General features: G+C 45.0%; 2 protein-coding genes and 1 long non-coding RNA gene across 6 annotated transcripts; 1 reads left to right on the forward strand and 2 right to left on the reverse strand.

Annotated features, from left to right (window-relative positions):
* Nucleotides 1-46,626: 46,626 nt before the first annotated feature.
* On the reverse strand, nt 46,627-180,410 carry dicer1 (dicer 1, ribonuclease type III). 3 transcript variants are annotated; one of them, XM_067992087.1, is made up of 29 exons: nt 180,130-180,410; nt 134,176-134,236; nt 130,514-130,612; nt 124,887-125,070; nt 123,347-123,509; nt 118,446-118,576; nt 118,123-118,257; nt 114,134-114,294; nt 113,018-113,189; nt 111,782-112,254; nt 103,970-104,102; nt 102,451-102,693; nt 100,347-100,501; nt 96,726-96,858; nt 95,384-95,459; nt 95,154-95,293; nt 93,404-93,583; nt 92,075-92,288; nt 90,638-90,791; nt 87,405-87,587; nt 85,336-85,441; nt 81,297-81,472; nt 75,909-76,704; nt 64,875-65,030; nt 61,193-62,099; nt 58,406-58,674; nt 54,502-54,664; nt 54,338-54,413; nt 46,627-49,880 (listed from the first exon to the last, which is right to left on the reverse strand). In XM_067992087.1, the coding sequence occupies exons 4-29, from the start codon at nt 124,998-125,000 to the stop codon at nt 49,715-49,717; spliced, it is 5,775 nt and encodes a 1,924-aa protein (XP_067848188.1). In that variant the 5' UTR covers nt 125,001-125,070; nt 130,514-130,612; nt 134,176-134,236; nt 180,130-180,410; the 3' UTR covers nt 46,627-49,714. The 3 variants fall into 3 exon arrangements, 2 of the variants coding, with proteins under 2 accessions (XP_067848188.1, XP_067848189.1); XM_067992088.1 differs by lacking the exon at nt 180,130-180,410 and adding an exon at nt 179,693-179,828; XR_010964259.1 differs by lacking the exons at nt 130,514-130,612; nt 134,176-134,236; nt 180,130-180,410 and having other exon boundaries at nt 46,627-47,672; nt 49,606-49,880; nt 124,887-125,034.
* On the forward strand, nt 180,016-193,419 carry LOC137326727 (uncharacterized). Of its 2 annotated transcripts, none has more exons than XR_010964260.1 (2): nt 180,016-180,156; nt 190,656-193,419. It is a non-coding gene; the product is annotated as an uncharacterized lncRNA (long non-coding RNA). The 2 variants fall into 2 exon arrangements; XR_010964261.1 differs by having other exon boundaries at nt 180,016-180,152.
* A 5,343-nt stretch (nt 193,420-198,762) lies between these two features.
* On the reverse strand, nt 198,763-258,203 carry LOC137326728 (calmin-like). The gene is made up of 14 exons (XM_067992089.1): nt 258,039-258,203; nt 231,170-231,231; nt 224,017-224,112; nt 222,640-222,723; nt 222,124-222,216; nt 221,401-221,591; nt 220,175-220,368; nt 218,743-218,825; nt 208,171-209,589; nt 206,836-206,990; nt 205,892-205,994; nt 203,482-203,631; nt 202,390-202,460; nt 198,763-200,554 (listed from the first exon to the last, which is right to left on the reverse strand). Exons 1-14 carry the CDS (start codon nt 258,118-258,120, stop codon nt 200,350-200,352), a joined length of 2,988 nt encoding a protein of 995 aa, XP_067848190.1. The 5' UTR covers nt 258,121-258,203; the 3' UTR covers nt 198,763-200,349.
* Between the last annotated feature and the right edge of the window lie 30,155 nt (nt 258,204-288,358).

Genomic DNA, 288,358 nt, shown 5'->3' on the forward strand with positions numbered 1-288,358 from the left:
AGCCTAAGGCTGGGCTGAGGCAATGGGTCAGTTCTCAACTTATCGCACACCCCCAACGCACTTGAACCGAGGGCCCCGTCTTAATTAAAAGACTTCGATGCAAACGCAAACCAGCTGCGAGTAATTAGACAATTAAATTGCTATTGAGAACGAATCATTTCTGTGACCATTGCAATAAATCTTTTGCTGTCTGGGTTCATACTTTAACATGAACTTTTTGGGTAATGCTAACGCAAAAACATTATTGACTTAAAGAAACAGTATCCCTTTTGTGTGGTGGCCCCGGCTCTGTTTTGTAACAGGGAAGCGTATCTACCAAATATCCTCTTTCACATACCTAAGCCCCCCTCACCCACGTTCCCAGTGTTGCAGGCTGTCACCAGCTCCCTCTCCATGCCACTTTTTAACCCCTCGACTGCCGAGGCCCGCTGTTCATCCATTTCTTTCCGCCTTCATCTTCGGAAGGGGTTCATTCCTCAGTGGGCCGCAGTTCCAGGGGTGCTTGGTTCGACTGGCTGTTCTTTGCCTCTGTACAGAGGGAGAGAGAGACACAGGCTGTCAGAAAGCCACTGACCGACCGCTGGGGCTGGCCAATTGCACCTCTCAGTGATGATCCATTCTTTATTTGACGGTAATTGTCAGTAGATCATTTTTATATGGAGGGTACGACAGCCTGAGCCAATCCCGTGACAGCCTGAAAAAATCCCGTGACGGCCTGAGCCAATCCCGTGACAGCCTGAACCAATCCCAAAACATCCTGAGCCAATCCCGTGACAGCCTGAACCAATCCCAAAACATCCTGAGCCAATCCCGTGACAGCCTGAGCCAATCCCGTGGCAGCCTGAGCCAATCCTGTGGCAGCCTGAGCCAATCCCGTGGCAGCCTGAGCCAATCCCAAAACATCCTGAACCAATCCCGTGACAGCCTGAACCAATCCCGTGACAGCCTGAGCCAATCCCATGGCAGCCTGAGCCAATCCCAAAACATCCTGAGCCAATCCCATGACAGCCTGACAGTCTTTCTATTCCCCCCTTTCCTCTCCTCTCCCGAAGCCGCTGATTCTCGCTGGAGTGGGGAGTGGGGAGGTGTGGGATTCCCACAGGTGCCAACATCCACCTCGGGTCCTTGGCCCAAGTAGCCATTACTCGGCTGTGAGCCTAGACTGCGAGCGTCAGCAGGCTACACCCACAGAGAGGTCCCACAAACAGCAATGAGATAAATGACCTGATCATCGCTGGGAAATTTCTCGAGGGTTTATGACGCATAAACAGGAATTCCGATGTCCGATCGAGAGAATCCCTGAGGGATTTCCCAGCAAATCTGCTTCTCAGTGATGTTAGTTGAGGGTTAAATGTTGGGCGATGCATTGGGGAGAACTCCTCTGCTCTTCTTCAAAATAGTGCCCTCGGATCTATTACATCCACCAGAGAGGGCAGACGCGGTCTTGGCTTAACATCTCATCTGAAAGGCGGAACCTCCGACAGTGTTGGACTCGCTCAGTACTGCATGGGAGTGTCAGCCTGGATTTTGCGCTCAAGGCTTGGACCCACAACCTTCTGACTCAGAGACGAGAGTGCTACCCACTGAGCCGCGGCTGGTAACACAACTAACCTAGGCCAGTGTCGCCCATAATACGACCCACGGGTAGTTTACACCCTCCCCATCTATGGCCCCTGGTGGATCTGCTGTTGCAGGTTCTCCAGACCTCCATTCAGGGCCTGCCCGGTTGCTGGATGATGAGATTCAATGTTGTTCCTGTCTTTCCCTTGCTATGCAGCAGAAGAAGGCGGCAAGGGAAAGCATGGAAGTTATGCTAAACCTTTATAAATCGTTGGTCAGGCCTCAGCTAGAGAATTGTGTTCAATTCTGGGCACCGCACTTTAGGAAGGAGAGGGTGCAGAGGAGATTTACTAGAATGGTGCCAGGGATGTGGAGAGACTGGAGTTATGTGGAGAGACTGGAGAAGCTGGGGTTGTTCTTCTTAGAGCAGAGATTTAATAGAGGTGCTCACAATTATGAAGGGTTTTGACAGTAAATAAGGAGAAACTGTTTCCACTGGCAGAGGTCACAGATTTAAGGTAATTGACAAAAGAGCTAGAGGGGGAGATGAGGAGAATTTTTTTACGCAGCGAGTTGTTTCGATCTGCCTGAAAGGGCGGTGGAAGCAGATTCAATAATAACTTTCGAAAGGGAATTGGATAAATACTTGAAAAGGACAAATATGCAGGGCTATGGGGAAAGGGCAGGGGAGTGGGACTAATTGGATAGCTCTTTCAAAGAGCCGGCACAGGCACGATGGGCCAAATGGCCTGCTTCTGTGCTGTGTGATTCTATAAATGGTATTAGAAGGCAGGGTAATCCAAACTTCCACATAGCATGTGAAAGAGCCCAATTGAAATATTTACTAGAACTCTTGGTAGTGGTAATAATTGTTTTTCTCTCTTGTGAGGAATAGCCTGACCTTCGCTCAGAGGCCAGAGTGATTGAGCTCATGGGCTCCAACGCAGGTCAAAACCCTGAGACTGGTGCTCGATGAGGATATTGGTTGGGGTGGAACCCCGGGTCGGGGGTGTGGGGGGAGGGAGAAGGGTTTGAGGGGTTTGGGGGGGGGGATCGATCTTATAGTAAGATCTACACAAGAAAAAAATTGGTCACGTGAGGATTGGTCGCATAAATACAATTGTATCACAGCAAAAGTGAGTAAATAGTGCAGCTGGTTTGGCCAAGGACAGGAAGTATTTTTTTTTAAAAAGACAGAATAGCGGGATAATCAGGATAAAGTGACACAGAATCCGGGGAGGAAACAGAGTTACGTTCCAGGGGATCTGTAACTTCAGCATGGGGAAATTTGGAATGACTGTAACACAACTCAGTAAAGGGTTGAGTCTATTAATGAAGGCAAAGTCTCGGCACTGTGCGGAGAGCCACCAAACCGGCTGAAAACTGCGGGGAAGACCAGTGGCACAGGAGGATTTTACTGAAGCATTTTATTGTGCAGCATCTTAAACAGAAAGAAAGTGTATTTATACAGAGCCTTTCATGGTCTCAGAACGTCCCAAAGAGCTTTACAACCAATGAAGTCCTTTTGAAATTGCACAGAATTTACAGCACAGAATTAGGCCATTCGGCCCAACTGGTCTATGCCGACGTTTATGCTCCACACAAGTCTCCTCCCACCCATCTTAATCTCACCCGATCAGCATAACCTTCAATTCCTTTCTCCCTCATGTGTTTATTTAACTTCCCCTTAAATATATCTACACTATTCACCTCAACTACTGTGGTAGGGAGTTCCACATTCTCACCACTCTCTGGGTAAAGAAGCTTCTCCTGAATTCCCTATTGGATTTATTAGTGACTATCTTATATTTATGACCTCTAGTTCTGATCTCCCCCATAAGTGGAAACATTTTCTCCATGTCTACCCTATCAAACCCTTTCATAATCTTAAAGATCTCTATCAGGTGTAGTCACTGTTGTAATGTAGGGGAATATAGGAACACAGGAAACATAGAAACCCGACAGCTCCTTTCCCACAAGTCCATCTATCATCTTCCTGAAGGACAAGAGAGCAATCAGCACACGACCCCCCAGCAGCTTGTCAGTGTCTCATGTCCAGTGACTGTTGACGAGATTTGGTGATGAAGATCTTTTTGAAAATCAAGAAAACGGAATGAATTTTGGTGAAAAGCAGTGGGCTAGACACTGGCCTTTTCACTTCTGGGAGCTGGGTTTGAATCCAGTCTGATGGAGGGGAAAGTCCCTTCTATCGACTGGCTGTAAGAATTGCACGTGGTTTGGCCAAGGGCAGGAAGTATTTTTTTTTAAAAAGACAGAATAGCGGGATAATCAGGATAAAGTGACACAGAATCCGGGGAGGAAACAGAGTTACGTTCCAGGGGATCTGTAACTTCAGCATGGCGAAATTTGGAATGGGGTTGAGTCTATTAATGAAGGCAAAGTCTCGGCCTATATTAGTCCCAGGTCCACGGCATGAAACCGTCACGAACTGGCAACCTCACTCTCAGGCTACAAGGTGGCCAGTGTCGGACCTAGGAAAAGGTTTCGCTGGACAGAAGGGGGTGTTCTTCTGGCGAAGTGACTGAAGTGGTTGCTGGGGTAGAGTAGAGTGAGCTTCACGCTGCATCTAACCCCATGATACTCGACTCTTGCCCAACTTCCCTTACACCCCCCCGGTAACCCTTGCGCACCCTCCTGCATGATCCTGACACTGGGCACCTGAAATGGAGTAGGCCCCTCGAGCCTGCTCCGCCATTCAATCAGATCATGGCTGACCTTCGACCTCAACTCCACTTTCCCGCCCGATCCCCAAATCCCTTGATTCCCTTAGCATCCAAAAATCTATCGATCTCTGTCTTGAATATACTCAATGACTGAGCATCCACAGCCCTCTGGGGTATAGAATTCCAAAGATTCACAACCCTGCCTTGTTTGCCTGGTAAGGGGGTCTTATCAACCCTATTATGGCTCCATTGGTTCAGGCAGTGAGTCGCTAATCCAAGGTTCGATCTCTGGTGCTGGCTGTGTGAGCTGACCTCACTGGTGGGAGGGCGGGGGGGGGGTGGTGGGGTCAGCAATTAATCTGTGCTCAGTGCCTCGTATCAGGGAGGGGGAGAGCTGACCAAGGTTAACGCTCCCGATTGCTGTCCAGCGCCCCCCCTGCTGAAATGTGGGCGCGTGTGTGCACACGTGTGTGGACTTCAGATAAGGACAGTGTCGGACTCGGCTGTAAAGCCCACTGGTGATCAAGCGGTCTGCCAGCCCTCACTGTCGAGGCTCACACTCTGAGGGTGGTCCCTTGGTTGGGAACCAAACCCCAACAAGAACATAAGAACATAAGAAATAGGAGCAGGAGTGGGCCATACGGCCCCTCGAGCCCGCTCCGCTATTCAATCAGATCATGGCTGATCTTCGACCTCAACTCCACTTTCCCGCCCGATCCCCATATCCCTTGATTCCCTTAGCATCCAAAAATCTATCGATCTCTGTCTTGAATATATTCAATGACTGAGCATCCACAGCCCTCTGGGGTACAGAATTCCAAAGATTCACGACCCTCTGAGTGAAGAAGTTTTCCCTCATCTTGGTCCTAAATGGCCGACCTCTTATCCTGAGACTATGACCTCTAGTTCTAGACTCTCCAGCCAGGGGAAACAGCCTCTCAGCACCAGTGTCTTCAGCAGTCCCTGTAGAGAGACTGGAGAATCTGGGGTTGTTTTCTTTGAAGCAGAGAAATTTAAGGGGAGATTTGATCGAGGTGTTCAAAATCATGAAGGGTTTTGATAGAGTAAATAAGGAGGAACTGTTTCCAGTGGCAGGACAGTTAGTAACCAAAGAACATCGATTTAAGATAATTGGCAAAATAAGGGAAATGAGAAGAAATTATTTTCCGCAGCGAGTTGTAATGATCTGGAATGCGCTGCCTGAAAGGGCGGCGGAAGCAGATTCAATAGTAACTTTTAAAAGGGAATTGGATAAATACTTGAAGGGGAAAAATTTGCAGGGCTACGGGGAAAGAGCAGGGGAGTGGGACTAATTGGATAGCTCTTTCAAAGAGCCGGCACGGGCACGATGGGCCAAATGGCCTCCTCCTGTGCTGCACAATTCTATGATTCTAAGACAATTGGTAAGGGAAAGGAAGAAAATATAAGCTCTCCTTCAGTGGGGTGAGGCAGAGGGCTGCAGAGAGTTGCAGGCAGCGTCACATATGCTGGCTATTTAAGTTCTCGGGGCTGATGTGTGGACCTGGCCGTGTGCATTCTCTCTAAGTGTTCCGAACACTTCAAGGGCAGTGTTATTGTAAGCACTCACGTTGACACTTACATCAACTTGATGCCACACAGAGCAGTGATTGGGACTCTAATCGAGGCTCTCGGGCCTGCAGTGCGCATTTAAAGGTTTTCGACAGGCAAAGCAGTAAGATGTTCGGAATTAGATTTGAATTACAGCCACTAAATGCCTTTGTCAGAACTTATTACATCTGACAGTCTCCATGTACCTTCACCCGACTCGGGGCTAAGGAGGAGGGGCTCTGATTCCAACAAAAGGAAACCTGGTAGTGAATTGTCAGAGCACAGGGCGGCAGGCAGCTGGACGCTGACAATAGCCAGTGTTCTCGGAATATCAGCAGCCTGAAAAATTCAATAATAAAGGGAGGAGTGGCGGGGGTCAGGGGGGTTGGGAGAATGGAGGGAGGAGGGTTGGGAGAATGGAGGGAGGAGGGTTGGGAGAATGGAGGGGGGGGTTTGGGAGAATGGAGGGGGGGGTTTGGGAGAGTGGAGGGAGGGGGGGTTCGGGAGAGTGGTGGGGGGGTTTGGGTGAGTGGAGGGGGGGGTTTGGGAGAGCGGAGTCGAGGGGTTTGGGAGAGCGGGGGGGGGTTTGGGAGAGTGGAGGGGGGGGTTTGGGAGAGTGGAGTCGGGGGGTTTGGGAGAGCGGGGGGGGGGTTTGGGAGAGTGGAGGGGGGGGTTTGGGAGAGCGGAGTCGAGGGGTTTGGGAGAGCGGGGGGGGGGTTTGGGAGAGTGGAGGGGGGGGGGGTTTGGGAGAGCGGAGGGGGGGGGTTTGGGAGAGTGGAGGGGGGGGTTTGGGAGAGTGGAGGGGGGTGTTTGGGAGAGTGGAAGGGGGGGGTTTGGGAGAGTGGAGGGGGGGGTTTGGGAGAGCGGAGGGGGGGGGGTTTGGGAGAGCGGAGGGGGGGTGTTTGGGAGAGTGGAAGGGGGGGGTTTGGGAGAGTGGAGGGGGGGGTTTGGGAGAGTGGAGGGGGGGGTTTGGGAGAGTGGAGGGGGGGGTTTGGGAGAGTGGAGGGGGGGGTTTGGGAGAGCGGAGGGGGAGTTTGCGAGAGCGGGGGGGGTTTGGGAGAGCGGGGGGGGGGTTTGGGAGAGTGGAGTCGGGGGGTTTGGGAGAGCGGAGTCGGGGGGTTTGGGAGATTGGAGGGGGGGGTTTGGGAGAGTGGAGGGGGGGGTTTGGGAGAGTGGAGGGGGGGGTTTGGGAGAGTGGAGGGGGGGGTTTGGGAGAGCGGAGGGGGAGTTTGCGAGAGCGGGGGGGGTTTGGGAGAGCGGGGGGGGGGGTTTGGGAGAGTGGAGTCGGGGGGTTTGGGAGAGCGGAGTCGGGGGGTTTGGGAGAGCGGGGTGGGGTTTGGGAGAGTGGAGGAGGGGGGTTTGGGAGAGTGGAGTCGGGGGGTTGCGGTCAGAAGGAGGAGGATTTTTTGTTTAAAACCATAGTTTATATTTAACTTACTGTGTTTGGTGACTGCCAGTTGTAACCTTTATAAACTACACCAACTACCCCACCCCCGGTCCCAGGTTGGGGGGGCTCCCGCTATATATTTCCCGAGGTGGTTTTCGAGACCTGGGCTCTCATGTTTTCAATATACTGCACGGAACGCCCGTTAGCCGCTCTCATCCCCCGCCCCCCGGAAAAAAACCCAAATTGTTCTTCGGGTCCGTGAAAATAAACAACCTTCATGTACTGGAGTGAATATGAATACTCCTGGGCTGTCTCACAAGGAGTTCCCAGACAGCCTGCTCTCCAACAAACCCCCTCACACTGAAACATTTAAACGTTCAGCGTGTGCCCTTTCTTCCTTCTTAAAATAAAAAGCGGTGTGTCCCTGAAGCTATTGGACCGGTGAGGTTTCATGCCGAAACCACGGCCCCGCACGGGGCCTGTGGGTTCACGAAGCCTACGGGGCTCAGCTCTGCTTTGTAGCTAGGGGGTCGCCAACCCTCCAGGTTTGCCCTGGAGTCTCCAGGAATTGAAGATTAATCTCCAGGACACTGCTGGGAGAGAAAAACCATAGGGGGTGTTCAAAAAAATTGTGTCTGAACAATTTTTTAATTATAAAAAATATTGGGGAAAGGTTGTTTGACGGACGGTTCAGGATCATCCAATCGGGTGACAAAGATTCTGCTCGCTGTCCGATTGGCCGTGGGAAGGCGGGACGGAACGAGGTTGGACGTGCTGGGCGACCAATGGCGGGAGGGTGTGGGGGGGTGGGGCAGTTGGAGGCAGGAGGTCATATGATGAAACCTCCGGGAATATGTCCAACCCACAGCTGGCAATCCTACTTGAAGCTCTATCTCTTATTTTGTAGCATGCAAGTTTTGGCGGGCCTGGAGATTAGGGAAAGATCTGTGCTTAGGGCTGTCACTCGATTGGCGGGTACATCCTTAAATCAGAGCGCCAAGATGGGTTAGTATTGTCAACTTGAGATCGACGGATACTTACGGGATCTTTATATGCAATCAAAATGGAATGTTGACCTTTATCTCAAGGGGGTTGGAATACAAAAGCGAGGAAGTGATGCTTCAGTTGTTCAGAGCCTTGGTCAGGCCCCACCTGGACCCTGTGTTCAATTCTGGGCACCGCACAAATTGGCTTTAGAAGGGGTGCAATGCAGAGTCAACAGAATGATACCGGGGCTTAAAGGGTTAAATTATCAGGACAGGTTGCATAAATTTGATTTGTATTCCCCTGAGTTTAGAAGGTTGAGGGGTGATCTAATCGAGGTCTTTAAAATGATAAAAGGATTCGATTGGGTAGATTCAGAGAAACTATTTCCTCTGATGGGGGAATCCAGAATAAAGGGGCATAATCTTGAAATTAGAGTTAGGCCGTTCAGGAGTGAAATCAGGAAGCACTTTTCCACACAAAGGATAGTAGGGTAGTGGAAATCCGGAATTCTCTCCGACAAAAGGCTGCAGATGCTGGGGGTCAATGGAAACTTTCAAGACTCAGATCGCTAGATTTTTGTTGGGTAAGTATATCAAGGCATGTGGAGCTAAGGCAGGTAAATGGGATTACGGTACAGATCATCACCATCTAATTGAATGGCAGAACAGGTTTGAGGGGCTGAATGGCTTCCTCCTGTCCCCATGTAACATACTTGAGGGGTGAATGGAGAACTCCTGTCCCTATGTAACATACTCGAGGGGCTGAATGGCCTACTCCTGTCCCTATGTAACATACTCGAGGGGCTGAATGGCCTACTCCTGTCCCTATGTAACATACTCGAGGGAGTGAATGGCCTACTCCTGTCCCTATGTAACATACTCGAGGGGCTGAATGGCCTACTCCTGTCCCTATGTAACATACTCGAGGGAGTGAATGGACTACTCCTGTCCCTATGTAACATACTCGAGGGAGTGAATGGCCTACTCCTGTCCCTATGTAACATACTCGAGGGGCTGAATGGCCTACTCCTGTCCCTATGTAACATACTCGAGGGAGTGAATGGCCTACTCCTGTCCCTATGTAACATACTCGAGGGGCTGAATGGCCTACTCCTGTCCCTATGTAACATACTCGAGGGGTGAATGGCCTACTCCTGTCCCTATGTAACATACTCGAGGGGCTGAATGGCCTACTCCTGTCCCTATGTAACATACTCGAGGGGCTGAATGGCCTACTCCTGTCCCTATGTAACATACTCGAGGGAGTGAATGGCCTACTCCTGTCCCTATGTAACATACTCGAGGGGCTGAATGGCCTACTCCTGTCCCTATGTAACATACTCGAGGGAGTGAATGGCCTACTCCTGTCCCTATGTAACATACTCGAGGGGCTGAATGGCCTACTCCTGTCCCTATGTAACATACTCGAGGGAGTGAATGGCCTACTCCTGTCCCTATGTAACATACTCGAGGGGCTGAATGGCCTACTCCTGTCCCTATGTAACATACTCGAGGGGCTGAATGGCCTACTCCTGTCCCTATGTAACATACTCGAGGGGTGAATGGCCTACTCCTGTCCCTATGTAACATACTCGAGGGGTGAATGGCCTACTCCTGTCCCTATGTAACATACTCGAGGGAGTGAATGGCCTACTGCTGTCCCTATGTAACATACTCGAGGGGTGAATGGCCTACTCCTGTCCCGATGTAACATACTCGAGGGAGTGAATGGCCTACTCCTGTCCCTATGTAACATACTCGAGGGAGTGAATGGCCTACTCCTGTCCCTATGTAACATACTCGAGGGGCTGAATGGCCTACTCCTGTCCCTATGTAACATACTCGAGGGAGTGAATGGCCTACTCCTGTCCCGATGTTCCTATGTGTCCCATCAAGGCTCCATGCTATGCGTCTAAGCAGCTTCTGTTTAACATTAAGTACATAAATGTAACTTTGGCATTATAAGAGTCTGATGGGGGGTTGGGGAGTGATGGTGGAACAAGAGACAGAGGCAGAAATAAAAAACCCCAAATGCTGGTAATCTGAAACAAAAAACAGGAAATGATGGACAGCTGAAAGAGAAAAAGACAGGTTAACCTTTCAGGTGTGGACCCTTCAATGTTCTGAAGGAGGGGGCCTGTGTTTGAAACAGATATTTAAGCCTGAAAATTACGATCTTCTCTTATGAGCATTCAGCTGGTTCTCATCGAGTTCCTTTGATCGGTAATTTAACGAGGCATAGAGCCTTCATTCTAAAGGGGCTAGCTGTTGGGACAGTAAAATTCAGCAATCTCCAGGAACAGCCAACAGTCCCAGGTTACGATGTGAGGTTTACATCTGATCACTGATGATGCCTTCATCGTGTTAAAGACTAGTTGACATCCACTATGAAAATGTAGAATGAAAGCACCTCAGTTTCAGCCAGAGCAGGCTGTAATCTGTACATGCATGTGCATGCATGTATGTATGTACGTGTGTGTGTATGTGTGTGTACATGTATTTGTGCATGTGCGTGTACGTCTGTGTGTGCATGCGTGTGTTTGTGTGTGTGTGAGCATCTGTGTGTACGTGTGTGCACTAGAATTGAAAAGCAGAGAAGTTATGTTAAAGTTATACAGAACTTTGGTTAGACCACACTTGGAGTACTGTGCACAGTTCTGGTCTCCAAATTTTAAAAAAGGATGTAGAGGCACTGGAGATTCACTGGAGATGCAAAAAAGATTCACAAGGATGATACGAGAACTGAGAGGTTATATCCATTAGGAAAGGCTGAACAGGCTAGGGCTTTTTTCTCTAGAAAAGAAAAGACTAAGGGGTGACCTGATAGAGGTCTTTAAGATAATGAAAGGGTTTGATAGGGTAGACGTAGAGAAGGTGTTTCCACTTGCGGGGGAGGGGACCAGAACTGTGGCCATAAATATAAGATTGTCACCAATAAATCCAATAAGGAATTCAGGAGAAGCTTCTTTACTCAGAGAGTGGTGAGAATGTGGAACTTGCTACCACATGGACTAGTTGATATGAATAGCATAGAATCATTTAAGGCGAAGCTAGATAAACACATGGGAGAGAAAGGAATAGAAGGATGTGCTGATAGGGTTAGATGAAGTAGGGAGGGAGGAAGCTCGTGTGGAACATAAACACCAGTTTGGACCTGTTGGGCCGAATGGCCTGTTTTTATGCTGTAAAATTCTATGTAATTCTATGTGTGCACATATGTGTGTATGTTCTGTCACACTCAATCCCTGCCAGTGATCTGTTGAATGATCTCTGTGCTGACCTTTGCCCTCTTGCAGATGTTCCCCCCCTCAGTGGTCTCCCCTCCGTTGGTGAAGGCGCTCGCTTGTGCTGGTTCCACGGATGCTGACCGGCCCCTGGTACCTCCAACTAGCAGCCATTCTGCTAGCAGGAGCTACACCGCAAGTGCCAGCAATCTGTTCCAGTAAGGGGAGTGGGATGGTGAGAGGAGGGGGCCCATCAAATTCGATCCTGAACTCACCCGATGATCACATATTCACGTGTACGACAACAACTTGCATCTATATGGCGCCTTTAACGTAGTAAAACGGCCTAAGGCGCTTCACAGGAGAGTTATCAGACAAAATTTAACATTGAGCCACATAAAGAGATATTAGGACAGGTGACCAAAAGCTTGGTCAAAGAGGTAGTTTTTAAGGAGCGTATTAAAGGAGAGAGAGGTGGAGAGGCGGAGAGGTTTAGGGAGGGAATTTCAGAGCTTAGGGCCTAGACGGCTGAAGGCACGGCCGCCAATGGTGGGGCGAAGGAAGTGGGGGATTGACAAGAGGCCGGAATTGGTGGATTTGATCCTCCGTCTGTGCTGAGTTAGCTGACCATCCTTGGGAGTGCTACAATTGGTCTCATCGATCGCGGGTTAGGGAGAGTGGACAATCGGCCAGGGTTCCAACTCCTGATAACCAGCCCCGCTGGAAAGTTCACACGTGTGGATGTCAGGTGAGAACAGGATCAAATTCAGCTGTGATGCTCCCGACAGTTGAATAGCCTGATAACACACTGCACCTGGCCTCACAGATGAAGAATGGCTCCTTGGGTGAGCCACCAACGCCCAAGCAACTGCACAATGGGGAGAGAACTGCATCTTTTAAAAGCGATGTTTTGATGTAAACAGCATCCATGATTCTTAGACTCAAACCAAAACCCAGGTCACTGAGGAATACATTGCTGGTCCTTTCTTTACAGAATGTAATCAAACATATTGCCAGGAAATACAATTTGAAAGTGTAATTACAAAGGGTTTGGGCTCAGCACTCTCTGGAAAATTTGCCATTTTTCACTGACAGTTCCGTGTTTGTGTTCATTTCAAAGGAGCTCAGCCTGTGACTGGAGACTCTTCCCCTCAAAACTGACAGCAGCTTTGGACTGAATGAGTTTTAAAAATCAAACTTACTTTGCGTTGCAGCTCGCTTTCAGTTACGTGAAAACTCCAGAGAGAGGAAAAAACATTAAAACCTCCAACCCATTTGGAAGGCTGTATCCTTTGCTCGAAAAATCCAAATGCAACAACAGCTTGCATTTATATAGTGCCTTTAACGTAGTAAAATGTCCCAAGGCGCTTCGCAGGAGCGATTACCAAACAAAAATTGACACCGAGCCAAAGAAGGAGACATTAGGACAGGTGATCTTGGTCAAAGAGGTAGGTTTTAAGGAGCATCTTAAAGGAGGAGAGAGGGGTAGAGAGGCGGAGAGGTTTAGGGAGAGAATTCCAGAGCTTAGGGCCCAGATGGCTGAAGGGACGGCCACCAATGGTGGAGTGATGAAAATCGGGGATGCGCAAGAGACCATTTGATAGAGTAAATAAGGAGAAACTGTTTCCAGTGGCAGAAGGGTCGGTAACCAGAGGACACAGATTTAAGGTAATTGGCAAAAGAACCAGGGGCGACATGAGGAGAATTTTGATTACGTAGCGAGTTGTTCTGATCTGGAATGCGCTGCCTGAAAGGGCGGTGGAAGCAGATTCAATAATAACTTTCAAAAGGGAATTGGATAAATACTTGAAGGGAAAAAATTTGCAGCAGTATGGGGAAAGAGCAGGGGAATGGGACTAAATGGATAGCTCTTTCAAAGTGGCGGCATAGGCCCGATGGGCCGAATAGCCTCCTTCTGTACTGTATGTTTCTATGATTCCCTTGAATGATCATTATCCCAAATTAATCGGCCTCAATTCACTGAAGATTAGAAGCACTGGGTAGTGAGTGTACCGGACAGTGAGGACCATGGTGTATATCAGAAGCTCCAACCTGGTGAAAAGAGGCAACTCTTAGCTCATTTTCAGCACCACTTCTAGTTGTAAAGCTGGCCCTGCTCCCTAGTGTCACAGGTTATCACTGCAGGTAGTTCCTGATGTTACTGTAATACTGTTCTTGTTTCTTTAGATCCCATAGCCGGTTAAAATGCTGGGGAGCGCGCTGGGACAGGGTGAGGAACAGGGTAGCTCTCTCACCTCGGAGTCAGAGGGTTGTGGGTTCAAGTCTCACTCCAAGGACTTGAACACAAAATTCAGGCTGACACTCCCAGTGCAGTACCGAGGGAGTGCTGCACTATCAGATGTGCTGTCTTTCGGATGAGACGTTAAACTGAGGCCCCATCTGCCCCTCTGAGATGGACGTAAAGGATCCCATGGCCACTAGAAGAGCAGGGGAGCTCTCCCCGGTGTCCTGGGCCAATATTTATCGCTCAAGCAACATCACTAAAACAAATTGGCTGGTCATTATCTCATTGCTGTTTGTGGGATCTTGCTGTACGCAAATTGGCGACCGCATTTCCTACATTACAACAGTGACTACACTTCAAAAGTACTTCACTGGCTGCAACTGCTTTGGGATGTCCTGAGGCCGTGAAAGGCACTATATAAATGCAAGACTTTCCTTTTTCAGAGTGTCTATTGACACCACTGTGTCAGCCAATGAGGTGGAGGCAGAACGAGAGCCACAGTAACAGTCCATTTTACAGCAAACAAAGTCTATTTACTCAGCAAACAGCAAACAATCTATTGGGTCTATTTAAAAAGAGTCTCTATGAACTGGAGGAAACAGAACTCATGACTGAAACTACAGCAACTTCTCCCGATAAAAGCAGAGTGATTTCTCCAACAAAATGCAGTGAGTGCAGGATAGTTACATAATGCAAATTATGTGCTTAAAATCAATCCCAGTCACTCGCAGCAGTGTGGTCAGTCTCCAGGTGTGAATGACGGGGGAATTACCCAATCATCTCCATTCTGGCCGGGAATGATGGTGTCACTATATGCAGCCTTCTTTTTTTACTGTGAGATTCGGCTGCTCTATCTGCCGACAAACAGAGCCAATCCCCACCCCCACCCCCCTGGCCCCAGGGGAAAAAAAAGTGCTACGAGCTTCGGCTCTGGTTCCCTGCCGGTAGAACTGCCAGGTGCAACTGACTGACACGTTGACAGTGTGGCCGGACTGCAGAGTCAGATTGGCATGCGGTCAGCTCCGACTTCTACTCTACTCGTCCAGCTGTTCTGTCAGGGTGAGAAGCAGTATCTGAGGTCGCAGACTGACATCTCCAAGTTAAAACAGAGAGAGAGAGGGAAAAAGTCCTTGGAGCAAGTGGCAAGATTTGAAAAAGTAGAGTTTACTTCATCAGACAGCAAATCTGAGAACATCAGTGAGACGAAACTTGCACTGAATGAAAGCAGAGAGACTGAGTGCATGAACGAGAAGGTTGCAAGGCTACAAGAAGGGAATAGCAATCTTAAGGCCTGACCCAATATCAGAGAAGCACAAGCTGTAAGTGCACTGGTGAAAAGTTCAGACCACAACAAACTCTTAAGGACTTAACACAGAGAATTAAACATACCCAAAGGCCTAAATTACGAATGAAGGAAGCTATTGATCTTGAAGAGACTGTGGCAGCATTGTAGGCTGAATAAGAGGGGACTGAATGGAGTGCTGGTAAAACAGATTTGAAAAATAACCTGATTTCTATTGAATGCAGCAAATTAAAGGACTGGGCAACTGGACAATTGGACAACTGGGCAATTAAACAACTGGACAATTAAACAACTGGACAATTAGACAATTAAACAACTGGACAATTGGACATAAAAACAGAAAATGCTGGAAAGACTCAGCAAGTGAGGCAGCATCTGTGGAGAAAGAAACAGAGTTAACGTTTCAGGTCGATGAAGTGAGGGAAATGGGATGGACACGGTCGAGGGCCCTGCCAATTACAGTGGAGGGGAATCCCGCACTTCAACCCTCCCCCCTTCCCCTCCCTCCCAGAACCATGAAAGAGTCCCCCTTGACCTCACCTTCCACCCCACCAGCCTCCACATCCAACGTATCATCCTCCGCCATTTCCGCCAACTCCAGCGCAATCCCATCACCAAACACATCTCCCCCTCCCCTCCCCATTCAGCAATCTGAAGGGACCGCTCCCTCTGTGACACCCTGGTCCACTCTTCCATCACCCCCAACACCCGCTCTCCTCCCCACGGCATCTTCCCGTGCGAGTGCAGGAGATGCAACACCTCCCCCCCTTCATCTCCTCCCTTCCCACCGTCCAGGGCCCCAAACACTCCTTCCAGGTGAAACAGCGGTTTACTTGTACTTCTTTCAATTTAGTTATACTGTATTCGCTGCTCACAATGCGGTCTCCTCTACAATGGGGAGATCAAACGCAGATTGGGTGATCGCTTTGCCGAACATCTCCGCTCTGTCCGCAAGCGTGACCCTGACCTGCCGGTCGCTTGCCATTTTAATTCCCTGTCCCACTCCCACTCTGGCCTCTCTGTCCTCGGCCTCTCGATTACACTTCCTCCCACCCCGCTTCCTGTAAGGACACTCTTCTAATGAAGCTCAACGGAAGCTCGAGGAACAGCACCTCATTTAGGCACTTTACAACCTTCTGGACTCAACATTGATTTCAATAACTTCAGATCATAACCACTGCTCCCCCTTTTTTTTGGACAGCAGGTTCAGGTAATTGTTCTGATGTTGCCATTTACAGCTCCTCTAGACCCATCTTTTATTTCTTTACTTGTTCCTTCCCTACCCTCCTTGCTTTGCACCATCATCCCTTTTATCCTTTAATCACTCCTGCCCTCCACCCTATCAGAGACCTTCCCGTTTGTTCTTTCTTCCCCTCCCATCCCCTGGCTCTGTACTTGCTTAAAAAACTGTTTAATCTTCAACTTTTTCCAGTTCTGACAAAGGGTCATCGAACTGAAACATAATTCTGTTTCTTTCTCTACAGATGCTGCCTGACCTGCTGAGTATTTCCAGAATTTTCTGTTTTTATTTCAGATTTCCAGCATCTGCAGTACTTTGCTTTGGACAATAAGACAACTGGACAATTAGACAACTGGTCAATTAGACAACTGAACAACTGGACAATTAGTACATTAGACAACTGGACAATTAGACAACTGGACAATTAGTACATTAGACAACTGGACAATTAGACAACTGGACAATCAGTACATTAGACAATCGGACAATTAGACAACTGGACAATTAGTACATTAGACAATCGGACAATTAGACAACTGGACAATTAATACATTAGACAACTGGACAATTAGACAACTGGACAATTAGTACATTAGACAACTGGACAATTAGACAATTAGACAAAATCAAAAGCAAAATATTGCGGATGCTGGAAATCTGAAATAAAAACAGAAAATGCTGGAGAAGTTCAGCAGTGAGGCAGCATCTGTGGAGAAAGAAACAGAGTTAACGTTTCAGGTCGAAGACCGTTCGTCAGAACTGGACGATGTTAAAGAGTTATGATTTTTTAAGCAAGTACAGAGCCAGGGTGGGGGGGAGGGAAGGGGTATTATAAGTCATAATAAGTTATTATAATAACTTATAATAACTTCAGACCATAACCACTGCTCCCTTTTTTGTGGCACTGCAGTTGCTGGTAATGGTTCTGATGTTGCCATTTACAGCTCCTCTAGACCCATCTTTTGTTTCTTAACCTGTCCCATTACCACCTTCCTTGTCTTGCACCATCATCCCTCTTGTCATTTAATCACTCGTGCCCTCTACCCTATCACAAACCTTCCCCTTTGTTCTTTCCTCCCCTCCCCTCCCCTTTCTCTGGCTCTGTACTTGCTTGAAAACTGCTAACGCTTTAACATCTTCCAGTTCTGACGAAAGGTCTTCGACCTGAAACGTTAACTCTGTTTCTTTCTCCACAGATGCTGCCTCACTTGCTGAGCTTCACCAGCACTTTCTGTAGACATTTAGACAACTGGCCAATTAGACAAGTGGATAATTGGACAATTAGATAACTGGAAAATGAGACAATTAGACAATTAATAAATTAGACAACTGTACAATTTGACAAGTGGACAATAGACAACTGGACAATTGAACAATTAGACAACAGGTCAACTGAACAATTAGACAACTGGACAATTGAACAATTAGACAACTGGACAATTGGACAATTAGACAACAGGTCAATTGAACAATTAGACAATTGGACAATTAGATAATTAGACAACAGGTCAATTGAACAATTAGACAACAGGTCAATTGAACAATTAGACAACAGGTCAATTGAACAATTAGACAATTAGACAACAGGTCAATTGAACAATTAGACAATTGGACAATTAGATAATTAGACAACAGGTCAATTGAACAATTAGACAACAGGTCAATTGAACAATTAGACAACAGGTCAATTGAACAATTAGACAATTGGACAATTAGACAATTAGACAACAGGTCAATTGGACAATTAGACAACAGGTCAATTGGACAATTAGACAACAGGTCAATTGAACAATTAGACAACAGGTCAATTGAACAATTAGACAATTGGACAATTAGACAACAGGTCAATTGAACAATTAGACAATTAGGCAACTAGACAATTAGAGAACTGGACAATTGACCAATTAGACAAGTTGACAATTGAACAATCAGACAACTGGATAATTAGACATTTGAACAATTAGACAATTAGACAAGTGGTCAATTAGACAGCTGGACAATTAGATAACTGGACATTTAGACAATTAGACAACTGGACATTTAGACAACTGGACATTTAGACAACTGGACATTTAGACAATTAGAAAACTGGACAATTGGATAGTCAGGCAACTGAACAATTAGACAATTACACAACTGGACAATTGACCAATTGTACAATTAGGCAACTGGACAATTATACAACTGGATAATTAGACAACTGGACAATTGAACAACAGAACAATTGGGCAATTGGACATTGAACGATTAGGCGAAAGAAAGAAGGAACTTGATTTTATATAGCGCCTTTCACGACTTCAGAACGTCTCAAACGCTTTACAACCAATGAGCGCTTGAGCACGGAGGCTGGGAAAGACAGAGAGTGAACCTTTAATGGAGTGAAGCGCTAACAGTGTGAGGACTGGTGATTGTGGGAATTAGGTGCAGAGGGGGAAGGAGGTGCTTAGTGATTTAAACCCAAGCACTATAGACTAAGACTGGGCGGAGAGTAAAGGGGGCCGCACAAGGAATTAAAACAAGGAAAGGAGCGCCAAGGGTACGTCAGTAAGTATTTAATTCATTGGTTAGTGTTTTTTAGTGATTGGTTAGTGTTTTTTTAGTGGTTAGTGTTTTAGTGTCAGATAAACAGTAAAGTGCCTTAAAGCTAAATGACATTTAAATAACTGTTAGCTAACACAGCTGGGGCCCATTGCAAGCACATCCTGTGCCATGTGGGAACTCCAGAATACTTTGTGTGTCCTGGAAAATCACATGTGCAGTAAGTGCCACCAACTGCTCGAGCTTGAAGTTTCTGAGCTTGAGGGGCGGCTGGCATCACTACAGTGCACACGGGAAGCTGAGAGCTTCGTGGATAGCATGTTTCAGGAGGTGGTCACCCGCAGCTACTGAGAGTTCAGGCAGAGAGGGGGTGGGTGACCACCAGACAGGCTAGGAGTCCCCTGGGAGTGTGGCACTCACAAACCGTTATACTGTGTTGAATACCAGTGAGGGCGATGACACCTCGGGGGAGTGCAGTCAGGAGCAAATCCACGGCATCGTGGGAGACTCGGCTGCACAGGGGGGCAAAAGAAATGCAGTTGTTATAGGGGATTCGATAGTCAGGGGATAGACAGGCGTTTCTGCAACTGCCAACGTAAGTCTCGCATGGTGTGTTGCCTTCCTGGTGCCAGGGTAAAGGACATCATTGAGAGGGTACAGAACATTTTGAGGGGGAACGGGAACAGCCAGGAGTCGTGGTCCAAGTGGGAACCGATGACACAGGAAGAGAAAGGTTCGAGGTCCTGCAGTCAGTTTCAGGAGCTAGGGAGGAAGTTAAAAAGCAGGACCTCAAAAGTAGTAATCTCTGGACTCGTAAAGGAATAGTCGGATAAGACAGGTTAACGTGTGGCTGGAGAAATGGTGCAGGAGGGAGGGTTTCAGATTCCTGGGGCATTGGGACCAGTTCTGGGGCAGGAGGGATCTGTACAAAGATGGACGGGTTGCACCTCAACAGGGCTGGGACCAATGTGCTTGCGGGGAGGTTAACTAGTGCTGTGGGAGAGGGTTTAAACTGATTTGGCTGGAGGATGGGCACCAAGATGAAACATTAGAGAGGAGAAACAAGGTGCACAGTGGACTGGGCGTGAGAAGTAGCACTAGAGTAAAGAATAGTTCAGAAATAGGAGGGATCAGACAGGGGGCAAATAAGAGGCAGTCTATGAGATTGGAGTGCATGTGTGTAAATGCATGTAGTGTGGTGAATAAGGTTGGTGAGCTGCGGGCACAAGTCGCCACATGGGAATATGATATAGTGGCAATAACGGAGACCTGGCTCAAAGAAGGGGAGGATTGGGTATTTAATATTCCTGGCTACAGGGTATTCAGGAAAGATAGGGAAGAAAAGAAAGTGGGGGGGGTGGGTTGTGGCAGTATTGATCAAAGAAACTATTCTAGCACTGGAAAGGGATGATGTAATTGAGGGGTCAAAGACAGAATCTATTTAGTTAGGATTAAGGAACAATTGAGGAGCTAATACATTACTGGGTGTATACCATAGGCCACCAAATAGTGGGGAGGAGATAGAGGAGAATATTTGCAGGCAAATTACAGAAAGATGCAAGAACTATAGAGCAGTGATAATGAGGGACTTCAATTATCCCAATATAGAGTGGGACAGTAACAGTGTTAAGGCAAAAAGGAGGAGGAATTCCTGAAATGTTTTCAAGAGAACTTTCTGGAACAGTGTGTTTCCAGCCCAACCAGGAAGGAAGCAGTGCTGGATCTAGTTCTGGGGAATGAAGTGGGGCAGGTGAAGCACGTTTCAGTGGGGGAGCATTTGGGGAACAGTGATCATAATATCATTAGGATTAGAATAGTTATGGAAAAGGACAAGGAACAATCAAATGTGAAAATGCTTAACTGGAGGAGGGCAAATTTCAGTGAGTTAAAAAGGGATCTTGCTCAGGTGGATTGGAATCAAAAACTGTTCGGCAAAACAGGAATTGAACAATGGGAGGCCTTCGAGGAGGAGTTGGATCAGGTACAGAGTCAACACATCCCTACGAGGGGGAAAGGAAGGGCATCAAAAGCTACAGCTTCCGAGATGACTAAAGATATAGAGATTAAAATGAAACAGAAAAAGGAGGCTTATGATGAATGTAAAGTTCATAATATAGTAGAGACTCAGGCTTTTTTTTTATTCGTTCACGGGATGTGGGCGTCGCTGGCAAGGCCAGCATTTATTGCCCATCCCTAATTGCCCTTGAGAAGGTGGTGGTGAGCCGCCTTCTTGAACCGCTGCAGTCCGTGTAGTGACGGTTCTCCCACAGTGCTGTTAGGAAGGGAGTTCCAGGATTTTGACTCAGCGACAATGAAGGAACGGCGATATATTTCCAAGTCGGGATGGTGTGTGACTTGGAGGGGAACGTGCAGGTGGTGTTGTTCCCATGTGCCTGCTGCTCTTGTCCTTCTAGGTGGTAGAGGTCGCGGGTTTGGGAGGTGCTGTCGAAGAAGCCTTGGCGAGTTGCTACAGTGCATCCTGTGGATGGTACACAATGCAGCCACGGTGCGCCGGTGGTGAAGGGAGTGAATGTTCAGGGTGGTGGATGGGGTGCCAATCAAGCGGGCTGCTTTATCTTGGATGGTGTCGAGCTTCTTGAGTGTTGTTGGAGCTGCACTCATCCAGGCAAGTGGGGAGTATTCCATCACACTCCTGACTTGTGCCTTGTAGATGGTGGAAAGGCTTTGGGGAGTCAGGAGGTGAGTCACTCGCCGCAGAATACCCAGCCTCTGACCTGCTCTAGTAGCCACAGTATTTATATGGCTGGTCCAGTTAAGTTTCTGGTCAATGGTGACCCCCAGGATGTTGATGGTGGGGGATTCGGCGATGGTAATGCCGTTGAATGTCAAGGGGAGGTGGTTAGACTCTCTCTTGTTGGAGATGGTCATTGCCTGGCACTTATCTGGCGCGAATGTTACTTGCCACTTGTGAGCCCAAGCCTGGATGTTGTCCAGGTCTTGCTGCATGCGGGCTCGGACTGCTTCATTATTTGAGGGGTTGCGAATGGAACTGAACACTGTGCAGTCATCAGCGAACATCCCCATTTCTGACCTTATGATGGAGGGAAGGTCATTGATGAAGCAGCTGAAGATGGTTGGGCCTAGGACACTGCCCTGAGGAACTCCTGCAGCAATGTCCTGGGGCTGAGATGATTGGCCTCCAACAACCACTACCATCTTCCTTTGTGCTAGGTATGACTCCAGCCACTGGAGAGTTTTTCCCCTGATTCCCATTGACTTCAATTTTACTAGGGCTCCTTGGTGCCACACTCGGTCAAATGCTGCCTTGATGTCAAGGGCAGTCACTCTCACCTCACCTCTGGAATTCAGCTCTTTTGTCCATGTTTGGACCAACGCTGTAATGAGGTCTGGAGCCGAGTGGTCCTGGCGGAACCCAAACTGAGCATCGGTGAGCAGGTTATTGGTGAGTAAGTGTCGCTTGATAGCACTGTCGACGACACCTTCCATCACTTTGCTGATGATTGAGAGTAGACTGATGGGGCGGTAGTTGGCCGGATTGGATTTGTCCTGCTTTTTGTGGACAGGACATACCTGGGCAATTTTCCACATTGTCGGGTAGATGCCAGTGTTGTAGCTGTACTGGAACAGCTTGGCTAGAGGCGCAGCTAGTTCTGGAGCACAAGTCTTCAGCACTCCAGCTGGGATGTTGTCGGGGCCGATAGCCTTTGCTGTATCCAGTGCACTCAGCCGTTTCTTGATATCACGTGGAGTGAATCGAATTGGCTGAAGACTGGCTTCTGTGATGGTGGGGATATCGGGAGGAGGCTGAGATGGATCATCCACTCGGCACTTCTGGCTGAAGATGGTTGCAAACGCTTCAGCCTTGTCTTTTGCACTCACGTGCTGGACTCCGCCATCATTGAGGATGGGGATGTTTGCAGAGTTAGTTGTTTAATTGTCCACCACCATTCACGACTGGATGTGGCAGGACTGCAGAGCTTTGATCTGATCCGTTGGTTGTGGAATCGCTTAGCTCTGTCTATAGCATGTTGCTTCTGCTGTTTAGCATGCATGTAGTCCTGAGTTGTAGCTTCACCAGGTTGGCACCTCATTTTTAGGTACGCCTGGTGCTGCTCCTGGCATGCTCTTCTACACTCCTCATTGAACCAGGGTTGATCCCCTGGCTTGTTGGTAATGGTAGAGTGAGGAATATGCCGGGCCATGAGGTTACAGATTGTGCTGGAATACAATTCTGCTGCTGCTGATGGCCCACAGCGCCTCATGGATGCCCAGTTTTGAGCTGCTAGATCCGTTCTGAATCTATCCCATTTAGCACGGTGGTAGTGCCACACAACACGTTGGATGGTGTCCTCAGTGCGAAGACGGGACTTCATCTCCACGAGGACTGTGCGGTGGTCACTCCTACCAATACTGTCATGGACAGATGCATTTGCGACAGGTAGATTGGTGAGGACGAGGTCAAGTAAGTTTTTCCCTCGTGTTGGTTCGCTCACCACCTGCCGCAGGCCCAGTCTAGCAGCTATGTCCTTCAGGACTCGGCCAGCTCGGTCAGTAGTGGTGCTGCCGAGCCACTCTTGGTGATGGACATTGAAGTCCCCCACCCAGAGTAAATTCTGTGCCCTTGCTACCCTCAGTGCTTCCTCCAAGTGGTGCTCAACATGGAGGAGGACTGATTCATCAGCTGAGGGAGGACGGTCGGTGGTAATCAGCAGGAGGTTTCCTTGCCCATGTTTGACCTGATGCCATGAGATTTCATGGGGTCCAGAGTCAATGTTGAGGACTCCCAGGGCCACTCCCTCCTGACTGTATATCACTGTACCGCCACCTCTGGTGGGTCTGTCCTGCCGGTGGGACAGGACATACCCAGGGATGGTGATGGAAGAGTCTGGGACGTTGGCTGAAAGGTATGATTCTGTAAGTATGGCTAGGTCAGGCTGTTGCTTGACTAGACTGTGGGACAGTTCTCCCAATTTTGGCACAAGTCCCCAGATGTTAGTAAGGAGGACCTTGCAGGGTCGACTGGGCTTGGTGTTTTGCCGTTGTCGTGTCCGGTGCCTAGTGGTCCGATGCCGGGTGGTCCGTCCGGTTTTATTCTTATTGTGACTTTTCGTAGCGAGATTTTACAACTGAGTGGCTTGCTAGGCCATTTCAGAGGGCAATTAAGAATCAACCACATTGCTGTGGTTCTGGAGTCACATATAGGCCAGACCAGGTAAGGACGGCAGGTTTCCTTCCCTAAAGGACATTAGTGAACCAGATGGGTTTTTACGACAATCCGGTAGTTTCATGGCCATCATTACTGATACTGGTATTTTAATTCCAGATTTTTATTTAATTAATTGAATTTAATTGATTAATTGAATTTAAATTCGCCAGCTGCCATGGCAGGATTTGAACTCATGACTCTGGATTTTAGTCCCGGCCTCTGGATTACTCGTCCAGTAACATAACCACTATGCTACCGTACCCAGAATACAGAAAGTACAGAGGAGATCTAAAAAAGGGAATAGGAGGGGCAAAGAGAGAGTATGAGAATAGGTTAGCGACTAACATAAAAAGGCAACCCAAAAGTCTTTTATAAACATGGAAATAGTAAAAGGATAGTTAAAGGAAGGGTGGGACTGATTCAGGACAGAAAGGAGATCTTCTTGTGGAGGCAGAGGCATGGCTGTAGTAATAAATGAATACTTCCCATCGGTCTTCACTAGATAAGAGAATGCTTCCATTGTAGCAGTAAAGGAGGAGGTAGTAGCGATATTGGATAGGATAAAAATAGATAAAGGGGAGGTATTTAAAAGATTGGCAGTACTCAAAGTAGAAAAGTCACCCGGTCCAGATGGGATGCATCCTAGGTTACTGAGGGGAGTAAGGGTGGAAATTGCAGAGGCTCTGGCCACAATCTTCCCATCCTCCTTAGATATGGGGACGGTGCCAGAGGACTGGAGGATTGCAAATGTTACGCCCCAGTTCAAAAAAGAGGAGAGGGATAAACCCGGTAATTACAGGCCAGTCAGCCTAACGTCGGTCGTGGGGAAACTTTTAGAGACAATAATCCAGGACAGAATTAATTGGCACCTGTAAAAGTACGGGCTAATAAATGAAAGTCAGCATGGATTTGTTAAAGGAAAATTGTGTTTGACTAACTTGATTGAGTTCTTTGATGAAGTAATGGAGAGGGTTGATGAGGGTAGTGCGGTTGATGTGTATATGGACTTTCAAAAGGCATTTGATAAAAGTACCGCATAATAGACTTGTTAGCAAAATTAAAGCCCATGGAATTAAAGGGACAGTGGCAGTGTGGATACAAAATTGGCTAAAGGACAGAAAGCAGAGAGTAGTGGTGAACGATTGTTTTTCAGACTGGAGGGAAATATACAGAGGTGTTCCCCAGGGGTCAATATTGAGACCACTGCTTTTTTTGATATATATTAATGACCTTGACTTGGGTATACTGAGTATAATTTCAAAGATTGCAGATAACGCGAAACTTGGAAATGTAGTAAACAATGTGGAGGATAGTAACAGACTTCAGGAGGACAGACAGTCTGGTGAAATGGGCAGACACATGACAGATAAAATGAGAAGTGATGCATTTTGGTAGGAAGAATAAGGAGAGGCAATATAAATTAAATGGTACAATTTAAAAGGGGGTGCAGGAACAGAGAGACCTGGGGGTGCACATACACAAATCTTTGAAGGTGGCAGGACAAGTCGAGAAGGCTGTTAAAAAGCATACGGGATCCTGGGCTTTATAAATAGAGGCATAGAGTACACAAGCAAGGAAGTTATGCTAAACCTTTATAAAACACTAGTTAGGCCTCAGCTGGAGTATTGTGTTCCATTTTCGGCTTCACACTTTAGGAAGGATGTCAAGGAGTGGGTGCAGAAGTGATTTACTAGAGTGGTACCAGGGATGAGGGACTTCAGTTATGTGGAGAGATTGGAGAAGCTGGGGTTGTTCTCCTTAAAAAGAGAAGAACATAAGAACATAAGAAATGGGAGCAGGAGTAGACCATACGGAACCTCGAGCCTGCTCCGCCATTCAATCAGATCATGGCTGATCTTCAACCTAAACTCCACTTTCCTGCCCGATCCCCATATCCCTTGATTCCCTTACAGTCCAAAAATCTATCGATCTCAGCCTTGAATATACTCAATGACTGAGCATCCACAGCCCTCTGCGGTAGAGAATTCCAAAGATTCACAACCCTCTGAGTGAAGAAATTTCTCCTCATCTCAGTCCTAAATGGCCGACCCCTTGTCCTGAGACTATGCCCCCTAGTTCTAGTCTCTCCAGCCAGGGGAAACAGCCCCTCAGCAACTACCCTGTCAAGCCCTCTCAGAATCTTATATATTTCAATGAGATCACCTCTCATTCTTCTAAACTCCAGAGAATATAGGCCCATTCTACTCAATCTCTCCTCATAGGACAACCCTCTCATCCCAGGAATCAATCTAGTGAACCTTTGTTACACCACCTCCAAGGCAAGTATATCCTTCCTTAGATAAGGATTCCAAAACTGTACACAGTACTCCAGGTGTGATCTCACCAAAGCCCTTTACAATTGCAGCAAGACTTCCTTACTCTTGTGCTCCAACCCCCTTGTGATAAAAACCAACATAGCATTTGCCTTCCTAATTGCTTGCTGTACCTGCATGTTAACTTTCTGTGATTTGTGTACAAGGACACCCAAATCCCTCTGAACACCAACATTTAGTAGATTCTCACCATTTAAAAAATATTCTGTTTTCTATTCTTCCTACCAAAGTGAATAACCTCACATTTCCCCACATTATACTCCATCTGCCACCTTCTTGCCCACTCATTTAACCTGTCTACATCCCTTTGCAGTCTCTTTGTGTCCTCCTCGCAGCTTACTTTCCCACCTAGCTTTGTATTGTCAACAAACTTGGATACATTACACTCGGTCCCTTCATCTAAGTCATTAATATAGATTGTAAATAGCTGAGGCCCAAGCACTGATCCTTGCGGCACCCCATTAGTTACAGCCTGCCAACCTGAAAATGACCCGTTTATTCCTACTCTCTGTTTTCTGTCTGTTAACCAATCCTCAATCCATGCTAACATATTACCCACCCACCCGACCCCATGAGCCCATATCTTGTGTAACAACCTTTTGTGTGGCACTTTATCAAATTCCTTTTGAAAATTCAATTTACTACATCCACTGGTTCCCCTTTATCTACCCTGCCAGTTACATCCTCAAAAAACTTTAATAAATTTGTCAAACACGATTTCCCTTTCATAAAACCATGTTGACTCTGCCTAATCATATGATTTTCTAAGTGCCCCATTACCATATCCTTAATAATGGATTCCAGCATCGTCCTGACTGCTGATGTCAGACTAACTGGCCTGTAATTCCCTGTTTTCTCTCTCCCTCCTTTCTTGAATAGCGGGGTTACATTTACTACCTTCTAATTCACTGGGACCGTTCTAGAATCTAGGGAATTTTGGAAGATCACAACCAATGCATCCACTATCTCTGCAGCCACCTCTTTTGGAACCCTAGGATGTAGGCCATCAGGTCCAGGGGATTTGTCTGCTTTTAGTCCCATTAATTTCTCCAGTACTTTTTCTTTACTAATTATAAGAACATAAGAAATAGGAGCAGGAGTAGGCCAATCGGCCCCTCGAGCCTGCTCCGCCATTCAATAAGATCATGGCTGATCTGATCCTAACCTCAAATCTAAATTCATGTCCAATTTCCTGCCCGCTCCCCGTAACCCCTAATTCCCTTTACTTCTAGGAAACTGTCTATTTCTGTTTTAAATTTATTTAATGATGTAGCTTCCACAGCTTCCTGGGGCAGCAAATTCCACAGACCCACCACCCTCTGAGTGAAGAAGTTTCTCCTCATCTCAGTTTTGGAAGAGCAGCCCCTTATTCTAAGATTATGCCCCCTAGTTCTAGTTTCACCCATCCTTGGGAACATCCTTACCGCATCCACCCGATCAAGCCCCTTCACAATCTTATATGTTTCAATAGGATCGCCTCTCATTCTTCTGAACTCCAATGAGTAGAGTCCCAATCTACTCAACCTCTCCTCATATGTCCGCCCCCTCATCCCCGGGATTAACCGAGTGAACCTTCTTTGTACTGCCTCGAGAGCAAGTATGTCTTTTCTTAAGTATGGAGACCAAAACTGTATGCAGTATTCCAGGTGCGGTCTCACCAATACCTTATATAACTGCAGCAATACCTCCCTGTTTTTATATTCTATCCCCCTAGCAATAAAAGCCAACATTCCGTTGGCCTTCTTGATCACCTGCTGCACCTGCATACTAACTTTTGATTTTCTTGCACTAGGACCCCCTTTAAGTTCCTCACTCTCATTAGACCCTTAGTTCCCCACTATTTCTGGTATGTTTTTTGTGTCTTCTACTGTGAAGACAGATACAAAATATTTGTTTAACATCTCTGCCATTTCCTTATTCCCCATTATAATTTCCCCCGATTCAGCGTCTAGGGGACCAACATTTACTTTCACTACTCCCTTCCTTTTGACATACTTGTAGAAGCTCTTATGATCTGTTTTATATTTCTTGATCGTTTACTCTCATATTTTATTTTCTCCCTCTTTATCAATTTTTGGTCATCCTTTCCTGGTTTCTAAAACTCTCCCACTCCTCAGGCTTACTCCTCTTCATGGAAACGTTATAAGCCTCTTCTTTTAATCTAATACTAACCTTAACTTCTGAAGTTAACCATGGATGGATCACTTTTCCCGTGGAGTTTTTATTTCTCAATGGAATGTATATTCGTTGAGAATTATGAAATATTTCTTTAAATGTTCGCCATTGCTTATCTTCCGTCATATCTTTTAAGGGGAGGGGAGATTTGATAGAGGTGTTCGAAATCATGAACGGTTTTGACAGAGTAAATAAGGAGAAACTGTTTCCAGTGGCAGATGGGTCGGTAACCGGAGGACACAGATTTAAGGTGATCGGCAAAAGAGCCAGAGGCGATATGGGGAAACATTTTTTTACGCAGCGTGTTGTAATGCTCTGGAATGCACTGCCTGAATGTGTGGTGGAAGCAGATTCAATAGTAACTTTCAAAAGGGAGTTAGATAAATACTTGACAGGAAAATTTTTTTTAGGGCTATGGGGAAAGAGCAGGAGAATGGGACTAATTGGATAACTCTGTTAAAGAGCCGGTACAGGCACAATGGGTGGAGTGGCCTCCTCCTGTGCTGTACCTACTATGATACTATGATGATACTATGAATTACTTTTGAAGTGTAGTCACTATTGCAATGTAGGAAACGCAGCAGCCAATTTGCACTCAGCATGATCCCACAAACAGCAATATGATAATGACCAGATGATCTGTTTTTGAGATGTTCGTTGAGTGATAACTATTGGCCAGGACACCTGGGGAACTCCCCAGCTCTTTTTCGAAATAGTGCCATGGGATCTTTTACATCCACTTGAGAGGGCAGATGGGACCTTAGTTTAACATCTCATCCAAAACAGGGCATCTCTACTAGTGTAGCACTCTCTCAGTACAGGACTGGAGTGTCAGCCTAAATTTTGTGCTCAAGTCTCTGGAGTAAGACTTTAACCCACAACCTTCTGACTCAGAGACAAAAGTGCTACCCACTGAGCCACAGCTGACACGATATAATGAAAGATGTGGGGTATGAGAGATGTTGCAGTGAGGAACCTAAGGTTAACAAGGAATGTTACTGTGAGTGTTCTGGGGTATTTTGGGTATATTAGAGAGTGTTACTGTGAGGGGTGTGGGGTATATCAGAGAGTGTTACTGTGAGGGGTGTGGGGTATATCAGAGAGTGTTACTGTGAGGGGTGTGGGGTATATCAGAGAGTGTTACAGTGAGGGGTGTGGGGTATATCAGAGAGTGTTACAGTGAGGGGTCTGGGGTTTATCAGAGTGTTACAGTGAGGGGTCTGGGGTATATCAGAGAGTTACAGTGAGGAGAGTGGGGTATATCAGAGAGTGTTACATGAGGGGTGTGACGTGTATCAGAGTGTTACAGTGAGGGGTGTGGAGTATAGTTGGGAATGTTACAGTGAGCGGTGTGAGGTTTATTTGGGAATGTTACAGTGAGGGTTGTGGGTATATCATAGTGTTACAGTGAAGAGTGTGGAGTATATCAGTGTTACAGTGAGGAGTGTGGGGTATATCAGTGTTTTACAGTGAGGGGTGTGGGGTATAACAGAAGCAGCTTTTTATAATTACTAAACTTATTAAAAACTCTTTTGAAAAAATTATGTCTAATGCAACTTAAGTTCTCGAAGCATTACAAATCATCCGGTACAAGGAGTATTACAGCATTAGGGGAAAGACACGCAGACAAACTGTCCGCCATCAATTAACATCACCCCGAGATAAAATGTATTTCTGGGGATGACGGGCTGGATCGACGAAACACTCGGGTACAACTGGTTTCAATTACAGCTGAGTGAGTGCAGGCGCAGCACAGCGCTGAAAGGGCCTGCCGTACACATACCATTAATAAGCAGCCCAGTGCCCTGCACATTGTATTTGTCAGTTGGCAATTTACAGTAATCCTCTGATACAAAACTTAAATATCTGCAGCTGATTTTTTTTCTTTCTTTTTTTTCTCCTTTTTTTTGTTGAAACGGGCGCAAGGAGAAAATAGCTGAGAGAAGAGAGAAACAAGATGGTCTCGGACGGACGGGGGCCAAACTGAGCGAGCGTGCGTGTTGAGTGACGGGTGTTTTAGTGCTAGCTTGGGACCACGTCGAGAGGTCATAGGAAAGTTTTTTGGCAAGGGGTTCTTGGGAAACAATGAACTTCCACATATTTATTTGCCATTTCTTTGTTTTTACAGCGAGCTGAATAAATGAGTTAAACGACATGGAGTGAGTCTGCACAGTGTCTGCACAGGTTATAAGTCATTATTATACTTCACTGAGCTGTGTTAAGTTGGTCCGGAAATAGGCAGCTAAAAAAAAAAGTTACTCGAATTCTTTCTGTCAAAAAATCATATCCCTTATCCTATGATTTTTTTTTAATATTAAATGCAGCAGCTTGGGTATATTATTCATTTTTTTCTTGCTGAGTCCGAATCAAGCTCTCCACGGATTTCTAGCTCTCTGTAAAAAAGAGTCTATTTATTAAAGTGTTTCCTGATTCTGGTGGGGGCCACGATTGCTGTTCACGCATTACTCCTAAATAAGATTAGCCCTTGTGTGTATATTGCTGCAATAGGAAGTTTATCAAGATCAAGAATTTTTAATATTTTTTCATTGAATGTGTGCCATTAACACAAAGCAGGGAAGGACTCGGGGCAAGAGAGCACTCGCAGTGCTGCATCTCACTGTAAACATACAGCTTTACAAGCCATTAGCCATCAAGGAGAGGGCTCTGACTTATAAAGTCATTCTCAGTCACTGAGGGGAGAGCTTAAACTGTGCCATACCTGCCCTGGGAGTGTCTGATGGGACAGTGTAGAGGGAGCTTTACTCTGCATCTAACCCATGCTGTACCTACCCTGGGAGTGTTTGATGGGACAGTGTAGAGGGAGCTTTACTCTGTATCTAACCAGTGCTGTACCTGCCCTGGGAGTGTTTGATGGGACAGTGTAGAGGGAGCTTTACTCTATATATAACCAACGCTGTACCTGCCCTGTGAGTGTCTGATAGGGCGGTGTAGAGGGAACTTTACTCTGCATCTCACCCATGCTGTACCTGCCCTGGGAGTATTTGATGGGACAGTGTAGAGGGAGCTTTACTCTGTATTTAACCCGTGCTGTACCTGTCCTGGGACTGTCTGATGGGACAGTGTAGAGGGAGCTTTACTTTGTATCTAACCAGTGCTGTACCTGCCTTAAGTTTAAGGGTACAGCATCCCCTGTATACAGCCCAGTGATGCTGGAAAAGTGATCCAGAGGCCTGGACAAATAATCCAGTAGAACATGGGTTCGAATCCCACCAGTGCAGTTTAACAATTTGAATTCAGTTTAAAAAGTCTGAAAATAAAAAGCTGGTATCAGTAAAAGTTTTAATGGAAAGCTAGATAATCACATGAGAAAGGAATAGAAGGTTATGCTGATAGGGTTAGAGGAAGAGGGTTGGGAGGAGGCTTATGTGGAGCATAAACACCGGCATTGACGAGTTGGGCCGAATGGCCTGTTTCTGTGCTGTACATTCTAAAAAAAAAGTGACCATTGTCATGAAATCCCAATTGGTTCATTAATGTCCTTTAGGGAAGGAAACCTGCAGTCCTTACCCGTTCTGGGCCTATACATGACTCTAGTCCCACGCCAATTTGCTTTAACAGCCCTCTGAAGTCTATATGGGTAGAACTGAAGAATAAGAAGGGAGAGATCACTTTGATAGGATTGTACTACAGACCCCCAAATAGTCAACGGGAAATTGAGGAGCAAATATGTAAGGAGATTACAGACAGCTGCAAGAAAAATTGGGTGGTAATAGTAGGGGACTTTAACTTTCCCAACATTGACTGGGACAGCCATAGCATTAGGGGCTTGGATGGAGAGAAATTTGTTGAGTGTATTCAGGAGGAATTTCTCATTCAGTATGTGGATGGCCCGACTAGAGAGGGGGCAAAACTTGACCTCCTCTTGGGAAATAAGGAAGGGCAGGTGACAGAAGTGTTAGTGAGGGATCACTTTGGGACCGATGATCATAATTCCATTAGTTTTAAGATAGCTATGGAGAAGGATAGGTCTGGCCCAAAAGTTAAAATTCTAAATTGGGGAAAGGCCAATTTTGATGGTATTAGACAGGAACTTTCAGAAGTTGATTGGGAGAGTCTGTTGGCAGGCAAAGGGACGTCTGGTAAGTGGGAGGCTTTCAAAAGTGTGTTAACCAGGGTTCAGGGTAAGCACATTCCTTATAAAGTGAAGGGCAAGGCTGGTAGAAGTAGGGAACCTTGGATGACTCGGGGGATCGAGGCCCTAGTCAAAAAGAAGAAGGAGGCATATGACATGCATAGGCAGCTGGGATCAAGTGGATCCCTTGAAGAGTATAGAGATTGCCGGAGTAGAGTTAAGAGAGAAATCAGGAGGGCAAAAAGGGGACATGAGCTTGCTTTGGCAGATAAGGCAAAGGAGAATCCAAAGAGCTTCTACAAATACATAAAGGGCAAAAGAGTAACTAGGGAGAGAGTAGGGCCTCTTGAGGATCAACAAGGTCATCTATGTGCGGAACCACAAGAGATGGGTGAGATCCTAAATTAATATTTCACATCGGTATTTACGGTTGAGAAAGGCATGGATGTTAGGGAACTTGGGGAAATAAATAGTGATGTCTTGAGGAGTGTACATATTACAGAGAGGGAGGTGCTGGAAGTCTTAACGCGCATCAAGGTAGATAAATCTCCGGGACCTGATGAAATGTATCCCAGGACGTTATGGGAGGTTAGGGAGGAAATTGTGGGTCCCCTAGCAGAGATATTTGAATCATCGACAGCTACAGGTGAGGTGCCTGAAGATTGGAGGGTAGCAAATCTTGTGCCTTTGTTTAAGGGCGGCAGGGAAAAGCCTGGGAACTACAGACCGGTGAGCCTGACATCTGTAGTGGGTAAGTTGTTAGAGGGTATTCTGAGAGACAGGATCTACAGGCATTTGGAGAGGCAGGGACTGATTAGAAACAGTCAGCATGGTTTTGTGAGTGGAAAATCATGTCTCACGAATTTGATTGAGTTTTTTGAAGCGGTAACCAAGAAGATAGATGAGGGCTGTGCAGTAGACGTGGTCTACATGGACTTTAGCAAAGCCTTTGACAAGGTACCGCATGGTAGGTTGTTACATAAGGTTAAATCTCACGGGATCCAAGGTGAGTTGGCCAATTGGATACAAAATTGGATTGACGACAGAAGACAGAGGGTGGTTGTAGAGGGTTGTTTTTCAAACTGGAGGCCTGTGACCAGCGGTGTGCCTCAGGGATCGGTGCTGGGTCTGCTGTTATTTGTTATTTATATTAATGATTTGGATGAGAATTTAGGAGGCATGGTTAGTAAGTTTGCAGATGACACCAAGATTGGTGGCATTGTGGACAGTGAAGAAGGTTATCTAGGATTGCAACGGGATCTTGATAAATTGGGCCAGTGGGCCGATGAATGGCAGATGGAGTTTAATTTAGATAAATGTGAGATGATGCATTTTGGTAGATCGAATCGGGCCAGGACCTACTCCGTTAATGGTAGGGCGTTGGGGAGAGTTATAGAACAAAGAGATCTAGGAGTACAGGTTCATAGCTCCTTGAAAGTGGAGTCACAGGTGGATAGGGTGGTGAAAAAGGCATTCAGCATGCTTGGTTTCATTGGTCAGAACATTGAATACAGGAGTTGGGATGTCTTGTTGAAGTTGTACAAGACATTAGTAAGGCCACACTTGGAATACTGTGTACAGTTCTGGTCACCCTATTATAGAAAGGATATTATTAAACTAGAAAGAGTGCAGAAAATATTTACTAGGATGCTACCGGGACTTGATGGTTTGACTTACAGGGAGAGGTTAGACAGACTGGGACTTTTTTCCCTGGAGAGTAGGAGGTTAAGGGGTGATCTTATAGAAGTCTATAAAATAATGAGGGGCATAGATAAGGTCGATAGTCAAAATCTTTTCCCAAAGGTAGGGGAGTCTATAACGAGGGGGCATAGATTTAAGGTGAGAGGGGAGAGATACAAAAGGGTCCAGAGGGGCAATTTTTTCACTCAAAGGGTGGTGAGTGTCTGGAACGAGCTGCCAGAGGCAGTAGTAGAGGCGGGTACAATTTTGTCTTTTAAAAAGCATTTGGACAGTTACATGGGTAAGATGGGTATAGAGGGATATGGGCCAAGTGCAGGCAATTGGGACTAGCTTAGTGGTATAAACTGGGCGACATGGACATGTTGGGCCGAAGGGCCTGTTTCCATGTTGTAAACTTCTATGATTCTATGAAGTGGTCTAACAATCCACTCAGTTGTATCAAACCGCTACCAACGGATCAAGACGGTGGCCCACCACCATCTTCACAGGGCAACTGTGTGTAATGGTACGGCATTCACTGTATAATAATAAATAACTTGCATTTATATAGCGCCTTTAACGTGGTAAAACATCCCAAAGCGCTTCATAGGAGCATTATCAGAAAAAAACTGACAGAGCCACATAAAGAGAAATTAGGACAGGAGACCAAAAGTTTGGTAAAAGAGGTAGGTTTTAAGGAGCGACTTAAAGGAGGAGAGGTAGAGAGGGGGAAGAGGCTAGGGATGAAATTCCAGAGCTTAGGGCTAATCCATGTATAATGGTACACCATCCCATGTATACAGCCTGTGTATAATGGTACAGCAACTACTGTACACAGCCTGTGTATAATGGTACAGCAACTACTGTATACAGCCTGCGTATAATGATACAGCATCCCCTGTATACAGCCTGTGTATAATTTTTTAAATTCATTCATGGATCTGGGCCTCACTGGCAAGGCCAGCATTATTGCCCATCCCTAATTGCCCTTGAGAAGATGGTGGTGAGCCGCCTTCTTGAACCGCTGCAGTAGGTAGGGAGTTCCAGAATTTTGACCCAGTGACGATGAAGGAACGGCGATATATTTCCAAGTCGGGCTGGTGTGTGACTTGGAGGGGAATGCACAGGTGGTGGTGTTCCCATGCATCAGCTGCCCTTGTCCTTCTAGGTGGTGGAGGTCGTGGGTTTGGGAGGTGCTGTCGAAGAAGCCTTATACACCCCCTGTGTATAAGGTACAAGTAATGGTACAAGTAACGGTACAGCAACTGCTGTGTACGGCCTATGTATAATGGTACAGCATCCCCTCTATACAGCCTGTGTATAATGGTACAACACACCCTGTGTGTAAAGGTATAACATGCTTTGTGTATAAAGGTACAACACACCTTGTGTATAAAGGTACAACATGCCCTGTATATAGTGTTGCTTCTTTTGCTATCGCAGAACTTTTCACAATGTTTAAAATGCCAACAATAACAAATTACATTTATATAGTGCCTTTAACATGGAAAAATCTCCCAAACGCTTCACAGAGGTGTAATCAGTCAATAACATGGAGATATTTGAAGGAGTGAGCAAAAGCTTGGTTACAGGTGGGTTTTATGTAGCATCTTAAAGGAGGAGAGGGAGGTGGAGAGATGGAGCGATTTAAAGAGGGAATTCCAGAGTGTGGGGCACAGAGGCTGAAGGTACGGCCTCTAATTGTGGGGTGAAGGGAGAGGTGATGCACAAGAGTTCAGTCAGAGGGACGGAAAGTTCAGGTGGGGAGCAGTTGGCAGGGGGGCGGCATTGTAGGACCGGAAGAGGGGGGCGTTGTAGGGCCAGAGGAGGTTACCGAGTTAGGGAGGACAAAGGATTGAAATGCAAAGATGAGAATTTTAAATTGGAGGTGTTGGGGGACTGGGAGCCAGTGTAGGTCAGCGAGCACAGGAGTGATGAGTGAGTGGGACTTGGTATGGGTTAGGATGCGGGCAGCAGAGCTTTGGATGAGCTCAAGTTTATGGAGGGTGGAAGATAGGAGGCCGGCCAGGAGAGCATTGGAATAGTTGAGTCTGGAGGTGACAAAGGTATAGGTGAGAGTTTCAGCAGCAGATGGCCTGGGACAGGGGCAGAGGCAGAAGGAGGTGATCTTTGTAATGGAGAGGTTATGGAATTTGAAGGTCAGCTCGGGGCCAAATAGGATGCAGAGGTTGCAAACAGTCTGATTCTACCTGAGACAATGGCTGGGCAGGAGGAAAGGTGGCAAGGCTACGGAGTTAGTGGTGGGAGCCAAGGACCAATGGCTTTGATCTTGCCAAAGTTTAACTGGAGGTAATTGTGGCTCATCTAAGACTGGATGTCAGACAAGCAGTTTGACAACACAAAGACAATGGAGGGATGAAGACAGATGGTGGAGAGGTAGAGCTGGGTGGTGTCAGCTTACATGTGGAACCCAACCCTGTGTTTGTGGGTGATATCACCAAGAGGCAGCATTTGGATGAGAAATATGAGGGAGTCAAGAATAGATCTTTGGGGGACTCCAGAGGTAACAGTGCAAGGTGGGAAGAGAAGCCATTGCTGGAGATGCTCTGCCTACAACTGGATAGGTAAGTGTGGAACCAGGCGAGTACCACTCAGTTGGACAACGGAAGAGGAGGATGGTGTGGTCAACCGTATCAAAGGCTGCAGAGAGGTCAAGGTAGGATTGTGCACCACAGCCAAAGTCATAGAGGATGTCTTTTGTGACTTTGATTTGGACTGTTTCAACAGTGTGGTAGGGACGGAAACCTGACTGGAGGGATTCAAACATGGAGTTGCGGGAAAGATGCGCACGGATTTGGGAGGCGACAACACGTTAAAGGACTTTGTAGAGGAAAGGGATGTTGGAGATGGGGCGATAGTTTGCAAGGACAGAGGGCTCAAGGATGGGTGGGAGGCTTCATCAGAACTTTCTGAAACTTCCAGCTGTTCGTTTTTAACCGCATATTATTGGGGTCCAAGTTGTGAGGGTTTGTGAGACCTGGCGTAAGTAGTTCCTATGCCTAGATCTTACCAATTGTAAACAATTTTACAACACCAAGTTATAGTCCAGCAATTTTATTTTAAATTCACAAGCTTTCGGAGATTTCCTCCTTCCTCAGGCAAATGTTTCAAGAGCTCCTTGAAGCCTACGCATTTATACATATAGAACAATACATGGTGTTTACAGACTGCCCCTGCAACTGCCCGTTGCCAAGGCAATCACCGTGTTCAGACAGAGAGGTGTCACCTGCAGAACCCCCGAATACACATTCAACAAAAAAACAAACAGGGAAAAAAAACAGAGAAAAAAAACACAGAGAGAAGCAGAAACATCCGGAAGGCAGAGAGAGCCAGCAAATGACCCATTATATTAAAAACAGATAACATTTGTTCGCTGGTGGGGTAACGTGTAGCGTGACATGAACCCAAGATCCCGGTTGAGGCCGTCCTCATGGGTGCGGAACTTGGCTATCAATTTCTGCTCGACGATTTTGCGTTGTCGTGTGTCTCGAAGGCCGCCTTGGAGTACGCTTACCCGAAGGTCGGTGGATGAATGTCCATGACTGCTGAAGTGTTCCCCGACTGGGAGGGAACCCTCCTGTTTGGCGATTGTTGCGCGGTGTCCGTTCATCCGTTGTCGCAGCGTCTGCATGGTCTCGCCAATGTACCATGCTCTGGGGCATCCTTTCCTGCAACGTATGAGGTATATAATGGGTCATTTGCTGGCTCTCTCTGCCTTCCGGATGTTTCTGCCTCTCTCTGTGTTTTTTTTCTCTGTTTTTTTTCCCTGTTTGTTTTTTTGTTGAATGTGTATTCGGGGGTTCTGCAGGTGACACCTCTCTGTCTGAACACGGTGATTGCCTTGGCAACGGGCAGTTGCAGGGGCAGTCTGTAAACACCATGTATTGTTCTATATGTATAAATGCGTAGGCTTCAAGGAGCTCTTGAAACATTTGCCTGAGGAAGGAGGAAATCTCCGAAAGCTTGTGAATTTAAAATAAAATTGCTGGACTATAACTTGGTGTTGTAAAATTGTTTACAATTGTCAACCCCAGTCCATCACCGGCATCTCCACATCATAGATCTTACCACTGGAACGAGCCCTCTAAACAATGCTCCCTGGGGCCGTACGATGGTGCAGCATATTAAGAGTCCTGGCATCTCAAATTGAGGGTGATGTGCTGATCTACGGAAGGCTGCGGTGGGACATTCTGGTGCTTCCATACAGTGAAGATGTGAGAGAGAAATAATCAGATGGAGAGCCTTCAGCAGGTTGCTCTCAGGCACCCTCTAGTGGGTGATGTCAATGCAGGTTATCTTCAGGCAGGAATGGTGCTGAACAAAAACACACAATTTCATTGCTCCAGGTTATGTTCTAAGCAAATGGTGTAGGAACTAAGAAATGATAGGGAACAAGTTAGGGTCCGCTGCACATTTTAAAGAGCGTTTATATCACTACCAAGTGCCAGCCTTTGCTCGGTGTTGGCTCAGCATTCCTGCCTCTGAGTCAGCAGGTTGTGGATTCAAGCCTTCAAGAGACTTGAGCACATAATCCAGGCTAGCACTTCAGTGCAGCACTGAAGGGAGTGCTGCATTGTCAGAAGGGCTGTCTTTCAGATGAGATGTTAAACCGATGTCCCTAATGCCTGTTAAAATGATCTCACTGTCCTATTCTAAAAGAGCAGCGACTTCGCTCAGTGTCCTGGTCAACAATCTCTCTCTCAATCAACACCACCAGATTGCTTTTGTAACAATAGTGACTGCACGTCAAAAAGTAATTCATTGCCTGTGAATGTAAAGTGCCGTATAATAGCAAGTCCCAGTAGTACAGCATCCTCTTCCAACATTCATGTACAAGTGAAGCTGATTAGACTATATGAGTGACAGCCAACGAATAAACCATGGGTTTGTATCATTGCAGTGCCCGGTGCTTTCCTCACACAACATCCATGTAAACTCAGCTTCCACTTACAGCTACAGGTTAGAGATTATGATGGGGGAAATCCTTGCTGATTTTTCCCCTCCCTCATTCAGGTACACTGGGCTCCAATTCCAGCAAGGCATCCGTCAGGAGTCAATGAGGATCAATTCCAGTTCAGGCCTCTACCACAAGGAGTCAATGGAGATTAATTCCTGTGCAGGCCTCCACCAGGAGTCAATGGGGACCAATTCCAGTACAAGCCACCAGGAGTCAATGGGGACCAATTCCAGTACAGGTCTCCACCAGGAGTCAATGGGGACCAATTCCAGTACAAGCCACCAGGAGTCAATGGGGACCAATTCCAGTACAGGCCTCCATCAGGTGTAAATGGGGACCAATTCCAGTACAGGCTTCCGCCAGGAGTAAATGGTGACCAATTCCAGTATAGGTCTCCATCAGGAGTCAATGGAGACCAATTCCAGTACACATCTCCATCAGGAGTCAATGGGACCAATTCCAGTACAGGCCTCCTCCACCAGGAGACACTTGGGGCCAATTCTAGTACAGACCCCTATCACTGCTCCAGCTAAAACCAGCTAACTAAAATATTTTTGACAAAAGTGCATTATTCAATAGGGAAAATGCCACTGACCTGCCATGGTTTTTAGGTACAGTTCATTCTGTAAACTGATCAGCAGCCCATCAAGATGACTTCCCCGCCCAACCCCTTCTAGTGGGGAACTGGAAAATGTTGACACATCAGAAGACGCTGAGCCTAGCTGTGTTAAATTAGAGTCTGAATGTTGGTTTTGACTACAGGAGTCATGGCTATAATAGTTTTGTCAAGAGTCCAAGACACATAACTACGTGCCATTAAAAACAATGGCAGTCCAAGTTTCAAAGAGCATGCCCTAGACACTACTGTGCTCGACATTCAACTGTTCCACAAGTAAATGAACAGATGTAGTTGGGTAGGGAAAGAGACAGAAGTTAAAGCATCACCATTTTCACACTTGCGGCAGGTTTTGCACCCTTGGAGTTGAACCTTAATCTTTGTTGACTCATGGAAGATGATGGGGGCAGGATGGTTGTTTTTTGATGAGCAGCTCTTCAACCCGAGATTGAATCTCCAAGCAAGTTGGTGGCTCTTCACTGATATGGGTAAGCCCCACCCCAACCACAGCTTTCTTCATACTTACAGGCAAGGGACATGCATCAGAAGCTACGCTTAACAAGGGAGCCTCATAAGCAGGACTATCCATTTTTATGGAAAGAGAATCACCATTCCAATCTTATCTTTTTATATAACAAAAAAAACACAACATCCTTAATGGGGGTTTGCCTGTCCAGATTCTATTTATTTTTTATTTAATGAGCACCTTTCTTTGCCCATTAAAAACATGGCATTTATTTTGCACCTGATCACATCTCTCAGACGTCTTAACACAATTCACATACAATAAATTACTTTGGCGTGCAAAGATTTGTTCTGTAAACATGGTGGGTATTTCGCACAAATCAAGCCCCCACCAACAGCAATGAGATGAATCTTTTTGGTGATGAGGGATGGCCAGAACTCCCTGCTCTTCTTCAAATAGTGCCGTAAGATCATCTGAACCAGTAGGAGAGGCAGACTTGGTGTAAAGTCTCAATAGAAGGCCTGCATTGCACTGCTTTGATACAGCTCTGAAGTGTCAGTCCAAGAGTTGGAGTGGGTCTTGAGCCCATAGCATTCTGACTCAGGAAAGTGACACCAACTGAGCCAAGCCAACCAACGCAGCTATATTCATATCTGTACAGTCATCAACTTGATCACCTCAATTGTATGTTAATTGAGGTCCCTAGCACTTTTGGGACTCTCTAGCTTCTTTTATATTGTTCATCTTTTAAGTCAGATTCTGGGAACCGACTTCCATTGTTTATGCAGTTAAATCCAATAGACTCAACAACAACTTGCATTTATATAGTGCCGTTACCGTAGTAAAACATCCCAAGGCGCTTCACAGGAGTGTAATCACACAAAAATTGACACCGAGTTACGAGATAATAGGACAGATGACCAAAAGCTTAGTCAAAAAGGTAAGTTTTCAGGAGCGTCTTAAAGGAGGAGGTGGAGAGGTTTGACGGCTGAAAGCACAACTGCCAATGGTGCAGCAAAGAAAATGGGGGATGCGCAAGAGGTCAGAATTGGAGGAACGCAGAGATTTCGGAGGCTTGTAGGAAGTTAGAGACAGGGAGGGGCGAGGCAATGGAGGGATTTGAAAATGTGGATGAGAATTTTTTTAAATTGAGGCGTTGCTGGACCGGGAGCCAAATGTAGGTCACTGAGCAGAGGGACGATGGATGAATGACTCATAGTTCCAGTTTTACCTAGGTCCAAAAGTCCACGACGAGTCTACTGAAACTGGATTTAACACAAACCCCATGCAAGTTTTTCTCTTGTAATGGAATCATAGAATGATACAGCACAGGCCATTCGGCCCATCGTGCCTGTGCCGGCTCTTTGAAAGGGCTATCCAATTAGTCCCACTCCATTGCTTTCCCCATAGCCCTGTAAATGATCCTGTCAAGTATTTATCCAATTCCCTTTTGAAAGTTATTATTGAATCTGCTTCCACCACCCTTTCAGGCAGTGCATTCCAGATCATAATTCACTGCATTCAATTTTTTTTCCCTCGTATCCACTGTGGTTCTTTTGACAATTACCTTAAATCTGTGTCCTCTGGTTACTGACCCTCCTGCCAGAAACAGTTTCTCCTTATTCACGCGATCAAAACCCTTCGTGATTATGAACACATCTATCAAATCTCTGCTTAACCTTCTCTGCTCCGAGGAGAACAACCCCAGTTTCTCCAGTCTCTTCATGTTACTGAAGTCTTTCATCTCTGGTACCATTTTAGTAAATCTCTGCACCGTCTCCAAGGCCTTCACATTCTTCCTAAAGTGTGGTGCCCACAATACTCCAGCTGAGGCCTAACTAGTGTTTTATAAAGGTTTCGCATAACTTCTTTGCTTTTGTACTCTATGCCTCTAATTATAAAGCCAAGGATCCCATATATCTTTTTAACATCCTTCTTAACTTGTCCTGCCACCTTCAAAGACTTGTGTACATACAGCCCCAGGTCTCTCTGTTCCTGCACCCCCTTTAAAATGTTTCCATCTAGTTTATATTGCCTCTCTTCATTCTTCCTACCAAAATGAAGCACTTCACACTTCTCTGCATTAAATTTCATCTACTATGTGCCTGCCTATTTCACCAGTCTATGTCCTCTTGAAGTCTGTTACTATCCTCAGTTTACATTTCTGAGTTTCATGTCATCTGCAATCTTTGAAATTATTCCCTGTATACCCAAGTCCAGGTCATTAATATATATCAAAAGGAGCAATGGTCCCAACACCAACCCCTGGGGAACACCACTGCACACTTACCTCCAGTCTGAAAAACAACCATTTACCACTACTCTCTGCTTTCTGTCCCTTAGCCAATTTCGTATCCACGCAGCCACTGCCCCTTTAATCCTATGGGCTTCAATTTTGCTAACAAGTCTATTATGTGATACTTTATCAAACGCTTTTTGAAAGTCCATATCCACATCAATTGCACTACCCTCAACAACCCTCCCCGTTATCTTTCAAAAACGTCTCAAAGTGCTTTCGATCCAACGCAGCCAATGTTATTGTTCCTAAAAACATTATAAGCAACTTAAATAAGATGCTGGCAAATCAACAAATACAGAAAAACTCAATTTCAATGGCCTTGGGGATCAGCGTTTGAAGAAACATCCTTTTGCATAGAGTTTTTCAAAGTGTGAATCATCTGTAGATGCCCATATTACACTTTAGGTTAATTCTTAGAAGACAAAAGGTTAGTTTATTAGCTTCCTCCTCTGCAACTCTTATGACATAAAGCTTGGGTTATAGAAGTCTGTAGCTTGTAGGAGGAAGGAAAGATTAAGGAAGACAAGGCAATCCACAGATTGACGAAGCTAGGTTTGGCTGACTGAGGGAGGTCGGTCTCGAGATTTGGCTAACTTGGCAGAAGCGGACTGATTTGGGAACTGGGGAATGCCGACTTACCTGGTCCAAAGGCTGAGCTAGGAATCACAGACTTGCATTCCAAAGCTGGGGGCCAGAGGTTCCTGGGAGCAAAATGGAGGCCGTTCTCCAATGGCCGGTTGACCGAACGTAAAATGTTGGGGGGGGGGGGGGGGGGGGGGGCATGACCCAACTGGTTGTAGGTCCTGGGAAAGAATGAATTAGAATAAAAGACAGTAGAGTCAATTTTCATCTTTACCATTTGGGCACAGAGCAGAAAGCAAAATCTGGCAGGGAAGATCGCAATGCTCCTTACAGAACCTGATGGATTTTCCTTCCTTTAATTTCAATGGAAAGGAAATCCAACGTGTGTACTTTCCTGTCCAAATATTCGTTTCCGTGCTCTGCCCAGATGATGCTTAACTCCCAACCGGTGAAGATGAAAATCTACCTCAATGTTGTCTCACTTTGAACATAATGAGGATGTAGGGAGGAAGAGTGTGCAGTAGTTGAAGATCAAGACAAATGCAGATTTTCTAAAAAAAAATGCTGGAACAAGTTGCATACTCCGATTAAATTAAGCCAATTTTTAAAACAAATGTGGCCTTATCCCCAGAGATTATCTGAGGTGATCCAAACACTCGCACCCTCTCAGGCCTGTGTCTCTGGTCCCTCTCATGAAAGCTGCTACAATTTCGTGAATCTGCCCCAGGCTTGAGATCATTCAGAGCTGGTTAAAACCTAAAGCAAGAGTCTGGTATTCAACAGTCATCTTTTGGGTTCATGTCCCCCCCCCACCCCATACAAGACACATACCCCAGTATTGACAGATAGGCCTTCCATGCCAAACGCCCAACATGAGCTGCCACTCACAGGATAGGCTTCCCGTACAAGGCACCCAACATCTCTTACCATTCACAGATTGGCTTCTTCAGCAATGCTGCCCTCCTTTCCTATTTCGGAACTACTACTTCAACCAATTTTTTCACATCTGCCTTAATTCAACCATCATTACAGTAATAGCTCATCTTAACTGGATCCCACTAGAACATCGTTCTTTCTATGGCAGGCGTACTTGTGTTGGGTTAATACTTCAAATCAAATCAAAACCTTTATATATAGACAAAGCGATGTAGTAGCACAGAGGCTTGACTCTCCCACTGCAGAGTCCCCAAACTCAAACATGTCTCCACAAGGGTGATGTCAGTAGGGCCATGTCCAGGCTATTCCCATACTTCAGAGATGCTGGACACATGGTCATTGTGGAGTCATCTAAATTATCTTCATTCATATCAGTACTCTGAACTACCACCACCAGTACTGGAATTCAGCAGCTGAAAGGGTAGCCATCACCAGCCAGTTCAGTGGTAACAAACTGCAAATGTCTCCTGTACTTAGTTACATCACAGGAGAGGCATGGTATTTGAGACATAAGAGTGGTCTTCCAGGGGCCTTGTGACAGACTTCAGTTGAGTATCTCCTTTCTGCTAAGAGATTAAGCAAAAAAACTTCTTGCTCTTTACTTGAGGTGGGGGGCGGATGGGAAGAGAGAGAAGAAAAGAGAGGGAGAGGATCACTTGACATTGGTAGTCTACTACTTTCTCCTCTGACTCCTAGTCAGCACACAAGACTGGAAGTCAGAAATGTCAGTTCCGTTCCAACCTACGCTTCCGGGCTCATCGGTTTGAATTTCACGGCCCAGAAGCACAAGAAATGTCATGTCGCGTACCTATTCCCCAACTGCTGATGCAAATACTTTCAGCTGTGTCACTTGCACATTGTGCATGAGATTCGCTTGTGGTTTAAATAAGGCACCACACTGGGGAGCTCTACGATATCCTTTGCCTCACTTGTAGAAGATTGAAAGATGACTGGTGCATGAAATGCTGCAATGGTCGAGACATAGGTACTCTTCTAAAGTTGGAGTTCCACACTTGGAGTACTTTTAAAAAAAATTTGTTCATGAGATATGGTCGCGGCTGGCAAAGCAAGCATTTATTGCCCATCCCTAATTGCCCTCGAGAAGGTGGTGGTGAGCCGCCTTCTTGAACCGCTGCAGTCCGCGTGGTGAAGGTTCTCCCACAGTGCTGTTAGGTAGGGAGTTCCAGGAGTTTGACCGAGTGACGATGAAGGAACGGCAATATATTTCCAAGTCGGGATGGTGTGTGGCTTGGAGGGGAATGTTCAGGTGGCGTTGTTCCCATATGCCTGCTGTCCTTGGCCTTCCAGGTGGTAGAGGTCACGGGTTTGGGAGATGCTGTCGAAGAAGCCTTGGCGAGTTGCTGCAGTGCATCCTGTGGACGGTACACACTGCAGCCACTGTGCGCCGGTGGTGAAGGGAGTGAATGTTTAAGGTGGTGGATGGGGTACCAATCAAGCGGGCTGCTTTGTGCTGGATGGTGTTGAGCTTCTTGAGTGTTGTTGGAGCTGCAATCATCCAGGCAAGTGGAAGGTATTCCATCACATTCCTGACTTGTGTATTGTAGATGGTGGAAAGGTTTTGGGGAGTCAGGTGGTGAGTCACTCACTGCAGAATACCCAGCCTCTGACCTGCTCTTGTAGCCACAGTATTTATGTGGCTGGTCCAGTTAAGTTTCTGGTCAAATGGTAACCCCCAAGATGTTGATGGTGGGGGATTCGGCAATGGTAATGCCGTTGAATGTCAAGGGGAGGTGGTTAGACTCTCTCTTGTTGGAGATGGTCATTACCTGGCACTTGTCAGACACGAATGTTACTTACCACTTATCAGCCCAAGCCTGGATGTTGTCCAGGTCTTGCTGCATGCAGGCATGGACTGCTTCATTTCTAGTACAGTTCTTGTCTCCATATAAAAAGGATAAAGGCACTGGAGAAGGTGCAAAAAAAGATTTACTAGGATAATACCAGAACTGAGAGATTATACCTATCAGGGAAGATTGAACAGGCAGAGGCTCTTTTCTCTAGAAAAGAGAAAGCTGAGGGGTGACCTGATAGAGGTCTTTAAGATTATGAAAGGGTTTGATAGGGTAGATGTAAAGAAGATGTTTCTACTTGTGGGGAAGACCAAAACTAGGGGCCATAAATATAATAGTCACCAATATTTCCAATAGGGAATTTAGAAGAAACCTCTTTACCCAGAGAGTAGTTAGCATGTGGAACTCACCATCACAGGAGTTGAGGTGAATAGCATACATGTATTTAAGAGAAGCTAGATAAACACGAGGGAGAAAGAATAGAATGCTAATAGGATTACAGGAGGCTCGTGTGCAGTATAAGCACTGGCCTGGACCAGTTGGGCCGAATGGCCTGTTTCTGTGCTGTAAATTCTATGTAAAGCAATCCGCTGGCAACAGAGTGAAATGAGCTATGCCAACCCGTGCTATAACTTTACCTGTGTTCTCCCAACACTGCTATCGCTCTTATGAGCACAGAAATTCACCCCGAAATTAATTTCGATACCTATAAGGAAACCTCCAGGCTTAAAAATAATGAACAACCAGACCATACTTTATTGTAGATATTCAGCTACAATTACAAAAAAACTATTAAAAGGTAAAATTGTGATCCATAAGGTGCAGAATGCAAATCTCTGCAGCGAGTTTACAGTATGACTGAGATATATTCTACGTCCCTTAAAGACTGCTGCAGCATGTGATGACGCACTTAATTTAGTTTCAATACATTTCGTATCCACTCCCATTCTGCTACAGATGCTTTAAAATCACACTATTTACAGTACAGCAAACGCCCGCAAATACTCAAAACGTCTCGCAAACACGCACTTTTTCTCTTTTAATAAGTCACAGTTATCATTCTGCTACAAAATACCAACAAAACAATATGTTTCTGCCGCTGACCCGCCGTTGCAACGAAGTTCGAGTGCATTAAAGTCATGTGTTGTACAGTGAGTGAGGGACTGCAGGCACACAATAGATAGCAAGTTAATCACCTTTTACAACAAAAAAAACCGTAGCAGTTATAACAGCAGCAAGGCCCAAACCAAAAAAAAATAAAAACAAATCTTTTTTTGTTAAGCATATTAGCATATACATTTCTCGTTTGAAATGAGGTAAAGCGTGGTGCCGAGTGCAATGCTCAAATCGTGCTACATGTATACAACAGCGAAGGGAAAAAGAATTGTGTTTTGTGTCTCGACAGAGACAAGGAGGAACTAATTTGCAGCATTGATTAGGACTTTAAAGTAATGTAGATAGTTGTTACAGTGAAAAAAAATATGGTTACATATTGAATGTAAATGCCAGAAATAGCCCACACTTCTGTTGATTTTTTAAAAAGTGGGACACACTTGATAATACTGGAAATACTCCCAAACTTGCGGTGCACTGTTTGACGTCAAATCCTTTGTAGCATTTCTTGCCAAGTAAAATTTTTTTTTAAAATGATATATAAAGATGAGCACTTGGCCAGGTATACGCCCGCAGATGGGGAGGTATTTTAAAAATTTGGGGTAACAACAGTGTGGAAACAGGTACAAATCCATTTTCTGGATCACGATGTGGATTAAAACGAGCCTGTGCCAATCAAAAAAGACAATAAACATGGGACAGCAGTTTTAAAAACAACACATTTTTCAGCTTATACATTAAAAAAAGTACCCTTTTCTTTTTTTTAAATCATTGCCAAGTTGACAGGCTAAAAGGCTTTACTTTTCTACCGGTTCTCCTCCACTCCAAATAAAGTGAGAAAGGAAAACGGGGCAGGATGGGATGTAAAACTGAACGCCCTAACATACGTGTTTCAAATTTCTACTTCCAATTCATGAGAACAACAAAAAAAACAGCTAGCTCTCAAAATTTGAAGCACATCATGGCGGTGAGCGGTGGGTGACAACTGCAGGTAACTTGAAAGGATTATCTAGAGCGCATCGGGACGAATTTCCCGAATGTCATTTAAAAAAAAGGTAAATTAAAAGAGGTATTATAGTTACAGTGCAAAAACAATTTTTTAAAAAACATTTCAAGCATAATATATAAAAACATAGCACCAAAAAAAAAACGAGAAATCAAACGCATGCAAATAAGAACTGAGGTATTCAAAGGGAAGAGCGCCTAATTGGTATCTACTGAAAACATAACCACTATTTCGAGCCGAGCCAAGTAGGATGCATCCTCTCTTTAAAAGCTTGTACGCTGAAGACTGGTTAAACGTGATCGTCTTTATCACAGGATTTTCTTTTCCTTGCCTGCGCGTGTTTTTTTAAAAACAAAGAATAAAACGATGGAACCCGAATGCAGCTTCCTTGCAAACACACAGCTTTGGTGTAAAAGTCAACTGTTAGATGCTATGGACAGACACCGAGGATAGTCGTGTGCATTGTGTGTGTGTATGTGTGTGTGTGTGTGTGTGTGTGTGTGTGTGTGTGTGTCTGTGTCTGTGTGTGCGTTTTCCCCACCCCTCTTATAAATGGAAAGGTGCTCATATTAATAAAAATAATAAAATAACCCTTTCATTTTTTTTTACAAAAAATCTGCAGCATATTTTTTTGAATGATATGTCTAAAGTTACTGTGTCATTAGAGCAACAGTTACTGTACTGCACCACCTACTGAACACTAAACGTTGCTAGCATTTGGAAGCATCGCACTCACAATCGTCAGCACAATGCACACTTTCCCCAAAGACCACATAGTGTAAATTTAGTTATTTCTCGCATCAAAAAAAAATTTCAACACCTCGACTATTTAAGTATCTGAAACCATTTTATCTGTATTAAAATATATGTGCAGCTGCCTCTAGCTCTGCAATAAGTTACACAGCCACAGCTCCAACGGAGGTCAGTCGAGGGCTGTAGTTAATTATCATACAATGTGTATTAAATGGGAATGTAAAATCAGCTATAGAAATGTATCAAAGGTTCAGGAAAACAAAACAAGTGGGGGTTACTTTCAATTAAGGCAAAACCCTTTTGATTAAATGCAAGAGACTCAATATGTGGCATTAAGTTGAACAAATGCTACTGAAAATGCCAGTCGCTTTAAGTGAAACCTGTTCCTATTAAATTAAGTGCAAAATAAGGATTGGGAATGCCATCTCAAAATGTGAAAGGATGACAAGGAAACAGGACAATACTGGCACACTTGCTCACTCTCTCTTACCAGCTCATACACGACAGTTTTACACACTGTGGCTGGACTGGCACTAGTGCACAGGTCGAGAATTTCAAGATTACTAAAAATGTGCAATCTAATAACTAATCGCTTTCCAGCATAAGCTTCCTGGCTCACTAAACACCAAGCAAAAAGCTTCCATTTAAGAAAAAAAATTAAGTAAACATCATAGGAGGACCTGACAACTGTTAAAATGCTTGCAAATGAATATAAAGCACTCTCGTGATTAATCTAGCAAAAGAGGAGGAGGAGGAGGGAAAGGATTGTGTTCGCGCAAGAACTTACTATATACTACGATTAATCCTAAATTATACTACTGTAGTACAAACACTTTACACCTTCATAGAATGACTGGCCCCACACTCAACTTGACCCAGTCTCGCTCGACGTGACCCCAGGTGAGCTGATGAAGAAGTGCGGGCTGGGCTGGGGGAGGGAGGACGGCCCTCAGCTGTTCTGCAGTGGAGGCTGGTTTGCCTTCAGGCTTCGTAGCGCCCTGCGGGCTGCCGCGGACTTGGCGATCCTGTAACTCCGGCCGACTCCTTTAAACTTTCCTTTACCAACCACCTCCACAGTGACGCGGACTTTGCCGTCATACGTTCTTTCTGCAGGGCTTTAAGAACGAGGGAACCAGCGGTTAAAAAACCAAGACATTAAATGGGAAGCTTCAATCAAACAAAATCAACATTTCAATGTAGTACAGGATGATCAGTTTAACATCCCTAACCCCCATCCCAAAATAATCAGGTAAAATTGGCCATCCCAATTTTTATAATCTTGCTCATTATGTATTTCAAAATAATAAATACATTATATAAAAATATATATAAATATAAACAGCCAACAGTGTAATGAGTGTTCATTAAATGAGGCTTGAACATGTGTACTGTTTGCCTCATGATCAGGAAGATTATATATAATGATAGGGTTAGAAATCTAGGACTCTGCTAATCTGAAATAGTGAGTAAGATTCCAATACATACACTCCAGATGCACTGTTTCTGTTTTTAACAAAGAGTTTTGGCATTACATATGCTGTGCACGCTTCATAGAACAGAGTCACACACACACACACACACACACAATAATTAATTTGCTATCTGGTTAGGGTAACCTATGCACAGAATAGGCTCGGAGATCCACGAGGGAGTTCCACCTCCTGCTCAGACTGCTGATGTGTGTAATTCAATAGGAAAATGCTATGGTTTCTCATTCTTGCAGAGCCTACAATGGTTCCTGGACTTTGGGGAAAAAAAGAAAAACTTCTAAGGTTGGAAATTTGAAACAAAGACGGAAAGAGGACAGCAGGTTGATCAACATCTGAACGAGAGGGGAATGTGTGTGGTAAAAGATCACACGTTAACCTTTGTATTCCAAATACTCATTGACCTGCTGCCCTCTTCCAGCATTTTCTATCCGTTGAATTTTATTACTGTTGCATGAAAAATACCATTCTATTTTGTGTCTTTAACCCCCACCCCCCCAAATCTGTGCCTCCCAGTTAAAAGGATGTAGCTCAGCAACAATTTGCATTTATATAGCACCTTTAACGTAGTAAAACATCCCACCCAATGTCATCACTAGGCGTATTTTGCACTATAGAAAAACACACTGAAGTCAATGTACTTCTTGTGGAATGCTCTTAATTCATCATCTCAGATTCCTTCCAGCACCAATCCCAGACCTCTTAAGCACCAAATCCTTGCAACAAAGAGATCAAAATGCTCTCCACCCATTAGTATATTAGGTACAATACAGGAGGAAGCCATTCAGCCCATCGTGCCTGTGCCGGCTCTTTGAAAGAGCTATCTAATTAGTCCCATTACTCTGCTCTTTTCCCATAGCCCTGTAATTTTTTTCCTCTTCAAGTATTTATCCAACTCCCTTTTGAAAGTTACTATTGAATCTGGTTCCATCCCCTTTCAGACAGTGCATTCCAGATCATTACAACTCGCTGCATAAAAAAATGTTTCCTCAGGTCACCTCTGGTTCTTCTGCGAATCACCTTAAATCTGTGACCTCTGGTTACTGACCCTTCTGCCATTAGAAACAGTTTCTCCTTATTTACTCAATCAAAACCATTCAAGATTTTGAACATCTCTATCAAATCTCCCCTTCACCTTCTCTGTTTGAAGGAGAACAACCCCAGCTTCTCCAGATAACTGAAGTCCCTCATCCCTGGTGCCATTCTAGTAAATCTCTTCTGCACCCTAAGGCCTTAACATTCTTCCTAAAGTGTGGTGCCCAGAATTGAACACAATACTCCAGCTGAGGCCTAGCCAGTGTTTTATAAAGGTTTAGCATAACTTCCTTGCTTTTGTACTCTATGCCTCCATAAATGCGACTTCATTTCGAGGACTTCATTTCCACATCGTTCACCTGAGGAAGGAGGTAGCCTCCGAAAGCTTGTGAATTTAAAATAAAATTGCTGGACTATAACTTGGTGTTGTAAAATTGTTTACAATCATCCATTAATAAGGCTCAGGATCCCACATGCTTTTTTAACAGCCTTCTCAACTTCATTGTCGCTGGGTCAAAATCCTGGAACTCCCTTCCTAACAGTACTGTGGGAGAACCGTCACCACACGGACTGCAGCGGTTCAAGAAGGCGGCTCACCACCACCTTCTCGGGGGCAATTAGGGATGGGCAATAAATGCTGGCCTCGCCAGCGACGCCCACATCCCGTGAACGAATAAAAAAAAACTTGCCCAGCCGACTTCAAAGAATTGTGTAATTGCACGCCCAGGTCTCTCTGTTCCTAAACCCCCTTTAAAATTGTACCATTTAGTTTATATTGCCTCTCCTCATTCTTCCTACCAAAATGCATCACTTCACTCTTCTCTGTGTTAAATTTCATCTGTCTGCCCATGTCACCAGACAGTCTGTCCTTCTGAAGTCATTTGGATGAGCACTTGAAATGCCATAGCATACAAGGCTACGGACCAAATGCTGGAATATGGGATTAGAGTAGACAGGGCTGATGGCCGGCGCGGACACGATGGGCCGAAGGGCCTCTATCCGTGCTGTATAACTCTATGACTCTCCTCCACATTGTTTACTACATTTCTGAGTTTCGTGTCATCTGCAAACTTTGAAATTATACTCTGTATACCCAAGTCGAGGTCATTAATATATATATTAAAAAGAGCATTGGTCCTAATACTGGGGAACACCACTGTATACTTCCCTCCCGTCTGAAAAACAACCATTCACCACTACTCTCTGCTTTCTGTCCCCTAGCCAAGTTTGTATCCATTTTGCCATTGTCCCTTTAATCCCATGGGCTTTAATTTTGCTAACAATTCTACTGTGTTGTACTTTATGAAATGACTTTTGAAAGGCCATATACATCAACCCTCACTATCCTCATCAACCCTCTCTGTTACTTCAAAGAACTCAATCAAGTTAGAGAAACATGATTTTCCTTTACCAAATCTGTGCTGACTTTATTGGCCCATACTTCTCCAAGTGCCAATTAAACTGGATTATTGCCTCTAAAAGTTTCCCCACCAATAACTTGCCTGTAATTGTCGGGTTTATCCCTCTCCCCTTCTTTGAATAGGGGTGTAACATTTGCAATCCTCCAGCACCATCCCCATATCTAAGGAGGATGGGAAGATTGTGGCCAGAGCCTCTGCAATTTCTACCCATACTTCCCTCAGTAACCTAGGATGCATCCCATCTGGACCGGGTGACTTTTCTACTTTGAGTACTGCCAATCTTTTAAGTACCTTCTCTTTATCTATTTTTATCCTATCCAATATCGCTACTACCTCCACCTTTACTGCTACAATGGCAGCATCCTCTTTTCTAGTGAAGACAGATGCGAAGTATTCATTTATTACTACAGCCATGCCCTCTACCTTCAGAAGATCATCTTTTTTGTCCCTAATTGGTCCCATCCTTCCTTTGACTATCCTTTTACTATTTATATGTTTATAAAAGACTTTTGGGCTCCCTTTTATGTTAGCCACTAATCTATTCATACATAACCAAGTTGAAGGGGCAAAATGACTACAATTGTACTGCTGGATTTTTCTTTTGCCCCAAGATTCAAGTGAACACAGTATGAAAATTTCACATCCACCATTACATTTAGAATCAGTATTACAGCACAGAAACAGGCCCATCAAGCCTGTGCTATCTAGTCTAATCTCACTCTCTCTCTCTCCCCACATCCTCCAATCATCCTCTTTTTCAATCTAGTGTCTAATTTCCAGTCAAAGAATTTATGGGCTCTGCTTTAACAAGTTTGTGGCAGAGAATTACACATTCTAACCACCCTCTGTGTAAAGATGATTTTTCTATGCTCCCCTTTAATTCTTTTTGTGGTTATCTTAAACTTGTGGCCTCTTCTTATCATCCTGTGGTGGAAACATTCTGTCCCTATTTACCTCATCATAACCTCTATCGGGTCGTTCCTTAACCTTCTCAGCTCCAACGGAAAAAAACTCTAATTTCTCAAGTCTCAACAATAATCCATCTTCCCTGGTTGTCTACCCAGCACTTTTTCCATTGCTTTTATGTCTGTTTTATAATGGGGTGCCCAAAACTGTACTAACCACAGCTTAACTAAGGTCTTGTGTGACTTCATTATCTCCTTGTATTCAATGTGTTTAGATAGATTGTCCTGAAATCCCAATGACACCACATTCTTGACTCCTGGATAACTCAGCAGGAGAAGGCTGAGGTGCTGTTTTTAGTGCTATCTCTCTGTGATAACTGGGTATTCATATTTTTCCATTCGTATAACGTTCAGGTAGGACCTAGTACGACGATGTTTAAAATTGTGCTTTAATTTAATTTACCATTCTTCACAAGATCCAAACGCCTTCTAAAAGGAGCTAAAATGCAAAAAAAAAAGCCCAGTATTAAAAAGAGAAAGAGAGACTGACGATTTGGGTGCAACCCTCCGTCTGACGGGGACACCCAAAAGTTTAACCTCTCTTTCTCTTTCAGATGCTGATGCAGCTGCAGTATAGTTCCAGCTGTTTGATTTCCTTTCAGATTTCCAACATCCGTGGTTCCTCTTTCTATCATTTCTCATGGACATTTCACTGACTCCTTACCTGAACTTGGCAGTCTCCGGCTCCATCTCCAACAACTCACGAACAGGGGAGCGCGGTACGTTTGCCGAAAATTTTTCTGCAACATGAAGCACGATATAAGGCATTAGTAACTTAGCTGAGTCGACAGGGGCAATGACAAGAGGATGACAACAAGAAGGGACTACCTATCAAGGGTCTCATCATGGGGTAGTACACTTGCCAAACTGTTTCCAATGACATCCTGCTGTCCATATAGATGGCACCAGCAAGAGACTCAAAGATATCCCCCATGGCCTTGGGAACCTCAATATCTTCTTCCTTTTCTTCATCTTCTTCAGATCTTCTCAGCTTTTAACAACAAAAAAGACACTGGATTAAACATTCCAGAAGGACTTTTGTAAATTAGTGCATGGGAAGGGGAAAAGAATGGGAGACACAGCAAGTGTTTATTGGTGAGTTTTGAAAGTCAGAATAGTAAATTCCACAGTCTGTAATGTTCTCTTTCCCTGGGATTCCCCCCGCAAATATATAGACATAATGTACTCTCTCCCCTCCACTCCCAGTAAAAACAATCTGCCCTCTAGGAGACGCGTATGGCACGAAGCAGCTCGACCACCAATGTCCAGGTGATCCACTGACACGAGGGGCTGGGGCAGGGCTATCAGCTTCGGTTTTCGGTCAATTTTTCTTACTACCTCCTCTCTCTAGTGACTCACTACCAGGGATTTCATGTGTAACAGGGAACAAGAAAACATGCAGCTAACTCAGCACCTTAAGGTGATTGAACAGTTCATAAAGCACAATTAAACACAGTGGTACCATAGTAAGTACAGCACAGGAGGAGGCTATTCAGCCCATCGTGCCTGTGCTGGCTCTTTGAAAGAGTATCCAATCCATTCCCTGCACTTTCCCCATAGCCCTGTAAATTTTTTCCCCGTCAGTATTTATCCAATTCCCTTTTGAAAGTTACTATTGAATCTGCTTCCACCACCCTTTCAGGCAGTGCATTCCAGATCATTACAACTCGCTGCGTAAAAAAATGTTTCCTCATGTCGCATCCGACTCTTTTGCTGATCACCTTAAATCTGTGTCCTCTGGTTACCGACCCTTCTGCCACTGGAAACAGTTTCTCCTTATTTACTCTATCAAAACCCTTTATGATTGTGAACACCTCTATCAAATCTCCCCTTAACCTTCTCTGTTCTAAGGAGAACAATCCCAGCTTCTCCAGTCTCTCCACATAACTGAAGTACCTCATTCCTGGTACCATTCTAGTAAATCTCTTCTGCACTATCTCTAAGGCCTTGACATCCTTCTTAAAGTGTGGTGCCCAGAATTGAACACACTGCTCCAGCTGAGACCTAACCAATGCTTTATAAAGGTTTAGCATAACTTCCTTGCTTTTGCACTCTATGCCTATATTAATAAAGCCCAGAATGCAATATGCTTTAACAGCCTTCTTAACTTGTCCTGCCAACATAAAGTCTTTGAAAGGGAATTAGATCGTTGCATGATAGAGGATGTGGGAAGCTAGCAGCAAAGTGGGATTAAACTGGGTGGTTCATGTGGGGAAAAACAATGGCACAGACTTAATGGGCAGAATTGTCTGTTTGTGTCAGTAGTCCATAATCCTTTACTGCCACAGAGATATCGATGCAATTACTAGCATCACCATTCACCTATTTCTGTATTTTAGAATATAGCCTGTGAGCAGACAGTGTGTGTAGAACCCTCTCCTGTCTTCCAGTTTTATTCCATAATAAACAGAAATGATTGGCTGCGAACTGCCAGAGCCTCATGGATAATAAACTTGTAGACGGCATCGGCTACACACTGTTAACAGTACTGAGTCCAGTTTTGGGTCTCCAATTATAGAAAGGACAGTACAATGCAAACACCACAAATTCACCAGGATGATGCCTGGGATGAGAAACTATAGTTATGAGGGGCGACTCAAGATGCTAGGACTAATTCCACTGGAGCAGGGAAGGCCAAAAGGAAAATTAATTAATTAGAGGTTTCTAAAATTATGTAGGGCTTTTTGATAGGGTGAATAGGAAAAGACGATTTCCTCTGGTGGACAAGGTGGTTATCAATTTTATATTGTCACGAAGAGTGGGTACAGGAGTTAGGAGAAATTTCCCTGGAAAGTTGCTGATGCAAGAAATTCTTTGCCACAAGGAGTATTTTGGGCAGAGAACAGGGAAGAGTAGATAAAGAATTGAAGCAGAGGAAGATAGAAGGCTATGAGAGCAGGGTAATGGGATTAGTTTTGGATTGCTCTGACTAAAAGCCAGTACAAATACGATGGGCCGAATGGTTTCCATCGGTGGACATCATAAATATTGAATCACGAATGTGATCCCCAACATGGATGTAGGTGCATAAATGGTAATAGAGGATCCCTCCTCCCTTTCCTGATATGTAAATTGTCATTTAAAATAACTAATTACCAATAGTGAAGAATATTCCCAACGAGCAACACTAACACTTCCAAGTCCTTAAAACTGAAACGTTTCATTCCACACTTGCTCAGTTGGCTGGGCCTGTCAGCACGCTGTACATGTATTCTTACATACAGATAGATGACATGCCAACAAGAACCAGCATGTGAATTATTTTTTGGGGGAGAGTGGGAGAGAAACAAAGTTTGCAATGTGCGCAAATAGTACCTGACTCCACCCAACCGTTTATTTCTGAATCGTCATGGACCCGATCATGTGTTACACAGTCCTTTAAGTTGTGAGGTTTGCCCACATCCAGCTACTTCGTAACCTACGAAAAGGTTTGCTAATCCCAGGTTTAGTGATGCATGCCATACTGTTTGGGATGTGGGGTAGGGGCACACTTGCTTCAGCCTCCCCTTTACCCGTGGCTTTCAGCAGACCTGCTGCTCATGGGCCTCCATTCATACGAGCATACGAATTAAAGGCAGGAGTAGGCCATTTGGCCCCTCGAGCCTGCTCTGCCATTCGATAAGATCATGGCTGATCTGATTGGGACCTCAACCCTACTTTCCGGCCAACCTACTACAACCTTTGACTCCCTTGTTAGTCAGGAATCTATCTAACTCAGCCTTAAAAATATTCAATGACCCTGCTTCCACCGCTCTCTGGGGAAGGGAGTTCCACAGACTCACGACCCTGAGAAAAAATTCCTCTTCATCTCCGTCTTAAATGTGAGACCCCTTATTTTTAAACTGTGGCCCCTAGTTCTAGTCTCTCCCACAAGGGGAAACATCCTCTCAGCATCTAGCCCTTCTGGATCTTATGTGTTTCAATAAGATCACCTCTCATTCTTCTAAACTCCAATGTATACAGGCCCAACTTGTCCAACCTTTCCTCATAAGATAACCATCTCATCCCAGCCTACGCGGTTATAGGATGTTGAGTGAACTGGGTTCAATGCTGTTCCCTCTTGTTCTTCCATGAAAGAAGGCAAGGGAATACCAGTAGGAGGCATCCACATAAGGGGAATAGAGTTATTTAATGGAATCACTGGTACCTAGAATCCTCCCCTCCCCCACTTCCTGTGGGGAAGTGCCTGGCCTCCACTCAGCAACATCTTACAGTACCACAACAACGTACATTTATATAGCACCTTTAATGTGGTAAAACGTCCCTAAGCGCTTCACAAGAGCGTTTTCAAACAAAATTTGACACTGAGCCACAAAGGGAGATGTTAAGACAGGTGACCAAAAGCTTTGCCAGAGATAGATTTTAAGGAGTGTCTTAAAGGAGGAGACAGAGGTGGAGAGGTTTAGGGAGGGATTTCCAGCACTTAGGGCCTAGGCAGCTGAAGGCATGGCCGCCAATGGTGGAGTGATGAAAATCAGGGATGCGCAAGAGGCCAGAATTAGAGGAGTGCAGAAATCTCGGAGGATTGTAGGGCTGGAGGAGGTTACAGAGACAGGAAGGGGCGAGGCTGTGGAAATTGAAATCAGCTCACTGTTTGGGTATTGCAGGTGTGAACCAACATCACATCACTCTTAGATGTAGCTCTTTTCAGATTATCCCTTAAGCAAGACCCTCCCCGAGATTGTGGCCCTCAACAAAATGTTAGTGGGCGATCTGGAGTGCAGGGACTAACCTCAGAGTCCATTCCTTGCATCTCATTCTTTTCTAACTGGAACTGAACAAAGTCGTCTATAACGTGGAACAACTCAGGTGAGATGGCTTTAAAGTACTTGTGGTAGTCATACTTCACAGCTAAAGAAGCGAAGATGGTATTATTCACAAGAGCTGAGCGCAGGTCAGTCAGCACTCCAGGAGAATGCTGCCGGGGATCTTCGTAAAGGTGCTTGGTTATGAGGTAGTCCAAAATTGCATCTCCAAGGAATTCCAACCGCTGGTAACAATCTTAAAAACAAGAGAGCTTTTTAAAAAAAAATAATTGGATGTTTTAAATGGAACAATAATAATATGCAAGTTTAAAAAATGAATTAATTGCACAAAGTAGTAATGTTTACTTGAAAAAATATGCTCAGTGACCTTCCCCTAAAGGGAGCTCTACTGCAGAAAAACTTCCTGCTACTTTTCTGATTTATAAAATCTGAACCACCAAATTTCAGCCACTTAGCAATTTTAAAGCTCCCATAACTACACACAGTTAAAACCTTAATTGCCCCCCATCATCCTCAAAGAAAAAGAGGCCCATTGCACATTAGGCTCCTGCAGCTAAAATTTTCACCACAGTTTAAGAATACTCACCCCTCCACAATGTCATTGACTCATAGTGGAGTAATAAACTCCACTATCTCACCAATGTCTCTTTTTCATGTGAGTCCAGATTGACTATTTTACTATCCTCGAATTTCATGACAGAAGCTGTATTGATAATGGGGGTTTCACAACTAAGCGTAATCTTGCCCTGATGCCCACACACAGTCTTGTCTGCAAGGGTTACGGGACAGCGTTCAGGACAGGAAACCAAGTTGAATTCTCCACCCCACAACCCAGGGCTACTGAGCCCAATTGCAGTGCTTCTACCACTATTTTGCTCAGGAGCAGCAAACTGCCGACGGTTATGGTTGAGTTACAAATTGGCGGTGCCTTCGCCAACTGAGCCATTGAGGCAGTGCAGCAGAAATTCTGATTGATGACGTGATGTGTGCTTTCTGTGCTCGTACAGCTCACCTCCTGCAAATTCATACGGTCACTGACACCAACAAATCAAATGTCCACCCTGTCCACAGCACCGAAGCCACCTGGGTGGCATGTTCCCCCTCGCCTTGTCAACTACTCCACAGCATTCACCACGGCCGACTGCTCCGTCCTCCACCTTGGTCTCTCTTCCCTGTGACTGCCCTCATTTGGTTCCACTCCTCTCTGTACCAGTGCAGCTGGCACATTTCCAGCAACAACATTATCATCAGCCCCTATATGGTAATCTCGTGTACCTCAAGGTTCTGTCCTTGGTGCCTTCCTTTTCCTTTACTTGTTGCTCCTCAGGCATTATCTATAAGCATGGGGTCAGTTTCCACATGCATGCTGAGAACACCTAATTCTACCTCCCCATTGCCACTCTCGAATTCTATGACAGAAGCTGCTCTGGCAGACTTGTTAACAGACATTCTGGATGAGCCAGAACTTTCTTCCATTGAACATCAGGATGACCAAAGCCATTTTATTCATCTCCCACCAAAAACTCTATACTCTTATCGCTGCCCCCATTGTTCCCCCCACCCCTCCCCCAGCTACTTGCTCAGGCTGAACCATATCTTGTGTAACCTCAAGTGAAATGGTTGCCCCTGAGATGAACTTCAAACCACCTATCCTACACCTATCACGACATACCTCTCCCCCTTATCTCACCCCCACTGCTGCTGAAATTTTTATCAATGCTTTTCTCACCTCCAGATTCAACTTCTGCAACACCTTCCAAGCTGCAGCTCATCGAAAACTCTTGTCATCTACAACCAAGTCTCACTTGTCCATGACAACTGTCTTCCACTGGTTCCCTTATCTCCTTACACACTGAATTCAAAACTCTCTTCCTGGTTTACAACCCCCACCCACAATGATATTAACCCACCTCGCCTCCTCCAGCCCTACTTCTCAGCCCATGCTCTGTCTTCTGACTCTGCCTTCTGTGCACCCCCCCACTCCATCAGTGGCAGAACCTTCAGCTGTCTCGACCCTACTCTCTGAATCTCCCTGCCAAAAGAGATTCACCAGGATGTTACCAGGGCTGGAGCGCTTCAGCTATGAAGAGAGACTGGGAAGATTGGGTTTGTTTTCCTTGGAGCAGAGGAGGCTGAGGGGGGACATGATTGAGGTGTACAAAATTATGAGGGGCACAGATAGGATGGATACTAAGGAGCTTTTTCCCTTCGTTGAGGGTTCTATAACAAGGGGACATAGATTCAAGGTAAAAGGCGGGAGGTTTAGAGGGGATTTGAGAAATAACTTTTTCACCCAGAGGGTGGTTGGAGTCTGGAACTCACTGCCTGAAAGGGTTGTGGAGGCAGGAACCCTCACAACATTCAAGAAGCATTTGGATGAGCACTTGAAATGCCATAGCATACAAGGCTACGGACCAAATGCTGGAATATGGGATTAGAGTAGACAGGGCTGATGGCCGGCGCGGACACGATGGGCCGAAGGGCCTCTATCCGTGCTGTATAACTCTATGACTCAAAACCTCTCCCACTTGCTACTACTCTCCCGACCTTTTAAAGCCTATCTTTTCGATCTCTTCTATTATTACTCAATTTTCTCCTGTGAGGCACTTTGAGATGTTAACCATGTTATCTAGGATTCTATTTTGCAGGGCTACGGGGAAAGAGTGGGGGAATGGGACTAACTGGATCGCACGAATCATGCAAACCTCACATGACTCACGACAAGATGACTGCAGTAATTGACAGGACTTTACCTGTGATTGTATTGTAGTGGTAGGAGGCATGGGTAAATGCCTGTAAAAGGTAGGCCTTGTTCTTGAACCTATAGTTTATTTTCTTCTCAAAGTTTTCATAGCCCGATATTAGGTGTCCCAGTGTCCTGTCAGCATCTGGGTGATCGAACATGCACCTCGGAGGAATCTGTAGGTGTCCATATTCTAGGTCTTTGCAAGAAGGGGGTTTCAAACTGGGTGAAGAGGGCGTTTCAGTGCCTGCCTCTCCGTTTGGATCAAAGGGGCTCTGCTCCTCGTGCGCTCCTTTTTTCTCTCCATCCAGCTTTTCTTCCGCTGGGAGAACTTTCAAACCCAACGAGCAGAGGAAAAGCTGGGCAGCTCTTTCACCACAGCTGGTTAGATAGCAGCCTAACAAAGCCTCCACGCAATCAGCGATGCTCTTGTCCGCTATGCACTGCTCGGTGTGTAAGTCATAAGAGATGGACTGCTTGCCTGTATCCACACCGCCGTTCTCTTCAGATGGGTTCCAGAATCCCACAACAAAATCGTCCTCATCGGTGGCCTTACTAGGGTCTAGGTAGCACATGGCATCCCATGAGCTGTAGTCAAACTCATCGCCATCGGAGGATAAATGACCATTTCCTGATGTGGATTTTTTGGGAGGCTTCCACTCATAGCTTGTATCATTGGGTGGGAAAGTGGGCAGAGAGATCTTCTTCCCGAAGGCCCCAGACCCCATAAGCATATTGTCGATGAATTTGATGTGCTCCTGATCATACTCTGAAAAGTCGTCTTCATATTCTGCTTCCTCCTTTTGCGCTCTCCACATCAGATCTTCACGGAAATCGGGGTCGTCATCCTCCTCTTCCTCATCATCATCATCGTCCTCCTCATAAGTATCACCATTAGCCACTTGTTCTGCTTCTGTCTAAAAGAAAATACTATAGTTAAATGCTGTGCAATGCCCTCCCTGAGAGCGAAGTCCCTATTCAGCGTTGTAAAGAGCAACAGTTTGTGTAAGAAATTTTCAGCGTGTATCCAAAGCATAAGCAACACTTAGCAGTACAATTATAGGTTTTGTATTCCAAAAATATGTTGTATCTGGAAAGAACATTTTGAGCTGTACAGGACCAGGGTAAAGCAAAGATGGGTACAGGTCTGCATCAGGTGCTGGGAACAATTTCAGGGGAGAGATTAAGAGCATATTGGCTCAAGTACTGTTTTTGCTACAGCAGATTGATACAAGTAAGTTAAGTAAGTCTGGTGCCCACAGTGGTACTGCGGCACCGAGTTGCTCCACAGATATAAATAATGTCTTTTATTTGGTATATAATAGATTATCCTGCACACTCCATGATTTGGGAGGCACACACATCCAGGCTTGGGCTCATAAGTGGCAAGTAACATTCGCGCCAGACAAGTGCCAGGCAATGACCACCTCCCCTTGACATTCAACGGCATTACCATCGCCGAATCCCCCACCATCAACATCCTGGGGGTCACCATTGACCAGAAACTTAACTGGACCAGCCATATAAATACTGTGGCTACAAGAGCAGGTCAGAGGCTGGGTATTCTGCGGCGAGTGACTCACCTCCTGACTCCCCAAAGCCTTCCCATCATCTACAAGGCACAAAAGTCAGGAGTGTGATGGAATACTCTCCACTTGCTTGGATGAGTGCAGCTCCAACAACACTCAAGAAGCTCGACATCATCCAGGACAAAGCAGCCCGCTTGATTGGCACCCCATCCACCACACTAAACATTCACTCCCTTCACCACCGGCGCACTGTGGCTGCATTGTGTACCATCCACAGGATGCACTGCAGCAACTCGCCAAGGCTTCCTCGACAGCACCTCCCAAACCCGCGACCTCTACCACCTAGAAGGACAAGAGCAGCAGGCACATGGGAACAACACCACCTGCACATTCCCCTCCAAGTCACACACCATCCCGACTTGGAAATATATCGCCGTTCCTTCATCGTCGCTGGGTCAAAATTCTGGAACTCCCTTCCTAGCAGCACTGTGGGAGAACCGTCACCACACGGACTGCAGCGGTTCAAGAAGGCGGCTCACCACCACCTTCTCAAGGGCAATTAGGGATGAGCAATAAATGCCGGCCTCACCAGCGACGCCCACATCCCATGAACGAATAAATAAAAAAAACCTCAAGTTTGAAGAGTACATACTCAACAACTTGCATTTCCATGGCGCATTTAACATCGAAAAAAAAAGTCCCTAGGCGCTTCAGAGGGGAAGGGAAGAATGGGCGGCAAATCATAGTAGGAGTTAGGAGGTGACCGAAAGCTTGGTTGAAGAGATAGGTTTTCAGGCTTTTGAAGGTGGAGTGAGAAAGAGGTGTAAAAGAGAAAGGGTATAAAGAGAGAGTTCCAGAGGGCATGGCTGAGGTTTCTGAAGGTTCTGTCACCAATGGTGGAGGGAAGGAAGAGGGGGAGAGAAGAATGGAAATGCACAAAAAGTGAGGATCAGAGCATGAGAGGAATGCAAGGCTGGAGGAAGTTGCAGTGATAAGTTGGGATACGGTTGGGAAGGATTTGTCGACAAGGATTTCAAATTCATTGCATTAGGTAGTCTGTGAGATTAGGTGAGTGGGAATTTGTGTGAGGCAGCATACGAGTGGTGGAGTTCTAGATGAGTTGGACTTGTAGGTGTGGGAGTTAGGAGGCCAGCAAAGAGAACACTGGGGAAATCACATCCAGCGGTGACAAAGTCACGGATAAGTAATTTTACTGCATTGGAGATGAGCGGCAGGGGCTGGTGACTGTACAAAAGTAGACATCAACAATGTAGATTTCAAGCACGTGGGATGTTTTATAAATGCAAGTTGTTGTGGATAGAGTATAAGATTTGAAGCTTAGCTTTGGGTGGAACAGGACACAGATGTGTAAAGCCTGTGAGAAGCCAGGGAGGGGCATGCATTACTAGCTCAAAGCAGACATTTATATAAAAGGTATTGTGTTTGATATTACTACTTTAGCTAAGGATTTAAAAAAATGCTCTCTAAGTTAGGTTATTGTTTATTCCTTCTCCTCACTGCTTCTACCTTCCCTGGTTCAGCAGGAAGGGCTGAAGATCTTCCTTTGCCAACAGTGCTCTACAGGTGGGTGGCTAGATGTCTGTGACAGCTTCTCTGACATCCCCCCACCTCCCTATATGGAAAGTTGAGCTCAGTTCGGATGTGTTTAAACCTAGAAATCTAGGGAAAGGCCCATAGTGCAGAACAGTAGAGAGAAAGGGAAGATAATGAGAGAAACAAAGGAGTAGTGGTTAGGTGATGCTATGCTTGCTCAAGATGGTAATTGGTATTGCAGGCAAATCGCATGTACAACCTTCTGCCACCCCTTGACACAGCATGTTGGAATTCTAACACCTCCCGCACCTCAGGAGTTTAAAGACAACCATCGCCACAGCTACCAACACTTGTCAACAGAAAGCTCTTGAACTTGTGGATGCAGACAGTGCCAACATGTTGCTAAGTAATAAAATGTGTATTGCCCATTGTGAATTCAGACATTGGTGCAGCAATTTCAACCAGGTTTTAAAAAGTTGATGTGGAAAATGTTACTTCATATTAAAAGGAACTGAAAGGCCTCCTAACTCAGAGTTCCCTTTCATTTGTAGAGGAGCTTTACCCCGCGACCACCCCCCCCCCACCACCACCAAATTAGTTTACACCTACCACGTCTTTCAGCTCGCTCTTGTCCGCAATGCACTTATCCTGATTTACCACGTAGCCAGGAGGGAGCCAATTCACTGGTGGGTCAAATATCGAGACCACCATTCGACTGGGGAGCCCTTTCTTCTTTCCAAGGCGATAGAGATTACAGTTGCTGACCTGAATAAATGAAACAAATGCATAGGTCACAAATGGTAGCCAGTGTCCAGAGCAAAAATCACCAAGAAAATATCTCCCGTAAAAACTGAAATACTCATAATCTTCCCACAATGGTGGGAACTGATTTCTTCCAACTGCTTGTTTTGAAGGCATAGGGCCATTATTATACAACTAGTTTCACATTAAGTCTGTTAAATTGCCTCCATGACTCAAAAATCAACTCCAAAGTAATTTTCCAGCAATCCGCTGCAACTCATTACAGTAAAACTTAGGAGTACAGTTTTGTACTGCTTTCCACCTTCTGATATCGTTTCATTGTGCCAGTCTTAGGCAAATGGAACACAGTAACAGCCAAGGATCACAACAAAGATATTTTGAAGTATTAAAGTTCTTTTTAAACAGCCAAGCAGCAGAGTGGTGGGAGAAGTTGAGCAGCATGTTAGGGCTTTAACAGTTTACAGGTCAGTTGTATAAAGTGCCAGTGAGTGCTGCTCACAGTTCAGGGACACAGCTCGCCAGCACTCAAACTGTATCAGGAGGTGACCAGTCTTCTGATCTAGTCATCGTCCACGTGACCATTTGGGCACCTATCCTACTGCTCACTATAACTAGATTTCACTGCAATTTCACTCCTTCCATTTGAATGTCAACAGGCATCAACTGACCATTTGCATGAAGTGATGGACCCAAAACATGGACTAAAAGCCATTCTGTGAAGTGACCAGTATGATTAACCTTTTTTCTCTCCCCCAAGGTCAGACACTGATTTCAAAAAGAAAGGGTATCATGACTTTGGAAGAAAGTTCAGCTTTATTTGCTTCCCTGGAATCCTTGTTGGAACTGCATATTTATCCAGCGGAGTGCCTTGATAAGGCCCATCATTCTATAGATGAATCAGAGTCTCTCCATGTTTTGTAACCATTATATATGATAAGCAATCTAAATAATGCGTGAAAGGCTGGTCTCCCCAAAACACTCGGGATGGTTATATTTAGCTTTTCTGCAGCATGAGCCCACATCACAGTTTAAAGCCAGACACGTTCCCTCACAGGGAGGCTCATCCTACATTGCTGCTGCAACAATAACTTGCATTTATATAGCACCTTTAACATAGTAAAACGTCCCAAAGCACTTCACAGGAGCATTATTAGACAAAATTTGACACCGAGCCACATAAGGAGCTTTAGGACTATCACTCGGAGACGGAAACAGACTAGAGGAAGAGTGCTTGGCTGACATCAAATCCTGGATGAGGAAAAACGTCTTCAAATCAACATCAGCAAGACAGAAGCTATCTTTTTTTGTCTCCTGCCAAAGACTCCAAGCCTGTCCCCTCACTATCCTCGGCTGTCCTCTCACAGTGATGCTGATAGTGTGCGCTCCCACTACTTTTTTGACCCTCAAGTCTTTGGAACATACATTTACTGGCTCCAAAGACTAGGCCCGTAGCCAAGCAAAAAGGTAAACTTGGAACAAGGTAATTCGACACTTTGTGTTGTCACTAGCTAACGTAACAATAATTCATCATCTCAACCTGTAATCACTGGTATTTCTTCCTCTCTCCAGACACAAGTCAAGTTTGGAAGAATAAAACAAAAGCACTACATTTATAGCACATTCAATGTTGTAAAATGCTTGACAGAGGCAGAAATGTAACCTGACCTAAAGCAATGGTGGGATAAGGGTAAGGGGTGGTGATTAAAGGCAAGATCAAAAGGTAGATTTTAAAGGAGCTTTTGAAAGGGGGAGGTAGGAAGAACACGCCAAAAAGTGGGGCTGAGATGGCGAAGTTGGAGTTTTTTGGGGGGGGGGGGGGGCGCGGATATGAAGGAGGATAAATGTGAAAGAGCAAAGAGCCTGCAGTAGAACAGAGAGCTGAATGAGGCTGAAGAGGTAGGGAGAGGCAAGGACATAAAGACTTATAGATTAACACTAGGATTTTGAAATCAATGAGTCTGGGAATGGGGACCCAATGAAAGGGGCAATAGGGGATAGGGATTCAGGCAATGGAGATTTAGAAGAGTAGCAATTCGTGAAGGGTAGAATTTTAAGAATGGGGAATGTTACGGCAGTCAAGTCTGATGAAGGCAAAGACATGGATGAATATTTCTGTGGTAGTCGTTCTTAAATGGGGCAGAGATGGGTGAAATTGCAGAGGTCGAAATAGATGGTCTTATTGGGGGCTAGGAAATTGGTTTGAAGCTTTTCTCACTGAGGGTCAAAAAAGTAGTGGGAGCGCACACTATCAGCATCACTGTGAGAGGGCAGCCGAGGATAGTGAGGGGACAGGCTTGGAGTCTTTGGCAGGAGACAAAAAAAGATAGCTTCTGTCTTGCTGATGTTGATTTGAAGAAGTTTTTGCTCATCCAGGATTTGATGTCAGCCAAGCAGATGGAGGTGGTTGAAGTGGGTGTTGTCATCATGTATGTGAAAGCTGACTCTATGCCCATGAATGATGTCACCAAGGGGTAGTATGTAGGCAAGAGATAGAAGGGAAAAGCTGCAAAGCACTAAGGGGTTAAGAGGGGTTGGAGAAAGAAGGCAACTAGGTGGATGGTCTCAATATTTGAAATAAAGAAATCCATAAGCTTCTCACATTTCGTTTGGATATGGAAGTGGAAGAAGTTAGCATGAAAATAGAGAAAGGGGCTGGAGGAGTTTTGTTATGAAAAAGAGAGATCGTTGAGCCAAAACTCGCAGTAGACAACCAGCAAAGCAAAATGCCAGGTGCGCACCAGCCTGTCGGGAATTGTACCGGTGAAAGAAGGAGAACAGAAACTTATAATCAGATTGTGCTGGTTCAGTGTTTTTCTACAGTTCAAGTGACAAACTGAAAACTGCACAAAGAGATCAGTCACTGGACAGATGTACACCAGGCCTGATTTTAAAATCCCAAAAGGAACAGAATCCTTGTAATCAACTCAATTCCTCAATAAACTTGGGCCAGAGTTTCTTTATTTCAGTTGTCATTGGGAGGCACCTGGTGGAAGGCCCTGTGCTTTCTCAGAGGAAGGGAAGGAAAAAAAATTCGGAGGAAAGGCTACCCCTGGCTATGCTTGCTGGCCTCTGAGCATCCGATTTTAGAATTATACTAGCGATGACCTGGGGACGTGACCTCTTCAGCCAAAGATGGTGCACGGCACAGAGTCGAAGACTGTGGCTGCACTGTGCGACCGTGGTATTGTGTGGGCGGCCAGTGTCTGTGAACTGTACTCCGGATGCCAGGGTAGAACACTGCATACGCTTACACACGTACAGAGCTCTGCTTCCAGGCAGCATAATTTACATGTTTGGAACACGCATTCTGGGGCACTCAGGATATTGCAAAAAATTCTCTGCATGATTAGAATTTACACAATGTCAAGCCTAAGCGGTGGTGAGATGGACCCTGAGTGACTCACAGCAGCGTGTTCCGCAGTCAGGTCAGAAACTGGTGTGCAGCAACGAAAAAATGTGACAGTGAAAGAAAGTGTGCAGGATAAACGGACCCTTTGAAAAGTATAAGTTTCAGCAAGGGGGAATAAGAAAATTAAGGGGGGAGATGGAGAATAAGATGAAGCAATGAATATTCAAACATATTTAAACTAGAAGAGGATATCCCATTATAAATTAGGGATTTAATTATAAATAAATGCTGGCCTTGCCAGCGACGCCCACCCAACGAATAATAAAAAAATAAACTAAATCCAGTGTCCACCCAATAATAAACCCTTTGGGTTTTTAAAACAGCCATTTTGGTGACTTGATTTAAAAAAAACATATCAAATGGTAAAGCAGCAATTTCACAAGGGCTCATCAGAGGGATTCAAAGAGTGCTGAAATGAGAAAGTAGAATGCACAGTATCTGAAATAAGTTTGTAAACTTATGTCTTTAGGATTGATAAAGCGGGCACACACCATTTTAAAAGGGTGCAAAGTCTTTGCCACCTCAGTTCTCTAAGAGGATAATATTGGATGGAGAATTGTAGGCAGCACACCTAATTCCCATTAACGACTTGCATTTATATTGTGCCTTCAATGTACAAAAATAACTTGCATTTATATAGCGCCTTTAACGGAGTAAAATGTCTCAAGGCGCTTCACAGGAGCGATTTTCAAATAAGATTTGATACCGAGCCACATAAGGAGATATTAGGACAGATTGGTCAAAGAGATAGGTTTTTAAGGAGCGTCTTAGAGGAACGGTAGAGAGGTGGAGTGCTTTAGGGAGGGAATTCCAGCGCTTAATGTAGAAAAATGTCCCAAAGCACTTCACAGAAACATAATCATTCAGCATAGACCCAAAGGAGATATTAGGAGGGGTGACCAAAAGATTGAAAGAGGTAGTTTTAAAGAGGGTCTTAAAGGAGAGGAGAGGGGGTGGAATTCTAGAGCTTGGGGTTTAAATGGATGAAGTGTGCGGTCACTGGATGAAGCGCCTAATCAGTCACACACTTGGAAAATTAGCATACATCAGTTAAACTTGCTTTTTAGTTTATTCATTCACGGGATGTGGGAGTCACTGGCAAGGCTGGCATTTATTGCCCAGCCCTAATTGCCCTTGAGAAGGTGGTGGTGAGCTGCCTTCTTGAACCGCTGCAGTGCATGTGGTGAAGGTTCTCCCACAGTGCTGTTAGGTAGGGAGCGTCAGGATTTTGACACTCCCTACCTAACTACGCTGAAGGAACAGCGATATATTTCCAAGTCAGGATGGTGTGTGATGTGGAGGGGAACGTGCAGGTGGTGTTGTTCCCATGTGCCTGCTGCCCTTTTCCTTCTAGGTGGTAGAGGTTGCGGGTTTGGGAGGCGCTGTCGAAGAAGCCTTGGTGAGTTGCTGCAGTGTATCTTGTAGATGGTACACACTGCAGCCACGGTGCGCCGGTGGTGGAGGGAGTGAATGTTTTGGGTGGTGGATGGCATGCCAATTAAGTGGGCTGCTTTGTCCTGGATGATGTCGAGCTTCTTGAATGTTGTTGGAGCTGCACTCATCCAGACAAGTGAAGAGTATTCCATCACAATCCTGACTTGTGCCTTTTAGATGGTGGAAAGGTTTTGGGGAGTCAGGAGGTGAGTCACTCGCCGCAGAATACCCAGCCTCTGACCTGCTCTTGTAGCCACAGTAATTACGTGGCTCATCCAGTTTAGTTTCTGGTCAATGGTGACCCCTAGGCCGTTGATGGTGGGGGATTCGGCAATGGTAACGCCATTGAATGTCGTGGGGAGGTGGTTAGACTCTCTCTTGTTGGAAATGGTCATTGCCTGGCACTTGTCTGGCGTGAATGTTATTTGCCACGTATCAGACCAAGCCTGGATCTTGTCCAGGTCTTGCTGCATGCGGGCACGGACTACTTCATTATCTGAGGGGTTGCGAATGGAACTGAACACTGCAATCATCAGCGAACATCCCCATTTCTGACCTTATGATGGAGGGAAGGTCATTGATTAAGCAGCTGAAGATGGTCTGGGCCTCGGATGCTGCCTTGAGAAACTCCTGCAGTGATGTCCTGGGGCTGAGATGATTGGCCTAACAACCACTACCGTCTTCCTTTGTGCTAGGTATGACTCCAGTCACTGGAGAGTTTTCCCCCTGATTCCCATTGACTTCAATTTTACTAGGGCTCCTTGATGCCACACTCGGTCAAATGCTGCCTCAATGTCAACAGCGGTCACTCTCACGTCACCCCAGGAATTCAGCTCTTTTGTCCATGTTTGGACCAAGGCTGTAATGAGGTCTGGAGCTGAGTGGTCCTGGCCAAACCCATACTGAGCATCAGTGAGCAGGTTATTGGTGAGTGTCACTTGACAGCACTGTTGACGACACCTTCCATCACTTTGCTGATGATTGAGAGTGGACTGATGGGGCGGTGATTGGCTGGATTGGATTTGTCCTGCTTTTTGTGGACAGGACATACCTGGGCAATTTTCCACGTTGTCGGGTACATGCCAGTTTTGTAGCTGTAGTGACTAGAGGCATGGCTAGTTCTGGAGCTCAAGTCTTCAGCACGGACGTTGTCGGGGCCCATAGCCTTTGTTGTATCCAGTGCACTCAGCCGTTTCTTCATATCAGGTGGAGTGAATCAAACTAGCTGAAGACTGGCTTCTGTGATGGTGGGGATCTCGGGAGGAGGCCGAAATGGATTATCCACTCAGCACTTCTGGCTGAAGATGGTTGCAAACGCTTCAGCCTTGTTTTTTTACACTCGTGTGCTGGGCTCTGCCATCATTGAGGATGGGGATGTTCAAGGAACCTCATCCTCCCATTAGCTGTTTAACTGTCCACCACCATTCACGACTGGATGTGGCAGGACTGCAGAGCTTTGATCTGATCCATTGGTTGTGGGATTGCTTAGCTGTTTATAGCATGCTGCTTCCGCTGTTTAGCATTCATTTAGTTCTGTGTTGTAGCTTTGCCAGCTTGGCTCCTAATTTTTAGGTACGCCTATTGCTGCTCCTGGCATGCTCTTCTACACTCCTCATTGAACCAGGGTTGATCACCTGGCTTGTTAGTAATGATAGAGTGAGGGAGATGCCGGGCCATGAGGTCACAGATTGTGGTGGAAGACAATTCTGCTTCTACTGATGGCCCACAGCGCCTCATGGATGCCCAGTTTTGAGCTGCTAGATCTGTTCTGAATCTACCCCATTTAGGTAATGCCCTGCAACACGTTTGACGGTGTCCTCACTGTGAAGATGGGACTTCGTTTCCACAAGGACTGTGCGACGGTCACTCCTGTCATGGACAGATGCATTTGCGACAGGTAGATTGGCGAGGATGAGGTCAAGTAGGTTTTTCCCTCGTGTTGGTTCTCTCACCACCTGCCGCAGGTCCAGGCACAGGTAAGGTAGCACAGTGGTTATGTTACTGTACTAGTAATCCAGAGGCCTGGACTAATAATCCGGAGTTCAACCCGCCACGGCAGCTGGGGAATTTAAATTCAATTAATTAAATAAAATCAGGAATTAAAAAAAACTAGTATCAGTAATGGTGGCCATGAAACTACTGGACTGTCGTAAAAACCCACCTGGTTCTCTAATGTCCTTTATAGGTCTGGTCTTTATGTGACTGGCTCTTAATCGCCCTCTGAAATGGCCTAGCAAGCCACTCAGTTGTACAACCTCGTTACAGAAAGTCACAGCACTGTGGGAGAACCTTCACCACATGGATTGCAGAGGTTCAAGGCGGCGGCTCACCACCACCTGCTCAAGGGCAATTAGGGATGGGCAATAAATACTGGCCTTGCCAGCGACGCCCACATCCCATGAACGAATAAAAAGTCTGGCAGCTATGTCCTTCAGGACTCGGCCAGCAGTGGTGCTACCGAACCACTCTTGGTGATGGACATTGAAGTCCCCCACCCTGAGTACATTCTGTGCCCTTGCTACGCTCAGTGCTTTCTCCAAGTGGTGCTCAACATGGAAGAGTACAGATTCATCAGCTGAGGGAGAGCGGTAAGTGGTGATCAGTTTGTCCCCCAGCTCCCAAAAAACATGCTGCCTAGCATCCACCACTACCTCATGGGGCCCAGAAATACCACAGGAGTGCTCAACTTAGAAATGCACCCAAAGAAAAAAACCCTAGAGCTTTAAAAATAAACATCCTTGGCATGAAGCAAACCACATTCGGTTTCCGAGTGCCAACTTTAGAGTTTCTTGTCGAGAAAATTTTTTTTGTGTGGGGAGGAGCTGGAAATTATGCTCATGGATTCCTCATTTTAAGAGTTGCTATCAATTTTTGCTTGTAATGATAAAAGCTACAAATGTTGGAAATCACAATAAAATCAGAAAATGCCACAGAACCGGCAGTACCCTGAAACGTTAACCTGTCTTTTCTCTTCAGACCCCGATTTCCAGCAGTTTGCCTTTTCATTTCATTTTGTAACATTGTGGCTGCATCAATTTTGTACAGTGCATCAATTAACAAGTAACCCACCCGTCACATTTAAAGCCAGAGGCGGCTATTTAGGCAGAAACTGGTAATGTTTTCCAGGTGCCCCCCTCTCTATTTTCTTTAAAATTGATTTATTAAGGAAACAGCTGCAATTACAACAATATAATTTAGAACACATTTCCTGCTAAATCATCCATTTTATTCTTTACGCACCACACTCTGAAATAATTAACACTGAAATATTCTCTCCAATCTGAAATTATTCTGTCAGAACATGGGCTTCGTAACATTATTCCAGTTTATTACAGTATAATGTATAAATACGCTTCTAACAATCTGTCATTATGGTGACACCTAGAAGACGCTCCAGGATTGATGCAGGCAGACTCTGTAATCATCCAGTAACTCAAATGAAAAGTACAAGTGCCGAGACTTTTAAAAATATTGCACTGCGCATATAAAATAATAATTGCTGTTATGACATTTGATTTCTTTTGACAGTTTAGAACAGATGGGATTTTTCCAGCATTCTCCAAATCTGATTTCCTTACATTTTCTTGTCGTGTGGCTGAATATGTATCAAAGGCCTTTTTTATCCTCTCCATCTCCCTTTTTATTGGGGTCTACCAATTTAAGAAGACGGACAGGGTTAATTGTCCCTGGCAATGTTTTTATGAGCGTAAAAAGGCTTTTGCAGGAAGACGATGACAGGCCGTGTTGAAACCTGACATCTAATTTCACTCCCCTAGATACTTCGCTTGTGACAATTAAACAGCACCTGTCATTTCAAAAGGGCTATTTATTTCTTAAAAGGCTGATAACCTGCTTTAATTTAAAATAAGTCTTAAAAATTACACACATTAGTTGGAATTCAATATTTGTTCATGGAAAGGGCTGGGAACTCTGGACCCAAGCTTTTAAGAGTGGTGCAGCTGATTCATCTAATAAGTGAGGACCGCTGTTCACTGGGATAATATCGGAATAAAGGGGCAATACTTCTTATTCTGCAGCAGTGCTCAGAAGCAGTGTCAGGAATAAGAAGGGTCATGTACTGGACTCCCAACACCCTGCAATTGTTACAACTAAAAGTGTTTAGGTGGATTGTAATATTAAAAGATTGCCATCCTCAATCACACCGAATACAAGCGTGGTGATGATTTAGTACAAGTTCAGAAAAAAGAAAAGATATAAAGAAAAAGTTAACGAAGGAAATCTCAAAAACTGATTTGTTGGAAATCTTCAGCGGGCCACTCAGCATCTTGAATAGAAAGATAGGTCATTATTTCAGGTGGATACCCTTTCTCAGCACTAGTTCGTAAGCTCCATTGTAGGCCAGACCAAAACAAAAGAGGTGGAGGAAGAACAGGTAGAAGTTAACAGTTAACACTGCTTTCAGACGCCAACAGGTGACATGCATTTCCTTCATTTAGAACCTGCTTGGTGGATAGAGCACAGTTTCCCAACAACAGCAGGGTCTCTTCTTTCTTTCCCTCCTCCCAAATCTATGCAAGAATTTCAGATCACAGATAATCCCCAAGGTACTCGCAAGAAGTTTGCATTAAGAAAATTTCTGCTACAACCCCCTGTATATCCTTTTTGCCACCATAAGACTATGAAGGTTTTAAAAACAACCCTTTTAAAATGTTGTGACGATTGTATCTACCAAGGTGACAGATCACAGTAAGAAATGGAACTTTGCAACTTTTAGTACTATAAATTAGAGAATTGAGCACAACAGGCTAGTTGCAGTGGTGAAATATAAGTTAAAGCTCCCTCTGCTCTGTCCCAATAACATACCTAAACACGAGATTCAGAGGAACATCCCTTAATTGATCAATTGCAATGTTTCTAGTTACATCTACGCCAGTCATCTTTCGGCTTCTCTGAGTGAATTATGGGCAGTTTTATGCCATGGGGGTTTTGCCCATTCGGGACTGGGTTGAAGTGGCCCGATTTAATTTTGCTTGTGAAATTCAAAGGTGACACAGAGGAAACTTTCCTCCTACCAGTCCCGAAGGTGAAAGAGCAGTGATAGCCCACTGCACCATCTAGCCCCTTTGGAACGGTTTTAAGGATTGTGTCCAGTAGGGCGACAGAGCGCTACTCACAGCAGCAATTTGAACTTGGCGGTCATAGTTCATGATTTTTTGATCACATTACATAGTCGCTGCTTAACTCTATTTTAAGTTTTAAAAAAAATACTTTTGTCCCCGAGAAGAGAGAGAAGAAAAAAGGATTCCCGTGCCTGATTGATATCCAGTGACTCCAACTCCACAGTGTTCGTGTTGCGAGGACATGATTGTGTTTGCCTGCAATACCCCATATGTGGAACAGCTTGGCAAAACTCACCATCTAGGCTCACTCAAAGAATGTCCACTTAAGATGGGGTACCAGAGGGCAGCTGCCACCATTGTACTCCAACAAGTCTGCTCCTTCAAGAAGGGGAAACAACTGGGAGAAATAAAAACAATTAAAGGCCACCTTATGCCTGTCTCATCCTCAAAGCCTCTAACTTTCCAGCTGGTGTCGATGGATCAGTTTTTATATGTTAAAGGTTTTAAGAGAAGCCTGCACTGTGTTACAAAGCAGTAATACACTGACAAGTTGAGAGGATGTCACAAGCAAGCTACAGAAAAGCTGGAGTGGTTTATTAAAAATATTTCAACCCCTTGATGTGTTACTGCTTTGTAACAGCTCCGACTGTGGGCTACCTATAATCAATAATTTCTAATTATATTGTTTTTTTTGGCAATGGGAATGTTAAGAGTAAGAAATAAAAGAGCTGCAAGTAAAACAGAGTGATCTGAAGTGCGCTGACATTGAGTTTTACTTCACATTGCAGAGGAATACCTGTATAAAACACTGCATTCATATTTAACCCATCCTGAATATTCAGTTGCTAGCAAGGAAGGGGGAGAAAAGAGAAGGCAAAGCCCAGAAGATAACATTTAAAAGTTACAATACGCTTTTCCACAGCTCCACTCTTTATAAGTTGCAGATTTAACACTCACCTTCTTGCTCCTCATGTAAGACAGCCGCCCTTCATGGGCATCTGGGTACGTACAAAAGAGATACGTTGTGATAGCGTGTTTCAGAAACGAATCGCCAAGCATCTCCAGGCGCTCCAGATTGAACCCGTCGCTAGCATTTGACAAGGTCAAAGCTTGGAGAATCAGACCGGGGTTAGGGCCGAGGGTTTCGGTTGTATATACGCCAGGGGGGCAGTCGCCCGAATCCAAAATCCATTGCGGAATTGCCAGAGGCTCTGAGGAATTGCAGGAAACTGCCTCTTTCGAGCAACAATCTGAGGTAGATTTGTTAGTAATTCCGTCTAGGTTATTACTTTGTAGATTACATTCAACTCGGGGCTTGGGCTGGTTCTCACTGTGGTGTGTGTTACGCACAGGAACTGAGGTAGCTGGTTGTACGAGTAAATCATGCTTGTAGGAGTTAATTTGATTCTGATGGCAAATGCAACCCTTGCTTAGCAGTTCAGCATTTCCATTGGTTAGGTTTTCGGTACAAACTACGCCATTTACTAGCATTGTGCTCTTGGTGGCTTTGTCAGCACTGAAGAGCTTTTTGGGCGACAGAATCTTGGTGGATGTTTTGCTGTTCACAGACGTCTGGTGAAGGTTCTCTACAGAGGAGCTTTTGTTGATAGCACCTCGATGTGCAGCATCTTCAGGGGCTACAGTTGTGCTGTGCTTGCAGTAACTCTCATTCTCGTCCATACAGGAGCTGGCTGTCAAGATATAAGCTTTGCTGTCTATAGACTTTTTCCACCCAAAGTCTAGGTTGGGATACCTAACACAACAGAGATCACAAGTTTAGAACAAATCAGTAAAATCTGGGAAGAGAAACATCAAAATTTGCCAGATAATTAGAAATAAGCTCAACTTCTCCAGAAGGGAAATTCAGAATCTTACACATACAGGAGGGCCATCCCTTTGAACTTTCCTCTCTAGGCCATTTTAGGCGACATTAAGAGTCAACCATATAATGTGGGACTGGAGTCATGTATAGGGACGACATTGGTAAACCAGCTGGGGTGTTAGAAGTTATAAATGGCCATATTCATTGAATTGAATTTCACATCTTGCCATGGTAGAATTTGAACTCATGACCTTTGGGTTGCTAGGGCTGTACAATAACCATTACACCACTTCCTCCCACCCCTGCACACACATATTCTATCACAGGAGCTACAGAACCCGTTGCCTTCCTCAGTCTTCTCTTCCTCCTACAATCTACAGGCTTTTAAAATCCAAGCTTGGTGTCATCTAACCGCCGCTTCCTTTGCTTTGCTACTCTTTTCAATCTTGGTGTCGTGAACAAAATCCTTGTCAGGTTTCTCAATGAGTAAGGAATTATAAGCAAATACCTGACTCCTGGTCACAGTACACTCAACCCTGCAACTTATAGTGATAATGGAATTGGATGTGCGCCACTTTCTAGTATGACAAGCAAGCGGTGGCACCACCAAGCAATGTAGTGTTTCTAAATTGGGGACTTCAACACAGTACAGCGAGAGCAGTAAAGCTTAGTGTTTTACGGAACTGTTCGGGTTTTCACCTGGGATCTCGATTTAATACAGTCTCGCAGGCTTTATGAGATCATTTCAAGATCCCCCATTCCCAGAAGGATGTACAGGAAAAAGCAAAGGAACCTACACAGCTTTGTGCTTTTCCGGAATGCATTGTGCTTTTAATGAGTTGTAAGGGCCAGCCAGTCTAACTCAGCTCATGAACTAAAGCTGCTCTGCCCACTTTACAAAATGAGTTACGCAGGGGTGCCCAAGCTTTGTCTTCATTTGCCACGGAGGTGTGTGCCATGGAGCCTCGAAGGCCGCATATAAAGTTCAGATCCATGTCCCCATTAATTTGTATACATCTCAAGTTGCTGATACTAACAGATCTTGCTCCTCTGATTTAGGATTGATCCAATGAGGCAACAGCCCTTAGAAAAGCCCTTTCTAAACCGCTAAGCCCACAAATTTCAAACAGGGCAAATCAGTGAAGAAATACAAGTGCAAATGGAACCAAGTTGCCTGGGCTTTGGGGCAGGAACAGAGTTGCCTCAACCGCAAGGGCCAGATTGCCAGGCCCTTGGACTGCAGTTTGGACAGCACTGATTATACAGCACACTTCTCACACATTGAAAACTTATCCCTTAATTTCTTCCTCCCATCACTTGATTGGAGAACTCTTCGTAATATCTGCACTCTTCCCAACAAGTTCAACGAACTTACGGCCTTTAGCTGACTGTCACAGCGATTGATGAAGCCTTCGGGGGTGCTTCAAGTCCAACCAATCACTTAAGCGAGCAAACATTTATATAGTTGGGCTTTTGTTGTAATACAATCTTCAGGTTCTGATGACTATGTGACATAATGTTACAGCCTCAAGCTAAGCTGTACACATCGATAGACCCTCCCTGAAGCTTGTTGCAAGTTATTCCCAAAATACTGCACAAAAGGTCACAAAGATGAAAACATTCTCAAATGTTGCAGCACAAGGGGACAAACTCGCCCAACAGCAAGAAGTTAGCATTTCTAACTTAAAAAGCATACCTTGCACATTACATAATCAGACACCAAGGACGAAGTTCAAGGCTGTAATCAAATCTCAGGGTTCAGATGACGTTATAAACCATTTAATATTTGCCTTCCCAGTTTTAGGACGTCTGAACCCCCTCTATTAGATCAGAACCCTGTAAATTCCTTCCCACGGGAGTTGCTATTTTATATAATACAATAATCACTGTAAAAACTGTTACGTTGCTGGTGTTTACCCTGGACTGTTACCAGCATTCCTGATTTGAACTCCTATATCAACTGTATTGATGCTAGGTCCAAACATACTTACTATGATATGATCTGATACCTCCAAATGCTGTAAGTTAGATTCACAGTTTAAAAAAAGTCTTGTTGTTTCAGGAGCTTCTAAATGAAGCTCCCTGCAGATCCTGAATATGCATTTAGGCATGTCCCACATCACAGATTGCTTAGAAACTAAATAGGTAAATTTAAAGCTTAAAAAGGAATTTAAAAGACACGTTATATTTTTCACTTTACTCTGAAATAGAGCTTGCTGTTTTAAAATAAATACTCATCATTCCTTCAAATCCCAACCGTGCCAACCACGTTCAATTCCCTGGCCAAGAGGGCAGGCGTATCTCAGTCCAGTCTGTAACCAACAACTGAGATGTGCCATTCTACCTCCAATTCTCTCCCTCCTTGAGAGGCCTTTGGTCTATGCCTCCTTCTGACAGAAAGGCCAGGAACACAAGTTCCCCAACAAGGGAATATTAGGGGGGGGGGGGGGGGGGGGCGGGGAGGATGGTGGAGAAAGAGGACAGGAAGCAGTGAAAAACAAACGGCATATTTGAATTTTAAAAAAGATTAGAATATTAACTGCAGGTTGTGGTTATTCTGGATGAACACAAGAAATTTACATTGGGATCACTATTTTCATTCACACCTCGATCAAAGTCACCCTCAATTAAACATTTCCTCTCCTTTCTGTCAGTTTCCCCCACATCACCTCAGGCTCCAACACAGAAACAGTTTAGAGTGTTTATCCATTAGATTTTACTTCCTTCCAGGAAGCAGGAGGCAGGCCTGTACCTGGTAGCTTTCCACGATGGCACGCTTGGGATTGGTAACAATCTGTGGGAAGTGATGAGCACAGACACTCGTTACACCTCTTTTTTCCCCTGACGGCACTGACCCTGGGAAGCAGTGTGGAGTTACTGAGCCAGTAGCTGAACCACTCACATCTCCCGGACAGAGACACTCACCCACACACACTCCCCACCCCATAAATGTTTAAGGAATGGGAATCAGGGGGAAAACTCTCCAGTGGCTGCAGTCATACCTAGCGCAAAGGAAGATGGTAGTGGTTGTTGGAGGCCAATCTCCTCAGCCTCAGGACATTGCTGCAGGAGTTTCTCAAGGCAGTGTCCTAGGCCTAACCATCTTCAGCTGCTTCATCAATGACCTTCCCTCCATCATAAGGTCAGAAATGGGGATGTTCACTGATGATTGCACAGTGTTCAGTTCCATTCACAAACCCTCAAATAATGAAGCAGTCCGAGCCCGCATGCAAGACCTGGACAACATCCAGGCTTGGGCTCACAAGTGGCAAGTAACATTCGCGCCAGACAAGTGCCAGGCAATGACCATCTCCAACAAGAGAGAGTCTAACCACCTCCCCATGACATTCAATGGCATTACCATCGCCGAATCCCCCACCATCAACATCCTGGGGGTCACCATTGACCAGAAACTTAACTGGACCAGCCATATAAATACTGTGGCTACGAGAGCAGGTAAGAGGCTGGGTATTCTGCGGCGAGTGACGCACCTCCTGAATCCCCAAAGCCTTTCCACCATCTACAAGGCACAAGTCAGGAGTGTGATGGAATACTCTCCACTTGCTTGGATGAGTGCAGCTCCAACAACACTCAAGAAGCTCGACACCATCCAAGATAAAGCAGCCCGCTTGATTGGCACCTCATCCACCACCCTAAACAAACATTCACTCCCTTCACCACCGGCGCACTGTGGCTGCAGTGTGTACCATCCACAGGATGCACTGCAGCAACTCGCCAAGGTTTCTTCGACAGCACCTCCCAAACCCGCGACCTCTACCACCTAGAAGGCCAAGAGCAGCAGGCACATGGGAACAACACCATCTGCACGTTCCCCTCCAAGTCACACACCATCCCGACTTGGAAATATATCGCCGTTCCTTCATCGTCACTGGGTCAAAATCCTGGAACTCCCTTCCTAACAGCACTGTGGGAGAACCGTCACCACACGGACTGCAGCGGTTCAAGAAGGCGGCTCACCACCACCTTCTCAAGGGCAATTAGGGATGGGCAATAAATGCCGGCCTCGCCAGCGACGCCCACATCCCATGAACGAATTTAAAAAAAATGAAGCCCCACAGGAGACTGGCTGCTAAATATTCAGACAAACAAGTGATGAAATTAGAAGAGGTTGAGGTTTGACTTTTTAAAAAAAACATTAGGTGGCAAGGTGCTTTAACTGGAGGCAAAATGCAGCACAGGATCTACAAGAAGCTTGAGAGGGGGGCAGGGGACTGCCACACAAAGCATTAGATACAGCGAGAAAACATAGGAGAAGAAATGCTGAATGTTTGAGGGAACACTCTCCTAGCAGATGCACAAAATGAATTTCAAAGCCCGGAGTGGGCGGGAAAAGGAAGATACTGCAAAATCCAAAGCCACTCAGTTGCTGGAAGGACCGGAGTTATATTCAATGGGCCAAATGGCCTTCTTTCATTCCACAGGCTACGTTCTTACATTTGTCAGAATGCTGGTCAGCGTCAGACTGGAAAGGATAACTGTAATAACCAAATAAATGTTCACACCTGAAGTTTGAAGGGAGAGCTTCGATTCCCACACCCGCTTCCTTTGCTGTTTGGGCTCTCAGCTCCTCCGCTGTTAACAGACAGTGCAGTCGATAAAGAATACTGGGAAGGCAGACTGCCTTTCTCCACAAGGAAGCTGGGATAGGATGAATAGCACAGAGTTCTGGGACAAGAATCTTTTGAGAGAGAAATAAAATGATGAGTTAACTAAACAACAAATTTAATCTTTTAACAGAACTATGGCAGCAGATTCATCACAAAAGAGCAATGTGGGGAAAAAAAACTTTCAGCCCTTCTAAACACAGCCAGCATTTAGAATCTGTGTGTAATCTAGAAAATCATCTATTTGCCAACGTACAGTCACTGTGTGAAGCAATGAGATTTCAACATAATATGCTATATAAACACAAGTATCATTACACCACACCAATATTCATTATAGACTGTATTTATCTATTTAAGGTAAAAAAAAATCTCGATTATCTGATGCTTCTGTAAAAATGTGAAACTCTTGAGCATAATAAACAAGAACAGTGATTTTGGATCAGAGACGATTTGGAGACACGACATCACCGGAATTCACGAGAGAGGTCGGGTAGTTGGCTTTCGCAGCCGGCAGAGTTCATTTCCTGGGGCTGGTCTGAAGTTGTGGGCTCCCTCCCCCATTTTCCCCAATTGTACTGCTCCGAATGGAGCATTCTCAGCCAGTGACATCCCTGGAGAAGCCCAGCTAAACATACTAGAGGGTCACCGTGCCGGCAACTCGAAAAAAAATACAACGTTTTTGCGAAAATGGCTGAAGGTTATGGGGGATGCTTGTGAACAAAAACATCCTGTAGACAGATGTGTTTAGCATCAAAAATCAACTGCTCACCAGTATGTTTGAAAGCAGAAGACAGAAGCACTGTACTAATGAAAGTATGTCACTACAGTACCAAATCATCTGCTACAGGATAGAGCGAGGAGAACTAAACTTCATACTCCTTGGCAGCTTTTTATTTAAGGATGACCAAAATCTCAGGTTAAGCTTTTGTAATGTCTTTTCGGAAACGTTTTTGTGGCGTTCTCCCATTCTTTTGGTGCTGAATTATCTGTTCAAGTTGACGGATGGCTGTGCTGTTTTTTCTGCATTCACGGCTAACAGCAAACAACTTCAAGATCAACAATGGTCCAGGTCAGATACAGAAAAACAGCCACAGATAGACAGTTTGGAGCTGTGGACTCACATAAGCTGTAAACTTGTTTCACTTAGTACGTTTACAGCTAACTTTGAGGTGAAAGGTCAATGCTTCCTTCTCCTTCAACTCTCGTCATCACTATGGATAATCATCTCTCGAATGATATGGTATTTTTTGTCATAACTATGCCCCCCGCCCCCACCTTTTATCTGTAAACCCTTAAGACGGACAGCAGGGATGAGGGGCTTTATTTACAAGGAGAGACTGGGATTCTACATCAGAACAGTTAAGGTTAAGAGGTGATCAAAATCATTAAGGGTCTTGATCAAGTAATTCAGGAAAAAAAATCTACTTCCACTAGTCGGTGAGTCGGTAATCAGAGGGCATAAATTTAAGGTCATCACCATCAATAAAGGGAGAGATTGAGAACTTTTAAAAAAAAATGCAGGAGGTTATTAGAACATAATATAATTAGACTGTAATATAGTACTGAGGCAGTGCTGCATTGTTGGAGGTCAATGTTAAAGATCCCTTAGCACTATTTGAAGAGCGAAGAGTTTTCCCAGTGTTATAAGAAATAGGAGCAGGAGCAGGCCTTACGGCCCCTTGAGCCTGCTCCGCCATTCAATAAGATCATGGCTGATCTTTGGCCTCAACTCCACTTTCCTGCCCGATCCCTATATCCCTTGATTCCACTAGAGTCCAAAAATCTATCTTGAATATACTCAATGACAGAGCATCCACAGCCCTCTGGGGTAAAGAATTCCAAAGATTCACAACCCTCAGTGAAGAAATTCCTCACCTAAGTCCTAAATGGCTGATCCCTTATCCTGAGACTATGCCCCCTAGTTCTAGACTCTCCAGCCAGGGGAAACACCTCTCAGCATTTACCCTGTCAAGCCCCCTCAGAACCTGATATGTTTCAATGAGATCACCTCTCATTCTCTAGAGAGTATAGGCCCATTCTACTTGATCTCTCGTCGTAGGACAACCCTCTCATCTCCCGTGTCCTGGCCAACATTCCTCCCTCAACTACCACTACCAAAAGCAGATTAACTGGTCATTCATCTCACTGAAGCTTGTGGTGTATTTGTCTTCCGCTTAACTTATACTCATTCTTCCGCCTCCCAGCTTCCAATGACCATTTTGGAGCAAGAAACAACTTTTCTTTTAGAAAGGATTTGCATTGACTGAAAGTCAATTCTCAAAAGCCCAGATTCTGAGGACTAACATGGCTGTGGCCATATTGCAACCAAACCCATCTTTGATAAAAAGATCAAGAAATGCTATTGCTGAGTAAAGTTGGCAGCAGCTCGAAAGGTAAATGGTTAACCTACAGTGCAGTCAGTATCAATTTCCCAATTAACTTTGATCAATAAGTCCTTTAATTGTAAGGAGTCGTACAACACCAGGTTATAGTCCAACAGCTTTATTTGAAATCACAAGCTTTTGGAGCTTTGCTCCTTCGTCAGGTGAGTGATTTCAAATAAAGCTGTTGGACTATAACCTGGTGTTGTGCGACTCCTTACATTTGTCCACCCCAGTCCATCACCGGCATCTCCACATCCTTTAATTGTGTTAGACCTTAAATAGAAAAAGCAGGATTCCAGTGTAGGTCCCTAAATTTGAAGGACATGAATTGCACTGTAGAAAACAGTGTTACAGGCTGAACAATACTGTCGGAAGATGCATTCAATCAGTTTTTGCATCATATTCATGGTATCAATAGAAGTTTACATAACAGAAAGAAGCCACTCAGCCCATCATACCTGTGCCAGTTCTTTTCTCGAGCAATCCAAAATTAATCCCACTACCCTGTTCTCGTCCCATAGCCCAGTATTATCTTCTGCTTCAATCATTTATCTACTTTTCCCTTAAAAGATGCAATGGTGTCTGCCACAGCTACTCACTGCGGTAAAGCATTCCATAATATATTAGGTTGGGTAACATGTTTGGAACAAACAATCCTGTCGGTTTCAGGATTTTGTTTGAATGGTTTCCCATTGAAGACGGGCATCATCCGATTCCCAAGCGAGTTGTTCCGGCCTTCTCTCAATCTGTATATTCCACACCACATCCATCCGTTTAGATGTTAGAAGAGTCCAGTTCACAGATTTTGACCAATGCCATCAGTATAGGCACTCAGTTGACCAATCAGCAGATGTTTTGGAGTGCTGTCTGGGTGGGGGTGAACACACTTCTCCATACACATATCAGCCTGTGTACGTACATGTGTGTGGATCTGGGCATTTCCATAGAATCATAGAAGTTTACAACATGGAAACAGGCCCTTCGGCCCAACATGTCCATGTCGCCCAGTTTATACCACTAAGCTAGTCCCAATTGCCTGCACTTGGCCCATATCCCTCTATACCCATCTTACCCATATAACTGTCCAAATGCTTTTTAAAAGACAAAATTGTACCCGCCTCTACTACTGCCTCTGGCAGCTCATTCCAGACACTCACCACCCTTTGAGTGAAAAAATTGCCCCTCTGGACCCTTTTGTATCTCTCCCCTCTCACCTTAAATCTATGTCCCCCTCGTTATAGACTCCCCTACCTTTGGGAAAAGATTTTGACTATCGACCTTATCTATGCCCCTCATTATTTTATAGACTTCTATAAGATCCATGGGTCACTGCCACGCACCCCCCCCCCCCCACCACCGAGTCACCTGGTCAACAGCAGTAAAATTATCCATCCAGATCTAGCCTGAGCACCTAATGTTAGCTTGAGTGTCAGAAGAAAGCCCATTAAGCTGCCCCACAAATGTAGATTTACAGCATCCTCACCCAATCCACCGACAGAATCCCATCCAATTCATGGCCACGTAATTAAGTACGTTTATTTCCTACATACCTGTTTGTTTTGCAGACTCTCCCATTTGGCCTTACGCTTCTCTGCACTACTTAAAGGAAGCGCCTTTCCTTTTTGATTCAAGTGTCGAGGGGTTAAAAGATTCAGTCTGAGAAAAGGGATAGAGATAGTCCCGTTATAAAGTAACATCAGGACTTTTGTAGTTTAATTTTAACAGGCTGAGTTTATAAATGTAATCTACAAGTTGTCAGCTGTAGCGCAGTGGGTAGCACTCTCGCCTCTGAGTCAGAAGGTTGTGGGTTCAAGTCCCACTCTAGGGACTTGAGCACAAGATCTAGGCTGACATTCCCAGTGCAGTACTGAGGGAATGCTGCATTGTCAGAGGTGCCGGCTTTCAGATGAGACATTAAAACTGAGGCCGTCTGCCCTCTCAGGTGGATATAGAAGATCCCAGGGCATTATTTCGAAGACGAGCAGGGGAATTTGGCCAACATTTATCCCTCAACCAACACCACAAACAGATTATCTGGTCATTATCTCATTGCTGTTTGTGGGAGACTGCTGTGCACAAATTGGCTGCCACATTTCCTACATTACAACAGTGACTACACTGGCTGTAAAATTGTGGAACATATCACAAGTTACATATTTTACTCTATCTTTATAAACTATGACCATCTTATCCAATGACAACTATAATATAGCCACATTGACAGATTATTCTGATAGACAATATGTTAAACCCAAATCTGTTCCTCACCCTTTGCATAGCAACTGTTTAGAAAACAATTTTGTTGGCTGCCAGAGTGACTTTTAAAAAAAATATAACCTGCTCAGCAGTGTGATGCAATAAATGTCCGCCACAACTGAGGTTGGGCGGACAACTCCAGAGTAGTTACAGGGCAGCCTCTTGAATGGAGATATATTCTGTCTCATGGTTGGGTGTGACATTCAATCTCAGCCACATAGTTAAAATAAAATATTCCGAGATGTCCTCTTATTTTAAAATTTCTGGCTTCCAATTGGGTGGGTAAACGATCCACTCCCAAGTCTCCAACCTATCCGATCTGAATGAGCTATTGGGAGGTGCGGAAATTGGCATGGGCAGCTCCTGCTAATCTTCCCTCCCTCCCCTCAGCAGTATGCTAGGGTTCAGGACGTCAATTTAAAACAGATGTCTAAAGCAAATTCTTGCAGTTACTGATCTTGGTCATGCCATGAGAGGGAGACATCAAAGAGAAAAGCTATTAGCTTTACAATTTCAGTAATTCATTACCTACCACAACCCCTCATTCTCACACTCACGCACTGTCTTAGCAGGAGGCGTTTGATAGTAATTAGGAGTTTCAACCCTGGATGATTTTTCCCCTTCTGGATCTGGAGCGCAGAGATTAATAGCTGCACCCAACTACCCACTGGATTAGTTAACTCAGCACTGTCTGTGGGCTCGACCTGCGGCGTTCCTGTCAGTGTGGGCTGTTTACCCAGTGTTCAAGAAGGAGCCCCTTTCTAAAGGTAATGTTGGACAGAGAGCACCTGAAGAATAGATTTAAAGAGAATGAAGTATCTCAGTCCAGGATTTTTTTCCCCACCGCCTCCAGCACTCCCACCAGAGTAGGGTGGTTATTTTTCTTTAGAAGACTGTAGATATTCAAAGCAATTTGACAGCTGCCAGACACACTCCACAAGCGTGTGTGTGTGTGTGTGTGTGTGTGTGTGTGTGTGTGTGTATATATATATACATATAGAGAGAGAGATTGGGGTAGTTCTAGACAGTGGCCTTAGCACCCCAAGGGCCAGAGAGAACAGAGAAGAATGGTAAGCGAGGTGTATATGTGAGCGCTGGGTGCACATCACATTTAAGCTCACACTCGAGGAGTGACAATTGGGGGCGGGGTATCAGAAGGCTGCCAGTACCATGGATCTGTATCCTACCACAAGTCTGCAGCTTCAGGACAAGGAGGACGAGTTTAATAAAATCCAACTGAGCATATCATTTTTGCAACCACTGGGTGGCTCCAGAGGGCTCTCAAAACCTTACACAGCACCACATTCACACTGCTGTTTCTGCACAGATTTAGAAAAAAGGACAGACAGTTTGAAATTCTTACCTTGAAGATGTGTGGTCCACATCCAGCAAAGGCTGGTTCAAGTTGGTCAGATCAAGATTGTACTTGGTTTTGTAATACTCTGCAAACGTTTCATACTCAGGGGAAGGGAATTTACTGAGAGGCGTGAGATCGGTGTACACATCGGCCACGTAGAAGCGATGAGGCTGGTCGAAGTTTCGATACCTGCACAAAAAAATCAATTAAAACTGCACTGCAAGTCTTCTGAAGAGGGAGTTAGCAGGCAGGTCCGAAAGAGACCCGACAGATAGCAACAAAAAAAGCTCCCAAACTTTTCACTCACCAAAACAAAAGGATTTGATCAATCACCAAAGCAAACAAATTCAAAAGTATTTAACAGACCTTCACAGTATTGAAGAGGAGATGGTCAGTGAGGCCAACAAACTGAGGCACTACAGTTTGGTGGCGAGGAGAAACAAATATTGCTGACCAACTGGTTCCTTGGTATGTTAGCTCTTCATCCAAATTGGAAAGTTATTGGCTGCTAACTGACTAGCGAGAGGAAGATTGCACCTTTGGTTATTGGATCCTTGCCACACTGCATCTTGAGCACAGGGAAGGCAGTGGGCCACTCCAGGCCTGTGCCAAAGTTATTCTAGTACTGCCATCAGATGTGCTAATTCCACCTCCAATTATATGTGCTTTGCTTCTCTCTTCCTTTCCTCAACAGAAGTCAAGATTGGAAAGTCTGTGTGTAGGTAAGCTCACATCCTACCAACTCTGTGACCACCAGGCAGAAGGCAATCTTGCTTGTCTACTGGCAGCTTGTTAGACACAAGACAGGTGGGGAATGGCAGGTACATGGGAACTCAACTGCAGTGAGAGGGTTGGAATACTTGGAATGAATGATGCCCTCAAGAGAACCCCAAATATGCCTCTCAATTGTAACAAACATCATTAGGTAAACCCAAACACTTATATTACAAAAAACAAACTTTTCAAATGGGACAGGCACCAAACTCTAATTATTTATAATGTCGAATATAAGAACATAAGAAATAGGAGCAGGAGTAGGCCATGCGGCCCCTCGAGCCTGTTCTGCCATTCAATCAGATTATGGCTGATTTTCAACCTCAACTCCACTTTCCTGCCCGATCCCCATACTCCTTGATTTCCCTAGAATCCAAAAATCTATCTATCTCAGGCTTGAATATACTCAACGACCCACATTCACAGCCCTCTTGGGTAGAGAATTCCAAAGATTCACAACCCTGAGTGAAGAAATTCCTCCTCATCTCAGTCTTAAATGGCTGGCCTCATATCCTGCGACTATGCCCTCTCGTTCTAGACTCTCCAGCCAGGGAAAACAATCTCTCAGTATCTACCCTGTCAAGCCCCCTCAGAATCTTACATGTTTCAATGAGATCACCTCTCATTCTTCTAAACTCCAGAGAGTATAGGCCCATTCTACTCAACATCTCCTCATAGGACAGCACTGTCATCCCAGGAATTAATCTAGTGAACCTTTGTTGTACCACCTCCAAGGCAAGTATATCCTTCCTTAGATAAGGAAACCAAAACTGTACACAGTACTCCAGGTGTGGTCTCACCAAAGCTCTGTACAATTGTAGTAAGGCTTCCTTACTCTTGTACTCTAACCCCCTTGCAATGAAGGCCAACATGCCATTTGCTTTCCTAATTGCCTGCTGTACCGCATGCTAACTTCTTGTGTTTCTTGTACGAGGACACCCAAGTCTCTCTGAACACCAACATTCAATAGTTTCTCATCATTTAAAAATATTGTGTTTTTCAATTCTTCCTACTAAAGTGAATAACCACACATTATACGCCATCTGCCACCTTCTTGCCCACTCACTTAACCTGTCTATATCCCTTTGCAGACTCTTTGTTTCCTCCTCACTGCTTACTTTCCCACCTATCGTCAGCAAACTTGGGTACATTGCACTCAGTCCCTTCATCTAAGTCATTAATATAGATTGTAAATAGCTGAGGCCCAAGCACTGATCCGTGCGGCCTGCCAACCTGAAAATGACCCGTTTATCCCTACTCTCTGTTTTCTGTCCGTTAACCAATCCTCTATCCATGCTAATGTTACCTCCAACCCCATGAGCCCTTATCTTACGTAACAACCTTTAAGTGGCACCTTATCGAATGCCTTTTGAAAATCCAAATTTGGTTCCCCTTTATCTATCCTACTAGTTACATCCTCAAAAAACTCTAATAAATTTGTCAAACACATTTTCCCTTTTATAAAACCATGTTGACTTTGCCTAATCATATGATGATTTTCTAAGTGCCCCGTTACCACTTCCATAATAACGGATTCTAGCATTTTCCCGACGACTAATGTCAGGCTAACTGGCCTGTAAGTTCGCTGTTTTCTCTCTTTCTCCCACCCTCCCTCCCTCCTTTCTTGAATAGCAGGGTTACATTTGCTACCTTTCAATCCACTGGGACCGTTCTAGAATCTAGGGAATTTTGGAAGATCATAACCAATGCATCCACTATCTCTGCAGCCACGGATGTAGGCCATCAGGTCCAGGGGATTTATCAGCTTTTAGTCCCATTAGTTTCTCAAGTACTTTTTCTCTACTGATAATTACTTTAAGTACATACTCCTTTAGTTGTAAGTTGAATTTGCAGCACTCACACTGCACTGGGAAAAGGAGGGTATTTTGCCAGATGGAAGAGATGAGATGCACCTCAGTCCATTAGCAGCACTTAGTCATCATTATTAGATTGGTCCTCAATGAATTTGTGGAATCAACATTCAGAGATTAAAACAAACACCGACTTCATTTTTTTAAAAAACAAAAACGATTCTGAGGGTATTTTGGTCCTGTTGCGATAACATTGATAGCTATCAGAATAACGTTCGACTAACATGAATGCCTCAGTTTCTTAGAGAACAGTGAATAGCTGATGGCGGGGAGGGATTTCATTGCAGTAATCAAGGTCTAGATGATGTCAAAACAAGACAATGAAACCTAAGATGGATTTACTGCCTTGAAATCACATCCATGTATACTTTTTTTAAAAAAAACACTGTGGTCCTAATTTGGGGAGGCAGAGAAGTTTTATTTGTGCCAACATTGGTAGGAAGGCAAACAGAGCGAGGATGCTACATGCAGCTGTTGCACACCAAGTCACATCCAGAGCGAAGGACAAGTGCCTGTGATTGCCAGCTTATAAACGAGTCATTCCTAGGAAATAAGAGTGAAGAGTTAGTGATTAAAGCTAAACAGTTTTCTTACCTTGGAATGATAACTGCATCCTGGTAGTCTTCCAGATTAAACATGAAGGGCTTCTCTTTTGTGTACTGTGTATTGGGAATGCCTGTGCGCGCTTCCGACCTTTCTATATCTTCCATAAAGGTGAAGTCAATGTCCAAGTGGCTGGAACCATCAACTACAAAAGGAAGCATTTCACAAGCTAGTTCTTTATTCAGCTATATTTAAGACCATACATCTATCTAACATGATGATGCACACACAAGGCAGTAGACTTAAAAAAAAATAGGATTTACCTATAAACATCCAAAACCAAGTGGCACTAAGATATTTATAAAGCTTTTCGGTGTTCACTGTTTACAGCGATCATCTAGTTACAGTCCTACATTACAACTGTGACTACACGTCAGAAGTACTTCATTGGCTGTAAGGCGTTTGGGACGTCCTGAAGTCGTGGAAGACGCTATATAAATGCAAGTTCTTTCTTTCTTTGTGACCTCATTTGACGCTCGCTGTCTAGGTTCACACATTTAGAATGCCCATTTGGGCAAAGCACTGGAAGAACAGCTCGCACCTTGGGAACCCTATCCCAGCATACGAGTAAGCAACTTCAGGAGATGAAGGGGACAAATTGGAAAAGCTAGACAAAATAAAGGTAGCAAAGCAGAACACCATTTTAAAATGAATACGACAATGAATGTTATTAACAACCTGCAGCTACCAGGGAAACGTTTAGCTTATAATCTTACAAATGATGCATTTAAGGGGAAACTAGATAAGTACACGAGGGTGAAAGGAACAGAAAGATATGTTGATACGGTGAGATAAAATAAATAAGAGTGGGAGGAAGCTCATGTGGAGCATAAAGACTGAATGGCCTGTTTCTGTGCTGTAAATTCTCTGTAAATGCTGTTGTGCTGTTAAAATCGGATAGCCATGTGGTGAAGGATAGAATACTGGCACCTGGTCTTTAGTTGTTTCCAAGCCTTTATTCACTAAGATTCCCTTTACACACACACACACCATACCCTAAATAAGCTTTCCTATAAGGATGCCAAGAGGAAGTCCCCAGTTGAAACCCACCACCTGAATACAATTAATACTCGGATATAAATCATACAATTAGCATGTGCAACTTCCTTCTTGTATGACATTTAATTCGGCATCTAATCGCTCCCACCACTGCAGTCAGTGACTGATCTATACCCACCAGTACTTCACCCAAATGTTACACAGCTCAAAGTGCTCTGTCCAGGCATAACCAGAGTTTGAAAGAAAAAATTATATTCTATTGCAGAGTGTTTTTTTCCCAGTTCAGACACAATGAAAGCTTTGCACCTCAGCATTACACTTTACTGGAATCCTAGTTAAAAATGTTCCCATGCTGCAACTGTGAAAATTTTATACACACGTCCACCTGCCATCAAGCTTGACTGAAATACTAGTGGTGGTATTGGTTACCTATATCGAGAGGTAGAACACAGTAGGCTGCATCAGCTTCTGTAGGCTTGAATTCTAGTGCAGGTTTCTCCAGACGAAGAATGTGAGAGAAGATGTACTGGTGTAGCCTAGTGATCAGCTCCAGCTGCTTTGTACTCAATGTAAAGTCCAATTTGCGCAGTTCAATAGATATGGTAACCTCACCAGAACGAGTGTACACTGGAAAATGAGGAATCTGCCAGAGGAGACATACCATATGCAAACAGGTTAAAATTATTATACCGTACAGTATTAGTGTGAATTTTTTTTCACATTTCATGGCATTCGTGCATCACATTCAAACCGCAAAATTACTTTTCCCTTCATAAACCTGATTGGAGAAGCATTTCCAATGGCTCAGTTAGTAACGGTACTACTCAGTGTGGAACTAAGCCATACAAAATCATAAGGTGCCAAGTTCGATTCCCAAACTGGGGAGAGGCAGAGAGGGGGCGGAGAGAGCAAGAAAGCAAGAAGGGGAGAGGCGGAGAGGGACAATGAGTGGCGACATTTTACCTCTGAGAAACCACCTCATGAGGTGGTGCTCTGTGACTCCAGAGGGATGTCCTCCCATTCTAGAAACGGAGTGCAAAACTGCAGGATGTGGCGTTGAGTGTTTAGAATAACCACCCAATTGCTCACTTGTATGGTCAAAGCACTATGCTTTACTCAGATGTTATGCCCTACAACCCTGCTTCCAACACAAAATGCAGCAGTCCCCCCCGCCCCTTGCTCCTAACCAAAGCAAACACATTTTAAACTATCTGCTACTATAACAGAGTAGCTAATTTGAAAAAGAACTAACCGCTTTTTGTATAAAAAAAACTACCAAAAAATTAGCGCTAAATCTTTGTCAAACATTCCTATTGCAATTAATTCCTTCTTCTAACAAGAAATGTAATTAAACTTTTGTAACACTTTTCCTGCCTTGAAGTTATGGAAATAAATGCTGAATTTGCATCAAATGAACAACCACAGAACAATGGAATAATAAACAACTACATCAGTGCAATGGTAGGACAATAATTCAGTCTACCACACTGCAGGATTCCCAATCTCACTAGCACAGCTGTAGGGAAGCAATAAGCAGAGGCTACTCTTCCAGAGGGAAAAGTAACTCTCACAGAACAGATCTTCGTACGAGACCTCTCTTTGTACCTCAAAGTGGTATCCACTTATGTCTGTGATTAGATATATGAGAGTAGTTGCTTGCCCTTTGAGCAGGTGGATGGGTGATCAAGGGAGAAAATAGCACCCCATCTGTTCATAACACAACCAAACTGCTACACTATAAAAGATGATTTGAAGTACCCGAGGTATTGGTTTGGCAGTCAGAATCCCAAAACATCGGGTTGTATCTTCTGGGGGATACAGCTTTCTCCTTCTGAAGTTGAGCTCGTCAGGAAGAGGAGTGGTTAACACCATGCCAATCACATATAGGTAACAGGGTTGGTTTGGTTTGGGGTAACTGTTCCTCAGGCATTCGGGAATCTGGTCCAAGAAATGAGGGGGAAAAAACACAGACCAAAATATTTAGTTATGTAACACGTTTGAAAGATCCAAAAAGTACATAATTTATAGCAATGCCTTTGAGGCAAAAATCAGGACATTTTTGACAGTTTGTTGCTAGGCACTTAAAAGCTCATCAGGCCGAACGAGTATAGTCAATAGCGAGTAGCTGGACACTGGATACCCATTAAATGCTGGAGCATCATTATCACGTGATAATGATAGTCAGGTGTCAGTCTTGGCTCAGTGGTAGCACTCTCGCATGAGTCAGAAGGTCGTGGGTTCAAGTTCCACTCCAGAGCTGTAAGCACATGATCTAGGCTGTACTCCAGTGCAGAACTGAGGAAGTGCTGCACTGTCGGAGGTGCTAATTTTCAGATGAGACATTAAACCGAGCCCCATCTGCCCTCTCAGGCGGATGTAAAAAGATCCCATGGCACTTTTTCAAGAAGAGCAGGGGAATCCTCCCCGGAATCCTGGCCAATATTAATCCCTCAACCAGCATCACTTTAAAAAGTATTACTTGTCATTATCACACTGCTGTTTGTGGGAGCTTGCTGTGCACAAATTGGCTGCTGCGTTCCCTACATTACAACAGTGACTACATTTCAAAAGTACTTCATTGGCTGTAAAGCGCTCTGGGACATCCTGAGGTCATGAGAGACGTTATATAAATGCAAGTCTTTCTTTTTTTATAGTGCAGAACTACAGCTGCCGCAACAAACTGAAGCCTGTTTTATGCCACAGATATAAAAATGGGGAGACTTAACATTTGATTTAGACATTCCTGCTGCTCAAGTGGTTGAAGCCAAAAGCCAGAAAGAATGGCATGTTTAGGTTCATTTTATTTTACTCCTTAGGGCCTTGGTGGTGCCCTGCACAATGAGCCTTATTCCTTCACCTTGGTTTCTTAATAAAGAAGAAATTCTACTTATTGCAGGATGCAAGGACCTGCTGCAGTGGCAGGCAGTGACGTCGAACACTAGGCCATGCTCATTATGATTTAACAAAATCATAGTGACAACCCTGACCAATGTATAATGTAGTTATTAGGAAACTAGTGGGTATGAGAAGTCATCATATTTCCCCACAGGTTCAGCTCCCAAAATATCCCGTCTCCTTCCTTTAATTCTTGTGGCAGCACTATGCCAAGCCAAAATAGCATCCAACAAAGAAGGGAAAGGCAAATATTATAAAGAGCATTCAAACTGGACTGCTTGAGCACCAGTGGCTGGTTCCGAAACGGCAGTGGAAGTGGCCCAGTGCAGGTCATTCACTAGTACCAGTGGCCACAGGTGGTAAGGGAAGATAACTAAAGGTATAAAATCTGCACTCATCCCTCAGAGTGCATCAAGGCACCAAACATCAATCAAATGCTCCCCCATAACATGATACATCAGAGAATTAATCAACTGCCTCATACTTTCCAGTGACCAGCTGAAGAGCGGCAGAGTTCTAGGACAGGGTCATCTGCTCAAAGTCTTGTTGTGACAGACATTACCTGCGCACACCCTCGCTCCAGTTGTAGGGAAGCGGACTGTAGTGTACTTACTGCTTTAGGGTAGCACTGTCTCCGTTTTGTGGAACCTGGTCTCCCAGGAATACTGGTTTCTTCTTCATCATGCAAGTCGAGCTCTTCTTCATATTTCACGGTTTCTTTCCCTACTGGCATTAAGTGATCATCCAGTTCACCTGTACCAAGACAAAAGAGATCCATACTACTTGCACCTCATTTTCTGGGGTGTTCAAAGACTAAGATTTGTGAATTTGTTCATCCTTTACCTATTTTGTGCAGTCTTTCACAACAAAGAAGGGCTGCTGCTTTCTCAGCCAATCTCGTACATGGCATCGGAGGACCCTAGGTACAAAAAAAGTCAGTGAGATATTTCACCATCAACCATGTGGTTACTTGAGCTGGAAGATCTATAACATTACATCATGTTGGCCAGCTTGACTCTCTAAGTGTGCCATTTCATTAATATGCTGCAGGGCAAGGGAGAGAAAATAAAAATTAAAAAGTGCAGATACCGCAAATATTTAGGTATTAGCCATGGCTCGGTGGGTAACACTCACCTCTGAGTCAGAAGGTTATGGGTTCAAGTCCCACTCCAGAGACTTGAGCAGATAACATATGCTGATACTTCTGTGCAGTACTAAGAGTGCTGCATTGTCACAGGTGCAGTCTTTCAGATGAGATGTTAAACCGAGGTCCCGTCTACCTACTCAGGTGGCGTAAAAGATCCCATTGCACTACTTGAAGAACAGGGGAGGTCTCCCCAGCGTCCCGGCCAATATTTATCCCTCAACCAACATCTCTATAACATTATCTCGTCATTTATCTCATTGCTCTTTCTGGGACCCTGCTGTGTCTAATTTGGCTGCAGTGTTTTTCTATAGTACAACAGTGACTACACTTCAAAAAGTATTTCATTGGCTGTAAAGTGTTTTGGGACGTCTTGAGGTCGTGAAAGGAGCTATATAAATGCAAGTTCATTCTTTCTTTCAAATAAAAACAAAATGCTAGAACTGTGCAGGTCAGTAACTGTAAAGAGGAAGGAAAAATGAGAACCTGCCTTTTCTCTTTAGAGGTACCCCTGACCTATGTATTTCCAGCATTTTTTGTTCAGAGAGAGGTATTTTTTAAAAATTTGTTGTTGGGATGTGGTGACGTTGGAAAGGCTGCATTTAATTGGCCATCTCGTCACCCTGAGAAGGTGGTGGTGCGCCTTCTCCTTGAACAGGGATACAGCCATGAGTTACCAGTCATAAAACTATTTCATTCAATATACTACATCGTGGAGAATCCAGTCCAGTGCCTTCAGTAAGATATTTATGCTGGAGAACTACTTCCTCTTCTAAACAGAAAGTGTTTAATCCAGCTTTGTCAATCGCCTGGATTGAAAATCTGATCCAAATCATCTTTGGAAAAGGATAGAAAATGAATTGCTTTTCTTTTTAAAAAAAGTTAAAATATATGGGGGGGGGGGGGGGGGGGGAAAGAGAAAAATAGAGATAAAGAGTGAGAAAAAGAGAAATTTTGAATTGAAACTATGGGACAAGTATTCTGACCAGCAAGGCCCATTTTACAAAAACAAAAATATCAAAAAAGGGAATGCTTACTCACAGTTACTGGGATGCGGAGGGGCGAATTGATCGGAAGGTAGAGAGTTGACTGGAAAGTACCATCTGATAGTTCTTGGGTCTTACACTTTGGGGCCAAGTGTGTGAATGGGTCGCTTGGTAACCTGGCACAATATCTGTTAGGAAAACACAAGAAAAGTTTCAATGCACACCCCTTATTAAATTATATATTTGGTGCTGTACAGCAATCGAATACAATATTTATTCAAAAGGGCAAATCTAACACACAGGGTAATAAACTTATTGCCGGTTTATGGTAGAGGTCATCTATTAGACAGATACTGATCCAAAAGGTCACTGATATGCAGCCTATTTTTATTGTGGGACATGAACAGAAATATGCACAAATATATAAATACATAACGTAGCCTTAAAAGTTATGGAAAGGAAAAGAAGTGGTCATAAAACGAAAGATGTTGCAGGTTACATGTTGAAAGCATTGAAAATATTTCACAAGCTATTTTTATTCAATTTAATACCCTAGATTCCATGGCAGCCATACATAAAATGGAAACAGTTGAGTGGAAATTGCTCATGGTATCAACTTTAGTGCAGACCATAGTACAAGACCATCTAAGGAGAGTGGGTGACACAGCCTCAAAGAGCAGATATCCAGCACAGAGTGATGGGATGAAGAATCGGCTGTTATTGCTGACTGCAAGGTTCCTATGTGAAATGTCTTTAGGCAGTATCCCTTAGTGGGCATGAAGCTGGAGCGCAAATCAGCCCCTAATTCAGCAAAAAGTCGCAAACTCACTCAGGAGGCTATAGAATGTTGGCAATATGAGGGTGCTCTCCTCTGCAGTTGGGATTAAAATACATTGTTGACGCACACTGTTGTGCATATAACCCATGCAATCTTACCTTGGTAAGTCAAAACAGATGTAAAAAAGTACTAAATTCCAGATAGGTATTAATGTAAAATTCCAGATAGGTATTAATGTACATACGCTCTCTATCTTGCATATAATAAAATGTTACATAAAATATTTTGGGGGCATGAAAGTTTATATCACTGCCTTATGAGCCATACGATAGCTGTGGGCGGCTGCTACAGGGGTTTGGTAGTCACCGAGAGGCACTCGAGGAACCCCCTAAATTTTCCTTTTCCTTGCCACACAATCAAGGGAAAATTTAACTTGCATCCCTTCGTTCTGTAGGAACCACATTTCTTTTTTAAAAAAAACAAACAAGTAATTGTGCTTAGGGCCACAATCAATTTGAGGGAGATTCTCTGGAGTATTCCTTCAAGTCTAAAAAGTATCATAAAGCAAACTCACATAAAGCCACTAGTTACAACTATTTGTTCTTTTTATGATAAACACACAACTCTAGCTTACCTGCACAGTGCATTGTTATATTTATATTAAAAATCTTGTATTAACATGCACTTAGGAATGTAGAATGGAAAAGGTGGTAATTACAGCATGACAAGTTCACAGAGAGTCTCAGTTATAAATATGCACAAAAGAATTTATAACTGCATTATAAAAATAAGGCCAGAGTGAATGACTTTAAAATGGGGACTGAATATATTTGCGTAGCATGGTCCAATTATCCCCTGCCCGCTAACCCCACTTCACCTGCAGACTGCACTTGGTCATGACGCCCCATGTGCTATGCCACAGGAAATTGACCAGTATATTATATAGTTTTAAAGATCATGCCCCAGGGTCGATTACTTTCTGCCTTCTAAAGGTTCGGTGTTAAACTTTCAAGAACAATTCTGCTATATTCAGAGTAAAATGCTCAACAGCCTTAGCCTTGTGTTACCGGTCTGGGTGCAAACTCTAAGCGCTAACTAAATCTGTGAAAGCTCAGGAGGTTTGAAACTTGCAGTTCATATGTTTTCCACCAAAGAGATTAATAGCTGCAAAGGGGGCAATTTTCACCTTCACTGCCTGGGCAGTAATCTAGCAGAACAGATTGCCCGCTTGATGTAGAACCCACACGATTTTCATCCCATTGATTTCAATGGGAGGTGTCACTTATCCTCATGCACGGACCTTGTAATCGACCACAAAATGATTTCCATGTAAACTCGCAGTCTCACAAATTACTATTATAATACTGAGCACCAAAATTTGGAATTTGCCAGAATGTGTTACTTAGTTTAATAAAAAAAGTATATATTTTTCTTAAATTGCATGCAAGCTGTGAGTTACAATAAATCATTGGCACCCATTTGGAATATTCCAGAACATAGCTACTGAACAAAGTAGCCCTGGGCACACACCAGAATCTCCTCAGGACTAAGCACTGTGCATGCCAGTAGGAAGATGATACTAAATACTGAAAAGTTAAGAAGGCTTTCTCTGTTTTGAATTGCTGCATGTGCATCTCCATGTGCATCTCCTCCCACTGTCTGCTCCAAAGTGTCCTTGCAGAGAGACGGAACCTAGGGAACAAAGTACCACTTTGGAGGCAGTGCACAAATGCTGCATTACTCGCCACTAGTTTTCTTGCAATTTCTTTGGATATAGGTAGGAAATAAAATGACAAAAAACTACAGGCACAGTTACTTCAAGAGATATTAAAAACTTAAGACTGGTGACATTGCTAACGTGTTGCATCATAGTAGGTACAACAGAGGAGGAGGCCATTCAGCCCAGCGTGCTTGTGCCGGCTCTTTGAAAGAGTTATCCAATTAGTCCCATTCCCATGCTCTTTCCCCATAGCCCTATAAATTATTTCCGTCAAGTATTTATCCAATTCCCTTTTGAAAGTTCCTACTGAATCTGCTACCACCACCCTTTCAGGCAGTGCTTTCCAGATCATTACAACTCACTGTGTAAAAAAATGCTTCCTCATGTCGCCTCTGGCTCTTTTGCCAATCACCTTAAATCCGTGATCTCTGGTTACCGACCCTTCTGCCACTGGAAACAGTTTCTCCTTATTTACTCTATCAAAACCGATTATTTTGAAATCCTCTATCAATCTCCCCTTAACCGTCTCTGTTCTAAGGAGAACAATCCCAGCTTCTCCAGACATTCCACATAACTGAAGTCCCTCATCCATTCTAGTAAATCTCTTCTGCACCCTCTCTAAGGTTTTGACGTCCTTCCTAAAATGTAGTGCCCAGAATTGAACACAATACTTCAGCTGAGGCCTAACCAGTGTTTTAATAAAGGTTTAGCATAACTTCCTTGCTTTTGTACTCTATGTCTCTTAATTAACCCCAGAATCCCATATGCTTTTTTAACAGCCTTCTCAACTTGTCCTGCCACCTTCAAAGATTTGTGTATGTGCACCCCCAGGTCTCTCTGTTCCTGCTCCCCCTTTAAAATTATACCATTTAGTTTATATTGCCTCTCCTCATTCTTCCTATCAAAACGTATCACTTCACACTTCTCTGCATTAAATTTCATCTGCTACGTGTCTGCCCATTTCACCAGTCCGTCCTCACCTCCTGAGATCTGTTACTATCCTCCACATTGTTTACTACATTTCCGAGTTTAGTGCCATCTGCAAACTTTGAAATTATACCCTCTATGTCCAAATCCAGGGCATTAATATATATCAAAAAGAGCAGTGGTCCTAATACTAACCCCTGGGGACCACCACTGTATACTTTCCTCGATTCTGAAAAGCAACCAGACTTTACCTGTTCACGTGTCCGATGGCAGTGTTGATAGTTACTCGCGGACTCCCGTCTTCTGGCCTCAGTACATATGGAGGAAGCATATCATCATCATCGGTGACAGGTTCTACCTCCACATCAGCAGAATCCATAGACTTCGAGCACTTGTTTCGGAGAATCTTAGTAAGATGCCAATGGAAACATATGAACCTTCCAGAAAATATAGCTATAGAGCAATGCTTTACAATTACTGCTAAAGGAATACATACATTTTCAGTCATAATCAACTCCATGGTTTTTCTCCTCCTCTCCTCCAGTGTCACTCTAGGCATTCTTCAGAGGAAGCCTCAATAGTATTAGCAACCTACTCAGCTATGTAGGGTGAACCCAATTTAGTCTTCATCCAACACTCATACATGCATACTTACCAGCAGAGGTCCTTGGACAATGAATAGGAGCAAAAAGGCTAATTTAACCTTCTGCAGCTCAAAGCACCGGGGCCACTTGTAGCATCCCAGCTACCAGCTTGGCTGAGATCAGCTAATCCTGCACAAACCAGCAATTGAGCCTGCAACCTTTTAGCTTGTACAGCTCAGCACACCAGGCAACGAGTTTGAAAATTCAGAGAGGATATTGAAAAACGGGCTAAACACGTGTCACACAATTGACTGATTAGCACTTGCATTCCTGAAGCTGTACTGGAACAGAGTGCACTATTAAACCTTATTTTAAAGGGTGCTCACTCCATTAGCTTTAAATAAACTCGTATGAAGAGAATACATTGACCTCCATGCTACCTGGTTTGTATCCCACTAAATGTTCACTCATGACTTTGCTCCTCGAGAGTCATCAGGTCAGCCAACTTATGGGATACAAAACTTACCTCACCAGTTTTCATACGGTGTCCGTTGTAAAAACTCATGCAAGGAAACAGTGGAAATAAAAATCCAGTAACATTTCCATCCGAATTAGGGATCACACAACTTCAACAGATGGTGAAAAAAATAAATTCTTGTTTTAAGTCTCCACTCGAGATCTTTGTAATTCACATCAATCTCCCTTTATTTGCAGCAAAATTACAGGTAAGGGCCAGTCGGGGGACCCTCACAACCTTAGTAAGTGCTTCCTCGATTTTACTGGTTTTGAAAGTATCCCTATTTAGAAGGCTCCTTCTGCTGGTTAGACAGGGTTAGGGAGCCACCAGGTACCTGCACACAAGCATGGATTGCATTGATCGATTGCTATAATTTTTCTTCTAGCCTCAGAGCAGTAGCAGATGTCCTAAACTATCTGCATTTGGTGGTTAGTCTCAAACCAGTTCCTTGTGGGCATACATTCATGAGTGCAGAAGGACCTCTGCCCTGTGCTGTACAAGACCCGAAGTATTCAATCTGGTCACTAAAGTGCCAAAATGATAACAGCTTACTTTAGTCTGCAGTGCTGACATTTCTCATCCTCAAAACCTCTCAATTGAAACTAATGTTAATTAACAGCACCCCCTGACGATATGAGCCTAGTTTTGATCCCTGGTCTATGCAGATTCAGCTGGTTTCAGTGCCAAATAGAAGCGGCATCTTTGGCCTCAAAGCACTGGACGGGGGGTGGGCGGTGGGTGTTACATGAAGACAAGATGAGAACCTGCCAACAACTGGGCTGACACACGAAGAACAATTGCTTGTAGGTACGGTAGAGTACTGGACTTGTAACCCAGAGGTCATGAGTTCAAATCCTACCAAGAAATCTAGTAATTAGTGTGTTAGCACCTAAAACTCAATAGCGTCACCAGTTTCCTGCAGGGAACCGGTCATCCCAGTCTCTCCTCCAACCTACGTGTGATTCTATTCTAGCAAGTCACTCAGTTGCCAAGGCAATAAATGTGGCCTTGTCACCATTGCCCACATCCTGAGAATAAATTTAAATAAAAAACAATTGGGAAAGATACCAAAAGATGCCCGTGGAGCTTTAGCCCACACCAAACAACATTTCAAACTCTCGACAAAATACATCACTTCTCTACCCTTGTCAAACGGTACAGAATTTAGTAAATTGCTCTATAATCCAACCCATGCTACTTCTGCCATAAGTCCATAGCAAGTTTGTATTCATCAAGTGAAAAACCATTAGGTACCTTTTCAATTGCTTTATAGGTTTTGAGATCCTCTTTGAAGTCTTCGATTTTGTCAGAATCCGAAAGCATGATGTAATTTGAGATGGGCGCTCTCGCTCTTCCTTTGGATTGCACATAAGAGCGATATTCTGTTGGCAAATCAAATCGAACCACCAGATTGCATTTTGGAATATCAACTCCCTCCTCAACAACACTAGTTGCGATGAGTAAATTGGTCTCGTGTGCTCGGAATTTTCTCAGCACCTGCAACAATATTTGGGGGAAAAAAATTACATTAGCTTTGCAACAGTTCCAGAAGCTCAATGACTAGTGAGCACAACTAGGACATAACTTTGCATCTGCTACTCCCCCTTCACTTTTAAGTTTTTTCATGCCTCTTCAGGGAGGTATTTAATATGAGCCAGTCTACAAAGAAAGGGAGAGAGAAGGAGAGAGTGAGTCATCTCAAGTGCTCTCATGTATCGCCTGGTGGCTAGCTTCACAGTGTGAAAGCAAACGGTCTACTGTGGATGGTACTTGCCACAGGTAGCCTGAGTAAGGGAGCAAAATCCTGTTTAAAACACCCCTTATAGGTTACATACTCACACCAGTTTAGACCTTTTGCATCATTCCCAGACCAAGAGGAAATCATTTTTGGTTCTGTGGGCAATCTCAACAATTAACTAATTTTATTAGTACAAAATTTAAATCACAACCAGTCAGGAGGCAATGAAGATGTCCATCCCTTTTCAAAACTGAGCTTGCATACACTTAAAAAAATGTCTCTAGAAGAAAAATCATAAGCCAAGACTCTAGTGCTGTGCAACTACGATGCTCTTAATTCAGCCCCTCCTACAGGTCTTGTCACTGACACCACCAGTAATGCATCAGTACTTAACCCTAGTACCCACCCAGGTTTACAAAGAAAAATCCCAAATCTCTAATTGTGTTGCAGGGCCCTTTCGCAGTTCAAGCAGACAAATTAGAAAAACAGATACACCCACCAATATGCTTGCTTATATCTGGCGACAGCACTGCTATTTTGAAGCAGCCACTTGGTGCTTGAGAGCAGTTTGCATTAACTGACCCTTTGGAGAAATGTTACACATCTGATCAGAATCTCTGACCCCAACTCAGATTTTGAGTCTTGTTCGGTGAGTATTAGCATCAACAGGTGGGTCACCAAACAGACATTTTCGAATTGGGAGTTTCTCCACCCTCTTAATATGAACACCCTCCAGATTGCATACAAGAATTTCTTGTCCACACATCCTCATTGTGCAGAGGGCAATTGCAGCACCCATATTGCCACCCCACTGACATCAGTCAAGGACTGCATCTGTGATCATCCCATCTGTATGGGTTATATACTAACAGAGCTGCCACAGAAGCTCATTTCAACATTCTTCTACGATTTGTTCAGAAACAAGATAGAGATTAGATTTACAGCTTTAAAAGGCATCATGTCCAAGTGGGGAAGGCAACGCAGCCAAGAAGTGTTAGATGATTTCTTTTTGAAAAAGAAATGAGATGCTTTTACCTCCTCTTGTTTCCTGAACTCCACTTCCATCTGCTTGTTACGAGGCTGGTTCTTTCCGATGCCATGACCAGTTATGAAATTACTGCTGACGTAAGACAACTCAGGATCCTGCTTGCCAGCTTCCTTTATTAACCTGAAGATTAGACAATCATGTTAAGTCATACATGAAGTGGGAAGAAGAGGGAAATGGAGGAAAAAAAGCGAACCCAGGCCTAAAGTCAAACATTATCGGAGAATAATTTGGTTATTACGACAGTCAGTAACGCCCCTCCCACACCTTCCCACTCATCGCTCCCAGTGGAACAAGCAGAGTCTATAAGTCAGAAATATTTTTTGCTCCAAAGATATGGCCTGGGGTGCGTCAGGTCATTTGTAATCTCCAAGTGATGCTAAAGCCACAGGTAGTTGGCAGAATTCTGTTTACCCTCTATTTTTCACTCAATCCTAGTTAACTACACATGTACTCCATGAATGGAGTTGAAATCGCTACAGATGAAGCCGAGAGAGACCTAGGAGTCTTAGTCTTGTTCAGTATGTCCAATCGAGCAGCGCAGCAATCAATAAAGCCCACAAAATGTTGAACTATGTAGCCAAAACAGTAGAATACATGTCAGGGGAAATTGTGATCAAGATCTCCTGTGTCCTGGTGAGAACGTGGGCCCGATATTAGGAGGGAGGCTGGTTGGCAGCAGTGTGGGGAGGGGGGGGTCGACTGGGCGCGTGGGTAATGTTCCAGGCCTGCGCAGCGAGCGGACTGCGCACCCACATCACAGGCTGTCAGCAGGAGGAGCCCTATTTAAAGGGGCAGTCCTCCAATGCTCCTCCTGCAGCGAAGAACCATTTTGGGAACATGGAGCAGGCCAGAGGCAAGGCTGCTCCAAGGTTCTCTGACTCCTCACTCCAGGTGCTGCTCGATAGGGTGAGGAGTAGGAGGGAAAATTTTTTTCCATCTGATGGGAGGAGGTGGCCTCCCTCTGCCACCAAGGCGGCCTGGCTGGAGGTGGCCGAGGAGGTCAGCAGCAGCAGCAATGTGTGCCGAAGCTGGGTCCAGTGCAGGAAGCGCTTTAATGACCTAACCAGGTCACCTCCACCACCACACAACTCCTTCTGCACTGCCACCACAACGCTCTTGCATCACTCCTCACATCCACTCAACCATCATCCTCACCTTGCCAGCATTTACTCAACCCCCCAGTTCCCAATCCTCAAACAATTTCATGGCTATGTCTCAAACGCACCCTCCCATGCATCTCCCTCACGCTCACTCCCACCCACACCAATGCATGCAGTGGGCCACTATGCAACAATCACTCAATCACACCTCTCTGTGTTTTGCCTTGATAGGAGAAGAGATACCAGAATGCCCTGGAGAGGGCACGGACCGGAGGGGGCCCGCCACACGAGGTGGTCCTAACGGACGCGGAGCAGCAGGCATTGGAACTAAGCCGGACACTGGAGTGCCTGTCCGTGGCGGACGCCAAGACTAGGAGCGCACAAACGGCTGGTGACAGAAATCTAACACTCAGCACTCATGATAGCGAATGATCTTAGCATCACTTGGCATTTGCAGCACCTCAACATCTGTCCACATGCTTAATTTTTTTTTATTCGTTCATGGGATGTGGGCGTCGCTGGCGAGGCCAGCATTTATTACCCATCCCTAATTGCCCTCAAGAAGGTGGTGGTGAGCCGTCTTCTTGAACCGCTGCAGTCCGTATGGTGAAGGTTCTCCCACAGTGCTGTTAGGGAGTTCCAGAATTTTGACCCAGCGACGATGAAGGAACGGCGATATATTTCCAAGTCGGGATGGTGAGTGACTTGGAGGGGAGCGTGCAGGTGGTGTTGTTCCCACGTGCCTGCTGATCTTGTCCTTCTAGGTGGTAGAGGTCGCAGGTTTGGGAGATGCTGTCGAAGAAGCCTTGGTGAGTTGCTGCAGTGCATCCTGTGGATGGTACACACTGCAGCCACTGTGCGCTGGTGGTAAAGGAAGTGAATGTTTAGGGTGGTGGATGGGGTGCCAATCAAGTGGGCTGCTTTGTCCTGGATGGTGTCGAGCTTCTTGTGTGTTGTTGGAGCTGCACTCATCCAGGCAAGTGGAGAGTATTCCATCACGCTCCTGACTTGTGCCTTGTAGATGGTGGAAAGGCTTTGGGGAGTCAGGAGGTGAGTCACTCGCCGCAGAATACCCAGCCTCTGACCTGCGCTTGCAGCCACAGTATTTATATGGCTGGTCCAGTTAAGTTTCTGGTCAATGGTGACCCCCAGGATGTTGAAGGTGGGGGATTCGGCGATAGTAATGCCATTGAATGTCAAGGGGATGTGGTTAGACTCTCTCTTGTTGGAGATGGTCATTGCCTGGCACTTATCTGGCGCGAATGTTACTTGCCACTTATGAGCCCAAGCCTGGATGTTGTCCAGGTCGTGCTGCATGCGGGCTCGGACTGCTTCATTATTTGAGGGGTTGCGAATGGAACTGAACACTGTGCAATCATGATGTGGAGATGCCGGTGATGGACTGGGGTGGACAAATGTAAGGAATCTTACAACACCAGGTTATAGTCCAACAAATTTATTTTAAAATCACAAGCTTTCGGAGATTATCTCCTTCGTCAGATGAAGAAGGAGATAATCTCCGAAAGCTTGTGATTTTAAAATAAATTTGTTGGACTATAACCTGGTGTTGTAAGATTCCTTACAACTGTGCAATCATCAGCGAACATCCCCATTTCTGACCTTATGATGGAGGGAAGGTCATTGATGAAGCAGCTGAAGATGGTCGGGCCCAGGACGCTGCCCTGAGGAACTCCTGCAGCAATGTCCTGGGGCTGAGATGATTGGCCTCCAACAACCACTACCATCTTCCTTTGTGCTGGGTATGACTCCAGCCACTGGAGGTTTCCCCCTGATTCCCATTGACTTCAATTTTACTAGGGCTCCTTGATGCCACATTTGGTCAAATGCTGCCTTGATGTCAAGGGCAGTCACTCTCACCTCACCTCACCTCTGGAATTCAGCTCCTTTGTCCATATTTGGACCAAGGCTGTAATGAGGTCTGGAGCCAAGTGGTCGTGGCGGAACCCAAACTGAGCATCGGTAAGCAGGTTATTGGTAAGTGCCGCTTGATAGCACTGTCGACGACACCTTCCACCACTTTGCTGATGATTTGCTTTCTGTTCTCTTGCAGGGCCACCTGTGACCGCCATGACTGCGGAGGGCGATTCCTCAGAGGACCTGCCGGCCTCTGAGGGTGCATCGTCACATCTGAGCCAGCCATCCACCAGCGCAGATACACATACCTTGGTGGGTCCCCATCCTCAGTTAGTTGGGCTTGTACATGGTGAGTCACCACGCACGTGAGCGCGAGCAGACCCTGGTGGCAGGGGCAGCCGTGGAGAGTCTGCGTCGGTGGGAGCATTCTTCTCCAGGCTCTGCTCAGCTGGACACAGATGCTGAACCCTGAGGGCCAGCCATGAAAAGAAGAGTCATCGAGGGCCAGCAGCACATTGCCGAAGTACTGGAACAGGTGACACGTGCACTCTCCACAATCGCGCAGAGGATGGAGGAGTCCAACTCCTGCATGAGTGGAATGGTGGCACAGGTACAGGAGGGTATCTCCTCGATACTGTCACAGGGACATGAAGGCATCTCTGAGATAGTGTCGCGGGAATGTCTGCAATGGAGGAAAGGCTAGCCTCCATTGAGCTTCAAGCATGGCTCAACAATGAGTCCATTCAGGCCCAGACAACGGCCGTTCGGATTCAGGGTGAGCAACATTCTGCTGTCTTAAACAGGCTGACAGGTACATTACAACTGGCCTTCCAAGGCTTCACACAAGTCCTCCAAACTGTCGTCCAGCAGGATGGAAGGAGTGATGTGGGTCTGGGCCACGAGAGGGATGATGGTGAAAGGGGACATGGAAGTGGGGACGCCGCTCAAAGTGCTCTCACGTCTCACCCGTTGCTCCCCTCTCAACCAGTACCCGCAATGCTGCCTCCTCTCCAGGTGGCCGAGTCTGCCCCTGCACAGGTGCAGGTGGAGCAGTCTTTGGAGGGGCCCTCACAGGCACCGAAACCCAAAGGGTGTCCGCGCAAAGCATCTCATCAGTCAGGGCATGGACAAGAGCAACCTGCCACTACCTCTGTTGAAGCCACAGGGGTAGCACCACGTAGGGGTTCCCGTAAATGTAAGGCTAAGGTTTTGTGAGCACAATGGGGATGCACATGGGCATATGACAGAATGTCATGTTTTTGATTTACTTTTGTTTGTTTTGCAAAGCACATTAAAATTTGTTATCACCACTACTGCCACGTCTTTGCAAATCTTGTCTGGTTTGTGCAATAATTCCCTTTCCTGAGGATCACCATGAAGACCCACACCTAATGCCACCCATTGTGTCACGGCAGAGTGGGTGTAGGTGTATTTGCAGGGCTCTTTTGTGCAGACGACTGAGAGATGCCGGCCATGTCCCTGGTAGCACCCTGGAAGGATCCGGAGGAGAAGTTGTTGAGGGCAGTGGTGACTTTGATAGCGACAGGTAAGAAGATGGTGCTCGGGCCAGCCGGGAGCAGCTCGGCATCAAGGAGGCTGCAGATGTCCACGACTACATGTCAAGTGACTCTGAGCATCTGTGTGCACTGCTCCTCAGAGAGGTTCAGGAAGCTGACCCTCGGTCTGTAGACCCTGTGGCGATGGTAGTGCCTTCTGCGACACATCTCTCTCTGTGATTGCCCTCCCTCCTGCTGTGCAGGTGGATGTGTCACAGCACTGTGTTGTGGAGCTCCACGTGTCAGAGGTGGACAGTGTGGCCGGCGAGGCTGATGATGCTGTTCGTCCTCTGAGGAGGTAATGACTGCAGCTATGGCGGCCCCCATCCGGAAGATGTACGTTTAAGGGGGTCCGCAAGGTAGGCAAATGTGTCTGCACACCGGGGTTGAGGTTCCAAGTTTGTGAATTTTAGTGTTAGGAGGAGGGTGGTGCAGGCCAAACTTTGTCCAAAGTGACAGCGGCCTTCTGCAATGATTGAGGGTCTTCCCACCCCACCTGTCAAATGGACCTTTGCAGCTCCCACAGGCTGGTGGCTGCAACACGTCTGTTTCAACTGGGAGTGTTGCCCCCAGTATGGGAAACACGCTCAGTTGACATGAAAATCCCACCCCTCCTAAAATATCCTCCCAATCAGGTCTGTAAATGACCTGAACTATCAAAATAAGTGCCTTAAGTGGGATCCCGCTGGCTTTAATTGCCGGGGGCTGCGTGTGCATCTAAGCGCATCATTAGGGAACCGGGAAGTGAGCGGGTTGGAGCTGGGCTCCGAACCCCCCGGGAATCCCGAATTTTCGAAGCCCCCCCCCCCCCACCACGAACGTACCCGCTTGGCCATCCTAAAATCGACCCCAGATCTTACATACTGAGTCCAGTTCTGATTCCAATTCACAAACTTGCTTTTCAGCCTGGGGAGGACACATCTGTGATGTGACCTTATAAAGATACACAAGAGATAGTTGACAGAATGGAAAAGGTAAATTCAAAATATTACTTTAAATTAGATTGTGAGAGTAGGACAAGGGACAAGTATGTAAAAAGAAAAAAGGTTAGTCAAGACAAATGTAGGTCCCTTACAGTCAAAAACGGGAGAATTTATAATGGGGAACAAGAAACGACAGAGCAATTAAACAAATACTTTGGTTCTGCTTCATGTAAGAGGACACAAATAATTTCCCAGAAATGCTAGGGAACCAAGGGTCTAGTGAGAGGGAGGAATTAAAGGAAATTAGTATTAGTAAAAAAATTGTGCTGGAGAAATTAATGGGACTGAAAGCTGATAAATCCCCAGGGTCTGATAATCTGTATCCCAGAGTACTAAAAGAGGTAGCCATGGAAATAGTGGATGCATTGGTTGTCGTTGTCCAAAATCCTATAGATTATGGAACAGTTCCAGCAGATTGGAGGGTGGCAAATGTAACTCCACTATTTAAAAAAGGAGGGAGAGAAAACAGGGAACTACAGACCGGTTAGCCTAACATCAGTAGTAGGGAAAATGCTAGAGTCTATTATAAAGGATGTATAACAGGACACTTAGAAAATATCAATGGGATCAGACAAAGTCAACATGGATTTATGAAAGGGAAATCATGTTTGACAAACCTATTGGAGTTTTTTTGAGGATGTAACTGGTAGAATAGATAAGGGAGAACCAGTGGATGTGGTGTATTTGGATTTTCAAGTCTTTGATAAAGTCCCACATAAGAGGTTAGCATGCAAAATTAAAGCACATGGGATTGGGGGTAATATACTGGCATGGATTGAAAATTGGTTAACAGACAGGAAACAGAGAGTAGGAATAAATGGGTCTTTTTCAGGGTGGCAGGTGGTGACTAGTGGGGTACCGCAGGGATTAGTGCTTGGGCCCCAGTCAGTCACAATATATATCAATGATTTGGATGAAGGAACCAATGTAATATTTCCAAGTTTGCTGACGACACAAAACTAGGTGGGATTGTGAGTTGTGAGGAGGATGCAAAGAGGCTTCAAGGCGATTTAGGCAAGTTGAGTGAGTGGGCAAATACATGGCAGATGCAGTATAACATGGATAAATGTGAAGTTATCCACTTCAGAAGGAAAAACAGAAAGGCAGAGTATTATTTAAATGTGATAGATTGGGAAATGTTGATGTACAAAAGGTCCTGGATATCCATGTACACCAGTCACTGAAAGCAAACATGCAGGTGCAGCAAGCAGTTAGGAAGGCAAATGGTATTGTTAACCTTCATTGCAAGAGTATTTGAGTACAGGAGCAAGGATGTCTTACTGCAATTATACAGGGCCTTGGTGAGACCACACCTGGAGTATTGTGTGCAGTTTTGGTCTCCTTATCTAAGAAAGGATATACTTGCCATAGAGGGAGTGCAGCGAAGGTTCACCAGACTGCTTCCTGGGATGGCAGGACTGTCGTATGAGGAGAGATTGGGTCGACTAGGCCTGTATTTACTAGAATTTAGAAGAATGAGAGGTGATCTCATTGAAACGTATAAAATTCTGACAGGGCTAGACAGACTGGATGCAGGGAGGGATCACAGTCTCAGGATATGGGGTAGGACATTTAGGATTGAGATGAGGAGAAATTTCTTCACTCAGAGGGTGGTGAACCTGTGGAATTCTCTACCACAGAAGGCTGTGGAGGCCAAGTCACTGAATATATTTAAGAAGGAGATGGATAGAATTCTAGACACAAAAGGCATCAAGGGGTATGGGGAGAGAGCGGGAATATGGCATTGAAATAGAGGATCAGCCATGATCATACTGAATGGCGGAGCAGGCTCGAATGGCCTACTCATGCTGCTATTTTCTATGTTCATGTGACACCAGTTCAAACAAGTAAAGGGTATATTTAGGACTGATGTCAGGAAATAATTCTACATAATGACTTGTCAATGTAGGGAACAGACCTCTAAGATAGAATAGCAGCAGTGAAAACCCAAAGGATTAATAGTTGGATACTACAATGGGGGAACTTTAGAATCTTTCTGGATGGATGAATTTAGATGGGCTGAATGGTCTTCCTCATCCATAGCTATCTTGTGAAATCGGCTGCGTCCAATTCCCATAGCATTTTCAAGACCTGCACTTCTCAATCTATTTTCGTCCAGTAAAAACTCTCCAATTCTCTTCTCAAAGAGCCCCATCCCTAGTTCGTTCTAGTCATTCATCTCCGAATCTCTTCCTTAATGCATCAACTTCCTTTTGAATGCAGGGTGCACAAAACTGCACACAAGATTCTCAGCATGGTCTTGCCTGCGTACTACCATCTCTTACCTGTTTAAGACAACTGCTGTATAGCGTCTCTCAACAAAAATAATCCCACATAGTATATTGGTGAATGGGGATGGGAAGTTAGTGTCAGTCTTCTCTTTCTCCTCTATTTCTTCATCCTCATCCTCGTCTTCGGAATCACTCCATGACACGTAATTGTCCTGGTTTCTGTTGTTGTACCACTCAACACTCTCAAACTGCTGTCGTTCGAAAGGTTTGTACTCGTGTAGAATTTCCAGCAGTTTGTTGACTTTTGGGGTCACGTATTTCAGATCGAGCGCAGCAGGTGAGAAGTGCTCTTCACAGAGTGCATGAATTTTTCTTAGAAGAGTATCTGTAAACAAAAGGAACTTCCTATTCAACTCCTCCTGCTCGTGCTTTATGTATTTCTGCAGCTCTCTTACCATCATCCCAGCTACTTTATCTGCACACCAAGGCCCTAGAACAGTTAATACTGCACGGCAGTCTACCAGTACCTATAGTAAGCAAAAAGACACACAATGACTCATCAGGAAAACTGACATTTCATTATTCCCTTGAAATAACAAATGCTATGGAAGAATTTAAAGCACTTGTGTAGATGCAGCACAATTTTAAACCTCCAAAATGGAAACCGAATTTTAAAATAATAAATGAAGGGGAATCGCCAGAGACCCCTACAGCTCACCACCTCAAAAAGTTAAAATGTTCTGCCTGTAACAAAGTCTTGCAGGATATCATACTCAGTAACATTTATTAACATTAAATATGGCGGGAGTAGGTGGCATCTAACATAGCATCAATTTAGGATGCAGGGAATCGTCTGGTTTCCATTCAGCACCCCTCCCACCAACAATAATGAGATGTTTTTTAAAAATTTGTTCACAGGATGTGGGCGTCGCTGGCGAGGTCAGCATTTATTGCCCATCCCTAATGGCCCTCGCTACAGTCGTGTGGTGAAGGTTCTCCCACAGATCGATGTGTCATGAACCATAGACACAAACCCATGCCCTATAACTTGTGACAGCTTCACCTTCCAGGCTAAGCAATGCTTTGTGAGCGGCAGGAACCTCAGTAGCCTGCTGCTAGGATATTTCAAACCAACATGTCACTGAGATCTGCAGTACCGCCCTCAGGAACAGCGAGTCTGAATCTTTGTCAGTCTGACTGTTTGCAGCAGATTCCAATAAAGAACAAAGCAAAAACTGCAGAACTGTACCGTAAAGGAAGCATGCCACACCCTCCGTTCTCAGCACATACCTGCTTAGGGACTGAAGTAGGGCCTCGATCGTCACAGTGTGCAGATATGTTATTGAAGTCATTAATAAAATTAAGTGCTTCGTCCAGCTCTTTTAAAAGCTTTTCGTACAAGCCACTTTTATCCTCATATGGTCCACAATCGAGCACAACTTCATGAGGCTGAGAAGAGTACCTGTAGATAAAAGGGGAAAAGAATAAATGAAGCATAACATTCATCAATACTCATTCTCTGCCTGTCCCTCGCCTTCAAAAATAGGGGAGCCTTTGTTCATTTTGTATAACAAATATTAATTTATCAAACAACTGTATCTGGTCACAGATATAATACAATGAACATAACTTAGTTAGAGTAGGATTCAAATCCCACAATGTTGGTTTGTGAAATGGAATTCAATAAATATGGTCATTTGTGGGCTGGCACCAGGAAAGCTGTTGGACTGTTATAAAAACCTAAATGATTAAATAATGTCCTTTAGGGAAGGAAAGCTCCCACCCATATTATCTGAACTACATGCAACTTTTGTCTCACATTATGTAGTTCATTCATTGCCCTCTGAAATGGTCTACCAAGCCCTCTGTTGTAAAAATAATCGCAATAAAGGAAATAACCAATCACTTCTTTCTTGGGCAACTTAAATTGGACGATAAATGCGACCTAACCAGCACCGTCTATCCCCTAGAAATGGCAACTATACGACAGCCAAATAGAGTAAAGCCCGCTCTAGTCTGCTCCAACTGTGTCTCTCAAACTCCAATCCTGAACAATCATCTCTACTGAACCAGTGTGAATTTGCCACCTTCCACATCAGACATCCTTGTAGCTTCTCTGAGCAACATTGCTCAATTGCGGCCAGTTTGTCGTGTGGTTATACCGAACCAGCAAATGGGCTGTGACTGTCCAAATGTGTCTGGTAGAACCCTTGCAGCAGGTAGACACAGAAGAATATCTTTACATCAGACTGAATCGAGTTCAAAATCAAGTTTAAGATTAAGGCATAATCGGGCTTAAAATGAAAGATTAAGGTACTAACCCACAGCAACACTAGCCCTCAAAAAACATTTTTCATATCAGTACAAAAGGAATAATTCAGAACCTAGAGTATGTGTACAACTCACTTGTCCAACACCACCAGGTCAGTGGCAGTCTCCGCACTGCTCCTAAGAATCTTTTCCAGCTTCAGAATCTTCTCCTCCAGTTCAGAAGGGTCACATTTGCCATTTAAAATGGAGGCAGTTAGTCCCAAAATACGAGGGCACGAGAGATTCTCCTCACACATCTAAATCAACAGGAAGAAACAACCTTAAAATGATGCACACAAAAGAACTCAACTGGCTTCAGTGCCCATGTTAGGAAGAGAAATAATCTGCCAGGGCCCCTGCTGATTGTTATCCAATGAACCCTTGAATTGTGCAGCTAGACATCAGACAGGGACAGGACTGGACTCAGCTGGGATACATCCTCCACCAACCCCGCACCCCCCCCTCCAATACAAAGAATGGGCACTTGAGTGCAGCCAGCCAGCAAGAAATCAGCACCTTTGGGGAGAGAGAACCCTAAAGATAGCAACTCTTCTTTAGGCTGTAACCTCCGCTTTCATGACTTCTAGCCAAAGCATGGGGTTTATTTCCTAAGGAGAGGAGTAGTTAAAGGAAATGTTTTCCCACTCACCTATTATAACTGAGTGTAGTACATTCTCATCTGTCCAGAAGAGACCCTTTTGACATTTAAAAAAAATCTAGTACACTAGTAATCCAACTGATCACCCCAGTTCACCAATAATAAACTCAATCACAACTGTCACTATACTATGGCCTGGAATGTTGGGTCAGGCTCCAGGAACATGCAGGTGGCCAGCTACTGTCCCATCACTTCACCCAGGCTCAAACTCCTAACTCTGGCAACATTTCTACTGTGCTGGAAGTGAGTTAACAACAGACACCACTGCAAGCTAATATTCTTACAGTAACAATCATGTGAACATCAAAATGAAATTAGAGCCTTGTAATAAAAGGGCATTTTGAACTCTACAGCAATGTTTTTAGGGGAGCCCAATTTATTTATTTTTTGACCAGCAATGGCTGCTGTGACAGATACTAGTAACAAGAGTCCACTCCACCCCACCTCCATTGATGTAAAATGTTTTTAAAGTTGTGAGCAGCTAAAATCAGTACAAGTTTTAGTTGTCAGATGGTTGTTGGCAAAACTGGAGCATTAGCAATTCTACAGCCAAAGGCACTAAAGTCATTCCAAGGCCTTTATTTAAAAGGAAAAAACAGCAGATAGTTTTTGGCACAACGCACTGTGCCATTAAGAGTTCAACATATGACCCAGCCAGCAGCAAACCGATCAACATTTTTCACTATTTAAAGATTACTGTTAAGTGTATCTGTGCAAAGATGTTGTTTAACAAATATTTAAACATTTTATGCTTAATCGGAGGAGACAAAGAAGTTGTTACAATTCTAGCCAGATGCAATAAAAATTCCAACAAATACTCCCATAGCCTCTCCACCCACAGGGTTAGACACATCAATCTAGTTGACAAGTTCAATAACAGAAATGAATTCCATTTTTAACAAAGAGCAGTAACGGCAATTGAAGCCCAGTCAGGGATCCTTTAATCTGAAGACTTGCTTGCATCATGCCAAAGGGAGGAAAGGTGGAGAGGAAGAAAAGGAGAAACAGCTGTTGCACTTCTGTTATCAATTTTAACATTAGGCAATGTGAGCGGACACATGGGGAGTGCCCAGTTACATTAGGAATGATACATGTCCAGATTGGTGCCATGTGAGAGGGGGAGCTCCACTCAATGGCACTATTTTAATTTGGACACGCCTGTTCATCACCATCACATTCCCGTGGGACTTTATACACTAGATTCATTTAGGCGATTTGATTGCTTAGCTTGTACTCCAGCAGACAGCTAAAGGGAAGGTATCCTGCTATATGTATTTGGCAGTGCTTAGTTTCTACTAGGAGAATGCCTGTGGTTAGGTTGCCTACCTTGTAGGGTCTTTCACATTTTTTGAATGAACCATTAAACAATCTTCATGCATCCCAGGTACATACGCAGGGTGGCCAAAGAAAATCAACATGGACATTGTCCCGTTAAGTCATTTGACACATTTCATGTGAATCTCCCTTCCTGTGCCACATCAGAGGCAAAAGAATTGCAACAATTTTCCAGTGAGATGCTATGGCGTTGAATGGGAGAGAGTGGGGTGTGACAGATATAGCCCTTCACCCCCAGAAAAGCACTTTTGTTTCATTACTTTCCATATACAACAGAAATACCAAGAAGAACAAGGTGTTCTTGTTCAAAGTCAAACTCTTGTCATTCAACAGACCTGCGAAACTGCAGATCCTACTCATCAAACGTAATGCAAGGTGAAAATATACAGGCTGGTTAGGTAGCAATCCTGCAGATGCTGTCTAGAAGTATCTTAGGATTAAGCTCAAGACAGATACTTGGTAAAATGGCCATTGGCACTAACTACAGGTTTTCTATGGTAATAAAAATGTAAAATGGTTTCAGTATTACAACATTTTGCCCACCTTTTTAGAAACAGTAGACCCAAATCAGTGTTCCCCCATGATGCAAATAGAAATGCGACTTTACAAATGCTGGTGACCCCTGCAAGAAACACCAAGGAACAATAGCTCCTAGCATCTGTGGCTCTCACCCAGAAAGTGTCCAAGCCTTCAGGAGCAGTGGGAAGGGGGAAGACGGCAAACTTTACATCATAGCACCTCAAAGGTTTCATTTTCGTTGAAACATATAAGATTCTGAGGGGGCTTGACAGGGTGGATGCGGAGAGGTTGTTTCCCCTGGCTAGAGAGTCTAGAATTAGAGGGCATGGTCGCAGGATAAGGGGTCAGCCATTTAAGATTGAGAAAAGGAGGAATTTCTTCACTCAGAGGGTTGTGAATTTTTGGAATTCTCTACCCCAGACGGCTGTGGATGCTGAGTCATTGAGTATATTCAAGTCTGAGATAGGTAGATTTTTGGACTCTAGGGGAATCAAGGGATATGGGGATCGGGCGGGAAAGTGGAGTTGAGATTGAAGATCAGCCATGATCTTATTGAATGGCGGAGCAGGCTCAAGGGACCATATGGCCTACTCCTGCTCCAATTTCTTATGTAAAAGAGCAGAGATTTCAAGCTGTTTATTTTTGCTCAGTTAATACCCCCAAAGTCCATTATTTCAATGAAAGGCAAAAGGTAAATTACATTTTTCATATTAAAAGCTGATATTTTGGTTTAAATACGGAGGTAACCTAATGAGTTAATTTATAGTTAGAGCGCTGAGGTAGTTAGAGCGCTGAGGTCAAGATATCAGACTCCGCACATGTCACATCCACATGGTTGATTGGCAGCATGAAAAAATGAAGACATGCATACATGCATCTCACTAATCAAACTTAATTGGAAAGAGATATTTACAAGCTTCGATTATTTTGGAAACGAGTTAAAAATTAAAGCATTGTGGGGTCAGGCAGCTTTAAGAAAGGAGATTCGCAAAAGGACAGATATATATCTTCATGTCCTGGGGGGGTGGTGCTGATGGAGGCAGAGTCAATCGTGGCTTTCAAAATGGAACTGGATAAGTACTTGAAAGGAAAATATTTGCAGGGCTACAGGGATAGTGGCTACTGGATTGCTCTTGCAAAGAGCCGGCATGGACTCGATGGGCCGAATGGTCTCCTTCTGTGCTGTAGCCATTCTATGATTCTGTGTCAATGTTTCCCATTATAAATTCTCAATGTCCACATATATAAAGGAAACTGCTACTACAAACCTATCACACTCTAATTACACCTGTCCAGGGTGTCACCACTGGCGAGAGGCTATGATTACAGCACGGTAAGTTTACATACGTAGTTTGTATTATAAATGTAGACATTGGAAATTTATTTATAATGGAAATATAAAAATAAGAGCAGAATATATGACTTTAAAATGGCAACTGAATTACATCTGCATGCCCTGGTCCACTTATCCCACACCCTCTAACTCCACTTCACGCGGACTACACTTGGTCTCGACTCCCGATGTGGAACGTTACGACAGGTTGACTTGTCTAACGAGAGCAAGACATCGTACCTTCATAATCTCCTGATAGGGATGGTCTTTAATTGCAAGGTGGCATTCATCAAACACCAGTAGGTTGATTTTGGAGAGGAAAAGGTAGCCTCTTTTCAAGATATGCAAGAAGATGTGGCAAGTCATGACTAGCACCTGTGAAGAAAACACAAATTAGAGGAGGAAAAAGGATGATCACAGTACAGATTTTATATAAATTCAAATGTATCTTGCCTAATTTATAAATAGGCTGTTTGGCATGTTGTTGTTTTATATAAAATACACACAAACCAGCAAGGCAGCACTGTGATCGCTAACTGTATCTTGAAACTGTGTTGAAATACCTGTTGTCCAATGAAGCGTTTATTCCATTCTTCCCTTGTCCACGACTCAACGTTCTCCATACTGGAATACTCCCCCACCTTCAAATCTGAATGGGTCTTGACAGCGGCTGCTAGCTGAGCCACAGAGGGTGCTAGAAGAGATAATACTTTCATTTACCCAGTACATTCTCTTTCCAAATTACAGCGCAAACACAAGTTCTGTCATTTAAATGGGGAAAATGCAGAATTGGCTAAGAAACAACAGAGGTGCCATTACACGACTGGATGTATTCTATAGACCACCAACTAGTGGGAAGGATATAGAGGAGCAATTTGGCAGGGAAATTACAGAGAGGTGCAAAAGTCATACAGTGGTGATAACAGGGAACATAGGAACAGGAGTAAGCCATTCAGCCCCTCGTGCCTGCTCTGCCATTTGATCAGATCATGGCTGATCTGTGATCTAGCTCCATATACCTGCCTTTGGCCCATATCCCTTAATACCATTGGTTGCCAAAAAACTAGCTATCTCACATTTAAATTTAGCAATTGAGCTAGTATCCCTTCAACTATCCTAATATAGACTGGGATAGTAATAATATAAGGGGCAAAGAAGGGGAGGAATTTTTGAAGTGTGTTCAGGGGGACTTTCTTGATCACGAAGATTTCTAGCCCGACGAGGAAGGAGGCATTGCTGGATTTGGTTCTGGGGAATGCGGTGGGTCAAGTGGAGCAAGTGTCAGTGGGGGAACTTTTAGGGAACAGCGATCATTGTATCATAAGGTTTAGAATAGCTATGGAAAAAGACATGGACCACTCTAAAGTAAAAATACTCAATTGGAGGAGGGCCAGTTTCAGTAGGATTAGAACAGATCTGGCCCGGGTAAATTGGCATCAAAGATTGGCAGGTAAAACTGTAATTGAACAATGAGTGGCCTTTAAGGAGAAGATGGTTCGGGTACAGTCTAGGTACATTCCCACGAGGGAGAAAGGTAGGGCAACTAAGGCCAGAGCTCCCTGGATGACAAGAGAGATAGAGAGTAAGATGAAGCAGAAAAAAGGGTTACATGACAGATGTCAGGTTGGTAACACAAGTGAGAACCAGGCTGAATATAGAAAGTTCAGTGGAGAAATGAAAAAGGAAATAAGAGGGGCAAAGAGAGAAAGTGAGAATGGACTGGCGGCCAACATAAAAGGGAATCCAAAAGTCTTCTATAGACATGTAAACAGTAAACGGTAGTAAGAGGAGGGGTGGGGCTGATTAGGGACCAAAAGGAGATCTACTTATGGGAGGCAGAGGACATGGCCGAGGTACTAAATGAGTTCTTTGCATCTGTCTTTACCAGGCTGCCAGGGTCTCAGTAAAGGAAGATGTGGTTGAGATACTGAATGGGCCAAAAAGTGATAGAAAGGCTAGCTGTACTTAAAGTAGATAAGTCACCTGGTCTGGATGGGATGCATCCTAGGTTGCTGAGGGAAGTAAGGGGGGAAATTGCGGAGGTACTGGCCGTAATCTTCCAAACATCCTTAGATATGGGGGTGGTGCCAGAGAATTGCAAATGTTACACCCTTGTTCCAAAAAGGGTGTAAGGATAAACCCAGCAACTACAGGCCAGTCAGTTTAAGCTCAGTGGTGGGGAAACTTTAGAAACGATAATCCGGGAAAGAATTAGCAGTCACTTGGACAAGTGTGGATTAATTAGGTAAAGCCAGCACTGATTTGTTAAAGGCAAATCGTGTTTAAATAACTTGATATAGTTTTTTGATGAGGTAACAGAGAGGGTAGATGAGAGCAATGCAGTTGGTGTGGTGTATATGGACTTTCAAAAGGCGTTTGATAAAGTGCCATACAATAGGCTGGTCATCAATATCGAAGCCCATGGAATAAAAGGGGCAGTAGCAGCATGGATCCAGAATTGGCTAAGGGACAGGAAGCAGAGAGAAGTGATGAATGGTTGTTTTCAGACTGGAGGAGGGTATACAGTGGTGTTCCCCAGGGGTCAGTACTAGGAACACTGCTTTTCTTGATATATATTAATGACTTGGACCTGGGTATACAGCGCACAATTTCCAAATCTGCAGATAACACAAAACTTAGAAGTGTAGTGAACAGTGAGGAGGATAGTGATAGACTTCAAGAGGGTATAGACAGGCTGGTGGCATGGGCGGACACTTGGCAGATGAAATTTAACGCAGAAAAATGCGAGGTGATACGTTTCGGTAGGAAGAATGAGGAGAGGCAATATAAACCAAAGGGCACAATTCTAAAAGGGGCACAGGAACAGAGAGATCTGGGGTATATGTACACAAATCGTTGAAGGTGGCAGGACAGGTTGAGAAAGCGGTTAAAAAAGCATATGGCATCCTGGGCTTTATAAATAGAGGCATAGAGTATAAAAGCAAGGAAGTCATGATGAACCTTTAGAAAACACTGGTTCAGCCACAACTGGAGTATTGTGTCCAGTTCTGGGCACTGCACTTTAGGAAAGATGTGAAGGCTTTAGAGAGGGTGCAGAAGAGATTTACTAGAATGATTCCAGGGATGAGGGACTTTAGTTACGTGGGTAGACTGGAGAAGCTGGGGTTTTTCACCTTAGAACAGAAAGGTTGAGAGGAGATTTGATAGTGGTATTCAAAATCATGAAGGGTCTAGACAGAGTAGACAGAGAGAAACTGTTCCCATTGGCGGAAGGGTCAAGAACCATAGGACATAGATTTAAGGTAATTGACAAAAGAACCAAAGGTGACAGGAAGAGAAACTTTTTTTTTAAACACAGCAAGTGGTTAAGATCTGGAATGCACTGCCCGAGGGGGTGGTGGAGGCAGATTCAATCATGGCCCTCAAAAGCGAACTGGATAAGTACTTGAAAGGAAAAAATTTGTAGGGTTACAGGGATGGAGTGGGATTGCTCTTGCATAGAGCCAGCATGGACTCGATGGGCCGAATGACCTCCTTCTGTACTGTAACATATGATTCTACGATTTCCTGGTACATAGCAGTATCAATCAGCTACCTAAACTAACTGCATCAAATAAACTGCAGTCCTAAGTAGCTCCCTTGTTGGCTCAGTGGGTTTGCACAAGGATTATCTGAGTCACACAGTTCTGGAAGGTCTGAGGTTTGATCCCGAATCAGTGCGCCAGCTGGGACACTACAAATAAGACCATAAGAGATAGGAGCAGGAGTAGGCCATTCGGCCCCTAGAGCCTGCTCCGCCATTAAATGAGATCATGGCTGATCTGATTTTTACCTCAACTCCACTTTTCCGCCTTTTCCCCATATCCTTTGACTCCCTTGCTGATCAAAAATTTGTCTAACTCAGCCTTGAATATATTCAATGACTCAGCCTCCACAGCTTTTTGGGGTAAAGAATTCCAAAGATTCACGACCCTCTGGGAGAAGAAATTCCTCCTCAGTTCCGTCTTAAACGGACGACCCCTTATTCTGAGAATATGCCCCCTAGTTTTAGATTCCCCCATGAGGGGTAGCATCCTCTCAGCATCTACCCAATCGAGTCCCCTCAGAATCTTGTATGTTTCAATAAGATCTCCTCTCATTCTTCTAAACCCCAATGAGTATAGACCCAACCTGTCCAATCTTTCCTCATAAAGACAACCCTTCCATACCCGGAATCAACCTAGTGAACCTTCTCTGAACTGCCTCCAATGCAAATATGTCCTTCCTTAAATAAGGGCACTAGAACTGTACGCAGTACTCCAGGTGTGGGCTCACCAGCACCCTGTACAGTTGTAGCATGACTTCCCTGCTTTTATACTCCATCCTCCTAGATCGACTTTTTGTGTTTCATGTACGAGGACACCCAGATCCCTCTGTACCGCAGCATTTTGTAGTATTTCTCCATTCAAATAATATTTTGCTTTTTTATTTTTCCTCCCAAAATGGATGACTTCACATTTTCCCACATTATATTCCATCTGCCAAATTTTTGCCCATTCTCTTAACCTGTCAATATCCCTTTGCAGACATTTTGTGTCCTCATCGCAACTTGCTTTTCCTGCAGCGCCCCAAGCGTTCCCACTCCTGATAACTATCCTACTGAGCTGCACAGGTATGGACATTGGGCAAGGCAGGGGTAATGCTCCCCTGCACTCGCTGTGTGTACTGGAGGGTACCGGGTGTAATCCAACAGTCAATTCACACTCAACCACTTTCCAGCAGTGGTCATAGGAACAAGAGTAGGCCATACGGCCACTCGAGCATGTTCCGCCATTAATTAGAATATGGCTGATCTGTATTTCAACTCCATTTACCCACCTTTCCATATCCCTTACCTAACAAAAATCTATTAATCTCAGTTTTGACATTTTCAATTGACCCCCAGCCTCAACAGCTTTATGCGGGAAGAGAATTCCAGATTTCCACTACCCTTTGTGTGAACATTACCTCTGAATGGCCAAGCTCTAATTTAAGGTTATGACCCATTATTCTGGACTCCCCTACTAGAGAAAATAGTTTCTCTCTATCTACCCTATTAAATCCTTTAATCATCTTAAACACCTCAATTATATCACCCATGAATCTTCTATAGGTTACATAACCTAGGAATACAAGCCTAGGTTATGTAACCTATCCCCATAACTTAACTCTTTTAGCCCCGGTATCATTCTAGTGAATCTGCGCTATACCCTCCAACGCCAATATATCCTCACTGGATAATAAATCAGGCATGAAAACCCTGGCTAGTAGTTGCCCCTTCTAGCTCAGGGGTGCTGAGGCTGCCACTTTCCAACCACTGCCACTAACTAATGACAAGATTAGAGATTGGTGCGTATGGTTTGAAAAGACACTTTTTGGTTACTTTATCCATTTTGAAATAAAGGGATTGAGTGTACGATACTAAAAGTTTCCTATTCAGGTGGTTTTCATGGCTATGCTGCTGCATATGTAGAGTGATACTTACCGGAACTAACCAAAAACACAGTCCGTGATCCATTCTTGTTGAACTGTCCCCTGATCTGATGAGATAGCTCCTTTGTAAGTAGCACTGCAATGAAAGTCTTCCCTGAGCCAGTATTTAAACAAACTATAGTATTATGTTCCAAAGCTGCTTCTAGAAGTTCAACCTGAAAAAGGCAGGAATGCAATCAGTTCCAGAACAATTTAAAAGCTGATTAAATACTGAGAATTTTCTCTCCATTTACTTTCTGCTGAAAGAATTCTCTCCATTGGAAAATCTTGCACAAGAGCCCATTCTTTATGCAAGAGTCTAGACGGCTAGTGCCGGTGGCCTTTTCAATCGTGGTGAGCATCACAGCTGAGCCCAATCCTGCCCTTAACCAATGCCTATACGGATACACTTTCCAGCAGAGGTCACTAGATACCTGTCACTAGGAACAGGAGCCCTGCCTGATTTTTCCAACCTAGTTCAGGGCAATGAGACTAATTGTAGGACCCTGATCATCACAGACTGGGATCATCTGGTCTACATGGTTCAGTAACACACTATCTTTATCATCTGAGCCATTGGCAAAGCTAGGACATATTCCTGTTGTCTTGAAACCTGCTTTGCCGTTACCAAGCACAACGGTGAATTGTCAGGATTCAGGGGCGCTCAGTTGTGCTCCCTCAGACGATTGGGTGCAGGAATTCCTATAAGAATTTCATTCAGCAGATCAACAAACACTGGCTGTCACTGCTGGTAGTAATGGGAGCAGTTTGAACTAGTGAATTTAGAGTAGCACACACCACAAGTACTATTTTCCCTGCAGTATACGAGTACCAATGCTCAAAATAAACTCAACACTGCACATAAATCATGGTACATTTAAATCCAATGCTAAAGAGTGTAGCAAAGCTGACATTAGCTTACTGATTAAAGCTAAACAGTAGTATCTGGGAACCCAAAACAAACAAGGGATAATTTAAATCAGTTTTAAAATAACATGCTCCTTTGGAGGCTCACTGAATGGAGGACTTTCCAGGTCTTATAGCTTCAGTTTGTGTTGTTTAATGCATTCAAAACTGGCCCCAAATTATGGTTACTCAAGCACTAATAGTATATTTCATCCCTGCTTTCTACATGTAATGTTCAGCTCAAATACAAGACTGTTGCTGCCTGCCCTCCCCCCCCCACCCCTCCATTTTCAAAAGTGGGCATTGCCTAACTTTGTGCTTTACTGCTGATATTGTTCTGTCTAAAGGGCATGCTTGTGTGCCTTAATTCAAAGAGAGTGGAAGATACCATTTAGGGGAACTAATGACCCCTACAGTGAGCTTCAGACCAGAGGAGAGCCAATTTTTCTTTTTTTTTAGGGAACAGAATGGGAGAGGAGGCAGGAATCATAAAATCTATAGCTTGACACATGTGCCCCATAACATATAATTCCCAACACAGCAAACATTTGTCTGAGCAAGTCCAACAATATCCACATGCTTCTAACATTTTCCAAGACAATTCAAATACCATTGTTTCTTTTGCCTTAACCATCAACACCACATACCTGATATTTCCTTGGTGTAAAAATGTTATCATGGATAGCTTCCTGTTGCCACGGTAGTCCAAAAAAGGGACCCATTGGTGATGAAGCAGGTGTCATGAGCTGTAATCCTGCCATGCTTAGGTTTCACAAAGCAGGTCCTTTCATTCATCCAGTGTTTCTGTCATTTCATGTGTTCCATCAAAGCCTGAGGGGTAACCAACCACAACAATTAATGGTCCATTGTCAAAGGAAATTCCTTTGCAATTCCAGAGCACTAAATGCAAACTTCAAAATTGACAAGTACTATTTTATTTGCCCCAATTGTCTCCCCTCTCTCCAAAAGGTGTTGACTCTTGCTAGGGGATGGTTCCATAAACACCATCACCCTCCATACCTTGGCCAAGTAGCCATGGCCATTCTTTATAGAAGCCCAGTGAGCAATGGTGGGAATCACAGCTGAGCCCAATCCCACCCTGGCTCAACATTCATACATGTGCCACCTTTTGCAGCAGAGGTCAATGGGCAGTGATCCCTGGCTGACTGTTTCTCTCTTGCACCTGCTCCATTCCAGGGACACAGAACATTTTTAGTCCACTTAATGCTACTTTATCTCAACTCCTTCCCTCTCCCAATCTCAAAGTAAGTCCATAGATGACATCATGGGTTGAATCCCATCAGTTATTTGCGCAGTCCATGACCTCCAGTGGAACAGTTCATGTGAAAACAAGAATAGCAGTATTACATAGGCAATAACTTTATAATCCATAGACTCCACTTTCATCTCTAGATCATTGTTTCCAAGAAGGGGTCAATTAGCCATGACTTTAATAGTACCATCACTGGGGTAGGATTTACATGAAAAAGATGACTTATTCTAGCGTCACTGACATGGAAGTGCCCAATGCACCGTAATTATTTAAGGAGATAACTAAACTAGCAAAGATATAATTGGATTTTCACAAACCAATTTACAAAGTTCCACATAAGGAGGCATTTAAAAGTTAAGTCTTGTAGAATTAATGGTAAATGAGCTCACTGAACTGAAACTGTCTTGGCATGTTTGCAAGTGAGTTGCAGCACCCGGTTACGTTCTGTAACTTAAGAGAACAATCTTCAGTTTCTTTACGTGTTTGTGTTGGAATCATAGAATGTTACTGCAAAAAACAAGCAATTCGCCCGATCAATACTGTACCAGTAACCGCCTGCCCACCCAACTCCGAGTCATTTAATCTAATCCCACCCTGTTGCTTATTCACCACATCCTTTAATGTTACTCTTTTTCAAGCAAGCATCTAATCCCCTTTTAAAGAATTTATGGGGCATGATTTTGAATGGGAAAAAATGGGTGGGTTGGGAGCGGGGTTAGGGGGGCAGCAAAAATGTTTAAAATCTAAAACCCGCCCACTTCCATTTTTAACAGAGGCGGGACGAGGGGTGGGCTACCAACCTCAGGGGGCGGAGCGGTCATTAAAAGCTTTCAAGGAGGCCCTGGGCCTCCATTTTGACAGTTTTTTTGCTTTTCACCCCTGGGGGCCGGGATTCCATGCGAGAGGAGGCGAGAAGGCCCGAAACTGCAGTTTATGGGCCCGGAGGAGGAATGCTTTCCCCAGGCCCAACGAGCCTACCTGCAGCGACGCTACAAACGCGATCAACTGACCCCCACGATCTTCACCACCCCCACTCCCAACCATGATCTTCGACCCCCCCTCCAAATCACGATCTCCGACACCCCCTCCCACAACAACCAACCACGATCTCCGACACCCCCCCACCCACAACAACCAACCACGATCTCCAACACCCCCCCACCCACAACAACCAACCACGATCTCCGACCCCTCTGACCTCCCCCCCCCCCCCATACCATCTAGCACCATTTCACAAACAGGCTGGCCTCTCGGGCGGGAATAGCACAAAAAAAAGACATCCTTACGTCAAAATCGTAAGGACTTACGGGTTTCCCGACAGGAATTCCTTCCCCCCAACCGATAAAATCATGCCCATGGACACCACTTCAACAATATTTTGTGGCAGAGAATTCCAAATTCTAACCATCCTGCGTATAAATTAATTTCTTCTAAATTAAATGTGTTCACTTGTTACCATCTCAATGACCAGTGGAAACAATCTACCACTATTTAACTGATCATGACCCATCATAATCTTGGATGTCTATCAGGTCACCCTTAAACCTTCTCTGTTCTAGGGAAAAAAGCCTCAACTTCTAAAATCTCTTCATAACAGTAACTCCCTGGGGGGTCCCTTTATTACTGGGGAGAAAGCCAACTCGAACGGTCAACATCCATGGTCAAATGTGAAGAGTGACACTAATAATCAGTAAAAATATAACAGACTGCAATCCGCAGACCGGAGGCACTCAGGTCCACATAACAGCATAAATTCCAGCTCCCTGTAATGTTACTGCAGACCAAATTTTCATGTACTTAGTTTTAATGCTTTCAGCATTTCGTAGTTCTTATTCCGATTGTGTCAAAAAAAGATTTATTTTCTTTCAATCAAGCAAGCCATACACGCTAGAAATGACCGTTGGTGATAACAGCGGATAAATATTAATGCATCCGTCTGTCACATCTCTCTGCTATTTTAAGAGGTATTAACCTATTCAATTAAAACAAGACCTCCGTTACAATAGCAGAGAGGAATGTCACACAAACGTGTTTAAGCATTTTACTGCTGTTATCGCCAACAGTAATTTTTAGCTTTAAGGTTTTAAAAATAAAATATTTGAATTGAACAGCAGGTTGATCAGCATCTAAAAGAGGAAAAGGCAGTCTGCTGTTTGCGTGTGATCCTTCATAAGGACTTGGCTTTACGGTTTGGTTTTCGTGATATGACTGACCTTATCCTTTCTGAAGCTAATTATGAATAAAAATTTATTATACAAAATTTAAAAATCAACATATCCTCTATCTAAAGTAGTTCCCCCACCCGCCTCAGGATTCATGTGGGGACTGGGTCAGATGCAATGGTGAGCCAGCTTTGCTGTGACTCTGGAATGTACTGCTGGTTAGGATTAGTGGGTGTACTGTAAAAAGTGTTAATTCACAAACGAACAATGCTTCTGGGGTTAGATTCCCACTAAAAGGTACTGGCCTCTGTAAAGCTGGACTGAAGTATCGACAACAACTTTTATTTTCATATTTAAAATGTCGTGTTACCCTGTCAGGAGAAATTATTTTCAGCTTTAAAGGCAGAATCACAGTAGGATCTGAAATGTGAGAAAATGTATTAAAAAGTCAAAAGTCATAATTTTGTGATGGGGGGGGTGGGAATGCCCCACAATTCCCTTCTTCAATAATCTGTAAATTCACTACTGCTGCAAATCGCACCTTTAAGTGGTCGATTGCTGAGTACATCTGCAGCTTATGTTTTGACAGGGCCACTGCGCTCAGTCTAACTCCTGGCCTTCATGCTTCATTTAAACTCTAATAGGAACATAGGAACAGGAGGAGGCCATTCAGCCCCTTGAGCTTGTTCTGCCATTCAATGAAATCATGGTTGATCTATATCTTAACTCCATTTATCCGCCTTGGCTCCATATCCCTTAATACCCTTGGCTAGCAAAAATCGATCTCAGATCTTAAATTATTAATTGAGCTAGCATCTACTGCTTTTTGTGGGAGAGAGTTCTACACTTCTACCACCCTTTGAGTGAAGAAGCGTTCCCCAACTTCTCTAATTTTAAGGTTATGTCCCCTTGTCCTAAACTCCACCATCGGAAGAAGTTTCTCTCTATCTATCCCATCAATTCCTTTCAAAATCCTAAAAACCTCAATCAAATCACCCCTTAACTTTCTATATTCCAGGGAATACAAGTCTAGTTTATGTAATCTTGCCTCATAATTTAACCTTCGGAGTCCTAGTAACAATCTGGTGAATATGCGCACAGTACTCCAAATGTGGTCTAAACCAGGGCTTTATATAGCCGTAGCAAAACTGCCTCCCCTTTATATTCTAGCCCTCTAGATATAAAAGCTAACATTCCATTAGGCTTTTTGATTTTTTTTTTAACCTGAGCACTACATTTAAGTGCTCTGTGCACATGAACCCCTAAATCTCTACACAGCCACTGTAGGGCTTGCCAGCCCTAATCTCAGGGCTGTTTGAGTTATTAGCTTCTGCTAGCTTTCCACATTGGCACTTATTCAGCAATACATATTGCAATGGGAAAAATTAAATGTGTACACAAAAATGGGGGTAACCATAAGCTAAGGTGGGAAAATAAATATTTGGATATGATTACTGATTGGAATCTTTCAGTGGACATTCATTGTGAAACTGAAGCTTAAATTCTAGGATCCATTTTGAAGGTATTTGACCAAGTTATTCTAACCTTGTGTAGAAAGATAAAAAGAGGATTATTGGAATAATTTTGGAGAGGGTGTAGAGAAAAACACTAATGCATTGCAGTAGGCGTAGAAATGATGGCACTATTCTGGTGTAGAAAGTTACAAGGACTTAGTTCTCACAGGAGGATTGAAGGGAGTCATACTCCAGGCCTTTAGAATGCCAAGACTGATAAGATTTTTTATTAGGTAAGAGTATCAAGGGACATGGAGCAAAGACAGGAAAATAGAGTTGAGGTACAGATGATGATCTAAATGAATGGCAGAACAGGCTCGAGAGGCTGAATAGCCTACTCCTGTCAGTGTTCCTAAGCTGTCTTTTCTCTTTTCAGATGCTGAATGACCCTACTGTGCATTTCCAGCACCTGCAAGATTACAGTATTCATTTCATTTAATATGGGCCTTTCTTGTTATGGGCCCAGGTCACCATGCGACCAGATATTGGGCAGTAATGGTAAACTCCTGACCGTAACTGAAGCAGGAACTGCTTACAGGAGAGACTAGCAATGCTAAACCCAAGAGAATATCTAGAGCAGACCCAAAATTTGTAATAGCATCCAAACTGCACGGCAAATTATTCCAAACATTTATCACTCTGGGGAAGGTAGTTATTCCCCATCACCGTTGCTATTATATCCTCTGGTCACTACTTCCATGATTTACTTTAAAGTAATAATCTGAGTTTCCTTTCTCTAAATCATAAAAAGCTGCATCAATTGTCTCCTTTCATTCTTGTTGTCCTTCTCAGTACTCCTTCCAATGTCCTGTACATTTTTTGTAGCATGGCGACAAAAACTGGACCCTGTGCTCCAAATACGACTAGTACATTGTAAATTCTTAGCCTCATTTCTGTAGACTTGCATTGTGCAGTCTTACTGTATAACCAGCACCCAATCATCTGCTTTAATTGCTTTGCCACATTGTCTAGACATTGAAAATGACGTTTCTACAAAATTCCCAGGTCCTTTCCTAAATGAGTTTTCACACTGGTCCTTGTTTAATTTCAAATGCAGGACATCGTTGTCTCTGTAATTCTTTCCCCAGATGCTTACAATTCTAAATCTAGACCTTTTATCCCAGCAGCAGACTCTCACTTCAGTTTTTCTGCAGATCAACAATTCTGAGACCAAATAAAAAGCCAGATTCAGAAATGCCAAGATCTGGCTCACAGATGCCAATCTCCTGCAGTCCAAACTAAGCAAATGCCACTGTAAAATTACTGTAACAATCCCTGTGCCAATTCTGCCCCTTTAAAATATTTCACTTTCATCAGCTACTTACAGTTTCACAGACGTCTACATTTGCCCTGTCTGTATTAAATGTTAGCATCGTGAGATCCGTACCCCTGGTGTAATCACATCATTGCTTAACCTTTAATTCCTGGTTTGATGGGGGAAGAGAAAAGATTAGGTAAGGAGATGGAAAAGGCAAAGAAAGTTATTTAAATATAAATACTACACGCCACAAAATTATAAACAAAGTAAACAATTTTAATTTTTAAAGAGACAATAATTTAGTCATTTGCAGCAGGCCGAAGCTTACGCTACAAAATGTGAAATCAGTTTAAAGATTCCCATTAAGGATTTTTGTTATATATAGTGGTCATATGACACAGGCAAAACTCCTTCCAGCACACCAAGATGATATTGTAAAATTCCTTTTTAAAATTTCACATCTGCCATGTATTCTCCAAGGAGGTGATATGCACAGTAAAGCAAGAATAATCACAAAATGATTCCAAAAGGACAAGTGAAAATTTTGAGCTGATAAAAGCAGGCTTAACTAGTCCAAGTCGTTCAAATATATTACATCATAGGTCGGCATTCGGTCCATTGCACCTGTCAGTGCTAACTGTTCAACTCGAATTTCACTTCACTGCCTTTTCCCCAGATGCTTTTATATTCTTTCTGTTCAAATACTCATCGATTCCCTTTTAATGTTATAGTTTCTGCCTCAATAGCGACTGATGGTGAAGCATTCCATGTTCTAATAAGCAAATGAAAAAGTTTCTTCCAATTGCCCCCTTTATTCTTCTCACACTTGGTCAGAGTCTATGACCCCAAGTTATCAATTTGCCAACCAGTGGAATTCATCTTTAACTATTAACTTTCTCAAAACTTTGGATTTCCCCTTAACCTTCTCTGTTTCAGTGAAAAAGCCCCAATTCTGCAAGCCTTTCTTCATGACTATAACCACTCATTCCTGGTACCCATTCCATGGCACTGTTGGCTCTTCATGTAATGGAAGTCTGGAAATGCATGCAATTCTCCAACTTGGCCTCACCAATGGCTTGTACAATTGCAACATCACTTTTCTTGGTTTTATACTCAATATCCCTTTATGAAGCGCAGAACCCCAAATGCCTTTTATGGCCTTTTTACTTGCACTTTAAAGATCCATATCTGCACCTTTGGATTTCTTTTCCTCCAGAGAATCTTACCATTCACAACATGCTTCCTTTCACTGTTCTTTTTCCACCAAAATGTATTATTTCACATTTCTCTGCATTGAACAGCATCTGTTACCTCTCTGCCTATCTGCCTTTTGTGCCCTCCTGCAGTTTATCTCAATGCCTATAAATTCTGTATCAGCAAACCTCAACATAATTCCTCTTTTGCCGATGCCCAAATGTACATAAATGTAAAAAAAGGTGCCAGCACAGATCCCTAAGGCACACCTATACCCTACCACCTGAAAAACATCCATTTAATCAGTGCTCTCTGCTTTCTTTTCCCCCAGCCATACTATACCCACATGGTTACATTCAGTTTAATAACATATGCTTCAAACTTTGTCTCTTATGGGTCTTCTGAAAACCAATACATAGAACAGCCATCATATTCCCTTTATCTATACCTATGTGATTTCCTTGAAAAATTAATTAAACTAGTCAAACATGACATTGTACAAGACATTAGTTAGGCCACACTTGGAATACTGTGTACAGTTCTGGTCACCCTATTATAGAAAGGATATTATTAAACTAGAAAGAGTGCAGAAAAGATTTACTAGGATGCTACCGGGACTTGATGGTTTGACTTATAGGGAGAGGTTGGATAGACGGAGACTTTTTTCCCCTGGAGAGTAGGAGGTTTAGGGGTAATCTTATAGAAGTCTATAAAATAATGAGGGGCATAGATAAGGTAGATAGTCAAAATCTTTTCCCAAAGGTAGGGGAGTCTATAACGAGGGGACATAGATTTAAGGTGAGAGGGGAGAGATACAAAAGGGTCCAGAGGGGCAATTTTTTCACTCAAAGGGTGGTGAGTGTCTGTAACGAGCTGCCAGAGGCAGTAGTAGAGGCGGGTACAATTTTGTCTTTTAAAAAGCATTTGGACAGTTACATGGGTAAGATGAGTATAGAGGGATATGGGCCAAGTGCAGGCAATTGGGACTAGCTTAGTGGTACAAACTGGGCGACATGGACATGTTGGGCCGAAGGGCCTGTTTCCATGTTGTAAACTTCTATGATTCTATGAAGTACCTATTTACAAAACTATACCGATGGTCCCCGATTACCCTATGTCTTTTGAAGTATACAGTACTTTCATTCTGTATTATGGACTCTAGAAATTTAGCCACTATCAAGATAAGACTAATTGGCCTATATTTTCCTGGTTGATCCCTTTCCCCTTAGTTGAACAGGGATAACATTTGTCACAATTTCAGCTTCCAAGGATTTTTGGGGAAATTATGGTGCCTCCACTATCTCCTCCCCAACTTCCTTCAGTATTCTGGGGCTGATAACTTTCAAAGAGAGAACATTTATTTGATTATTTATCTCCAGTAGTGGCTCTTCCTAATCCTTCTCCGACAACCCTGCAGTTTCGCTTTCACCTTCCTCTGTAAAAACTGAAGCAAAATACTAATTAAGCATCTATGCCATTCTCTTATTCAGATTTCCCTCCATCAAATATCCTCTTATGTGCTTATGTAAAAGCCCTTGCTATTTCCCTTTATGTTAACCATCACACTTTTGTCAAAATCCCTCAGCCTTTCCAATCTCTTTTTCTTCACTTCTACACTTTTTATGTTTCTCAGTTTTCTTCTGTATAATCCTTCCTAGATTTTATATGCTCAACTTTATTGCTATTACTGACTGCTGAATTTCTGACGAATATGAAATCACTGGGGATCACTGCCTCAGAAATGGGCTAGTACACTGTACAGATAATCACATCAGCCAAAGAATAGAACTCTGCTGGTACCCAAACCTGAGGGAGCAGTGAATTTGTTATGGTTCTGCTTCCCTGGAGCTTTTCTTCCAAGCAGTGCACAGAGGCAATGATATTAGTCACTTCCATAACCATCTAGTACCTCTAACCTAAAGTTTTTATGATCAGGCACTCCCAAATTGTGAATGAAATCTTTGAAGAGCCACACCACAGCTACAGTACAGAAGGGAATCACAATCGCCAGTTCAATCTTCAGATTAGTAACATGCATGATTACTTTCGCATACATTACAAAGTTGAAAATAACCCATTCAAAATATTCAATAAGTGCAGCTCCAGTCAGGGTTAAAGAAAGTAAAATGTCCATCGTAACACTGTCACTAAGCTTAGGTAGCATATCAATACAAATACGCAATGAGAAAATTTGCATTTTAAGCCACGATGCTTTAATACTATGCCATATATTTGTATGATGCTCTTCATAACTTTAAATCGCTATCACCATCACCAGTGTCAAATCTGTGACCCTTGTACTTTTACTTTCACGTTGAGCTCAAAATATTCTATCTGGACAAAGTACAAGTTTGGAAGTACAAAACTGAGCATATTGATGGATGATTCGTCATTCAAGGACAAAATGTTCAAAGATTTCAGACCCACCATTACCCAAATCCTAATGAGAAAACAGCAGCTGAGGCCTATAATTTAAATGTGCACTAATAGGTCATTCAAGATTACGTTGTATGTTGTCTGTAACCATTGACATACCTTGAACATCGATGCGTTGCTGGTCTGAGTCCAAGGCTGAATTTCTTTGAGCAGTAATAGCCTAAGGAAACAGAAAAACTTAATTATACATTGCTCCCACTGATGGGCTGCCTTCCTGTAGTTTAGGTATTGATGGTAGTGCTATGAAACATGTATAACACGCTCAGCAACCAAGTTATCGCATTTTCTTGTTTGGACAAGAGGAGGCTTTGGATGCCACAGTAATGTCAACAAAATGTCAACTCAGCTCAGCGGTAGCACTCTCACCTCCAAATCAGAAGGTCATGGGTTCAAATCCCACGCCAGGACTTGAGCTCATAACTTAGGTCGATACTTTAGTGCAGTACCGAGGGAGTGCTATAATGTCAGAGGTGCCGCCTTTCGGATGAGATGTTAAACTGAGGTCCTGTTTGATTCATAGCACAATTCGAAGAAGAGTAAAGTTCTCCCAATGTCTCGGCCAACATGTATCGCTAAACCAACACCACCACAATAGGTTAACATGTCATTACCTCATTGATGCTGCGTTTGCCTACTAAACAGTGACTACACTTCAAAGGAAATTCATTGGCTATGAAGTGTTTTTGGACGTGTCAATGACGTTAAAAGCGCTACATAATGCATGGGTTTAGCATGATGAAAAACCGAACTTAAATTAATACTATCTGAATCTGCATTATGCGAAGTGTGTTATTAGGGAGTTCATTGCCCAGTATGCTGCTTTAAGTACCTACAGTTGATAAAGGCCTCCAGAACATTATAAGGATTAACTTTACGTTGCAGTTACCCTTTAACCCACCAGATGTCTGTCGGTTGGCTCAGGGAAAATTCCCATCTCCTTAGATCAAGCAATATTGTAAATTTTCAGCTCATGCGCTATGACACAAATAAAAACAATAATAAAGCTACCCAAATATCAGAACAGTTTTAACAGTATTGCTGTACAACCAATCTAAAATACCAAACACAATCTCATATGAATTTACCAGTCATTCTTTTTTTTGAACAAAGAATTACAACGAATGTACAGCACAGAAACAGGCCATTCGGCCCAACAGATCCATGCCAGTGTTTATTCTCCACATGAGCCTCCTCCCACCCTTCTTCATCTAATCCTATCAACATATCCTATTGCCTTCTCCCTCATGTGTTTATCTAGCTTCCCCATAAATGCACTATGCTAGCCGCCTCAACTACCTCTTGTGGTAGCGAGTTCCTGGCCAAAATGTATCCCTAAACCAACACCACCACAATAGATTAACATATCATCACCTCACTGATGCTGCATTTGCCGACAAAACAGTAACTACACTTCAAAGGAAATTAATTGGCTGTGAAGTGTTTTGGACGTGCAAATGACAATAAAAGCACTATATAAATACACTTATGTACCACTCCCTGGGTGAAGAAGTTTCTCCTGAATTCCCTATTAGATTTGTTAGTGACTATCTTATATTCATGGCCCCTAGTTCTAGTCTTCCCCGCAAGTGGAAACATCTTCTCCATGTCTACCCTATCAAACCCTTTCGTAATCTTAAAGACCTCTATCAGGACCCCCTTAGTCTTCTCTTTTCTAGAAAAAAAGAGCCCCAGCCTATTCATTCTTTCCTGATAGGTATAACCTCTCAATTCTGGTATCATCCTAGTAAATCTTTTTTGCACCTTCTCCAGTGCCTCCATATCCGATCTACAGTGTGGAGACCAGAACTGTTCACAGTACTCCAAGTGTGGTCTAACCAAGGTTCTATACAAGTTTAACATAACTTCTCTGCTTTTCAACTCTATCCCTCTAAAAATAAACTCTAGTGCTTGGTTTGCTTTTTTTTTTAAATGGTCTTATTAACCTGCGTCACTACCTGTGGTAACAGGGCACTAAGAAAATCATAATATGATTAGGTTGAGTCAACATGGTTTTATAAAAGGGAAATCATGTTTGACAAATTTATTAGAGTTTTTTGAGGATGCAACTAGCAGGGTAGATGAAGGGGAACCAGTGGATGTAGTATATTTAGATTTTCACAAGGCATTCGATAAGGTGCCGCATAAAAGTTTTTACACAAGGTAAGGGCTCATGGGGTTGGGGGTAATATATTAGCATGGATAGAGGATTGGTTAAAGGACAGAAAACAGACAGTAGAGATAAATGGGTCATTCTCAGGTTGGCAGGCTGTAACTAGTGGGGTGCCGCAAGGATCGGTGCTTGGGTCTCAGCTATTCACAATCTATATTATTAGCTTAGATGAAGGGACTGAGTGTAATCTATCCAAGTTTGCAGACGATACAAAGCTAGGTGGGAAAGTAAGCTGTGAGGAGGACACAAAGAGTCTGCAAAGGGATATAGACAGGTTAAGTGAGTGGGCAAGAAGGTGGCAGGTGGAGTGTAATGTGGGGAAATGTGAAATTATTCACTTTGGAAGGAATAGAAAAACAGAATATTTTTTAAATGGTGAGAATGGTGTTCAGAGAGATTTGGGTATCCTCGTACAAGAAATACAAAAAATTAGTTTGCAGGTACAGCAGGCAATTAGGAAAGTAAATGGCATGTGGCCTTTATTGCAAAGGGGTTGGAGTACAAGTGTAAGGAAGTCTTAAGGCTTTAGTGAGACCTCACCTGGAGTACTGCGTACAGTTTTGGTCTCCTTATCTAAGGAAGAATATATTTGCCTTGGAGGCAGTACAACGAAGGTTCACTAGGATGAGAGGCTTGTCCTATGAGAAGAGGTTGAGTAGAATGGTCCTATTCTCTCTGGAGTTAAAAACAATGAGAGGTGATCTCATTGAAACATATAAGAGTATAAGGGGGCTTGACAGGGTAGATTTTTTTTTAAAAATTCGTTCATGGGATGTGGGCGTCACTGGCGAGGCCAGCATTTATTGCCCATCCTTATTGCCCTTGAGAAGGTGGTGGTGGTGGTGGTGGTGGTGAGCCGCCTTCTTCAACCGCTGCAGTCCGTATCGTGAAGTTTCTCCCACAGGATTTTGACCCAGCGACGATAAAGGAATGGCGATATATTTCCAAGTCGGGATGGTGTGTGACTTGGAGAGGAGCGTGCAAGTGTTGGTGTTCCCATGTGCCTGCTGTCCTTGTCCTCCTAGGTGGTAGAGGTCGCAGGTTTGGGATGTGCTGTCGAAGAAGCCCTTGGCGAGTTGCTGCAGTGCATCCTGTGGATGGTACACATTGCAGCGGTGAAGGGAGTGAATGTTTAGGGGGGTGGATAGGGTGCCAATCAAGCAGGCTGCTTTGTCCTCGATGGTGTCGAGCTTCTTGAGTGTTGTTGGAGATGCACTCATCCAGGCAAGTGGGGAGTATTCCATCACACTCCTGACTTGTGCCTTGTAGATGGTGGAAAGGCTTTGGGGAGTCGGGGGGTGAGTCACTCGCCGCAGAATACCCAGCCTCTGACCTGCTCTTGTAGCCACAGTATTTATGTGGCTGGTCCAGTTAAGTTTCTGGTCAATGGTGACCCCCAGGATGTTGATGGTGGGGGATTCGGTGATGGTAATGCCGTTGAATGTCATGGGGAGGTGGTTGGACTCTCTCTTGTTGGAGATGGTCATTGCCTGGCACTTGTCTGGCGCGAATGTTACTTGCCACATATCAGCCCAAGCATGGATGTTGTCCAGGTCGTGCTGCATGCGGGCACAGACTGCTTCATTATTTGAGGGGTTGCGTATGGAACTGAACACTGTGCAATCATCAGCGAACATCCCCATTTCTGACCTTATGATGGAGGGAAGGACATTGATGAAGCAGCTGAAGATGGTTGGGCCTAGGACACTGCCCTGAGGAACTCCTGCAGCAATGTCCTGGGGCTGAGATGATTAACCTCCAACAACCACTACCATCTTCCTTTGTGCTAGTTATGACTCCAGCCACTGGAGAGTTTTCCCCCTAATTCCCATTGACTTCAATTTTACGAGGGCTCCTTGGTGCCACACTCGGTTAAATGCTGCCTTGATGTCAAGGGCAATCACTCTCACCTCGCCTCTGGAATTCAGCTCTTTGTCCATGTTTGGACCAAGACTGTAATGAGGTCTGGAGCCGAGTGGTCCGGGCAGAACCCAAACTGAGCATCTGTGAGCAGGTTATTGGTGAGTAAGTGCCGCTTGAAAGCACTGTTGACGACACCTTCCATCACTTTACTGATAATTGAGAGTAGACTGATGGGGCGGCCACTGGCCGGATTGGATTTGTCCTGCTTTTTGTGGACAGGACATACCTGGGCAATTTTCCACATTGTCGGGTAGATGTCAATGTTGTAGCTGTACTGGAACAGTTTATCTAGAGGCGCGACTAGTTCTGGAGCACAAGTCGTCAGCACTACAGCCGGGATGTTGTCGGGGCCCATAGTCTTTGCTGTATCCAGTGCACTCAGCTGTTTCTTGATATCACGTGGAGTGAATCGAATTGGCTGAAGACTGGCTTCTGTGATGGTGGGGATATCGGGAGGAGGCCGAGACAGATCATCCACTCGGCACTTCTGGCTGCAAACACTTCAGCCTTGTCTTTTGCACTCACGTGCTGGACTCTGCCATCATTGAGGATGGGGATGTTTACGGAGCCTCCTCCTCCCGTTCGTTCTTTAATTGTCCACCACCATTCACGACTGGATGTGGCAGGACTGCAGAGCTTTGTTCTGATCCGTTGATTGTGGAATCACTTAGCTCTGTCTATAGCATGTTGCTTCCGCTGTTTAGCATGCATGTAGTCCTGTGTTGTAGCTTCACCAGGTTGGCACCTCATTTTGAGGTACGCCTGGTGCTGCTCCTGGCATGCTCTTCTACACTCCTCATTGAACCAGGGTTGATCCCCTGGCTTGTTGGTAATGGTAGATTGAGGAATATGCCAGGCCATGAGGTTACAGATAGTGCTGGAATATAATTCTGCTGCTGCTGATGGCCCACAGCGCCTCATGGATGCCCAGTTTTGAGCTGCTAGATCTGTTCTGAATCTATCCCATTTAGCATGGTGGTAGTGCCACACAACACGTTGGATGGTGTCCTCAGTGCGAAGACGGGACTTCATCTCCACGAGGACTGTGCGGTGGTCACTCCTACCAATACTGTCATGGACAGATGCATCTGCGACAGGTAGATTGGTGAGGACGAGGTCAAGTTGGTTTTTCCCTCGTGTTGGTTCGCTCACCACCTGCCGCAGACCCAGTCTGGCAGCTATGTCCTTCAGGACTCGGCCAGCTCGGTCAGTAGTGGTGCTACTGAGCCACTCTTGGTGATGGACATTGAAGTCCCCCACCCAGAGTACATTCTGTGCCCTTGCTATCCTCAGTGCTTCCCCCAAGTGGTGCTCAACATGGAGGAGGACTGATTCATCAGCTGAGCGAGGGCGGTAGGTGGTAATCAGCAGGAAGTTTCCTTGCCCATGTTTGACCTGATGCCATGAGATTTCATGGGGTCCGGAGTCAATGTTGAGGACTCCCAGGGCTACTCCCTCCTGACTGTATATCACTGTACCGCCACCTCTGGTTGGTCTGTCCTGCCGGTGGCACAGGACATACCCAGGGATGGTGATGGAAGAGTCTGGGACATTGGCTGAAAGTTATGATTCTGTGAGTATGGCTGTGTCAGGCTGTTGCTTGACTAGTCTGTGGGACAGCTCTCTTAATTTTGGCACAAGTCCCCAGATGTTCGTGAGTAGGACTTTGCAGGGTCGACTGGGCTTGGTATGCCTTTGTCGTGTCCGGTGCCTAGTGGTCCGATGCCGGGTGGTCTGTCCAGTTTTATTCTTATTATGACTATGCTGAGAGGTGGTTTCCCCTTGCTGGAGAGTTGAGAACTAGGGGGCATAGTCACAGGATAAGGGTTCGGCCACTCAAGACTGAGATGAGGAGGAATTTCTTCACGCAGAGGGTTATGAATCTTTGGAATTCTCTACCCCAGAGGGCTGTGGATGCTCAGTCATTGAATTTATTCAAGGCTATAGTCCAACAAATTTATTTTAAAATCACAAGCTTTCGGAGATTATCTCCTTCGTCAGATGAATGAATGAAAAGGTTCTCAAATCGCATATCTTATACTATGTTGGGACAGCATCACACCAATCAAAAGGTGTCGTCGTTATTCAAACAGGCCAGTCACGGAGAACAGCACGTCCCAGTACACTAGATATACATTGTGTCTATTACACAGGCAGGCAGAAAGAAACTCAAAATGGCAGAGAGAGAGAGAATTTTAAAAAACATATAATTTTTTCCCCCCTTTTTGCTGGTGGGGTTACGTGTAGCGTGACATGAACCCAAGATCCCGGTTGAGGCCGTCCTCATGGGTGCGGAACTTGGCTATCAACTTCTGCTCGATGATTTTGCGTTGTCGTGTGTCTCGAAGGCCGCCTTGGAGAACGCTTACCCGAAGATCGGTGGCTGAATGTCCTTGACTGCTAAAGTGTTCCCCGACTGGGAGGGAACCCTCCTGTTTGGCGATTGTTGCGCGGTGTCCGTTCATCCGTTGTCGCAGCGTCTGCATGGTCTCGCCAATGTACCATGCTCCGGGGCATCCTTTCCTGCAACGTATGAGGTAAACAACGTTGGCCGAGTCACAGGAGTATGAACCATGTACCTGGTGGGTGGTGTCCTCTCGTGTGATGGTGGTATCCGTGTCGATGATCTGGCATGTCTTGCAGAGGTTGCCGTGGCAGGGTTGTGTGGTGTCGTGGACGCTGTTCTCCTGAAAACTGGGTAACTTGCTGCGAACGATGGTCTGTTTGAGGTTGGGTGGCTGTTTAAAGGCGAGCAGTGGAGGCGTGGGGATGGCCTTAGCGAGGTGTTCGTCGTCATCGATGACATGTTGAAGGCTGCGGAGAACATGGTGTAGTTTCTCCGCTCCGGGGAAGTACTGGACGACTAAGGGTACTCTGTTGGTTGCGTCCCATGTTTGTCTTCTGAGGAGGTCTATGCGATTCTTCGCTGTGGCCCGTTGGAACTGTCGATCGACAAGTCGAGCGTCATATCCCGTTCTTACGAGGGCGTCTTTCAGCGTCTGTAGGTGTCCATCGCGTTCCTCCTCGTCTGAGCAGATCCTGTGTATTCGTAGGGCCTGTCCATAGGGGATGGCCTCTTTCCGCACCCATGAGGACGGCCTCAACCGGGATCTTGGGTTCATGTCACGCTGCACGTAACCCCACCAGCAAAAAGGGGGAAAAAAATTATATGTTTTTTAAAATTCTCTCTCTCTCTGCCATTTTGAGTTTCTTTCTGCCTGCCTGTGTAATAGACACAATGTATATCTAGTGTACTGGGACGTGCTGTTCTCCATGACTGGCCTGTTTGAATAACAACGACACCTTTTGATTGGTGTGATGCTGTCCCAACATAGTATAAGATATGCGATTTGAGAACCTTTTCATTCATTCATCTGACGAAGGAGATAATCTCCGAAAGCTTGTGATTTTAAAATAAATTTGTTGGACTATAACCTGGTGTTGTAAGATTCCTTACATTTGTCCACCCCAGTCTATCACCGGCATCTCCACATTATTCAAGGCTGCGATGGATAGATTTTTCGATTCTAGGGGAATCGAGAAATGGGGATCGGGCGGGAAAGTGGAGTTGAGGTCGAAGATCAGCCATGATCTGATTGAATGGTGGGGCAGGCTCGAGGGGCCGTATGGCCTACTCCTGCTCCTATTTCTTGTGTTCTTCGTAGTGATTTGTGTATCTGTATCTCTAAATCTCTGCTCCTCTACCTCATTTAGACTCTTATGTGGCCTCCTTATTCCTACCAAAATATACCACCACACACTTATCTATATTGAAATTCATTTGCCATTTACATGCCCATTCTGCAAGTTTATTGATGTCTTCCTGTATTTTGTCGGGTTCCTCCTCAGTGTCAACTATACCCCCAATTTGGTATCGTCTACAAATTTTGAAATTGTACTTCCAACTCCAGAGTCCAAATCGTTTATGTATATGGTGAACAGTGGGGCCAGCACCGATCCTTGTGGACCACTTCCAACCTTTTGCCAGTCTGAGTTACTACCGTTAACCTCTACTCGCTGTTTTCTATCCATTCTGCTACTTGTCCCAACTCCATACGCTCTGACCTTAGTCATGAGTCTACTATATGGTACCTTATCGAAAGCCTTTTGAAAATCCAAATACATTACATCTACTGCATTGTCCTTGTCTACACTTTTTGTTACTTCTTCAAAGAATTCAATAAAGTTGGTCATACATGACTTTCCCTTTTGAAATCCATGCTGACTTTTCTTTATTATATTTCCGTTTTCTACATCTTTGAGCATGGATTCCATTATCTTTCTTACCACTTTCATTAAGCTAATTGGTCTATAGTTCCCTGGACTTGTTCTATCTCTCTTTTTAAATATAGGAATCACACTAGCTATCCGCCAGTCCTCTGGCACTATTCCCTTTTCTAGTGATTTTTTAATATATACGTAATAGTGCCTCTGCTATCTTTTTTCTTCCTGTTTGCACTTTTTTCCTACTCACTCGCTGTGCTTTCAGTTTAACCTTTTTCCAAAACTTTATATTCCGTCTATTCTAAATATTTAAGTTCAAAAGATCTCATTAACATTTTTCTTACCTCCCTTTAGGGGGAAAAAAATTACCATTTGAACAGTTAAATCTGTCTTCAAACTCAGCCAATAAATTAGAGAAATCCTGAAGGTCAACATGATTGAGACATCACAACCATGTCAACCTTTGATGCATTTTCCCAGACAGTAAACTCGCACTGACCCCCAGAAGAGCATGTCCACACAAGAAAATTCATCTTCATTGTGCTGGTGCTAAGACTGTATTAGTAACTCTCCCATTCCAAACTACAACGAAATGGCATTCATCGACTAAGTTCCAGTGCTGATCATTTGACTGTAGAAAACAAAGATTTGGTCAGAGGATTATTTTCTTCCTTTTCCACCTTTCTGCAATAAAAATATGCTACAAAAGGCAGATTTTCAAAATAACTCCAACAGATCCACAAAGCCACACTGAAGCCTAGTCAATCACAATGCTTGAAGATAAACACAAAGCAAAACATCAAACGGTACACAGGAACAGTAGTAGGCCATTCAGTCCCTCGAGCCTGTTCCACAACAGGGAAAGAGCAGGGAAATAACTCTAGTTTGGAGCTAGATCAGGCATTATGGACCAAATGGCCTCATTCTGAGCTGAAATTTCTATAGTTAGCAAATGTTGTGTAAATCTAGAAACAGTTTCCTCATCTCTTTGAGGGATGTTAGAGCTGGCGAATGGAACACTTGTGACCGCAAAGGTCCAATGTCAGCCTCAAAACATCCCCGTGTCCATTGGATGCAAATAAAGCTCCCTCTACTCTGTACCAACTCACGTCAGCCCCTCTCAGAGAATGCGGCCACTCCACCAGTATGACATTTGTCAATGAGCCATCCTATAACCCAAGAGCGAGATCGTCAATTTGGTGTCAAAGTAGGGACAGTTTTTCACTATGGACCCAGTCCCACAGGAGCTGAATTTGAAGTCCATTTGATACCGGTGTCAGTGGTGTGTTTGCACTCATCAGTTCCCGAAGGTTGGGTCTCATGTAGCCAGGGCAATCTCAACGTAACGCTGCCAGATTTGCTAAATCCAACCGTTGGGGAAAGCTCACTTTCAGAAACATTCCATTGACACCAATATACAAAAGGGACTTGAGACTATCCACGGAACTCGTTTCTTTTGAGTACTTTTTCACTACAGTATATCTGTAATGCAATCTTCTGCATTTACTGCAGACTAAATCAGTTTTACTATTCTTGCGCCATCTAGATCAGGGACAGACAACATACGTTTGGTCCTGAATTTACAAAGTTTTGCCATGGGGTTTTCTCACCATCCCTGTGGATTATTCACATAATGGATTTTTAAAAAAACTTAAACATTCAGAAAAATGCCAACGAATCCATCAAGTCACCGATCGGTCTTCACCAGTTACAGCTCTACCCTTTGTAGGAAGCTGGGGGGAGGGAAAGAGCGCACTATTACAGTGCAATGCTCAAAATACCCGCATTGTGCACACTGCAAGCTCTTGTACAACATACTTAAGATCAGAGTGGAACAAGTGGAAAGAGATTTGAGGCACAATTTTTGTTCCACGCACTTCATCCATCCCTAGATGTGCATTAAACACTGCCCCTTCCAAAGTCACAGTATTCTAATGCTGGTAGCTTGACTGTAGGAGAAAAAGCACGGCTTTTCTTGGCAGAATATTAATTAAAAATCACAATAAAAACAACACAAACAAAACGCTGAGCATTGTAGGCCGCAATACAAAAGATAACTTCTAGCCAGACAGGCCACATACCACAGACTTTGTCTGTCAAGTTCAAGTAGAAAAAACAGCAAGCGTAACCCGTATTAGCATGTCAATAGCGCACAGCACCTACTGGAACAAAGCATTTCTCCTGCAAACGGCCATCTCTCACATTCTGAAGGCCAAAGGCAGCTGCAGCTTCCCGTGTGGATGCCAAACAATGGAGCACAGTGAATGGTTACTGCAGCAATGAACATGACCTTTGCAGTTTTGTCGTAGATTCCGGCACCGGCAGTCACGCAGCCAAGGGCAAAGAATTTATCCAGGAAGAGAATTTTTTTTAAAATTCTAGGGAATTCGGAGCAGACTACTCACCACAGACAAAGTAGATGGACTGATTATGCTTCACCCCGGGAGTTTAGGAATCCAAGACAAAAATTATGCGGACATCACAATTCGCGCAAGTCTGCCGGGACTACCTCTGCCACTTCACCGTCCCCCTTGCTTTAAAACGCAGGTAATAAACTGCCTAGACCAAAATCTTAAATGCAAACTTGGGTAAAACACAAACATACACCTGCGGCAGATGGGCAACAGAGAAAAAAACTAAAACAAAAGAGAGGGGGAAATGAAAGCCACACAAGACATCTCCTCCCTCTACAGAAATAAATATGGCGGCAGACTGACCCCCAGTGACTTTAACATTCAGTATTCGACCAATTCCCACCTTACAATTCAAAGCACACTCTTCTCAGCAACAAGCCACTAATTAACTGCAAGCTTCTACTATTGTGAGCAACAATAACTCCTTTGAAATCTTTGGACAGTAATACAGGATCATGCAGAACATTCATACAACACACACTCAAGAGCACTTAAGGGTAGCTGCATTAACGCCAACAACATTCACCGTGCACGAAACACATCAACATCCTGCTGCTTAATTAAGCAGCATGACGCTAATCGCCTGTATGCAAAAATGTCCGAGAATTAATTGCATCAGGTTTAAATAGTACAAAAGTGAAAGCTTGCAGAAGACTGATTTATTCACCTATTCCAGCTTTTCAGGAAATACAAATGGCGTCCAATCTCAGCTATAGTTGAAACAGACGGCATTGCTTAAAGCATGTGTGCACAATCTCTGTGCCCTCAGGGTGAAATACATCCTCCTTGGAGTAGAGGGAACTGAATAGAGGGTGCGTTGAGTGATCGAACAATAACCTGTTTTTGATATCTACATTAAAATACTGTATTGTACTAAACATAAGCTCTCATCACACTGAGCAAAGACTGGTTTTGTATGATATTAGTGAGCTGTATTCCTAAGATAGCACCCCTAGTGTAAAACCAAAAATAATGGCACTCTACCTGGAACATTTCAATAACTATTTGGAGTAGTATCAGTGAGACATTTCAACAGATCTGCATCCTTGGCGTAACTATTTGTGTTTCTTTTGTTCGATTGTTACTGTAAGAATTTGAAACTGGACCACTCTTTCCCCTTCTCTAATTGAAATCCTTTTATTGTATAGATGCTTTAAAAGCCACAAACTAAAATGCAGAAAGTAATTTTAACTGGGGAAAGAATACATAGCGTCACAATAGAACACTGTACCTCTGATTTCATCACAAAATGAGCACTTGATCTCAAAGGGGGACAATGCTGGTGTGACCCCAGTCTTACTGAAAGTTTCAGGAGGATGCCCAATTGGACAATGGTTGCAGGGGGAGGAAAGAGAGAGAGAAAACAAAAAGAGGGAAGGTTGGTAAAAAGAAATCATTAAGCCACCATTTCATACAAAATGTGATTTTGTCTTAAAATCTATCTACTAAGACAGCAATTTATCATAAACACAACTTCTTGCTCTTTTAAAAAGGGCTAATTGCCATCTTGTATGCCTCAGTGAACAGCTTGTTGGGGCATCCATAACGGCGCAAATGCAAAATGCTACAAAAGGACAGCTTACTCTCGATACAGCAGACTACAGCTAGCCTGTGCACGTCTTGCCCCACCCTGTAGTGTGCATCTCAGGTTCTGGTTTATGGCTGCTCGACTGTGCTGTTCTTACATAAAGTAACAGTGACCCAGCATGGTGTAATGAGGTTGTTAACCTGGTGCACAAATCCAAGATTCCTTACACAGACGTCCCATGAAGGAGGTATAGAGTACAAGCCAGGCACTTTGTCCTGTAAGAGGATGGAAAACCTGAAGGCAAGTCAACTTAGGCCAGTAGAGGCACCTCCCTGTGACTACAGAACAGAGTTAATAGTCATCTTGGAGCAAGTCTGCCTTCTGCCCTTTCAGATTCAAATAAGGGAAAGTAAAACAAAATTAGAATCCATATCAAAGGTCAAGATCCAGCTGCTCCTATTAAGCATTTGATTATGTGTATAACACTCCCCAGTAATAGAAGACAAAGCTTAACACACCAGCACTGTTGCATTATTGAGTTTCATTCACGAGCAAAACACACTTCACCACCAATGCAAATGCTGAATGAATTATGAAGCCTTTCTCACTAGTCAAATAAACCAACTAAAACACCACTTCAGTAATAATTCAAACTGAGTTGCACGTCTCCTGGTAATATCTGTCAAAAAGAGAGTTATTTCCATAGCACCAGTCATATAATATTCTCTCTTTGGGATCCATTCAGCACTTTAACTACCCTTTCCTCTACATCACACCACCTGTAACGCATGCTGCGCAACTGCTTGATAGCTAGACTAGATTTTAAATCTTGTTAAATGATGAAGAGCCAACGTCTGCCAAAAAGCTGAATATTTCACTTACAATAGAAAAATCAGAGCCAAAAGGAACATCATTTGGTTCCCAGCCATGAAAGCTGACTTTGAAAGAAAAAGAATCAGAAGTGCGTGACACGACTCCTGGCTTTACTTTGGCACTATCAAGTCGCAGCCAAAGAAAACATACTGCCACCTAAACATTCCCAGTCTTCCCCATACCAGCAATATAACACTTAACATTTACTAGTACCACATCACCTCAGTAAGCCTTCAAATATTTGGAGCAAAACCAAACATACTATACACATACTAATCACTGCGCACACATGTCAGTTAACTTGTGTGTGAACCAACCTATCATTCCACAAATAAACTATAGATGTGGCACCAGTAAATATTGGCACCGGTGAAGGAATAAGCCTTTTAGCTGTCAGTTTGCCCCACTGCTGATGAAAAGCCCCATAAAGTGATTTTACACAAAGGTGTGTTAAAAAACTGAACTTACGGATCCACTGTTGAAACAGGCCCATACAATAACTCGTTATTTAATAATTTTGTTCTCATAAGCAGTTCAGTCATTGTTGCACTCTATATCATCCAAACAGTTGTTAAATCCTGCCCAGAAACTCACTCGCAGGCATAAATTATCCTACTTTAGTACAGTTTTTTTGTATGCGATTTCTCCCATTGGGTTTTTCCATGTCACGTACCATTCTTCAGCCAGGTGACCTACTGCTAGGAGGTGTAGGAGGGTAAGAGTCACGTTTTTTTTAAAAAGCCAAAGTCAGAAAGAATCGCAAGTCGTGAGGGCAGCACTTGGTAGGACCTGCAAGCTTTATCCTTAACTGTATTATTTGTTAGTAATGATAGAACATGGTATTGGAACTGTAAAAGCAGTAATATATCCAATGTATGCTGCCACAGAATGATCCACTACAGCTGCTTTTGTTTAAGTGTCAACGAGAGGAGGTTGTGTTGCTGGTGGCAACCCCTGCTTGATTTATTATATCTAGCATCCAGTAACACCTGGTTTAAAAAAAAAATCAGGTCCCAGGGATCGGTTAAGAAAAGGTCAGGCTAGGTGATGTACTCTATTTTGGGTAGAGAAATTCAGGACCTTCTCACATTTAGCTTCCACGAGCTATGTTGGAGAAGACGATTAGATGTTGGGGCAATGCCATTGTGCCTGCACTCCAGGATGATCTTAGTATGAGGAGCAGCCCCAGTACTTCACCCAAGTAGTTAATTTGCGAGTGCAAGGCTCAATATTGTAGACAGACTATCTTACTACAGCAGGCATCACAACCCAGCCACTCCTGTCCTCATTCAAGTCAGATGCAACTCTCCAGTGGCTGGAGTCATGCTGAGCACAAAGGAAGATGGTAGTGGTTGTTGGAGGCCAATCATCTCAGCCCAGGACATTGCTTCAGGAGTTCCTCAGGGCAGTATCCTAGGCCCAACCATCTCCAACTGCTTCATCAATGACCTTCCCTCCATCATAAGGTCAGAAATGGGGATGTTCACTGATGATTGCACAGTGTTCAGTTCCATTTGCAACCCCTCAGATAATGAAGCAGTCCGTGCCCACATGCAGCATGACCTGGACAACATCCAGGCTTGGGCTCATAAGTGTCAAGTAACATTCGCGCCAGACAATGACCATCGCCAACAAGAGAGTCTATCCAACTCCCCTTGACATTCAATGGCATTACCATCGCCGAATCCCCCACCACAAACATCCTGTGGGTCACCATTGACCAGAAACTTAACTGGACCAGCCACATAAATACTGTGGCTACAACAGCAGGTCAGAGGATGGGTATTCTGCGACGAGTGACTCACCTCCTGACTCCCCAAAGCCTTTCCGCCATCTACAAGGCACAAGTCAGGAGTGTGATGGAATACGCTCCACTTTCCTGGATGAGTGCAGCTCCAACAACACTCAAGAAGCTAGACACCATCCAGGGCAAAGCAACCCGTTTGACTGGCGCCTCATCCATCACCCTAAAACATTCACTCCCTTCACCACCGGCGCACTGTGGCTGCAGTGTGTACCATCCACAGGATGCAGTGCAGCAACTCGGCAAGGCTTCTTCGACAGCACCTCCCAAACCCGCGACGTCTACCACCTAGAAGGAAAAGGGCAGCAGGCACATGGGAACACCACCACCTGCACGTTCCCCTCCAAGTCACACACCTTCCTGACTTGGAAATATATCGCCGTTCCTTCATCGTTGCTGGGTCAAAATCCTGGAACTCCCTTCCTAACAGCATTGTGGAAGAACCTTCACCAAACGGACTGCAGCGGTTCAAGAAGGCGGCTCACCACCACCTTCTCAAGGGCAATAAATGCTGGCCTTGCCAGAGATGTCCACATCCCATGAACGAATTAAAAAAGTCGGACGCAATAGGAAATCAATGTCTCGAACTTGAAAGTAAGAATGCTCAGCAATTTTTCCCTAGATCAAGGATAGCACAATCAAGTGTAGCACACAAATTGCCATTTTCTGAGAGCAGGAATCGGACGGCATCTAATACGAAAAAAGAAAAAGCATTGGATACCTTCAAATAGTACCATCAGCTGCAATTATATAGGTCTCTGGTGGGACCACACCTGAAGTACTGTGCACAGTTTTGGTCTCCTTACCTAAGGAAGGATATACTTGCCTTAGAGGGGTGCAACGAAGGTTTACTACATTGATTCCTAGGATGAGAGGGTTGTCCTATGAGAAGAGATTGAGTAGAATGGGCCTATATTCTCTGGCATTTAGAAGAATGAGAGGTGATCTCATTGAAATGTACAAAATTCTGAGAGGACTTGACAGGGTAGATACTGAGAGGCTGTTTCCCATGGCTGGAGAGTCTAGAAGAAAAGGTCACAGTCTCAAGATAAGGGATCGGCCATTTAGGACTGAGATGAGGAGGAATTTCTTCACTCAGAGGGTTGTGAATCTTTGGAATTCTCTACCCGAGGGCTGTGGATGCTCAATCGTTGAGTATATTCAAGACTGAGACCAAGGGAATTTAAGGGATTTGGGGATAGGGAGGGAAAGTGGAATTGAGGGAGAAGATCAGTCATCATCTGACTGAATAGCGGAGCAGGTTTGAGGGGCAGTATGGCCTACTCCTGCTTCTATTTCTTATGTTTTTATTATCAGGTTCCACAATCATTCACCCTGATGTGAAATAGCCACTTAGGCTCAACTCACTATTTTTGTGTTTATACAAAACTAATGCAAAAAAAAGAGCAATGCTTAACAGAAAATGCCATTCTTGGTTTAATAAAAAAAAACATTTACACAAGATGAATTTTACAAGTTTACAGTACAGAATATTAATTCTCAACTGAAGTTTGACTGGACTGCTCCATTATAAATAAAAGTATGTAAAAACTGTACATCTTATTCCTGTCAAGCACAAGCACACACAGGCACAGAGCTGCCAGAAAAGTTATTTTTGCAAGCACACAGCCAAGAAACTTACTCTGCCAATAAGTAGTTTTTGTACTTAGTAACCTCTTAGTGGCAGCTAAGGCTACATTGAACATCTGCAGAAGTTATGTTGAAGCAGCTGAGCAAGTTTGAACTCTAACAATCATATGACACACCATTTGCCAGTTTTAATGCAAGACGTACAGACAGCCTTTTTAAAAAAAGATGCTGCTTTTATAGCAGTATAGAAGAATAAGATGTGATCTAATTGAGGTGTTTAAGATGATTAAAGGATTTGTCAAGAGTAGATAGAGAGAAACTGAGATTAATAGATTTTTGTTAGGTAAGGGTATTAAGGAATATGGAATCAAGGAGGGTAAATGGAGTCAAGATACAGATCAGTCATGATCTAACTGAATGGCAGAACAGGCTTGAGGGCTGAATGGCCTACTCCTGTTCCTATGATGGATTGGGAGCCAATGTAGGTCAGCGAGCACAGGAGTGATGGGTGAACAGGATGTTGCGAGTTAGGATAAAGGCAACAAGGACAAGCTTACGTTTATGGAGGATAGAGTCCTAGTCCTAAGAATCAAATGTTCCTCCACAAGCTCCCTAAAACCCACTCCATCACGGATCATATCTGATTCATCTCAACTTGAGGATCGGTTCTGCAAACTTTCACTCTGTCCAGTCCCAAAGAAGATATATCAAACAAAAATCCAGCATAACCATCATGGACTAGTGACCCTCCTTAATAGGACATTTCCATGGTCCCTGGTCAACAACCATTTTCTTCCAGCCAGCATTTGACTATCTCGATCCGTGCTTATCTTTGTAAGCAGCAGTCTCACTTGCAACCAAATATATTCATCTAGTTCTTTTGTAAAACTGCCAAAGACCACAAGGAGAGGTAACTAAAAATATTACTCACCCATTACAACAGTATACTGATGAGCATTTTTTAATTCTTTTAAATGCAAGTGAATTTAATACCTGCACAACTCACAGAAATGGCCACAGAACATTGGCAGAAAGATATTGCAGTGGAATTGCCAAGTTCATCTTATTTGCAGTCATTTTCTTTGTCAATTTTTTCCTTTCTGCTTCAAAGGTAGTGATCTCAGGATTACTACCAGTGCCACGTGCTAGTGAGTATAAGAACATAAGAAATAGGAGCAGGAGTAGGCCAATCGGCCCCTCGAGCCTGCTCCGCCATTCAATAAGATCATGGCTGATCTGACCCTAACCTCAAATTTAAATTCATGTCCAATTTCCTGCCCGCTCCCCGTAACCCCTAATTCCCTTTACTTCTAGGAAACTGTCTATTTCTGTTTTAAATTTATTTCATGATGTAGCTTCCACAGCTTCCTGGGGCAGCAAATTCCACAGACCCACCACCCTCTGAGTGAAGAAGTTTCTCCTCATCTCAGTTTTGAAAGAGCAGCCCCTTATTCTAAGATTATGCTCCCTAGTTCTAATTTCACCCATCCTTGGGAACATCCTTAGCGCATCCACCCGATCAAGCCCCTTCACAATCTTATATGTTTCAATAAGATCGCCTCTCATTCTTCTGAACTCCAATGAGTAGAGTCCCAATCTACTCAACCTCTCCTCATATGTCCGCCCCCTCATCCCCGGGATTAACCGAGTGAACCTTCTTTGTACTGCCTCAAGAGCAAGTATGTCTTTTCTTAAGTATGGACACCAAAACTGTATAAGAACAGGAGAATAGACAGGATGAATGCGTGGCTGCAGGGATGGTGCAGGAGGGAGGGATTTAGATTCCTGGGACATTGGGACCGGTTCTGGGGAAGTTGGGACCTGTACAAGCGGGACGGGTTACACCCGAGCAGGACCGGGACCAATGTCCTCGCGGGGGTGTTTGCTAGTGCTGTTGGAGAAGGTTTAAACTAGTGGCGGGGGGATGGGAGCCTCAGCGGGGAGTCAGAAGGGAGTAAAGTGGAGAGCAGCAAGAGAGGGGAAGACCCAGGGGAAATTTACAATACAAATAGTACAAACAGTTGTTCAAGAACAAGTGAAAGGGAAAAGCGTAGAGCTGCGGAAAGAAAGTGTACTTTAGGCATGACAGATAAAATAAAAACTGGAAGGCGTAAGGCGATTAACCCAGCATCAAAGCTGAAGGTCAGGCTAGTGTGTGTGGCCCAACTAAGAGTTCTATATACAAATGCACGGAGTATAAGGAATAAATTAAATGAACTACAGGTTCAAATTCAAATTGGAGGGTATGACATGATAGCTATTACTGAGACATGGCTGCAGGATGGTCAGGATTGGGAACTAATTATACCAGGTTATAAGGTCTACAGGAGAGATAGGGAAAATGGAAGAGGGGGAGGAGTAGCCTTAATGATTAGAGATGAAATCACTTCAATGATAAAGGAGGATATAACGAGAGGTAAGCAGCCAACAGAGATCTTATGGGTTGAATTGAGAATAGGAAAGGATCTAAGACTATAGTGGGAGTTGTGTATCGGACCCCTGGCAGCAGCTCTGAAGTGCTAGATTGTATAAATGCAGAGATTAGACAAGCGTGTAAGAAAGGCATAGTGGTCTTAATGGGAGACTTTAACCTTCACATAGATTGGGAAAAGCAGACTAGCAACTGTCAGAAAGGTAGCGAATTTCTTGAGTGTGTCATAGAGTCATACAGCACGGATAGAGGCCCTTCGGCCCATCGTGTCCGCGCCGGCCATCAAGCCCAGTCTAATCTAATCCCATATTCCAGCATTTGGTCCGTAGCCTTGTATGCTATGGCATTTCAAGTGCTCATCCAAATGCTTCTTGAATGTTGTGAGGGTTCCTGCCTCCACAACCCTCTCAGGCAGTGAGTTCCAGACTCCAACCACCCTCTGGGTGAAAAAGTTCTTTCTCAAATCCCCTCTAAACCTCCCGCCTTTTACCTTGAATCTATGCCCCCTTGTTATAGAACCCTCAACGAAGGGAAAAAGCTCCTTAGTATCCATCCTATCTATGCCCCTCATAATTTTGTACACCTCAATCATGTCCCCCCTCAGCCTCCCCTGCTCCGGGATAGTTTTCTACAGCAGTATGTCCTAGAGGCAACAAGGGGGCAAGCCATACTAGATTTAGTAATGAGTAATGAACCAGATTTAGTTAACGGCTTAACTGTGCGTGAACATCTATCCAATAGTGATCAGAACATGATCAGACACTACATTGAACTCGAACGGGAAAAAAGCGAATCAGCTGGTAAGATTCTAGACTTGGGCAAGGCCGACTTCAATGGGATGAGACAGAGACTGTCCACAGTAAACTGGGCAAATCTGTTAATGGGTAAAACGACTGATGATCAGTGGGAAATGTTTAAAGAAACATTTAACGTGATACAGAATCGGTTTATACCCCTGAGGGGCAAGAACTCTACTTGCCAAAAAAAAGAGCCATGGACAAGTAAAGAGGTAAGGGACAGTATAAGACATAAGGAAAGGGCATACAAAAAGGCAAAAAATGGCACAGATCCTGGCGAATGGGAAAGTTACAAAGATCAACAAAGGGTCACAGAACAGATAGTAAGAGCTACAAGAGAGTATGAAAAGAAACTCGCAAGGGATATCAAAACCAATACGAAGAACTTTTATAGTTATATTAGAAAAAAGAAGTTGGTCAGGAGCAGTGTTGGCCCCTTAAAAACTGAAAGTGGGAAATTGTCATTGACAATGGGGAAATGGGTGGACATGTTGAACAATTACTTTGCGTCAGTATTTACAGTAGAAAAAGATAGCATGCCGGAAATCCCAAGAAAACTAATATTGAATCGGGGACAGGGACTCAATAAAATTAACATAAGTAAAGCAACAGTAATGAAGAAAATATAGCACTAAAGAGTGACAAATCCCCAGGACCAGATGGTTTCCATCCCAGGGTTTTAAAGGAAGTTGGTGAGCACATTGCAGATGCCCTAACTATAATCTTTCAAAGTTCTCTAGATTCAGGAACTGTACCTCTAGATTGGAAAATTGCACACGTCACTCCGCTTTTTAAGAAAGGAGAGAGAGGGAAACCAGGGAATTATAGACCAGTTAGCCTAACATCTGTTGTGGGGAAAATGCTGGAGTCTATAATTAAGGATAGGGTGACTGAACACCTCGAGAATTTTCAGTTAATCAGAGAGAGCCAGCATGGATTTGTGAAAGGTAGGTCGTGCCTGACAAACCTGATTGAATTTTTTGAAGAGGTGACTAAAGTAGTGGACAGGGGATTGTCAATGGATGTTATTTATATGGACTACCAAAAGGCATTTGATAAGGTCCCACATAAGAGACTGTTAGCTAAGATAGAAGCCCATGGAATCGAGAGAAAAGTACGGACTTGGTTAGCAAGTTGGCTGAGCGAAAGGCGACAGAGTAGGGATAATGGGAAGGTACTCACATTGGCAGGATGTGACTAGTGGAGTCCCGCAGGGATCTGTCTTGGGGCCTCGATTATTCACAATATTTATTAACGACTTAGTTGAAGGCATAGAAAGTCTCATATCTAAGTTTTCCGATGACACAAAGATTGGTGGCATTGTAAGCAGTGGAGATGAAAAAATAAAATTACAAAGCGATATTGATAGATTAGGTGAATGGGTAAAACTGTGGCAAATGGAATTCAAGTAGACAAATGTGAGGTCATCCACTTTGGATCAAAAAAGGATAGAACAGGGTACTTTCTAAATGGTAAAAAGTTAAAAACAGTGGATGTCGAAAGGGACTTAGGGGTTCAGGTACATAGATCATTGAAGTGTCATGAACAGGTGTAGAAAATAATCAAGAAGGCAAATGGAATGTTGGCCCTTATATCTGGAGGACCAGAGTACAAGGGGGCAGAAGTTATGCTGCAGCTATACAAAACCCTGGTTAGACCACACCTGGAGTACTGTGAGCAGTTCTGGGCACCGCACCTTTGGAAGGACATATTGGCCTTGGAGGGAGTGCAGCGTAGGTTTACTAGAATGATACCCGGACTTCAAAGGTTAAGTTACGAGGAGAGATTACACAAATTGGGGTTGTATTCTCTGGAGTTTTGAAGGTTATGGGGTGATCTGATCGAAGTTTATAAGATATTAAGGGGAACGGATAGGGTGGATAGAGAGAAACTATTTCTGCTGGTTGGGGATTTTAGGAGTAGGGGGCACAGTCTAAAAATTAGAGCCAGACCTTTCAGGAGCGAGATTAGAAAACATTTCTACACACAAAGGGTGGTAGAAGTTTGGAACTCTCATCCGCAAATGGCAATTGATACTAGCTCAATTGCTAAATTTAAATCTGAGATGGATACCTTTTTGGCAACCAAAGGTATTAAGGGATATGGGCCAAAGGCAGGTATATGGAGTTAGATCACAGATCAGCCATGATCTTATCAAATGACGGAGCAGGCACGAGGGACTGAATGGCCTACTCCTGTTCCGATGTTCCTATATTTATCCAATTGTCCCTTTAAAAATGCAATGGTCTCTGCCTCAACCACTCCCTGTGACAAAACATTTCAAGCTCTAACAATCCTGAGTGGAGATTTCTCCTAACCTCTCACTCACTCAGTGTAGCAGACAAAATACTGGCCTGCCATCGGAACCAAAACTTGTGTCGTTAGCAAACTAGCTGCGCCTCTAGCCAAGCTGTTCCAGTACAGCTACAACACTGGCATCTACCCGACAATGTGGAAAATTGCCCAGGTATGTCCTGTCCACAAAAAGCAGGACAAATCCAATCCGGCCAATTACCGCCCCATCAGTCTACTCTCAATCATCAGCAAAGTGATGGAAGGTGTCGTCGACAGTGCTATCAAGCGGCACTTACTCACCAATAACCTGCTCACCGATGCTCAGTTTGGGTTCCGCCAGGACCACTCGGCTCCAGACCTCATTACAGCGTTGGTCCAAACATGGACAAAAGAACTGAATTCCAGAGGTGAGGTGAGAGTGACTGCCCTTGACATCAAGGCAGCATTTGACCGAGTGTGGCACCAAGGAGCCCTAGTAAAATTGAAGTCAATGGGAATCAGGGGAAAAACTCTCCAGTGGCTGGAGTCATACCTAGCACAAAGGAAGCTGGTAGTGGTTGTTGGAGGCCAATCATCTCAGCCCCAGGACATTGCTGCAGGAGTTCCTCAGGGCAGTGTCCTAGGCCCAACCATCTTCAGCTGCTTCATCAATGACCTTCCCTCCATCATAAGGTGAGAAATAGGGATGTTCGCTGATGACTGCACAGTGTTCAGTTCCATTCGCAACCCCTCGAATAATGAAGCAGTCCGAGCCCGCATGCAGCAAGACCTGGACAACATCCAGGCTTGGGCTCACAAGTGGCAAGTAACATTCGCGCCAGATAAGTGCCAGGCAATGACCACCTCCCCTTGACATTCAACGGCATTACCATCGCCGAATCCCCCACCATCAACATCCTGGGGGTCACCATTGACCAGAAACTTAACTGGACCAGCCATATAAATACTGTGGCTACGAGAGCAGGTCAGAGGCTGGGTATTCTGCGGCGACTGACTCACCTCCTGACTCCCCAAAGCCTTTCCACCATCTACAAGGCACAAGTTAGGAGTGTGATGGAATACTCCCCACTTGCCTGGATGAGTGCAGCTCCAACAACACTCAAGAAGCTCGACACCATCCAAGATAAAGCAGCCCGCTTGATTGGCACCCCATCCACCACCCTGAACATCCACTCCCTTCACCACTGGCGCACCGTGGCTGCAGTGTGCACTATCCACAGGATGCACTGCAGCAACTCGCCAAGGCTTCTCCGACAGCACCTCCCAAACCCGCGACCTCTACCACCTAGAAGGACAAGAGCAGCAGGCACATGGGAACAACACCACCTGCACGTTCCCCTCCAAGTCACACACCATCCCGACTTGGAAATATATCGCCGTTCCTTCATTGTCGCTGGGTCAAAATCCTGGAACTCCCTTCCTAACAGCACTGTGGGAGAACCATCACCACACGGACTGCAGCGGTTCAAGAAGGCGGCTCACCACCACCTTCTCAAGGGCAATTAGGGATGGGCAATAAATGCCGGCCTCGCCAGCGACGCCCACATCCCGTGAACGAATAAAAAAAAATACATAAATGTTTAGTGTGACCACTTGTAAAATGCTTAGAATGTGCTGGTCTCTGTTTAACTCATCAGCATAATTTCAAGCCTTGCTGAACTACTATTTGTGTTGCCATTTTCACTTTTCTGACTGCCATTCTGCAAATGGTACATACAAATTTTCTGTTGCTGATTATTTCGTAAAGGAGTTGTAGTGCATCAGGAAAAACAGGCCAATGATTTTACAACCACCATAATCTTGTCACTGAGCTTATTCGGCAAATATATGGGTGCTAGCACACTTGGAAAAACTTACTAAAGCCAATACACTTGATATGCTTAATCATCTGGAACGGCTCCCATTGCTACTGCCATTTTTTTCACCCTATTATATGGTTTGAAACACTTCAGATTAAGGACAAAAGTCTGTGAAAATTTTCCATGCCCATTATTACATTTTATTGATATCCTGCTAACAATAGTGTACCAGAACTGTGTGTACACTAAGACCTGATTGTGAAAACTGCTTTCTGTTTACCTGTTAACAGACTAGCAGAGTGCATTTATTGCCTATGTCCAAGGCCACTGGTTTATGCTGACTAAGTAAGTCAAATTTTATTTTTATAATATGGGATTCGACGATTTCTACCAGTGTTTGGGGATCGAATTCAGAGATTATGTCCATTTTCTTTTGAAAACCAAAAATCAGTAACCCTTTCCATGTATGCAATGTGTCTGGACAATGCACACATGAGCATATAAAGTAAAGGATGCAAAGAAAACAACAAAAATTAGATTTCACGTTTTCTACTCACTATAAACATAGATAATTGGTAGCACCCTCCATGTAAAATGTACCAGCCCGAGGGCATAGTTAATAATAGGGCCACATGGGAATACTTTCTTTTGTCCCTGGTTGAATCGGAGGCGGTTAGTCATGTGACTTGGTGAATTCAAAACACAAATCCACAACATCAATTAAAAGTTCAGTCACATTTTAGCATGTTCAGGTTTCCCAAAAGTGCCAGAACAAATTTAATTTTTTTTGGTGATATATATTAAAACTTTAATGCTTTGTTGACCAAGCTCTGCCTGAACACTCGCAGTATTTTTTCGTCTTACAGCATTCTCTCAACCAGGGCAATAACAGGGAAGGCACTGTTGGCCACAGTGCCTACAGCATAAGGAGAAAAGAGAAAAAAAGTCAACCAGGGTCCACATGATGGCTATCCAGTGACCCATGCGTTTGTGGACATCACATGAGGACAGGATCAATCTCCGCACCAGCGTCAAACAGCCTGCTGACACTCACAGTTGATGCTCACATGTGAAGAGTGGCCAGTTGGGTGAGGTATCATCCACCAGCACAAGGAATATCTTCAGGAACAGAGGGGAGAAAAATTAGAGGGGGTGCAGTGAGGAGGATATGGCATAGCCCTTCTGTCTTTAAAAAGACTCAGGAAAGAATAACCTGTCATGACTAGCAGTGAAATTTTATTTATCTCTATATACAAGGCTGACTATAAATCACTTGGGACTTTGTCACTTCTCTGTTATCCTCTCAAACCATGTGGGCATTGATTTTTATCATCCTAGTACCAGCCATGACAAATTCTCCAGGTGTATAGTGGTCTGTCTAGGGCATTGCATTTGATTACCACATGCTCCTCACATTTATATTTTGAAATATAAAAAGCATATACGTAAACCAGGAACTATATTGCTCCGACAATACAGTATAATTCTAAAATCATGCAATGAAATCCAAGACATTAATAGTTAACCCTACCGTCATTACATTCCCCATCCCTAATATGCTGGCTAGACAGAAAATTCTTTGGGGGGGGGGGGGGTGGGGGGGGGTGAGAGAAGAAACAAATACATAATTCATTGCATTCCCTTATGGTAACTTCAATATGGCTAATGACCATCTTTTAAAGAGGGGAGACAAAAGCATCATCCCAAACTCTCAGCCAGTGCTTTGTATTTAAAAATGCTGCATGCATATCCATCCACATTTAATTCACTCTTGGGAAAGCGCAACAAATTTTGAAATCCAGAATAAAAAGACAATTTGTTTAGATTTTACTTAGACATGATTTCATTTCACAGCTTAACACTTAAGCTTTAGATTGATTTCACAATATTTACTGATTATCCATGCATTGGAAATGAGACAGGATTATTTTATAACGTGTGAGCTGGTCACAAGTGACTTCAGTCTGCAAATTCATCTCTCTATTGTGAGATTACTTCAAAGTGATGATGAGGTGTACCACATCCTGTGACAAAGTGGAAGGACACTGATTTGCACTGAGCTTTAGATGTGTCATGTTTTTTGGTGGAGGTGCTACGTCGAGAGGGGAGAAAGGATGGGGGTGGGGGTGGAGATGGTGGAAACAGGAGCAGAAGAGGGAATGCAAGAGCAAGAAAAGAAGTCACCCAACTTACCCTCGTACTCTTACAACAATGGTTGGCTATATAAGAGCAACAGAATTAAATACACCAGTGTCAAAAACAAACTGGGTTTTAACTCCACGATGAGGCATCAAAATAACTATTCAATACATGAAGCACTAGAATTTCAAAACCAACATTAATTCGGCTGGAGGCACTATGGTGCAATCCGATTTGGGTTTTACTCAACACAAGCATTGCAGCTTCAAATCATACTGGAACAAACAAGAGGAGTTCTTTTCTAACAATGTTTCTCCCTCACATTAGAGTACACCAAGACCCCTTATACGTTCACAACTTATAGTCCTTCCTAAAAAGTTTTCCTCAAGCGTAATTTGTCACCTTTAAAATCACAGGTCGTCCCCAGGGGCTCAGGAAATGTTGGAGTAATTTAAGTGCATTTGTTCCAAGGTTTCACAATAGCAAATACTTTCTTTACAGCTACAAAGTGATAGCAAGTCTACACAACAACATACCCTGTGGAATGAGAACTACTTATCCAACTTGTTTGGCTTACTGGACTAGTGCTGCAGGCAGCTCTTGTGCAACATATCAAAAAATCTGTTCAACCTATTTACTGCTATCACATTCCCTGCAAAACAACCATCCCACCTTGGTTTTCATTTAGGTTTGGGAACCTACTTGCAATGCCAACTTGGCCAATTACCTATTAAACTAATCTATTACATATTGATTATGTAATTAATATGTGCAGCTCAGCATGGCAATACTTTAATACCAAATGCCACTTTCAGTCACAATTATAATATGAAGATGTTCCCAGGCTCAACAGCTTTGCCCAACACCAGGAAGAGGAGCTGTCAGTACCAGAGCCAAAGAGGGAGTTGTCATAAGCATTATTCACTTTTTTCTGTCCCAGATATGAAGCAGTTTGGACACCTTAAGCTTCACAGAGCTCTGGAGACACAATCTTTTACGCTTCTGGTTACAGCCAAACATCCAACTTCACTGGTGGAAAATGTCTCGTGAAATCAAAAGGATTCCCAAGCACAAGACTGAACCAGGCTCAGCACAGTCATTTTTAGGCCTTCCTACAACAGACCTCATGGACCAAAGCACGGGCAAGCTTCAACATTTCCTCGTAAGTACAGCTGAACAGTTCATCCCACTGAGGTGGTGGATGGACCAAATCTTTCTAAGCATTTTTGTTGCACTTGTGTATTCTGTGCAGTAAGCAGAGGAAGGATTTCAGTCCTGAGAGATACTGGGTGACTCTGGGATTGCTAGCCTTATCAGATACTAAGATACTACATTTCCAACAACGTTCACCTGAGGAAGGAGGAAGCCTCCGAAAGTTTGTGAATTTAAAATAAAATTGCTGGACTATAACTTGGTGTTGTAAAATTGTTTACAGATACTAAGTGTTGATTTGTTGGTATTGTTCTGAATGAACTGGAATTCAGTTCAAAAAGGACAATGGCTTGAGTGTTGATAATCTGCAACGGTATGCTCTGGTTATGCCGGGACTTGAAGCTATGCCTCAGGCTGCAGGTTGGTTGTGAAAGAATTAATGCACGTTAACAGGCCATTCAGCCCAATGGGTCCATGCCAATGTTTATGCTCCTACACGAGCCTCCTCCCTCCCTACTTCATCTAACCCTATCAGCATTTCCTTCAAAAGGTTGCTTGACAGTTTCCAGAGGTATGAAAGTGATAATCATATCGGAAGTTAAATTTCTGAACGGTCATCTTTCTGTGCTGCAAAGCTGGCTCCAATACCTGCATTGATATTAGTGTAGGCCCTTCTTTTTGTTTACCCCTCTGCCAATTCAAACACTGGGGCCTTTTCTCTTTGAATTAGGAATATTTACAGATGAATGGAAATCAGAATCTGGTACTACTGTAGGGAATAATTTTCACAGTCAATCACTTATATATACAAAACAGGATCTCTGCGCAGCCTTCGTGAAGTGATGTAAACTCACTTATTTGATGAGTATAGACACTGAAACCTATTTCAATTGCTGTCTGAAGTTCAGAGTTTTTGGTTAACTATTCCCCATCCACTTTAGAATAGGTTACTTCAGTTCCTCTCAAGTCCTGTATTTCATTTAAGCCTGGAGTTTTTCACCCAGGCTGTTCCGTAATAACTCAGTTTCTGGTGCTTGACCAGTATTCAGAGACTATTATTTGGTCTTAATTTCAGTCAGTAGTTCAGATACTGCAATTTTCTGCAAAGAAATGTGTTTCTGGCTGAGAATGGAATTATAAATAAGGATTGTCTGCACTCTTCCCTTAATTTGTTCAATTTTCCACTTCCTTGGATCAGGACTTGTTAATAGAAAGAAAAAACTTGCATAGCTCCTATCACAATGCTAGGATGCTCCCAAGTGCTTCACAGCCAATGAATTATTTTGAAGAGTAGTTAATGTTATGAACGCAAACGTACCAACCAATTTCCACAAAGCAATGTCCCATAAACAGCAGTGAGGAGGAAGGGGGATGGCATCAGTGGCATAGGCCAAAGACAGTGGCTTTGGTCTTTCCTAATGTTTAAGTAGAGGAAATTGCAGCTCATCAGGGACTGGATGTTGATCAAGCAGGCTGACAACAGAGGCAGTGGTGGTATCATCAGCATACATGTGGAACCTGACCTCCATGTCTTTGAATGATGCCACCAAGGAGCAATATGTAGATGAGGAAGAGGAGGGGGCCAATGGTAGATCCTTAGGGGATTCTGGTGGTAACAGTGCAGGGGTGAGAACAGAAGCCATTTCTGGAGATGCTCTGACTATGACTGGCTAAGTAAAAGTGGAACTAAACAAGGGCAATCCCACTGTACTGGACAAAAGAGAAAAAGGCATTGGAGCAGGATGGTGCAGTCAACCATGTCAAAGGCTGCAGAGAAGTCGAGAAGGATGAGGAGGGATAGTGCACCACAGGCACAGTCATAGAAGATGTCATTTGTGACTGATTTGGGCCATTTCAGTGCTGTGGTAGGGATGAAAATCTGATTGGACAGGTTCAAACATGGATTTGCTGGGATAGATGGATGCAGATTTAGGAGATAACAACATATTCAAGGACTTGAGAGGAAAAGGTTAGAGATGGGGCAGTAGTTTGCAAGGACAGAGGGGTCAAGTGTGGGTTTTTTGAGATGCAGGGTGATGATCATAGGGAGAGGTACAGTAGCTAAGGGAAGGAAACCATTTACAATGTCAGATAGCATGGGGCCCAGGAAGGGAAGTTGTGTGGTCAGCAGTTGAGTGAGAAAGAGCAGGAATGAGGGAGTAAGTGGTGGATCTCTAAGACAAGGTGGGCTTAGAGAAAACTACAGAAAGACACGGTTTCGACTTGGGGACAAGGAGAAGGGGAGGGAAGCAGCAGAGGCAGTTGCACAGGTGGTCTCAATCTTAATGACTAAAGTACATGAGCTCCTCACATTTGTTCTTCGAAGCGAGTGTGGAGGGACAGGCGAGAGTCATTATTGCATTATACCGTCAAAATTTAACTCAAGAATCAGCATAGGCGCCCACTGAAATAAAGCGACTTGAGTTACAAGTTTGTGAACAGAGGTAAGGACTCAAGAATCCCACTATTAGGATTTCTTCAAACATCCTTTTCCTTTGCATTTATTTTTGTTTGAACAGCACTCTGGTGACCCTAGCTGAGCAGTGTGAGGGATTAGGTGAACAGCTCCCTTTAAATTGTTCTTTGCATTTTTAAGTGACATTTTGTGTTTACTAAAGTGAATGTCTGTGCTGGAGAATGGAATTTTCCACTGTGTCACCCAGGGTTAGCAAGCATTCTCAGACAGGGTACAGCTCTCCATTATGTAACATGCCTTAATAAAAACTCAAGAGCTGCTCAGCTATACCTGTGAATCTCTGTACTTTCCCATTTTTCACACTAACCAACCATTTTTAGATGCAGATCCCTCATTGCACTGTGATTTGGCAGCAATAGAATGTATTCCCTGCCACTGTTACCCAACCAGTGCTGCTGTGCTCCAAATCTTGAATTACAAACTGACAGTCGGATCCATGCAAAGCATGCACTGGGTGAGAGTGTAAATAGGATGGTTTCACAGCTGTGGGGCAGTATGGGTAAAATGGTCACCATTACTATATAGTGAACCAAAGAAAACAGAAGCTTTCTTCCCCAACCCCCCCACCCTGAATTTTAATAGCAAAAGTCTAGCGATAAAAGACAAGAAAAAAAAATGAAAAGGTATGGTTTTATATTATTCATTCACGAGATGTGGGCGTCGCTGACAAGGCCAGCATTTATTGCCCATCCCTAATTGCCCTCAAGGAGGTGGTGGTGAGCTGCCTTCTTGAACCGCTGCAGTCCGTCTGGTGAAGGTTCACCCACAGCGCTGTTAGGTAGGGAGTTCCAGGATTTTGACCCAGCGACGATGAAGGAACGGCGATATATTTCCAATTCGGGATCGTGTGCGACTTGGAGGGGAACGTGCAGGTGATGTTGTTCCCACGTGCCTGCCGCCCTTTTCCTTCTAGGTGGTAGAGGTCGCAGGTTTGGGAAGTGCGGTCCAAGAAGCCTTGGCGAGTTGCTGCAGTGCATCCTGTAGATGGTACACACTGAAGCTACGGTACGCGGTGGTGAAGGGAGTGAATGTTTAAGGTGGTGGATGGGGTGCCAATCAATCAAGTGGGCTGCTTTGTCCTGGATGGTGTTGAGCTTCTTGAGTGTTGTTGGAGGTGCACTCATTCAGGCAAGTGGGGAGTATTCCATCACACTCCTGACTTGTGTCTTGTAGAAGGTGGAAAGGCTTTGGGGAGTCAGGAGGTGAGTCACTCACCACAGAATACCCAGCCTCTGACCTGCTCTTGTAGCCACAGTATTTATGTGGCTGCTCCAATTTAGTTTCTGGTCAATGGTGACCCCCACAGGATGTTGTTGATGGGGGATTCGCCGTTGAATGTCAAGGGGAGGTGGTTAGACGCTCTCTTGTTGGAGATGGTCATTGCCTGGCACTCATCTGGCACGAATGTTACTTGCCACTTATCAGCCCAAGCCTGGATGTTGTCCAGGTCTTGCTGCATGCGGGCACAGAATGCTTCATTATCTGAGGGGTTGCGAATGGAACTGAACACTGTGTAATTATCAGCGAACATCCCCATTTCTGACCTTATGATGGAGGGAAGGTCATCGATGAAACAGCTGAAGATAGCTGGGCCTAGGACACTGCCCTGAGGAACTCCTGCCGCAATGTGCTGGGGCTGAGGTGATTGGCCTCCAACAAGCAATACCATCTTCCTTTGTGCTAGGTATGACTCCAGCCACTGGACAGTTTTCCCCCTGATTCCCATTGACATCAATTTTACTAGGGCTCCTTGGTGCCACACTCGGTCAAATGCTGCTTTGATATCAAGGGCAGTCACTCTCACCTCACCTCTGGAATTCAGCTCTTTAGACCAAGGCTGTAATGAGGTCTGGAGCCGAGTGGTCCTGGCAGAACCCAAACTGAGCATCCGTGAGCAGGTTATTGGTGAGTAAGTGCCGCTTGATAGCACTGTTGACGACACCTTCCGTCACTTTGCTGATGATTGAAAGTAAACTGATGGGGCGGTGATTGGTCGGATTGGATTTGTCCTGCTTTTTGTGGACAGGACATACCTGGGCAATTTTCCACGATGTGGGGTAGATGCCAGTGTTGTAGCTGTACTGGAACAGCTTGGCTCGAGCTGCGGCTAGTTCTGGAGCACAACTCTTCAGCACTACAGCCGGGATGTTGTCGGGGCCCATAGCCTTTGCTGTATCCAATGCACTCAGCCATTTCTTGATATCACGTGGAGTGAATCGAATTGGCTGAAGACTGGCTTCTGTCTTGGTGGAGATATCGGGAGGAGGAAAAGATGGATCATCCACTCGCCACTTCTGGCTGAAGGTGATTCATAGCGCATTTAAAATAGATAAATGTCCAAAACGTTGCAGAAGCAGCATTCATTTTTTTTTAAGTTACAGAGTCAAAATGATATTAGGAGGGTGACCAAAAGCTTGGTGAAAGAAGTAGGTTTTAAGGAGGGTCTTAATGGAAAGAGAGGTGGAGGGAATTCCAGAGTATGAGGCCTAGGTGGCATGGCGAAGGTAGAGAGCATTGCTTAAGAGGACGGAGTCAGAGGAAAGATGAGTTGGGATTGGGGGAGGGGGAGGGGGCGGGGGCGGGGGAGAGGCAATGTGGAGGTTATGGAGAAAGGGAAGGGCAAGGCCATGGAGGGATTTAAAAACAAGGAGAATTTTAAATTTGAGGTGCTAGAAGCTAATGTAGGCCAGCAAAGACAGGGGTATTACGCAAGTGGGACTTGGTGCAGGACTGGATATGAGTAGCAGAGTTCTAGATCAGCTGAAGTTTAGTGGGTGGAGGATAGTAGGCCAGCCAAGACAGCATTGGAAGAGTCAACTCTGGAGGAGACAATGGCATGGATGAGGGTTTCAGCAACAGATGGGCTGAAGTGGGGGCAATGTTAGAGGTAGAAGTAGGCAGTCTTTTGTGATGGAGAGGATATCAGGTTAGAAGCTCAGCTCAGATTCAGTATTGGTATTATGATTGTGGGTGGGCAGACAGAATTATAACAAATGAGAAAGAAATGCATGCAAACATAAGACAAGAAAGAAAATTAAACAGAGGAATAAAGTAGGGATGAAAATTAAGTCTGCAAATAAAAATGAGCAAATATACCAAAAGTAAAACAAAGCATAAAGGGTGAAAAAAAACTCAAAGCTGCAGCACGACACAGTAAGCTCACTTATATTTTACCAAAATCCCAGTGACAACTCTATAGCAACACTGGCAGAGACTAAGCAAATCAACAGCCCAGTATGAAGTTTAGAGTGGCAATATAAAAAGATAATAACTCAAGGGACAGCCTCATATAAAAAAGTTATATTACGCTTTTGAATTCAGTATGACAAAATGTAGTATTTACAAAATTATTTTTCCAGTCTTGAGCACTCATTTGATTTAATAAACTGTCCTTATCTTCACCCCTGACTGATTTGGCAGCATTGGTGCATAGTAAATCAGACAATGCTGAGAATCACCTAACCACTGCTGGCAAATGTAAATGTTTGATGTCAACAACAAATGTTGCAATTTTTCCCAAGAGCGGGCTAGTTGATTACTCAGTCCACCTATACAGATCCACAGTATGAAGGTTAATTTTCTGACCCCCACACCAAAGTACTGGGACCTGAGCACAGCTAGCTCAGCGCTCACTGGGCCAATCTCACAGGATTGATTGAGGATGGCCCTCAGTACTTATACATGATTAGCTCCCACTCCACGCTGGGCCTGACACTGGGAGCTTGCCAAAAGGGCAGGGGAGAAAGTGTACAGTCATCAACTCTTAAAAGGACTGCAGTCAAAATTTATGAGGATGCAGCCACTTAAATATAGCATTGAATGACATGAATGCCTGAGCCATCCAACTGGTAAATGGCACTGTTCACTAGTCCTAGTTTGGTAGCCTTTCCAAATGTGCAAATATTTTAAAAGATATGCACATTTTTCAGCCATGTGCAAGGCTAAATGAGTGGCTGGCAAAGCCTAATGGAAAGTAAAATAAATATGAAGGCAGGACACAGTGTGTGGCCAGGTGACAAGGCAGCACAGAACCCAAAACCCTTGTGTGATGGCTGTGAAGTGAAGAACATGAGAAATAGCAGCAGGAGTAGGCCATCCCGCTCCCCCGAGCCTGCTCCGCCATTCAACAAGATCACGGCTGATCTTCTACCTCAATGCCATTTTCCTGGTGGTGGGGTAGCTGTGTTAATAAAAGATGAAATTAGTACAATAGTGAGAAATGATCTTGGCTCAGAAGATCAAGATGTAGAATCAATTTGGGTGGAGGCAAGAAATAGCAAGGGTAAAAAAAAAATATCACAGGTGGGAGTAGCCCCCTAAGAGTAACTATGATGTAGGGCAAAATATAAATCAAGAAATAATGGGGGCTTGTAAAAAAGGTAATGCAATAAACATGGGCGATTTTAACTTTCATATCACTTGGACAAATCAAATTAGCAAAAGTAGCCCAGAGGATGAGCTCATAGAGTGTATTCAGGACTGTTTCTTAGAACAATATGTTGTGGAACCAACCAGGGATCAGGCCATTTTAGATCTGGTAATAGGTAATGAGACAGGATTAATTAATGACCTCAAAGTAAAGGATCTCTTAGGAAACAGTGATCATAATATGATAGAATTTCACATCCAGTTTGAAAGTGAGGATCTTGGATCTGAAACTACTGTATTAAACCTAAATAAGGGCAATTACAATGACATGAGGGCAGAGTTAGCTAAAGTGGACTGGGAAAACAGATTAGAAGGTATGACGGTAGGTAAGCAGTGGCAGACATTTAAAAAGATATTTTATGACTCTCAACAAAAATATATCCCAGTAAGGAGGAAAGAATCCACGAGAAGGGTGTACCAACCATGGCTAACTAAGGAAGTTAAGGATCGTATCAAGTTAAAAGAAAAGGCATACAACGTGGCAAAGATTAGTGGTAAGCCCGAAGATTGGGAAAACTTCAGAAACCAGCAAAGGAGGACTAAAATAATAAATAGGGAGAAAATAGATTATGAGAGTAAACTAGCAATAAATATAAAAACTGACAGGAAGAGCTTTTACAAGTTTATAAAAAGGGAAGAGACAGGGGAAATAATAAATGGAAAACAAGGAAATGGCAGAGGCATTGAACAGGTATTTTGTATCTGTCTTCACGGTAGAGGACACTAAAAGCATACCAATAATAGTAGATAATCAAGTGGCAATGGGGAGGGAGGATCTAAAAACAATCACTAGAGAAAAAGTACCAGGCAAACTAATGGGTCTGCAGGCTGACAAGTCCCCTGGACCCAATGGCTTGCATTCGAGGGTCTTAAAAGAAGTGACTACAGAGATAGTGGATGCATTGATTGTAATCTTCCAAAATTCACTAGATTCTGGAAAGGTCCCAGCGGATTGGAAAACCACAAATGTAATGCCCCTATTCAAGAAAGGAGGGAGACAGAAAGCAGGTAACTATAGGCCAATTAGTCTAACATTTGTCATTGGGAAAATGCTACAATTGACCATTAAGGAAGTAGCAGCAGGACATTTAGAGACCCAAAATAAAAACAAAGAGAGTCAACATGGTTTTTATGAAAGGGAAATAGTGTCTGACAAATTTATTAGAGTTCTTTGAGGAAGTAACGAGCAGGGTGGATAAAGGGGAACCGGTAGATGTAGTGTATTTGGATTTCCAAAAGGCATTCGATAAGGTGCCACATAAAAGGTTACTGCGCAAGATAAGAGCTCATGGTGATGGGGGTAATATTTTAGCATGGTTAGAGGATTGGCTAACTAACAGAAAACAGAGAGTTGGGATGAAGGGGTCGTTTTCAGGATGGCAATCTGTAACTAGTGGGGAGCCGCAAGGATCAGTGCTGGGGCCTCAACTATTTACAATCTATGTCAATGACTTGGATGAAGGAAGCGAGTGTACTATGGCCAAATTTGCTGATGATACAAAGATAGGTTGAAAAGTAAGTTGTGAGGAGGACACAAAATGTCTGCAAAGGGATATAGATAGGTTAAGCGAGTGGGCAAAAATTTGGCAGATGGAGTGTAATGTGGGAAAATGTGAAGTCATCCACTTTGGTAGGAAGAATAAAAAAAGCAAAATATTATATAAATGGAGAAAGCTGCAGTAGAGAGGAATTTGGGTGTCCTCGTACATGAAACACAAAAAGTTAGCATACAGGTGCAGCAGATAATTGAGGGGGATGGGGTATAAAAGCAGGGAAGTCTTGCTATAACTTTACAGGGTGCTGGTGAGACCATACCTAGAGTACTGCATACAGTTTTGGTCCCCTTATTTAAGGGAAGATATACTTGCATTGGAGGCGGTTCAGAGACGGTTCACTCGGTTGATTCTGGGTATGGAGGGGTTTTCTTATGAGGAAAGATTAAGCAGGTTGGGCCTATACTCACTGGAGTTTAGAAGAATGAGAGGAGGTCATATTTCAACATAAAAGATTCTGAGGGGGCTTGACAGGGTAAATGCTGAGTGGACGTCTCCCCTCATAGGGGAATCTAGAACTAGGGGGCATAGTCTCAGAATAAGGGATCACCCATTTAAGATGGAGATATGGGGAAATTTCTTCTGAGGGTTGTGAACCTTTGGAATTCTTTGCCCCAATGTGCCGTGGAGGCTGAGTCACTGAATATATTCAAGGCTGAGTTAGACAAATTTTTGATCAGCAAGGGAGTCAAAGGATATGCAGAGCAGGCGGGAAAGTGGAGTTGAGGCCAGAATCAGATCAGCCACGATCTCATTGAATGGCGGAGCAGGCTCAAAGGGCCAAATGGCCTACTCCTGCTCCTATCGCTTATGTTCTTGTGTTCCTGCACTATCCCCATATCCCTTGATGCCTTTAATATCTAGAAATCTATTGATCTCTGTTTTCAATGTACTCAGTGACTGAGACTCCACAGCCCTCTGGGGGTAGAGAATTCCAAAGATTCACCACCCTCTGAGTGAAGAAATTTCTCCTCATCTCAGTCCTAAACGGCCTACCCCTTATTCTGAGACTGTGACCCCTGGTTCTAGACTCCCCAGCCAGGGGAAACATCCCCCCTGCATCTACCCTGTCGAGCCCTGTAAGAAATTTGTATGTTTTAATGAGATCATAAGAAATAGGAGCAGGAGTTGGCTATCTGACCCCTCGAGCCTGCTCCGCCATTCAACAAAATCATGGCTGATCATCTACCTCAACGCTGTTTTCCTGCACTATCCCCACATCCCTTGATGCCTTTAATATCTAGAAATCTATCAATGAGATCACCTCTCATTCTTCTCAGGAAGCTGTGGAAGCTACATCACTAAATAAATTTAAAACAGAAATAGACAGTTTCCTAGAAGTAAAGGGAATTAGGGGTTACGGGGAGCGGGCAGGAAATTGGGTATGAATTTAGATTTGAGGTTAGGATCAGATCAGCCATGATCTTATTGAATGGCGGAGCAGGCTCGAGGGGCCGATCGGCCTACTCCTGCTCCTATTTCTTATGTTCTTCTAAACTCTAGAGAATACAAGCCTAGTCTACTCAATCTTTCCTCATACGACAATACCACCATCCCAGGGATCAGTCTGATGAACCTTTGTTGCAAATCATCTATGGCAAATATACCCTTTCTTAGGTAAGGAGACCAAAATTGTATACTCTACTCCACAATACGGCCCCTTGAGCCTGCTCCGCCATTCAGTAAGATTATGGCTGATCTTCTACCTCAACTCCACTTTCCCATCTGATCCCCGTATCCCTTAAGAGTCCAAAAATCTATCGATCCCAGCCTTGAACATACTCAACAACTGAGTATCCACAGCCTTCTGGGGTAGAGAATTCCGAAGATTCGCAACCCTCTGAGTGAAGAAATTCTTCCTCATCTCAGTCCTAAATGACCGACCCCTTATCCTGAGACTATGCCCCCTAGTTCTAGAATCTCCAGCCACGGGAAAAAGCCTCTCAGCATCTACCCTGTCAAACCCTCTCAGAATCTTATATTTTTCAATGAGATCACCTCTCATTCTTTTAAACTTCAGAGGGTATAGGCCCATTCTACTCAACCTCGCCTCATAGGACAACCCTCTCATCCCAGGAATTAATCTGGTGAACCTTCACTGCACCGCCTCTAAGGCAAGTATATCCTTCCTTAGGTAAGGAGACCACAGTGCTCCAGGTGTGGTCCCTCCAAAGCCCTGTACAATTGCAGAAAGACTTCTTTACTCTTGTACTCTAACCCCCTTGCAATAAAGGCCAATATACCAATTGCCTTCCTAATTGCTTGCCGCACCTGCATGTTAACTTTCTGTGTTTTGTGTACAAGGATACCCAAATCCCTCTGAGCACCAACATTTAATAGTTTCTCACCATTTAAATACTGTTTTTCTATTCTTCCTGCCAAAGTGAATAACCTCACATTTCCCCACATTATACTCCATCTGCCACCTTCTTGTCCACTCAATTAACCTGTCTATATCCCTTTGCAGACTCTGTGTTCTCCTCACAGCTTACTTTCCCACCTAGCTTTGTGTCATCAGCAAACTTGGATACATTACACTCAGTCCCTTCACCTAAGTCTTTAATATAGATGGTAAATAGCTGAGGCCCAAGCACCGATCCTTGCGGCATCCCACTAGTAACAGCCTGCCAACCTGAAAATGACCCGGTTATTCCTACTCTGTTTTCTGTCCGTTAACCAATCCTCTATCCATGCTAATATATTACCCCCAACCCCATGAGCCCTTATGTTGTGTAACAACCTTACACGTGGCACCTTATCGAATGCCTTTTGAAAATCCAAATACACTACATCCACTGGTTCCCCTTTATCCACCCTGCTAGTTACATCCCCAAACAACTGTAATAGATTTGTTAAACACGATTTCCCTAAAACCATGTTGACTCTGCCTAATCATATTATGATTTTCTAAGTGCCATGTTACCACGTCCTTAATGGATTCTAGCATTTTCCAGACAACAGATGTCAGGCTGACTGGCCTGTAGGTCCCTGTTTTCTCTCGCTCTCCTTTCTTGAATAGCGGGGTTACATTTGCTACCTTCCATTCCTCTGGGACCATTCTAGAATCTAGGGAATTTTGGAAGATCACAACCGATGCATCCACTATCTCTGCAGCCACCTCTTTTAGAACCCTCGGATGTAGGCTATCAGATCCAGGAGATTTGTCGGCTTTTAGTCCCATTAATTTCTCCAGTAATGTTTCTTTAATATTAATTACTTTAAGTTCCTCACTCTCATTAGACTCTTGGTTCCCCACTATTTCTGCTATGTTTTGTGTGTCTTCTACAGTGAAGACAAATACATAATATTTGTTTAACGTCTCTGCCATTTCCTTATTCCCCATTATAATTTATCCTGTCTCAGCCTCTAAGGGACCAACGTTTATTTTCGCTACTCTCTTCCTTTTAACAAAATTGTAGAAGCTCTTACAATCTGTCTTTATATTTCTTGCTAGTTTACTCTCATATTCTATGACGGTGCTGCAGGAGGTGGGTGTAAGGAGTTGCCCTGTTTAGCACCCCAGGACAGCATCCCCAACAGTGGTTAATACCTGGCGGAAGGACACCTGCATCACAGGGATGGCAGCCAGCCTGCCTCAACACTATGTGCACTATCCACAGGACCTGGGAACACAGGATGAAGGTGGCAAGCTGCTAAGTTATTATCTAAAGGTGCCATTTACCAATTAGATGGCCCATGCATTCATAGCACGAAGTATTGTCTGTCAATGTATACCAGATTTACTGCTGGCCCACGTTAAGCCGTCAAACAACCTTACAGCTCTTGCACTGCTCATCATTCATGCCCACTCAGCAGAGCTACATCATACATCTGACACCTTTGCTATACTCATATCCTCAAAAAGCCTCACACAAAATCATTCTAACACAAACTACCTGCGTGATTACTCACTGATACTCGCAATGGCCATATGGCTGCCAATTACCACTCTACTTTGGGAAAAGCAGCAGTATAGTCACACTGGGCTGTTATTATTCAGTAAGACCTATGCACCAGTCACATATTTGGTCATGTATACGCAATACATTGGTGGATATAGTTGAAGATCCTTATGTTAGCCTACAGGGTAGGAGTGAAAAAGTTGAGGCAGGAAGTGACCTGGACCGCTACTGCCAACGTCATGCTATGGTGCAGGTGTCCATGCAGCTGACTGCACAGATATTCAGCTTACTTACTCACGATCATTGCGAGGAAAGTGTGCCATGGCCTACAGATGTGGTTAATGACATAATAGCAGGTACAGGCAGTCCATCTCTGGTCCCTGATCTGCCTGTCAATGCCTTTTGTCTTGTACCACTTCAACCAAAAAATACCATAATTGAGGCACTCCAAAACCAACTTAATTTTAACTTGACTTGCTGTTCATCACAGGACTGCGCACCTAGATGGCATTTTGTCCTCTGGGACCAATGAAAGTTTTATTTGCAAGAGCTCTGTTTACATTTCCCCCAACTTTTTCAGCTCCTCTGGTCCTGCTGAAGTCTTACAATTGGCACTCCAGAGAATTAGAAAGCAATTCAGGTATTTTAGATTCCACGTAAACATTGTATACTGTGAGGAGAAAGGAATTCAGTTTTGTTTTTTTTCAAAGAGTGAAATTTTTCATGAAAATGGCAAAAAACTAAAAGCTTAATACAAAATACAAAATTAACAAACATTAACCAGCTCTTTGATCCTTTAAGAATTCTAACACCCATGAAGTTTCACTTTGACCTAATTCAAATGGGTGAAAGGAACCCACCATAAGTAGATGGAAAATTACACTAGGCTTTACTTTGACAAGATCACTTTAGAGTGGTCTGAAAAGGACCTGAGCCTGAATTTCTGATCCTCCTCCAACTGCTCCACAGATCATAGGGACTGAAAAATATACCCCAGTTTTCACGCTGCTGCATAGGAGGGACCTTACCCAGCCATTGGGGAAGGTCTAGCAGCTAGAAAATGAAACTTGCAATATAAGTGAGGCAGATTCCAGAGCAACAGCTGCCAAGACAAAAAGAACTGGTGGCTCAGTGGTAGCACTCTCACCTCAGAGTCAGAAGGTCATGGGTTCAATCCCCACTTCAGAGGCTTGACCACATAATCTCGGCTGACATTCCCCAGTGCAGTACTAATGAAGGTGCCATTTTTCAGATGAGACGTTAAACCGAATCCTTGTCTGTCCTCTCAGGTGGATGTAAAAGATCCCATGGCACTATTCGAAGAAGAGCAGGGGAGTTCTCCCTCGCCAACAATTATCCCTCGACCAACACCTAAAATAAGTGATCTGGTCATTTATTTCATTGCTTCCTCAAACAACAGCGTCCCAAAAAGAACTGATCGTTCATCTCACTGTTGTTTGTGAGATCTTGATGTGTGCAAAATGGCTGCCACATTTGCCTACATAACAACAGCCACTGCATTTCAAAGTAGTAAGATGTTGTATTAACCCATTTTTGACAAATCTTACTAGTCACTGACTTAAGTGAATCCCAGCAAGTTTACTTTTGGGTTGCAGCTCCTAGCACGGATCTTAGTGTAATACAAAAGCAGCTTTAGATTGTCAGAGGTGTCGTCTTTTGGATACGACGTTAAACTGTTCAAGTGGACATAAAAGATCCCATGGCACTATTTCAATAAGAGCAGGGAAGCTCACCTGATGTTCTTGCCAACATTTATCCTTCAATCAACACAGTTATTGCATATATATAAAAATTCATTAGAAAAGGGAATAGTGCCAGAGGACTGGCGGACAGCTATATTTAAAAAGGGAGATAGCACCAGTCCAGGGAAATTAACTTAACGTCGGCGGTAGCAAAGAAAATGGAATCCTTACTCAAAGATGTAATAGAAAAACATCTAGAAACCAAAAATATAATGAAGAATAGTCAGCACGGATTTCTAAAGGGAAGGTCATGTTTGACCAGCCTTACTGAATTCTTTGAAGTAGTAACAGAAAGGGTAGACAAGAGTAATGCAGTAGATGTAATACATTTGGATTTTCAAAAGGCCTTCGATAAGGTGCCGCATAGTAGACTCATGACTAAGGTCAGAGCACGTGGAGGCAGGGGACAAGTAGCAGAATGGATAGCAAGCTAGTTACAAAACAGAAAAGAGATTAGGAGTTAACGGTAGTAATTCAGACTGGCAGAAGGTGGGAAGTGGTATTCCACAAGTATCGGTGCTGGGACCATTGTTGATCACTATTTACATAAACGATTTGGACTCAGGAATCGGAAGTACATTTTCAAAATTTGCGGACGAAACCAAATTGGGGGGTTGTAGTTAATACTGGAGGACTGCGACAAAATACAGGAAGACATTGGGCCAGAAATCGCACAGAGCGGCGAGGCAACACTTAATTAACGAAAATACTTACTGCGGGGTCTGTGGCGTCGAATTGCTTGAATTCGAATTTTAAACAAAATGTGCGCTATCAACCCAGCCTCTGAGCAGCGAGTTGCCGCGCGGCTGGAAATGTCTGTGAGGGGAAGACACGCCCATAAAACGTGTCAGGAAGAGAAGTCACGCCCACAAATTCAGGCTGTATTGCTCAAGCAGGCAAGCAGACTTCATTCATCTAAAGTTAGAATTCTGGATGTCACTGTAAATAAGAAATTTTTTTTAATAAAAAGCCAAAGAATTAAATTAAAGAGAAAAAGGGGGAAGAATGTAATTTTTAAAAAAAATTTTAATGACCAAAAACTATTAAAATAAGGCGTTATATATGAGACTCCATATTTTTAAAAGTTAATTTTTAGTTGTTTGGCAGTCATTACGACCTGGTATTTTTAGGTGTACCCATTTGGAGGCATAATTAGTTACTTTCCAGTTGGGCAGATAAGCAAGTTTGCGCTTTTTCAATGATTTCTTTGACTGCAGCATGCGATGTCCCTTTAATTCGTAGCTGTCATATCGCTGGCAAGTTCACGATTTCCACGTTTTACTGCTTATGTACAAAAGCGGGAACTTACTCCTTCAATTCACACTAAAAACAGAGTGCTGATGAGCTCCTCCATTATTTCGAGAGCAATTTCTGGCGCATTAATAAACTTGTAGAATGGGCTTGTATTGGCAAATGAATTTTAATATAGTTAAGTGTGAGGCATTACATTTTGGTAGGAAGAATAACGGAGCCACATACTGCTTTGATAAGAGTCTAAATGGGGTAGAGGAGCAGAGGGATCTGGGGGTACAGATGCGCAAATCACTTAAAGTAGTGACGCAGGTTAATAAGGCCGTAAAAAAAACAAACCAAGCACTGGGGTTCATTTCTAGAAGGATAGGATTGAAAAGTAGAGAAGTTATATTAAACTTGGATAGAACCCTGGTTAGACCACACTTGGGAGTATTGTGAATGGTTCTGGTCTCCATGTTATAAAAAGGATATAGAGGCATTGGAGTAGGTGCAAAAAAAGATTTACTAGGATGATACCAGAACTGAGAGGTTATACCCAACAAGAAAGATTGAGTAGGCTAGGGCTCTTTTCTTTAGAAAAGAGAAGACTGAGGGGCGACCTGCCTGAAAGAGTGGTGGAAACAGATTCAATCATGGCTTTCAAAAAGGAATTGGATAAATACTTGAAGGGAAAAAATGTGCAGGGCTACGGGGAAACAGCAGGGGAATGGGACTAACTGGATTGCTCTTACCAAGAGCCAGCACAGGCTTGATGGCCCAAGTGGCCTCCTTCTCTGCTGTAACCATTCTATGATCTGATAATCTTTATGAAAGGATTTGATAGGGTAAACGCAGAGATGTTGTTTCCACTTGCAGCGGAGATCAGAGCTGGGGCCCAAAAATATAATATAGTCCCTAATAAATCCAATAGGGAATTCAGGAGAAACTTCTTTACCCAGAGAGTGGTTAGAATGTGGAACTCACTACCATAAGTAGCTGAGGCGACCAGTGTAGATACATTTAAGGGGAAGCTAGATAAGCACGAGGGAGAAAGGAATAGAAGGATATGCTAATAGGTTAGATGATGTCAGGCGAGAGGTGGCTCGTGTGGAGCATAAACACTGGCGTGAACCTGTTGGGCCGAATAGCTTGTTTTTGTGCTGTAATTCTATGTAATTAAAACAGTTTAATTGGTCATTTATCTCATTGCTGTTTGTGGGACCTTGCTGCACGCAAATCGGCTGCCGCATTTCCCTACATTACAACAGTGACTACACTTCCAAAGTACTTCATTGGCTGTGAAGTGCTTTGAAATGGCCTGAAGTCATGAAAGGTGCTATATATAAATGCAAATTCTTTCTAACTGTTTCTACTTGAACCGGTACTGTACAATAAACAACCCAAGATTCTACTACTGGAAACTGCAGTTAGGAATGCCACAAATCGTACAAGATACAAATTCGTAAATACAAAAAAAGTTATCCTTGGTCTCATATAATTCTTCAGCAAAACCAATGATTTGGGTTGTAGGATCAGGTGTAGGAAAGAAACTGTGTACCAAGTAATGCCCCTGATAAACACAATCCCTAATACAAAGCATCACTGGTTCAGCAGAAGTTTACAAGCAGGCTTCACTGGAAACAAACAGTTCAGGGAAACACTGAGAACTGTTGCTTAATTTCAGTTCATGTCAACCTGAGCCCCTGATTACACATAATACTTAAAATAGACAGCAAGTCCATCAACATCTGATGAAAGGTCGTTAACCTGAAACATTAACTCTGTTTCTCTCTCCATAGATGCTGCCTCACCGGCTGAGTGTTTTCCAGCATTTTCTGTTCTTATTTCTGATTTCTTTTTATCTCTATGTTCTGAAATGACTGTTTACTTAACACCCCTCAACCAAACTAAATTCACCAATTTAATAATGTAAGCTGTTGAATTTTAAAGTTTAGTCAGAGGGCGAAATAAAGTTAGACCAAAACTTCACAACGCACATAATGCACAGGTTTATTTTTGAAATATCACAACCTAAATTCACCTGTAGAAGATCAGCTTACAGGTGAAAATAGGCCAATAGGTGTGATGTTGTAGGGGCGATTTCCTTCGCCCCACCATTGGCAGCCATGCATTCAGCTGTCTCGGCCCTAAGCTCTGGAATTCCCTCCCTAACCCTCAGCGCCTCGCCACTTCTTTCCTATAAGACACTCCTTCAAACCCACCTCTGTGACCAACCTGTCCTAATATCGCCTTATGTGGCTCGGTATCAAATTTTGTCTGATTACCCTCCTGTGAAGCGCCTTGGGGCGTTTTACTACGTTAAAGGCACTATATAAATACAAGTAACAGTTGTCGAGGATAACCGGCATTCGTGGAATCAAATTCATGCAGGAATCAGCACCTCCAAGAAAGATGGAGTGGGGGTAGAAAATTGGAGGGGGCTGGTACAAGAACCAATGAGTTTGGGATATCGACCAGTCACGTTAACTCTTTCTTTCTCCACAGATACTGCCCGACTTGCTGAGTATTTCCAGCATTTTCTGTTTTTAATTACAGATTTTCAGCATCCGCAGTATTTTTGCTTTCGAGTTTGGGATATACCCAGATCACGAGAACACAAAAATGTCCTACATGTAACCAGGCAGGTTTATTACCTGAAATCCCACCAACTGAAGAAGAATATTAAAGAGCTAGCTTGGGATCACCAGCATCTGTGGCTCAGACAGGAGAACCTGTTTTAACATAAACCCCAGTCAGTTGTTGACCTGTGCCCTGTCCCAGTCCGGCCCCCTCCTCCGCCTGCGGGAGGCTGCACATGTCCCGCACGTTTCAAAGTGGCGCTCGGTGCCAGCACAGCCTCCTCCTTCTCCCATCTGAGCATTAATATCCGCTACTGTGGAAGGCCGAGACCCCAGATTATTCAATGCCGGGGGTTGGGAGAGGAGGGTGGAAGGAGAAGGAGAAGGAGGTTCCCCTCCCCGCCCGCTCTGAAGCCCGAGCACTAGGCCTCAACACGACCTTGGCCTTGGCTGACTACCCCATCCCCCCCCCACCCACGAAGGGAAGGAGGCCCAGGACCATAGCAGATAACCTCGATTTCAAATAAAAAAAAAGAAAATTACCGTTCAATAAGACAGTTAAAAAGAAAACGCACAAACTCCCGGTAAAGCCCGACAATCCCCGGTGTCCATTTGCAAATGAAACGAAAAGCAGCAGCGACTCACTCGCGCTCGCACTACCGGCCTCGCGGTCCCGTCGGGTGAAGGCCCGGCCTGAAGGAAATTGTGTTTTTTTTTAAAAAAAAAAGAAACCCTCCTTCAAACAAAAAATTTTTTAAAAAATCATTAAAAAAAATAACATATAATTAAAACACGAGGTAAAGAGCGTCCGTTAATGATGAAGCGAGCGCGCGGTGGGGAGGTTCGAAGAACATTCTGGTAAAAAGAAGCCGTTGGCGGTGCGGGCGCGCGGACACGCGGCGGCGGCGGCGGCGGCCGTTTTTTTTTGATTTAAATCACAATTGGTTTTTAAGTGCAAGGTTGTCGGAATCGGAGCTTACCCCCGGCTGTAACGAAGCATTGAGTGAGTGAGTGTTGTTGTTTTGTTTCTTGTGGTGGTGGTGGGGAGGTAGAGTTCGGAGAACGTTGACGGTGTTTTTGCCTCGGTGGCTTCAGTCCCGCTTGCCGTGCCCGGGGTATATCTGGTTTCCCCCTTCCCCCTCGGGTAAAACTTAATATTTGATGGTGGTGGTGGTGGTGTTGTTGTTGACGCGCTCGGGCTTCGCGGCCTGGGCGGCTTTTCTTTTCTTTTCTTTTCTCCCCCCTTTCTTCCTTCCCTCCCCCCCCCAACCCCTGGTCTCTTCACTCGCTCTCGTTTCACCTGGACGGCTGCTGGCTGCGCGCGCACTCACTCGGGACTTCTCCTTCACTCCCTCCCCCTTTCTTAAAAACTTTTTCTTTGGGGGGGTTGTGTGTTTATCTATTATATATATATATATATGAGACGTTATTTTCTATTGGACGAGGATGTAAACAGAGATTCTGACGTCCAATCACCTCGTTCGTTACGGCCGAGGGTCTCCGGGAGACGAAAGCGCTTTGGGTCGCCGGGCAATAGGGCTGCAGAGGATAGACCGTATTCACAAGCTGCCATCTTGCGCCTAACCTTTCAACCAGGTTTTTAAAATATAAAAAACACTAAGTGTTTGCTATGGATCCTGGATTTTTAAAAAAAATTGTTTAGGTTTTTTTCAGAATTAGTATAAGTTAAAAAGTACAATAAATGACTTTGCCACAGTCTTAACCCAGCCCCTAGTAGGAACGAGTCCACTTGAGTTTATATAGTTCCTTTAACGTAGAAAAACGTCTAAACGCCCTTTAAAGAGGTACAAGGATAATGGACGCTCAGCCAAAAAAAGGATAGGCATAGGTTTTTTTTTGAACAATTGACTTTTTTAAAATCAGTATACAGTTTTCAATAAATTAGTCATAACAAAAAAACAGGATCAGTTAGCTTTCAAAGAGTCTTAAACAAGCTACATGAAAAAGTTGTGTAGGTAGTTCCGTCTCTACTTTTCAGTGACATGGAAAATAACTCAGCAGTCACACTCACTGCTGGCAACATTCAGACTTAAGGAGGAGATCAACAGACATTACCACTATTCTAGGCAGATCTCACTTACAAACTAGCTGTCCCTAGTCTCGCTAGCCCACACTTGCTTGGTTGGACTGCACATGTTCTTGCCCCAGCCTGGAGCCTCTCTAGCTCAGACTCCCACACTAGCAGAAGAGAGACAAACAGAGATTATCCACTGACTCCTTTTTCCTCAACTCTTGGTGTTGAGCAGCCATCTGCCAAGCTGCTGACCAAATGAAAAGCCATCCCTGCATGCAAAAGCTCACAGAATCTGTGAGTTTCCTGCCTAATGCAATGAATGTAAATGATGCCAGCTGGGATATAATGATTTTCCATTGTTTACCAATTAGTGGTTAGATACAACCAAGTGGCTTGCTAAGCCACTTCAGAGAGCAATTAAGAGTCAACCACATTAATGTGAGACTGGAGTCACATATAGATTGGACTAGGTAAGGCCAGCAGGTTTCATAGAATCATAAAATCTTACAGCACAGAAGGAGGCCATTTGGCCCATCATGCTCTTTGAAAGAGCTATCCAATTAGTCCCACTCCCCTGCAAATTTTTCTTTATCAAGTATATATCCAATTCTCTTTTGAAAGTTACTATTGAATCTGCTTCAACTAAAGGACATTAGTGAACCAGATGAGTTTTTACAAATACTTCATTCATGAATCCAATTAAAGCACTGAGACAGATATAGTTTTACCCAACAAAAGACAAATCTTACCACATACAAAGAGGAACACACAAACTGTCTATAGACAGGCAAGCACAATTCACATACAAATTTGCTAGTCAATTAGTTCAATGTCTTCAATTGAACAAACAGTTCTTTATGTCGCAGAAGTTATCTGCAATTAAATCGATGGGCTCATAGCATTACATAGAATCTACAGCACAGGAACAGGCCGTTCAGATCAATTGGTCTATGCTGGTGTTTATACTCCACACGAGCTTCCTATCGTTGTAATTATACTTTTCCACTCTGCCCCTATATCCCTCTATTCCCTTCACCCTCATGTCTGCATCAAGCCTCCCCTTAAATGCATCAATGCTATCATCTTTAACCACTCCATGTGGCAGCAAGTTCCTCATTCTTACCATTGTCTGTGTAAAGAAATTCCTCTTAAATTCTTTATTTGATCTGTTAGTGGCTATCTTATATTTATGACCCCTTGTTCTTGACTCACCCACAGGTGGAAACAGTTTCTCCACATCAACCCCATCTTAATTTTAAAGACCTCTCAGGTCTCTTCTTGTTCAGAGAAAAGAGCCCCAGCCTGCTCAATCTGTCCCAATAATTCTGGTTAACATCCATGTAAATCTTTCTGCACTTTCTCTAGTGCTTCAATATCCTTTTTGAAGTATGGAGACCAGAACTACGCACAGTACTCCAAGTGTGGTCTAACCCAGGTTCTATATAAATGTAACATTACCTCCCTGCTTTTTAGATCAAATACACCATTAAACAAATAAATCAGATTGTCACATAACTCTTTCCAGACCTCGCCCCCCCCCAAGATAATCTGGAAATGAGAATCCCTACGTGGTCAGTTTTTAGTAAAATATTAAAATGCCTATGTGGCAAAGAAGCAGAATGCAAAATGGTTAGAAAGGGTTAATTAGTTAGTAACTGAGATTGATACAAGTGGCCTGGCCCTCCTGCTGGGCCATATGGTTGCTTAGTCAGCAGGCCTGCATTGTCTTATCAATGATAGGTCTTTGATGTGAGTCAAGGACTGGTCTGAATGTCTCCATGTTTATGGCAGATCAATATAGGGAACGAGCTTAGCCAAAGTTGAAAGACATTCCAGGTTGGGAGATAAGGAATAGAAGGAACAGGGAAGAACCTTCCAAGTTGGAAAGTGAGGAAGTAACCCCTTTGATGTCTAATAGCAACATGGTCAGCATATGGATTGTCTATGATTGGCCGGAAATAATGTAACCCCGCATGGCAGCCTGTGCCCGGCTTATGATTGGTGTTGACTTTTGTGTTAATGATGTTCCAACCTCTATGGATTTGTATAAAGGTATGAGTTTTTGTCTTTGTCTTTGTCTCTCCTTATTCTGTTAGAATCGTTCGGATTCTCTCAGGAATCTGAATTGAAGCTACAGACTAAGATCTGCTATTAAAGTTGTTTGAACTTTACGGTGTACTCGAATCAGTTCTTGCTGAACCAGACTGAGGGGAAAGAATCCGGTTCGTCATTTGGTGGCCCGTACGGGGATTTCAACGGTCGTTCACCGAGAGTTCGCGGAGTAAGAGGCGGTTTGTCTTGGACACAGAGGACGGGAAGGGCGCGCCCGGTGTGAGTAAACTTTTCTTTACTATATCGGCTTTCCTAAATCTGTTAAGTCTGACGACGAATCGTCCAATCGCTAACACTCGAGTGGCGTCTTTACGAGATTCAGGTCAGTCTGGCGAATACACAGAAATAGCAGAAAGAGGTCAATGGTTGAATATCACTGAGGGTCAGTACAGGGACTGAGGGAATAACTTGTAAGCGGTAGGTCAGTGATCGAACTAGAACTTCGGGTCAGTGATCGAACTAGAATCTTGAGTCAGTGATTAAAATTATCACTGAGAGTTAGAGTTCGAGTTTTTGGTGATTTGTTATAAACTAGAATCTTGAGTCAGTGATTAAAATTATCACTGAGAGTTAGAGTTCAAGTTTTTGGTGATTTGTTCTAAACCAGAATCTTGAGTCAGTGATTAAAATTATCACTGAGAGTTAGAGTTCAAGTTTTTGGTGATTTGTTATAAACCAGAATCTTGAGTCAGTGATTAAAATTATCACTGAGAGTTAGAGTTCGAGTTTTTGGTGATTGGTTATAAACCAGAATCTTGAGTCAGTGATTAAAATTATCACTGAGAGTTAGAGTTCGAGTTTTTGGTGATTGGTTATAAACCAGAATCTTGAGTCAGTGATTAAAATTATCACTGAGAGTTAGAGTTCGAGTTTTTGGTGATTGGTTATAAACCAGAATCTTGAGTCAGTGATTAAAATTATCACTGAGAGTTAGAGTTCAAGTTTTTGGTGATTTGTTATAAACCAGAATCTTGAGTCAGTGATTAAAATTATCACTGAGAGTTAGAGTTCAAGTTTTTGGTGATTTGTTATAAACCAGAATCTTGAGTCAGTGATTAAAATTATCACTGAGAGTTAGAGTTCAAGTTTTTGGTGATTTGTTATAAACCAGAATCTTGAGTCAGTGATTAAAATTATCACTGAGAGTTAGAGTTCGAGTTCCTGGTGAGTGGGTATAAACAGGAACTGATTGCTTGTGCTGATCGACTAAGGGAGGAAGTGCCTGTCTCAACGCGCAGCCTTCGACCGGTTGTTAAGAGGGGAGATCCCCCACGCGAAGGTCAGGACCCTGAAGTGGGCGTAGAGACTAAAGGCACTTGGGATTGTGAGGCACAAGGAGTCAGGTCCATCTTTGAATTCTGTTCAAATACGGTTGTATTAATTAGTTGACTAAGAGTAAAGGAAAACGGGACATAGAATGGGTAGTTGTCTGGATACCTCTGCAGAACCAGGGAGTGCCTTACAGACTTTGTGTGAAAAATATCCGGACAAGGCAAAACAATTTAGACAATTGTCAGGCGGGTTGAATAAAAAACTGGGGAATGGTCAATGGCCATTGGGAGGAGTTAAAGACCTAGATACTGCCATAAAAGCACAGGAATTAATTTGGAAAAATAACGGAAATAAAGTAGCCAAAGATTTAATTGCTTTATGGAGACAGTACTGTCAAGAACTGAAAGAAGCTTCGTTATTAGCAAGTTGGCAGGATAATGCGTTGAAGTTAGGGATAGGACTCACTGAAGGAGGGGTGGTCAAGTCCGTAGAGGTCCTAAAAGGAGAATGTGCTCATGAAAAGTGCTCTAAAAAGAGGTCTGAAAAGACTTCGGGCGAGCCCAAACTGGTTGAGAAAAGTGGATTATGTAATCCAATGATTGGCCTTGCCTTGGCTGGGGGAGACGATGATGAATTGGATGAGTGGAATTGTAGGTCCCGTGTAGCTCCCCAGGGTCCTAGTGCCCCTCCTGAGTACAGTAATATCTATTCTTCAGGGCCTATGGTACAGACTGTTCAGACCCCTGTGATAATGCCTCAAATTGTCTCCCCGGTTGCTTCCCGTACTAGAAGTAAAACTAGGGAATTATTGGCTCCAACATTTAAATTCTCAGTCAGCCCACTTAGTTTAAGTCAGCAGAGAGATCAGAGATTGGACAGTCAGGGACTTAGAGACGCAGAAACTGAAGAGTCAGGAGACGACTTGCCATCACTAAACTTAGAACGTACTACTGAGACACTAGCTAGGGATGAGCCGACCCCTCGTCAGTTACCAATGAGGCTGATGCCTAATCCTACTTTTGACCCAAACCCAGACAATGTTGGAGTAGCCGGCAACTCCCGAACGATAGATGTGTACTGTCCATGGAAACCTAACGAGATAATGGCCATTCTATCTGGGGTGCCGGATAGGAGAAAGTCACCTACCGCATTTATAGAATTCCTTAAGACTACCGTTTCTGTCTATAATGCAGAATCAAGGGACTTATGGTCGCTAATACAGCAAGTTTTAACCCATGCTGAACATACCAAATTCCTGGACCAATTGAATGTCCGGACTCATGTCGCATTGGTAGCACAGATACCAAACAATGATGTTGAGCGCCAGGAGCGTCTTTTGGGTGCCCTTAGTGCTACTCTACAAAAACCAATTGACATAACTAAGATCTTAGACACCAGGCCTAAAAAGGGAGAAGGAGCAGATGAATATTTGGAAAGATTCTCGGAAGTATACCGGAATCAATCAGGGGACACAGCGTACCGTGAGGGAAGAGACTCACCACAGTACTGCGCTATGCTACTGAACTGCCTACCGATTCCGGTTTCTCAAGCAATTAGGACTAATAATATGGACTGGTCAGAGAATACTTCCAGCCAGATGAATAGGGCAGTAAAATACTACTGGATAGATAATAAGCACCAGGAAGGTCAGGCCCAAGTTCAAGTTAAAACTGAGTATGTGGTGAAAAAGGAAGGGCCGAAACGCACCTCAGACAGAACAGGATATCAGATGGAGCCTCAGTATTGTGTTCCAGGATGGGTTAATAGAGAAGGGTATGGGTACGATACACACCCTAACGGACCAACCGCCCCTAACTATGGCCCACCCTACGTTCCTCCGAGACGTAATTTTGAAGGGAAAAGAGGAGGAGGGAGACAAACAGGGTCAGATGCCTGTTTCAATTGTGGTCAGCTAGGCCACTGGAGCAAGGAATGTCCCTCCCGTAGACAGGGAAGAGGGGGCCATATGCAAGGGCAGCGAAGAGGAGGTTGGCAAGGGAATCGAGGACGAGGAAGATATACGGACTTTTCCCAAAACAATCCGTTCCCCCAGTATTGACTAGCTAACCTTGTGGTAAACGGGATCCAGTCAGAGCAGGAGCCCGTTTTGTCACTGATGATTAAAGGAAACCCACATACATTCTTGGTAGACACCGGAGCAACCATGTCATCTGTCCGATCGGAGCTCAATCTCCCTGAGTCCGGGGAAAAACAGAGTCTGTCTGGTTTTCAGGGACAAGTGAGCCAATACCCGATATCTGAACCAGTGGAAGTACAATTTGGAAATGAGTCAGTGAAACACCAATTTGTAATTACAAGTGGACTAGACTGTAACCTCATGGCTAGAGACTTGCTATGTGCATTCCGCCTGAGCATTGAATGCGGGGACGAAGGACTGATTGTGAAACCATGGGCTCCCAAAATGCAGTGTTATGTTTCCATCACCCCACAATGGTGGTCTCTAGACTTCGAAGATGAGGGTTCCCTTCATGTAACCTTGGCCTACGATATGAGTGGGAGAAATAAGGAATTGGAGGACTTTTACCGAAGCTATATAGGAACGGAATGGGAGGTTATTCGCCGGGCTATGGTTACAGGACCAGAAGGGAGAGCAGAGTATGTTGAGATCCCCTCAGAGTTGTGGAAGGAAGCACCTGTTACAGGTTACATCCCTCGGGGTGCTGCAAAAACAATAGGATGGGACCCAGGACCCTTTGAAATAAAGGGAGCCCCACATATCACCTGGGAGGTGAATTACCCGTACCATGCGAAAGATTTAGGACCCATGATAAAACAGACAGTCGAACAAGCTGATTCAAATAATCGACAGAAACAGACCCTGTCATGCGGTCGGACTATTCTGTTTTACCAGACACCAAGGGTTAACAGGGCACAATTGCGCCACCATGTGGGCAATGAAAAACCAGAATATGTTAATCCGCAAGTGTGGGCGGAGGATCCCACACAGGTGGGATGCGTTAAAATGATTCCTATTCATATTGCCCTGCAGGAAAATGTTGTATTACCCTCTATTCGACAATATCCACTAAAGCAACAGGCGATACCAAGCATTGACAAATTGATCGCTGGGTTGTTAAAACAAGGGATTTTGATTAAATGTCAGTCCCCGTGTAACACGCCGATACTGGCAGTTCCAAAGCCAGGCAAGCCAGACCAGTACAGATTAGTACAGGATTTGCGATCAATCAATGCCATTGTACAGCCACTCCACGCGCTAGTGCCCAATCCAGCTCATATTCTGGCTCAAGTTCCTGCAACAGCCAAAGTCTTTGCAGTAGTCGATCTTCAACACGCCTTTTTCGCCTTACCGCTAGACCCATCAAGTCAGTACCTTTTTGCCTTCACTTACAAGGGACAGCAATATACTTGGACCCGACTGCCACAAGGCTTTGTTAACTCCCCAACATTATTTTCTAGATGCTTACAGGAACAATTACAGACCTTGACTTTGAAACAAGGGTCTGAACTAGTCCAGTATGTGGATGATCTGTTGATAGCCAGCCCTGATGAGCAGAGTAACCGAAAAGACACTGCCCAATTGCTAAATCACTTATCCTCGCTAGGGTACATAGTATCCCAGTCGAAAGTACTGGTGGGCCAACAGAGGGTTAAGTTTCTTGGAGTTATGCTCTCAGCAACTGAGCGGAGCCTAGAAAGAAGCAGGATTGAACCAATCTGTCAATTCCCTGTGCCTCGAACTGCAAAGGAGGTCCGGCAGTGGATGGGAATGGTAAACTATTGCAGACAGTGGATCCCTAACATTGCTTTGGACACTAAATTATTAACGCCATACACCAGCATAGAGGGTGAATTTCAACTAGATTCTGATGCCTTGGGAGCATTTGAGAGATTAAAGGAAGCTTTGTCACAAGCACCCGCATTGGGGAGACCCTTGTATGACAGACCCTTTCAGTTGTACTGTACTATCCTCGCTGATTGCTCGACTGCTGTTTTGACTCAAAAACATGGCGACAAGCATAGACCGGTGGCGTACTACTCTTCGAAGTTAGATCCAGTAGCACTAGGACATCCAGTTTGTACTCAGATTTTAACGGCCATTTACAATAGCCTACAGTCGGCGGCTAATCTGACTTTACAACAGGACATCACTGTATACAGTTCACACTCGGTAACTGCATTATTAGGACAGCTGCAGACTCAACATCTTACCATGGCTCGACAGAATAAGTATGAGATATATCTGCTTAATAATCCTAGACTGCGATTTAAACATTGTACTACTATCAACCCAGCATGTTTTCTCACAGAACCACCCATGGAACAGACTGATCCAGGACATGATTGTTTATCTTTAATTAAGGAAGACACTTCTGTCAGAGATGATCTATCTGATGTCCCAATAAAAGATCCGGACATAACTATGTACGTGGATGGGAGTGCCTCTATTGGTTCCTTTGGAGAGAAACTTTCTGGATATGCAATAGTGGACCAGGACGGTAAAACTGTCGAATCTGCTGCTTTTGAGTTTCCATATTCTGCCCAGCAAGCGGAGCTGTTTGCATTGATAAGAGCTTGTGTCCTCGGGAAAGACCAAAGGGTTAATGTCTATACAGATTCGAGATATGCTTTCGGGGTAGTTCACGACTTTGGACAGTTATGGAAAAACAGAGGGTTTCTGACTTCTGTAGGTACGCAGATTTCCCATCAGAAGTTAGTTTCAGATTTGTTACAAGCCCTTATGCTACCAAGACAGATCTCGGTTATAAAGTGCCCCGCCCACACGACAGGACAGACCCCAGTAGATATAGGGAATAGATATGCTGATCAGGAAGCTAAGGAAGTGTCCCAGACACAGAGGGTGGTTGTCCCTAGAATGATGAGTCAGACTAAAAGCTCAAAACAGAGCAAGTCTCCCTCTGAAAAGCCAATGCCAACCATCCAAGACGTCATTAAATTACAGGAGGACGCTCCTGACTGTGATAAACAATTGTGGAAACAACTTGGTTGTACTTATGACTGTGTATCTAAATTATGGGTTACCCCTGTGGGGCAGACCTGTATGTCAGATAAATTAGCATTATGGGTTATTGAATGTGTACACTTTGCAACTCATTGTGGTGCCAAAGCTGTTAGTGGTACGCTGCTGGCCACTTGGTGGCATCCTAGGTTGCAAGCCCTAGCTCAGAGCATCAGCAGTCGCTGTCTCATTTGTCAACAATACAACCCTGGGAAGGGAGTGCCTTGCGAATGGGGAAAGACCCCTTTGCCGGAAGGTCCCTTTGAGACCCTCCAGATGGACTACATTGAGTTGGAAAGATGTCAGGGTTATAAATATGTCCTAGTTATTGTTGATGTATTTAGTAAATGGATAGAGGCCTATCCGACAACAGATAACAAAGCCTCCACTGTTGTAAAAGTTCTGATGAAAGAGATCATCCCGAGATACGGAATCCCAAATCAATTGAGTTCAGATAATGGCCCTCATTTTGTGGGTCAGGTGAACAAGGAATTCTGCACCCAAATGGGCATTAAACAACAGTTACACTGTGCCTACAGGCCACAGGCCGCTGGGTTGGTCGAACGAGCTAATCAGACTTTGAAAAATAAACTGGCTAAACTGCAGGCAGAGACTGGTACTACTTGGCTTAAACTTCTTCCTATAGCCTTATTTCAGATACGTACTACTCCGGCTGGGGTAGCACGGTTAAGTCCTGCTGAAATTATATACGGGAGACCCCTCAAGACCCCGTGGAATCAAAACGTTCCGAAAACTGTCCACTTTCACCACATGACGACAGAAATGACTAACTATATTTTGTCATTAACTAAGGCATTGAGAAGCCTCCACTCTCGGGTACGAGCTGCCTACGTCGAACTTCCTCCTATCGCCAGTCCATCTAAAATTGAACCGGGAACGTACGTGTTAATCAGGAATTGGACAAGGAAAGGACTGGAACCTCGTTGGGAGGGGCCCTATCAGGTTCTCCTCACCACCCCTACCGCTGTGAAGGTAGAGGGGAAGAGTGCGTGGGTTCACCTCCACCACTGTAAAACTATCAGTTCCACGTCTCAAACTTAAAATGCTAACTTTTCTTTTCTTCTAAGAAATCTTCCCTATATAGGTATCGTGACCAGTTATGAAAGTCTTCCCTTGGATCTTCTGCCTTGAACTCTTGCTGACCCTGGGAGTAACCAAAGAGAGAACATGTCGACGGGACCAGCCTAAGCGCATACACCACTTATGCAAAGGAGACGTACTTCGATGCAACGGAGACGTACTTCGATGCAACGATAATGACCCAGATGGATTCGGAAGGTGGAACATCACCCGGATAGATGGATGTGCCGGGCTCCTGAGGCAGCCCCACCGCTCGATAGAGTTTGGAATATCGCATGGAGGAATACCTTGTTATTGGACTGAGTGCAAATATGATTATGTTTGTAAACGTGAAGGGGAAAAGACCTCTGAGTTGTGTGAACAAGAGAGAGATACACAGAGGTACGATCGGTACCTGAGATTTAACCAAGGGAGAAAGCGTAATGGGTTAGCCCCCATAGAGATTTTTAACTATCCAAGATTAGGGGGTTCTCTGCTACAGAGACGAAAGAGAGATCTCCAACTCCAAAAGCGCGAACTGCACGTTAACACCTTCCTGTACATGAGTTATGTGTATGCCAAACGGCAGGGTATCTCTAGCTGTTGGGTGTGTTCTCACATTCCTATCCATTCCAAGGGAGGTATCCCTTTAAAGCCGATTCCCTTTATGTCCCATGAATCTGCGGAATGGGTCATTAGACGAAACAATTCGGGAAATGCGATAGGAACCCCGGAAACAATAGAATGGGCATCAGCGGGGTATAGTCTTAATGAGTTTAGAGGATGGTACCAGCCTAATTACAATCAAGCCCATAAGCCCCCGTTCTTGCTCTTGACCAATACGTCTAGACCAAACGGGACGGTATGTTGGAATAAGAATGCCCCAAATAATGGCCCTTTTATGGGACATAGTGATTGCAGCACCACCCACTATTGGCTACCGCCCATAGTCAACCTGACTACCCAGGGCATGTTCCAGGGCCAATGGGCCCCAACGCTTAATAAAACCAGTGGGTTGCTGTGGAATCACCTTGACTCTCAGCCTCTTATATATATGGCTAAAAAGGGAAATTTAACTGCATATAATGGTACGTATTTCATATGCGGCCATAAGGCATACCCATGGTTGCCTCAGAACTGGATCGGGTCCTGTTATTTAGGATATGTAGTACCCCATGTTCATCACTTGCCTTCCCTAGCGGATCATTACCAATATAGGTCTAAAAGGGAAATTACAGAAACGGAGCGATATTTCGCTATTTTGTTCCCTGGGTATGGGGTAGCCAGGACAATTAAGGAAATTCGGCAGATGGCTTCGGTATTAGAAGAAGTAGCTAATGACACCGCAGTGGCACTGAAGGATACAAATGCAGAAATGATAGCCATTCGGACAATGGCCTTGCAGAATCGCATGGCTTTAGACTACCTGTTAGCCGCAAAAGGGGGAACCTGTGCACTGATTGGATCAGAATGCTGCACCTACATACCAGATAACTCAGAAAATATAACTAATCTGGTTGAGCATATACAGAAAGCCGTAACAAAATTACACCAGACCCTGGGAGAAGGTTGGTTAGAATGGCTCCTCAGTGGCTCATGGGGATCGTACTTGATGCATGGATTAGTTATTCTAATTGTAGCAATACTTACTTTTGGCCTGATCGTTGCTTGCGTTAAAATCTGCTGTAAGGCGGCAATGGAACAGATTCGTGTATGAGACTCTGCTTAGGCAGAACTGATGAGTAAACAAGGGTTGGTTATCATTAAATGATAAAAGGGGGGAATGAGAATCCCTACGTGGTCAGTTTTTAGTAAAATATTAAAATGCCTATGTGGCAAAGAAGCAGAATGCAAAATGGTTAGAAAGGGTTAATTAGTTAGTAACTGAGATTGATACAAGTGGCCTGGCCCTCCTGCTGGGCCATATGGTTGCTTAGTCAGCAGGCCTGCATTGTCTTATCAATGATAGGTCTTTGATGTGAGTCAAGGACTGGTCTGAATGTCTCCATGTTTATGGCAGATCAATATAGGGAACGAGCTTAGCCAAAGTTGAAAGACATTCCAGGTTGGGAGATAAGGAATAGAAGGAACAGGGAAGAACCTTCCAAGTTGGAAAGTGAGGAAGTAACCCCTTTGATGTCTAATAGCAACATGGTCAGCATATGGATTGTCTATGATTGGCCGGAAATAATGTAACCCCGCATGGCAGCCTGTGCCCGGCTTATGATTGGTGTTGACTTTTGTGTTAATGATGTTCCAACCTCTATGGATTTGTATAAAGGTATGAGTTTTTGTCTTTGTCTTTGTCTCTCCTTATTCTGTTAGAATCGTTCGGATTCTCTCAGGAATCTGAATTGAAGCTACAGACTAAGATCTGCTATTAAAGTTGTTTGAACTTTACGGTGTACTCGAATCAGTTCTTGCTGAACCAGACTGAGGGGAAAGAATCCGGTTCGTCAGAATAAAAAAAATCTAGTATCAGTAATGGTGGCCATAAAACTACCGGATTGTCATAAAAACCCATTTTCACTAATGTCCTTTAAGAGAAGGAAACCTGCCATCCTTGCCCGGTCTGGCCTATATGTGACTCCAGACCCACAGCAATGTGGTTGATTCTTAATCGCCCTCTGAAATGGCCTAGCAAACCACTCACTTGTTCAAGAAGGCGGTTCACCACCACCTTCTCAAGGGCAATTAGGGATGGGCAATAAATGCTGGCCTTGCCAGTGACGCTCACATCCCATGAACGAATAAAAAATACAGTTTCTCAAAGTTGCCGTCTGTGCCTTGATGAATCTTGCCTGACAGTCTTGTCGTGATAACTCACCTAGATTACCATTTGTTGTCCTCCTCAGTTGATGCTTTAACAACTTGTATTTATTTAGCACCTTAATGTAGAAAAGCATCCCAAGGTGTTTCACACAGGTGTAACCAGACAAAAATGGATGCCAAGCCACAGAAGGAAATATTAGGCCGGGTGACCAAAAACTTGGCTAAAGAGGTAGGTTTTAAGGAGGGTCTTAACAGATGTGGAGAGCTTTACTTATCCCTGTAAGGCTATATTCCATTTTAATGGTCTTGCATTTTCATCATAAACTGAATTTACCCATAAAATGAAAAAAGATTTGCATTTACATAGCACCTTTCAGGACATCCCAAAGCACTTTACAGCCAATTAACTATTTTTGAAATATAGCCACTGTTGTAATGTAGGAAACGCAATAGCCAATTTGCACACAGCAAGGTCCCACAAACAGTAATTAAATAAATGACCAAATTACCTGTTTTAGAGATAAATATTGGCCAGGATACTGGGAGAATTTCTCTATACCAGGGGATTGTGAATTGAATTGACTGTCCAACATGCGCCATATAAGGTTGGAGTCTTTATAATACACAATTCTGATGAATTCTCCATAGGGGAAGCATGCCATTTCTTGGTCATTAGCTTGTGGGTAAATAGCTACACTATTAATGGACCTTACCCAAAAACAGCTCCTAAATCAAGTGACCTGCTCCCAAAGTTTTGTGGTTGCATTCAACTAGTTGAAGGAGACATTATGCACAGATCCTGTTTTATACGCAGGAATTAGTGATTCGCATGGACAAATCAGACAAGGGTATTGGAACCATGGTAAGTTAGGTTAAAGCTTGAGGGGAAGACAAAGTCCTTGGTGTAATCATGACTGACTAAAACAGGTTCCTAACACAGTACTTCCTTCAATCAGCTGACTGCAACCTCAACTTCGCAAACAGAATTGCTGATTTGGGGTGAAGTTAATTCATGGTTTGGGTACTTGGCTATAATTTGGTATGAAATTCCAACAATAGGCCCACGTCTCAAGCACCTCAACCTCAGCTTTAACTGTTAAGCCTGCCTTTACAGTGAGTACATTTGTGACACATCTGACGAAAGGTAGCAATGTCATCCATATACACTGGTATAATCCTCTGCCTCATCAGGACAGAATTCACCAACTGTTGAATGTGGGAAGGGATTTTTCATCCTAAAAGATATGAATGTAATCCCATAGGTGTACTAAATACAGATGGGTGAACAAGTGCAAGGGTACATGAAACTAGCAGGTCTCTGTGAGGTATTTCGAGCTCTTAATCAGTAAGGAGCTCCTCTGTGACATAGGATGTGCACCACCTACTGTCAGGCCAGTTAATTTCTGAATGCACAGTCTTTATCCTCCATACTGATATGTCCAAGGACTCACTGATTAATGTATTATACCCAACCTCCTGCACATTTTCTTTGTTCCCATATGGTATAGGCAATGAGGTAGAAGCACTTTAAGGGATTGTTGTAAATAACCATCCTTGTCTGACTGAGAACCCCAGCAGAAAGCTAAGAGCTCCATAGCCTGGTGCCTGTGTTTGGGCAATAGCTATTGAGCTAAATCAATTTTCAATCACTGAGCAACTTCCTTTGTTCTTGGCTAATAGATCAATACCTTACCTTCCTCTTGAAGGGACAAGATATACATGGCCATCTCCTCCTGGTTGCAGCGAGATGGTACCTTAACATTGGGGATAACTAGGGGATCTATTCTCTAGAATTGGTCACTTGTCTTAATATTATGCCACATCCTGTGAAACTGTATCCCAGCATGATCAGCACCTTAGATTGGGGAAGGGGAGAGGAGAAAGAAAAAAATCAACTAGAAAGTTTAAGGCTTGATTTTATTAAACTGTTTGAAATAAATTTTATTCACACAAACTCATTTTTACAGAAGATTCCCAAACTTTGGCAGAAATTGTATACAATCTTGTAGAAATAGTATCAACATTATGTGAAAACACTTTGGTTTAAAGAATCATCATATAATCTGACCCCAATCAAGTTCTATGCCATTCAAGGATACTTGCTAGAAGAGCACAGAGCTGCAGAGGCCATTATATACACCCAAATTCTCTACAACAGGAACACAGATACCTCGCCAGGCATGTTTCTGGAGGAGGAGGAGCACCGTGCGCCACCCTCTGCCGGGAGAGGAGGAGGAGGAGGAGGAGCACCGTGCGCCACCCTCTCCCGGCAGGAGGAGGAGGAGGAGCACCGTGCGCCACCCTCTCCCGGCAGGAGGAGGAGGAGGAGCACCGTGCGCCACCCTCTCCCGGCAGGAGGAGGAGGAGGAGCACCGTGCGCCACCCTCTCCCGGCAGGAGGAGGAGGAGGAGCACCGTGCGCCACCCTCTCCCGGCAGGAGGAGGAGGAGGAGCACCGTGCGCCACCCTCTCCCGGCAGGAGGAGGAGGAGGAGCACCGTGCGCCACCCTCTCCCGGCAGGAGGAGGAGGAGGAGGAGCACCGTGCGCCACCCTCTCCCGGCAGGAGGAGGAGGAGGAGGAGGAGCACCGTGCGCCACCCTCTCCCGGCAGGAGGAGGAGGAGGAGCACCGTGCGCCACCCTCTCCCGGCAGGAGGAGGAGGAGGAGCACCGTGCGCCACCCTCTCCCGGCAGGAGGAGGAGGAGGAGCACCGTGCGCCACCCTCTCCCGGCAGGAGGAGGAGGAGGAGCACCGTGCGCCACCCTCTCCCGGCAGGAGGAGGAGGAGGAGCACCGTGCGCCACCCTCTCCCGGCAGGAGGAGGAGGAGGAGCACCGTGCGCCACCCTCTCCCGGCAGGAGGAGGAGGAGGAGCACCGTGCGCCACCCTCTCCCGGCAGGAGGAGGAGGAGGAGCACCGTGCGCCACCCTCTCCCGGCAGGAGGAGGAGGAGGAGCACCGTGCGCCACCCTCTCCCGGCAGAGGAGGAGGAGGAGCACCGTGCGCCACCCTCTCCCGGCAGGAGGAGGAGGAGGAGGAGCACCGTGCGCCACCCTCTCCCGGCAGAGGAGGAGGAGGAGCACCGTGCGCCACCCTCTCCCGGCAGGAGGAGGAGGAGGAGCACCGTGCGCCACCCTCTCCCGGCAGGAGGAGGAGGAGGAGCACCGTGCGCCACCCTCTCCCGGCAGGAGGAGGAGGAGGAGCACCGTGCGCCACCCTCTCCCGGCAGAGGAGGAGGAGGAGCACCGTGCGCCACCCTCTCCCGGCAGACATTTATTTAACCAAACAACTAATGATGGCAACAACCAGTCCTGAATTTGATTACTTAAACATTAAAAAGTTTTCAACAGCACAATTTTTGCTCGTTCCAGTAAAAATTGATTTTAATTAAAATTCAACTCTGGATTTTAAAAGTCAGTCAAACATGGAGCTAGTGATACTGTACCTGCCAGTATTCCTATAAAGTAGCTTACAAGAATTTTACTGTGTCTGTACAAATCTCAAATATCTGCAGCACAGCAAGGGGCCTGAGGCGCTTAATTCCAGTCTAAGACAAACAATCCCTTTTTCTCCCCTCCCACCATCTCGAAGACAATGACTCCCTTATTGGGTAAATTTCCACAGGTGCCCATCTTATTATTCACATATGATCCTTGATGGATTGCCGATAAGCTATTTGACGGTAGGGGCAACACAGGCAAACCGACCTTGGGGCTGATTTTAACTCTCCAAAATCAGCGTCTGAATGGACCGCAATGGCCTCAAAATGGGGTCTTTGAATTATTAGCCCATCAGTGCCGATGATCTGGCTGCCACAATTTTCACAGGGGCTTACTAGGCCCACCTGTTTCAGACGGTAGGCCCTTTTTAATATGTAAATTGTTGGTTCCATAACATATATAAGACCCCAATTGCCATTTTTGGGGTCTCCTCTGTGCAGGCTCCTACCAGTTCTGTCCTAAAATGGCAATTGGGGTCTTATATATGTCATGGAACCAACAATTTACACATTAAAAGGGGCCTACCGCCTGAAACAGGTGGGCCTGTCAGCACCTTAGCAGTAGGCCCCTGTGAAAATTGTGGCAGTCGGATCATCGGCACTGATGGATAGTAATTTATTTTTGTGGGACCGGGATGAGCATGAGTGCGATCCTAGACAGGGAATTTCAGCAAAGTACAAGATTGTGGGGATACCAGAGCAGAGCCAAGCCTCATTTTGTCCTCACCTAATCTTCACACACACATGCACATTACAGCAGGAATACGGAGTAGGAGTAGGAACCCAGGCTGATTTATCTCCTTCACTAAACCAGAGTACCAAGGTCCTACTGCTGTCCTGACTGAAGATAACTAACTCAGTTCAGACCAGGGAGTACACCTGGACCCTCTACTGTGTACATCAAACCATGATGTGGAGATGCCGGTGATGGACTGGGGTTGACAATTGTAAACAATTTTACAACACCAAGTTATAGTCCAGCAATTTTATTTTAAATTCACAAGCTTTCGGAGGCTTCCTCCTTCGTTCACCTGAGGAAGGAGGAAGCCTCCGAAAGCTTGTGAATTTAAAATAAAATTGCTGGACTATAACTTGGTGTTGTAAAATTGTTTACAATACATCAAACCAAGTATTTACCTACTCAACTTCAAGGGAACTCTGCATCCTAGTCTTAGCAGAGAACATAAGGAGGGAGGGACGCACTCAAAGTCTAATTTCAGTATAAATTACTCTTCCTTCCTCTATTTTCATAATACCATAAAAGTTGTGTAGGGGACATTCTAATTTGTAACACTGGGTCACTCTCCTTGTAGCAACCCACAGTGTCAGAATTATTTATGTTTTTTTAAACAAAGTAATCTGTTAAATAACTTTGACGGGAACCTCACATCCCTGACTGCCTCATAGCCAGAGAATTTTGAGGGCGGGGGGGAGGGGGGCAAAAGAGAACAGACTGAATAAATTTCCTGGGTCTGAGTGTACAGTACTGGGCAGTGTAGCACTGAACCAGAGTAGAAAAGGTCCCATGTTCAATCCCTGGTCTGTGCTGAATGAGCAGGTTTTAACTGGAGAGGCAGTGGGGACACTAGTTAATTGTGGTGCACCTATGTAGGCAAGCTAGGTTTCCTGCTCCTGATCACTAACCTGCGTCTCCTGCTTGCAGGCCCTTGTGTGGACAGGATCAGGCTGGGCCATGATGTGCTCATGGTCACATTGCCTGCTCACGCTCGCTATCTAGGCTCACACATGATGTATGACCAATTGGTAGAGGTACTGGCAACGGCTGTGGAATTATACTTCAGCACAAGTTTCCGCCTTACGGAGGAGAAGAAGAAATAACACTTCAATCGCAAGGTAAATCCCTGACACTTCAACCAGCCAAGGATTAGTTTAATTTACTGAGAACAAAACTTAATGTCTATACGTACATCCTGCACATACCGACCATTAACAATCAATGAAGTCCAGCCCTGTACACAAGCTACAGAAACAGTAAAGGCCCAGCCTCTACTTTCAGTGGCAGTTTGAAGAATCGTGTTAAGTGCAATTACCATCATCCAGATGAAAGAAAAAAAATGTAGAGAGAGAAAGCAAAACCAGAGTGTGCTAAGTCTTTGTACCCAATTTTCCAGTCTTTGTCTCACCCAATGTTATTTAGTACCTATCAGGATCACAGGACCACTAGGAAATAAATAATGAATACTTCTCCAAATATGATTATGCATGAGATGGGGAAATCCTGGATTTAAATAAAATATTGTAGATGTATCAGTAATGCATCATGTTGTCTCGCAAGCATCCGGCACTGCAGGTTAACAGGAGGATGGCTAGCAGCCATGATACCTTACCTAGCAAATTCTCAGTGTCGGGAAGGCGGGGGGGGGTGGGGGTGGCGGAAGTAATAATTATCAGGCAGTGAAATTGGACTGGACCACTCCTGTGCATTTCCTAGCTATTAAAGCATGGTTGGGAGGGGACTAGAAGCAGGTTGTAGGCTGACTTTCCGAGTTAGCCCTGTCAATGGGGAGCCTCACCCGTACATTGAGAAACTGCAGGCATCAGACTCCCTGCTAGCATTGCAAACTTGGAAAATCAGCCCGGGTGCCTTTTACCAACATAACCTTCTTGCACAGATTACAGGGTGAATGCGTGATCTTGCACTCCCAGTGGGGAAGCAGTGTTCAAGATGGGGCTACAGCACTGTTGTCCCGATTCTCCAACCTGTGCCCCACCCTCCACTGGAAATGCGGGATCACAGGAATTGCCCTTTACATTCCCATCTCACTAGCCTTTGCGCCCAAATCTCCAGTCTTTGTTTTACCCTGGGTTACAATTTGTTTTAACCATTTCACATTCCCTTGCTTTCTGTTCAATTTTGGCATTAACACACCAGATTGTACTGAAGCCTATTGATTAAGGAGCGTAACTCAGCCACAAAATAAACATTTTTAAAAACTGCTCAAAAAAGATAAAATTTTTTACTTTCTTGCTGTCATACCACTCAGTCATCAGGGAGGAATCTTCTAATGATTTGAAATTTATACACCACTGCGCACACATGGAGGGTCTGTGACATGCTGTGCCATTTCTTTGAAGGTTTGCGCATGCCCGAGTGAGTTTAATTAATAATTCGTGACCAGTCCTAATCGGGTCACTTCTTATAAATCAAACCGTTCAGATTAATGGAATGAAAACGGTTTCTCAGGATTACACCCCATCAATACAATTGTGGAAACTGGCCATTAAACTTTGTTTGTTACAGACATCAGAATTTTGGGATTTTACCTTTTGAAACTGGGATGTCTGGAAAATTCCAGAATGATTTTTCAACTTCTTTTAAAAAAAAATCGATAAAATCTCCCAACAGCACAAAACTAGTCAGCAATACGTCAACTGTGAACAGAAGAATAATTTTGACCAATTTGGTGACATCATCAACTAAATGTGAACTGGCCCAGTGGCTCCATTTCAAGGTGCAGAAGGATGATCAGCCAGTACACCACCATCCAGAGCAGAATAACCAGGTACGGTAGTTCCGTGTGACCAGAGGATCCTGAAGGCACTTTATCACGGTTATCAATGGCAGTTGGGTGCCACAGTGCTTCCAACAAACCTGCATTGTCTGATTGTGGGGCTGACCTGTGAAAAAACACCAACACAAACATTAATACAGGGAGAGGATTAGCAAGTAGGTTGTGGTGCTGTGATTCCTGTCACATCTCGCATTTGCAGAATTATATTTAGTACCATAACTATCCAGGTACATGAGTACAACACCAGATCCAGTGGCAGTGTCCTACTCTGGCCCAGGCTTACCCACACACCTGTTTATATCCTGCCCTCGCTCCTTCACTCCCGGGAAGCCCCTCGCCGCTGCTTAGTGACGTCTGCTGCCAGCATGTGATTTCGCTTAGATCAGGAACTCACCCACCCAGGAAGGATCCCGTCTCCCACTACTGCACTTTGTTGTGTGGTGGACTTAGTGACCGTATTTACTACTGTGCCTCATTCAGGTCATGTGTCAGTGTACAGCATTCCTGCCTTTCAGTATGTCAGGTAGCTCAGTTGGATGAGCACTGGACCCAGGGTCAGAAGGTCTTATGTTTATCCATGCCACTTTGTCTTTCATCCTTCCAAGCTAGACAAAATAAGTATCATGTTTTAGGAAATGTGGGGGTAAAAATAAGAGACTAGAGGGACTGAGCAATGCTCGACACACTGCTGTAGGATCCCCTAGCTGCTCAGCAATGGAAATGGGGATCAGTGCAAAACCCAATGGACATTTCATTCCTCAGTTCCCTCGCACGTCTGCATTGAGGAAACTCAATATGGAAGGAATCAAGGGCATGAATTCAAGTCCTACCATCCCTGGTGCACTTTAGCCAAATGGAGACCAATCTCTACGTTCTTTAATCACTGCTGGCACCACAGATGATACTTGATGAGCAGTGGGATGTAGACATATTTCAGCCTTGTGGAAAGAGAGTTATGCAGCTCTGTATTCCACTGTTACCCATAACCAAATCTCTAACTACAAATTGAAAAGCCAACTAATTTTGTTCTGGAACATTTTAAAATTTTGCACTCTAGCACTCCAGAGCATTGTGTCATGTGAACCAGGGTTTGGGTTTCTGTTCCTTCATTGCTGTAGTTGTTGCTGAACTAGTAGTTGGTTATGTGGTGCAGATACAGGCTGCACTTTAGCCTAGGTCCCACAAAGATTTCAGGGCAGTTGAAAAGCAGGAGGGAGGAAAGTAAGTTCCAGAGGGGAGCGTGATGCAGCATCGAATTACGGGCTCTGCTTTCATAAAAAAGCATACGTCAAAAGGTTTGGGTGGGGAGGCAAGTCATAAATCATTTTGTAACCTTGTAGGGCGGATAATGCATCTCGATTATTGTTCTGGGCATTGGCAAAAAAATCAATGATTTGCCAACACTTTTTAAGATGAGGGCAGTGCCTATTTAACCTGCAACAGCCAGTGGATTCTCATCTAAAGTGACTCTCCATCCAGCCGTGGACCAAGTAGCCTGATTTCAGGGATCGCTGCTAATTGAAAACCCAACAAGAAAAGTCTGGTTTTTGAATGTACTTTTAAAAAATCTTCGCACACAGGCCAGTGAACCTATTTGTGCATGTACAGACCAAAAACATTTCAATTTGTTTGTTCCGGTGACAGCAGCATCCATACTCAGTATAGTCATCATATTAAGGGCCAGCTGGGGTGCCCAGGTTCAAGCTCCATCAGATCCAACCACATTTTAAGTGAAGCACATTCTCAACATTGCAGCCAAACTCCTCTGAAGAGATATGAAAGCTGTATGTACACAACTGCAGATTAAAGCACCCTACTCCCTTCGAATAGTCTCCAGAAAAGTTGGTTTGACACTGTGGCCTGTCGATCTGAGCGGGAGCAGCATGCTCTGGTCTGTACCAAGGCCTGGGGGAACAGCTGAAGCACAGTCAGTATTCTTACCTTGTTCGGATGTGTGTTTCCTCTGTAACTTTTGGTTCATTCAGCAGCATCAGACTCTCAGACACAGACACCTGCAGTTCAAGAAGTTAATAAAAGACGTCAGCAGCAAATCATTAACTCCTTTCCATGCTCTACATACCTAAACATGGCTCACTGCTAGAAAACTAATCCCTAGCATTTTCTACTAACATTTCTTAACTAAGGTTACTAGGTTCAGTGGATAAATGGACTCTCCTCTACAAAATGGCTGCCCTGGCAATTTTAGAGGACTCAGGCCAATAAGTTAATTGAAGTTCACAAAAATTTGACTGTCCAGACAATATTTTGACATTTGATCATGGAAGTTTTGGTGAGTTTAATAATGGTGAAGAGCTCTTTTTCAAAGGTGGGGCAGGGAAACACTACCTAGTTCTGCTCATTTAAATATCAGTACAGGAAATGTGTATTCCCAGCATGTGACATGGTTTCCTCTGGTTTGAAGTCACACCAGCCCTCCCCTCACCCACCACCCCCACAATTTGCAATGGAGCCATTCTGGGGAGCTCCTGTAATTGGTGTTGCTGGAGTGACCGAGTAGGGAGGAGACCCTACTCAAAGGGGTCTGTGCTTAGCAGCAAGTTGATATCTTTGAGAAAATGTCCAATAAATTTTGAGGCAAGTTTATAATTTTCTTCTATAAAGAGGGGAAGTATTTTAAATAAAAAATAGTGCCTCTCGACTCTCCTTTCCCTTTGACGCCTTTTGGGTAGAATTGGTACTTAGCAGAGGGTAAGGAATTCCAGCCGAGGGATTTCTTGGGCAGGCCAAAACTATCCGGATCACAGAGTGATGGCCTGCTCCAAAACCTCCGTTCAAAAGCTGCTACAGTACGTTAGTTAGCAGGGTAATGCTCAGTCTGTTTTATGGCAGGTGGTTTGACTTTGGTTATAGTTAAAATCAAAAACGGCAAGGATTGGACAACATTCACTTCAGTGCAACTTCATTGCAGCTTCCTCCGCATGACAAATTACAAGGTCAGAGTGGCCCCTTCAAGAGTTACTACCATAAGATTTTGGAAAGTGAATATTCAGCACCCTCCACCATGCTCGCTACCTTATGCTGACGCTCCTGTTGTCCAGTGTACGAGGGTAGATTGGGATCATGGCGGCGCTCGTGCTGAATCAGTTCTTTCAGTTGCACCGACAATTCCATGTTATCTTGGTTACTCGTGCGTTGTTGCGAGTCCCTTGAACATTGCTCATCCTTAGAGGAGAGGAAGCAAGTGGCTGCTGTTAGTTTTGAAACAGAGGCCCTGAAAATTCTGGGCCCTACCAGCATGCTCCCGGACAGGCCAGGCCCTTGGTTGACCTTTTCGGATGGTCTTGTGGAGGTGGAGCCTCTGCCCACCCTTGACAAAACCACTGGCACAGCAGGGGGCAGGGCTAGGATTGGAGAGTCCCTACGTCGGGAGTTCGCACGCCCCTAGTCCCCAGTGGGATCCAGTGTACAGTCGGCAGAGGTATGCCCACCAGGGGCAGATGTGGGGACCGTCTGGATCCCCAAAGAGGATCAACATTTTTTTTTTATATAAACAAAAATTAAATGCATTTCCCTTTCTGCTGCTGGGGGGGGGGGGGGAAGTCTAATAATGTTTTTGGGGAGGCCTCGACACCCGTTCCCCCCCCCAGTCTAGCTATCTCCACTAGACTTTCCAACGGTGGGAGCCCTAGATGCGTCTCTACCAGTTCACATGTCCGCAACTGACAAATCAGGGTATCTTCTCTTTGGGGCCCATTACGGATTTTTAAGCCCAAGGCTTTAGCTTTTTAAAACAACATAATTAATAGGAACAAAAAAGTTAATGGTAAAAATACACAGCAGGTCCATCAGCACCTGAAAATAGAAAAGACCAGTTAGCAGAGACCCTTCATCAGGACTGAAAAGGGAAAGTCGGTGAGTCCCTTTATAGGACTGACCAACCACAGGGGGCAGGGGAGATCAACAGGTAAGGATTATGGGTCAAATGCATTATTTTTATCAGGAATAAGAGGGAGCTGATGGGTTTAACAATCTGTGAGCAGCTTTTGGAAAAGTTAGATAGAGGTGAAGTGTTAGATGCCTAAAATTAGTCTTTTGTGAAAAGGCATTAGAAAGATGAAAGGAGAGTAAAACAGGTCCATTTAGGAAGGAGCAAAGTGGAATCTTTACTCTGTCAGATGCTGACAAACCTGCACAGTGTATTTCCAGCATTTGCTGTTTCTTCCTTTTAATAGCCAATCTCCCACGGCGTTGAACGCAAGTAGTTGAGACCAATTTGAATTTTTCAGGTCAAGTAGGGTTGGAAGATAGGGAATAATGGAAACAATGTGGGGATGCAGGGAAGGGAACGGGGGAGGGGAGGCAGGAGAGGAGGTGAGAGGGGGAGAAAAAAAAGGATGGGAGTGTTGATGAAGGGGAATTCAAATCAGTGGGGATAGGGGAATTGAAGCATGAAACAAACACAAACAGCCGGGGAAAGGGTGCTGTAGATGGGATATGCAGTCGAGCAGAGGAGGGGTTAATGTAAAAGGGGGAAATGAAGCAGGATAGAGGTAGCCTGTAAGGGGTAACTCCAGCCAGTAGGGAGAAAGCGGCCACAATCTTGTTCATTGGGTGGGAGGACTGTGGGGGAGGGTGGGAGTAGGGGCTGCAAAGCTTTCCCAGCTCGGAGGTTATTCAGGGCAGAAGACACCCCCCCCCACTCCCTCTGGTGAGTTTGGCCCCATTATAATCAATTGTTAGGTGTGTCAGCCGTGGCCCAGTGGTGTCACTCTCGCCTCTGAGTCCGAAGATTGTGGGTTCAAGCCCCACTTGAGAGACTTGAGCTCATGATCCAGGCTGACACTTCAGTGTAGTACTGAGGGAGTGCTGCACTGTTGGAGGTGCTGTCCTTTGGACAAGACCATTAAACCAAGGGCCTGCCTGCCCTTCGGTGGATGTAAAAGATCCCACAGCTAATATTTATCCCTCAACCAACATCGCTAAAACAGATTATCTGGTCATTTTACCATTGCTCTTTGTGGGATTTTGCCGTGCGCAAATTGGCTGGCATGTTTGCTGCGTTACATCAGTGACTACACTTCAAAAGCACTTCATTGGCTGTAAAGCTTTGGGCCGTCCTGAGGTTGTGAAAAGCGCCATATAAATGCAAGTTCTTTCTTGTATTTTAATTGGTCGCATTACTTTACTTTCACAGCACCACCTATAGGTGCAATATCTTTATCCTCCGCCCACTCAGCGTTTTTAACCAAATGATAGATTGATATATTTTAAGGAAATCTCCGAGCCCCCTCCTTCAAGGATTTCTTAAGTAACCTCCCCCCTTAAAAGAGCTTCCGAATGATGAGACCCTCCACTCAGAAAAGCAGAATCCCGATAACAAGACTGCTCCTCCTGCTTAAAAAGGGATCCTTCTGACGAGACACTGCCCGGCAGCCTTGTGCTCATCCTAGCTCCACAGAAGCTCCCAGGCTGCTTCACTCACCACCGCTTTCAGGAGCGACTCCCGGTTGTGATCTTTAGGGCTGTTGAGAACGACATAGCTGTTTTCCTTTCGCACATTTTCAGCATTTCCTAAAGTGGTTGAGCTGGAAAAATACAAATCCGACAAGTCGTCAGTTTGAAAAGTGAGTTAAAATTAGTTAAAAGTATTTAATAAGAAAAATTTGATTTAAGGGTTGTATTTTTTTTATATAAAAAAGATCTAGATGATTTCCACTGGGTCAGCACATTCATGCACTCGCACGCTGTCTCATGGCTGGTCTCTGTAATTTCCGCGATATTGACTCTCAGATTTAACCCAGGGGATCTAGGGAGGCTTGGTCTGAGAGATTTTCCCAAGGAAGGTGAACTGCTGCCAGTGTATGCTGCTCTTGTGGGACTCGCACCAAGTCCCATCACCCCTGTGCTCCCTGACCTACGTTGGCTCCCGGTCCACCATAAAATTCTCATCCTCATTCAAATCCCTCCATGGCCTCACCCCTCCCTATATCTCTAACTTCCTTCAGCCCTACAACCCTCCGAGATCTCTGCGTTGCTCCAACTCTGGCCTCTTGTGCATGCCCCACTTCCTTTACCCCAGTATTGGCGGCCGTATCTTCAGCTGCCTGGGCCCTAAGCTCTGGAATTCCCTTCTTAAAAGGAGGAGAGAGAGAGAGGTGGAGGGGTTTAAGACTCTCCTTAAAACCTCTCTCTGACTAAGTTTTTGGTCACTTGTCTTAATCCTTCCTCCTTTGGCTCAGTGTCTATTTTTATCTGATTACACTCCTGTGAAGCGCCTTAGGATATTTTACTTTGTTAAAAGGCACTGTATAAATGCAAGTTGTTGTTTGTTGCTAGTTATGAACAAATCGGCCGCAGTGAGAAGAGGAGAGGGACAGCGAAAGATAGACCGACGGAGACAGTCAGAAAAGAGGTACAGGCTCCCACCTTGAAATCGCTGTACTTTGCAGGATTGTGTGCTGCCTGTCTTTGGTATCAGCTAGCAGCTCTGTGCCAGTACCATAACTCCCCGCTTCTCCAATCACTGTTGAACCCGCTCTCATTACACTTGGCAGCATGTCCCACAGCTGGTCTTCTACACCCTGCATAGGACAGGAAATCAGCCTAGTTAAGACAATTCCTATGCAATAAAATTCAGTTTCCAGAATTGTTATCTTGATTTTTATCTAGACTTATTTCTAGTTTCCAAACCAAAATTTGCTTTTAATCCTCTTTCTTGTGCAGCTTCCAAACTCAGCTCAATTTCTTTTTCTCAAAAAGATATTGTTCATTTCAAGCTCAAATTGCTCACCACTCACTGTTGCAGTCATAGTGATGTGGGCCTCAACTTCTGAATTCATCATCTAAAAATGGAGCCCTGAATGCAATTTGGTGCATTTTTAAGAGCAGCTCATTCTGGTTCTCCATCAGGCCCTGTTTAAAAATAGACTACAGGATCCCTTGCCAAATCTCCAAAATATCTGAAAAACAAGGCTGACTCTTGCTGGGATCACAGGTCCAGGCAGTCCTCCAGTACTTTATCCAAGTAGCCATTCTCCATGTATTAGCCCAGTGAGTGAGTATCTGTCCGTTATTCTACAGATTTAACTCGGGATACAGGGAGGCTTGGACTGATAAGATGTTTCAAAGGAATGAGAACAGCTGCCAGTGTATGCTGCTCTTGTGCACCTTCTAGTTGCTGGTTATACATTAGTTGCCCTGAGAAGGTGGTACATTTTCACTGAAAAATGTATTACTGTGCTCAATGTGGTTGACTCTTAACTGCCCTCTGAGGTGGCCTAGCAAGTCACTCAGTTATATCGAAGATTTGAGATGGCGGTTTTTGATACAACTGAGCAGCTTGCTAGGCCTCCTCAGAAGGCAGTTAAGAGTCAACCACGTTGGGATTGGAGTCACAAATAGGCCAGACTGGGCAAGGACATCAGATTCCCTTCTCTAAAAAGGACATTAGTGAACTAGTTGGGTTTTTACGACAGTTAGACTGCTTCAAGGTCACTTTTATTTCCAGATTTTTTTTTTTTAAAAACTGAATTCAAATTCTCAAACTGCCATTGTGAGATCTGAACTCACATTCTCTGGATCTCCTGGGTCATTCATGAGTACCAACTAACAGGTTAGGAAAGCTAAAATTTGGATTATAAGCAAGTGTACCCTTGGACACATCACAGTAAATCTTCTGCATATGATAGTAGGAAGGCTTTACAATGCATTATACTGGACTTCTCAATTCAGGGAGTCACATAAATAGTGAAGATATGTTACCTCTGGACCTTCACTGTTTTCCTCTTGATCCTCTTCAGGTTCTCCCTCAGACATCTGAAGATCTTCATACTTCGGCACTGAAGACTTGTCTTCCAATTGTCCATTAACACCTTCCAAGACAGACTGATCTGGCAGTTCATCAAGAGACACTACAACATGTTCATTGGGAGCGCTAGCCATTGCTACAGGCATTAACTGGCATAGCTCAGTTTCTTGGAAAGAAGAGAATGGCTGAATGATCTCACCCGCTTCAGGATGATTCGAGTTATTCAAGGTGTATACCTGATCAGAGTCAGGGGTGCACAAAGTGTTTTCAGAGAAGGTTGGACTAAGTTCTTGCAGTGAAAACGTACCACTGATCTCAGAACAAGACTGATAAGCTTCATCAGCAAGTGGCGACAAGTCTTTATGAGGTTGAAACTCGGGAACAAATTCCTTTTGAGGACTACCAGTGACTGAGAAAGCCTCAAGTACCTTAGACACAGGTACATTATAATGAGGATAGTAAACAAGGTTAAGTGGAATTACAGACACCTTTTCTTCATCCAAGTGGGCTTCATCTATTACTGAAGGGAATAGCTCATTCTGTTGAGGAGATGGCTTTTCATCAGTTTGCGTACACGATTCTGAAACACTCCGACTCCGAGCAGGCATGCTGGCATTAGATTGTGTCTCTACATGATGTACAGAAAGACACTGATCTTGTCGTTTATTGGAATTTTCATGCAACGTATTACACGAGTATGTGGCTTCTTTTTCTGAAGAGGTCTCCAAGGAGGAGTCAAACAGATCTTTTGCAAAAGATTGAGGTGTTTCAACACTTGTCCCAACCTTGAACACATCATTTGCTGAAACTGGTGAATGATGACCACAAGGGGCTGGAGAGGAAGGCTCTTTCTCCAACACTAACATTTTCTCACCTGTTGAAGACTTTCTCCTCATCGGGTGTAGCAAGACATAAATCTCCTCTACCGTGTCAGTAGCAATGGCATCAGAAGCAGGTTGCATGGATTCATTGTGCAGATCTTCAGAAGATGATGACTGGCTATTTCGATGTAATGATGTTTTTGAGTTAGTCACGTTAGAAACATCGATAAATGAAGTGGTAACCATTTCTCTTTCAACAGAACCACTATCCTGGTTAACAAGAGAGTGGTCATCTTCTCTATGTAATGGTTGATGCTGATGGTCATTGATCACCTCGAGGATATTGTGTGAAGAAAGTTCCTCATTTTTCAGTGGGGAGTGAACAAGGACCTCAAGGTTCTGTAGGACAGGCGAGCCATTATTTAAAACACATTGTAGTTCTCCATCCTGTGACTTATTGGAATCCCATGCACCAAGATCTGAAGATATAGCTGCAGAGTTGATGTGAGAGTTTTCAAACGGAGATTCATATGCATTTTCTGCAACATCGTCCTGTCGGCAAAAAATGAAGGGAAGGAAATGATTAGACATACAGTACATTGGTTCATATAAACAATTCATTATATGGTATGCTCCCAGTTTCAGCCATGTTTTTGGAAGGTATCACTTTGTAGAAGCTAGGTGTATTCTTCACTAACAGGTGGAGGAAAAAATTATTTGGGAGAGATAGTTGTTCTCCGTCTATCACAGTCCTCCCAGTTACTGGTTTCAGCACTAATCGGCAGAACCAGAGAAGGTTGCTTGCCTGCCCTCTTGGATAGAGTATGGCAAATGGTCAACCGAGGTACTGGAAAGAAAGATACTGAATGTTTAAATCTTTAAGTGATTGGACGTCTTTATTGATCCTATCAGTATTTTTACAGATTCATCATGTCAGCGGAGATGCTTGTTTCCGTGTCAGAGACCTCACCAGAGCAATTCTCCAAGAATCTGCTATTTCACTAATTACTATTAAAAAAAAGTGGCCCAGTTAAATAATTGAGCAAGCAACAGCTTCCCCAAAGCTGCCATCAGCAAGATTGGCTGAAATGTTTTTTCTTCAAACCCTATCTTTGCCTTCAGAGTTGTGGTTCACACAGTGGTGCTAAACTGAGCCGTAGCAACCAGAAAGGCCGCAGCTCAAGTCCCTGGTCTGGATTGATCTCAGCCAGAATGGTTGTAGAGGTGCTACAACCGGCCTCAGCACCTTGGGCTGGGGGGGGTGCAAAAATTATCCAGGGCTTCTACTCTGGATTAATATTCAGTGACCCTCCTGCCCCATTGGAAAGTGTACATGAGAGAATGTTGGGTGAGGAGAGGATCAGGATCAGCTGTCATCCCCTTCACAGTTGAGTAGACTGCCAACAATCATTGTCTGGCTCACATGGTAGAAACATAGAAAATAGGAGGAGTAGGCCATTCGGCCCTTCGAGTCTGCTCAGCCATTCAATATGATCATGGCTGATCCTCTATCTCAACACCATATTCTCGCTCTCTCCCCGTACCCCTTGCGGCCTTTTGTGTCTAGAAATCTATCCAGCTCATTCTTAAATATATTCAGTGACTTGGCCTCCATAGCCTTCTGTAGTAGAGAATTCCACAGGTTCACCACCCTCTGAGTGAAGAAATTTCTCTTCATCTCAGTCCTAAATGTCCTATCCCATATCCTGAGACTGTGACCCCCTCGTTCTGGATCCCCCAGCCAGGGGAAACATCTTCCCTGCATCCAGTCTGTCTAGCCCTGTCAGAATTTTATACGTTTCAATGAGATCCCCCCTCATTTTTCTAAATTTGAGTGAACACAGGCCGAGTTGACCCAATCTCTCCTCATACGACAATCCTGCCATCCCAGGGATGTGTCTGGTGAACCTTTGCTGCACTCCCTCTATGGCAAGTATATCCTTTCTTAGATAAGGAGACCAAAACTGCACACAATACTCCAGGTATGGTCTCACCAAGGCCCTGTATAACTGCAGTAAGACATCCTTGCTCCTATACTCAAATCCTCTTGCAATGTACCTGCATGTTTGCTTTCAGTGACTGGTGTACAAGGACACCCAGGTCCCTTTGTACATCAACATTTCCCAATCTATCACCGTTTAAATAATACCCTGCCTTTGTTTTTCCTTCTGAAGTGGATAACTTCACATTTATGCACATTATACTGCATCTGCCATGTATTTGCCCATTCACTCAACTTGCCTAAATCGCCTTGAAGCCTCTTTGTGTCCTCTTCACAACTCACAATCCCACCTAGTTTTGTGTCGTCAGCAAACTTGGAAATATTACATTTGGTTCCCTCATCCAAATCATTGATATATATTGCGAATAGCTGGGGCCCAAGCACTGATCCCTGCGGTACCCCACTAGTCACTGCCTGCCACCCCGAAAAAGACCCATTTATTCCTACTCTCCATTTCCTGTCTGTTAATCAATTTTCAATCCATGCCAGTATATTACCCCCAATTCCATGTGCTTTAATTTTGCACACTAACCTCTTATGTGGGACTTCATCAAAGGCCTTCTGAAAATCCAAATAAACCACATCCACTGGTTCTCCCTTATCTATTCTACCAGTTACATCCTCAAAAAACTCCAGTAGGTTTGTCAAACATGATTTCCCTTTCATAAATCCATGTTGACTTTGTCTAATCCCGTTGATATTTTCTAAGTGTCCTGTTATCACATCCTTTATAATAGACTCTAGCATTTTCCCTACTACTGATGGCCGTCTGTAGTTCCCTGTTTTCTGTCTCCCTCCTTTTTTAAATAGTGGGGTTATATTTGCCACCCTCCAATCTGCAGGAACTGTTCCATAATCTATAGAATTTTGGAAGATGACAACCACTATTTCCATGGCTACCTCTTTTAGTACTCTGGGATGCAGATTATCAGGCCCTGGGGGTTTATCGGCTTTCAGTCCCATTAATTTCTCCAGCACTATTTTTTTTTACTAATACTAATTTCCTTTAAATCCTCCTTCTCACTAGTCCCTTGATTCCCTAGTATTTCTGGGAAGTTATTTGTGTCCTCTTCCGTGAAGACAGAACCAAAGTATTTGTTTAATTGCTCTGCTATTTCCCTGTTCCCCATTATAAATTCTCCCATTTTTGACTGTAAGAATAGCCACTCGGGTGAGTTTACATGTGGGGGGTAGGGGACAGGAGAAGAGGGGTTGGTCCCTGGAGGACCGCACCTCAGCAAGGTGTCAGTGGTTTCAGGACAAGAGTGGAGAACATTGGAAAAAAAGAGATACAGAAAATGCAATGGGCTGGAAATTGTTCCGAGTGGCGAACCAGCAGTGCTCACCGCTCATTAGATTTAAAATCGCCCACTAAGTTACTGCGTTCTTTTTGATATAGTATCATAAGGTTTAGAATAGCTATAGAAAAGGACATGAACCACTCTAAAGTAAAAATACTCAATTGGAGGAGGGCCAATTTCAGTGGGATGAGAACAGATCTGGTCCGGGTAAATTGGAATCAAAGATTGGCAGACAAAACTGTAATGGAACAATGGGCAGCCTTTTCGGAGGAGATGGTTCAGGTACAGTCCAGGTACATTCCCACAAGGGCAAAAAGTAGGGCAACCAAAGCCAGAGCTCCCCGGATGACAAAAGAGATAGAGAGTAAGATGAAACAGAATAAAAGGGGTGCATGACAGTTGTCAGGTTGATAACACAAGTGAGAACCAGGCTAAATATAGAAAGTTCAGAGGGAAAGTGAAAAAGGAAATAAGAGGGGCAAAGAGAGAGTATGAGAATAGACTGGCAGCCACATAAAAGGGAATCCAAAAGTCTTCTACAGGCATGTAAACAGTAAACAGGTAGTAAGAGGAGGGGTGGGGCCGATTAGGGACAAAAAAGGAGATCTACTCATGGAGGCAGAGGGCATGGCCGAGGTACTAAATGAATACTTTGCATCCATCTTTACCAAGGAAGAAGATGCTCAGAGTCTCAGTAAAGGATGGTATACTGAATGGGCTAAAAATTGATAAAGAAGAGGTACTAATGAAAGGCTGGCTGTACTTAAAGTAGATAAGTCACCCGGTCCGGATGGGATGCATCCTAGGTTGCTGAGGGAAGTAAGGATGGAAATTGCAGAGGTACTGGCCATAATCTTCCAAACATCCTTAGATACGGGGGTGGTACCAGAGGACTGGGGAACTGCAAATGTTACACCCTTGTTCAAAAAAGGGTGTAAGGATAAACTCAGCAACTGCAGGCCAGTCAGTTTAACCTTGGTGGTGAGGAAACTTTTAGAAATGATAATCCGGGACAGAATTAGCAGTCACTTGGACAAGTGTGGATTGATTAGAGAATGCCAGCACGGATTTGTTAAAGGCAAATCATGTTTAACTAACTTGATTGAATTTTTTGATGAGGTAAAAGAGAGGGTAGATGAGGGCAATGTAGTTGATGTGATGTATATGGACTTTCAAAAGGTGTTTGATAAAGTGCCGCATAATAGGCTTGTCAGCAAGGTTGAAGCCCATGGAATAAAGGGGGCAGTAGCAGCACGGATACAGAATTGGCTAAGTGACAGGACACAGAGAGTAGTGGTGAATGGTTGTTTTTCGGACTGGAGGGAGGTGTACAGTGGTATTCCCCAGGGGTCGGTACTAGGACCACTGTTTCTCTTGATATATATTAATGACTTGGACTTAGGTGTACAGGGTACAATTTCCAAATTTGCAGATGACATAAAATTTGGAAGTGTAGTGAACAGTGAGGAGGATAGTGATAGACTTCAAGAGGATATAGACAGGCTGGTGGAATGGGTAGATGGACACGTGGCAGATGAAATTTAATGCAGGAAAATGCAAGGTGATACATTTTGGGAGGAAGAATGAGGAGAGGCAATATAAACCAAAGGGAACAATTCTAAAAGTGGTACAGGAACAGAGAGATCTGGGGGTATATGTGCACAAATCATTGAAGGTGGTAGGGTAGGTTGAGAAAGCGGTTAAAAAAGCATACGGGATCCTGGGCATTAGAAATAGAGGCAGAGAGTACAAAAGTCATGATGAACCTTTATAAAACACTGGTTCAGCCACAGCTGGTGTATTGTGTCCAGTTCTGGGCACCGCACTTTAGGAAAGATGAAAAGTCCTTAGAGAGGGTGCAGAAAAGATTTACTAGAATGATTCCAGGGATGAGGGACTTTAGAACGTGGATAGACTGGAGAAGCTGGGATTGTTCTCCTCAGAACAGAGAAGGTTGAGAGGAGATTTGATAGAGGTATTCAAAATCATGAGTGGTCTAGACAGAGTAGATAGAGAGAAACTGTTCCCATTGGCAGAAGGGTCAAGAATCAGAGAACATAGATTTAAGGTGATTGGCAAAAGAACCAAAGGTGACATGAGGAAAAACATTTTTTTTGTTAACACAGTGAGTGGTCCGGATCGGGAATGAACTGCCAGAGAAGGTGGTGGAGGCAGATTCAATCACGGCCTTCAAAAGGGAACTGGATAAGTACTTGAAGGGAAAAAATTTACAGAGATAGGGCGGGGGAGTGGGACTAGCTGGATTGCTCTTGCATAGAGTTGGCACGGACTCGATGGGCCGAGCGGCCTCCTTCCGTGCTGTAACCTATGATTCTATGGTAGCAACTTCCTTGAACTGAGTTCAAAAAACAACAGCGTTCTTTCGCTGGCTGAGAGAGTGGTGAAAGGACCGCTAAGGCCCTCAACCAATCGGCTTGAAGCAAGCCACTCAGAGCCAGCGAGTGCAGCTCATTGGCAAACCCCGCAAGCTAACAACCAGGAAGTGCCAGATAAGATTAGTAAATGTACAATAAAATGAGATAGAGAAAGCAAAATAGAAGGAGAGATTAAAAGTCAGAAAGAAAAAAAAGTTAATAATTTAATTTTTTTTTAAATGGCCAAAAACTATTACAATCTCGAGTAATGAGACTCCACATTTTAAAAAGTTAACTTTTAGTGCCAGAGGTTGTTTGGCAGTCATAAATACTTACCATGCTGTTAAAATTTAGTTTAGACCTAAAAAAACTCAGCGTACCTGTTTTGTAACGAGATTAGAGGAGACGGTTCGGGTACAGTCTAGGTACATTCCCATGAGGGGGAAAGGTAGGGCAACTAAAGCCAGAGCTCCCTGGATGACAAAAGAGATAGAGAGTAAGATGAAGCAGAAAGGGGGTGTATGACAGATGTCAGGTTGATAACACAAGTGAGAACCAGGCTGAATATAGAAAGTTCAGAGGGGAAGTGAAAAAGGAAATAAAAGGGGCAAAGAGAAAGTATGAGAATAGACTGGCGACCAACAGAAAAGGGAATCCAAAAGTCTTCTATAGGCATGTAAACAGTAAACGGGGAGTAAGAGGAGGGGTGGGGCCAATTAGGGACAAAAAAGGAGCCCTACGCATGGAGGCAGAGGGCAGAGCTGAGGCACTAAATGAGTACTTTGCATCTGTCTTTACCAAGGACGAAGATGCTGCCAAAGTCACAGTAAAAGAGGAGGTAGTTGAGATACTGGATGGGGTAAAAATTGATAAAGAGGAAGTATTGGAAAGGGTGACTGTACTTAAAAGTAGATAAGTCACCCGGTCCAGTTGAGATGCATCTTAGGTTACTGAGGGAAGTAAGGGTGGAAATTGCGGAGGTACTGGCCATAATCTTCCAAACATCCGTAGATACGGGGGTGGTGCCAGAGGACTGGAGAATTGCAAATGTTACACCCTCATTCAAAAAAGGGTGTAAGGGTAAACCCAGCAACTACAGGCCAGTCAGTTTAACCTCCGTGGTGGGGAAACTTTTAGAAACGATTAGAAACGATAATCCGGAACAAAATTAACAGTCACTTGGACAAGTGTGGATTAAGGAAAGCCAGCGCGGATTTGTTAACAGCAAATCACGTTTAACTAACATGGATGAGTTTTTCGATGAGACAACAGAGAGGGTTGATGAGGACAATGCGGTTGATGTGGTGTATATGGACTTCCAAAAGGCGTTTGATAAAGTGCCACATAACAGGATTCTCAGCAAAGTTGATGCCCATGGAATAAGAGGGGCAGTGGCAGCATGGATACAAAATTGGCTACTTGACATGAAACAGAGAGTAGTTGTAAACGGTTGTTTTTCAGACTGGAGGAAGGTACAGAGTGATGTACCCCAGGTGTCGGTGCTGGGACCACTGCTTTTCTTGATAGATATTAATGATTTAGACTTGGGAGTACAGGGCACAATTTCCAAATTTGCAGATGACACAAAATTTGGAAGTGAAGTGAACAGTGAGGAGGATAGTGATAGACTTCAAGAGGATATAGACAGGCTGGTGGAATGGGTAGACACAATTAAATGGTACAATTCTAAAGGGGTGCAGGAACAGAGAGACCTGTGGGTATATGTGCACAAATCGTTGAAGGTGGCAGGGCAGGTTGAGAAAGCTGTTAAAAAAGCATACGGGATCCTGGCATGGATAGAGGATTGGCTAACTAACAGAAAGCAAAGAGTCGGGATAAAAGAGCCATTTTCAAAATGGCAATCTGTAACTAGTGGGGTGCCGCAGGGCTCAGTGCTGGGGCCTCAACTATTTACAATATATATCAATGACTTGGATGAAGGAACAGAGTGTCTTGTGGCCAAATTTGCTGATGATACAAAAGATAGGTGGAAAAGCAAGTTGCAATGAGGACACAAAGTGTCTGCAAAGGGATATTGACAGGTTAAGAGAATGGGCAAAAATTTGGCAGATGGAATATAATGTGGGAAAATATGAAGTCATCCACTTTGGGAGGAAAAATAAAAAAGCAAATTATTTGAATGGAGAAATACTACAAAATGCTGCGGTACAGAGGGATCTGGGTGTCCTCATACATGAAACACAAAAAGTCAACATACAGGTGCAGCAGGTAATCCAGAAGGCAAACAGAATATTGGCCTTTATTTCTAGGGGGATGGAGTATAAAAGCAGGGAAGTCATGCCACAACTGTACAGGGTGCTGGTGAGACCACACCTGGAGTACTGCGTACAGTTCTGGTGCCCTTATTTAAGGAAGGACATGCTTGAATTGGAGGCACTTCAGAGAAGGTTCACTAGGTTGATTCTGCGTATGGAAGGGTTGTCTTATGAGTAAAGTTTGAACAGGTTGGGTCTATACTCATTGGAGTTTAGAAGAATGAGAGGAGATCTTATTGAAACATACAAGATTCTGAGGAGACTCGATAGGGTAGATGCTGAGAGGATGTTACCCCTCATGGGGGAATCTAAAACTAGGGGACATAGTCTTAGAATAAAGGGGTCGCCCGTTTAGGATGGAAATGAGGAGGAATTTCTTCTCCCAGAGGGTCGTGAATCTTTGGAATTCTTTACCCCAAAAAGCTGTGGAGGCTGAGTCATTGAATACATTCAAGGCTGAGTTAAACAAATTTTTGATCAGCAAGGGAGTCAAAGGATATGGGGAAAAGGCGAGAAAGTGGAGTTGAGGTAAAAATCAGATCAGCCATGATCTCATTGAATGGCGGAGCAGGCTCGAGGGGCCGAATGGCCTACTCCTGCTCCTATCTCTTATGCTTATGCTCTTATCCTGGGCTTTATAAATAGAGGCATAGAGTACAAAAGCAAGGAAGTTATGACGAACCTTTATAAAACACGAGTTCAGCCACAACTGGAGTATTGTGTCCAATTCTGGACAACACACTTTATGAAGGATCTGAAGGCCCAAGAGAGGGTGCAGGAGAGATTTACTAGAATAATTCCAGGGATGAGGGACTTCAGTTATATGGATAGACTGGAGAAGCTGGGGTTGTTCTCTTTAGTTCAGAGAAGGTTGAGAGGAGATTTGATAGAGGTATTCAAAATCATGAGGGGTCTAGACAGAGTAGAAACGGAGAAGCTGTTCCCATTGGCAGAAGGGTCGAGAACCAGATTTAAGGTGATTAGCAAAAGAACCAAAGGTGACATGAGGAAAAACTTTTACACAGCAAGTGGTTATGATCTGGAATGCGCTGCCTGCAACAGTGGTGGAGGCAGATTCAATTCTGGCTTTCAAAAGGGAATTGGATAAGTACTTGAAGGAAAAAATTTGTAGGGCTACGAGGAAAGTGCAGGGAACTGGGACTAGCTGGATTGCTCTTGCAGAGCGCTGGTATGGGCTCGATAGGCCGAATGGCCTCCTTCTGTGCTGTAATCATTCTATGATTAGTTGGTTTCCAGCTGGGAAATGCAGCAAGTTGGTGCTGGTCCATTGATTGCAGCCGGCGAGGTCCCTTTAACGCGAAGCTGACAGATCACCAGTGAAACAGGAAGAGCACGATCTGGATTTCCGTGTTTAACTGTGCATGTGCAGTTGCTGGAACTTGCTCTTCGATTTCGCCATTAGTAACAATGAGTGCTGTTAGGCTCATCATTATTTTAAAAGCAATTTCCAGCCCAGTGTTGCTGTGAGCAAAGGCGAACTGAGGCGGGTTTCTGTTAGGGCAATGGGAATAAATGACCGCATTGATGGCAAAACAACACAGGGAACCACAATGACAGGGTAATATATCTCTTATTGCTGCATTTTGTCTTTTACCATCCCAGCCTAATGAATATGGGCCCAAAATCATCCAATTAACAGTGTTTGGCAGAGGAAGAAAACTTAAATGGCTACTAGAACAACAGCATAAGGCTAGCCCAACAACAGATGGCAACGCAGGCAAATCTCATACCTCATCTATGTCAGGGAAATGTTCCAGAAACTGCGACACGTAGGTGGTGATGGACTGTTCTTCTGGACGTTCAACATCCACATCTGCAGGTAAAAGAGAACAGTCATTATATTGTTAGCATGTTGGTTTGGTGATGTTCGGGGTGGGGGGTTGCAGCTGATATATTGGGCGAGAAATTCAACTCGCAATAAAAATTGGGCGCCAAGTTGGGTGGAGTGACTGTTGCGTGTGCTGGTCCGTGCCAGCCTGAGGCTCGAGCCTCATTTGAATGGAAGTGGTGAGCTGTGGGCACCCAACAGGTGTCTCGATGCAGCTCGCCGGTAGGAGCCTGACAAATTCCGGCCGGCCAACAGGAAGGTCCTTGTTTGGGGGGGCGGGGGGGGGGGGGTGCGGTGGTGAAGTCAGAGGGGGCGAGCCTGGGCCCGTAATGGGCCCGCAGTACTTTTGTGGACTCAGGAGGGGGCAATCCAGATTCTTCTCGCTCCATTAGAAACATAACTTCACAAACGTTTTGTGGCTGTATTTTTGAGCGGCCTCCAGTGGTCACTTTCAGATGGCTGACTAGGCAGATCAAGATCTGGTACAACTAGCAGCGCAAGCTCCACCCATTTGTACCTGGGTCGTACAGCCAGTGAAGGATCTGGATTTGCATAGCAAAGCAGCCTATGTTTGTTCGAGGCTGGCTGGCTCAACCATTGTCAGGCCCGCTTCAGCATGGCATCATGAGGGCCTTGGACATCCATGGGGCAGCAGAGGTGCCCCCCACCCCCCCGATTTTCAATTCCTGGTCACCCGTTTTTCAGGTGCAAAACAGACGGCCATGAATTGAATTTCTCCCCCATTGTATTCAAGGCAGTCAGGGCTGCGGGTTTACTGCACCACCAATGTTTCACCACATTGACTCACATTATGAAGGAGAGTAGATGTAAATCAGTGTTTGATGTACTGTGGTTAGAATTTAAAAGTAGAATTATCACAGGATATGAGCTATGGGTAATAGGATACATGGCCAAATTATTAGAGCGATCACAGGAGCAGGTAGGAAATGGAGATGTCAAACTGGTTCAGTAAAGGATTCTCAGAGATTGGGGTAAAAGGGGCATCAATGGGGCAATGTAGAGTGAGGTTTATACTGCATTTGGCCTCGTCTGCAAGTGCTTGTTGGGCCAGTGGACAGAAAGTATTACTCAGTGTAGAGGGAGCTTTACTCTGTATCTAACCCGTGCTGTACCTACGCTGGGAGTGTTTGATGGAACAGTGTAGAGGGAGCTTTACTCTGGGTATGACCTATAGCGAATCTGATCTTGGGAGTGTTCAGTATCAACACTGCGTGCAAATAGTGGACAGGTCTTCCATTACCCAGTAGCTACATCCCTCATACAAAACAAATCAATCCCACAAAATAAATCTGTGAAAAGACATTTTGCCCTACCTTCAGGTTCTAGTAGTGGTGGGATGTTGAGGCTGGCGTGCGCTATTTTGAAAGCGTCTTCAAGATTGACCCTGCTTGGTCTCTCCATAGCTTTTCTCATGTCCACCAAGCTTGGATTGATCGCTTTGATGAGAGCCAGGAAGGCAATGCCACTCCGCCAACTGCTACCAAAGTCCTGGATGGCTACACCATACCTGCATACGGCAAAGTGTACAGCACTGGCTATTTTATAGATGTCACACATACAGCACAATACCTTATGTTCCCATCTCCCTTACCACACCTCAACAGCAGCTGAGAGGACATGCAACCTGATTCTTAGGTCTCTTATCAATGATGCTTTGAGCCAGAAGATGTGCAAATGTCACAGGATGATTCGCAATTTGATACCCTCCCCATGAAGGAATGCAGCAGTACAAGAGAATCGTGGGTCTGAACCCATGTTGCACCATTCCATGATATCATGCGGTAGAGTTGTAGCATTCTGCATTATTGCCTGGTTCATGATAAACAACCTCTTTATTAATATAAACCGAGCACAATTTTTTTTATTTTTCTACTTTTCTAATGTCCCCAAAACCTCTCCACAGGACAAAAGTTGAGCATTTGTTCAAAGGCTTCTACCAGTGGCACTCTTGAACCACAAGTGATGACACCTCAACAGGCAGATTGGGGACCAATCCAAAAGATGGCAGCTCCAACAATGGCAGCACTCCCACCGTACTACAGTGAAGGTCTCGAACTGCCTGAGAGAGGTCTGCACATCGCTCAGTCTCCGGTCTGCATGGCCCATGTGAAGCTACCTGATCTTCCAACGGCTAGAATTCTATCCATCCATTTACGGTCAATGGCCAGAAAATCTATTTCAATCCGCAGAGTTAGAGAGCCACAGTTAAACCCTCCTTTCTGGAATTCGTTATTCCTCCCTAAAAACGTAGGGTGGATTTACACAGTACCTTTTAACATACCAAAATATCCCATGAAACTTGACAGGGTAAATGATGGATGCCAAGGAGCAAAAGGAAAGTAGTTAGGAAAGCAACCCAAGGTACAGCCAGAGGTAGGTTCTGAGGACATTTTTGAAGGAGGGCAGAGAAGCAGCAGGAGGAGGGGGGGTTTAAGGGAGAGTTCCAGAGTGCAAGGGCAACCTGACTGAAGGCTATGTTGTGGATGGTAGAGAATGCAGAGAAGGGCAGGAAAGTAGAATAGAGTTGGAAGAAACCTACTTTGTGGTTCTCCTCTGCACCCACTTCAGGAGAACTTTAATGACTTTCCTCTGGTCCTTGAATGGAGCTGAAGGGCTTCTTTCCTTCTGAGAAATGGAGTGCAACATCAGGTCAGAATCACTCCCACTGTGCACGGAAGACAGGCTGGACGGGGAGGAGAAGATCTTCAGGTGTCCAGTCGCTTCCTTTATCTGCAATTACCAGAACAAAACATTTGATAAAATGCTGCAGATACGTAACACAAAAGGGGCGATTTTAACCCTGACTGCCCAGTTGGAAACTGAGCGGGTGGGCAGGTAATAATCACCCGTGTGACTTACCCGCCGACATCCAGCTCTCATCCTGCAGGTTCCACGTTTTAACCTGCTCTTCTGAGCAGGCAGGAAGGACAGATTGAGTAACAAACTAAGGATTTCAAGCTGGTAAAGGCCATTATAGATTTAACAACCCTTCTCACCATATCCTTCAATCCCTTCTCCCTCCAGAAATGCATGTAATTGCCTCTTGAACCCATTTAGACAGTCAACTTCAGTGGCCTTCCCTAGTATCATCCAGGGTGAAAAGGTCAGAGATATGTGATAAGGTCAGCAGGCCAATAAAGCTGACAGAGAGTAGGGTGGATCACATTGAGGCCCAGCTCAATTGATTGGGTAGGGGAGGTTGGGACAACGATTGGCTGGTTCCTCAGTCGGTTGGGGTGGGGGGTGGGGGGCATTGTCTTACCTGGAAATGGAGAATGATGTTCCAGATTAAGCCGAGGATCATGGAGGGGTTGCCATCTGCAATCTCTGGGGCATCAATGCTGACCAGCTTCACCTACAAACAATAAGACTAGTTAATGCCCAAAACATTCACAATTACTGGACTGATATTTCAGAGCAGGATTCCAAGTCACAATTCACACAGCGCCTCAACAATGAGCATGCACCATAAATATTCCAATTTACACGTTAAACTCACAGGACCCACATTAAAATTCTTAATATTACAGAAAATAACCCCGACTACAGGAGCAATTGGCCAATATGTAGTATCTGAGTCAGTGGAGTAGGTGCTCGTCTTTATTGCCCGAGCATTAAGGAAACCAGGCAGAGCAGAGAGGCGGGGAGGTTTACACAGCCCTTACAGAACCCTCCAGTAAATTCAAAACAAACTGGAAATGAATGTTTTTACACCGCGGACGTGTGTAAATTAGACAGAAGCTGCTGGCACAGGCACGACCCAGTCCCTGGTACTCACATATCCTTCTTCCAGAAACCGCAGGGCTTTCGCAATGTTGTTCAGCCGGAAAATCCGATGCATTGAATGTTTGTACTCGTGCATCTGCACAAAGACAAAGAGCCACCGTCAGCCAATTCGGGCCCTACGGGCACGGTGATGACCAGTGGGCAAATAACTATCGTGCCCATGGTCTGCTGGTACATGCCTGCCATCCAAAACCAACGGCAGGAACACACACTCCTTAAGTTCGGAGCTCCAACAAAATGTTACTTCACGCAATATTTACACAAGGTACATCCCTGTCCCACTTCACTCACCAGCACCACTTTGCCCTGTGAAGGACGACCTATACGGTATCAGGATGGAGCAAGTGCCGCATGCCACCAGTTACCAGTGCGATGCAGCAACGTGAGCTAGGCAAACTGTCTCTGCCATTGCCCCTGTACAACCAGCTGCTGGAAAATGTTCCAGAGCATTCCTTGTGGTGGTGGGAGGGGTGACTTTCTCTCCCTGTGGGAAAGAACCGTGGAAAGCATCAGCAGTTCCGAGTGTGTAACTGTGGGGATTGGTCCTCTGGTTACTGACCCTCCTGTCAGTGGAAACAGTTTCTCCCTATCTACTCTATTAAAACCCCTCACAATTTTGATCTACTCTATTAAGTCTCCCCTTAACCGTCTCTGCTCTAAGGAGAACAATCTCAGCTTCTCCCATCTCTGCACATAACTGAAGTGCCTCATCCCTGGTATCATTCTGGTAAATCTACTACTGAGTAGAATGGGCCTATACTCTCTGGAGTTTAGAAGAATGAGAGGTGATCTCATTGAAACATATAAAATTCTTAGAGGGCTTGATGGGGTAAATGCTGAGAGGCTTTTTCCCCTGGTTGGAGAGTCTAGAACTAGGGGGCATAGTCTCAGGATATGGGGTCAGACATTTAGGACTGAGATGAGAAAAAATTTCTTCACACAGAATGTTGTGAATCTTTGGAATTCTGTACCCCAGAGGGCTGTGGATGCTCAGTCGTTGAGTATATTCAAGACTGAGATCGATGGGTATTTGGACACCAAGGGAATCAAGGGATATGGGGATAGGTCGGAAAAATGGAGTTGAGGAAGATCAGTCATGATCTGATTGAATGGCAGAGAAGGGTCGAGAGGCTGGACGGCCTACTCCTGCTCCTATTTCTTATGTTCTTATGTTCTAACCAGTGATTTATAAAAGGTTTAGTATAACCTCCTTGCATTTTGAACATTTTTAAATCATTACATAATCAGAATAGCATTCCTCAATAAGCTATCTACTGCCATGTAAAGGGTCTTTTGTACTGCACTCAATTAAACAGAAAAAAGAATCAGCCACAAATTACAAGGCCCAGCAGTGCTGGAATAACCTTACCAGTCTTTGCCCAGACAACACCTCCAGCAGTGCCATCAGGATCTTCCCATCCTGCACGTCTAGAAACAAATCCCTCACCTCCAGGGGTGGATTGCACTGAGAAGACAAACAAAGAGCCCGACAGAGTGAGCGGGAAGCTCTAAATGTTGCACTTACGCACACTCACACACACACTTACACACAATAGTGCAATCATTTTACCAGCAGGGTGCAAGAGAATAACTGGCGAGGAGAAGGGAAAAGTATGGGGGGGGACAAAATCTAGGTGTTTTGAGAAAAGAAGATACATTGCTCTGTTAATAAACACAAGGGATACACTACATTACAGATATGTAATGTTGTGTGTGTGTATGTACATATATGTATGTAACGCTCCTATGAAGCATCTTGGGACTACATTAAAGGTGCTATATAAATGCAAAGTTATGTATAATACTTGCTAAATAATTCAACGTCACTATATGACCCGTATATATGTTATAGATTCAGGAATACGGTGTCTTACATTCGACAACAACTTGCATTTATTTAGCTCCTTTAATGTAGAAAAACATCCCAAGGCATTTCACAGAGGCGTTCCCTGACAGAAATAGCGCCAAGCCAAAGAAGGAAATATTAGGAGGGGGTGACCAAAAGCCAGTTTGCTTTAAGGAGGTTCTCAGTCTCCCTGAGCCGGGATGGGGAGAAAAATAAGTCGACCAAGTTTCTGGTCCTGACCATGGACTCCTGCTGGACAGTGCGTGCGAGAAAGCGAGCGCGTGCGGGACCTCGGGTGAGGTACTGGAGCACGGCCAGGACCCATGACACTCCCAATGGGCTCAATCTTAAAATCAAATTGCAGGTGCGTTGGGGGTGGGGGGCTGCGGAAATCCCGAGTGGGTTCGGAAGCCGGCTCCAACCCGCCAACTTCCGAGGTTGCCACAGACGCATATGTGCGCGTGCGCTTCACAAATCCAGAAGTCCCTGCCGGCTTTAATTGCCGGCGGGACGATACTTAAACCACTTATTGAAATAGTTGATGTTGTTTAAGCCGTTAATTTTGTGGAGATTGAGGCAGGGGTGCAATTCTAATTCAGCCTCAGTGTGTTTTCTGCACTGTGGGAAACACTCCATGTTTTGGGAGATATATTTCAGCCAGCAACCAGTTGGATATTTAAATGCCTGTTTGACAGATGGGGATAAAAGGTGAATTATTGCAGCAGGGCACTGAGTTCTCTCAGACAAACGTTTGGCTGGGAGATCTGTGTGTTTAGACTGAAAATTCTTGGTTTACACTCAAAATTCTTCTGTTTACACATATTTACCAACTTTTTGGACCCCCTCAAACTGACACCATCAGGATGGGGGACGTCGTGGCTGCATTCATCACTACATCGGAGAACAAGGAACATCACCATCCTCGCCAGGCACGGCGTGCACTTCCACCACTTGTAGCTCCACAACACAGTGCTGCGCCACAGGCACCTGCACAAGAGCACAGAGGGCAACAACAGAGGGAGCGCCATCACAGGAGGCACTACCCTCGCCAGAGGGTCTACAGACCGAGGCTCAGCTTCCTGGACCTCTCTGAGGAGCAGTGCACACGGAGGCTCAGGGCGAGTCGCCAGGTGGTCACAGACATCTGCAGCCTCCTTCATGCCGAGCTGCTCCCTGCTGGGCCGAGCGGCATATCATTACCCATCGCTGTCAAAGTCACCACCGCCCTCAACTTCTTCTCTTCCGGATCATTCCAGGGTGCCACCCGGGACATCGCCGGGGTCTCTCAGTCGTCTGCACACAAGTGCATAAGGCAGGTCACCGACAGCTTGTTTCGCAGTACGTCAACTTCCCCATGGACGACCTCAGCCAGGCAGAGAGGGCAGTGGAATTCCACTCTGCTTCCCACGGGTGCAGGGTGCAATCCGAACACCTCCATACGAGCTGGGACTGTTCATCAACAGAAAGGGGTATCACTCTATCAATGCTCAGCTCGTTTGTGACCACGGCAAAAGATTCCTTCACGTGTGCACCAGATTCCCTGGCAGCTGCCACGATTCCTTCATTCCGAGGGAATCCAACATCCCGGGCCTCTTCCACGCACCGAATACCCTTAAGGGCTGGCTCCTCGAGAACAAGGGATACCCCCTGCACACGTGGCTCATGACACCTCTGAGGAACCCAATCACCGAGCAACAGAGTCGATACAACGACAGCCACATTGCCACCAGGTCTATAATTGAGCATGTTATACGGCTGCTCAAGATGCAATCTAGGAGCCTTGATCGTTCAGGGGGAGCAATTCAATACGCACCAGACAGAGTGGGACGCATTATGGACATGTGTTGTGTCCGGCACAACAGAGAAGGGTGCCGCTTGAGAAGGCCGCCGCTTGAGAAGGCCCCATCCACACTGAGGAGGAGGGGGAGGAGGAGGAGGACGAACCCATGGCCTGAGCAGCGTCTCACCTGGCCGCTCGTGAGGCCAGGAAGTCACTCATGTGTGAACGGTTCTCCTAACATCAGAAAGTGTGAAGAGTCCAGTCTTCAGACCACCTGGAAAGACCAGTGCCAATACCAGCCCCCTACCCCCCCGCCCCCCTACACAAAACAGTCCTGCAACTACACATACACCCACTGTAAAGTGACCCAATGGGTGGCATCAAGTGTCGCCGTTCATGGTGAACCTCATGGAAGGGCCCTATCACAAAAGGCAGTCAAGAATGGGCAAGACATGGCAGTAGTGGTGAGAATGATAACATTTAATGTGAATATAACAAAAAACAAGTATAAATGAAAAACATATGCAAGGAATCTTACAACATCAGGTTATAGTCCAACTGTTTTATTTGAAAATCACAAGCTTTCGGAGGCTTTCTCCTTCGTCAGGTGAGTGTGGGAATCAGATTCCATGGAAGGTTGCCGCATTTATAGTCAGAGAACAATACCTGGTGATTACAGATAATCTTTCCAACTGCCCGTTGTCAAGGCAATCAAAGTGTTCAGACAGAGAGATGTTACCTACAGGACCATCGAATACACAAACGGCCAGAACAAAAGACAGACAGAGAGAGAGAGAAACATCCGAAAGGAAGAGAAAGACAGAGAATGACCCATTGTATTAAAAACAGATAACCTTTATTCGCTGGTGGGGTTACGTGTAGCGTGACATGAACCCAAGATCCCGGTTGAGGCCGTCCTCATGGGTGCGGAACTTGGCTATCAATTTCTGCTTGACGATTTTGCGTTGTCGTGTGTCTCGAAGGCCGCCATGGAGATTTTCGGGTAAGCGTTCTCCAAGGCGGCCTTCGAGACACACAACAACACAAAATCATCAAGCAGAAATTGATAGCCAAGTTCCACACCCATGAGGACGGCCTCAACCGGGATCTTGGGTTCATGTCACGCTACACGTAACCCCACCAGCGAAAAAAAGTTATCTGTCTTTCTCTTCCTTTCGGATGTTTCTCTCTCTCTCTGTCTGTCTGTCTGTCTGTCTGTCTGTTCTGGCCGTTTGTGTATTCGGTGGTCCTGTAGGTAACATCTCTGTCTGAACACTTCGATTGCCTTGACAACGGGCAGTTGGAAAGATTATCTGTAATCACCAGGTATTGTTCTCTGACTATAAATGCGGCAACCTTCCATGGAATCCGATTCCCACACTCACCTGACGAAGGAGAAAGCCTCCGAAAGCTTGTGATTTTCAAGTAAAACAGTTGGACTGTAACCTGGTGTTGTAAGATTCCTTACATTTGTCAACCCCAGTCCATCACCGGCATTTGCACATCAATGAAAAACATGACAGTCTGTCAGACACCCTTGTGCAGACCCTTCGTGATCACAAAACCTTCGCCTTTCTCTTCCTACCGCTTCCACGTGGTGCATCCCCTGTGGCTGCAGCAGAGGTAGTGGCAGGTTGCTCTTGTTCATGCCCTGACTGCTGAGATGCTTTCGGCCTACGCCCTCTGGGGTTTGGAGCCCGTGAGGGCCCCTCCATAGACTGCTCCAACTGCACCTGTGCAGGGGCAGACTCGGCCACCTGGAGAGGAGGCAGCATTGCGGGTACTGGTTGAGAGGGGGGCAACGGGTGAGATGTGGGAGCGCTTTGAGTGGCGTCCCCACTTCCATGTCCCCTTTCGCCATCATCCCTCTCCTGGGCCAGGCCCACATCACTCCTACCATCCTGCTGGACAACAGTTTGGAGGACATGTGTGATGCCTTATAAGGCCACTTCTAAAGTATCTGTCAGCCTGTTTAAGGCAGCAGAATGTTGTTCACCCTGAGTCCAAACAGCCTTTCTCAGGGCCTGAATGAACTCATTTGTGAGCTGAGCTTGAAGCTCAACAGAGGCTAGCCTTCTCTCCATCGCAGACATTCCCGCACTTACCTGTGACACCATCTCAGACATTTCAGCAGTTATGTGTGACATTATCTCAGACAGTTGCTCGCATCCCTGCGACACTATCTCAGAGATTCCCTCCCCTACCTGTGCCACCATTCCACTCATGCAGGAGCTGGACTCCTCCATCCTCTGCACTATTGTGGAGAGTGCGCGTGGCACCTGTTCCAGTACCTCCCAAATATGCTGCTGTCCCTCGATCATTCTCCTTTTAAAGGATGGCCCCCGGGGTTCAGCATCTGCGTCCAGCTGAGCAGAATCTGGAGAGGAGTGCGCCCACAGACACGGACTCTCCACAGCTGCCCTCGCCACCAGTGTCTGCTCGTGCTCACTTGTGTGTGGTGACTCACCAGGTGCCAACCCAACTAACTGACTACAAGGACCCACCGAGGTGCGAGTATCTGCGCTGGTGGATGGTTCGCTAAGATGTTACAGTGCGCCCTCAGAGGCTTGGGACTCCTCTGAGGAATCACCCTCTGCCGTCACTACGGTCGTTGAATGGCCTGTATGAGAACAGAAGGCAATATTAAGCATCATCACAGATGTGTCATGTTGCGATGAACATACTGAGGTGTTCAACATGCCAATCATTGTTAACATCAATTCATGTTGTGTGTGATGAATGTTAAAGTTGTGTCACCGGATGTTTGTGTGGTGCCAGTCTCGCCGTCCCCAATGGACAGGCACTCGAGGGTGCGGCTGATCTGCAGCGCCTCCTCCTAAGCACCTGTGAGGACCACTATATGTTGTTGCCCCCCTCCAATCCTCGCCCTCGCGTGTGAATTTTGCACTCTCTTCTGGAAGGGGAGAAAGTATAGACGCTTGAGTGAGTGATGGTGAAGTGGCCAACCGATGAATGCATTGCTTTGGGTGAGGCTGACCGTGAAAGAGATGCATCAGAGGGTGAGTACGATACAGAGACATCACATTGGATGAGGATTAGGGTGAGTGGTAGTGGGTGGGGTGACTAATGGGGAGGTGAGGAAGTGCTGAAGAAGTGCAGGTAAGTTGAGGATGAGCCTTAAGTGGGTGTGAGGAGTGATGTGATGGAGTAGTCTTGGCAGTGCAGAATGAGTTGGAGGGATGCGGTGATGTGGAACATGGAATGCAGGAGAATCAATAAGAGTGCTCACTTTTGCTGACCTAGTTAGGTCATTGAAATGCTTCCTGCACTGGACCAGGTGCGGGAGATGTTGCTGTTGCAGGTGACCTCCTCTGCCACCTCGAGCCAGGCCTTCTTGGTGGCAGAGGCAGGGCACTTCATTCCATCCGTGGGGTAAAACACTTCCCTCCTCCTCCTCACCCTGGCCAGTAGCTGCCTGCAGTGAAGCATCATTGAACCTTGGAGCAGCCTTTCCCCTGTGCTGCTCCATATTGTGTGTTCTTGGTGTTTGCTGCAGCAAAAGCCACCGGAGCAATGGCCCTTTAAATAGAGTTGCTCCAGCTGACAGCCTGTCATGCGGGTGCGCAGTCCACCCGCTGCGCAGCTTTCGGACGGCAAACCCTGAAGCCACGTTAAGAGCCACCAATTAACTTGCGATCACGTGGGAAATGGTAAGATTTTCGTAGTCGGATTACCCGCGCGCCCATTGAAACCCCCCTCACCCCTGCTACCATCCCACCGCCCTTTCAAAATCAAGTCCATTGTATTTCAGCAATCGGCAGCACCTACAGGAGAATTGGGGAGAGAATTCAAGTGGGGAAAAAAATGGATAAAAGAACGAGAGGATACTGTGTTGGTCTGCATGCAAGTCATTTCTGTGGTGCGGCTAATATGCAGGGTTGGCATATATACATGCAATTCCGGTACATATAATTGTAAGGTCAGAGCCAGCTATATTATCAACACAATATAAACTAAATGGTACAATTTTAAAGAGAGTGCAGGAACGGAGACCTGGGGGTGCACATACACAAATCTTTAAAGGTGGCAGGACAAGTTGAGAAGGCTGTTAAAAAAGCAGATGGGATCCTTGGCTTTATTAATAGAGGCATTGAGTGCTAAACCTTTATAAAACACTGGTTAGGCCTCAGCTGGAGTACCGAGTTCAATTCTGGACACCAGACTTTAAGAAGGATGTCAAGGCCTTGGAGCGGGTGTAGAAGAGATTTACTAAAGAGGTACCAGGGATGAGGGGCTTCAGTTACGTGGAGAGATTGGAGAAGCTGGGCAGTTCTCCTTAGAACTGAAAAGATTATGGGGAGATTTGATAGAGGTGTTCAAAATCATGAACAGTCTTGATGGAGTAAATAAGGAGAAACTGTTTCCAGTGGCAAAAGGGTTGGTAACCAGAGGGCACAGATTTAAGGTGATCGGCAAAAGAGCCAGAGGCGACATGAGGAAACATGTTTTTACGCAGCGAGTAGTTACGATCTGGAATGCGCTGCCTGAAAGGGCGGTGGAAGCAGATTCAATAGTAACTTTCAAACGGGAATTGGATAAATACTTGAAGGGAAACATTTACAGGGCTATGGGGAAAGAGCAGGAGAGTGGGACTAATTAGATAGCTCTTTCAAAGAGCTGGCACAAGCACGATGGGCTGAATGGCCTCCTTCTGTGCTGTAAATGTTGTATCATAGTAGGTAATGAGGAAATGTCAACAAAGAACAAGAAAGATAGGAAAACACAATATATTAATAAAACTATTGATCACTTTTAGAATTGGCTGCAATGTTAATTTTTGTTTTACGATGTAAATGTGCAGTTAATGAGGTGTGTAAATAATTATGGTGCAGCAATGTTTAAACAGCAGGAGCAGAATGTAATGTTTGCCCTCACCCTGTCCAAGTGGAAGTTGATCCATCGGGTAAATGTTCTTTTCTGCGTGCTCACTCTTTCAACTGAAGGAACACAAGGGAAAAAGCAGTCTATTATTATCACAAATACGCATCGACTAAACACACCCAACAGGTCTGCACTGTCCCAACAGGAACTAAAACTGATCCTGTTTTGTTTGTGAAATGTAACCTTATTCTGATCCAGGTACCTTGATGTGAGTCATATTACCATTTTAAAACCTCACACAGATAATAAAAGGTGTGGGGAACTAGCAGCACTCCATTCACCCAAGCCAGCATTCTGCATGTGTGAGCCTAGACAGTGAGTGTCGACTAGCTATGTGACCATGGGGTGAATCACAGCAGCCCCTGTGGTCCCCACTTTCCAACATGGGGGGGGTGGTCATTGTGTCCTGACCAGGAACAGGAACTCTGGCTAACTTTTCTCCCTTTTTGAAGGTTACTTCAGCAACCTTAGACCGGATTTCACCACCAATTGGGCTCCGGCATCACCAACAAACAATGCAATCAGCACATCAGATCGATGGAGCCAGGATTCTGTGGCCGTGACCATCACTGCATCACCGACCTCAGTCAGAGAAGCAAAATAGTTAGAACCTGGATTAAAAGTATCAAACATGATTCCAAAGTAAATGTTATCACAGAATCATACAGCACAGAAGCAGGCCATTCGGCCCATCGTGCCTGTGCCGGCTCTTTGAAAGAGCTATCCAATTAGTGCCACTCCCCTGCTCTTTCCCCATAGCCCTGCAAATTTTTCCTTTTCAAGTATATATCCAATTCCCTTTTGAATGATATTACTGAATTTGCTTCCACCGCCCTTTCAGGCAGTGCATTCCAGATCATAACTCGCTGCGTTAAAAAAAAATCCCCCCATTCATCTCCCCTCTAGAAAGAGTTTGGAACTAATTTTGTGCAAGTTAATGATTAAAGAGAAAAACAATATGCAATCGCCACCAGGGGGCAGAGTGGCCCCAATACCACATCATTGCAGTTGAATCCTGGAGGCTTTCTACGTGGATGACAGCTCCCTCGGATCAAAACATGTTTATTTGTGTGCCAGCTCCCCCAGTGTGAGCTAGGAATACGTACAAAGGGCACAGCAATGGGTTCAGGTTAACCTGACTGCACAAGTAATTCATTTACATGGGCTACGTTGGTATGGAAACTGGATTTAAATGAAACCACAGATGTTTTTCTCCAGCTCCTCTCTAGTCACTGAGGGATTGTCTCAGCTTTCAGGTGCGCACAGTTTCCTCGTTTCATGTATTATCACAGGCGCACACACACAATACAATGTTCACTCTGCTTCTCCGTAACCTTCTCCAGCCACACAAACCTCTGAGGACTCTGTTTTCCTCCAATTTTGGCCTCTTGTCCATCCCCCCCACTCCCTACTCCCCACCATTGAAGGCCGTGCCTTCAGCCGTCTAGACCCTGAGCTCTGGAATTACTTCCCCAAACCTCTCCATTAATTCGCTCTTAAAACCCACCTCTTCGACCAAGCTTTTGGACGCCTGTCCTAATGTCGTCGTCTTTGGCTCGGTGTCAATTTTTGTTTGATAATGTTCCTATAAAACGCCTTGGGATGTTTTACTACTGTTAAAGGCGCTATATAAATGCAAATTGCTGTTGATCACCAGAGGGCAACACAGGGCGTATTTGCTCCCTCTTCACCCCCGCCCCCTCAACCCAACTCTGTTAGGAGCCACCTTGCCCCTCCCTCCCATGGTACGACTCGTAAGGCCTGACTCTGGGGTAGAGGTGGAACTCAGTGATGCAGTTCCCGTGATCCAATTCCTTTTCCCTTTTAAGCCTCTACAACAGTCACTGTGCAACCAAAAGTAATTCATTGTGTGAAACGCTTTGGGGCATTCTAATGAGCTGTCGGAATGGAAGTACGATTATAATGCCCACAGTGGTTTTCAGGAAAGTTGTTATTGTCAATTAGAGAGAGTTCACTGTCAACAATATGACCAGACCAGCAGTATCCTCCACTCCAGGGTCATAGAGTCACTTCAGTGAGATTGTGTGTCTGCTCCCATCGGCCAGGGTGGTTTCAAACAGCAACAACTTGTATTTACATAAGGGCATGACTTCGAGCACTCACTGTGCCAACTGTGACTGAGTGGTTCGCACTCTAGCCCCTGAGTCAGAAGGTTCAGGGTTCAAGTCCCACTCCAGAGACTTCAGCACAATAACCTAGGCTGTACTGAGGGAGTGCTGCACTTTGGGAGTTTTGCCTTTCAGATGGGACCTTAAACTGAAGCCCCGCCTGCCCTTTTAGGGGAAGTAAAAAGATCCCATGACACTATTCGAAGAGGAGCAGGGGAGTTCTCCCCCTGGTGTCTTGGCCAATATTTATCCCTCAACCAACATCATTAAAAACAGATGATCTGGTCATTCTCTCGTTGATGTTTGTGGGATCTTGCTGTGCGCAAATTGGCTGCTGCCAAGAAGAAACAAAAGGGTGTAATAAAAGACTGGGTGTCGAAGGTACTTCCGAGTCTCTTCCTGAACCGAGGGATTCGAGGTCTCCGTAAACTGCACAGCACCACAGTGAGTGGGAAACTCAGTCCTTTTTCAGTACATGCTGGAGGCACAAAATGATGCAAGACAACAACATTGGATCACTGCTCCAACCTGGAGTGAATCAGCCACACAGTGCAGGGAGCCAGAGATCTCTGCCACAAGCTTCCTGCTGTGCCCGAGAAACCCTCTTTGCCATTACTCCAGGATCTTTACGTTAGAGCTCTTCAACACTGCAGGTGACATTAGCTTGAGTAGCTGTCTAAAGAGTGTTGTGGAGGGCCAATCTTGTCCCCATCACTCATAACCATGCTCACTCTTGGTGGGGGAAACACTCCACTGGCACCTCACCCCAGTGAGCATTCTTCATCCTTGAAACTGGACAGTGCGTGCCAGGAGGCTGTTTGACCATGGGGGTCTTCACAGCCTACCCTGATCCTGCTCTCATTCAGTGTCCACATGCACTTTGCTGCAGGAAAGTGCTTATTTTTCCCTTGTCTAATTAAGGAGTGCTGTGGTCCTTAATGACATTCCAATTATACAAAGACTGGCAACAGAACCCACAACCTTCCTGGTCGGTATGGCTCAGCACCACAGCCCACAAAGTATTTGGCCACTAAACATTCACCCACAAGAACAGTTACTGCACTTCAAAAATAGTTCATGGTCAGTGAAACGCTTTGGGACGTCCTAAATGCAAGTTCTTCCTATCGCACTAGGGAATTTAAATCATAGAATCGTACAGCACGGAAGGAGGCCATTCAGCCCATCGTGCCTGTGCTGGCTCTACCGAGAGACTGTAATCTAATCAAGGGGTGCAGGTGGATTAGAGAACACTAAGAACGGATTAGTATGACTCCCCCAGGGCCACCGTTTTGAATGTGGGAAGGGCTGAAGGACATGGGCAATCTTTCCCCGATTTCCTACTCACTGTTTGGCACAGACAGATGCAATATGCTTATTATGTGTCTTACTGAAAATAAATAAACAAACGATAGCTTTACAGACTGTGTTGGTTTAAAGAGAGTTAGGGTTCTCAGTCCTGAAGACACTGGCATGCGGTTCAACAAGTGCAAAGCAAACTCAGACATATAATCGGCCGTTCCTTCATCGTCGCTGGGTCAAAATCTTGGAACTCCCTACCTAACAACATTGTGGGAGAACCTTCACCACACGAACTGCAGCGGTTAAAGGCGGCGGCTCACCACCACCTTCTCAAAGGGTAACTAGGGATGGACAATAAATGCCAGCCTCGCCAGCGATGCCCACCCCAAGGATGAATAAAAAGACAACTTTGGTTAAGTAGTTATTTTTCAGGTGTGAGCCACAACAGTGAGCTGTTCGACCACGTTGGGCATCACAGGCCAGCCTGATCCTTCCCTCACGCACGCACTTCCAGCACTGAAGCCAAGCTGGTTTCTCCCTCCCCGACCCAGAAGAGCTGCGACCAAACGTGGCACCCCAATCGCTGCGCTGCTCTGCTCATCGCTGGGCCCACAGGTGGAGGCACGCTGCTTGGACCAGATACTGGAGGGCTATCTCAGAGCCGTGCAACAGCAAGATTCAGCGCCTTCCCGAGAGGAGGAGGAGAAAACTGGAGAACAGGAAAAGAGCCATCGAATTATATATATAAAAAAAAATTTAAAATACAGATGCACAAAGTGAACTCAGGAGTCATTAAAAACAATTAAATGCAACATCAAAACAAACCCAGCGCACTGGCAGCTCCAGGTGTATCTGTAAATAGCAACTTAACAAGAGGCTACAAAGGGGCATTCCAAACCTGGAATGTCTGGCAGACAACGGCTCCGCCACACACTCCAGTTTGAAAAAGTCTACGTCTGTTTGCGCCAACTCTGACGTTTTCATTTCACTTTTTAAGATTGGAGCGGCAGTCGGCCCAACCCCACACAAACCACCACCATCGGCCAAAACGAGGGCCGGACAGCTCAGGTTAAAAAATCGTTATGTTGCCACTGGGCAAATGCCTCACCCGTTGTAAAACCGAGGCCACGGGTCGTTCAGATGGGGCAGCATTACGTTTAGCCTGAGTGCCCTCGAGGCTGGCGAAGGGGGAACCATCGCTATCGGTTAACCCATGCTGGGAAGTATGCATGCGCGGAGGTTGATTGGCGACCTGATTGGATCTGACTGTGATGGTCTCTCCACGCGTAAAATAACCTACCGACCTCACCAGACACCAATCTGCATATTTAAAAAAAAGGACCCGCCCCCCCGCAGCTTCAGGGGAAGAGGTTAAAATTCAAGATGGCGAGTTACCCCCGTACGTTTTAAGTGCCCAGTTTCCGCCAGGCGAGTAGGATTACAATCGCCCCCCTCCCTGCCCGCTCTGGCACAGAACATGGCTGTGAGTAGATCGGTTGCCCCCAGGGAGGGATGGACGAGGGAACCCCACAAGCTGTCAGTGGGTAGCACTCTGAGTCAGGCGGTCGTGGGTTCAAGATCCCACTCCAGAGACTTGAGCACATAATCCAGGCTGACACTCCCAGTACCAGTACTGAGGAAGTGCTGCCTTGTCGGAGGTGCCGTCTTTCGGATGTGACATTAAACCGAGGCCCCGTCTGCCCTCTTGGGTTGATGTAAAAGATCCTATGGCCCTATTCATCCCTCAATCATCATCATAAAAACAGATTATCTGGTCATTATCACATTGCTGTTTGTGGGATCTTGCTGTGCGCAAATTGGCTGCTGTGTTTCCTACATTACAACGGTGACTACACTTCAAAAAGTACTTCATTGGCTGTGACGCGTTTTGGGGCGTTCTGAGGTCATGAAAGGCGCTATATAAATGCAAGTTCTTTCTTTCTTTCACACATTCTTCTTTTCCACAGGTTCTCTCTCTCCATCCTTACCCTCACAGCCCCACCACTATCTCTCCTCAATTTTAGAAAAAAAAATCATTGCTGAAGACTGGGGACACAGAGGGAGCCAATCCATCAATCCATTCCAACCACTCCATCTAAACCACTTGTGATGGGAGTGGAGTGGTATGGGATGGTCCTCTCCTGTTTAGTCTGTGTCTCTGCTCCAGAAAGCTCAACTATCAGGCTCCAGACGGTGTCAGTGGGTCAGAAACAGTTGGGTGTTTATTTTACAACTGTTCTCAGGGGTGTTACATAAATGGTGTGAAGACAGATCAGTCTAAACAAGTCTACAGTCAGTACAAACAAGCTCAGAGCAGAGGGAAAGGCCTAACATCCTCCACATCAAGACTAGGGGAAGGTACAGTCAGTTCTCCACAACATCAAGCTCAATTGACTAGGTTAATTGCTTGCATCTGGGATTCTCCTTCTGGCAGTAAGCAACTGGTGCAAAATAGAAAATAACCATGTTGGAAAGGGCCAACCAGTCCCACCCAAATCATTACCTGAAAAGAGAAAGGGCAGGTTGTGAATGTTGTATTTCCAGCGTTCCCAGATCTCCTCTTGCCAGTTGCTCCCAGATGGATGAAGGACTTTGTTGTTTTGGCGGCAGGGTGGGGAGGGAATGTGACTCCCTCTATTTCAGGTATTTTCTCCTGACTCCTTTCTTGGTGTCTCCAAGGCTGGTGAACCTATACCCACGTTTCCAATTTTCACTCCCCGACTCTCGGCTGGCCCCCGCCTGGCACCTCCCCACGATATGCGGCCATAGAGCATTGGGCCAGCCCCGCCTTTTAACAGAAGCTGGTCTTGGATTGGGCGGTGATAAAGGGTGTTACTGTTGGTCACAGCACCCCTGGGTAAGGGAAGGAATCATCAGTCAGGTTTCCTGCTCCTGATCACCATCCATTATCTCACACCGGAAAGTTCCCCTGCATGGACAGGATTAGGCACAACTGTGATCATCTCCCGTGGGCGAACAACCTGCAGTGTGCTCTATCAAGGCTCACGTGAAAAATATCCCCTCTGGAGGAAGCTACCAGTGGGTAGGCTGGCCCCTCTGGGTCTGTATTCAGGAACAGACTCAAAACCAATAAGGCTCAACACAGCTAATATCTCAAACAGGGTTTCTAACCCACCCCAGGATTGGCCAGGAGTCTCCAGGAATTGAAGATTAATTTCCTGGACACTGCTGCGAGCAAACCAGGAGCAAAATCATTGGGGGCATTTCTTTCAACACTTTTGTGAATTAGTTAGAGAAATATTAGAGATGGGAAAAAGGCTGTTTGACTATGCAGGGCTGTTAGAAGCAGGTAGTCATGTGCTGAAACCTCCAGGAATACATCCAACCAGAGTTGGCAACCCTACTCTCAAACACACAGCAGCGCCTGTTCCTGAATCCTCTGGCAATGAGCCCACCTGTTAACAAGGAAATCTGCTTCTTACCTCCTCCTTACCAACGAGAGCTCCAGACTTTAAGAAGAATGAAGTTCAACGATAACTGATTTGAACGGATCAATTCTCCAGAGTCACACTGCCAGAGTTATAAAATTTGCCTGAGGAAGGAGAAAATCTCCGAAAGCTTGTGAATTTAAAATAAAATTGCTGGACTATAACTTGGTGTTGTAAAATTGTTTACAATTGTCAACCCCAGTCCATCACCGGCATCTCCACATCAGAGTTATAAAAGGTGTGACAAGAGTCATAAAATCTGAAGGTGGGGAGTCCTAATTAACAGCCGTTGAGAAAAGACGCCGACAAGTGTGTACATTGGCAGTCCCACCTCAGGCTGGCACAATCTTACCTTCCTTTCCAGCACAGTCTACATAGCAAGCTCTCCCAGCAACTCATTCTGATTCAATCCCACTGGAACAAACAGGGGAAATTACACAGGAAGCCTGGCAGCATGGAGCAACCTACATCAGCTTAGTCAACAAGTCTAAGGGAAGGGGCAAGTGCTTGTCCACGTAAAGTACTATTAATATCTAAGCAGGCATTTGCACCACAGCTATAGAGTGACTGAAGTGGTTTCCACGTGTATTGATGCTAAAGTTGTAGTTTTTTTTTGTTCGTTCATGGGATGTGGGCGTCGCTGGCGAGGCCGGCATTTATTGCCCATCCCTAATTGCCCTTGAGAAGGTGGTGGTGAGCCGCTTTCTTGAACAACTGAGTGGTTTGCTAGGCCATTTCAGAGGGCGATTAAGAATCAACCACATTGCTGTGGGTCTGGAGTCACATATAGGCCAGACCGGGTAAGGACGGCAGGTTTCCTTCCCTAAAAGGACACTAGTGAACCAGTTGGGTTTTTACAACAATCCTGTAGTTTCATGGCCACCATTAGTTTTTTTTAAATTCCAAATTTTATTAAATTAATTGAATTTAAATTCCCCAGCTGCCGTGGCAGGATTTGAACTCATGACTCTGGAATATTAGCCCCGGCCTCTGGATTTCTAGTCCAGTAACATAACCACTTTGCTACTGTACCCAAGTTAGGCCCTGGCCTGGCAGAGCAAGACTTCCCAGTTCAACACCGCATGGAGTAGAAAGTCCTTGGACCTTCTGGACACTTCTTTTAAACCTCCCTTAAGTTAATTTCAATGCTCAGAGAGTGCAGATGCCCCGGCCAGTGCTCTCTAAACAATCAAGTTTTAACTGGCAGGAGATAACGTAATCGCGCACGCACAAGGCTCTCCCTCAACAGAAGAATCGGAGTTCCAAGCAGGCAGTGTGTACGGGGTATTGCCTGGCTGGTGCCCGTCTGGCAGACTGAGACAGCCAGCTGCAGTATAATCACTGCTTTTATATAGTGTTGGGCCTGGTGCCTTTCGGGTGAGGCGTTAAACCGAGGCCCTGCCTCCCTCTCAGGTGGACGGAAAAGATTCCATGGCGCTATTTGAAGAAGAGCATGGGAGTTCTCCCCAGTCTCCTAGCCAATATTTATCCCTCGACCAACATCACTTAAAAAACAGATTATCTGGTCTTTTATCTCATTGCTGTTTGTGGGATCTTGCTGTGTGCAAATTGGCTACAATTTCCTACATTACAACAGTGACTACACTTCAAATGTATTTCATTGGCTGTAAAGCACTGTGGGACATCCTGAGGTCACGAAAGGTGTTATTTCTTTCTTGCTGCAGCCGTTGACAGCACTAAAGTAAAGTTGCCAGATTCAACAAGGCCGGTGGTTGGGAAGACCCAGTAAAATCCACAGCTTCCTGTCTGCCAGGCTTAATGAGCGCTGACAAATTTACTTTGACTTTGCCGCCGGCTGTGCAAGATCAGGTGCTACCAGCACTAGCACGGTGCTAACGCAATATAAACACAGTTAAGATGCCTCCTAGCCGAGAGCTGCTGGGTGGTGAACCACCATGCCCTGTCTCAAGGTTACTGAAGGTTCACTTGGGTGAGACAGCTTTTTAAAAGCTGAACTCCCCTCAAAAAGAGAATGAGGCATCGCACCAAAGGCACCACAATAGAGTCCTCATCCATACACACAGTGTCCAGCTTGGATCCGGAGCAGGAGTCCTGATTGATTTATTCCCAATTCCAGCACTGCCCTGGCTGAAAAACAGCAGACTTAGCACAGACCAGGGATCGAACCTGGGACCTTCCTGGATGTATGGCCCAGTATCACACAATCAGCCCTCGCTGAAGCAACACTTTATTCCTCTCTAATTGTTTTCCTTTTGCTCCTCATCTCCCAAAGATGTTGACTCCCTTATGAGAGCAGAGGGCGGCTCTAGTTTGTGCGCGACCTTTGACAGTGACTTTCAACGATCTATTCAACAGTGGGGGCATCACAGTCACAGTTAAGCCCAATCCTATGCTCACCCAATATTCAAAATTGCACATCCCGCAGGGGTGTTTGGGGAGCAATCATTTAAAAAAAAATTATTCTTGGGAAGTGTCACTGACAAGGCCGGCATTTATTGCCCATCCCTAGTTGCCCTGAGAAGGTGGTGGTGGGTCTGCTTTTTTGAAGTGGTTTGATACAGCTGATTGGCTTCAGGGGGCATTTAAGAGTCAACCATGTTGGTGTGGGATTGGAGTCAGATATAGGCCCAGACTGGGTAAAGACGGCAGGTTTCCTTCTTAAAGAGTTTTTAACCACAATCCAACAGCTTTTTATATCTAGATTTTTTTTTAAATATTGAATTTAAATTCTCAAACTGCCATGGTGGGATTTGAACTCACATTCTACAGGATTACTAGTCCAGTAACACAACTACTACACTACAGCACCCAACAGGAATTCCCCTCTCTAACCCAGGAATCTCAATTGTTCTCGTTGCTATTTTCACCTGACTGAGATTATCTAACCCAGCACAGACAGAGATTGAGTCTGGGACCAGGTATATGGCCCAGGGATAGAAGCTTTACCTCCGAGTCACAAATTAGTTCGCTGGGAAACGTTTATTCAATATTTGATTGTTGAGGTTGCTCCATCTCAAATTGAACAGTCGTAGGCCTCAGGCTTGTATCATTTAAAAAAAATAATTTAATTTGTTTTTTTTTTAAAAAATGACTACTTAATATAGCCTACTGCTTGTTTAACTCTCGGCACAATAAACAGCAGTAAGAAAAAAAAATAATCAGAAAAAAACTGCACTTTTCATAAAAGGTAAGATATTCTCCAAGTGAGGGGAAAGGACTGTTCAGTTTGATGGTGGTGAACCAAGAGCTGTCGAGTTTCAAACCATTTTGCATGTTCAAAGTTCACCATCCAGCTCGTTACTTTTGGCATATTCAAGAGCAAAAAAAAGTTAATCAAAAATAGAGTTACAGAGGAGTGATAGGGCAGGAAATGGAGGGGATTGGGGAAAAAAAAACACCCTGAAAATCAAAGCCTCATTTAGTCTTTTTTTTAAAAATTATTCTTGGAATGTGTGATAGTTGCCCTGACAGAGGAGTGGCTCGAGAGGCTACTTCATAGGGCACTAAGCCGCGTGGTGTGGGACTCGAACAACATGTAGACCAGACTGGGCGGGAGCGGCAGGTTCTCCCGCACAGTCTCGCAGTTGTCAGGTGCACTGCGGTACCTCCCCTAAGCATTCATCGTGCAGGACTGTCCCTTGACAGTGAGTGTCGATGGGCTTTTCTTCTGTGAAAGGGCATCACAGAAGAGCTCGATCTAGTCCTCACTTGAGTCTCATGCACACCCGCACTTCCGGCAGAGACCGGGTACCATGAGTTAAGCATTCCATTCAACAGCACCGTCATTCCTCACCTTGACAATTACATACTAACTAATAAAGTGCAATGAGAGTCACGGTTGGATTATTTCTGCATTACCCAGGAGGATTTGGGAAATGCAGATTTAAAACATTAAAGCAGTTAAAGGATGAAATATGTTTGAGCAGTTTCAATCCAGTGATTGTGCTCCCCCCACTTACAAATTTCCCCAACCTCTACATTAATTGCCAGTCTCACTCAGAGGTCACACAACATTTATATAGCACCTTATCGCATCCTTGAATAACCAGATAATCTGCTTTTAGTCTCGTTAGTTGAGGGAGGAATGTTGGCCGGTACACTGGGAGAATTCTTGGCTCTTCTAACAGTGCCATGACATCCATTGTTTATTCAAACAGTGCCACAACACCCAGTGCAACAACAGAATAGGTGGAGCTTTACCCTGCACCTAACCACAATATACCTGACCTGGGAGTGCTTGGTGCTGACGCTGGGGGGCATGGATGAAATTGGTCTTCAGAGGTATTGCAAAACGAACTATAGCCAATCGGCAGCCCGTTTTACACCACGTCAGATTTGACTTCAATGCAAAGTATGCCAATTTGCATTACTACCTCAGGTCGATTTCACCCCCACCCTGGGGTGCCCGAAACTCCCTGTTTCACTTTGCGGGGGTTGGGGGGGAGAAAGTGCAAAAATAGACCCACTTCTTAACAAAAAGGGATCTTGTTTATTAGTACTTTCTGAAGAGGAAAAAAAGAGCAGGTAGAAATAAATATCCAATCACCACAGAGCGGCAACAAAGCAAATAGAACGCTGGACTGTATAACCAGAGAGTGGAGGACAACTCAGAGGAATTCAAGCTCAAACTGTAACATTAGAGACCTTTAATATCAGTTTTTACTGATTTCCACTGATAAACATCTAGAAAACAAAAAATAACATCTTGAAACCGAAAATATAAGAGTCATACTTGACCAACCTTATTGGATTCTTTGAAGCAGTAACAGAAAAAGTAGACAAGGGTAATGAAGTAGATGTAATATATTTGGATTTTCAAAAGGCCTTCGATAAGGTACCGCATTGTAGACTCATGGCTAAGGTCAGAGCACGTGGAGTCAGGGGACAGAAAGCAGAATGGATGAAAAGCAGAGGAGTTATGTTAAACTTGTACAGAATCCTGGTTAGACCACACTTAGAGTATCATGTACAGGTCTGGTTTTCATATTACAAAAAAGGATATAGACGGACTGGAGAAGGTGCAACAAAGATTTACATGGATGATGCCATAACGGAGAGGTTCACCCACAGAGAGCTTCCAGCATTTTTTGATTCTACTTTTTACCAGTCTGGCTCATCACGTTCATTAAAACTAACACACAGAAGAAAGTATACATGGGGGAGAAGCCATGATAAGTTGGTTGTACAAGGTCTGTAGAAGCAAGAGGCTTGGCAGATCCAATGGCCTCTTCTCATTCCTGACTAAAGCATGCAGCTGTGGTTCTCAGCCTGGAGATGAAAACTTTAAATCTCAGTCTTGAGCACAGCTCGTGCTGGGGTCATTCTCAGAGGTCGAGGTTCACTTGCTTCAACTGCACCCCTCACCTCAAGAGATGGAAACTTTTCCCATCCCCTTTTCGACCGATGACAGCCACAAAGATGGTGGAAGGCCAGGCTAACTTCTGTGCTTCCAACCCAGCCAAATAGCCAGTCTCTCCATTTAGTTGGCACCAGGTATAACCATATTCCAGCCCACCCCAGTGTTTCGGTGGTTAAATGCATCGTCTGGTATTGTACTGTTTAGACCAGGAAAGCTCCAGGTTTGATCACTGGTCATAGAATCATAGAATGGTTACAGCACAGAAGGAGGGCATTCGGCCCATCGAGCCCGTGCCAGCTCTTTGCAAGAGCAATCCAGTTAGTCCCATTCCCCCGCTCTTTCCCCGTAGCCCTGCAAATATTTTCCCTTCAAGTATTTATCCAATTCCCTTTTGAAAGCCATGATTGAATCTGCCTCCACCACCCTTTCAGGCAGTGCATTCTGGATCATAACTACTCGCTGCGTAAAAAAGTTTTTCCTCATGTCGCCTTTGGTTCTTTTGCCAAACACCTTAAATCTGTGTCCTCTGGTTCTCGATCATTCTGCCAATGGGAACAGTTTCTCTTAATTTACTTTATCTAAACCCTTCATGATTTTGAACACTTCAAATCTCCCCTTAACCTTCTCTGTTCTGAGAACAACCCCAGCTTCTCCAGTCAATCCATGTAACTGAAGTCCCTCATCCCTGGAACCATTCTAGTAAATCTCTTCTGCACCCTCTCTAAGGCCTTCACATCCTTCCTAAAGTGCGGTGCCCAGAATTGGACACAAAACTCCAGTTGTGGCCGAACCAGTGGTTCAACATAACTTCCTTGCTTTTGTACTCTTTGCCTCTATTTATAAAGCCCAGGATCCCCTACGCTTTTTTAACAGCTTTCTCAACCTGTCCTGATTTGTGCACCTAAACCCCCAGGTCTCTCTGTTCGTGCACCCTTTTTAGAATTGTACCATTTAGTTTATATTGCCTCTCCTCATTCTTCCTGCCAAAATGTATCACTTCACACTTCACTGCATTAAATTTCATCTTCCATGTGTCCGCCCATTCCACCAGCCTGTCTATATCCTCTTGAAATCTATTACTATCCTCCTCACTGTTCACTACACTTCCAAGTTTTGTGTCATCTGCAAATTTTGAAATTGTGCCCTGTACACCCAAGTCCAAGTCATTGATCTACATCAAGAAAAGCAGTGGTCCTAGTACCGACCCCTGGGTTGGGAGTACAGAAGTTAGCCTGGTCTTCCACCATCTTTGTGGTCTGTGCTGAATTAGCTGATCTCTGCCAAGTTAGTAGTGGGGAGGGAATAAAATTCACCCCCCCCCGCCCCCCTCAACGGTTTCCAATTCGTATTCACTATCCAGCAACCCTGGCTGAAAGGTGCACAGGTGGACATCTGATTAGAACATGATCGGATTCAGCCGTGAGGCCGCCTCACAACAACATCAAAAACTTACATTTATATAGCGCCTTTGACGTAGTAAAATGTCCCAAGGCGCTTCACAGGAGCGATTATCAAACAAAGTTTGACACCAAGCCACAAAAGAAGATATTCGGACACGTGACCAAAAGCTTGGTCAAAGAGGTAGGTTTTAAGGAGCATCTTAAAAGGAGGAGAGGGGTAGAGAGGCGGAGAGGTTTAGGGAGGGAATTCCAGAGCTTAGGGCCCAGACAGCTGAAGGCACGGCCGCCAATGGAGAGGATGGAAATCGGGGATGCGCAAGAGGCCAGAATTGGAGGAGCGCAGAGATCTCTGAGGGTTGTGGGGCTGGAGGAGGTTACAGAGATAGGGAGGGGCGAGGCCACGGAGGGATTTAAAAACCAAGGATGATAACTTTAAAATCAAGGCATTGCAGACCGGGAGCCAATGTAGGTCAGCGAGCACAGGGGCGATTGGGACTCGGTGAGAGTTAGGATACGGGCAGCAGAGTTTTGTATGAGCTTCGTGGGGGGGGGGGGGTACTCGAGGGTGTCAGCACCTGTGGAAGTGTAGATAGCCTTGCATTTATGCAACACACCTAGTCATGTCCCTCCGAGCATTTAACAAACGATGAATTACTTTGAAGTGTAGTGACTGTTGCTATGTCGGAGGACGCAGCAACCCTTTTTGCCCAGTGAGATCGCACAGATGTTAATAAGATGAATCTAGTGTCAGCCGTGGCTCCATGGGTCACACTCTTGCCTTTAAGTCAGAAGGTCATGGGTTCAAGCCCCACTCTAGGAGACTTGATCACATAATGGAGGCTGACACTTCAGTGCAGTACTGAGGTAACACTGCATTGTCAGAGGTGCTGGATGAGATGTTAAACCGAGGCCCTCTCAGGTGGATGTAAAAGGTTCCATTGCACTATTTGAAGACAAGCAGGGGAGTTCGCCCAGTGTTCTGGCCAGTACACATCACCAAAACAGATTATCTAGTCACTTATCTCATTGCTGTTTGTGGGATCTTACTGTTCGCAAATTGGCTGCCACATTTCCCTACACGACAACAGTGACTCCACTTTAAAAGTACTTCACAGACAGAGGTGCCGTCTTTCGGATGAGACGTTAAACCGAGGCTCCGTCTGCCTTCCCACGTGGATGTAAAAGATCCCATGGCATTATTTCAAAGAAGAGCAGGGGAGTTTTTCCCCCATTGTCCTGCCCATTATTTATCCCTCAACCAACATCACTAAAAAGGTTATCTGGTCATTATCACATTGGTGTTTGTGGGTTCTTGCTGTGCACAATTTGGCTGCCCCATTTCACAACATAAAAGCAGTGAATACACTTTAGAAATACTTCATTGGCTATAAAGCGCTTTGGGATGTCCTGAAGTCATGATAGGCACTATAGAAATGCATTTTTGTACCTTCTAACCTGTTTTTGGTGGTTGTGATTGAGGGGGGAATGTTCAACAGCACACTAGGAGAACTCCCTACTCCTCTCCCAAGAGTACTATCTTTAGCATCCTTCTGAAGCTGCAGACGGGGCCTCTCATTGACAGGATGTCATCTCCGGCAGTGCAGCCCTCCGTCAATACTGTACTGGAGTGTCGGCCTAGATTATGAATCTCTGGAGGTTTGTCCCGATTGTCCACCTAGAAAATCCATGGAAAACCCGGACAAACAGTGTAAACTCCCGCGGAAATTCAACATCTACGCTTTCAAGTCCTGGCATTGGGTTTGAACCCACAATCTGCTGACTCGGGAGATGAGAGATACTGATCGAGCCACGCTGACAAAGGGAGAAAGCTGGAACTTTTTAAAATAAAAGAACGAACGTTTTAGGACAAGAATCTCAAAACAGATAGTTTCATGGCACCCCATCCACCAGCTTAAATACCCAATCCCTCCACTACCAGTGCACCATGGCTGCAGTGTGTACTATCTACAGGATGCAACACAGCAACTCACCAAGAGAGGGTGCAGAAAAGATTTACTAGAATGATTCCAGGGATGAAGGACTTTAGTTACGTGGATAGACTGGAGAAGCTGGGATTGTTCTCCTTGGAACAGAGACGGTTGCGAGGAGATTTGACAGAGGTGTTCAAAATCATGAAGAGCTGGACAGAGTAGATAGAGTGTAACTGTTCCCATTGGCAGAAGGGTCAAGAACCGGAGGACATAGATTTAAGGTGGATTGCCAAAAGAACCGAAGGTGACATGAGGAAAAGCTTCTTTACACAGCGAGTGGTTATGATCTGGAATGCACTGCCCGAGGGGGTGGTGGAGGCAGATTTAATCATGGCTTTCAAAAGGGAACTGGATAAGTACTTGAAAAGAAAACATTTGCAGGGCTACAGGGATCGGGCGGGGGAGTGGGACTAACTGGATTGCTCTTGCATAGAGCTGGCACGGACTCGATGGGCCAAATGGCCACCTTCCATGCTGTAGCCATTCTATTATTCAATGATTCTTCGGCAGCAACTCCCAAACCCGCGATCTCCACCACCCAGGACAAGGGCAGCAGGTGCATGGGAACACCATCACCTCCAAGTGTCCCTCCCAATTCTCACACCATCCTGACTTGGAAAAATATCGCCGTTCCCTCATCATTGCTGGGACTGCAGCGGTTCAAGGCGGCGGCTAACCACCACCTTCTCAAGGGGAAACTAGGGATGGGCAATAAATGCCGGCCTTGCCAACGACGCCCACATCCCAAGAATGAATAAAAATAAAGCTTACAATATACAGTGATTAAACATGTCAAAACAAGTCTTCTACATAAAGCACTCCCAGATCATGTAGCCATGGTTTGAAGTGGAGCAAAGCTCCCTCTACTTTACCCCTCCCCCTCCCAACAATGCACATCAACCCCTGCAGTTAAGAGTCAATTCACTGATGCAGTCCCAGCTATGCTTGAAGGCAGAGTTTCACGGTGGGCTTAGAGTGGTGGTCCTGCCCAGGCCCGCTGCCCGGCACTGCACCCCCCCCCGCCTCCGGTGGATAATCCAGCCTGGAATGACTGGGGGTCGGTGGGTCAAATGGCTGCGCCATGTCTGTATGGTGGAGTCCTGATGAACTTTTTGTCGTATGTTCATGTGTAACTCTGCCAGGTCAGTTAATTTAATGCTTCTTTTTATGCAATACGCAATAAATCCTTCAGCACAATAGTCTATTGTTACTGCTGCCATATTTACTGCCTCAACCAGCACTCCCTTAGTTACCTGACTACGCGCACCCCACAACAGTGCTTTGCCTCCATGACAAGACATTTTTACAGTGTTAGGTTTCACTCTGATATTGACGGCTCTTATAAGACACTCCTTGGCTGGGGGGGTTAATTACTCAGCAAATCATCACGTGATAATCTTCTCAGTCGAGTTCAGACTGAGCGGATCGAGGTCTGTACGAAGACACATTAAGAAGTGAGCCACTTTCAGTACCCCTGATAGCTCAGTGGGTGAAAGGCACAGCCTGGTATGGTACTAAGCCATACAGATCAGGTTCGATCCCTGCTCTGTCTTAGCTGGGATGATAGTAGAGGGACTACAGTAGGAATCAGTGCCCCTAATTTGTGTGTGTTGTCACCTGTTTAGTTGCCAACTTTTAAAAAAAAGATAATCAGGTCAGCTATAAGCTGTTGAAGGTAAAAAGGTAACAAACAGTCTCTGCAACAGATTCGATTTAATTTATAATTTTATGCGTGACTCGCTCTGTTATCTTTAGTATTTATATTCCACAGCTAAACTTTAGGGACTTCTATTCTGCACGCTCATTCCACACCTGGGATGTGCTACTGATATTTCCCAGTACGTAGAATCGCTTGGGCATTTTAGAATCATAGAATCATAGAATCATAGAAGTTACAACATGGAAACAGGCCCTTCGGCCCAACATGTCCATGTCGCCCAGTTTATACCACTAAGCTAGTCCCAATTGCCTGCACTTGGCCCATATCCCTCGATACCCATCTTCCCCATGTAACTGTCCAAATGCTTTTTAAAAGACAAAATTGTACCCGCCTCTACTACTGCCTCTGGCAGCTCGTTCCAGACACTCACCACCCTTTGAGTGAAAAAATTGCCCCTCTGGATCCTTTTGTATCTCTCCCCTCTCACCTTAAATCTGTGCCCCCTCGTTATAGACTCCCCTACCTTTGGGAAAAGATTTTGACTATCGACCTTATCTATGCCCCTCATTATTTTATAGACTTCTATAAGATCACCCCTTAACCTCCTACTCTCCAGGGAATAAAGTCCCAGTCTGTCTAACCTCTCCCTGTAAGTCAAACCATCAAGTCCCGGTAGCATCCTAGTAAATCTTTTCTGCACTCTTTCTAGTTTAATAATATCCTTTCTATAATAGGGTGACCAGAACTGTACACAGTACTCCAAGTGTGGCCTCACCAATGCCCTGTACAACTTCAACAAGACATCCCAACTCCTGCATTCAATGTTCTGACCAATGAAACCAAGCATGCTGAATGCCTTCTTCACCACCCTATCCACCTGTGACTCCACTTTCAAGGAGCTATGAATCTGTACTCCTAGATCTCTTTGTTCGATAACTCTCCCCAACGCCCTACCATTAACGGAGTAGGTCCTGGCCCGATTCGATCTACCAAAATGCATCACCTCACATTTATCTAAATTAAACTCCATCTGCCATTCATCGGCCCACTGGCCCAATTTATCAAGATCCCGTTGCAATCCTAGATAACCTTCTTCACTGTCCACAATGCCACCAATCTTGGTGTCATCTGCAAACTTACTAACCATGCCTCCTAAATTCTCATCCAAATCATTAATATAAATAACAAATAACAGCGGACCCAGCACCGATCCCTGAGGCACACCGCTGGACACAGGCATCCAGTTTGAAAAACAACCCTCGACAACCACCCTCTGTCTTCTGTCGTCAAGCCAATTTTGTATCCAATTGGCTACCTCACCTTGGATCCCATGAGATTTAACCTTATGTAACAACCTACCATGCGGTACCTTGTCAAATGCTTTGCTGAAGTCCATGTAGACCACGTCTACTGCACAGCCCTCATCTATCTTCTTGGTTACCCCTTCAAAAAACTCAATCAAATTCGTGAGACATGATTTTCCTCTCACAAAACCATGCTGACTGTTCCTAATTAGTCCCTGCCTCTCCAAATGCCTGTAGATCCTGTCCCTCAGAATACCCTCTAACAACTTACCCACTACAGATGTCAGGCTCACTGGTCTGTAGTTCCCAGGCTTTTCCCTGCCGCCCTTCTTAAACAAAGGCACAACATTTGCTACCCTCCAATCTTCAGGCACCTCACCTGTAGCGGTGGATGATTCAAATATCTCTGCTAGGGGACCCGCAATTTCCTCCCTAACCTCCCATAACGTCCTGGGATACATTTCATCAGGTCCCGGAGATTTATCTACCTTGATGCGCGTTAAGACTTCCAGCACCTCCCTCTCTGTAATATGTACACTCCTCAAGACATCACTATTTATTTCCCCAAGTTCCCTAACATCCATGCCTTTCTCAACCGTAAATACCGATGTGAAATATTCATTCAGGATCTCACCCATCTCTTGTGGTTCCGCACATAGATGACCTTGTTGATCCTTAAGAGGCCCTACTCTCTCCCTAGTTACCCTTTTGCCCTTTATGTATTTGTAGAAGCTCTTTGGATTCACCTTTGCCTGATCTGCCAAAGCAATCTCATATCCCCTTTTTGCCCTCCTGATTTCTTTCTTAACTCTACTCCGGCAATCTCTATACTCTTCAAGGGATCCACTTGATCCCAGCTGCCTATGCATGTCATATGCCTCCTTCTTATTTTTGACTAGTGCCTCAATCTCCCGAGTCATCCAAGGTTCCCTACTTCTACCAGCCTTGCCCTTCACTTTATAAGGAATGTGCTTACCCTGAACCCTGGTTAACACACTTTTGAAAGCCTCCCACTTACCAGACGTCCCTTTGCCTGCCAACAGACTCTCCCAATCAACTTCTGAAAGTTCCTGTCTAATACCATCAAAATTGGCCTTTCCCCAATTTAGAATTTTAACTTTTGGGCCAGACCTATCCTTCTCCATAGCTATCTTAAAACTTACGTGGAAATATTAGTTAACCAGTCGCAGGAGACACTAAGTACACCAGCACAAACAATTAGTTATTTAAAAAAAATTCTTATTTCTTGCTGTGATATAACTGGGAGAGGTATTTGCTCGAGAATCACCCTTGGGAGAGGCGTGGCATCAGAGGAAGGAACTGCTCGATCCAAAAATCGAGCTGGATGACAGAATATTAAGATCAGCCGAGAGGTTACAGTACTGCACCAGCAACCCAGAGGGCATGTGTTCAAATCCCACCATGGCTCGTTGTGAAATTAAATTCAATAAATCTGATCATTTGTAGGCTAGCACTAGAAAAATAGAAACCATGAAAGTTGCCGGATTCTCATAAAAAGATCAACTAATGTCCCTCAAGGTCTGGCCTACGTCACTCCAAATGCTGCCTTGCCAACGTCACCAAGAAGAAAAACAATACAATTTTTTTAAAAAGACAATTATTTTGCGTTCCCATTGGCTCATGGGGTAAATAAATGCGGCTTGGCCACAGTGCCGCCTCTCATGATCGATTGACCTGCTGACCCTACTTTCGCATGAAGCAGCTGGAAGTGGGGGGGGGGGTGGGGGGGGGAGGAAGAAAAGTTAATGTTTCTACAACATTTTATTTGTTAAAGATGGATTGTGAGTCGGGATAAGGGTTTGAGGCGCCATTTGTTAACGGTTTGCATCTCTCTCTCTCTCTCTCTCTCTAATCATGACCTACTTTGTTGGATGCCAGAGCCCAAGCCTCCTCTCGTCACTTGGCTCTGAGTTACATTGATTTGCTCCACTGTTTACATATTTCTACCTGTCTAATTTGCAGGTGAGCCACATCAATTCAAAACAGTGATTCAAATTTAAAGTGACAGCGCACCTTTGGTCAAAACAACCCAGTGTGATTCCAAAAAGCAAAATTTGCAAAGACCTGTGAGGAGGAGCCTCATGCTGTTTAGCTAGGGTGTGAAAGGCTTAAACCTCAAGGGGGTGGTACTCTACAGTAGTCATGACTGACCAACCCCCACAAAAAGACTTCAATTTGTTTCCCCCTGTAACTGTATCACCATAAACATGGGGTACAATGGTGTAGTGGTTAAATTACTGGACTAATAATCCAGAGAAAGTGAATTCAAATTCCACTATGATAGTTTGAGGATTAGAATTCAGTTCAAAAAAAAGTCTGGAAATAAAAAGCTGGGATCAGTAAATGTAAAAAAAAAACCCAACAGGTTCACTCATGTCCTTTAGGGAAGGAAACCTGCTGTCCTTACCCAGTCTGGGCCTAAATGTGATTCCAGTCCCATACCAATGTGGCTGACTATTAACTGTTCTCTGAAGTGACCTAGCGAGACACTCAGAAGGGTGACTAGGGATGGACAATAAATGCCAGCCTTGCTAGCAACGCCCACATCCCAAGGATGAGTAAAAAAAAAATTGAGCATACAATACTGAAATAGGTTTTGGTAAAACACAGTCCTGTTTTATTCCTCAGAGCCAACATCTACTTTAGACCACTTGTCCAGAGGGATCGTGGGTGGCTTTAATGCCAGGCTGTACTAATGGCAAACTTTGTTCCAAGTCCAATTCTCATGTTTCCCTTTCTAATCTCCAGAGGTGTCCATCAGATCCAATAACCTCTTACCCTTTTACTCCTCCAATTTTGTGCCATTCTCTACTGAAGGCATTGATTCTTCCTTCCAATACCTCACCCAAATGGCCATTCATTAGGTGCGAGCCCAGACAGTGAAAGTTGGAAGTTTACAACATGGAACATGGAAACAGGCCCTTCAGCCCAACATGAAGTCTATTACACTGCAGCGGGCATCACAACTGAACCCGGGCACAACCCTGATCAGACATGGTATGCGCACTTTCCAGGAGGTAGTCACTGGATAGTGATTGGAAACAGAAGCCCTGATTGATTTTTCCTTAAAATCTTTTAATCCACAGCGTACACAAGGCCAATTGTGCCTCTTCCCCAACGCCACACCACCCGAGATCAGCCAGCTGAGCACTGGCTGGGGAATGAACCCAGGATCTCCCTGCTCAGTAACCTGCAGTCTGACCTTTAATGGAAATGAAGTCACACAAACCGTTCCTGGCAGGTTCAGCTTGTTTCACAAGGCACTGAGCGCTGGGGGGTGTGACGGACTCTTTCACTGTTCCAATTGCTGATTAAATCCTTGTATCGCATTCAAAGAGCTCATTCAAAACCCCCGAACCCCTCGATTAGATTCCAGCCATTAACTCACTCCCGAGTATCTGTTATTCTATATATAAACCCCCCGAACCCCTCGATTAGATTCCAGCCTGTAACTCACTCCCGAGTATCTGTTATTCTATATATAAACCCCCCGAACCCCTCAATTAGATTGCAGCCTGTAACTCACTCCCGGATATCAATTATTCTATATATGAACCACCCAAATCCCTCGATTAGATTCCAGCCTTGTAATTCACTCCTAGGTATCTGTTATTCTAATAGACCAATTAGTTTAATGTCGATGGTAGGAAAGATAATGGGATCCTTAATAGAAAAATGTCTAGAAATCAAAAATATAAAAAAGAATAGTTAGCACAGATTGCAAAACGGAAGTCATGCTTAACCAGCCTTATTGAATTATTTGAAGTGACAGACAGGGTAGACGAGGGTGAACGAGGGTAATGCAATAGATGTAATATATTTGGATTTTCAAAAGGCCTTCGACAAGGTACCGCATTGTAGACTCATGACTAAGGTCAGAGCATGTGGAGTCAGGGGACAAGTAGCAGAATGGATAGCAAGCTGGCTACAAAACAGAAAACAGAGTGTAGCGGTAGTTACTCAGACAGGCAAAAGGTGGGAAGTGGTGTTCCACAAGGATCAGTGCTGGGACCACTGTTGTTCACCATTTACATTAACGATTTGGATTCGGGAATCAAAAGAACAACTTCAAAATTTGTGGACGACACCAAATTGGGGGATGTAGTTAATACTGAGAAGGACCACGACAAAATACAGAAAGACATTAATAAACTTGCAGAATGGGTGTGTAATTGGCAAATGAATTTCAATATAGATATTATATTTTGGTAGGCGAATAAAGGGGCCACATACTATTTGGATAATGAGAGTCTAAATGGGGTAGAGGAGCAGAGGGATCTTGGGGTATAGACACACAAGTCACTAAAAGTAGAAACGCAGGTTAATAAGGCCATAAAAATAGCAAACCGAGCACTGGGGTTCATTTCTCGAGGGATAAAGTTGAAAAGCAGAGACGTTATGTTAAACTTGTATAGAACCTTGGTTAGACCACACTTGGAGTGCTGTGAACAGTTCTGATCTCCATATTATAAAAAGGATATGGAGGCATTGGAGAAGGTGCAAAAAAAGATTTACTAGGATGATACCAGAACTGAGAGGTTATACCTATCAGGAAAGATTGAACAGGCTGGGGCTCTTTTCTCTAGAAAAGAGAAGACTGAGGGGCGACCTGACAGAAGTCTTTAAGATTATGAAAGGGTTTGATAGGGTAGACGTAGAGAAGATGTTTCCACTTGTGGGGGAGACCAGAACTAGGGACCATAAATATAAGATAGTCACTAATAAATCCAATAGGGAATTCAGGAGAAACTTTTTTTACCCAGAGAGTGGTTAGAATGTGGAACTCACTACCACAAGGAGTAGTTGAGGCGACTAGCATAAATGCATTTAAGGGAAAGCTGGATAAACACGTGAGGGAGAAAGGAATAGAAGGGTATGCTGATGGAGTTAGATGAAGTAGGGAGGGTGGAGGCTCATGTGGAGCATAAACACCGGCATGGACTTGTTGGGCCGAATGGCCTGTTTCTGTGCTGTAAATTCTATTCTATATATAAACCACCCAAACTCCTCGATTAGATTCCAGCCTATAACTCACTCCCGGGCATCTGTTATTCTATATAAAAAGCACCTGAACCTTTAAAGCTGCTGCTGCTTCAACCACACCCTCCATATTTACATAAGAGCAGCTGAAGGAAGAGGAGAGGAAAGTTACAAGCATCACTGACTTCAGTATGAAAAAAAAGTGTGTGCATGTATGCGAGACAGAGAGGGGGAAGAGACAGAAGCAGTTAATGAATATGACACCAGTGGAGTCAGTTCCTGCCAGGGTTTTGGAAGGAGGCGGAACAGGCGTGAGGAGGCTGAATGGCCTACTTTTGTTCCTATGCAGCAGGCAAGCACATCGAAATGCAGTAAATACATAATATTTTATGTCAACCCAAGAATACCAGCAGTTAAGCTTCTCCTGCCGATGGAAATCTCTCCCAGATAACGTGACTGGAGTCCTGGCCAATTTATACAGAACTATAAACACAGAGTTAACCATCCCTCACTGGGTCATCTTTGCTGGAGAGTGCATTAGACTGTGGACATTCTGTGACTTGTCCTTTAGGACCCAGCACAATGCCTTTCTATGCCTGGAGTAACCTCCAGGCTCCACCTTGTGAGGCTAGTTGTCCCGCTGCAGTTCACAGGACTGCACGCTCAGATTGCACCACCAAAAACACAGATGACATCATTTCCTTTTGCTTCCAGGGTGTATTGGAATAATCACTGATGCACTCTCTGCATTTGAATTAGATGCCAGTGACCTCACAAAACTCTTCCCCCGTGAACCAAAGCTCAAACTGCTTATTTTGTACCTCAAAAGGCACCAGGCACTTCTAAATAAGTTAACACCATCTTGCCCTCCCATTATGTTCATGGCCATCTAGCTTCTTCTGCAATTGCCTGGTCTCTGCTGATGGCTCATCTTCAAACTCTTTTCCCATTAACTCAGGGGTTCCTCAGGGCTCTGTCCTCCCTCCCACTCTGTTCCTTATTTTTGATGACTGCTTCCTCTCTCATTCTTTCACTGATGATTCCACTCTACATTCACCAACTCCCTTCAGAACACATGCCCTTTGTGTAAGCAACCTTCATTCCTCCCACAATGCAATGATTGAATCACACCAGCTTGATGATCATCTCCTCCATTCCCTTCAACCGGGCATTGAAAATATGGTTTCTTAAAAGACGCAGCTCCCTCCTCTTGCCTTTTTCACTTCACCCTTAGTCATCGATCCCTATTCTTGGCCTATTTCCTTTGACCTCAAATGGAACAACCACATCTCCTCCATTGGTAAAGCAGCCTCCAAGAAGCTCAGTTCCTCTTTCATTCCAAATGCTCCTGTTCTCCTCAACAACTCTCGACTCTATAAAACTCAAGTCTGTGCATGACTTGAAGACTGCTCCCATACCCAGAGAGGCTCTTTTAGCACTCCGCTCAACACCTTGACAAGATACAGGAAAAACCTTGTTCGATAGGTTTCTTATGGACTCTTCAGGACTTGAAGGACTCTTCAACCTCCATCTCTCCGTTGCAGCCCATAATGCACGACACCACCAAGTTTGGAAAGAATAGCGGACAAGGCAATGGAAATCAGGCAGCAGCAATTAGGTGTCACCAAGCTTAGACTGGAGGAAAGGATGACTGAGGGAAATAAAGAATTCCAGTTTTGAGATCCAGGGAAAGAGTGAGTTAGACTGGAAGATGGTGCATTGAGTCTTAATTTCAATTGTAAACAATTTTACAACACCAAGTTATAGTCCAGCAATTTTATTTTAAATTCACAAGCTTTCGGAGGCTTCCTCCTTCCTCAAGTGAGGTGAAATTACAGAAAAACTTTGACACTTCCCCCCAAAAATATTTTCCTAAGAGAATCGCCAATGTACAATATTGAAAGTGAGGAATTGTAAACAATTTTGCAACACCAAGTTATAGTCCAACGGTTTTGTTTGGAGTTCACAGGCTTTCGGAGGCTTCCTCCTTCCTCGGGTGAATGTGGAAATGAAATCCTCGAACCCTTCGCATTTATGAGTCACAGAGCGGTGCCTGGTGATTGCAATATACAAACAACCAAAAAAAAGTTGTTTGTATATTCGGTGGCCCTGTAGGTAACACCTCTCTGTCTGCATACTGTGATTGCCTTGGCAACAGACAGTTGGAAAGACTATCTGTAATCACCAGTTATTGTTCTGTGATTTATAAATGCGAAGGGTTCGAGGATTTCATTTCCACATTCACTTGAGGAAGGAGGAAGCCTCCGAAAGCTTGTGAATTTAAAATAAAATTGCTGGACTATAACTTGGTGTTGTAAAATTGTTTACAATTGTCAACCCCAGTCCATCACCGGCATCTCCACCTCTTAATTTCAACACATGGAGGAGGATGGTTGTGCAGAACGGGATATTTGGAGCTCAGAAGGAACAAGAGAAGTTAAGAGCAGCACTGACCATAATTTTATCAATAAAACAGAGAGACAGACACACACACAGAGGAGCAGTTAATGACTATGACACCAGTGAACACAGTTGGTACCAGAGGTTTGGAAGGAGGCAGAACAGGCTCGAGGGGCTGAATGGCCTCCTCCTGTTCCTATGCAGCAGGGTCCAGGTAAGCATAAGGAAATGCAGTAAATACCGGCCACTGATTTGAGGTCAGGTATCAGCTGTATTTAACATAATTATTACTCTTGTGACCTTGCAGTCTGGAACGGAAGGGTCCTGTGGCATATTTGCACCCGACCCCACCCCCTCTCTTTGAAATCCTAAAGAGTGAGAGAGATATGGCAAGTTTTCAATCCTGTACTCTGCACAGAGTCAAAATGAGGGGGGTAAGAGAGAATGATTGTCTGTGCCAACTGAACACACACTCACACAGATCCACAAATGCCAAAACGTCAGTCAAAGTGGAATAATGTAAAACTGCTTTCATTAGAATGGAATTCGACCCTATCGGAAGAAGAATTTCTGGAAAAGGAAAAGTTCGCCCACGACTTTTGACCATTCCCACAATATATTTTTTTTTAATGTACGTAACTCTTAAATCACCAGTAGCGCTCATTTGCAAAGAGCCTTGGTTTAAAACAAAGGAGAAGGTTCATTTCTAAACTGCCCTGCCTGGTGAGAATGTTAAATAACCCGCGGGGAGAGCAGCGTTTGCTCCGAGCCAGTATCGATGGTTGCTTTTACAGAGAGAGAAAAAGTTTGTGGCGAACTTTTCGCCCTTCCCTCGAGTGGGCTGTGCTCCTCTGCGCTAACGCCTCAGTTGCAACAGGCTCTTCCTTACCTTGGAGATTTTGCACCCTGATGTCGCTGATGTGGCCGATCAGCTCCTCGCGTTGAAACCAGTCCCATTCGTGTCCTGCCATAGAGAGAGAGAGAGAGAGCCCGGGGTTCCCGACAGCACAATCACAGCTTCCCTTTAACCTGGGAGGGAATCGTACCAAGAGAAAGGTCTCAAGGGATCAGTTTGAAGCGCTGGGCGGGGAAAGGGCGGAATCGGAGACTCGCTCATGGCATGGATTGGGGCGGCTTCCGAGTGACGGTCGGTTTGCCCGCCCCAGAAGGGGTGTTCACCACACAGCAACACGTGGTTAATATTTGCTGGGCAAGAAGGGACCAAACCATTACCCACTGAACAGACACACCCTCCAAATACACAGATACACCACACAGAGTGACTAACACACCCTCCAAATACACAGATACACCACACAGAGTGACTAACACACCCTCCAAATACACAGATACACCACACAGAGTGACAGACACACCCTCCAAATACACAGATACACCACACAGAGTGACTGACACACCCTACAGAGATACACAGATACACCACACAGAGTGACTGACACACCCTACAGAGATACACAGATACACCACACAGAGTGACTGACACACCCGACAGAGATACACAGATACACCACACAGAGTGACTGACACACCCTCCAAATACACAGATACACCACACAGAGTGACTAACACACCCTCCAAATACACAGATACACCACACAGAGTGACTGACACACCCTACAGAGATACACAGATACACCACACAGAGTGACTGACACACCCTACAGAGATACACAGATACACCACACAGAGTGACTGACACACCCGACAGAGATACACAGATACACCACACAGAGTGACTGACACACCCTCCAAATACACAGATACACCACACAGAGTGACTAACACACCCTCCAAATACACAGATACACCACACAGAGTGACTGACACACCCTACAGAGATACACAGATACACCACACAGAGTGACTGACACACCCTACAGAGATACACAGATACACCACACAGAGTGACTGACACACCCTCCAAATACACAGATACACCACACAGAGTGACGAACACACCCGACAGAGATACACAGATACACCACACAGAGTGACTGACACACCCTACAGAGATACACAGATACACCACACAGAGTGACTGACACACCCTCCAAACACACAGATACACCACACAGAGTGACTGACACACCCTACAGAGATACACAGATACACCACACAGAGTGACTGACACACCCTCCAAATACACAGATACACCACACAGAGTGACTGACACACCCTCCAAATACACAGATACACCACACAGAGTGACTGACACACCCTCCAAACACACAGATACACCACACAGAGTGACTGACACACCCTACAGAGAACAAACACATTCACAATTATATTCTACAAACAGACACATATACACCACACTGCAACTGACACACCCTACAGAGATACACAGATACACCACACAGAGTGACTGACACACCCTACAGAGATACACAGATACACCACACAGAGTGACTGATACACCCTACAGAGATACACAGATACACCACACTGTAACTGACACACCCGACAGAGATACACAGATACACCACACAGAGTGACTGACACACCCTACAGAGATACACAGATACACCACACAGAGTGACTGACACACCCTACAGAGATACACAGATACACCACACAGAGTGACTGACACACCCTACAGAGATACACAGATACACCACACAGTGTGATTGACTCACCCTGCAGAGATACATAGGAACAGGGGTAGGCCATTCAGCCCCTCGTGCCTGCTCCACCATTTGATAAGATCATGGCTGATCTGTGATCTAACTCCATATACCTGCCTTTGGCCCATATCTCTTAATACCTTTGGTTGCCAATAAGCTATCTATCTCACATTTAAATTTAGCAAGTGAGCTAGTATCAATTGCCATTTGCGGAAGAGAGTTCCAAACTTCTACAACCCTTTGTGTGTAGAAATGTTTTCTAATCTCGCTCCTGAAAGGTCTGGCTCTAATTTTTAGACTGTGTCCCCTACTCCGAGAATCCCCAACCAGCGGAAATAGTTTCTCTCAATCCACCTTATCCGTTCCCCTTAATATCTTATAAACTTCGATCAGATCACCCCTTAACCTTCGAAACTACAGAGAATACAACCCCAATTTGTGTAATCTCTCCTCGTAACTTAACCCTTGAAGTCCGGGTATCATTCTAGTAAACCGACGTTGCACTCCCTCCAAGGCCAATATGTCCTTCCGAAGGTGCGGTGCCCAGAACTGCTCACAGTACTCCAGGTGTGGTCTAACCAGGGTTTTGTATAGCTGCAGCATAACTTCTGCCCCCTTGTACTCTAGTCCTTTAGATATAAAGGCCAACATTCCATTTGCCTTCTTGATTATTTTCTGCACCTGTTCATGACACTTCAATGATCTATGTACCTGAACCCCTAAGTCCCTTTGTTCATCCACTGTTTTTAACTTTTTACCATTTAGAAAGTACCCTGTTTGATCCTTTTTTGATCCAAAGTGGATGACCTCACATTTGTCTACTTGAATTCCATTTGCCACAGTTTTGCCCATTCACCTAATCTATCAATATCCCTTTGTAATTTTATGTTTTCATCTACACTGCTTACAATGCCACCAATCTTTATGTCATCGGCAAACTTAGATATGAGACTTTCTATGCCTTCATCTAAGTCATCAATAAATATTGTGAATAATTGAGGCCCCAAGACAGATCCCTGCAGGACTCCACTAGTCACATCCTGCCAATGTGAATACCTACCCATTATCCCTACTCTCTGTCACCTTTCGCTCAGCCAACTTCGTAACCAAGTCCGTACTTTTCCCTCGACTCCATGGGCTTCTATCTTAGCTAACAGTCTCTTATGTGGGACCTTATCAAATGCCTTCTGGAAGTCCATATAAATAACATCCATTGACATTCCCCTGTCCACTACTTTAGTCACCTCTTCAAAAAATTCAATCAGGTTTGTCTGGCATGACCTACCTTTCACAAATCCATGCTGGCTCTCTCTGATTAACTGAAAATTCTCGAGGTGTTCAGTCACCCTATCCTTAATTATAGACTCCAGCATTTTCCCCACAACAGATGTTAGGCGAACTGGTCTTCATTACTGTCCTAGGCCCAACCATCTTCAGCTGCTTCATCAATGACCTTCCCTCCATCATAAGGTCAGAAATGGGGATGTTCGCTGATGACTGCACAGTGTTCAGTTCCATTCGCAACCCCTCAAATAACGAAGCAGTCCGAGCCCGCATGCAGCAAGACCTGGACAACATCCAGGCTTGGGCTCATAAGTGACAAGTAACATTCGCGCCAGATAAGTGCCAGGCAATGACCATCTCCAACAAGAGAAAGTCTAACCACCTCCCCCTGACATTCAACGGCATTACCATCACCAAATCCCCCATCCTCAACATCCTGGGGGTCACCATTGACCAGAAACTTAACTGGACCAGCCATATAAATACTGTGGCTATGAGAGCAGGTCAGAGGCTGGGTATTCTGCGACGAGTGACTCATCTCCTGGCTCCCCAAAGCCTTTCCACCATCTACAAGGCACAAGTCAGGAGTGTGATGGAATACTCTCCACTTGCTTGGATGAGTGCAGCTCCAACAACACTCAAGAAGCTCGACACCATCCAAGATAAAGCAGCCCGCTTGATTGGCACCCCATCCACCACACTAAACATTCACTCCCTTCACCACCGGCACACTGTGGCTGCAGTGTGTACCATCCACAGGATGCACTGCAGCAACTCGCCAAGGCTTCTTCGACAGCACCTCCCAAACCCGCGACCTCTACCACCTGGAAGGACAAGAGCAGCAGGCACATGGGAACAACACCACCTGCACGTTCCCCTCCAAGTCACACACCATCCCGACTTGGAAATATATCGCCGTTCCTTCATTGTCGCTGGGTCAAAATCCTGGAACTCCCTTCGTAACAGCACTGTGGGAGAACCGTCACCACACAGACTGCAACGGTTCAAGAAGGCGGCTCACCACCACCTTCTCGAGGGCAATTAGGGATGGGCAATAAATGCTGACCTCGCCAGCGACGCCCACATCCCGTGAACGAATAAAAAAAAAATAATGACCCGGTTTCCCTCTCCTTTGTTAAAAAGTGGAGTGACGTGCAATTTTCCAATCTAGAGGGACAGTTCCTGAATCTAGAGAACTTTGAAAGATTATAGTTAGGGCATCTGCAATGTGCTCACCTACTTCCTTTAAAACCCTGGGATGGAAACCATCTGGTCCTGGGGATTTGTCACTCTTTCGTGCTATTATTTTCTTCATTACTGTTGCTTTACCTATGTTAATTTTATCAAGTCCCTGTCCCCAATTCAATATTAGTTTTCTTGGGATTTCCGGCATGCTATCCTCTTTTTCTACAGTAAATACTGACGCAAAGTAATTGTTCAACATGTCCGCCATTTCCCCATTGTCAATGACAATATCCCCACTTTCAGTTTTTAAGGGGCCAACACTGCTCCTGACCACCCTCTTTTTCCTAATATAACTATAAAAGTTCTTCGTATTGGTTTTGATATCCCTTGCGAGTTTCTTTTCATACTCTCTTTTTGTAGCTCTTACTATCTGTTTTGTGACCCTTTGTTGATCTTTGTATCTTTCCCATTCGCCAGGATCTGTGCCATTTTTTGCCTTTTTGTATGCCCTTTCCTTATGTCTTATACTGTCCCTTACCTCTTTACTTGTCCATGGCTCTTTTTTTTGGCAAGTAGAGTTCTTGCCCCTCAGGGGTATAAACCGATTCTGTATCACGTTAAATGTTTCTTTAAACATTTCCCACTGATCATCAGTCATTTTACCCATTAACAGATTTGCCCAGTTTACTGTGGACAGTCTCTGTCTCATCCCATTGAAGTCGGCCTTGCCCAAGTCTAGAATCTGAGCAGCTGATTCACTTTTTTCCCTTTCAAACACGACATTGAACTCGATCATGTTATGATCGCTATTGGATAGATGTTCACGCACAGTTAAGCCGTTAACTAAATCTGGTTCATTACTCATTACTAAATCTAGTATGGCTTGCCCCCTTGTTGTCTCTAGGACATACTGCTGTAGAAAACTATCCCGGACACACTCAAGAAATTCACTACCATTCTGACAGTTGCTAGTCTGCTTTTCCCAATCTATGTGAAGGTTAAAGTCTCCCATTAAGACCACTATGCCTTTCTTACACGCTTGTCTAATCTCTGCATTTATACAATCTAGCACTTCAGAGCTGCTGCCAGGGGTCCTATACACAACTCCCACTATAGTCTTAGATCCTTTCCTATTTCTCAATTCAACCCATAAGGTCTCTGTTGGCTGCTTACCTCTCGTTATATCCTCCTTTATCATTGAAGTGATTTCATCTCTAATCATTAAGGCTACTCCTCCCCTCTTCCATTTTCCCTGTCTCTCCTGTAGACCTTATAACCTGGTATAATTAGTTCCCAATCCTGACCATCCTGCAGCCATGTCTCAGTAATAGCTATCATGTCATACCCTCCAATTTGAATTTGAACCTGTAGTTTATTTAATTTATTCCTTATACTCCATGCATTTGTATATAGAACTCTTAGTTGGGCCACACACACTAGCCTGACCTTCAGCTTTGATGCTGGGTTAATCGCCTTACGCCTTCTAGTTTTCACTTCATCTGTAGTGCCTAAAGTACACTTTCTTTCCGCTGCTCTACGCTTTTCCCTTTCACTTGTTCTTGAACAACTGTTTGTACTATTTGTATTGTAAATTTCCCCTGGGTCTTCCCCACTCTTGCTGCTCTCAACTTTATTCCCTTCTGACTCCCTGCTCAGGTTCCCATCCCCCTGCCACTCTAGTTTAAACCTTCCCCAACAGCACTAGCAAACACCCCCGCGAGGACATTGGTCCCGGTCCTGCTCGGGTGTAACCCGTCCCGCTTGTACAGGTCCCACCTTCCCCAGAACCGGTCCAAATGTCCCAGGAATCTAAAACCCTCCCTCCTACACCATCCCTGCAGCCACGCATTCATCCTGTCTATTCTCCTGTTCCTATCCTCACTAGCATGTGGCACTGGTAGTAATCCTGAGATCACTACCTTTGAAGTCCTGCTTTTTAATTTATCTCCTAACTCCTTAAATTCACCTTGCAGGACCTCATCCCTTTTTTTACCTATGTCGTTGGTACCAATATGGACCACGACTACTCGCTGTTCACCCTCCCCCTCCAGAATGCCCTGCAGCTGCTCCATGACATCCTTGACCCTAGCCCCAGGGAGGCAACATACCATCCTGGAGTCACGTTTGCGGCCGCAGAAACGCCTATCTGTTCCCCTTACAATTGAATCCCCTATCACTATAGCCTTGCCACTCTTCTTCCTCCCCTCCTGTGCAGCAGAGCCACCCGTGGTTCCCTGAACCTGGCTCTTGCTGCTTTCCCCTGATAAGCCATCTCCCCCAATAGTATCCAAAGCAGAATATCTGTTTGAGAGGGAGATGGCCCCAAGGGACTCCTGCTCTACCTGCCTAGTCCTTTTACTCTGCCTGGTGGTCACTCATTTCCTTTCTGCCTGCGTAATCTGCGGATGCTCCACAGTGAACTCTGCGAGCTCTGCTGCCATGACTTGCCTTAGATTCTCAGACTCTCCTCCCGCTCTCGGTCTCTGCTTTTATACTGTGCTCACCTCTCTGACTCTCCTGCCTCACCTGTGACAACGAACATACAAATTAAGAGCAGGAGTAGGCCATTCGGCCCCTCGAGCCTGCTCTGCCATTTGATGAGATCATGGCCGATCTGATTGTGATCTCAACCCTACTTTCCCGTCTACCTACTATAACCTTTGACTCCCTTGTTAATCAGGAATCTGTCTAACTCAGCCTTAAAAATATTCAATGACCCTGCCTCCACCGCTCTCTGGGGAAGGGAGTTCCACAGACTCACGACCCTCTGACAGAAAAAAATTCTCCTCATCTCTGTCTTAAATGAGAGACCCCTTATTTTTAATCTGTGGCCCCTACTTCTAGTCTCTCCCACTAGGGGAAACATCCCCTCAGGATCTTATATGTTTCAATAAGATCACCTCTCATTCTTCTAAACTCCAGTGTATACAGGCCCAACTTGTCCAACCTTTCCTCATAAGATAACCCCCTCATCCCAGGAATCAGTCGAGTGAACCTTCTCTGAACTGCGTCCAAAGCAATTATGTCCTTTCTTAAATAAGGAGACTAAAACTGCACACAGTATTCTAGATGTGGTCTCACCAATGCCCTGTACAACTGTAGCAAAACATCTCTACTTTTATATTCCATTCCCCTTGCAATAAATGATAACATTCCATCTACCTTCCTAATCACTTGCTGTACCTGCATATTAACTTTTTGTGATTCATGTACTAGGACACCCAGATCCCTCTGTACCTCAGAGTTCTGCAATCTCTCTCCATTTAAATAATATACTGCTTTTCTATTCCTCCTGCCAAAGTGGACAAGTTCACATTTTCCCACATTATACTCCATCGGCCAAATTTTTGCTCACTCACTTAACCTATCTATATCCCTTTACAGACTCCTTATGTCCTCTTCACAAATTACTTTCCTACCTACCTTTGTGTCATCAGCAAATTTAGCAACCATACATTCAGTCCCTTCATCCAAGTCATTGATATAGATTGTAAATAGTTGAGGCCCAAGCACTGATCCCTGTGGCACTCCACTCGTTACATCTTGCCAACCTGCAAATGACCCATTTATGCCTACTCTCTGTTTCCTGTTAGCTAACCAATCCTTTATCCATGCTAATATGTTACCCCCTACACCATGAGCTCTTATTTTGTGTAGTAGCCTTTGATGTAGCACCTTGTCAAAAGCCTTCTGGAAATCCAAGTACACCACATCCACAGGATCCCCTTTATCCACGTTGCTTGTTACTTCCTCAAAGGACTCTAATAAATTAGTGAACCACGATTTCCCTTTCACAAAGCCGTGTTGACTCTGCCTGATTGCACTGATATTTTCTAAGTGCCCTGCTATAACCTCCTTAATAATAGATTTTAGCATTCTCCCTATGACAGATGTTAAGCTAACTGGCCTGTAGTTTCCTGCTTTCTGTCTTCCTCCTTTCTTGAATAGAGGAGTTACATTCGCTATTTTCCAATCTGATGGGACCCTTCCAGAATCTCGGGAATACACAAATACAACACACAGAGTGACTGACTCACCCTACAGAGATACACAGATACACCACACAGAGTGACTGACACACTCTACAGATACACAGAACAGTCATAATTATACCTGCAAAAATACACAAATATACACACAGAATGACTAACACATCCTACAGACATATACACAACAAATACAGTCACAATTATACTCCACAGACACATATAAAACAGTCACAGCCATACAGAGATACAAACAACAAATAGTCAATTACACTTTACAAACACACACAAATACAGTTATACCATAGAGTGACTAACATCCTATAGAGATACACACAACAGTAGTCATAACCATATCCTACACATTTGCAATTACACATAATCACAAATTTGCCTTACAGGCACCGAACAAATACGCACTCACTCCAATGCTGACTTCTAGACCTTATGGTGACATAGGCACACAAAGTTCCTACAAACACCGATGCTGATTCACAGAGGCACACAACACACCCAACAAATGCATACCCTGGGAGCAGTAAGTCACACATTTGCACACACACATTCACACACACTGTAGCACTGGGCAGTGTGTCACAGCGTTGAAGACACATGGGGTCAGAATTTGCTGGGAAAATAATAGCGAGTTTAACGTGCACACCGCTATTAATATGTAAATAACCCGGCAATTTGAGGTGAGGACGAGATACACCGTGAGTTGAGTATCACCACAAGTTGCTGGATGATTTGTGCTGCTCCCCTGTTTGCCTCGTCCTCTAAAGTACCCGTGAGTTTCAAGAAATTGCTGCATTTTGCTGTTAAAACGAATTAAACTTGCTGCAGAAAGTTAGGGCTAGTACTTAACAGTGTAAGGACATTTTTAATGATGAGATTTATGTTCCTGCAATGCCACACAACCTCTCTGGCCCAGAAATGGAACAATTGAAATTGTGAAGTCTCATTCCTGTAGATAGTGAATTGTTCTTAAATTTGAAATGTTACATTTTTAATTTTTTTTCTTACTTTTGCTTTCAGTCCTTTTTTCTCTCTTAATCCAATCTTTATTTCTCTTTCTGTACTTAATTTGACTCTAGTGCATCCTCCTTCTCCGTCACTCCTCTGTTTCTTTCTCAACCTTGGAAATCTCATTGGTTAAGGAGATGGACTGTTGGTCGTTCGTTCACTAGGGTCCCAGATTCCCTCTTTCACTCACTGCGCCATTATCAGCTCCAGCAATTCGCGGCGCAAAACCATTTCTGAGCTGAAGGGTGCAGGAAGAAAATCTGACAAACAGGGTCACCACAAGATGCCCCAATCCAGCAAATTCTGGGCCGCTGGCTCTGAATAACCTGGGACTCTGTGCCGAGGAAATTCTTGGCCCACTGATATACATCCTGCACACAGACGCACGCAAAGCCACACATCATGTCCTTCACTCGCACACATACCCTGCAGGCCGCACAGACAGCACTCTTTCACAGGCACACACACACATTACACAGGCTGTTGCATCCCCCCGTCCTCCACCTTCCTCCCCTGTACTCCCTAACACACACTCAGATGTCCAGACCACCATTCAGGCTCAAGGAGTCGGACTTACTGGTCGACGATCCCTGCGATGTAGTCAGATGTGGCACCTTGCCGTGGATCCTGCAGTTGTGACTGTGTGTATCTGTGTGGGTGGAGGAATATGCAGATCACCTCCCTCTGAGTGCAGTGAATGAGATGTGTTTTTGTGACTAATCCACAGCAGCATTTGGAGGCTGTGCAGTACTGGTGGGCTGGAAAGTGTCACACACGGCAGTACTCGGCCACACTGAACATTGATGACTCAATCTAACTCAACTTTCTCAACTGATGAAAATAGCCTCTATTTTCTACACAGCGATGGTTACTTTTGGCTTGCCGATGACTCATCGGTTTAGGGTGGTGAGGAGCAGAGCCCCATTACACCACAGAGGGCCCAGGTTCAATCTTTGGTCTGTGCTGATCTGGGGAAAGAGACAGTGCCAGGGCCAGCAATGCTACAGGTAGCCTTAGTACTCTGGGTTAGAGAGAGGGAAACTCATTCCCCTTCCCTATTCCAGGGATGCAGAGGCTCAGTGAGTTGCACTTTTGCCTCTGAGTCAGAAGGTCGTGGGTTCAAGCCCCACTCCAGAGACTTGAGCACAAAATCCAGGCTGACACTCCCAGTGCAGGACCGAGGGAGTGCTGCACTGTCGGAGATGCCGTCTTTCAGATGACAAATTAAACCAAGGCCCTGTCTGCCCTCTCAGGTGGCTGTAAAAGATCCCATGGCCACTATTTCAAAGAGAGCAGAAGAGTTCTCCCCGGTGTCCTGGCCAATATTTATCCCTCAACCAGCATCATTAAAATACAGATTATCTGATCATTATCACAATGCTGTTTGTGGGACCTTGCTGTTCACAAATTAGCTCTCGCGTTTCCTACATTACAACAGTGACTACACTTCAAAAGTACCAATTTATGTGTTGTGCCGTGTTAACCACTTGCCCTAATCAGGCCTGAGCTGTCAAAACTGGTTTAAGTGAAGAATTTGGGAGGAATTTCTTTCCACAGAGAGTGGTGAGAATGTGGACCTCGCTGCCACATGGAGTGGCTGAAGATGATAGCATCGATGCATTTAAGGGGAGGCTTGATGCATACGTGAGGGAGAAAGGAATAGGGGGATACGGGGGGGGGGGGGGTGCAGGGTGGGAAGAAGTAATTAGAGTGGGAGGAGGCTCATGTGGAGTATAAACACCGGCATAGACCCGTTGAGCAGAACGGCCTGTTTCTGTGCTGCAGATTCTGTGTAATTCTAGTGTGCGTGGAGATGGAACTTTTGTCTTTTGGCTGAGAGAAGGGATTTTTTTTTCTACATGGATCACATTGCCTTTAATTCATGTCATATGCTCTTGCAAAACTACTTCAATTACATCCAAAGCTAATATGAACAGTTTTGAAAGGACCTGACCCAGCTTAATCAGGCCCTTAGGCAGTAAGAAGTTCTAACAAACTCACCCCACCTTCTCAAGCATTTAAATATAAGCTTCTCAACCTTTTCCTCCAGCTAAACATTGCAAAGATTGAAACCCGCCACAAACTCCAATCCCTCGCCAATGACTTTAGCTCCCTTCCCCAGATGCTCTCTCAGGCTGAACCAGACCGTTTGCAGTCTTGGCGTGATATTTAACCCTGATCTCCGACCCCATATCCTCTCAATCACAAAGACCGTCTACTTCCTTCTCAGTAACATCACCCACCTCCATCCCTACCTCAGCTCCCATGCTGCTGAAACCCTCATCCCCGCCTACAGCGCCTCCAGACTCGAATGCTCTCCTCGCTGGCCTACCACACTCTGTAAACATCAGCTCCACCAAAGCTCTGCTGTCCATTTTCTATCCCATACCAAGTCCTGTTCACTTATCACTACTGCCCTTGATGACCTACATTGTGTCCTGGTCCCTCAATGCCTCAAATTCAAAATTCACATCCTTGTCTTTAAATCCTTTGCCCCTCCTATCTCTCTCACCTCCTCCGGCACTACAACCCCCCTGTGCTTTATAATACTTTTACCGATAATAACCCTATATAAAGCATATACAACATAATGTATATTGCACAACCATGCTATATAATGCATAAACCACATGCCACACTATATAATACATACATCACACATCACTCCGTTTAAAGTATATACCACATACAACTCAATACAAAGTATATATCATGTACCACGCAAAATAATGTTCTATCGCCCAATACCAAATATAATGTATATACAAAACATCATTCAATATAGTGTATATACCACACATTGTTCTATATAATGTATATGCAGCATGCCACCCAGTACAATATATATGCCACACTCTATGTAGAGCTTATATCACATGCCATCCTACGGAAGGTATATACCACATTGTGCTCTTTATAATGTATATAATGTGTGTCAGCTGTGGCTCAGTGGTAGCACTCTCACCTCTGCGTCAAACGGTTATGTGTTCAAGTCCCACTCCAGAGACTTGAGTACGTGATCCAGGCTGACACTCTAGTGCAGTACTGAGGGAGTGCTGCACTGTCAGAGGTGACGTCTTTCGGATGAGACGTTAAACTGAGGCCCTGTCTGCCCTCTCGGGTGGACATTAAAGATCCCATTGCACTTTTCATAGAAGCGCAGGGGAGTTCTCCCAGGTGTCCTGGCCAAAATTTATCCCTCAACCATAAAAAACTAAATAAAACACAATTTCATTGGTGAAATACCTCATTGCTGTTTGTGGGATCTTGCTGTGTGCAAATTGGTTGCCACGTTTCCTACATTACAACAGTGACTACACTTCAAAAGTACTTCATTGGTTGTAAAGCACTTTGGGATGGCCTGCCAAGCGATCTGAAAATCCTGTTTTATATTATGGCCCCTGAATATCCTTTATCTGCAGGTTTAAACACCAAGTTCAAGTATTTTACTGGATTATGGAGGCGTGATTTAGTATTTGAGTACTCTAAGACCACCACCTACTTCCTCTTCTCCACACTCTATAACTGAACATTGATGTTGTCTTGTAAAATATTCCAGAAATATTCCTCCTATTTTTGAGACTCCTATATTTTAGCCCAAAGTGGCTGCTATGGGCAACCACTTCCAACTCTGAGATCAGGCAACTAAAGACAGACAATGGATTGAACCTGGCACCTGCGTGTCATATTTCTCCATTTGCAGCATACTTACCAATGGAGGTTTTGGAGATGTCTCCGTGAACACCACTTAAGATGAAGCAGCCACTCCCCAGAATTCAGCACCAGGTGTATGCTAGGAGCATGGCCCAAATGAAGGAATTATAAATGGTCAAATCTCAGGGGGAGAATATAACAAAACAGGTAAATCTTCAAAAACAAATTATGTTTGCAACGTGACACTTTAGTCAATAGAATGTGTAACACTGCTCTGAGGGGACCTTGTCTGCTTCCAAAACAGCCACTGCACTCAAAACAATTCATTGTACATCAAACACTTTGAGCTGTTTGAGAAATGTAATAAGGTGCTCTGCAAATCTTTTACATGATGAAGAGCCCCTCACTAATCACAGCCCCTCACTAATCACAGCCCCTCACAAATCGCAGCCCCTCACAAATCGCAGCCCCTCACTAATCGCAGCCCCTCACTAATCGCAGCCCCTCACTAATCGCAGCCCCTCACAAATCGCAGCCCCTCACTAATCGCAGCCCATCACTAATCGCAGCCCCTCACTAATCGCAGCCCCTCACTAATCGCAGCCCCTCACTAATCGCAGCCCCTCACAAATCGCATCCTCTCACAAATCGCAGCCCCTCACAAATCGCAGCCCCTCACTAATCGCAGCCCCTCACTAATCGCAACCCCTCACTAATCGCAGCCCCTCACAAATCGCAGCCCCTCACTAATCGCAGCCCCTCACTAATCGCAACCCCTCACAAATCGCAGCCCCTCACTAATCGCATCCTCTCACTAATCACAGCCCCTCACAAATCACAGCCCCTCACAAATCACAGCCCCTCACAAATCGCAGCCCCTCACAAATCACAGCCCCTCACTAATCACAGCCCCTCACTAATCACAGCCCCTCACTAATCACAGCCCCTCACTAATCACAGCCCCTCACAAATCACAGCCCCTCACAAATCGCAGCCCCTCACAAATCGCAGCCCCTCACAAATCACAGCCCCTCACTAATCACAGCCCCTCACTAATCACAGCCCCTCACAAATCACAGCCCCTCACAAATCGCAGCCCCTCACAAATCATAGCCCCTCACAAATCGCAGCCCCTCACAAATCACAGCCCCTCACAAATCGCAGCCCCTCACAAATCACAGCCCCTCACTAATCGCATCCTCTCACTAATCGCAGCCCCTCACTAATCACAGCCGCTCACAAATCGCAGCCCCTCACAAATCACAGCCCCTCACTAATCGCATCCTCTCACTAATCGCAGCCCCTCACTAATCACAGCCCCTCACAAATCGCATCCTCTCACAAATCGCAGCCCCTCACAAATCACAGCCCCTCACTAATCGCAGCCCCTCACTAATCGCATCCTCTCACTAATCGCAGCCCCCCACAAATCACAGCCCCTCACAAATCGCATCCTCTCACTAATCGCATCCTCTCACTAATCGCAGCCCCTCACAAATCGCATCCTCTCACTAATCGCATCCTCTCACAAATCACATCCTCTCACTAATCGCAGCCCCTCACAAATCGCATCCTCTCACAAATCGCAGCCCCTCACAAATCACATCCTCTCACTAATCACAGCCCCTCACAAATCGCATCCTCTCACTAATCGCAGCCCCTCACAAATCACATCCTCTCACAAATCGCAGCCCCTCACAAATCACATCCTCTCACAAATCGCAGCCCCTCACAAATCGCAGCCCCTCACTAATCACAGCCCCTCACAAATCGCAGCCCCTCACAAATCGCATCCTCTCACTAATCACAGCCCCTCACAAATCGCAGCCCCTCACAAATCACAGCCCCTCACTAAAATCGCAGCCCCTCACAAATCGCATCCTCTCACAAATCGCAGCCCCTCACAAATCACATCCTCTCACTAATCACAGCCCCTCACAAATCGCATCCTCTCACTAATCGCAGCCCCTCACAAATCACATCCTCTCACAAATCGCAGCCCCTCACAAATCACATCCTCTCACTAATCGCAGCCCCTCACTAATCGCAGCCCCTCACAAATCGCAGCCCCTCACAAATCACATCCTCTCACTAATCGCAGCACCTCACTAATCGCAGCCCCTCACAAATCGCATCCTCTCACTAATCGCAGCCCCTCACTAATCGCAGCCCCTCACAAATCGCATCCTCTCACTAATCGCAGCCCCTCACTAATCGCAGCCCCTCACAAATCGCATCCTCTCACTAATCGCAGCCCATCACTAATCACAGCCCCTCACAAATCGCAGCCCCTCACTAATCGCAGCCCCTCACAAATCGCATCCTCTCACTAATCGCAGCCCCTCACAAATCGCATCCTCTCACTAATCGCAGCCCCTCACTAATCGCAGCCCCTCACAAATCGCATCCTCTCACAAATCGCATCCTCTCACTAATCACAGCCCCTCACTAATCGCAGCCCCTCACTAATCGCAGCCCCTCACAAATCGCATCCTCTCACTAATCGCAGCCCCTCACACATCGCATCCTCTCACTAATCGCAGCCCATCACAAATCACATCCTCTCACTAATCGCAGCCCATCACAAATCACATCCTCTCACTAATCGCAGCCCCTCACTAATCGCAGCCCCTCACAAATCGCATCCTCTCACTAATCACAGCCCCTCACTAATCGCAGCCCCTCACAAATCGCATCCTCTCACTAATCGCAGCCCCTCACTAATCGCAGCCCATCACTAATCACAGCCCCTCACAAATCGCAGCCCCTCACTAATCGCAGCCCCTCACAAATCGCATCCTCTCACTAATCGCAGCCCCTCACAAATCGCATCCTCTCACTAATCGCAGCCCCTCACTAATCGCAGCCCCTCACAAATCGCATCCTCTCACTAATCGCAGCCCCTCACTAATCGCAGCCCCTCACTAATCACAGCCCCTCACAAATCGCAGCCCCTCACTAATCGCAGCCCCTCACTAATCACAGCCCCTCAGAAATCGCAGCCCCTCACTAATCGCAGCCCCTCACTAATCGCATCGTCTCACTAATCACAGCCCCTCACAAATCACAGCCCCTCACAAATCGCAGCCCCTCACTAATCACAGCCCCTCACTAATCGCAGCCCCTCACAAATCGCAGCCCCTCACTAATCGCAGCCCCTCACTAATCGCATCCTCTCACTAATCGCAGCCCCTCACAAAACGCAGCCCCTCACTAATCGCATCCCCTCACTAATCACAGCCCCTCACAAATCGCAGCCCCTCACAAATCGCATCCTCTCACTAATCGCAGCCCCTCACTAATCGCAGCCCCTCACAAATCACAGCCCCTCACAAATCACATCTTCTCACTAATCACAGCCCCTCACTAATCGCAGCCCCTCACAAATCGCATCCTCTCACTAATCGCAGCCCCTCACTAATCACAGCCCCTCACAAATCGCATCCTCTCACTAATCACAGCCCCTCACAAATCGCATCCTCTCACTAATCGCAGCCCCTCACTAATCGCAGCCCCTCACTAATCGCAGCCCCTCACTAATCGCAGCCCCTCACTAATCACAGCCCCTCACAAATCGCATCCTCTCACTAATCGCAGCCCCTCACAAATCGCAGCCCCTCACAAATCGCATCCTCTCACTAATCACAGCCCCTCACAAATAGCAGCCCCTCACAAATCGCATCCTCTCACCAATCGCATCCTCTCACTAATCGCAGCCCCTCACAAATCGCATCCTCTCACTAATCGCAGCCCCTCACTAATCGCAGCCCCTCACAAATCGCATCCTCTCACTAATCGCAGCCCCTCACTAATCGCAGCCCCTCACTAATCGCAGCCCCTCACTAATCACAGCCTCTCACTAATCACAGCCCCTCACAAATCGCAGCCCCTCACTAATCGCACCCCTCACTAATCACAGCCCCTCACTAATCGCAGCCCCTCACTAATCACAGCCCCTCACAAATCGCAGCCCCTCACTAATCGCAGCCCCTCACTAATCGCATCCTCTCACTAATCGCAGCCCCTCACAAATCGCAGCCCCTCACTAATCGCATCCCCTCACTAATCACAGCCCCTCACAAATCGCAGCCCCTCACAAATCGCATCCTCTCACTAATCGCAGCCCCTCACTAATCGCAGCCCCTCACAAATCACAGCCCCTCACAAATCACATCCTCTCACTAATCGCAGCCCCTCACTAATCGCAGCCCCTCACAAATCGCATCCTCTCACTAATCGCAGCCCCTCACTAATCGCAGCCCCTCACAAATCGCATCCTCTCACAAATCGCATCCTCTCACTAATCACAGCCCCTCACTAATCACAGCCCCTCACAAATCGCAACCTTTCACGAATCACAGCCCCTCACTAATCACAGCCCCTCACAAATCGCATCCTCTCACAAATCGCATCCTCTCACTAATCACAGCCCCTCACTAATCACAGCCCCTCACTAATCACAGCCCCTCACAAATCGCATCCTCTCACTAATCACAGCCCCTCACAAATCGCAGCCCCTCACTAATCGCAGCCCCTCACAAATCACATCCTCTCACTAATCACAGCCCCTCACTAATCACAGCCCCTCACAAATCGCAACCTTTCACGAATCACAGCCCCTCACTAATCACAGCCCCTCACAAATCGCATCCTCTCACAAATCGCATCCTCTCACTAATCACAGCCCCTCACTAATCACAGCCCCTCACAAATCGCATCCTCTCACTAATCACAGCCCCTCACAAATCGCAGCCCCTCACTAATCGCAGCCCCTCACAAATCACATCCTCTCACTAATCACAGCCCCTCACTAATCGCAGCCCCTCACTAATCGCAGCCCCTCACTAATCGCAGCCCCTCACAAATTGCAGCCCCTCACAAATCACATCCTCTCACTAATCGCAGCCCCTCACAAATCGCAGCCCCTCACTAATCACAGCCCCTCACAAATCACAGCCCCTCACTAATCGCATCCTCTCACTAATCGCAGCCCCTCACTAATCACAGCCCCTCACAAATCGCAGCCCCTCACAAATCGCAGCCCCTCACAAATCACAGCCCCCCACAAATCACAGCCCCTCACGAATCGCATCCTCTCACTAATCGCAGCCCCTCACAAATCGCATCCTCTCACTAATCGCAGCCCCTCACAAATCGCATCCTCTCACTAATCGCATCCTCTCACTAATCGCAGCCCCTCACAAATCACATCCTCTCACAAATCGCAGCCCCTCACAAATCGCATCCTCTCACTAATCGCAGCCCCTCACAAATCACATCCTCTCACAAATCGCAGCCCCTCACAAATCGCATCCTCTCACTAATCGCATCCTCTCACTAATCGCAGCCTCTCACAAATCGCATCCTCTCACTAATCACAGCCCCTCACAAATCGCAGCCCCTCACAAATCGCAGCCCCTCACAAATCGCATCCTCTCACTAATCACAGCCCCTCACAAATCGCAGCCCCTCACAAATCACAGCCCCTCACTAATCGCAGCCCCTCACAAATCGCATCCTCTCACTAATCGCAGCCCCTCACTAATCGCAGCCCCTCACAAATCACAGCCCCTCACAAATCACATCCTCTCACTAATCGCAGCCCCTCACTAATCGCAGCCCCTCACAAATCGCATCCTCTCACTAATCGCAGCCCCTCACTAATCGCAGCCCCTCACAAATCGCATCCTCTCACTAATCGCAGCCCCTCACAAATCGCAGCCCCTCACAAATCGCATCCTCTCACTAATCGCAGCCCCTCACTAATCGCAGCCCCTCACAAATCACAGCCCCTCACAAATCACATCTTCTCACTAATCACAGCCCCTCACTAATCGCAGCCCCTCACAAATCGCATCCTCTCACTAATCGCAGCCCCTCACTAATCGCAGCCCCTCACAAATCGCATCCTCTCACTAATCGCAGCCCCTCACTAATCACAGCCCCTCACAAATCGCATCCTCTCACTAATCACAGCCCCTCACAAATCGCATCCTCTCACTAATCGCAGCCCCTCACTAATCGCAGCCCCTCACTAATCGCAGCCTCTCACTAATCGCAGCCCCTCACTAATCACAGCCCCTCACAAATCGCATCCTCTCACTAATCGCAGCCCCTCACAAATCGCAGCCCCTCACAAATCGCATCCTCTCACTAATCACAGCCCCTCACAAATAGCAGCCCCTCACAAATTGCATCCTCTCACCAATCGCATCCTCTCACTAATCGCAGCCCCTCACAAATCGCATCCTCTCACTAATCACAGCCCCTCACAAATAGCAGCCCCTCACAAATCGCATCCTCTCACCAATCGCATCCTCTCACTAATCGCAGCCCATCACTAATCGCAGCCTCTCACTAATCGCAGCCCCTCACTAATCGCAGCCCCTCACTAATCACAGCCCCTCACTAATCACAGCCCCTCACAAATCGCAGCCCCTCACTAATCGCAGCCCCTCACAAATCGCATCCTCTCACTAATCGCAGCCCCTCACTAATCACAGCCCCTCACTAATCGCAGCCCCTCACTAATCACAGCCCCTCACAAATCGCAGCCCCTCACTAATCGCAGCCCCTCACTAATCGCATCCTCTCACTAATCGCAGCCCCTCACAAATCGCAGCCCCTCACTAATCGCATCCCCTCACTAATCACAGCCCCTCACAAATCGCAGCCCCTCACAAATCGCATCCTCTCACTAATCGCAGCCCCTCACTAATCGCAGCCCCTCACAAATCACAGCCCCTCACAAATCACATCCTCTCACTAATCGCAGCCCCTCACTAATCGCAGCCCCTCACAAATCGCATCCTCTCACTAATCGCAGCCCCTCACTAATCGCAGCCCCTCACAAATCGCATCCTCTCACAAATCGCATCCTCTCACTAATCACAGCCCCTCACTAATCACAGCCCCTCACAAATCGCATCCTCTCACTAATCACAGCCCCTCACTAATCACAGCCCCTCACAAATCGCATCCTCTCACAAATCGCATCCTCTCACTAATCACAGCCCCTCACTAATCACAGCCCCTCACTAATCACAGCCCCTCACAAATCGCATCCTCTCACTAATCACAGCCCCTCACAAATCGCATCCTCTCACTAATCGCAGCCCCTCACAAATCGCAGCCCCTCACGAATCGCATCCTCTCACTAATCGCAGCCCCTCACTAATCACAGCCCCTCACAAATCGCAGCCCCTCACAAATCGCAGCCCCTCACAAATCGCAGCCCCTCACAAATCGCAGCCCCTCACAAATCACAGCCCCTCACGAATCGCATCCTCTCACTAATCGCAGCCCCTCACTAATCACAGCCCCTCACAAATCGCAGCCCCTCACAAATCGCAGCCCCTCACAAATCGCAGCCCCTCACAAATCGCAGCCCCTCACAAATCACAGCCCCCCACAAATCACAGCCCCTCACAAATCGCATCCTCTCACTAATCGCAGCCCCTCACAAATCACATCCTCTCACAAATCGCAGCCCCTCACTAATCGCATCCTCTCACTAATCGCAGCCCCTCACAAATCACATCTTCTCACAAATCGCATCCTCTCACTAATCACAGCCCCTCACAAATCGCAGCCCCTCACAAATCGCAGCCCCTCACAAATCGCATCCTCTCACTAATCACAGCCCCTCACAAATCGCAGCCCCTCACAAATCACAGCCCCTCACTAATCGCAGCCCCTCACAAATCGCATCCTCTCACTAATCGCAGCCCCTCACTAATCGCAGCCCCTCACAAATCACAGCCCCTCACAAATCACATCCTCTCACTAATCGCAGCCCCTCACTAATCGCAGCCCCTCACAAATCGCATCCTCTCACTAATCGCAGCCCCTCACTAATCGCAGCCCCTCACAAATCGCATCCTCTCACTAATCGCAGCCCCTCACTAATCGCAGCCCCTCACAAATCGCATCCTCTCACTAATCGCAGCCCCTCACTAATCGCAGCCCCTCACAAATCGCATCCTCTCACTAATTGCAGCCCCTCACTAATCGCAGCCCCTCACACATCGCATCCTCTCACTAATCGCAGCCCATCACAAATCACATCCTCTCACTAATCGCAGCCCCTCACTAATCGCAGCCCCTCACAAATCGCATCCTCTCACTAATCACAGCCCCTCACTAATCGCAGCCCCTCACAAATCGCATCCTCTCACTAATCGCAGCCCCTCACTAATCGCAGCCCCTCACAAATCGCATCCTCTCACTAATCGCAGCCCCTCACTAATCACAGCCCCTCACAAATCGCATCCTCTCACTAATCACAGCCCCTCACTAATCGCAGCCCCTCACTAATCACAGCCCCTCACAAATCGCAGCCCCTCACTAATCGCAGCCCCTCACAAATCGCATCCTCTCACTAATCGCAGCCCCTCACTAATCGCAGCCCCTCACAAATCGCATCCTCTCACTAATCGCAGCCCCTCACTAATCGCAGCCCCTCACAAATCGCATCCTCTCACTAATCGCAGCCCCTCACTAATCACAGCCCATCACTAATCACAGCCCCTCACAAATCGCAGCCCCTCACTAATCGCAGCCCCTCACAAATCGCATCCTCTCACTAATCGCAGCCCCTCACAAATCGCATCCTCTCACTAATCGCAGCCCCTCACTAATCGCAGCCCCTCACAAATCGCAGCCCCTCACTAATCGCAGCCCCTCACTAATCACAGCCCCTCACAAATCGCAGCCCCTCACTAATCGCAGCCCCTCACAAATCGCAGCCCCTCACTAATCGCAGCCCCTCACTAATCGCAGCCCCTCACTAATCACAGCCCCTCACAAATCGCAGCCCCTCACTAATCGCAGCCCCTCACTAATCGCATCCTCTCACTAATCACAGCCCCTCACAAATCACAGCCCCTCACAAATCGCAGCCCCTCACTAATCGCAGCCCCTCACTAATCGCATCCTCTCACTAATCGCAGCCCCTCACTAATCACAGCCCCTCACTAATCGCAGCCCCTCACTAATCACAGCCCCTCACAAATCGCAGCCCCTCACTAATCGCAGCCCCTCACTAATCGCATCCTCTCACTAATCGCAGCCCCTCACAAATCGCAGCCCCTCAGTAATCGCATCCCCTCACTAATCACAGCCCCTCACAAATCGCAGCCCCTCACAAATCGCATCCTCTCACTAATCGCAGCCCCTCACTAATCGCAGCCCCTCACAAATCACAGCCCCTCACAAATCACATCTTCTCACTAATCGCAGCCCCTCACTAATCGCAGCCCCTCACAAATCGCATCCTCTCACTAATCGCAGCCCCTCACTAATCGCAGCCCCTCACAAATCGCATCCTCTCACAAATCGCAGCCCCTCACTAATCACAGCCCCTCACAAATCGCATCCTCTCACGAATCACAGCCCCTCACAAATCGCATCCTCTCACTAATCGCAGCCCCTCACTAATCGCAGCCCCTCACTAATCACAGCCCCTCACAAATCGCAGCCCCTCACAATTCGCAGCCCCTCACTAATCGCAGCCCCTCACTAATCACAGCCCCTCACAAATCGCATCCTCTCACTAATCGCAGCCCCTCACAAATCGCAGCCCCTCACAAATCGCATCCTCTCACTAATCACAGCCCCTCACAAATAGCAGCCCCTCACAAATCGCATCCTCTCACCAATCGCATCCTCTCACTAATCGCAGCCCCTCACAAATCGCATCCTCTCACTAATCGCAGCCCCTCACTAATCGCAGCCCCTCACAAATCGCATCCTCTCACTAATCGCAGCCCCTCACTAATCGCAGTCCCTCACTAATCACAGCCCCTCACTAATCACAGCCCCTCACAAATCGCAGCCCCTCACTAATCGCAGCCCCTCACAAATCGCATCCTCTCACTAATCGCAGCCCCTCACTAATCACAGCCCCTCACTAATCGCAGCCCCTCACTAATCACAGCCCCTCACAAATCGCAGCCCCTCACTAATCGCAGCCCCTCACTAATCGCATCCTCTCACTAATCGCAGCCTCTCACAAATCGCAGCCCCTCACTAATCGCATCCCCTCACTAATCACAGCCCCTCACAAATCGCAGCCCCTCACAAATCGCATCCTCTCACTAATCGCAGCCCCTCACTAATCGCAGCCCCTCACAAATCACAGCCCCTCACAAATCACATCCTCTCACTAATCGCAGCCCCTCACTAATCGCAGCCCCTCACAAATCGCATCCTCTCACTAATCACAGCCCCTCACTAATCACAGCCCCTCACAAATCGCATCCTCTCACTAATCACAGCCCCTCACAAATCGCATCCTCTCACTAATCGCAGCCCCTCACTAATCGCAGCCCCTCACTAATCACAGCCCCTCACAAATCGCAGCCCCTCACTAATCACAGCCCCTCACAAATCGCATCCTCTCACTAATCGCAGCCCCTCACTAATCGCATCCTCTCACTAATCGCAGCCCCTCACTAATCGCAGCCCCTCACAAATCGCATCCTCTCACTAATCACAGCCCCTCACTAATCGCAGCCCCTCACAAATCGCATCCTCTCACTAATCGCAGCCCCTCACTAATCGCAGCCCCTCACAAATCGCATCCTCTCACTAATCGCAGCCCCTCACTAATCGCATCCTCTCACTAATCGCAGCCCCTCACTAATCGCAGCCCCTCACTAATCACAGCCCCTCACTAATCACAGCCCCTCACTAATCACAGCCCCTCACAAATCGCATCCTCTCACTAATCACAGCCCCTCACAAATCGCATCCTCTCACTAATCGCAGCCCCTCACTAATCACAGCCCCTCACTAATCGCAGCCCCTCACTAATCACAGCCCCTCACAAATCGCAGCCCCTCACTAATCGCAGCCCCTCACTAATCACAGCCCCTCACAAATCGCAGCCCCTCACTAATCACAGCCCCTCACTAATCACAGCCCCTCACTAATCACAGCCCCTCACAAATCGCAGCCCCTCACAAATCACAGCCCCTCACAAATCGCATCCTCTCACTAATCGCAGCCCATCACTAATCGCATCCTCTCACTAATCGCAGCCCCTCACTAATCGCATCCTCTCACTAATCACAGCCCCTCACTAATCACAGCCCCTCACTAATCACAGCCCCTCACAAATCGCAGCCCCTCACAAATCACAGCCCCTCACAAATCGCATCCTCTCACTAATCGCAGCCCCTCACTAATCGCATCCTCTCACTAATCACAGCCCCTCACAAATCGCAGCCCCTCACTAATCACAGCTCCTCACAAATCGCATCCTCTCACTAATCGCAGCCCATCACTAATCGCATCCTCTCACTAATCGCAGCCCCTCACTAATCGCATCCTCTCACTAATCGCAGCCCCTCACTAATCGCAGCCCCTCACAAATCGCATCCTCTCACTAATCACAGCCCCTCACTAATCGCAGCCCCTCACAAATCGCATCCTCTCACTAATCGCAGCCCCTCACTAATCGCAGCCCCTCACAAATCGCATCCTCTCACTAATCGCAGCCCCTCACTAATCGCATCCTCTCACTAATCGCAGCCCCTCACTAATCGCAGCCCCTCACTAATCACAGCCCCTCACTAATCACAGCCCCTCACTAATCACAGCCCCTCACAAATCGCATCCTCTCACTAATCACAGCCCCTCACAAATCGCATCCTCTCACTAATCGCAGCCCCTCACTAATCACAGCCCCTCACTAATCGCAGCCCCTCACTAATCACAGCCCCTCACAAATCGCAGCCCCTCACTAATCGCAGCCCCTCACTAATCACAGCCCCTCACAAATCACAGCCCCTCACTAATCACAGCCCCTCACTAATCACAGCCCCTCACAAATCGCATCCTCTCACTAATCGCAGCCCCTCACTAATCGCAGCCCCTCACTAATCACAGCCCCTCACAAATCGCATCCTCTCACTAATCGCAGCCCCTCACTAATCACAGCCCCTCACAAATCGCAGCCCCTCACAAATCGCAGCCCCTCACTAATCGCAGCCCCTCACTAATCACAGCCCCTCACAAATCGCATCCTCTCACTAATCGCAGCCCCTCACAAATCGCATCCTCTCACTAATCACAGCCCCTCACTAATCACAGCCCCTCACAAATCGCATCCTCTCACCAATCGCAGCCCCTCACTAATCGCAGCCCCTCACAAATCGCATCCTCTCACTAATCGTAAATAGGAACATGAGTAGGCCATTTAGCCCCTCGATCCTATTCCGCCATTCAATGAGATCATGGCTGATCTGTGATCTCACTCCATATACCCGCCTTAGCCCCATATCCCTTAATACCTTTGGTTAACAAAAATCTATCAATCTTAGATTTAAATTTAACAATTGAGCTAGTATCAACTGCCGTTTGTGGACGAGAATTCCAAACTTCTACCACCCTTTGCGTGTAGAAATGTTTCCTAACTTCACTCCTGAAAGTCCTGGCTCTAATTTTTAGGCTCTGTCCCCCAGTCCTAGACTCCCCAACCAGCAAAAATAGTTTCTCTCCATCTACCCTATCAGTTCCCCTTAATATCTTGAAAACTTCGATCAAATCACCCCTTAATCTTCTAAATTCCAGGGAATACAACCCCAGTTTGTGTAATCTCTCCTTGTAATTTAACCCTTGGAGTCCAGGTTTCATTCTAGTAAATCTACGCTGCACTCCCTCCAAGGCCAATATATCCTTCCGAAGGTGCGGTGCCCAGAACTGAACACAGCACTCCAGGTGTGGTCTAACCAGGGCTTTGTATAGCTGTAGCATAACTTCTACCCCCTTGTATTCTAGTCCTCTAGATATAAAGACCAGCATTCCATTAGCCTTTTTGGTTATTTTCTGTTCCTGTCCATGACATTTTAATGATCTACGTACATGGACCCCTAAGTCTCTTTGGATCTCCACTGTTTTGAGCTTTTCACCATTTAGAAAGTATTCTGATCTATGTTTTTAGGTCCAAAGTGGATGACCTCACACTTGCCTACATTGAAATCCATTTGCCACAGTTTTGCCCATTCACTTAATCTATTAATATCTCTCTGTAATTTTATGCTTCCATCTACACTGATTACAATACTGTCTATTTTTGTGTCATCGGCAAACTTGGGTATGTGGCTCTGTACCTCCTCATAAATCGTTCCCCCCCTCATAAATCATATCTCAAGCCTCTTGATCACAGATCCTTTTTACCCACAAACAGACCACACCAAAGAACACTGAGAAAAATTAAATAGCTATTACAGATCTCATCACATCTTGCAACACAAACTGGAGGGGATTCTCTCTCTCCTCAAGGAAAAAAAATGTTCATTTGTTCACATTGGATCAGAATGGAAAATACAAGGTCAAGAAAATTCCCCACATATTTGCCATTATTCCCACAGAATCCAACTATTAATATTCTGTTCCTTTTACCGCCGAGCTTTCTAAAATGGAAACTAGCTCAGTGGAAAACACAGAAACAGCAGAGAGCCTGGAACCCAGACAACAAGGCAAAGGCACACAGCCTGATTTGTGGGGGAGGAATCTCACAGAATGTAATATTTAACCCTTTGGTGACCCAAAGTCCTGTAGATTCATTTATTAGTCCGTTCTCGGAATGTGGGCGACGCTGGCACGGCCACAATTATTGCCCATCCCTAGTTGTCCTGAGAAGATGGCGTTGGGCCTTCTTGAACCATTGCAGTCCGTGTGGTGAAGGTGCTCCCACACAGTGTTAGGTAGGGAGTTCCAAGATTTTGACCCAGCAACGATTATATGTCCAAGTCAGGATTGTGTGTGACTTTGAGGGGAACTTGGAGGTGATGATGTCCCTTTACTATTGTTGCTCTTGTCCTTCTAAGTGCTGGAGGCCATGGGGCTGAGGGATGCTGTTGAAGTTACCTTGATGAGTTGCTGCAGGGCATCCTGTAGATTGTACATACAGCAGCCATAGTGAGCAGGTGATGGAGGGGAAGCATATTCAATCCAGTGACAGAGGCATGAATAAAGCGAACTGTCCTGTCCTGGATGTTAATTGTATCCATGTGATTTATATCAATTAGTGCTAATTGTAATCAGGTGGTGCGGATCAATTGGGGACTCTCTTGTATCCATTTATACGAGAGCTGGTTTACGGTGTCAGGGGTGTAATGTGGAGCTGTGTGAATAAAGGCTTGGAAGCAACTGAAGACCAGGCTCTAGTATTCTATCCTTCACCTCCTGGCTATCCAATTTATTCCACTGGATGGTGTCGAGCTTCCTGGGTGTTGCTGGAGTTGCACACCCATCCAGGCAAGGTGTGAGTGTTCAATGCCATTCCTGACTTGAGCTTTGTAGGTAGTGGAGAGGTTTGAGGTAGGTGAGCCGCTCGTTGCCTCTGTACCCAGCCTCTGCCCTGCTCTTGTAGCCACAGCGTTGATATGGCTGGTCCAGTTAAGCTCAATGGTGATTGATCGAAGGGAAGTGACTAATGCTGTGGTTTCAAGGGCACTGCCATCCCTCGGGCATCTCATCCACGGGCACTGTGAAAAAAGATGGAACATTTTCCCCTATTTGTTTTTGGTTTAAATTAGTTTTAAACCAGCACACTCAAAATGGAAGTTATGCATTCATTTAAAAGCCAACGCGTTGGATTAAAAGACAAAACGCCTACAGAACCTCTGTGATGGGAACAAAATAACCGTAGCAGGGAATATTTTGAATCCAGTTATTTTGTTAAGGGGGAATGTACCACAAACACGAATACTGTCATGCGGATACACAGTGTGTGCTGCTGAGAGTTCGGTAAGTGTGGGAGTTTGGTGAAGTGGGGGAAGGAGGTGCTGCTTTGCCTTGCTTTTCCAAACTTTTCCTGCAGAGCGGTAGTGGACCTGAGAGTAGAAGACTGAGATTGTGGAATAAAAGCAGCAGCAGACCTGCACCAAGAGACAACTACTGTGCGACATCACAGGGACTTAACTCCTGGACCTAAGATAAATAAGAAGCAAAAAGTAATCCAAGTGGGACGTCACCAAGGAAGAGGTAAGTGATTGGCTGGTGAGTATTTTCCTGCTGAATTTGTCTAAGGTTAGAGTTTGTGGATTCTCTGGTCTCTGTTGTGTAGTGGGGGACTGCTGTTCAGCAAGGGCCCTTGAGTATACCTTTTAATTGAAGTGAAATTGGTGGGATTCATTTAATTTGAATTAATTAGTTAAAGGGTAAGTCATGTCAGGACAGCCCAGCCCCGTGTTATGCTCTTCCTGCTCTATGTGGGAAATCAGGGACCCTTCCGGTGTCCCTGACGACCATGTGTGCGGGAAATGTATCCAGCTGCAGCTACTGACAAACCGCATTGCGGCACTGGAGCTGCGGATGGATTCATTAAGGAGCATTCGCGATGCTGAGAACGTTGTGGATAGCACGTTTAGTGAGATGGTCACACCGCAGGTAAAGGTTGTACAGGCAGGAAGTAATTGGGTGACCACCAGGCAGAGTAAGAGGAGCAGGCAGGCAGTGCAGGGGTCCCCTGTGGCCGTCCCCCTCTCAAACAAATATACCGCTTTGGATATTGTTGAGGGGGATGACTTATCAGGGGAAGGCAGCAGCAGCCAACTTCCTGGCACCAGGGGTAGCTCTGCTGCACAGGCTGGGAGGAAAAAGAGTGGAAGAGCTATAGTGGTAGGGGATTCTATCGTAAGGGGAACAGACAGGCGTTTCTGTGGCCGTAAACGTGACTCCAGGATGGTTTGTTGCCTCCCTGGTGCCAGGGTCATGGATGTCACTGAGCAGCTACAGGGCATTCTCAAGGGGGAGGGTGAGCAGGCAGAGGTTGTGGTCCACATTGGGATCAACGACATAGGTAGGAAGGGAGATGAGGTCCTGCATCAAGAATTTAGGGAGCTAGGTAGCAGATTAAAGAGCAGGACCTCAAAGGTTGTAATCTCTGGATTACTCCCAGTGCCATGGGCTAGTGAGTATAGAAATAGGAGGATAGAACAGATGAATGCGTGGCTAAAGAGTTGGTGCAGGAGGGAGGGTTTCAGTTTCCTGGATCACTGGGCCTGCTTCTGGGGAAGGTGGGACTTGTACAAGTCGGACGGGTTGCACCTGAACCAGAGCGGGACAAATATCCTTGCGGGGAGGTTTGCTAGCACTGTTGGGGGGGGTTTAAACTAACTTGGCAGGGGGATGGGATACAGAGTGGAGCTACAATAGGGGGTGATGTGCAGCCAAATATAGAGAAAAAAACAAGTCAGCTTGGAAGACAGGGCAAATATGTGAGGGCAAGGCTGGATGGCATCTATTTTAATGCAAGGAGTCTTGCGAATAAGGTGGATGAACTGAAGGTGTTGATAAACACATGGGAGTATGATATTGTTGCTGTCACAGAGACATGGTTGAGGGAGGGGCAAGACTGGCAGCTCAATATTCCGGGGTACAGAATCTTCAGGCGAGACAGAGGGGGAGGTATAAGAGGAGGGGGAGTCGCAATATTAATTAAAGAATCAATTACTGCCATAAGGAGGGATGATATATTAGCAGGTTCCTCTAATGAGGCCATATGGGTGGAGCTTAAAAACAAAAAGGGGGCAAGCACTTTGATGGGAGTGTACTATAGGCCCCCAAACAGTCAGGGGGAGATAGAGGAACAGATATGTAGGCAAATCTCAGAAAATTGTGCAAATAATAGGGTAATAATAGTGGGGGATTTCAACTTCCCCAATATTAACTGGGATACTCAGAGTGTAAAAGGCTTAGAGGGTACAAAATTCTTAACGTGCATCCAGGAGAGCTTTTTGAGCCAGCATGTAGAAAGTCCTACAAGAGAGGGGGCGGTACTGGACCTAATTCTAGGGAATGTGGCCGGCCAAGTGGAAGAAGTGCTAGTAGGTGAGCACTTTGGTGACAGTGACCATAATTCGGTGAGATTTAAGGTGGTCATGGAAAAGGACAGAGAGGGGCCGGAAATAAAGGTTCTAAATTGGGGGAAGGCCGATTTTAATAGGATAAGGCAGGATCTGGCCAAAATGGACTGGGATCAGCTGCTTGTAGGAAAATCCGCATCGGAGCAATGGGAGTCTTTCAGAAGGGAGATTGAGACCATACAATGGCAACATGTTCCCGTAAAGGTCAAGGGTGGTTCCAAGAACTCCAGGGAACCTTGGATGTCAGGGGATATACGAGAATGGATTAGGAAAAAAAGGAGGGCTTTTGGCAGATACAAAAGGCTAAAGATGGAGGAAACCCTAGAGGAGTACAAAAAGTACAGGGGGATACTTAAAAAAGAAATTAGGAGATCAAGGAGGGGCCATGAAATAACACTGGCGAGCAAAATAAAGGAAAATCCTAAGATGTTTTATAAGTATATTAAGGGTAAGAGGATGACTAGGGAAAAAATAGGGCCCATTAGGGACAAAAATGGCAATCTGTGTGTGGAGCCGGCAGATGTAGGAGGGGTTCTAAATGAATTTTTTGCA

This window comes from Heptranchias perlo, chromosome 10 (assembly GCF_035084215.1).
Source record: "Heptranchias perlo isolate sHepPer1 chromosome 10, sHepPer1.hap1, whole genome shotgun sequence".
In the NCBI taxonomy this organism is placed as follows: Eukaryota; Metazoa; Chordata; class Chondrichthyes; order Hexanchiformes; family Hexanchidae; genus Heptranchias; species Heptranchias perlo.

Bases quoted from the DNA above. Each gene is read 5' to 3' on its own strand.
- dicer1 (XM_067992087.1), bottom strand. From the start codon at position 125,000: ATGGCAGGATTACAGCTCATGACACCTGCTTCATCACCAATGGGTCCC. The intron at 118,258-118,445 runs GTATTTCAACAC...TTTTCTTCACAG, and splicing joins AACGCTTCATTGGACAACAG to GTGCTAGTCATGACTTGCCA. The intron at 112,255-113,017 runs GTATGTGCTGAG...TGCTTACTATAG, and splicing joins CTACTTCAGTCCCTAAGCAG to GTACTGGTAGACTGCCGTGC.
- LOC137326728 (XM_067992089.1), bottom strand. From the start codon at position 258,120: ATGGCAGGACACGAATGGGACTGGTTTCAACGCGAGGAGCTGATCGGC. The intron at 220,369-221,400 runs GTAGGTTTCTTC...TGCCGTATGCAG, and splicing joins GTGCAGAGGAGAACCACAAA to GTATGGTGTAGCCATCCAGG. The intron at 209,590-218,742 runs GTATGAGATTTG...TTTTGCCGACAG, and splicing joins ATTTCCCTGACATAGATGAG to GACGATGTTGCAGAAAATGC.